Genomic DNA, 265294 nt, shown 5'->3' on the forward strand with positions numbered 1-265294 from the left:
TGTGATTGTGTGCGGATGGGAGTGTGGTTTTTGCTACTGGTGTCAATGCGTGATTGTGTGTGGGTGGGAATGTGGTGCTACTGCTGGTGTCAGTGTGTGAAAGTGTGGATGAGAGCAAGGTTCTCACTTGTGGTGTCAATATAGTGTGTGCAGGTGGGAGCATTGGTACTCAGAGCTGCTGTCAGTATGATTACACTTACATTAGGAGCTCCTTTTACTAAGTGGCGGTAAGCCCAACGCAGGCTTACCGCTCGCTATAACGGAAGTACCGCCAGGCTACCACACCAGCCCAGTGGTACTTCCCACCCCTACCGCACTGTCATTTCCAGCGCTACAAAAATGTATTTATTTTTGGAGTGCCGGACTGTACCTGGTGGTGTGGTTACTGCCAGGTTAGCGCAGGAGCCCTTACCACCACCTCAATTTGTTGCAGTAAAGGCTCCCCCCTGAAATGGCCACACGGAAAGTGCAGGAAAGCGAGACCTTCCCTTTTACCAGCTGTAGTAAAAGGGGGCCTTGGCGGGCGTGTAAAACACGCGCTGCCAGCGCCAGCCCCCTTTTGCCGCAGTTTGGTAAGATGGGCCCTGAATTATTAGACTAATGCCGATTCCCGAGTCTGGTCCTGGAAGCACCCCAGCTAGTTAGATTTTCTGGATATCCACAATGAATATTCATGATGCATGCAGTGGAGGCAGTGAACGCAGATCTCTCTCATGGATATTCATTGTGGATAACCTGACTGGCTGTGGTGCCTCCAGGACCAGGTTTAGGAATTACTGGATCAGTGCTTCTCAACCCCGGGGCAAAGCCAGCCAATCAGGTTTGGAGGATTTCTACAATGAATATGCATGATAGATTTGCATGCTCTTCCTCCTTGATATGCAAATCTATCTCATGCATATTCATTGTGGATATCCTGACAACCCGATTGGCTGGGTATGGCCTGAGGACTTGCTTAGACTTCTTGTAGAATACATACATTGTGTATGTGAATTAGTTGTTTCCCCTTCAACCCTCTGAACTGCTGCAGGGTTTATTGTTCAGCATGTTTCAAACCTAGCTCAAAGTGCTTTTGTGAAATACAGACCAGCCACAGGTGAGCCCCTGCAGAGAGAGCAGAGCTAGCAAAAGAGGGAGACATTTTGGCTGGTCCTAATGCACAGCAATACACGAATACTTCCAACACAAAGTCTGTGCTAATTGTGGTCTAATACCGCTGTGGTACTTTAACATTAAAATTATAAAGCTGGAGGGTGAAACGGGTCCCTGTTGGGAGCGCCTAAGTGCTTGAAGTTAAGTGCTTTTTGAACCTTTTAAATGCAAAATTGAAAATTATTTTTAAAAATGCAAGGTTGAAAAGGACATGAGTAATGTGGAGATTTTTCTGACCTATGATTAAGCAGGTTGCCCATTGAGTCCTAGATTGTCTGTGCTTCAGCACTGAGCACCAGGGACTTCCGAGGTCTTTTCCTCCTAAAAATTTTTAATCATTGTTAAAGCGCCATAGACGTATTAGAACAGAATTAGCACAGCCTTTGTGTTGGAAATACACCTGATTTTCACCTTCCATCCCAAAGCAGTGAAGTCCATGATCGTATCCATTGAAATCAGTACTGCAGGGCCTCGGCAGAAATGCAGTCTCTGTCCTGGAGTGAGAGTCTAACTTGTGGCCTTGAGAAATCAGGAAGGAGAAGAAGAATAACAGCAGAGAGAAGGGGGCCGGTGTGCTGTAGTTTCCCCACAATGGGTCCTCCATCAAGTCAGGTTTTCTGGATATCCACAATGAATATTCATGAGAGAGATTTGCGTGCACCAAAGTCCTGGGCATGAATATTCATTGCAGATATCATGAAAACTGGCTGTGGTGCTTCCAGGACCAGGTTTGGGAAACCACTAGTTTAATAACTAAACTTTCCGATGGCTTCTGGCTGCAGCGAGGACTGGGAGCAGCCGGACTGTGAATCTGAGACTCCGCCCCTTCCATTCGTTGGGGGGAGGGGAGCGGGTGATAAAGTAGAGAAGGCGGGGCAGAAAAGGGGGCGGGGCCGAGCCGGAGGAAGGTTAGAGCTGGGCTTCGCTCTTTTCAAAGTTACCTCTGGTCTGGCTTCAGCTTTTCTGGAGGACGATTTGCTTTTCGCCGATAACATTTTTTTTCTTTCGTTTTGAAACCTGATTCTTTTCGTTTTTGCCCGTTACGATTTGGATTCTTGGGGCAATAAAAGCGCCACGACTCTGCAGAGATCGGAACCGGATTTTGCGAGAATGCAAAGGTTCTGCCTCCTGGGCTCGCTGTGAGCAGTGCGGGGCAGGTGTTGGAACCTCTGGCCAGATGTGGCAGGGGTGGACCGTATCGTGGCAGTCTGGGTGCGATCGGAGCACAGCTGGCCCGGCACTGGGGACTTAGAGGCACACAGCGGACCGGAACGGACTCGGGACCTGCTCAGGTTGGTTCCTCCCCCTCCCCCATTGAGGAGATATTAGTTTAGGTGCCTTCCTTTAACCCGATTCACTGGAGTAGAGGGCAGGTGTGCCGTCTGGACCCGGGAAAGCCGGCGCTGCTTTCGGGTACTTAGCGGCCATGTGATGGAGCTTTGCAAAGCTCCTTTTGCCCCCGATCTGCCCTGATACAGGAGGGACCCCGGGGAGGAGGGGGGGTGACAGTGACATGGTGCCTTCTAACACCAGGAACAGTCCTTGCTCATCCTTTGATAGCCAGAGATGATTTCTTTTAAAGAAATGTGTGTTTTCTAAGAGAGATACTAAGATGAGGGAAGAAATAGTTTGTAGATTTCTCTTCTCTCCATCCACCTCGGTCCTTTCTGCTTCCAGTGCTGCAGCTCCCCTGTTATTTATTTATTTATTTATTTGAATTTTGCTCACACTTTTTCCAGTAGTAGCTCAAGGTGAGGTGCACTCAGGTACTCTGGGTATTTCCCTGTCTCTGGCGATCACAAGGGGCAGAGTGGGATTTGAACCTGTGTGTCTGGATGTCAAGACTGGTGCTCTAACCCTAGGCTACTCCTCCACTCCACTTACCATAGTGAGAGTAGATGGCACAGATGGGCGGACTGGTCTGTATCTGCCTGCATGTTTCTGTTTTCCTACTTCACCACCAAACAGGGACGATGGTAAAGCTTCTTTCTCTCTTGCACACTCACGTGCCCTGAGCCACCAGAGAACTGTGACAGCATGGGCAACAGTGGAGAAAATGTTCTCCAGCCACTGCTACCACTCCCACATGGACATACACACCCATGCCCAGACCCACCACAGAATAAATGCTCCTTCTCCCCCCCCCCCCACCGCATACCTACGTACATACACTGCCCCATCAAAGCATCCCATCCCTGATCTTGTCAGTGCACCATGTGAGAATTAATATTTCCTGTTACAGGCAGTTTCTGCTGAACCTGCCAGGACATTTTGGATGTCACTAATACTCTGTGGAGCATTCGACTTGCATCCCCATGTTGCACACAGAGTCACGGAAGGCTTTTGTTTCATGGCTGTTTCATCTCTTATGACCTGAGCTGCTTCCTCATTGTATTGTATGGGTTAGGATCTCACATGTCCTAATGTCTTGAGCTACAGAGCAAGAGACCTGCCAAGCGACCCACTTTCTGGAGGCTGACTGAGGGTTTTGAACTTTCTTCTCACAATTCTCAATAAGTACATAAGTGTTGCCATACTGGGACAGATCGAAGGTCCATCAAGCCCAGCTTCCTGTTTCCAACAGTGGCCAATCCAGGTCAAAGGACCTGGCAAGATCCCAAAACAGTGCAATACATTTTATGGTGCTTGTTTAGTTCTGTTTCTACTCTTTAAAAGGAACCGCACAAAACCAAATACAGGGCACACATTGCTTGACAACGCCTTCACTGAAGGGCAGAAAAGTATCATCCCTCTCATTTGGGGAGGGCTTTTTCCCAGCACGAGCTGCCTGCTTGTAAATATACAGTCCTTGGGCAGATCTTAGGAGAATACATTAGGAGCTGGTTAACCAGAAAGCCACAGCTAACCTAAGGGCTCCATCCAGAAGTCGAGTACTCAAGAAAACTGGGGTGTCCTGGCCTGAACATAAGAGTAGCCATACTGTGTCAGACCAGTGGTCCATCTAGCCCAGTGTCCTGTTTTGCAAACAGTGTTCAAGCCAGGTTACAAGTACCTGGCAGAAACCCAAATCGTGGCAACACTCCACACTACAAATCCCAGGGCAAGCAGTTGCTTCCCACTTCTATCCTAATAGCAGACTATGGACTTTTCCTCCAGGAATTTGTCCAAACCTTTTTTTAAACCCAGATACACTAACTGCTGTTACCACATCCTCCAGCAAAACAGTTCCAGAGCTTAAATATTCATTGAGTGAAAAAATATTTCCGCCTATTTGTTTTAAAAGTATTTCCATGTAACTTCCTCGAGTGTCCCCCTAGTCAGAGAAGCTAATTCCTTTCCCCTAATACTTCAACTCTGGCCAAAACGTGAAAGCAGATTGTTTTCTCATGTCCCTTACCCAAAGCCCCAGGGGAAGCTCACCCTGAGGAATCGGAGAATTTTACTTTACCTGAGGACATGTGCTCAGGGGCTACGTCATACAAGTTAATGTTTAATGACAGTAAAACCAGGCATGTAAATTACCTTCAGTGACATGTGCTTTGCTTCTAGTATAAGGAAAGTATGCCAGCTTCTGAGCTCAGATTAAGGGCCCAGACTGGGGCTGAGAAGACTGGGCATGTATAGCAAAGAGATCAGACTATTATAGGTGGCTGAGGGTTGCCTTGCTGGTCCTGCAACAAAAGTAATAATTCTGATGTCTTCCATGTGTTTGCTGCATTTCTGATTCTGTATCTGTCCATCCATCTCATCTCTGTGCTCAAAGAAGAGCGACCAAAATGATAAAGGGGATGGAAAGGCTAAAGAGGTTAGGGCTCTTTTTCAGCTTGGAAAAGAGACAGATGAGGGGAGATATTTTTTGTTACATTTGTACCCCGTGCTATCCCACTCATGGCAGGCTCAATGCGGCTTACGTGGGGCAATGGAGGGTTAAGTGACTTGCCCAGAGTCACAAGGAGCTGCATGTGCCGGGAATTGAACTCAGTTCCCCAGGACCAAAGTCCACCACCCTAACCACTAGGCCACTCCTCCACTCCATATGATATGATTGAGGTCTACAAAATCCTGAGTGGTGTAGAACGAGTAGAAGTAAATCAATTTTTTTTTTACTCGTTCCAAAAGTACAAAGACTAGGGGACACTCGCGGAAGTTACATGGAAATACTTTTAAAACAAATAGGAGGAAATATTTTTTCATTCAACGAATAGTTAAGCTCTGGAACTCTTTGCCAGAGGATGTGCTAACAGCAGTTAGCGTATCTGGGTTTAAAAAATATTTGGACAAATTCCTGGAGGAAAAGTCCATAGTCTACTATTGAGACAGACATGGGGAAGCAACTGCTTGCCATGGGGTTTGTAGTATGGAATGTTGCTACTCTGAGATTCTGCATGGAATCTTGTCACTCTAGGATTCCAGAATCTTGCTATCCTTTGGGGTTCTACATGGAATGCTGGCACAATTTGGGTTTCTGCCAGGTACTTGTGACCTGGCTTGTCCACTGATTGAAAAACAAGATACTGGGCTAAATGGACCATTGGTCTGACCCAGTATGGCTACTCTTATGTTCTTATAATAGGGGCAAATTCAGTTGGGCATCAGGAAGAAGTGAAATGTAAGGAACCAGGGGCGTAGCTAGGTGGGGCCACGGGGGCATGGGCTCCCACAGATTTAGTCCTGGCCTCCTCTACTTTCGACCCCCCCCCCCCCCCTGCCATCCCTCCCCTACCACTTTCGACCCGCTGCCGCAAGGTACCTTTGCTGGCAGGGGTCCCCAAATCCTCCAGCCTTAGTCTTCTTCAGTGCTGGTCTCCGGCGCATTTGCTGATCTGTGCTGTGAGTCCTGACGTCCTACACATTCGGGCTCAGATGGGAGAAGGGTACGGTCTGGAACTTGGGTCTGAGAAGGAGGCAGGAGGGAGAATGGGTCTGTGTTAGACTTGTGAATTCTTGTACCAAGTAGAGCGCTGCCGAGCCCGGTAGTCGGACCAGGTTCTTCTTGGTGGCCGGACAGCCCAGGGTTTCACCTGCGCTGACCGCCGTTCCCCAGAGGTTGAGCCCCTAGGTGTGGGCGACCTGCAGGGGTTACGAGATGGAGCAGGAAGCGGGTTGATGAACGTGATGGCCAGACAGGCAGCAGGCAAGAGAGTGATCCAGGTACAGGCAGCAGGTCAAGAGAGTAATCCAGGTACAGGCAGAGTCAGTAGGCAGGCAGCCGGCAATAGAGTAGTCCAGGTACAGGCAAAGTCAGTATGTAGGCAGCAGGTCAAGAGAGTAATCCAGGTACAGGCAGAATCAGTAGGCAGGCAGCAGGCACGAGAGTAATCCACGTACAGGCAAAGTCAGCAACGAAGAACAAAGTAGAGGAGAAGCACTCTACTGAGCAAGTAACACCTACCAAAGTAGAAGCCGAAGCATCGAGTCCAGGGAGAGCTCAGCTGATAAAGTGCTGGCGTCTGACATCAGCAGGGACCAGCAGGGAGAAGGGGCACAGCCATAGGACAAGAGCAGGGGAAGGAGGAACCGGAAGACCAATAGGAGAGAAGCAAGGGAAGCCAGGCAGAAGGAGAGCAGACCCAGGTGGGTGGAAGCAAAGCAATCAAGGAGCCTGCAACTACCGCTCTCTGAACAAACCCAGAGAAGGATTACGCACACATGGCTCATGCGGAAATCGAAGCGTATTCTATAACAATGTGCATAACTTAAGCTAATCAGCGCTGATAATTGGAAGTTAAGCAATTACCAACACTAATTGGCATTAATTAGAATTTACATGCACTACTTGTTAAACGTATTCTGTATAGTGGTGCACGCAAATTCTAATGAGTGCTGCCAAAAAGGGGTCGTGGGCATGGATGTTCAAAAACTTATGGGCAGAGTTATAGAATTAGCCTGCACAATGCTTAAGTTACATGCAAGTTTTTTTCTTGGCATAAATGGACATATTAGAGTTACTACTACTACTACTACTACTATAAATCACTTCTATAGCGCTACCAGTCGTACGCAGCGCTTTACAATTGAACATGAAGAAGACAGTCCCTGCTCAAAAGAGCTTACAATCTAAATCATTATTCTGTGCAACTGTTGTTTATAAATCACAAATTGCAGTAATAATAATGAACAACTATAATAACCCTCCCACCACCCTCTACCTTTCCAACCCCATCAATAGCTGACTTCTACTGCCCCAAGGAACCCTAATCCACCCTGTTAAAATGTCCAAGGGTATTAAGCAATGCATTACTTACAAAATTACAATTCTAACGTTTCATGCAACCAGCTTGATGTTCTGGATTATCTTTCTCACCTCACAATCCCCTATTCCCCTTCCCAATTTCTTTTGCTTTTAGTCTGTACACCACTCTGCACTGCTTTGTCAGCTACAGCAGTCTAGCAAGTTACATTAAACTATAAAATACAACCTGCTTTGTATGCCCTAGCGGGAGAGAAATATGGCCTACGAAGCACTGTTATGACTTTTTAATTGGTGGATGAATAATAAGTCATCAACAATCTCGGGATTCAGTTTTGCTCTTCCACAGTCCTTCCTGCAATAGAAAATGTCTTCTCAGAAGATGTGCTGGTAGCAGGAATGCGCAGGACCCCCCTGCACAAAGTTTGCCAGTTGTGGCCAGCATTTTGCTTCTTTTTTCTAAAAAATGAAAACATCATCGTTAGTTAGGCGTTAGTTAGTTAGTTAGTTAGTTAGTTAGGCGCTGTCATGGCCGCTAGGTGTATTCTATAAACGCTGTCTATAGAATACGCCTAGACAACTTCTGTGCCTATGTGTTAGTTTAAGTGGAGCTATTCAGGGGCTTCGGGTAGTCATCTACTATGTTATGTTACTATGTTAACATAACTTCTGTGCCTAAGGAGCTTATTTTCAAAAGAGAAAAATGTCGAAAAAGTGGCATAAATCTTCAATTGGACTTTTTTCTCATGAAAGCGTCCAAATTGGTATTTTCGAAGCCAGTTTTTAGACATTTTTCTATGAAGTCCGTCAAAAGTGCATTTCAATCACAAGGGGGCATGTCAGGGGCGTGATAAGATCAGGATTTGGGCATTCTTAACACTTGGTTTTTCAGCCATAATGGAACAAAACAAAACCGTCCAGGACTAAAACTAAGACGGTTTGAGCTAGCCTGTTTTTATAACAAATAAGTCACAAAAGGGTGCCTTAAATGACCAGATGACCACTGGAGGGAATCAGGGATGACTTCCCCTTAATCCCCTAGTGGTCACTAACCCTCTCCCCCCCCCAAAAAAAATGTGATTGAAAACATTACTTACCAGCCTCAGATGTTATACTCAGGTCCATTAGAATAGCATGCAGGTCCCCAGAAGTGTAGCGGTGGGTGCAGACAGGTGGGAAAAGAGGGAGGACTGGACAAACCACTGGTTGAACAAATGAGATTTATTCCATAAACACAAGTATCAAGACTCAACACGGCCCCGCGTTTCGGCATACAAGATGCCTGCCTCAGGAGTCTGATTATGGAGAACTGAAATTGAGATGGTGCTAAACAACCTGGAAATAATGGGTTGGTCTTTAAAAAGACCATGCGTGTTGGATGGTTTGTACTTAGTACTTCGATAGTATGGAAGGGCGAGTGCCACTAGGGGTAGAACTACCACTGGCGCCCACGTTGGGCCAGCGGTAGCTTCAGATTGGTGCGTGGTAAACCCATGGAGGGCTTACCACCACTTAGTAAAAGAGCACCCAAGTTATAGAATGAGTAGATAAGTTTGTACCTGAGGCAATGATGGGTTAAATAACTTGCTCTAGATTACAAAGAGCCTTTGTAGGATTTGAACCAGGTTTCCTTGCTTCTCGGCCCACTCATGTAACAATTAGGCTACTCCTTCACTCTGTGTACTTTGGCGTTGTTTGGAATCTCCTATATTTCTTTCTTAAGAAGGTTGCATATAGCCACATAATCTCAGGGCCGCCAAGAGACTGAGTCGGGACAGGGCTGCCGTTGCCGGGTTCCCCTCCCCCCCCCCAGACTGCTGCATAGCCAGACCAAGAAATTGGGGGGGGAACCCAAAGGGGGGGCACATTTTGCCCCACCTCCCTGCCACCCGCCACAACTCCACATACCTTGACTGGCAGGGGTCCCCAAGCCCCGCCAGCAGAAGCCTTCCTCTAGCGCTGTTCTCCGCCACACTGCCTGCCCCGACATAGTAACATAGTAGATGACGGCAGAAAAAGACCTGCACGGTCCATCCAGTCTGCCCAACAAGATAAACTCATATGTGCTACTTTTTGTGTATACCTGACCTTGATTTGTTTCTGCCATTTTCAGGGCACAGACCGTAGAAGTCTGCCTAGCACTAGCCCCGCCTCCCAACCACCAGCCTCGCCTCCCACCACCGGCTCTGCCTCCCAATCTCGGTTAAGCTTCTGAGGTTCCATTCCTTCTGAACAGGATTCCTTTATATTTATCCCACGCATGTCTGAATTCTGTTACTGTTTTCATCTCCACCACCTCCTGCGTTAGGGCATTCCAAGTATCCACCACTCTCTCCGTGGAAAAATACTTCCTGACATTTTTCTTGAGTCTGCCCCCCTTCAATCTCATTTCATGTCCTCAGTTGTACCGCCTTCCCATCTCTAGAAAAGGTTCGTTTGCGGATTTATACCTTTCAAATATTTGAACGTCTGTATCATATCACCCCTGTTTCTCCTTTCCTCCAGGGTATACATGTTCAGGTCAGCAAGTCTCTCCTCATACGTCTTGTAATTCAAATCCCATACCATTCTCGTAGCTTTTCTTTGCACCGCTTCAATTCTTTTTACATCCTTAGCAAGATACGGCCTCCAAAACTGAACACAATACTCTAGGTGGGGCCTCACCAACAACTTATACAGGGGCATTAAAACCTCTTTTCTTCTGCTGGTCACACCTCTCTCTATACAGCCTAGCAACCTTCTAGCTACGGCCACCGCCTTGTCACACTGTTTCGTCACCTTCAGATCCTCAGATACTATCATCCCAAGATCTCTCTCCCTGTCCGTATATATCAGACTCTCACCACCTAACACATACGCCTCCCGTGGATTTCAACTCCCGAAGTGCATCACTTTGCATTTCTTCGCATTGAATTTTAATTGCCAAACCTTAGACCATTCTTCTAGCTTCCGCAGATCCTTTTTCGTATTTTCCACTCCCTCCCGGGTGTCCACTCTGTTACAAATCTTAGTATCATCCACAAAAAGGCAAACTTTACCTTCTAACCCTTCGGCAATGTCACTCATATAAGTACATAAGTAATGCCACACTGGGAAAAGACCAAGGGTCCGTCGAGCCCAGCATCCTGTCTACGACAGCGGCCAATCCAGGTCAAATATATTGAACAGAATCGACCCCAGCACCAATCCCTGAGGCACTCCACTACTCACCTTTCCCTCATCCGAGCGAATTCCATTAACCACCACCCTCTGGCGTCTGTCCGTCAACCATTTCCTAATCCAGTTCACCACGTCGGGTCCTATCTTTAGCCTGTCAAGTTTATTCAAGAGCCTCCTGTGGGGAACCGTGTCAAAAGCTTTGCTGAAATCTAAGTAGATTACGTCTATAGCACGTCCCTGATTCAATTCTCCGATCACCCAGTCAAAGAATTCAATGAGATTCGTTTGGCACAATTTACCTTTGGTAAAACCATGAGGGGAAAAGCAGCTGCAGGGCAGGCAATATGGCTCTGGAGTTCTGCCTGTCTCTTGGGCCCTGCGCGTGGAACGGGTAGCATTTCAGAAAATGCTACCCTAGAGGATCTGGATTTGAGCTTTCTACTTAAGAGCCTAAATTTGGCTTCCAGAACCTCTCTCCCACATTTTCTTATGTCATTGATACCCAGATGTACCAAGACAGCCGGCTCCTCCCCAGCACTATCTGAAATCCTATCTACGGCTCCTTCCCAGCACTATCTGAAATCCTACCTACGAGATGCGTGAGGTCTGCCACCTTCGCATCAGGCAGGCAAGTCACCAGGCGATCCTCACGTCCATCAGCCACCCAGCTATCTGTATGCCTAATGATCGAATCGCCAACTACAACAGCTGTCCTAACCTTTCCCTCCTGGGCAGCACTCGGAGACATATCCTTGGTGCGAGAGGATAGTACATCCCCTGGTGGGCAGGTCCTGGTTACAGGAGTACTTCCTACTTCACCAGGGTGATGCTCTCCTTCTAGGAGACCTCCCTCCTCCAAGGTAGCACAGGGGCTACCAGACTGGAGGTGGGACTTCTCTACAACATTCCTGTAGGTCTCCTCTATATTTATTTTATTTTAGGTCATTTATATCCCGCCTTTTGCCACAGTGTTGCAGCCTCAAAGCGGCTTACAATGAACTATTAAAATAAATACAAATACATGGTGAAATCAGGTACAGTTACAGAACATTAGTCAGGGGTGGGAAACAGGGCGAGAAGGGAAAAAGGGAAAGGAAGATAGACTAAGATGGACGGCAGAAATCCTGGTGAACCATGAGGGATGATGTAGGCCCAGGCAAAGCAGAGTGGCTCGAACAGGTCCGCCAAGGCGATCTTCAAACGAGAACTGCAGCAGTGCCCAGATAGCACAGATGAGGCACAGAGGAAGCAGCAGCAGCGTGTGGCCAGGAGAGAAGGTACGAACACCAGAAGCAGGCAACACCTTCAACAAAGACAACGGTGCAGAATCCAAGATGGTGGTTCAAACGGACCTCCTCCTCAGCTCCAACCGTCATGGCTCTCCAAGCCAGGACCTCTGCCGCTGCTCCACTATCAGGCCGGCAGGAGAGGAAGAGCCGGCAGTGTCAGCAGGGGAACAGCTCCAGCGTGATGACCAGAAGATCGCTAAAGCCAGGGCAGCAAAGGCAGCAGACTCCCCGACGGAAAAAGATGAAGAATGGGAGAGGCAGCCGCAGCAAACAGACAGCAAACCACGGCGCCCCTGTCTGTCTCCCTCAGCTCCACCAAGTCTGCTACTCTAGCCTCAAGAGAACGGACACGTTCTCTGAGAGCTAGGAGCTCTTTGCATCGGGCATACACATATGACATCTCACCAACTGGGAGATAATCATACATGTGACACTTCCATATTTTCCACTCAGATGACATATAGGCACAGGCCTGCTTTCTCTTTTATTTTGGAAATCCAACTCTGAATAGCAATGTGCTACTAATTTATTGTTCTCTTGAAAGAACCATTTTACCTTCAATATATTAACATAGTAGATGACGGCAGATCAAGACCTGTACGGTCCATCCAGTCTGCCCAAGAGGATAACCTCATATGTGCTACTTTATATGTATACCTGACCTTGATTTATCCTTGCCATTTTCGGGGCATAGACCGTAGAAGTCTGCCCAGTACTTGCGCTGCCTCCCAACCACCGGTACTGCCATCCAATCACCGCTAAGTTTCTGAGGATCCATTCCTTTTGAACAGGATTCCTTTATGTTTATCCCACGCATTTTTGAATTCCGTTACCATTTTCATCTCCACCACCTCCTGCGGGAGGGCATTCCAAGTATCCACCACTCTCTCTGTGAAAAAATACTTCCAGACTCAAGAAAAATGTCAGGAAGTATTTTTTCACAGAGAGAGTGGTGGATACTTGGAATGCCCTCCCGCGGGAGGTGGTGGAGATGAAAACGATAACGGAATTCAAAAATGCGTGGGATAAACATAAAGGAATCCTGTTCAAAAGGAATGGATCCTCAGAAGCTTAGTGGTGATTAGGTGGCAGCACCGGTGGTTGGGAGGCAGCGCAAGTACTGGGCAGACTTCTACGGTCTATGCCCCGAAAATGGCAAGGATAAATCAAGGTTAGGTATACATATAAAGTAGCACATATGAGTTTATCTTGTTGGGCAGACTGGATGGACTGTACAGGTCTTTATCTGCCGTCATCTACTATGTTAATATGTTGAAGGTAAAATAGTTCTTTCAAGAGAACAATAAATTAGAGCACATTGCTATTCAGAGTTGGATTTCCAAAATAAAAGATAAAGCAGGCCTGTGCCTATCTGAGTGGAAAATAGGGAAGTGATTTGTAGACACTTATAGGACACTGGACTGAAAACAGCAAAACATTTTCATACGTCTTTGGTCTGAATCAGACTTATCTTCTCTGGCTCATTCATATCAAAGTACTGTATTCCCTGATATGACCTCCAAGACCGCTCTAACTCTTTCATCTTTCAGTTTCTAAAACTATCTATAAGTACCAAGCATAGGCTGTGATTAGTCCATGTTATCAAGTCTATGTCAGTTCTCTCCACTTTGACTTGCCAGCCCTATCGCTGAATAAGAAGTCAATAGTTGAGTACCTTGCAGGCTGAGTTGCAGCCTACAGTATTCTCCATCCGTCAGCCACTGCTAGATCTCTAGTTACCTGTTTAAATACTACCTGTGCGTCTTCAAATACTGGGTCCCACCTTCTGAAACATCCAGGTATGAGGAAAGTGTTACATTAATGCAGGGGCGTATCTGAGATTCGGCGGTAGGGGGGGCAGGGGCTAGAGTGAGGGGGCACATTATAACCCCCCCTACCGCCGCCCCCCTGCCGCCGTCGTCGTCGTCAACCCTCCCCCCCCTACCGCCGTTAACCCTCCCCCGCCTACCGCCAACCCTTTCCCCACCTACCGCCGTCACCTACCCCGAGGTCCGCTCCTGCCGTTTTTTTAAACTATTACTTCAGCTGAAGCCCAGCCAAGGTCTTCTTTAACTTCATCTTCATCCTCATGCTGTTAAAGCTGCATGATGCATCCTTCCAGTTGGACAGAGTTTGACGTCGCAGCACGTTGACGTCCGTACAACGTGCTGCGACGTCAAACTCCGTCCAACTGGAAGGATGCATCATGCAGCTTTAACAGCACGAGGATGAAGATGAAGTTAAAGAAGACCTCGGCTTGGCTGGCGGGGGTTGGGGTCCCCCGCCAGCTGAAGTAATAGTTTAAAAAACCGGCAGGAGCGGACTTTGGGGTAGGTGACGGCGGTAGGCGGGGAAAGGGTTGGCGGTAGGCGGGGGAGGGTTAACGGCGGTAGGGGGGTCCAGGGCAAAATCTGCGGGGGCCCAGGCCCCTGTGGCCCCACGCAGATACACCCCTGCATTAATGTCTTCGTCCATGATTAATGGTGCACCCTCAGGGATCCACTATAGAGAGCCAGTGAGTCACGTAACCCTGTTTGCCCTTATTAAGGATATACACATTTGCTAGTATACCTCCGTTATTGTTCATAGACCCCCATGAGGAGAAATCTCCCACCCCTGTCTTTGATCTTGTTTTGGATGCCTAGATCCACTTAGAAACCCCCTCTTCCTATTAGCTCAGTTCAGCATCAAGTGTGTTAGGATGCTGTTTATTTCTGATTAGTCCATCATTCCCCTTCCACGAATGGGCTTTTGCGCCAACACCACGTCAGCTTTTAATCTGTAGAACTCCTTAGGCGCTAACTTTTCATCAGTTACAGTACAGAACTTTATAACACCTTCTGCTCTCATGCACGAGTCTTCCAGAGGATCAATACAGCAATGTATAGGGATATGTGTAAAGAAACAGTGTGTTTTAAGCTTGTAAAATGTATTGGATATTTTCCTGCATTATGTTCTGAAGTATATTTCTCCTGTTTGGCTAGCAGATTGTGCCAAATAAAGAAAAGAGAAGTCATTCCTCTGTAACAGCTTTAAGCATAAACATGCACCAAGATAATAGGAAGTGTCTGTAGTGATGTAACCAGTTTTTATTTGAAACTTGACTGTTCTGGGCTCTGATTGGCCTGGAGTTTTGAAAATGACCCAGTAGTGCTGCCTGTTGCTTCAGTCTTAGCCTGGAAGAAGAAAGAGATCTTTTTGCTAAAGCTCTGTGAACAATTATATGACCTGATCTTCCCAGGTACTGTGTAGACAGTATATAGATGTTTAATTAGTTTTCTAATTGGTCCATTTTTCAGTTACTTGTTGCACATTTTTGTTCATTGTTCCAGTGTGAGAATAAACACAGTTGGTTGTTTGTTTGTTTTGTCTGGCTGGACTGATAAAGAATCCTGGTGGTTTGTGTGTTGGGTCTGTGAGTGTTTTCTGAGAACTGTGGGACCACTGGGCGTGTGGCCCCAGTAACCTAGAAATCACAGGGGATAATGCAAGAGCTGGAGACTTGCCCAGAGGTGGTTTATGTATTTAGATTTTGCTCACACCTTTTTCAGTAGTAGCTTAAGGTGAGTTACATTCAGGTACTCTGGATATTTCTCTGTCCCAGGAGGGCTCACAATCTAAGCTTGTACCTGAGGCAATGGAGGGTTAAGTGACTTGCCCAAGATCACAAGGAGCAGCAGTGAAATTTGAACCAGCCATCTCTGGATTGCAAGACCCGTGCTCTAACCACTAGGCCACTCCTCCACTCCACTGGTTGGGACCCAGTCAGTGGGAGGAGGGTACTAGTGTAGAGTGCAGGCTGATCCGAGCTGTGCTGGGGATAGACCCTCTAAATGGCTGCAGGGTAACCCTAGGCGGGTGGCTAGGCATTTCATGACAATGTGTTTGGTAAAAGGTTGTCTTCAGACACATTTCAAAATGTTTTCCCAATTTTCTGACATTTGTTTGCTCATGTGGAGGGGAAGCTATCACGTGGATTACCGTTAAGATGCGTTATTTTGCTGTTAACCCAGGTATTAGGTCTCATTGCCTAAAATATCACGAGTTAATGGTAAAATAACACGTCTTAATTGTAGCTGACATTCATAACTGTGCCCCTACCAAATTTGATTTCATTTGTAAAATGAAAGTGAATGCACTCACTAATTTAGAGATTTAATGCACATTCTTTATGCACATACAATTAACTAACCATACTGTGCATATGCAAACGCCTCTCCGGTGCTATGAAAGCCACATTGAGCCTACAAAAAGGTGGGAAAATGTGGGATACAAATGTAATGAATAAATAAATATCCCATCCAGCCAGTAGTACTGCTGCTGGAAGAGGTATATTTGGGGTAATCTCATACTTTCCCATTAGAAGTCTCTGAAGTTGGAAAATTTAGGCGGGAGACTGGAAAAAAGGTGGATGAAGGGGTAAAAGAGTCTGAGAGTGGGCAGATCTGCAACTATAGAGAGAGAGAAGATGAGAAAGAAAGAGTGGGTGCTACAGAGTCAAGAAGTGAGAGAGAGCATGATTAATCAAGAATGACGGGCAACAAGTTACAAAAAAAAGTGAGCAAGAGATGGTGCATAAATAGAAAAGAGAGCACAAATAAAAGACTGTTGGGACAGGCTTTAACATTAGACAAACTAGGCAGTCACCCAGAGCACCAAACTTTGGAAGGTGGCAGAAAGTGTCTTTTAAAAGCCCTTGCAGTGCTGTCCTTCGGTCTTGCACAGACTGAAGGTCCATCAAGCCCAGCATCCTGTTTCCAACAGTGGCCAGTCCAAGTCACAAGTCCCTGCAAGATCCCAAAACAGTACATTTTATGCTGCTTATCCTAGAAATAAGCCATGGATTTTCTCCAAGTCCATTTTAATAATGATCTATGGCAGGGGTTCCCAAACCTGGTCCTGAAGTAACCCCGGCCAATCAGGTTTTCAGAATACCTACAATGAATATTCATGAGAGAGATTTGCGTGCACTACTTCCTTTAGGAAGCCATCCAAACCTTTTTTAAACCCCGCCAAGCTAACTGCTTTTACTATATTCTCTGGCAATGAATTCCAGCGTTTAATTACACATTGAATGAAGAAATATTTTCTCCAGTTTGTTTTAAATTTACTATTTAGTAGCTTCTTTGCATGCCCCCTAGTCCTAGTATTTTTGGAAAGAGTAAACAAGCAATTCATGTCTACCCGTTCCACTCCACTCATTATTTTATAGACCTTTATCATATCTCCCCTCAGCTGTCTTTTCTCCAAGCTGAAAAGCCCCAGCCACTTTAGCCTTTCCTCATAGGAAAGTCGTCCCATCCTCTTTATCATTTTTGTCGTCCTTCTCTGTACCTTTTCTAATTCCAGTATATCTTTTTGGAGATGCGGTGACCAGAATTGCATACAATATTCAAGGTGCAGTCACACCATGGAGTGTTACAAAGGCATTATAACATCCTCATTTTTGTTATCCCCTCCACATCTTTATGAGATTAGCAGCGGCAGCAATGGCAATAAAAGGACAGAAGTGTGTCCCACTCCCTTCATTGCAGACTTTCTGCTTTGCATGAAGGCAGAACCAGCTGAGCCTCCACATCATGCTTCTTTCTGGATTTCTTGCTATTGCCACTACTGCAGGTCTAGGACAGATGTGGCATCAGCAGGAGTGAGAGTAGGACTGGGGGAGGAGATAGCAAGAATGAGGGTTCATCTAGGGTGCCTAATATCCTTGCACTGGTCCTGAAGACTGTGAGTTTAGGATGGATAACTGGCTCAGTTTTCTCTAGGAGAGTTGGTTCAACTCTGGTTTTAAGCTACTCCATCTATGGACTCGATAGTCTAAATTCCTAAAACAAGGCAGGTAATGGGTTAATACCAGCACTGGATTAATCTGTCCTGAAAAAACAGAGCCAGCTGCAACCCTAAGTTACAGAGAGAATTCAAAAAGAAGAAGAAAGATGAGGTTCATTTCCTACACTCCTCCACAACAACTTTGGAATCTTAAAAAGAAATCCGCAGATTTTGTGAAATAATGTCCAGTTGTCAGTGGGAGCTCAGTAATCTGCTACGAGCTGGTGGGCAGATGATCAAAAGCCCCGTGCTGTTCCAAACAGTGCTCTAAAAATAGCACTGGAACTGCACGAGCCTTTACCGCACCTGTGATCAGAGATAATTGCATGCAAATTTAAGCACGCAATTCTCTCTGATCATGGGGTAGAAGTGCGGGAGGATTGTGCCTCAGCATGCACTCAGGCACAATTCTTCCGCACTTGTTTGACAGGTCTGGGCTGTCAAGAGCCCAGACCTGTCAAACACAGGGGCTGGAGGTCCATGAGACCACCAGACCCCAACCACCCCTGCCCCAAGCAAGGCGAAACGGGGGCTGGAGGTCCGGCGGACCTCTGGTTCCCCCGACTCCCCCCCCCCCCCGACACAGGTTCAGGGGGGGGCTGGAGATCTGGTGGGTCTCCAGCCTCCCTAACCCTCCCCCAGCATTAGTAAGAGGTCCCTGGTGGCCCAGTCGCGACCAACAACCCCCCCCCCCCCCCCCGAGACACAGGTTCGTGGGGGGGGGGGGGGTGATCCGGTGGGTCTCCAGCCCCCTAACCTCCCTCCCCAGCATTGAGCATTGGTAAGAGGTCCCTGGTGGCCCAGTGGGCGGCGGTCAGTTCCCCCCACCCCCTACCTTGGGTTGGAGGAGGGAGGTGGTCTCCCTCCTCTTCCTTCGGTTCCGCCTGCAAAATGGTGGTGCCCAGCCCTGCCCAGTGTATCCTAGGATACGCTGGGCGAGGTTTCACACCATAGGGGTTAGTGGGGGCTGGAGACTCACCGGATCTCCAACCCCCCCTGAACCTGTGTTGGGAAGGGGGTCGGGGGGACCGGAGGTCTGCTGGACCTCCAGCCCCGTCGCTGGGGTGGGGGGTCGTCGGTCGGGTCCTAGGGAGGGTCATCGGCTCCTGGGGGGAGGTCGTCGGTTCCTGCGGGGATTAGCTGCATTGGGGGGAATGGGGGCCTCCTAGCATGCAAATGCATGCTGGACAGGGCTCACCATTCCTCCCCAATGGTCTGCAAACCCCAACGCCAGCTCTGAGCTGGCGTAGGGTTTGCCATAGCCAGCGAGCCAATCTTTGGTGCTCTGGTCACTGATCACTGGGGAGGAATAGGTTTAGCATGCATTTGCATTCTACTCGCGCTAAGAGCCCTGTTTTGCATGCATTTGCATGCTAGTTGTGTTCAGAGCCCGCGAGCGCGTTGTTTCATGTGCTCGGGGGCTCTGATCATGGGGCGGTAGCAAACGCAGGCGCTAACAGCCTCTAGCGCCTGCATTTGCTTCTTATCATCTGCCCACATGGTTTGCTGTTCTCATTTCAGGTTCTTCCTGTGCCTTATATTATTATTATCTACAAGGTCTAGTGCTTTCTACTTCACTTAACCTGCACTATAGAACTCGCTACCGCAGCACCTTCGACTTGAAACTTCTTACCCGTCTTTCCGTGCTTTGCTGAAGACTCGCCTGTTTCAGCAAGCGTTTTATACATAAGTTTGGAAGGTCAGGGTTTAGGTTAACTTATGTTTGTGTTGTCTCTGTCTCTGCATGTATGTCTGACTTACATGTTTTCTCTTGTACTCTCGCTGTCTCTATATGCTTGTTTACCTGATGTGGTTAATCCTCTGACTTTAGTGTTTGAGTGATAATGGTAGCATGTTCTGTCCTATTTACAAATAGCGTTCCTTTCTGTTCTTTTAAATTTTTATGTTTTATAGCTTTTATTGTTAACATCTTTGTTTTGCTTGCAATAAAAATAGTAATAATCATTTATTAAATTTGCTATACCATGCTTTTGTTTTTGCTTGACCCACATCCCTGCATCCATGTCTGTGGTGTAAGCTCTCTATTATCTAACCACCATTTCACCTTTCCCATGTACCTTGCTACACACCATGTGAAAATGAGAAACCGAAGCTGGGAGCAGCTGGCCCATCACTGAAAGGTGATATGCCAAGAAGCAAGTTTCATTGTCCCCTCCTGTTCTTTTTCCTTTCTTAGCCTTTTCCAGATTCCTGATAATCCCCCCCCCCCCCCCCCCCCCCCCAGGTAATGGAGTGTTGGGTAGCTGACTTCTCAGAGCACTGGGATAGTGGGGGGTGCTTATGAATTTCAACCGTTGTATGATTAAACTGGTATAATTTGCTGTCCATATATGCAGAAGACGTGGTTGTAAATCAACTATTCTATTATTGGATGGGATAACAGAAGGAAGCAGAAAGCGGTGTAGGACAGTGGTTCTCAAAGCTGGTCCTGAAGGCACCTCAGCCAGTCAGATTTTCAGGATCCACATAATGAATATTCAGAGGAGAGATTTGCATGCACTTCCTCTACTGCATGCAAACCTATCTCATGCAGGGCTGCCGAGTGACTGAGCTGGGCCTGGGACAGAGCCACCGCAGCCCCCCCCCCCCCCCCCCCAAGATGGCTTTACCGCTCCCCTCCCATCACAATTTCAAGTACCATGGTTGACGGGGTTCCCCAGGCCCCACCAGCAGAAGAAGTCTTCCTCCAGTGCTGTTCTTCATTCCGCCGCATTGCCTGCCCCGTCCCCTGCGGCTGCTTTTTCTCTCACGTCACGTGTGCTTGGTTTCAAAACTGAGCATGTGCAATGTGAGGGGAAAAGCAGCTGCTTGGCAGGCAAAGCGGCAGAGTGAAGAACAGCGCTGGAGGAAGACTTCTTATGCTGATGGAGCCTGAGGACCCCTGCCAGCCAAACCAGAGGACCCAGCCGAAAGCCCTGTGTCTGCTCCTCCTCAGCCTCCAAGGGGTGCCGGCACTGGAGTTTTCTCTCTCCTGCTTCTGTCGGGACATGATCACCTGGGTCCTGTCAGGAGCAGGAGAGAGAGACCCTGGTTCCGGGCCGCCCTTGGAGGGCCTGGCCTGGGGAAATTTTGCCCCCCCCTCCCCAGTTCCCCCTCTCGGCAGCCCTGATCTCATGAATAATGATTGTGGGTATCCTAAAAACCTGACTGACTGGGTTGCCTCCAGGACAAGGTTTGGGAACCACTGGTCTAGGAAAATAACATCAAAACATGGCTAAGGAGAGAAGTTGGGGAGGCTGAGATGGCTGCTGCTGGGCATTTCCATGCTGAGCATTGAGTCTTACTAATTCTGCTATCTGTAAAGCCCCCCCATTTGCCTGCATGGCAAAGCAGAAGGGGAGAGTGAGAGCCAGCTTACGCCCTGGTCCTGCATTTCACTATTTATAGCTATGGTACGATTGGTTGGCTACAGTGGATCAGTAGCAATGAGCTTGGTGGTGGTACAGCTGCCCTGGTGAGACTGAAAGCTAGCAGGGGTTTTTTTTTTTTTTTGGGGGGGGGGGGACAAGATGCAGTGGAGTCTTCTCTGGGTCCCTCATTTCACAGCTTGAGGTGGTGAGTGGAGGTGGGGAGATGGTGTGATTCTGAGTTGGGCTCTAAAGGTGAACCATGGAGTTCCAACTTATTCCTATTCCACCTGAAACTATAGCTGTAGACTCTATTTTGGGCATGAAATCTTACCTCATGAATAGGAGAGATACTGTCCTGGGTCTGTTCCTGGAGTTAATGGAGTGGACGGGGTGGATGTGAGGCACAGAGCAAAAGCATGTAGAAATGAAGAATAAACGGAGCACCCTGAGTCAACAGCTAGAAGGCGTACAAGTGTTGTTCAGACTTTATTAAAGACTAAAGCAATTGTTCACCACAGTAAAACACTTAATTTAAGGTTTATTAAGTTTCCTGTGTTGATGGAGTCTTCTCCTTTGGATATGCTGAGGACGTTCTACATTGAAGTGCTGAAAGTTCCACCAAACTCTACCTGCCCCCTTTTCCCTCCCCCTCATCGTTTGGGCTTTACTTTCCATCTTGGGGTCAATCTTTTTGAAGATAGTCTGGATGTGTGTGGCCTAGTGGAGGATACAATGTTTGAAATTTCTAATGGGGGACACTTCTGGCCATATCTGCTGTGGAACTTAAAACCTGGACAAAGGGTTGTGTTTTGTTTTTTGTTTTTAAGTTTAGGATGTCGGTGTTTTAGGGTCTCGCAGAAAATTTAAGTTCTTCCTAGCTAACAGGCCAAACTTTGTTGTTGTTAGTGTCCATAGTTATGTGTTGTGTAATCTCAGAGTACTAAAGTTTTTATGGTCTTCATGTAACCCGCTACAGTATTGGAGGAGGAGTGGGAGGAGTCCCACATGGAAGAAAGTCATGTCCATCTCACACTTGAGGATGTCCTGATTCGTGGAATCTGTGTGGGGGTGGAGCTGATGATCTCTATATAAGGGAGGACAGTACTGTAAGATTTGTCCTTGGTAGCCTGTGTTTAAGAAGTCTATAACCCCTGCCAAGTGACCTGTTGGAACAAAAGAAGGGTACCTGCTGAACCAACCCTGATAAAGGAGCAGGATTGGGGTCATTGCTGTTAATCTCCTGAGCCGAATAGAAGAGCTGACCTATGGGCTGAGATTGGGGAGTTTCGCCACAAACTGGGCTCAAGGGTAGGACACTGTCTGCCCATGGCTGGTGATTTCTTTCAGGGTGACCTGTGAAAGACTTGGACAGTTAATTCTGGATCCAGATCTCAGTTGGTAATGGTGCTACATCAGAGAAGTTGATTGCAGGGTGACCTTATGGATTAGTAAGTGATTGCACAAGCCTATATTAAACAGGTATGATGTAGAGGGTCTTGGAAGAGCCTTGATTGTTGGGGATAGAGATTTGCACAGCTGTCTGAATTGTTCTGGAACTGTCTGATGTAGAACATACTAGCAAAATGCAGAAAACAAGTGAATTTCTGGAGATTCAGAGGCCAAAGGTGTTGGGGGCGTTGGGAAGTGTTAGAAGTATTTGTGGCTCTGTTCTTCATGTAGTGATAGGATAGTATCAGCTCGCTGATTATAGTGCTATATATATAAATGAGAAGGGGCAAATCCTGAAATCTGTTCACATTCCAATAATGGTCAGTGTTGGCCACAATATACAATGCAAAGATTAAGACCTCTTTCGTTTGGGTTTCTTCAGGAAAATTTGATCTTTGATGCATTTTCTGGATAGGAGAGCAAAGAATATTCTTTTATATGCTTTGGTTATAACATGGATAGATTGTTGTAATGTATTACTGGTGGGGGAGGCGGGTGCCCGCAGGGTTAGTTGAATTGACTGCAGTTGATAGAAAACATAGCCATAAGACTGCTATACTGTATAGTGCTAAGGTAAGAGATCATGCGACTCCATTACTTAGAGAATACCATTGACTGCCTGTTACTGCTGGTATTTGCTTCTGTAAGATCAGGCAGACCGTTGTGTCTTCATCCAGGACCCCTTTTACGAAGCTGCAACAAAAAAGGGGGCCTTTGCTAGCGTTGTTGCATGTTTTTGACACGTGCCGGGGCTCCCTTTTACTGCAAGCGGGTAAAAGGTAGGTCTTTCTTTTTTTCAGGAAATGTCTGTACGGCTAGTGAAGTACTTGCTGCACGGCCACTTCGGGGAAGGGGGAGCCCTTATGGATGGCATAAGGGCTCCCTCGCTAACCTGGCACTGCACAGCACTGCCTGATTACCGCAGGGTACACACCAGCACTACAAAAATATTTTTGTAGCGCCGGATATGTCACGTGCTGGGGGTGGGAACTAGCCCGGTGTTACTTCCTTTTTAGCGAGCAGTAAGCCTGTGTTGGGCTTACCGCCTAGTAAAAGGGGCCCTCAATGTTAAACTTCTACGCCCACCAGACAACATCGATCATCACAGGCTAATTTTTCAGTTGTTCCTTCCTGCCTAAGATTTTGGCATTCCTCTTCAAGAAATGCAGCACCATCTCTCGGAAACTACTTGCCGCCAAATTTGAGGCTGGAGACATCAGTTTTGAGATTTTAAAAGATGGTGAAAGCGTGGTTGTTTAGGCAATGTTTTGATTGTTAATGAACTAGTTGGTCACTAGTGGGGTAGCACTCCTGGGAGGTGAGCGTTTTGGGGATTTTTTATTATTACTTGCATTGTTTATTGTTGTGCTGTTGTACAGTTTTTTTCTTGTTTGCCATTTTTGTGTTCTTTAAACTGATTTTTATTTATTTATTTGTTACATTTGTATCCCACATTTTCCCACCTATTTACAGGCTCAATGTGGCTTACATAGTACCGTAAAGGCGTTCGCCCAGTCCGGTAGAGAAACAAATACAAGGTGATGTTGTGGTCGAATAAGGTTCATGTGATTCAGGCACAATATTGTAAACTACCTTGATATACTACTTTTCACATCAAAATTATATATCAAATTTTACCAAATAAATCTGTTATGTTCTTGGGGGTGGGAGGGGAAGGGAGTGGGCAGTCGTAACCTCCTCTTTTCCCCTCCAGCTATATCCTCTGCTAGTTTCATTCTGCACCGTAGCGCCTAAAAGTTCATCTTACATTTTGCCAGGCCACTGGGCTACAGGAAGAACAAGCTTTAACTCTGATCTGTAAAACTTGACACACCCTGAACAGATGTGAAAACTGGTGGTGTGCACAACATCAAACTGCTATTGAAGTGAGATGTTGGAATCGGTTCTAGGTCAGTTCCCATCTGGACAATTCCCACTGAACCAATTCCCACCACACCAGGGAGGACAATTCCCACCCATAACCCAAAAAATGCAAAACGCACTAGGACAAGTAATGTTCCTCCCTTTTCTCTTCCAGATTGTTTGGGGGGGGGGGGGCAGCACCCCCTCATACCCCCCACAACATTATCTTTTACACTAGTTTTCAACTTAATTCATGTTTAATCCGGGATCTAAATGTCGTAAATAAGTAAATAAATAGATAAATACAAACTGCAGTTCATGTGGAGGGGGCAGGTCTCCCCACACCCCCCAAAGCTAGGTTTCAACTATTGCAGCCCCTCAAAAAGTCACACTGATTATGACTTGTAACAAATTACTACTGTACCTCTGAAAAGTTATTCCGTTATTATAGGTCCTCTGTGTACATCTGTATGCTGCTCTAACCTTGTTCCAGATGCCATTAAAAAAAAAAAAAAAGCAACGTCAGGACTTATGGGACCTGATATGGTCGGTAAAAAAAAAGGTTATGGAGGGTGGGAAATGACCGGGGGGGGGGGGGGGGAATCCTTGGGGGAAATTGTCTTAGGTGGGAATTGTCTCGGTGGGAACTGGCCTGATATCTTTGGAATCAGTGTAGAAATGAGAGCTCCGTGTCTCACTGACTTGTAAGGGGTTAGGTAGAATTTTTTCTTGACCTGAGTAGGGAGAAGTGGAGCATTTAAACATGAGCTGACATACCTGAAACTTACAGACTAGAAGTCTCAGAGACTTTGTAACAGTAGTGTTCTGGCAAGTGGCATAGCTACGAGGGGCCTTGGGGGCCTGGGCCCCCTCAAATTGGATCCAGGTTCCTGGTTTGGCTGGCAGAGGTTCCCAACCCCCACCAGTTGATGCCTTTCTCTATTCTGTGCGCATTGCCTGCCCTGCTTCCCCCTCATGTTGTGCTGTAGAAAGACTTCAGCTGGTGGGGGTTGGGAACCCCTGCCAGCCAAGGTATGTGGGGTTGCGGGGGTTGCAACAGGAAGGTGGGCCAAACTGTGCCCCCCCCTCCACTTTGGGCTCTGGACCCCCCAGATGTTGAGGTCTGGCTGCGCCCCTGGTGCTTCCCTTACCTCTATATTGAATCCAAACAACCCAATCTAGCATGATTTCCAAAATGTTTAACTTAACTCTGCCCATCTCCAACTCTTGTGCTATCAGTTGGGAAAAGTGAAAAACTGCAACGATCCATAAGCAAGTTTCTATCGTACATATCAAAAGAAGCCGATTGCTTGGCTTTTCCCATCACCACAATGTTTCTGGCACGCTTCCCTGGTATTATCACCCCAGCTGGAAGCCGATACAGGAAGCCAGACAGATGAAACTGCTGAGGACTGAGGGGTTGCCTTCTGCTTTTGGGTTTTATATCTCATATGGGGGGAGGTTTCAACATTTTTTTTGTTCATATTTATTCATACAGCATGTTTCTTGTGCTCTGTCTTCCAGGCTGATGACTATAATTAGTTGGAGACTAATGACTGTGAGTTCATTCCTGACTCCTGAAGGCCGATACTCAAAAGCTAACGGCACTATTAAAAGCAGTTAGCACCAGACCAGCTTCCACGTTAATAAGAACATAAGAGTAGCCAATGTGCATAGAATGTTCAGACGGCTCTAGCACGACTATTAACATATGCTCTAAAGATGGCCGCAGATTGTATTTAAATACATTCAAATGGATGTTAATGAGGTCAGTCGGTATTCCCTCCCAATGCTCGACATAGGGTTACCTTATGTCCAGTTTTACCCAGATATGTCTTCTTTTTGAGGACATGGCCAGGCATCCGGGTGGATTTTGCCAGCCTGCCCGTGTGTCCGGATTTGTGTACGAATGGGCAGGTGGGCCTTGGGGTATCCTATCCTCCCCCAGTGCCGTAGCGAGGGTGGCTGACACCTGGGGCGGTTCGCTGCTGCGCACCCCCTCCCCCCGGGAGCGCATTCTTACCAAAGGGGGCAGGCGGGAGGGCCGCTCCACCCCGAGTACACGTCAGTGGGAGCTACGTTGGCTCTGCTGGTTCCCTGCTCTCTCTGCCCCAGAACAGGTAGTAACCTGTTCGGGGCAGAGACAGCAGTGAACCAGCGGAGCCGACACCCCCCAGCGGCGTGCACCCGGGGTGGACCGCCCCACCCCCCTTCGTCCTACGCCACTGTCCTCCCCTCCTCTCCTTTACCTTAGTTTGGTGCTCTGGTGGTCTAGTGACATCTTAGGGGCTGTCTGGCTCCTGGTGCTGCTTCAAAATGGTTGCCGCCTCGTGAGACTTTCGCAGAAGTCTTTCAAGGTCACTGCTTGAACTCTCGGCAGCCAATTTGAATCAGCGCTGGGAGCAAAAGGTCTACAGCCGTGCTGGGCAGGAAAGAGGGGTCTCTTTTCTTCCTTGAATAGGCCACTTGACTGCCAGGGACACTACAATAAGGTACAGGAGGGGTAGTGAACAGAGTCATGTGGGTGGAGGGAGGCTGGAAAATTGGGGGGAGAGAAAGGGAATCTAGCTTTCTTTGGGGGGGGGGGTCAGTGACAGGGGACGGGGTGTGATGGGGTGGGACAGGGGTGGGGTGCAACAGGGGGCGGGGCATGTGTCCTCTTATTCCTTATGGCAAATATGGTAACCCTGACAGCAGCACGGAAGCAAATGCTGACCTTAACCCTGCTTGGGGGGGGTGGAATCGGAGGTTTTCAGAGAAGATTTCTTCTCAATTTGGCACATTAAAGCGCAGGGTTTGTAAGGAAAAGGAAGCCCACGCAAGTTTTAAGCACTGACGTGCGAACCCAAGGAAACTGAAATTGAAAGCTCGCATTGGAGCCTGTTTTATGTGTGCTTAAATATAAGCATTAAAAGTGCAAAAAGGTTTTGAAAAAGCTCATAATTAAAAGCGCTGATGTGTGCCTGCACTTCCGGTTTTGACTGCACATGCGTACAAGAATCCTTGTGCGCACGTGCCAAGCACGTAACTCCCCCTACTTTCGGTTTCCTAATGTGATTTCACTGTGCATAAAATTGAAATATGGTTAAACTATTTTTCAGCACTGTTGTCGCACTATAGGATTCTGCACTATGGGCTTTGGCATGAACGTTTAAGCATCGGCCCGTCTAGCGCCCACATGTCACTGAGCTCCCCCCATTCCCTCCTTTATAAGCACCGAGATCTCGGTCTGAAACTGAACTCTTCCAGTAAGAGGTGACCATTTCTGTGGGTAATCACAATTTTATTTTTTCAGTGTAATTTTGTCCCAAAACTGAACTGCCTTTCTCTCTCTCACTGCCATCACAAGTATTTAACACTTGACGTGAGGTCTGTAGTCCTCTCTGTGTGTATTCCTTTACAAACTTGAGACCCAGATTCCATGCAGTTACCGGCTTGTGACAGAGAATGAATCTCAATACAGCCCGCAGGCAGGGAAACACTTTCCCTCTAAACAGAATTCAACCACTCCACCCTCCTGACAGTCAGGATTTTCCATCCCCACCTCCCTTCTCTACAGCCAGCAGCTGCTCTACATTCTCTCGCTCTGAACCATAGACCAGATGCTGCATCTGGTTCTGATCAAGGGTAAGAAAGCAAGAAGGCAATCGGTCCACAATATCCACTGTGGAACCAAAGACAGAGAGCAGATCTTACTGAAGAAAATGCAGCCTTTACTAATGCTCCCAGGATACAGTCTCAAATGCCCGACATAGCCATGTTTCGCCTAGAATTCAGGCTGCGTCGGGGGCAAACTATACCAGTTGATGCAAATCTAAATACTCCACCAGCATGGATCAGTGTGCATCTTCCTGGGTCCAAACGGAGCATTAATAAAGACTTCATTTTTTTTTAGCAAGGTCTGCGCTTTGTGTGCTTCTAATCAGTCGAACAGAACCAAACCGGATCCAGATTACACCAGCGTGGCTGTTGCCTAAATGCATTTGTATGCACAGAAATAAAGATTAATGTATAGAAATAAACCATAAAAAGAATATAAGATGATACCTTTTTACTGGAATAACTTGGAGATGATTTTAGATTTATACTGTAAAAAAAAAACTATTTACATATGTAAATTCAATATATGCACTAAGTGATTATTTTCAAAAGAGGTGCTGTACATGTTACCTTAAAAAGAAATATACATGTATTCCCTGTTCTACAACAATACACATAAACGTCAAAATATTTCAGCACCTGCTCCGAATCCTGCTCCGAGTCGCATGTAACTTGTCAGTTACTCAGACCTGGGGTTTGGAGGAGTGATTGGTACATCTGAAAAAGAAAAAAAAATTGAGCCTGATATTAAAAACGAATTAAATGGTCAAGAGAGGCTCCTGGCCAATTAAATCGCTTGTCTGGGGCCAGTTAGTGCTCAAACTGAAACCGGATATTTTGGGGGCAGTCCGAGGGCAGAGTCGGCACATAGCTGGTTAAATACTGATATTTGACTCCCTATGCCTGGAAATTCAGGGGTCCTTTTACTAAGCCACGGTAAAAAGTGGCCTTCGGTAATACAAGTACATGTTTTGGGCACGCCCTGGGCCATTTTTCTACCACGGCTGGGAAAAAGGCAATTTTTTAATGGGCGTGCGCTAGAATTAAAACCAGCACATGCCTATTTCCAGCCTGAGCCCTTACCACCACCATTTGATCTGGCGCTAAGGGCTCACACGCTACCCACGTGGTAACCAGCTGGCGCACACCAACTACCGATTACCGCCGGGAATGGTCCCCGTGGTAGAAAATAGAAATTTATTTTCTACCACAGTTTTTGGCGTGCACCAAACTTGGAATTACCACTGACCCCCACATGCTATCCCGGCAGTAGCTCCGATTTGGCGCGTTCTACCCGCACATCAGCCCTCCTGCACCTTAGTAAAAGGGCCCCTCAATGCTGGAGCCCCTCAATGGGTTTAACGCCAGCTAAATATTGGTTCCTTTGAGTTTTGGAGCTTGGCTTACTAATTGGCTCCATTTGGATGTGCAGTCTTGCAAAATCCTGCCATTCACATGCATAAATTCCCATGTACAAAGCCCTAAGTGATGCTGCTTCTTTCTCTGACTGTGCATTTCGGGAAATGACTGCTCTTGCTGTGCTGCCAAACACAGTTACTTTCCCCTAATGCCTTATGTGAATTTTATCAAAGACTGTGCTATTGGCAAGCCTTTTGTAAAATACATTGCAAACTGAGAACAACCCGGACAAAACTGAGATTTCTTGACTAGCTTACGGAAGCTACAACCCCCTTCATCAGGTTAGGATAAAAGTAGCAATAGAGAATAATAACAGAAAATATAACTGAATCATAAAAAAATATTCTAAATCGAATTTGAAGGGAGGAGGGGTGATCAGAAGGTGATGGGCAGTACAATTGCATAAGTACATAAGTATTGCCATACTGGGAAAGACCGAAGGTCCATCAAGCCCAACCCAGGCTTATACTGCATTATACAACCTTTGGAGAAAGGTGGAAGGCTAGAAACGGAATTGTAAGACTGAAAGCTGGTGAGAACTGATATGTGGAGAGTAATGAGAAAAAGACCAAAAACAAGTTACTGAGCAAATACGTAGGCATGGATTAATGAGACAAAGTCAACATGGATTTAGTGAAGGGAAATCTTGCCTCACCAATCTATTACATTTCTTTGAAGGGGTGAACAAGCATGTGGATAAAGGTGAGCCGGTCGATATTGTGTATCTGGATTTTCAAAAGGCATTTGACAAAGCACCTCATGAAAAACTCCAAAGTGCTCTGCTCAGACAAATGGTGACGGAACCCACGAGGGAGGGAGCAACGTTGGATCTGGTGCTCACAAATGGGAATAGTGTGTCAAATGTCAGAGTGGGTGCACACCTGAAAAGCGGTGACCATCAAACGGTTTGGTTTGATATGACGGCTGAAGTGCAGGGCGGACACTCTAAACTCAAAGTCCTGGATTTCAAGCGTGCTGACTTTAGTAAAATGGGCGAATACCTGAGAAAGGAGCTGATGGGCTGGGAGGACGTACGAGAAGTGGAAGCACAGTGGTCCAGGCTGAAAGAAGTAATAAATAGGGCCACAGACCTTTATGTAAGGAGAGTAACTAAAAGAAAAAGGAAACCGATATGGTTCTCCAAGCAAGTGGCTGAGAAAATAAAGGCTAAAGAGTTGGCATTCCAGAAATATAGAAAATCTCAAGAACAGGAACACGGGGAGGAATACCGGATGAAACTGAAAGAAGCCAAGAGAGAGGTACGTCTGGCGAAGGTGCAAGCGGAAGAACAAATGGCTAGAAATGTAAGAAGGGGAGACAAAAACTTCTTCAGGTATATTAGTGAAAGGAGAAAGACTAAAAACGGAATTGTGAGACTAAAAGATACAACAAAACGCTATGTAGAAAATGATGAAGAAAAAGCCAATTTGCTAAATAGATACTTTTGCTCTGTTTTCACAGAAGAAAATCCTGGAGAAGGACCGCTAGGGACTGGCAAAAGTACACCTAAGAATGGAGCGGGTAGAGCACCGTTCACGGAAGAGAGTGTTTATCAACAACTTGGAAAGCTAAAGGTGGACAAAGCCATGGGACCGGACGGGATCCACCCCAGGATATTGAGGGAGCTCAGAGAGGTTCTGGCGGGTCCTCTTAAAGATTTGTTTAATAAATCCTTGGAGACGGGAGAGGTTCCGAGGGACTGGAGAACGGCGGAGGTGGTCCCTCTTCACAAAAGTGGTGATAGGGAAGAGGCTGGAAACTACAGGCCGGTAAGCCTCACTTCGGTTATTGGTAAAGTAATGGAAGCGATGCTGAAGGAAAGGATAGTGAATTTCCTGGAAGCAAATAAGTTGCAAGATCCGGGACAACATGGTTTCACCAAAGGGAAATCGTGCCAAACGAATCTCATTGAATTCTTTGACTGGGTGACGGGAGAATTAAATCAAGGACGTGCTATGGACGTAATCTATTTAGATTTCAGCAAAGCTTTCGACACGGTTCCCCACAGGAGGCTCTTGAATAAACTAGATGGGCTGAAGATAGGACCCGAAGTGGTGAACTGGATTAGGAACTGGTTGACGGGCAGACGCCAGAGGGTGGTGGTGAATGGAGTTTGCTCGGAGGAGGGAAAGGTGAGTAGTGGAGTGCCTCAGGGATCGGTGCTGGGGCCGATTCTGTTCAATATATTTGTGAGTGACATTGCCGAAGGGTTACGAGGTAAAGTTTGCCTTTTTGCGGATGACACCAAGATTTGCAACAGAGTGGACACCCTGGAGGGGGTGGAAAACATGAAAAAAGATCTGAAGAAGCTAGAAGAATGGTCTAACGTTTGGCAATTAAAATTCAATGAGAAGAAATGCAAAGTGATGCACTTAGGGAGTAGAAATCCAAGGGAGACGTATGTGTTAGGCGGGGAGAGTCTGATTGGCACGGACGGGGAGAGGGATCTTGGGGTGATAGTATCCGAGGACCTGAAGGCGACGAAACAGTGTGACAAGGCGGTGGCCGTAGCTAGAAGATTGCTAGGCTGTATAGGGAGAGGTGTGACCAGCAGAAGAAGGGAGGTTTTAATGCCCCTGTATAAGACGTTGGTGAGGCCCCACCTGGAGTACTGTGTTCAGTTTTGGAGGCCGTACCTTGCGAAGTATGTCAAAAAAAATGGAAGCGGTGCAAAGAAAAGCTACGAGGATGGTATGGGATTTGCATTCCAAAACGTATGAAGAGAGACTTGCTGACCTGAACATGTATACCCTGGAGGAAAGGAGGAACAGGGGTGATATGATACAGACGTTCAAATATTTGAAAGGTATTAATCCGCAAACGAATCTTTTCCGGAGATGGGAAGGCGGTAGAACGAGAGGACATGACATGAGATTGAAGGGGGGCAGACTCAGAAAAGATGTCAGGAAGTATTTTTTAACGGAGAGGGTGGTGGATGCTTGGAATGCCCTCCCGCGGGAGGTGGTGGCGATGAAAACAGTAACGGAATTCAAACATGCGTGGGATGTGCATAAAGGAATCCTATGCAGAAGGAATGGATCCTCAGAAGCTTAGCTACAATTGGGTGGCAGAGCAGGTGGGGGGAAGAGGGGTTGGTGGTTGGGAGGCGAGGATAGGGGAGGGCAGACTTTTATACGGTCTGTGCCGGAGCCGGTGATGGAAGGCGGGACAGGTGGTTGGGAGGCAGGAAAAACTGCTGGGCAGACTTATACGGTCTGTGCCCTGAGAAAGACAGGTACAAATCAAGGTAAGGTATACACGTGAGTTTATCTTGGGCAGACTGGATGGACCGTGCAGGTCTTTTTCTGCCGTCATCTACTATGTTACTATGTTTTTTAACATATTTATAAATGACCTAGAGATAGGAGTAACTAGTGAGGTAATTAACTTTGCTGATGACACAAAGTTAATCAAGGTTGTTAAATCGCAAGAGAATTGTGAAAAATTACAAGAGGACCTTACGAGACTGGGAGACTGGGCATCTAAATGGCAGATGACGTTTAATGTAAGCAAGTACAAAGTGATGCATGTGGGAAAGAGGAACCCAAATTATAGCTACATAATGCAAGGTTCCACGTTAGGAGTCACCGACCAGGAAAGGGATCTAGGCGTCATCACTGATGATATGTTGAAACCCTCTGCTCAGTGTGCGGCAGCAGTTAAGAAAGCAAATAGAATGTTAGGTATTATTAGGAAAGGAATGGAAAACAAAAGTGAGGATGTTATGCCTTTGTATAGATCCATGGTGCAACTGCACCTCGAATACTGTGTGCAATTCTGGTCAACGCATCTCAAAAAAAGATTTAGTGGATTTAGAAAAGGTACAGAGAAGGGGAGGAAAATAATAAAGGGGATGAGACAACATTCCTATGAAGAAAGGTTAGAGGCTAGGGCTCTTCAGCTTGGAGAACAGATGGCTGAGGGTAGATATGATAGAGGTCTATAAAATAGTGAGTGGAATGGGTAGATGTGAATTGCTTGTTTACGCTTTCTAAAAATACAAGGACTAGGGGGCACACAATGAAGCTACAAAGTAGTAAATTTAAAACAAATCGAAGAAAATAGTTTTCACTCAAGATGTAATTAAACCTTGGAAGTTTTGCCAGAGAATGTGGTAAAAGCAGTTAGCGTAGCAAGGTTTTAAAAAGGTTTGGATAATTTCCTAAAAGAAAAGTCCATAAGATGGAGTAGGAAAAAATCCATTGCTTATTTCTAGGATAAGCCACATAAAATCTGTTTTACTGTTATGGGATCTTGACAGGTACTTGTGACCTGGGTAAGCCACTGTTTGGAAGCAGGATACTGGGCTTGATAGACCTTCAGTCTGTCCCAATATGGCAACACTATGTTCGTATATGTTCATGGAAGAAAATTCTGGAGAAGGACCTCTGTTGACTGACAAAGATATTCATGGGAGTGGAGTACATATCGCACCATTCACAGAAGACTACTACTACTACTTATCATTTCTAAAGCACTACTAGATGTACGCAGCGCTGTACACTTGAACATGAAGAGACAGTCCCTGCTCGAAGAAAGTGTTTATGAACTGAAAAAAATGAAAGTGTACAAAGCCATGGGGCCGGTGAGATACATCTGAGGATACTGATAGGTCCTCTTAAAGATTTGTGTAATAGATCCTAGAGACAGGGGAGGTTCCATGGGATTGGAGAAGGGTAGATGTGGTCCCTCTCCTCAAAAATGGTGACAGAGAAGAAGTGGGAAAATACAGGCTGGTAAGCCATGGTAGGAAAATTATGGCGGTGCTGCTGAAGATCTGAGGCAACGTGGGTTTACTAAAGGAAAATTATGTCAAACAAATCTGATTTCTTTGACTGGGTGACCAGAGAACTGGATCAAGGGCACGCACTAGATGTGGTCTGTTTTGACTTCAACAAAGCCTTTGACACAGTTCCTCATAGGAGGCTTGTGAACAAATTGAACGAGCTGAAGCGGTGAACCAGGTTAGAAACAGATGTCAGAGGGTAGTAGTGAATGGAATTCACTCAAAGGAAAGAAAGATGAGTAGCGGAGTTCCCCAAGGATTGGTATTGGGGCTGATTCTATGCAACATATTTATGAGTGACATTGATGGGAATGTTTGCCTTTTTGCAGAGGACATGAAGATTTGCAACAGAGTGGACACACCGCAAAGAGTGGGCAACACGAGAAGTGATCTAAGATGGCAGTTAAAATTAAATGCAAAGAAGTGTAGAGTGATGCACATGGGGTGTAGAAACCCAAAAGAGTTGTTTTTGCAAGGGGTGAACAGCTGATAAGCACAGACCAAGAGAGGGACCTTGGGGTGATAGTGTCAGAGACTCTTAAGGCAGCAAAAGGCAATGGCTGTAGCTAGAAGGATGCTAGTCTTCATAGAGAGAGGCATATGCAGTAGAAGAAAGGAGGTGTTAATACCTTTGTACCAGTCATTGGTGAGACCCCAATTGGAGTATTATGCTAAGTTTTGAAGGTTGTATCTCACTAAGGACATCAAAAGACGAGATGGTTCAGAGGAAGGTGTTAAAAATGATGTGGGACTTGAGACTACTACTACTACTACTTAACATTTCTAGAGCGCTACTAGGGTTACGCAGCGCTGTACAATTTAACAAAGAGAGACAGTCCCTGCTCAAAGAGCTTACAATCTAATAGACAATGAACGGTCAGTCCGATAGGGGCAGTCAAATTGGGGCAGTCTGGATTCACTGAACGGTAAGGGTAACGGTAAGGGTAAAGGTAAAGACTAGAAGACCACAATATACCCTTGAGGAAAGGAAGGATATGATACAGATGTTTAAATACTTAAAAAAATATTAATATGCAAACTAATTTTTTTCAGAGACGGAGAAGCAGTAGACCTAGAGGCATAAGTTGAGGTTGCAGGGTGGGAGACTTAGAGTCAATGTCAGGAAATGCGTTTTCACAGAAAGGGTAGTGGATGCCTGGAATGCCCTCCTACAGGAGGTTGTGACAACAAAAACAGTGATGGAATTCAAGAATGAGTGGGATAAACACAGAGAAACACTGTATAGAAAAAGGATGGAATCCAATTAAAGCAAAACAACTGGAGTGAGCATTGATGGCAGCTTCAGAGGTTGGGAAGTAAGACCAATGCCGGGCAGACTTTAAAATCTGGGTTCCGTAAATGACACAAAACAGATCAGGATCAAGGCTGCAGTAGGCTTTGACAGCAATTCCAGTAGTTGGGAAGTAGCACCAGTGCTGGGCAGACTTCAATGGCCTGTGCCCCAAAATTGGCAGGGAGAGACAGGAATTAATGGAGAATTGGTACTTTTGCAGAGTGCCACATTCAACTCTGGCCATCTTGCTGGGCAGACTGGATGGACTGTGCAGGTCTTTATCTGCCGACATTTACAATGTTACTATAGTACTCATTTTCAAAGCAGATGGACGTATCAAAATGGCCAAAAAAAATCCCATCTGTCGAACATCCAAATCACGATTTTCGAAAGTCAGAATTTGGCCTTTTTACCCTGCAGTTTGTCCAAATAGGGGTATGTTGGAGGGGTGCTTTGGGTGGGACTAGAGTGGGTCCAAAATTAGGATGTCTTTCAGCCATAATGGGAAGAGCCATCCAAGGCAACAAAGGATGTTTTTATCTAGACCGTGTTTCGGTCACATCCAGGGTACAAAAAAGCTGCCCTGATTGAGCAGCTGACCACTGGAGGGTGGTTACTGACCCCCTCCTAAGAAATGAGACAGGCTGTATGGCGGCTTCAGGTATTATGGCTGTTCTTAACAAGCAAGCACATGTAAGGAGTTACCTAGTGGTCAGTGCAGGCCACCGAGAGGAGAGAGCGGGGGGGGGGGGGGAATTCCCCAGGGCTTGGCGCCCACCCTGCATTAGCGTGGCTTTCCTGGGTCAGTGCAGTGGACTTTGAACAACGGTGTAACACCCACAGCCCACTTTAACTCTTTTATTTCTGTACAAATATGTGAGCTGTCCTGGAACATAGAAACACCTACTGTACCCGAATTTATAAGACACTTGCAAGCGTGATAGGTATCGTAGTGGTGGACCTTTAGGTACAGTAGGTTTTTATCTGTTGCTGGAGGGCTCACAATTGCATTAAGTTCATTGCACTGACCACTCGGCTGCCCCTCTGCTCTGTGTGTGGCTGCCAGACGTTTTTGGCGTTCATATTTTGGACACTTCATTTTGGAAAATAGTTGTTTATTTTGGATGTTTTCAGTGCAAGAATGTCCTTAAATATTTTTGAACAGGAAATCCTGACGTTTTTCCTGTTCGAAAATGGCTGGACGTTATGAACAGGAAGTCCCAGTTCTGACTTGGATGTCCTTTCGAAAATGCCCCCCCCCCCCCCCCCCCCCACATTAGCTGATTCTTGATTTTAATGTCTGGCTTGTCTCACCATGTGGCATCTTTCTTTGTATTATTTATACTGGATAATATTTGTTACATTGTAAGAGGAGTATTGTAGGGTCCCCTTCTTTAGATTTTCCACATGGATAACTGAAATCCCTGTGATGTGATCTGTTGATAGTTTGCAGTGTGGTATATTTCAAGGACATGCTTTTCTCTTCTTGAGTCACTATTAAAAAATTGCTTTGCACTAATTTTTGCTTCAGATTAGAAGGGTCTGACATCTGATTTTGCAAATCAATTGCATTCAACATAATTTACAATTTAGATTTAATCAGTTCTCAATTAACCTTTTGGTATGTGTGCCAATCACCAATTAACTTCAGAGAAAATCACTTCTTACATGAGGTAAACCAGAAGCAACACAGGTTCATTAAATAAGCTCTATCAAAATCTTTCAAATATTTTGTAGGACTTCTTTTTCGCTGACAAAACTTAACAAAAATAATTCTAGAAATCTGCCATACCAATTAGTAAAAGAAAGGGGTTGGAGGCTCTAATTCATGACACGATGTAATAGAGCTGTACAAATGGCATATTTTACTATTCAGCCGAATAGAAATAATGACAAATATTGGACCAAATAAGAATAATGGGCATGGGGGGGGGGGGTCCTTCTACGAAGCTGCGGCAAAAGGGGGCTAGTGCTGGCATCAGTTCGTGTTTTTCACGCATGCCGAGGCCCCCTTTTACCACAGCAGGTAAAAAGCAGGTTTAAAAAAATAATAATAAATGGACATGCAGCAAGTGAAATACTTTCCGTATGCCCATTTCGGTTGGGAGGGGCGGTCAGGGTCCCGCAGTAACCGGGCAGTACGCAGCACCACCTGATTACAGCTGGGTACACCACCAGCTCTACAAAAATAAAAATATTTTTGTTGCGGCGGAAACGGCATGAGCTGGGGGTGGGAACTACAGTTGGGCTACTGTGGTAGCCTGGTGGTACCCTTTTAGCGAGCGGTAAGCCCATGTTGAGCTTGCCACCACTTTGTGAAAGGGCTTCTGAGTTTTAACATAAATTATAAAAGAAGCAAACCCCCGTGCAGAAATCGAAGCATATTCTATAACAATGCATGCAACTTAACTGGTTACCTAGCTAGATCAGTGCTGTTAGGTGGATGTTAACAAGCAATTAGCACTAATTGGCATTAATTGTGGTTTACACATACGATTTGCTAAGCATATTCTGTAACGTGCGCGTAAATTCAAGGTCGCATAGTTGAAAAGGGGGCGTGGTTATGGGCATGGGCATTTCTAAAATCTATGCGTATTATTATAGAATACACCCGCTCTACGCCTGATATAGTTGTCAGGATTTACGCTGAGTAAAATATGGCCTAAATGGACACTACCAAATTTGGTCATGTGGCGAGGAGCTCGGCGTTATTCTGTATACCGCGCAATAGGGTTGATGGACAAGACTCGCAACATCACACTGACAAGAAAGAGTTTCTTAAAGATGTGGTTTTATTGGTGAACAAAAAGACCCAACACAGGATCATGTTTCAGCTTGAAAAAGCCTGCCTCAGGGGTCTCATAGAAAATCAAATAAAGTTATAGTTCGTCCAGAGTTCAAAACCACAGGGTTGTGTAGTGAACAGTTCCTGAAAAGACTCTTCTGATGCAGTTTACTCTTGGCAAAAGTGCGGGAGCAACTTTTCCCTGAGTCAACTGCGCCAGAAAACTCACCACTGATAAAACCCTGTTCCTCAGAGTGAACTCCATTTACTATTACCCTTTGTCGCCTCCTACTCGATCAGTTTCTAACCCAGTCAGTCATTTTAGGGCCAATACCAAGGGCATTTGGTTTATTTATAAATCGCCTATATGGAACCATGTCAAAGGCTTTGCTGAAATCTAACCACACCACATCCAGTGCTCTCCCTTGATTCAACTCTCTGGTTACTCAGTCAAAGAAATTGATCAGATTTGTCTGAAAGAACCAGCCTCTAGTAAGACCATGCTGCCTCAGATCCTGCAGCCTATTGAATTCCAGAAATTGTATTATCCTCTGTTTTAGTATAGTAGCATAGTAGATGACAGCATAGTAGATGACAGCAGATAAAGACCTGTATGGTCCGTCCAGTTTGCCCAACAAGTTAACTCGTTGCATAAAGTATGATGTGGACTACATTTGTATACTTGGTTATGATTAGTCCTTGTCATTTTCAGGGCATACACTCAGTGGCGTACCAAGGGGGGGGTGGGCGGTCCGCCCCGGGTGCATGCCGCTGGGGGGTGCTGCAGCGCGTGCCTGCTCCGAATTTGCTAACTTCGCTCGTTCGCTGCAGCTCCCTCTGCCCGGAACAGGTTACTTCCTGTTCCGGGGCAGAGGGAGCTGCAGCGAACGAGCGAAGTTAGCGAACTCGGAGCAGGCGCGCGCCACGGCACCCCCCCAGTGGCGTGTACCCAGGGGGGTGTCATTTCGCCGGAGGGGGGGAGGTGTCATTTAGCGGGGGGGGGGGGCGCATCGGCGATCTGCCCCAGGTGCCATCAAGGCCAGGAACGCCACTGCATACGCTGTAGAAGTCTGCCCATCACTGGCCTTGTTCTCCAGCTACTGAAGCTCAATTCGTCTCCAGCCACGATCAGGGCACAGACCATAGAAGTCTGCCTAGCACTGGTTTTGCTTCCCAATTACGGGTGTTTCCATCTAATCACCACTAAGCTTGTTTGGTTCCATGTCTTTTGTACAGGATTCCTTTGTGTTTATCCTACACATGTTTGAATTCTGTTACCATTCTAATCTCCACTACCTCTCACGAGAGGGCATTCCAGGTATCCACCCACCTCTCAGTGAAAAAATACTTCCTGACAATATTCCTGAGTCGACACCCCCCCCCCCCCCCCCCCACCAAAAGGCAAATATTTTCTTCTAACCCTTCAGCAATGTCTTGCACAAATATATTAAACAGAATTGGCCCCAGCACAGAACCCTGAGGCACTCCACTACTCACCCTCCTTTCCTCAAAGTGGATTCCATTTACCATCACCCTCTGCCGTCGACCAGTTCTCAATCCAGTTCACCACTTTGGGTCCTCAGTTCAGCCCTCTCATTTATTTTATAGCGCATTGGCTTTATTCTCCTCAATCTCCACATAGTCATTCTCAGCATCTTTCACTCTTCCAATTTCATTCTTTGCTTTTCTCCTTTCCTCAGTATATCTGAAAAAGGTCACATCATTAGCCATTTTTACTTACACTTGCGCTTTCACTAGCCATGTTTCCCTCTTGTCTGGTAATATTTTCCATGATTTTCTGGTTGTGTTCGTCTGCATTTCTTGAATGCAGCTTCCTTGGCCCTTATTTTTTCTGCCACATGCTTGAAAAACCATATAGGCTTCCTGTCAGAGCCGCCGAGAGGGGGGATAAAATTCCCCGGGCCTGGCCTCCAAGGGAGGGCCCAGCACCGGCAAGCTTCTTCCAGGTCTGTCTCTCTCCTTCTCCTGCATGTGTGCCGGGACCCAGATGATTGCATTAACACGATAACCCGGGTGACCCAGGAGCAGTCAGATGCAGAAGGTAAGGGAGCGGACGGCCCGAGTGTTGGGGGGAGGGGGCAGTGCTGCGACAGTCTTGCCCCAGGCCTGGCCGCGTCTCTCGGTGGCCCTGTTTCCGGTTCCTCTTGATTTTGCTTACTTTCTTTGTATAAAGATCTGTTGCCATATTTATAGCTGGAATGTTGTAACTGCCACTCTACGCAGGTTCTCCTATGCTTTCTTGCTAACTGCCACTTCTTGCTGGTTACCCCATGTGCTTAATTTCCATCCCTTGCCACTGTGAAGGTAATGAACATCATGCTTCATTGAGCTTATTGTCCTGCCTCTAACAGCGGGCAAGCTGGCAAATTCAAAAGTTCCACATCTCTCACTGGCTTATGGAAAACCAGTTTGGGGTGAATTTTATTTGTCTTTACCCTCCAGACACACATTTTCAAACTGTCTATAAGTAAATAAATGTATTTCTGTTACACCATCAAACCACAAGATCATTTTGGCATTCCATCTCCCTGTCAGTTCAGACCCAAGAGGCCAAGGAAAGTATGTAGCTCTCAAAAACAGGAACATTGCAAAAGTTCCTACAAAGTAGGAGGGAAATCAAACCCTGTCTGCTAGCGTTTATCATGTCCCTTTTTTCCTTATGATTGGAGGGGAGAGATTAGTAAGCTTGACTCAGGAGAGAGACTTTGGGGTGATGGTGTCTGAGGATCTGAAGGTGAAGAAACAATGTGACAAGGTGACACCCGTTGCCAGAAGGATGCTAGACTGCATAGAGAGGGGTATAACCAGCAGAAGAAAGGAGGTGTTGATGCCTCTCTACAAGTCATTGGTGAGGCCCCACCTGGAGTATTGTGATCAGTTTTGGAGGCCGTATCTTGCTAAAGATGTAAAAAGACTGGAAGCTGTGCAAAGAAAAGCTACAAAAATGGTATGGGATTTGCGTTGCAAACGATACAAGGAGAGACTTGCTGACCTGAACATGTATACCTTGGAGGAAAGGAGAAACAGGGGTGACATGATACAGACGTTCAAATATTTCAAAGACATTAATCCGCAAACAAACCTTTTCCAGAGATGGGAAAGAGGTAGAACTAGAGGATATGAATTGAGGTTGAAGGGGAGCAGACTCAGGAGTAATATCAGGAAGCATTGTTTCATGGAGAGGGTGGTGGATATGTGGAATGCCCTCCCACGGGAGATGGTGAAGATGAAAAGAGTAATGGAATTCAAACATACGTGGGATAAACACAAATGAATCCTGTTTAGAAGGAATGGATCCATGGAATCTTAGCGGAGATTGGGTGGCAACACCAGTAATTGGGAAGCAAAACCAGTGCTGGGCAGACTTCTACGGTCTGTGCCCTGAGAATGTCAAGGACAAATCAAATTTGGGTATACATATAAAGTATCACATACCTTGTAAAATGAGTTTATCTTGGGCAGACTGGGTGGACCATACAGGTCTTTTATCTGCCATCATTTATTATGTTTAAAATTTTTTTTTATGTCACCTGCAATTTCTTGAAGCAGAAACATTCAGGTACATTATGTATTTTTCTGTCCCCAGAGGCATAGGTTTGTTCCCGAGGCAGTGGACAGTTAAGTGATTTGACCAAGATCACAAAGAGCTACTGTGGGATTTGAACCCTGCTCTCTTAGTTCTCAACCTGCTACTGTAACCAAGAGGCTACACCTCTAGCACTACCACAGCAAGCTTACTGAAAGGATCCAACCAAGGCCATTTCTGCACCAGACCTAGTGGCATAATCGGACATTTTTACCCTCGGTCTCCTATGGCTTGCTTCCTCATCCCCTCTTCTTTATATGTTTTCATGCTTTCTTTCTTCCTTCCTTATCCGTGCCACCCACCAGCTGGTAAAGCCAGTCCTGGGTCTGGTGCCTGTGACCAAACAGTGGTACAAGTCTTGCATTCACGGACTGTGACTGCCACTGCTGCTGGCCCTAGGACCAGCCTGAACAGCTCCTCAGCTGAGGGGAGATATGATTGAGGTCTATAAAATAATGAGTGGAGTGGAACGGGTAGACGTGAATCGCATGTTTACTTTTTCCAAAAATACTAGGACTAGGGGGCATGCAGTGAAACTACAAAGTAGTAACATTTTAAAACGAGTCGGAGAAAATTTTTCTTCACTCAACGTGTAATGAAACACTAGAATTTGTTGCCAGAGAATGTAGTACAAGCGGTTAGCTTAGCAAGGTTTAAAAAAGGGTTGGATGGCTTCCTAAAGGAAAAGTCCATAGACCATTATTAAAATGGGTTTGGGGAAAATCCACTGCTTATTTCTAGAATAAGCAGCATAAAATGTATTGTACGTATTGTACTGTTTCGGGATCTTGCCAGGTACTTGTGACCTGGATTGGCCACTGTCAGAAACAGGATGCTGGGCTTGATGGACGTTCGGTGTGTCCCAGTACGGCAATACTTATGTAAAGAGGGAGCTGGAGTCCTGAAACCCCCATATAGACAGTAGCAAGGTCCTTTACCCTTCATTCCCCATCATAGTTATACCACTTTTGTGCAATACCTACAAGAAAACCATTATAATAGAGTAAAATATGATAACCTTGTGGTGCATATATAGACATTTTTTGTACCAAAAAGTCATAACTATATATAAAATCCCCTTAAATGTACAAATTCAAACATTCTTGTATAACCCCACCTCCCACCCCCAAAATTTTCTTAAATTCTGTCATTTAATTATTAATAATCCTGCTTCTAACAAAATGCATATGTGAATTGAAAAAGGGTTTCCCACACTCGTTGGAAAAGTGGTCAAAATGGTCTGTACGCTTTCATTCCATCGACAGCAGGGTTGTCGTTAAGGAGCGCCACTGCAGAACAGTTGGTGTCGGCCAATTCAACAAAATACTTTTCTGTTTCAAAAATCCTCATGCTTCGGCACATAAATACTGAGGATACAAAACCATTTCATAGCAACTCTAGTATGACTTTAATGTTTTGCTAAAAGCGAAAAAGGAAACATTACTCATCTCAAATGCTGATTTGTTATGATGAAACTGAGATGTTATGGTGCTCATCTTCAAAGAACACAGACTTACAAAGTTACATAGAGGGGCATTTTCGATATGACGTCTAAGTCTGACTTTAGACGCTTTGCAGAAGACGTCTAACATTTGAATAGGAAAGAAGTTCATTTTCAAAAAAGAAAAATGTCTCTAGATCGATGCGCTTCCAGCAGTGGAGACACATGAAGAGGCCGTGGGATAAGCACTTCCAAATAACATGGTCTTCAGAGATTTCCTGAAAGTTAGATGATCTGTGATGGTTTTTATGGTCCTCGGCAAAGAATTCCAAAGCTGAGTGCTAATGTACAGTGTTTTTTTTTTGGTGAGTTTTAGGAGGCTCACAGTTTCCACCACAAATGTGACAGGTAGAGGGAGATAGGGACCAGAGTCCCCCACACCACGGTGTACAGCACTGACCACTACACTACTCCAGGGACCTGCATGCAGCTCTAATAGACCTGGCTCTAACATCTGAGGCTGTCATAGAGGCTGCTAAATCATATTTGTATTCACATTTGTGGGGGTGGGTGGGGTCAGTGACCACTGGGGAGTATTGGGGGGGGGGGGGTTACTCCTGATTCCCTCCAGTGGTCATCTGGTCATTTAGGGCACCCTTTTGTGCCTTATTAGTTATAACGACAGGTCTAGGTCAAAACGTCTTCGTTTTAGTCTTGGACGGTTTTGTTTTGTTCCATTATGGGTGAAAAACGTCCAAGTGTTAGCAACGCCCAGATCCTGCCCTTAACATGCCCCTGACACGCCCCCTTGTGGTTTGAACACACTTCTGACTAACTTCATAGAAAAACGTCTAAAAATTGGTTTTGAAAATACCAATTTGGACATTTTTGTGAGAAAAACGTCCAAATGCAGATTTATTCAATTTTTTGGACATTTTTCTCTTTTGAAAATGAGCTCCATGGTAACCTATGTAAGTCTATGTACTTTGAAAATGTGCCTCCATGGCACCCCATGTACACTGATACACTGCAAAATATGGAACTGAAAGTAAACCAAATCCATGCCATCCCTTTATAAAATTATTTAGTACCAATGCGAGAAAAGCAGGGTCACTATATCCTTTTTGGTGTTATCTACCAGAAGAGAGGTTGAAATGAAGGAGAAGTAAGGGAATTTGGGGGCTGGGAAATTATTATTATTGCCTCAAATTCATTGTTAACATTATATTGTAAACAGGATCTGAGAGATCCCTGCTCCAGCTGGTAGATTTTAAGCTACTTTAGTTTTGACGCCAGCACCCACATATTGTGGTACCTGCAAAGTACTACAACAAATGCAGAATTCAAAACCCTGGACTGACCCAAAAATCTCGCTCCAGAAACTGGGTCACATCATATTCCAGTATTACGTACGCATAAATGTTTCTAAACCACAGAATAGCTACAGGAATTTCACAATTTATAAGGTGTAGATGTAAGTTTTCAGTGTGTTTCGTAGTGCTTTATTTCAGGATTTTGCAGAGGTTACTGATAAGACGTTTATCACAGGAGATCCAGAAACAGAGGAAATAATTATTTTAAAAGATGAAGAAGCTTATTTTCGAAAAAGAAAAATGTCCAAAAAGCAGCACAAAGCGGCAGATGGATTTTTTTTTTGTCCAAACATCCAAATCGTTATTTTCAAAACCCATTTTGAAGACATTTTTCTATGTAGTTTGTCTGCAGTGCATCCAAATCAGAAGGGGGCATGTCGGGAGCGGGATTTGGACATTTGTTTGTCATAATGTAACAAAGCAAAAACATCCAGAACTAAAAGTTAAATATATTATTGGTGTAGATCTGTTTCAATCACGACTAAGTCACAAAAAGGTGCCCTGAATGCAGGGCCGCCGAGAGGGGGGGACAGGAGGGACAAAATTCCCCGGGCCCGGGGGCCCTCCGTCGCTCCCTGGCATTGAACTTAAGCGCCTCACCTTCGAAAGCGCAGCAAGCAGTGGCAGACCACTCCTTCCTTCCATGTCCTGCCCTCACCTGACGTAACTTCCGTGAGGGCGGGACACGGAAGGAAGGAGTGGTCTGCCGCTGCTTGTTGCTATACTTTCGAAGGTGAGGCACTTAAGGTCAGTGCAGAGGGCCCGGGGTTGGAGAGAGGGCCCAGTGGCGGGTGGAGGGGGCCCGGCGACCTTAGATGGGGGGCCCCGGGGGCTGCCTTGTCCCGGGCCTGGCCCAGTCTCTCGGCGGCCCTGCCTGAATGACCAGATGAACTCTGGAAGGATAATGGCATGACCCCCCCACCACCTCCCAAAGATGTAAAAGAAACAGTACATACCAGCCTCTGACAGCTTCAGATGTTATGGCCAGTCCTATTGGAGCAACAAGCAGGTCCCTGGAGTAGCCTAGTGGTCAGTGCACTGTAGAGAAAGGAACCCAGGCCCATATCCCATTCTACCTGTTACACTTGTGGTGGAAAGTTTGAGCCCTTCAAAAACCTACTGCACCTGCATTTAGGTGACATCTGCAGCCATAAGGTCTATTGTAGTGGTGTACAGTTGGGTACACTAGGTTTTTGGTGGGTTTTGGAGGGCTCCCCATACAATATAAGGGGGTAACGGTGAAATGTGTACCTGGGACCTTTTATGTGAAGTCCACTGCAGTGCCCCCTAGTGTGCCCCACTGCTGTGCTGGGATGTCTGTGTGGGTAGTCTAATAAGAATGCCCCCCCCCCCCCCCCCCCAGATACACATACACACCATAAGTCCCAATGGGTTGTTTTTCCCTTGGACTTTTTGTTCTGAAACTAGTCACAAAAGAAAAGCACACTGAGCACAAAATGTCTACAAAACATCTAGCAAATGGCCATTTTTGAAACAAAAAGATAAGGCGTCTTTCTGGTTCAAATCGGACTCGGGTGTCATATCAAAAATGCCCCTTTTAGTGAACTAAGCAGAGGGCCAGCCTGTTGAGTCTGCACATGTGGGAAACCAGGGTTCACCTTCCAAGACCAGCTTCTGTTTCTCAGGCTGGTAGGGCAATGCTCACAGTGCCAGCTGTTATGTAAGGAGAGCATCTGCTATTGCGATTCCGTGATCTAGCGGGAGTCATGGACTCTGACATTCTGCTGTCAAGATTGTAGAGGGAGAAAAGTGGGGCCATAAAACCTGGTAATACTAACTGCGGCCCCTAACATACATACAAGCTCAGGAGTGGAAGGTGAGCTAGACCCAGAGGTGGACTCACCACTCAGGCAATCGGGCAGTGCCCGAGGGCTCAGAGGCTCTGCCTGGATGCTCGCTGCACAATACAGCCCTCCCTCGTTCTACCTTTAAAGGTGCACCGCTGGTGATCTAGTGGCCTCTGCGGGGGAGGGGGGGATATGTTCTTTCCTGCCCATTGTGCTGCTGTTATTCTCCCTGCCCGACACTGCCATACTTTAAAAATTGTGGCTGAGGCTCCCTGCGGAAGTCTCACAAGATTGTCGAGACCCGCGAAACTACGGTGTGAAGTCTCGGCCGCCATTTTGAAAACATGGCAGCACCGGCAGGCGGGAGAATAGTGGCAGTGCAGCGGGCAGGAAATAATATGCTCCCCTCCCCCAGAGAGACCCTAGTCCACCAGGGCCCTTCAGGTAGGACCAGGGCAGTGGGGGCTTCGGCTGCAGTGACAGGAGGGGCAGCAGCACAGCAGTAGGGAAGGGTAGCGGGCGGGGGGCCCAGATCACTCTGTCTGCCCCTGGCTAGACCAGGGAACAACCCCTATGAAACCAGAAAACACCAAGAGATTCTTCGGAACATTTAAGTTGTAGTGATCGCACCACAATCTGAGAGTGGAGAAAGCAGCAAGCTTGAATGCGGCCAACATCTTATGCAGCAGCTTCTGCCAGGTCTACAGCACCAAAGGAGACTCTGGTTTCAAAAAATAACTTAATGACAGGGTTCGTGGGAGCCCCCTCCTGCACATCAGTGCTGCTGTATCTTAGGGTTTGTTTTCTCTTGTAGCGGTGTAGCCCTTAGGGTGGGAGAGCATCTGAGCTGATTTATCCCCTAAAATACAAGTTTTTATTTTATCTTTTTATTTAAAGAAATATGAAAAGAAAAAGAAAGAGTATGCTCCAGTAGATATTGACATCTATAAATACAGCACTTCCTAAATCTGAATGTTGAAAGGAAGCCTTTCGACAGGAAAATGATATGTTCAGGCTTCTGGGTAGAGAGGCAGAAATTGCAGAGTCGGCTTTTAATTGGCTAATGATGTCACCGCAAGATGATATCAGCCCAGAGTATCTTCCAAGCTTTGTGCCTATTTTTTTATGGCAGGCTAAGCGTAAAATCAGCTCTAGCCTTCTTTTCACATGATAAATAATAGGGGTCTTTTTAGACAACAAAATGACCTAGACTGGGCAAGAGAACTTGCTGACAATGGAGCGATTTCGTTGAGATTGGTAGGAGGTCACGAACAGCTGAAATCCCCAACCAGATCTCCAGTGTGGCAGTGCTGAGGTGTTGGAACATCTGATTGTAACCAAGAGGGCCTCATGGTTTATGGGATCAAATCATGTCCTTGGTCCTGTAAACCTCTGCATTACATTTGTCCCTCCCCCCTCTCTGCCTATAGTATGGACCTTTGTATTGCCACAACTGTAGAGACCAGATTGGTTCCCCCCCCCCCCCCCCCCCATCTTTGTATGAAACTGGAATGGACCCCAATATTTCAAAATGATTGCAGGTACCAAACATAGGGGGTCTTACTAAAGTTTAGCTCGAGCTATCTCCAGCAGGGCCCATTTTATTCCTATGCACCCTGCTGCAGATAACTTGAGCTAAGCTTTAGTAAAAGACCCCCATAATACAAATTATCCATCCCTTTGTATAATGAAGACGCTTGTTTAATATTGAGGGTGTTCGACACCCACGGAACTGGCTCCTGTGTGAAAGACAAAAATTCCTATGAGAGATCCTGGAGGAAGGAGGTAGAATCGTATAGTGTAAGGGTCTCCGGTGTCCGGAGGCCAATTTTGTATTTCTGTCCTCCCCCCATGTCCTTTTCCGTATGGTTCAAACGTGCAGCAACTCCATTCTCTCTCTCTCTCTCCATTCAACCTTTCCAGCATTTGATTCTTCTCCATGCAGTATTTGTCCTCTCTTTCCCATCCTGTCCAGCATCTTGTCTTTTGCTCTTTCCCATTCCGTCCAGCATCTCTTTTTTTTTTTTCTCTCACCTCCACTCCTGAGCCCAGGATCTCCCCAGACGGGGACCAGAGCTTGGGGTCGAGACTGAGGCCTCGATGCTCAAAACTTTGGCGCTGTTCCGAATAGCGCCATAAAAACACCGCCAAAACAGCATAGAAGAACAACGCCCTAATGTTCAACACTAATGAGATGCAAATATAGGCGCACTCATACCATTAAGCATTATGGAGTTCGGTGGGAGAATTGTGCCTGTCGCATGTTTAGAAGACTTCCACGGTAAGCTCGGCTCCTGTGCACACGCGCCTGGTAAAACCCAAATGTTGAAGTACACATTGGCATCCGTTTCCTGCGGCCTAAATATAAGTGGTTTTAATTATTTTTTTATTAGCTTGGACCCTTATATTTAGATGCAGGAAACAGATGCCAATGCGTGCTTTCACTTTGTCCGTTTTTAATTTCTTTTAGCATGGATGCTTTAAATTTATACTTTATGGTTTAATAGTGCTTACTATACCACTCTAAGGGGTCCTTTTACAAAGCTGCGGTAAAAAGTGGCCTGTGAATGCGCACTGGACTATTTTTTACCACTTATAGGAAAAAGGGCCTTTCCATAAGGGGCGTTCACTAAAATTGAAACCAGCACGCATCCATCCATATCCAGGGCCCCCCTCCCTCCATCTCTCTCCCCTCTGAGTTCCAGTCTCCCTCCCTACCTCTCTCTCTGTGTGCCCTCCGAGTTCCAGGTCCCCCTCTCCTTTGAGTTCCAGGACCCCCTCACTCCCCTCCGAGTTCCATGCCCCCCCATTCTCGTTCGAGTTCCACACCCCTGTGCCTCCCTCCCTCCCCTTCGAGTTCCAGGCCCCCCTCCCCTTCGACTTGCAGGACGCCCCCCCCTCTCCTCCGATTTCCACGGCCCCACGCCTCCCTCCCTCTCTCTCTCTGCCCTCCAAGCACGACCTGCCCTCCGGCAGCCCCGCATCTTCCTAAGTGCTGGCTGTATTTTAAAAATTCTTACCTTGGGGTGCGGCGTCCACAGTGAAGGCAAGCAGCACTTCAGACTGCCTTCGCATGTGTCTCAGCTCTGCCTCTGGTCCCGCCCTTCCGGAAACAGGAAATGAGGGCGGGACCAGAGGCAGAGCTGAGACACATGCGAAGGCAGTCTGAAGCGCTGCTTGCCTTCACTGTGGACGCCGCACCCCAAGGTAAGAATTTTTAAAATACAGCCAGCACTTAGGAAGATGTGGGGCTGCCGGAGGGCAGGTTGTGCTTGGAGGGCAGAGAGAGAGAGGGAGGGAGGCGTGGGGCCGTGGAAATCGGAGGAGAGGGGGGGGCGTCCTGCAAGTCGAAGGGGAGGGGGGGCCTGGAACTCGAAGGGGAGGGAGGGAGGCACAGGGGTGTGGAACTCGAACGAGAATGGGGGGCATGGAACTCGGAGGGGAGTGAGGGGGTCCTGGAACTCAAAGGAGAGGGGGACCTGGAACTCGGAGGGCACACAGAGAGAGAGGTAGAGAGGGAGACTGGAACTCAGAGGGGAGAGAGATGGAGGGAGGGGGGCCCTGGATATGGGTGGATGGAGGAGAGGCCAGGGGAGAATGCAGAGTTATTGCACATGTATGGGGGGGGGGGAGGGCAGGGGAGAGATGCTGCACATGGATGGATGAAGGGGGCAGTGCACAGAGGATGTTTGCTGCATATGGATGAATGCAGGGGAGAGAGCATAATTGGTACACAGGGGACACACACTACACTGTCTCACTCAGAGACACACACATTCTGTCTCTCTCTCAATCACACACTCTCTCTCTCTCTCTCTCTCAATCACACATTCTTTCTCTCTCACACATACTCATTCACTCTCTCACACATACAGTTCCCATAAAAACATAATTGCCATTAGAGGACAACCTTGCTAGCGCCCATTTCATTTCTTTCAGAAACGGGCCTTTTTTACTAGTTACAATATAAAACTGCAAACCAAATTTTGTACTACAAATATAGGTCATAAAATATGGGTACAGGGCTTATTACATACCCTTGTGGTATGAATTATTCATCTCAAGCAAAGGTATTACAGCAACAGTTAAAAAAAAAAAATCAGTATTCTTAAGCCAGAGAGAGAGGCATTCATAAAATAGATTAAAAGCTTAAAATTGCCCGTAAACTTTCAAAGAATAAGAAGAAATGCACAGCGGAACCTCCAGTAATTGGGGGGGGGGGGGGGGGGGGGGGGCTATGCTGATTAATGCAGGATTAACACTGAGCCCTTACCACCTTCAAAACAGATGTTACTCCTCATTCCTCTTAGGTGTTCAGACCGGCTCACCGGGTTGGTGACGGTCCTGCAAAATACAGCTCCTTATATATGCTGTTCTTATAAAGTAGATGCTCAAAGTTATGGGTGCTTAGTACAGATAGTAAACACTTACAGGCTAGCAGGTAACCAGGTGACAGACCCTCTGCAGTGATGGTGTTATAAATCCTTATAAAATGTTATACCCTTCTGCTCGGGGTGAAACCTTTGCCCCTTAAGATTTGGAACAGGGTGCCCGGTTGATATAGCAGCTATCCTGAATGAAATCATTATCCTTTCTCTAGACCTTTTTAGGAGTGCTGAGGTTCCTCATATCTCCACATTCCACAAGTCAGCAACTTCTTAGGTTCTGGTTCATGTTGCTGGTCCATGAATCCTTACTCGGAAGTAATCTGGGAGGGTGGAGCAGGCTGATTTTTCATTCATGTTACTTCTGCAGCTATTTCAAGAAGGAATCTCCTTGTGGGCTATGGGTCAGAAGTAGGAGAAGGACCTAAAATAATTTAGGGAGCCTGGAGTGAGCTTATATAATTGGGGGAGGGGGATCCTGCTGCCATCAGACCCTTCTTCCTGCTTAACACAGGGCGCTCCTATCTTTCCATCAGTTTCCAGAGACTTCCCAACTGTTCTACACAGTTCCGCACTTTCCTTGGAACTTCTGGCGCTTTACTGGCGCCTAGTGGCATAGGCAGAAATTTTTAACAGGGGGAGGCGCCACCCCCCTCCCCCAACACACACACACCCTGTACCTTAAAATCACCTGCTTCGCTCCATTCTTTGCCCGGGCAGCGGCATTGACACATAGGCTGCCTTCAGGCTGCACTGGGGCTTCCTCTGTGAACCGTTCTGCCCTTCACAGAACAGGAAGTTGTGTCAGAAGGGGTGGGACAGTTCAGGACTACTGAGAGGGGGGGGGGGGGGGAATTCCCCAGGCCCAGCCTCCAAGAGGGAGCCAGTGCTGGCAAAGGTTGCAGAAGCAGGCAGAAGGTTCTGCTCCCTCCATCTCTCTCTGTCTCTCTCTCTCTCTTCTGGATCCTGTGTATCGGGACCAGGGTGATTGCTTTAATAACCCGGGTCCTGGTACACAGGAGCAGGAGAGTGACAGACCGAGGGAGGAGCAGATGCAGGAAGGTAAGAGAGGCGCGGGGGTCAGCGGCAACCTGAGTGGGAGGGGGGGCCTGCAGTGGTTGCAGCCCTGGGCCCAGCTGTCTCTCAGCGGGCCTGGAATAGTTCACAGCAAAAGTCTTGGTGCAGGCCGCAGGCAGCCTACGAGTGCCATTGCTGCTGCCTGTGCAAAGACTGGAGGAAGATGATTTTAAGGCATGGGTGGGGTGGGGGGGGGGGGCGGTCTGACAGGAGGTGCGTATGCAACACACACACCTGGAATAAATGTGTCACTGCTGGTGTCTTCCTAACCGGTGCAGGAAGTATATAAGCTCAGCTAGAGGCCACAGATAGGATGGACCTCTCAGGGCTGCTTATCTGCTGCTGATAAAAGCAGAGAGTTTCTTGCTATTGCCTGGCTCACACTAAAGAGGAATGAAATGGGGAACAACTACGGCTGAATTTCTCACAATGTTACAGCTATAACTAAAATAGAGTGGATCTCTTCTTGACCAGTTCAGTTAGTGCAGTGCATGTTGGGTTCAAGTCGGCTTAATGGAGCAGCCAGGCCTAGAACGCACTGGGAGGAAGTGGAGATGCTGGAACTAGTTCAGAAATCACACTGGGGATGACTCATTTGACAGCCTGTAAGCTGCCTGCTCCTGCAAAAACCACCAGATCATTCACTCTAGTGCCAAACCAAAATAAATATTCTGTTTGTCGCGTGGTTGCACACGGAAGGACAGCCACATGGGACCAATAAGTACGAGGAATGCCTTCCTGTCTTGCACTGATACTTCTATAGATCTCTTTTTCTCCAGATGAAAAAAGAATCTGGTTCTACATCTTTAATGATGGACTAATTAGAAGCCTGCTAAGGGATAAAATATCATTAAAAACCACTGCAAAACATACAAAGCCACTTCCAGCTCTGGGATACAGTTCAGGTTGTCTTTTTGAGGAAAGATAGAGATCTAGTGACCAGTTAATACACTGGGTGATTAAACCTTTATTTCAGGAAACTGTAGGATAAAGGACGCTCACTAGGCTCATACCCTGATTTTCAGCAGCATTATCCAGATAATATTGCTGAAAATCTTTACTGACCGGCCTGGTAGTGCTGGGTACATTTGGGGTAGAGCTGGAAGTTATCTGGGTACAGGGAAAACCAAGCAGAGCAGGGGCAGACTGAGAGCACTCTGGCCCCCGGGCACTGAGAGTGCTCTGCCCCCCCCCCCCCCCCCGCCGTACCCCTACCCTCCCACATGCTACTGCTACTCTCCCACACACGCTACCACCACCCCCACACACATGCTACCGCAGTCCCCACAACCCTTACCTTCCTCCATGTCCAGTTGCATGTTCTCCGATCTCCCCGCTGCCTGTGTCCTGCACCGGCTCCACAGTTTAAAATGGCGTCTGCGACATCTCATGGTAGTCTTGCGAGAGTTCAAGGCCACCATTTTAAACTGCAGAGCCAGCACAGAACACAGACAGCAGCGGTATGCGGAGGCAGTGGCAGTAGCAGGCAAGGGCAGAGCCTCTGGGCCCTTGGGCACTGCCTAGTTGCCTGAATGGTCAGTCCGCCCCTGAAACAGAGGAAACAAGATCTTCAGAGAATATCGGGCAGTCCACAAGAAGCAGAAAACACGTCTTCTAGTGCTGAAACAGCTTTATTCCAGTCAGTCAGTAATGATGACAGAGCAGTATGGAGCAACAGCGTTAATTCTCATGAATTGAATAATAATCTGTGAGCGTGAAGCTCTGTCACCATCATTTTTTTAAAGACTTGGTCCTGACTTACTGTTTTATAAGTGCACAACTTCACTGTTGACCATTCAGTTTACAACCAGATACAGCCTCCTGAGGCAGGCATCTTTGCCGAAACACAGTGTGCCGTGTCGAATCAAACCACTATACAGAATAAAAGTGTATTATTTTTCATCTTTTCTTGGAGGTGTATTTTCAAAGCACTTAGACTTACAAAGGTCCATAATAGCCTATGGAACTTTGCAAGTCTAAGTGCTCTGAAAATGAGCCCCTTGGTCTCTCGGAACAGTTTTGTTAATCATGCTACTCCCCTTCCTTTGAATTATAATTTCCAGCCCTGGCATTCTAATATCCCCTCCTGGTGCATTGAGGTACTACTACTACTACTACTACTACTTGACATTTCTAAAGCGCTACCAGGGTTACGCAGCGCTGTACAATTTAACATAGAAGGACAGTCCCTGCTCATGGAGCTTACAATCTAAAAACAAGTATAGAGTATAGAGTCCGTCTGATAGGGAATACTATAATTCACAAAAGGTTAGGTGCCGAAAGCAGCATTGAAGAGGTGAGTTTTAAGCAGAGATTTGAAAATGGGTAGGTAGGGGGCTTGGCGTAGGGGTTGAGGAAGATTGTTCCAGGCAAAGGGTGAGGCAAGGCAGAATGAGCGGAGCCTGGCGTTGGCAGTGGTGGAGAAGGGAACTGAGAGGAGGGATTTGTCCTGTGAGCGGAGGTTACGGGTGGGAACATAGGGGGAGATGAGGGAGGAGAGGTAGTGAGGAGCCGCAGACCGGGTGCATTTGTAGGTAAGGAGGAGAATCTTGAATTGTATGCGGTATCTGATCGGAAGCCAGTGAGGAGAGGGGTGATGTGAGTATATCAGTTCTGGCGGAATATTATACGTGCGGCAGCGTTCTGAACGGATTGAAGGGAGGATAGATGGCTAAGTGGGAGGCCGGTGAGGAGTAAGTTGCAGTAGTCAAGGCGAGAGGTAATGAGAGCGTGGACGAGAGTTCGTGTGGTGTGCTCAGATAGGAAAGGGCGAATTTTGCTGATGTTGAAGAGGAAGAAGCGACAGGTCTTGGCAGTCTGTTGGATATGCGCAGAGAAGGAGAGGGAGGAGTCGAAGATGACTCCAAGGTTGCAGGCAGATGGGACGGGGAGGATGAGGGTGTTATCAACTGAGATGGAGAGTGGAGGAAGAGGAGAGGTGGGTTTAGGTGGAAAGACGAGGAGCTCGGTTTTGGACATGTTCAGCTTTAGGTGGCGGTTGGACATCCAGGCAGCAATGTCGGATAAGCAGGCCGATACCTTGGCCTGGGTCTCCGCGGTGATGTCTGGTGTAGAGAGATATAGCTGGGTGTCATCAGCATAAAGATGATACTGAAAACCATGAGATGAGATCAGTGAGCCTAGGGAGGAGGTGTAGATTGAGAAGAGAAGGGGTCCAAGGACAGATCCCTGGGGAACTCCAACAGATAGTGGGATGGGAATGGAGGAAGATCCATGAGAGTGTACTCTGAAGGTGCGGTGGGAGAGATAAGAGGAGAACCAGGAGAGTACAGAGCCCTGGAACCCAAAAGAAGACAAAGTGGCAAGAAGTAGATCATGATAGACAGTGTCAAACGCAGCGGATAGATCGAGGAGGATGAGGATGGAATAGTGGCCTCTGGATTTGGCGAGGAGCAGGTCGTTGCAGACTTTAGAGAGTGCTGTCTCTGTCGAGTGTAGAGGGCGAAAGCCGGATTGAAGTGGATCTAGGATGGCATGAGGAGAGAAAATCAAGGCAGCGACTGTGAACGGCGCGTTCAAGTATTTTGGAGAGGAAGGGGCGGTAATTGGAGGGGCAGGTGCGGTCAAGTGATGTTTTTTTAGGAGAGGTGTGACTACGGCGTGCTTGAAAGTGTCAGGGACAGTTGCAGTGGAGAGAGAAAGGTTAAGGATGTGACAGATGGAGGGGGTGACAGTATGGGAGATGGTGTTAAGTAGGTTGGTGGGGATGGGATCGGAGGAACAGGTGGTGCATTTCGAAGAGGAAAGAAGGCGGGAGGTTTCATCCTCGGTGATCTCAGGAAAGGAGGAGAAAGAGGCAATGGTTGGTTGGTTGTTGGATAGGGCTACAGGCTGAGGAGGAGGTGGCTTGGTAGTGAACTCAAGGTTGATTTTTTTGTACCTTGTCGCGGAAGTAGTCAGCCAGTGATTGAGGAGAGAGTGAGGGGGAAGTTGGAGCGGGGGGCACTTTGAGGAGGGAGTTAAGGGTGGTGAAGAGACGACAAGGGTTGGAGCTGAGAGAATTGGTCAATTGGGTGTAATAGTCCTGTTTTGCAAGGAATAGGGAGGAATGGAAAGAGGATAGCATGAATTTGTAGTGAAGGAAATCTGAATGGGTACGAGATTTCCTCCAAAGGCGTTCAGCGGATCGGGTGCAGGAGCGAAGGTAGCGGATGCAAGGGGTCAGCCAAGGCTGGGGACTAGAACGCTTCGTGGGACGGGAGGTGGATGGAGCAAGGGTGTCCAAAGCAGAGGAGAGAGCGGCATTGTAGGCGGAGACCGCTTTGTCTGCCGTCTCGGAGGACATGATGGAGGGGGGGAGGTTAGAGATACTAGAGGATAGAGTGGGGTGGGGGGGGGGTCAATAGTCTGGAGATTCCTGGAGGTGGTAGTTAAAGTTGGACGGGGCGGAGGGGGGGGTGAAGAAGTGTGAACGTGATCAGGTGATGATCGGAGAGAGGGAGAGCAGAGGCGTGGAAATTGGAGGGTGAGCCGGAGGAGGAGAGGACTAGGTCAAGACAATGGCCGTCACGGTGAGTGGGGGTGGTGGAGGACAGCTGGAGGTTGAAGGAGGATGTTAGGATGAGGAACTTAGAAGCGTTAGGGTCGGATGGGTCATCAACATGAATGTTAAAGTCTCCGAGAATGAGTTCTGATCTCTGATGAGCCAGGATCATTAATATCACAATGTTCTGGGGCATGCAAATTTAAAAGAATAAAAGAGAAGTTTCCCTCCTTAGTAGATCCTATTTTGGGGATTGTTGGGCAGCAACTCTGTAACAGCCACATAGAGTGCATATTGCTTTCAGGCTTGGAAAAATCTCTCTGAAATTCCTCAGAAATTATTTCAAATCAGTCATAATCCAGACCCAGCACTCGCAGTGATCAGTGCTTCCAGGACGCTGAATCCCCAAACAACGCAAGAAGGTCATGTTTGGTTACATTAAACGCTCAGTAGTGAATCTGCCAACCATTGTATTATTAGTCACAGATGTTTTCTGGCGTGGACATAGTTGTGTTAAAAGCTATGGCAACATAGTTCTATAATATCAGATTTACAGCATGACTTAATGTCCACGTTTCTTTTTCCCTCACGTCCTTTGTCTCTCCCTCTCTCGCAGTCCTTTCCTCTCACTGTCTCTACCCTGCACTCGTCTGTTTCAGGTTTCTGACGTCTTGAGTTTGGCCAGAGGTACTGCACCGACTGCCAGAAGGTTGCTCTGAGTGAAGAAGGCCCAGTGGATGAGACTGGAGGAGATGGAAATCCTTTGGAGAGTTCTGCTCATTTTTAGCCTGCTTAAGCAAGGAAGAGGCAGGGTTAGCAACGCACAGCCCCGGCTCAAGCTGTCATTTCAAGGTAAGCAGCAGGCAGGCAGGCACTGAAGTGCCAGTGATTGCAGATGTACATTTACGGGCTCAGTGGCGTAGCGAGACCCAGTATTTTAGATGGGCCCAGAGCTAACTTAGATGGGCCCCTCCACGGCACGGCACTCCACAGGCTCCTCCCCCCCCCCCCCCCCCCCCCCCCGCGGAGATATTTTTAAAAATTAAAGATTTTTTTGCCTCCCCACGTGAACATCTTTCCTCCTCCATGGCGTCCTGGCATCTGCCCCGTCCATCGCTGAACCCCGTCCCTCCCTGGTGTACATTACAGGCATCCTCGGTGCTTGCTGCATTCACTGGCCCTGCAGGTTTCCATTGGCCGGGTCCCGCCCTCGCTTTCATCATTTCCTGTCTGGTGGGACCCGGCCAATGGAAGCCTGCAGGGCCGGCGAAGGCAGCAATAATTGAATCACTGCAGGCGCCAGGGACGCCTGTAAGGTACACCAGGGAGGGACAGGGGTTCAGTGACGGGCGGGCAGATGCCAGGACGCCCCGGAGGAGGAGTGATGTTGATGTGGGGTGCCGCCACTGGGTGGGCCTGAGCCAAGAATGGGTGGGCCTAGGCTACTGTGTAACGGACTGATTTTCTATGTACACACCTGTTTTGTATACAGAAAAGCTCCGTTATAAAAGCACATTGGTTTATACATGCATAAGAAGTAGGTTTGCCAAACGCGCCAGTGTTTTGAGTGGCCCATGCATAGGCATTCTCAGAGGAATAGTTTGGATGGAATTGAGATGTGTGTGCTATTTAATAAAATACCCAAGTACACACATCAATTTATGCCTTCTTTGGAGCAGGCGTACAAGAGCATTTGAGCCCAAGTGGGATGGATTCTGACTTCCAAGGACACAAAGTCGTCTGTTGTCTATATAAAATAGGTTTAAATCCAATTCAGATGTCCCTGCAAATGTTTAGGGCCTCATTTACAAAGCCATGGTACCAATTCCCAGTGCAGCAAATGAGAGAAAGCCCATTCAATTCCTACAGGCTTCCTCTCATTTTACGAGCGAGAATCGCTAGTGAGGCTTTGTAAAAGAAGTCCTTAATTTTTCTGGATCAGAATACTTATGTGTTTTATGAACCCTCCCGATTACAAGTTTTCTTAGAGGGTTATCATTGTCAACCCCTCTGGCTTCTTGAGTTGCTCAATTTAGATTATAGATTGACGCTCTGCAATTTCTTTGTTAAAAATTTTTCTTTAGACCAACTTCCTCTGATTCATGGAATTGATTGGATTTCCTCCTATTATGTGTGTATTCTAGTTTGATTATATTTGTGTTTGTATTTACTTATAATCATGCTTGAGGTGTTTCAAGGCTTTCTTGATGTATATCTAGGAAATTTAAAAAAAAAGACTCCTTTACCCAATTTTTATATGCGCCTATTATGAAATTAGGTTTGTCCCTTCCCTTCCCCCAGATACAGCGTCGATTATCTGAAGTAAACGGGACTGATCCATTGTCGGATAAGTGAAAAGTCGGATAATACAGCAAACGCTGCATAAACCCTTCAAGCAATGCAGAAACAAAGGCATAAAGTTCCTGACTTTCAAAAATTGTTCTAAACCAAACTTTTTAATAGAAATAAACATGGCATCATTGGGGCAAAAATTACACTTAGATGCATACCCCCGGATTCTATAAAGCACGCCTAGCAATCCAAGTGGATTCTATAGCACCGTGCATAACTTCATTAGCTTAACAAGCTAATTAACAGCACTTAAGCAATAATGAGCAATAATTGACAACTAGAATTTACACACACAAATTGCTACGCGTATTCTGTAATGCAGAGCACCTAAATTTTAATGCGCGTAGGCAAAAAGGGGCATGGTTATAGGTGGCGAAATTGACATATTGTGGGCATTCCCAAATTTACTTGCACTGTTATTGGCTCTCCTACTTAGGCGCTAGGATATCAAATAAGCGTACTCTATACACTGAGCCTAAATCTAGGCACCATTTATAGGAGTATGCTTAGGTGGAAATGTTTTTTCCGCTCTGATTTTTTCAGTGCCATATATAGAATCTAGTCTGTAGTTTTAGCATTTCAAAAGGATGCACATAAATTTTGAATGATGTTCTTTTGGCTCTAATAGCCTCTTTCGCGTCACCTTTTAACCATGTTGGTGTCGTTTGCTTTTCTTTCCACCTTTGTTACACGTGGAATGCGTCTGGTCTGGGCTTCCACAATGGTATTTTTCCTTAGCGTCCCTCTGGACCGGCCCAGAATGTGACTGATGGGTTGTGTACACCTTCCAGCAGGTGGAGACTGAAAAAAAAAGTTGTGACTCTAGCGAGCCAGTAAGAGCCCTTGCCAGCTAGAGAAAGATCCAGTAGTCTCCAGCAGGTGGAAGGTGGTGAGCCCGTTAGTCTCATTCTTTTCTCTATTCTGTACTAATTTTTTCTTCTATTTGTTTCTGTGCATCTTTTGTGAAAAAACAGACAAAAAACCTGCTTTTCAGAGGCTGAGGTCCGTGGGGGTCTCTGGGGTGGCCGAGTCCCTCCCCCCCTTTCCCTCCCTTTTTTGCTTGGGCTGTTTTGTCTCAGCATCTGATTTAAAAAGCAAAACTTTCCTCAAACTCTTCATGGGAAGAGATTTTGAGAGTAAGGGAGAGGCAGCTGCATGTAAAAAACAAAACAAAAACAAGTAATTGCCTTTGGATTCAGGACGTTTGAGTCCGCTGCTTGCAATATAGCTGTTTGAATTTGGGTTTTTTCCTGAGCAGGGCAGCTCTCCGCGCTTTAGTTTAAAGGGCCATTTTTTGTTTTTGTTGAAATCAGCTGTTCTTCGCGATGTCTGAGAAACTTCGGAGGTGCTCGGTTTGTCAACGTCGGGGCATCGGGGCAAGCAGTGTTTGTAAGTTCTGCACTCCGGCAGAGATTTTAGAGGAGCAGGGTGCAGGATCTAGTAAGTCTGTCGCGTCGGCGGAGTCGGCGGCGGGGAGGGCCAATTCGGGCGTTGTTTTGCTGGTTGCGTCTTCTTCTCTCCCGGTCGCAGTTTTGGCGGGCAACGCCACCATTTTGAATGTCTCGCCAACTGCTGCGTCCCAGGCCTCTCTGACTGCTTTCCCTGAAGCTCCTAGTTTGTCTCAAAGTGAGGCAGGTTTGCCTCCTGAGTTCGTCTTACAAACGTACAGCCTTTTTATTACACAAGACGGCTCCTGTGGACCCTCCTGGAGGCAGGCCCCTGGAGGGTTCTTCTCTGCCTGTAAAACGGCCCAGGCAAGCAGTAGAGGCTGAGCAGGATGTTTCTTTTGGTCCTGAACACAGCATGCCTTTGTCAGAGGACGACACATGGTTCCCTGAGGATCAATTTCCTGAGGGATTGGAGCAGGCAGTAGATGGGGAAGAGTCTCTTCCTGTGGGTGAGGATCCTTCAGTGGTAAGGATTTTCCATAAGGATGATCTTCAGGAGCTTATTTCCCCAGATTTCTTCTACTTTGCGTTTTGATGATCAGGATCCTCTAGTGTCGGAGCCCAGGAAGGTAGATTTGCTGGTCAAGGGTATTCGCAGAACGGATAAGTCCTTTCCTGTGCATCAGGACACTAGAGATATTTATTCAGGCTCAGTGGGAGTCTCCAGATTCGACTTTTTGGCTGGCTAGGGCCATGGGGCAGGCTTTATTCCATCCCTGATTCAGATAAAGACCTTTTGCGCCTTCCCATAGTGGATGCTGTCGTGTCTGCGGTTACCAAGCGGAACACTGTCCCGGTGGATGGGGGCACGGCTCTGCAAGATCCCCAGGATCGCCGTATTGAATCCTTGTTAAAGAATTCTTTTGATATTTCTGCTTTGGCAGTGCAGGCGGCTATTTGTGGTTCTTTGGTGGCAAGAGCTTGTTTTAGATGGTCGGAGAGGGTGTTGGACCGTTCTTTGAATGATCTTGCTGCTATAGATAATGTAAGTGGCTAAACTTGAAATGGGTTCGGCTTTTTTGGCTGCTGCTCTTTATGATTTGCTTCAGGCTTCTTCTAAGTAGATGGCTCTTTCGGTAGCCTCTCGTCGTACACTTTGGCTCCATGGTTGGTCAGCGGATGTGGCCTTTAAGTCTAAGCTTAGTAAATTTCCCTTTAAGGGCTCCTTTCTCTTTGGGGAGGAGTTAGACAAATTGGTACATAGCCTGGGTGAGGCTAAAGTTCCTAGGGTGCCAGGGGATCGTCCGCGAGGGTCTGGTCATGGCAATTTTTCATCTCGAGGTAGAGGCCACGATTTTCGTCGCTTTAGGGCCACCAGAGTGTTTCAGGGTCAACGTTCCAGATTTGCCCAGAGAATTCAGTCCTTTCGAGGAGGCCGTAGGGGCGGTCGAGAGACAGGTCCTTCCTTTTCCTCCTCTGCCCGCTCTCAGCAGTGAAGGTTTGCGGGCCCAGCATCTAGTTCAAGTGGGTGCTCGATTGGCACAATTTCAAGAGAGGTGGGCCCAGATGACTTCAGATCAGTGGATTTTAGAGGTTATTCGAGACGGGTACGCGTTAGAGTTCGCTCATCCGTTGTCAGATGCGTTCCTAGAATCCCCGCGTCGTTCTCTTGTCAAGGCTGTAGCCGTCAGGCAGACTCTCCGCAGGCTTCTAGACCTTCGAGCAATTTGTCCAGTGCCGTGGGCGGAACAGTGTCAGGGCCGTTACTCCATTTACTTTCTAGTACCCAAGAAGGAGAGTTCTTTCTGTCCAATTTTGGATCTCAAGGCGGTCAATTGGGCCCTCAAAGTACCCTCTTTTCGTATAGGAAACCTTGCGGTCCCTCATTGTTGCGGTCCTGCCCGGGGAGTTTCTGACTTCTCTCGATCTTATGGAAGCCTATTTCTACATTCCTATTCATCCTGCACATCAGCATTTCCTTCGTTTTGCGGTGCTAGGCCACCATTTTCAGTTTCGAGCTCTTCCCTTCGGTCTTGCGACTGCTCCTTGTACGTTTACCAAGGTCATGGTAGTTGTAGCTGTGACTCTCAGAATGGAAGGCATTTTGGTTCATCCTTACTTAGACGATTGGTTGATCCGGGCAAAGTCTTTCCAATAGAGTGTTCAGGTGACAGCTCGGGTGGTAGAATTCTTGCAGTCACTAGGTTGGGTAGTCAATGTGCAGAAGAGCCGTCTTCAGCCTTCTCAGTCAATAGAGTATCTGGGAGTCCATTTTGACACAAAACTGGGTCGCGTGTTTCTTCCGTTGGCCCAGGTCCTCAAGTTGCAGGATATGATTCGTCACTTCTTGCAGAATTCTAGACCGTCGGCAAGAGAATATCTAGAGGTGTTAGGATCCATGGCGGCAGCGATCAAAGCGGTGCCCTGTGCAGGGCTCATATGAGGCCTCTTCAGAGGTCGCTTCTGTCAAGATGGTCATCCCAGAAGGATTCGCTTCATCAAACATTGCCACTTTCGCTCCAAGTGGTGGCATCAGGAGGTCAATTTGACCAAAGGTATGCCTCTGGATCAGCCCAGTTGGACGGTGGTGACAACAGATGCTAGTCTCCTCGGCTGGGAAGCTCACTGTCATGGGCAGTTTGCTCAGGGTCCCTGGTCTCAACAGGAGGCATTACTTTCAATCAATCTGTTAGAGACCAGGGCGATTCGTCTGGCGCTCCAGAGCTTTATTCATCTTTTGAAAGGCCGAGTGGTACGAGTAATGTCAGACAATGCAACAGCGGCAGCATATATCAATCATCAAGGAGGGACGAGTAGCCTGCCGTTGGAACTAGAGGCGTCGCTGCTGCTTCAATGGGCGGAGGTCCATCTGGTGGCTCTATCAGCAGCTCGTGTAGCGGGGGTCATCTTCAAGCAGATTTTCTCAGTCGTCACATCATCGATCCTGGAGAGTGGTCATTAAGCGGAGTGGCGTTTCGGCTTCTGGTAGATCGTTGGGGGTCTCCCAGGATGGATCTGTTTGCCTCTGCTGGCAATTCAAAACTTCCTCTGTTCTTCAGTCGTCGCAAGGATCCAAAAGCGCAGGGCGTGGACACTCTTCTTCAATCCTGGCCAGTCGGTCTAATATATGCTTTTCCTCCGTGGCCTCTGATACGGCGTCTTCTTCAGAAGGTCGAGACGCACAGGGGGCGTCTGATTTTGGTGGCACCAGATTGGCCTCGGAGGTCGTGATATGCCGACCTTCGACGTCTTCTGGTGGATCTTCCCTGCAGGCTTCTGGTCACGCACGATCTTTTGTCTCAGGGTCCGATTGTTCATCCGGATCTGGATCGATTCTGTCTTACGGCCTGGCTCTTGAAAGGGCTAAGCTGATTAAGAAATGTTATTGCTACTGTGCTTCGCTCTCGTCATCGTTCTACCTCTTCGAATTATGTGCGCACTTGGAGGATATTTGAGAACTGGTGTAAGGAGTTTGGTCTTTCACCTTTTAGTGCTTCGGTTCCGCAAATTTTGGATTTTTTACAGCGGGGTTTTGACAAAGGCCTTGTTTTGGCTTCCCTTAAGGTGTAGATTGCGGCTTTGTCTTTTCTTGGTTGTGTCCAGGGGAAATCTCTTTCTAGTCATTCGGATGTGGTGCGTTTTTTGAGGGGGTTAATCTTCTTTGTCCTCCGTCTCAATGTTCCTTTCCTCGGTGGGATCTGAATTTGGTGCTTACGGTTCTTACTAAGCCCCCCTTCGAGTCTTTGTCATCCTCTGAAGGATTTGACTCTGAAGATAGTATTCTTGGTGGCTGTTGCTTCGGCTAGGCGAGTTTCGGAGTTGCAGGGGTTCGCCTGTAGATTGCCGTTCTTGGAGTTCTGTTCCAATCGAGTAGTCTTGCGGCCAGTTCCTTCCTTTCTCCCCAAGGTAGTAACTCGGTTTCATGTTTCTCTGCCGGTAGTGTGTTAGGTTCTTTTTCCGGCTCAGAGGAGCAGTGGCATTTGAAGTGTTTGGATGTCAAGCGGGTGTTGAAGCACTGTCTACTGATGATATCCGGCGTTCTGATCGTTTGTTCTGATTACAGGTGTGCGCAAGGGGTTCATGGCCTCTAAGCCCACTATTTCTCGATGGCTTAAAGAGATGATTGCTTCAGCTTATCTTCTTTCTGGGAAACCTGTTCCAGAGCATGTTAAGTCTCACTGTACAAGAGGTCAGGCAGCCTCTTGGGCAGAACGTTGTCTGGTGCCTCCAGAAGACATTTGTAGGGCAGCGACCTGGTCATCTTTGCATTCTTTTTCTAAGCACTACCGTTTAGACGTCCTAAGTCATCATCAGGTTGCTTTCAGAGCATGCGTTTTGTCGGCGGGGCTGTTAGGGTCCCTCCCATAATTTCACTGCTTTGTTACTTCCCATCAGTCACATTCTGAGCTGGTCCGGAGGGACGCTAAGGAAGGGTAAATTAGACCTTACCTGCTAATTTGCTTTCCTTTAGTCCCTCCGAACCGGCCCAGATCCCTCCCTTCAGATATCTGTGTTTTAAGAGCTGTGTTGCTAGTTTGTTTCTCTATTTAAAAAAAAAAATTAAAACAATAAATGTTTTCTGGTTTTCTGAACTGTCCTGTTTAAAGGACCATGATATGTTTGAAGGCACTCACCCTTTGTTGGCAATGCGCCGGTGGCTGCTCAGGTTTTTGGATGCACAGGTTATGTATGTCCTCTACGGCTTTGCTTCTGCTTTGGTACTTTATTACTGGATCTTTCTCTAGCTGGCAAGGGCTCTTATTGGCTCGCTAGAGTCACAACTTGTTTTCTCAGTCTCCACCTGCTGGAAGGCGTTCACAACTCATCAGTGACATTCTGAGCCGGTCCGGGGGGACTAAAGGAAAGCAAATTAGCAGGTAAGGTCTAATTTACCCTTAAACAATGTTCACACCCATTCCTGATTTAGGGGTCCTTTTACTAAAGTGCGCTGAAAAATGGCCTGCTCTAGTGTAGGTGCATGTTTTAGGCGTGCGCAGATTCATTTTTCAGCGTGCCTGTAAAAAATTGCTTTTTTTAACTGAAAATGGACGTGCAGCAAAATAAAAATTGGCGCATGTCCATTTTGGGTCTTATACCACTACTACTACTATTTAGCATTTCACCACCCACGCATTAATCGTCTACATGCATACAATGCTGATTACCGCCCGGTTAGTGCCATGCGCCGGAAAATGAAATATATTTACTGGCGTGCGTAGCGGGCATGCATAAAAAATGAAATTACCGCCCGGGACACGCTGTAGCTGGGCGGTAGTTTCAAATTGACGTGTATTGTGCTCACTTGGGCATAATCGAACGTGAACGCCCATCTCCATGGGCGCCTATCTCCGAGGACGGGTCCGCGAAGATAATATGGTTTGTGCTGGCCAAATGCATTGCATTTGGGCGGATTTGAGCTGGGCGGTATCAGTTTTCAGCAATAATGGAAACCGAAGGCGCCCAGCTCTAAAACGAACAAATCCAAGGCATTTGGTCGTGGGAGGGACCAGGATTCGTAGTGCACTGGTCCCCCTCACATGTCAGGACACCAGCTGGGCACCCTAGGGGGCACTTGTAACAATTACCAAAAAAAATTAAAATACCTCCCAAGTCCATAGCTCCCTTCCCTTGGGTGCTGAGCCCCCCAAATCCCCCCCAGTTTCTCCAAGAAGCAGCTATTTATTACATCTAAGAATTTTACCTCCCTAGCACTCCCTGATGTAGCATTTATCCAGTCAATATTGGGGTAATTGAAATCACCCATTATAATGTGAAACTGTGCTGTGCATTCAGGAAAAATGACAAGAATGACTTTTTTTTTTTTTTTTGGCAACGATTTAACATCACAGTTTTGCATTATAATGTTTCCCAATTTGCCAGCTTTCCTAGTTTCTGTAAACATTTCTTCATCTGTCTGTCTGTTCTGTCCTAGCAGATGGTAGTACAGCCCTACCAGTATACTCCTTCCCTTCACACCTGGAATTTCTATCCCCAAGGATTCCACAATTCTATCTTTCATGTAGAATATTAATTTTGTTTGACTCAATTCCGTCTTTAACATACAGCACAACCCCTACTCCAACTTTATCCCCTGTATCATTGCGATATAATTTGAGTTACTACTGAAAAAGGTGTGAGAAAAATCTAAATAAATAAATTGTACCCTGGTAACACAGGGACCCTTTTACTAAGCCGTGTAAGTGTCTACGCGCGCCCAGCACAAGCCAAAATGGAGTTACCGCCCGACTACTATTTTTTATTTTCAGATGCGCGTAGGTCATTACCGCCCAGATTCTTTACCGCTAGGTCTATGTCATACCCAGCTCCAGCAGAAGAAAGGAGGTGTTGATGCCCCTGTACATGTCGTTGGAGAGACCTCACTTGGGTATTGTGTTCAGTTTTGGAGGCCGTATCTTGCTAAAGATGTAAAAAGACTGGAAGCGGTAAGCTACAAAAATGGTATGGGATTTGCGTTGCAAACCGTATGAGGAGAGACTTTCCGATCTGAACATGTATACCTTGGAGGAAAGAAGAAATAAGGGTGACATGATACAGATGTTCAAATATTTGAAAGGTATTAATCCGCAAACAACCCTTTTCCGGAGATGGGAAGGCAGTAGAACGTACGCCTTGTAGCGCTATAGAAATGCTAAATAGTAGTAGTAGTAGAACTATAGGACATGAATTGAGGCTGAAGGGGGGCAGACTCAGGAGCAATGTTAGGAAGTAGTTTTTCACGGAAAGGGTGGTGGATATGTGGAATGCCCTCCCGCGGGAGGTAGTGGAGATGAAAACGGTAATGGAATTCAAACATGTGTGGGATAAACACTAAGGAATCTTGTTTAGAAGGAATGGATCCACGGAATCTTAGCGGAGATTGGGTGGCAATGCCGGTAATTGGGAAGCAAAACCGGTGCTGGCCAGACTTGTACGGTCTATGCCCTGATCATGACTGAATAGATAGGAATGGGCTTGAGTGTAAATTTTAAGGGGCTTCAACGTTAGCTTCAGAACTTAGTACAAGAAGAGTGCTGGACAGACTTCTATGGTCTGTGCCCTGAGAATGGCAAGGACAAATCAAACTCAGGTATACATATAAAGTATCGCATACCATGTAAAATGACTTTATCTTGTTGGGTAGACTGGATGGACGGTACAGGTCTTATCTGCCGTCATTTACTATGCTACTATCCTGCTTATTTTCGAAGGAGAAGGGTGGCCATCTTCCGACACAAATTGGGAGATGGCCAGCCTTCTCGTAAGGCCGGCCAAATCGGTATAATCGAAAGCCAATTTTGCCCGGCTTCAATTGCTTTCCGTCGCAGGGCCGGCCAAAGTTCAAGGGGGCGTGTCGGCAGTGTACCAAAGGTGGGACGGGGGAGTGGTTAAGAGATGGCTGTCCTCGGCCGATAATGGAAAAAAGAAGGCCAGCCCTGACGAGCATTTGGCCAACTTTATTTGATCCCTTTTTGTTCACGACCAAGCCTTGAAAAGGTGCCCGAACTGACCAGATGACCACTGGAGGGAATCAGGGATAACCTCCCCGTACTCCCCCAGTGGTCACCAACCTCCTACCACCCAAAAAAAAAAAAAATTAAAAACATTTTTTGCCAGCCTGAAATGTCATACCCAGCTCCATGACAGCAGTATGCAGGTCCCTGGAGCAGTTTTAGTGGGTGCAGTGCACTTCAGGCAGGCGGATCCAGGCCCATCCCCCCCTACCTGTTACACTTGTGGTGGTAAATGGGTGCCCCCTTTCACCCATAAGGGCTATGGTAGTGGTGTACAGTTGTGGGGAGTGGGTTTTGGGGGAGATTTGGGGGGCTCAGCACCCAAGGGAAGGGAGCTATGTACCTGGGAGCAATTTCTAAAGTCCACTGCAGTGCCCCCTAGGGTGCCCAGTTGGTGTCCTGGCATGTGAGGGGGACCAGTGCACTACAAATGGTGGCTCCTCCCACGACCAAATGGCTTGGATTTGGCCGGATTTGAGATGGCTGGCCTCAGTTTCCATTATCGGCCAAAACCGAGGCCGGCCATCTCTAATGCTGGTGATCTCTAAGGGTGGCCCAAATGTTGAGATTTGGCCAGCCCTGAACGTATTAGCGAAACGAAAGATGTCCGGCCATCTTGTTTCGATAATACAGTCCGGTACGCCGCTTAACGGGGCCGTCATTTGAGATGGCCGCCCTTATAGATGGGCGCCCCCGTTCGATTATGCCCCTCCATGTTACTATCTCTGATCTGGAGGGATATTTGCAGATGGGAAAGGGGGGTTGCGTTGGAATTTTCCCCATTATTTATATCACTATTTTAAATCTTATTTAGAGCAGAAATGGCAGCAATTTATGAATGATAACAGTGGTCATGTAGATTCTCCGATTCTTTTTTTGGGAAACTGCTAAAACCAGTATTAATGGGCAAAACTATTGCCTATGTTGCCCGAGCTAGGAAAAAGAGAGGTCAGGAACTGTTGTATTTGGAAGCCCAGACTGGGAAATACAAACAAACTTCTATTAAATCAGGTGCAGAGAACTTGTGAGTGCTTTCAATCCAGGAATGCAGGCTAATTAAAACATAGGCCCAAGCCTTTACCTATGGACTTCTGATCCTGTGGTACTTTTGCCAAAGAGATAAAATTCAGGGGCCCTTTTACTAAGGCATGTAGGCACCTATGCACATCCAGCACACGTCAAATTGGAACTACCGCCTGGCTACCGCGTGTCCCGGCGGTAATTCCATTTTTGATGCGTGACCAAAACACGCAGTAGAAAATATAACCGGCGGTAATCGGCAGTTTACGTGTGCTGACCGCTTACCGCTCGGTTAGCGCGTGAGACCTTACTGCTAAGTCAATGGGTGGCAGTAAAGTCTCAAGCCGAAAATGGACGCGCGCTGGTTTTAATTTTACTGCATGTCTATTTTCAGCTACAAAAAAAGGCCTTGTTTTCCAGGCACACTTGAAAAATGGACCTGTGTGTGTCCAAAACACACGCATACACCAGCGCAGGCCACTTTTTGGCGCACCTTAGTAAAAAAGACCCCTCAAAAAGCAGTTTCTGCAGCTTAGATGGCTGTTTTAATGAACTTAATTGTAAGAGAATGTTTTGAGGGTATTTTTATGCAGGTGATGTGCTGGTTTTATTTACCTATGGGTTGACGGTGTTGGAATTGTAGGATTTTTATTATATTTTGTGCTATATATGATATTTGATTATTATAAATTTGAAGCTTTGTTCTACAAATGACTATAAATAAATAATAAAAAATGAACAAGAGAAAGAGGGCCTCAGAATATGGCCACAAGTGAAGAAACTGGTAAATTGCATTTTACAACTCCATTTAATGAGGTCATTATCTCTGCACACAGCTTTAGTGTCATTCCCATCACTCCCTCCCTCGATAACTGCATGGCTGCACTTTGGAAGTCTCCTATCCCAGGCCCAAAGGTGACACAAAAATCAACATTCCCTTGAGTGGGGGGGGGTCTTCTCGCTGCCCTGCAAAAGGCTCAAACTTAATTAAAAAAAGAAGTCTCCCAGTTGGAGGTGTTCCAAGAAGGTTGCTGGGGAGCGGTGTCTGGTTGCCAGGCTGTGCCACGTGAGGTTGACCTTCTAGCTGGTGTCTTTAGGTTCCTGCCTGCATCACACAGGCGTGGGACATTCAGCAAAAAGGCATTATTAACTGTCCAGACTCATTTTCAAGGCTATAAAAATGCCGTGTTCAGAGGAGCTCTATTTACCCAGTTGGAGGGTTTGAGAAGCAGGAGCCCAGCTGTTTCCGAGAGGTCAGATACACAAAACCAGCCATTGTTAAGAAAAAATCATATTAGACATGGCGGTATAGCAAGTCCTAATTAAACTATAAGGGCCCTGTTTACTAAGCTGTTCTAAGGGCATGCTAGCGTTTTTAGCATGCGCTAAACGCTAAAGACACCCTTGGTGTCTTTAGCATTTATCACGTGCTAAAAACGCTAGTGCGCCTTAGTAAACAGGGCCCTAAATAAATTATATGGTAGTACAAATTAAGGATTCAATGGAGTTAGAAACAGTACAAATGGAGGGGCCCTTTTACTATGCCGCATAAGCATCTATGCGCGCCAAAATGGAGTTACCGCATGGCTACCGTGTGGCTCTTGTGGTAATTTCATTTTCGGCGCGCGTCTGATACACGCAGCTGAAAAATAATTTTTTCAGTTTTGATTTCAGTGTGACAGTTTTGATTTTGCCGCACGTCCATTTTCTGCAAAAATTTTAAAAAGCCTTTTTTACAGGTGCGCTGAAAAATGGATCTGTGCGCGCCCAAAACCCGCACCTACACTAGTGCAGGCCGTTTTCCAGCGCACCTTAGTAAAAGGACCCCTGATTTTATAAGACCTCTGTCTCAACTGGTGCACCCTGGTCCTGCCCTGCCGCACCCCTAGTCTTCCAGTACTGAAACTCACAGGGGCCAATGCAAAAAAGCTACTGTGGGCAGAAGTGGTTAATGAGCAGCTTGCACGCTTGTTACTAAGCACACAGTACTGAAATGATTTCAGCTCTGTAGTTAACTTGCACGGTAGACATTGGCGCATAGCATATTAAAATGTTTGATAAGAACGATATTATCTAATATGTAGAAAATGCAGACCTGATGCAGATGTACACTGACTACTGCATAAGAAATGCACTTTAGAAGAGTAAGGAGATCCCCATGCAACCGACAAATAGCTTTCTGCATTGGTCCTACATCCCATGTTGTCCAGATACCCCCTTCCTCCTACCCCCTCCCCCAAACTATAAATTCCCTTGTGTTTAGCAGCACCCCTCCCTGGATTTAAAAATAAAAATTCCCTGGTGATGCACCGAGCGGGGTCCATCTGCCAAATAAAGAAATGCTTCCTTTATTGGGTAGTCGGGATGGGAGACTATCAAATAAAGGGAACATGCCTTTAATTGGCAGACGGTGACCCCTCATAGTGAATCATTTTCCAAGATGGTGACACCAGAGGCAGGGTCGAGAGGGAAATTCTTTTTAAGTTTGGGGAGTCATGTCATCTGGAGGAGGTTGGAGGAAGATATGACAGATAAATGGGATGACAGTAGGAGAGATAGTGTTAAGTAGATGGGTGGGAATAGGATCAGAGGAACAGGTAGTTAGTTTCGAGGAGGAAAGAAAATGTGTAGTTTCCTCTTCAGTGATTTCAGAAAAGGAAGAAAAGGAGACAGGGGTTGGAGGGTTGAGAGAATGGACTAAGGGAAGGAGAGGTGGAGGCGACCTGGTTGAGAATTCAAGTTTAATCTTGTGAACCTTATCTCTCGTACGGTTTGCAATGCAAATCCCAAATCACTTTTGTAGCTTTTCTTTGCACCACTTCCAGTCTTTTTACATCTTTAGCAAGATACGGCCTCCAAAACTGAACACAATACTCCAAGTGGGGCCTCACCAACGACTTGTAGAGGGGCATCAACACCTCCTTTCTTCTGCTGGTTATGCAGCCTAGCATCCTTCTGGCCAGGGCCGTTGCCTTGCCGCATTGTTTCTTCACCTTCAGATCCTCAGACACCAACACCCCAAGGTCTCGAGTCGAGCTTACTAATCTCTCCCCTCCTATCTGGTATCTCTGTTTTGGGTTTCTGCACCCCAAGTGCATCACTCTACACTTCTTGGCTCTCCTGATCTTAACCAAGTTTCACACAGTTGTTATATTATTTGCTATTCGTTAGTCACTGGCCATATAACTGTAAAGTGCCAGAAAACATACTTTAAACTATAATGTACAGTATTAAAAGGGTAGAGATACAGGAGAACAGTATAGGGACCATGACAGGATTTATTACATAAAGGAGTAAAACAAAATCGTTCCCCTCCCTGTCCCTCCCCCCCAAAATAAAGCCAGCATATCCATCTGTCTGCCTCCTCTTGTCCAACACACACAGCTGGTATGTCCATCTCTGTCCCCCCTACACACATACAGCAAGCCTGTCCCTACCCAATGCACAAGGCCAGCCTCTTTATCTTTCTGCTCCCCTCACCCAGTGCACACTACCATCTCTTTCTGTCCCCATCCACACGTGCACATACAGCGATCCTGTCCCTCTCTTGTCTCCCCTCACCTCCAAATTCAACATGGTCATCCAATCTCCTTCCCCCCTCCCCGCCATGCACCCTACCACTTTATTCTGTCCTCCTCCACTCCTAAAGGCAAACTGCCCTTCTCTTCTCCCCATCCCCAGTCTGTCCCTCTCTCTGCTCCTCCCCAAATCACATAGCCAACCTGTTCCTCTCTCTGCCTGTTTTCCAAATGCACACTACCACCTCTTTCTGCCCCAAACACACATCTACAGCCAGAATGTCTTTCTCCCTACACATACAGCCAAGTCTCCCCCCCCCCCCATGAACACTACCAGTCTGTCCATCTCTCTGCCCCCTCTTGCCAAATTGCCACTGCCACCTCTTTCTGACCCTTCCAGAAAGAGCCAGCCTACCCCTCTCTCTTGTCGCCCCCTACCTTGTACTCTGCCATTTTGCCTCCCCCCCCCCCCCTACACATGCACACACAAACTGTACAAAAGTCAGTCAGGACATTGAGCAAATCTACCATGCTGTATTAACTTCCAAAGCAAAGACCCTACCTACCAAAAGACGGTGCTGTAAACATTACATCGGGCCCTAGAACATCAATACATCTATTGGGAAAACTGAACAAGCCAAATTACTACAGACCGCTACGTAGAAAATTCATTCTAATAGAATACCTAGCTCTCATCACAAACACAGAACTCAAATACCAAATACAAATATGTAGACACAAATTCAACTGAAACGCCAAGAAGACAGAATGTGCATGTAGACCACCGCCAGAGAAACAGAAAGAGATACATTTTCTCCTATATTGTGCAAAATACAAAGATACCAGATAAGAATATAAGAATAGCCATACTGATCAGTGGTCCATCTAGCCCAGTATTCTGACATTTTCTAATCACTAAATAAAAAATAAAATTAGTTTTCTACCTTTGTTTGGTCATTCCATTTTTGTTGTAATCATGTTGGTCCCAGTCTCTGGTTTCCACTTACTTCTGTCTTCTCTTAACTTTCATGCCAGGCTCTTTTGTCCATTTGGCATTTCTCCTCTCTTTATCCATCATCCATTTTTCCTCTGTTCCCTTGTCCCTGTCCTCCCCTTCTGTTCAGCATCTACTCTCTTTGACCCTGCCCTCCCTTGTTCATCATCACCCATCCATTGTCCAGCATCACACCTCTGTGCCCCTGTCCCTTTGCTCCCCCCATGCTCAAGATTTCCCTTCTGTGTCTCCCCTCCCCCGAGTTCAGCATTGCTCCTGTGTGTCTCTTTCCCTATGCTCCCTCTATAATCACTATCTCCTTTCTGCATCCCTATTCTTCACCGTGTCCAGCTTCTTCCCTCTCTCTGCTCTTCCCACCCAACATGCCTAACATCTTTCTTATCATTCTCGCATGGTCCAGCATCTCTCTGTCTGTTTCTCTCCAGCCTCCACTCACCATCCAGTATCTTTCCTCCCTCTATAAATCCAGCATCCCTCCCCCTTTCTTTCCTCCATCCCCCCACATGACAGCATATCTCTCTCCCATTCCCTCCCCCTCCGACACCCCAGTGCAGCATGTGTCCCCTACCTTTGTTCATCTGGCATCTCTCCCCCTCTCTTCCCTCCATCTCATACAGTCCCACATCTCTCACTCTCTCCCCACTATAATCCAGCATCTCTCCCCAGTGCCCCCGAAAGTTGGTCATCTCCCCTTCTCTCCCTGTTCTCCATCTCCCCAGCAAACCCAGATTTTTTCATGCCCTCTCCCCCTAGTGAATTCAGCAGCTCTCTGTTCCTCCCTCCCTTCTCCCCCCCATGCCAATCCAGTAGCTCTCCTTCCCTTCTTCCCCCGTGCAAGGCCAGCAGCAGCTCTCCTGACACCCCAACACCCTGCGAACCCAGCAGCTGTCTTTCTGCTTTCCTCCAGCGGGTCCCACATCTTTCACACTCCTCCTCTCCAGTCCCTGAAACCTGTTGTCTTTGCTATTGCAGCAGTGATAAACGCACGATGTCTGAAGCCAGCCCCGGAAATACTTCCTGTGCCACGTCCTCTCCTGCGCAAACAGGATGTTGCATCGGGGGGGGGGGGGGCAGGACATGGCAGAGAAAATGTTCTAGGGCTGGCTGCTGCAGCAGCGATGGAGACATGGTTTGAGGGGCTGGGGAGGAGGAGATTAAAAAGGGAGGGAAAGAAAACGACATCTGCTGGATTTGCAGGGTGAGGGGTATGTCAGGAGAAGTGCTGGACTCACACTGGGGAAGGAGGGAGGGAGAGCTGCTGGCCCAGCATGAGGGAAAGGAGCAGGAGAGGGAGTTGTTTTAAAAGACTGGCAGTGTCAAGGCAGAGCTGGGGATTCACTGAAACCCTTGAAGGCCCTGACTGCACGTCACTGATGTTACAGTTAAGAACATAAGAATAGCCATACTGGGTGAGACCAATGGTCCATCTAGCCCGGTACCCTGTTTTCCAAACAGTAGCCAAGCCAGGTCACAACTACCTGGCAAAAACCCAAATCGTGGCAACATTCCATACTACAAATCCCAGGGCAAGCAGTGGCTTCCCCATGTCCACCTCAATAGCAGACTATGGACTTTTCCTTTTCCAAGAACTTGTCCAAACCCTTTTTTAAACCCAGATACACTAACCACTGTTACCACATCCTCTGGCAAAGAGTTCCAGAGCTTAACTATTCGTTGAGTGAAAAACTATTTCCTCCTATTTGTTTTAAAAGTATTTCCATGTAACTTCGAGTGTTCTCTAGTCTTTGTACTTTTGGAATGAGTGAAAAATCGATTTACTTCTACTTATTCTACACCTCTCAGGATTTTGTAGACCTCAATCATATCTCCCCTCATCCGTCTCTTTTCCAAGCTGAAGAGCCCTAACCTCTTTAGCCTTTTCTCATATGATTATGAAAGCATTGAAGAAGGTGAAGGTTTCATAGTTGCTGTGGGAGTTGCATAGGTTTACCAACGTTTTGACAGAAAACCCCTGACACCTGCCCCTCCTTTGTCCCACTCCCATGCCCTCCCCCAAGTCTCTTGCCACACCTACCGCTGCTCCCTTCTCTCACAACCAACTATCCGCACTCTGGTTCCCATTTCGGAAGAAACAAAATGGCACATGTATGTATGTTCCAAGATTATTTCATAAACATTGTCTGATGTTATGACAACAAAAATTATATTACAGTTTTGATGTGCTCTTAGTAAGGCCAACACGCAATCCCTTCACTGAAAAATACTATGCACAAACTTGTGCAAAAAGACACTCAGAACCTTACCATATCATAGCAGCACTAACTTGACTCAAAGAGCAACAGCTTTAACTGTGAAAAGGTAGCACTGTAAATATTACACCAGGCCGTAAACCATCAATACACCATCAAGTGAGAAAACAGAACAAATGGGACTGCTACAGATACTGCACCTTGGTCACACATACAAAACACAGACAGACCCTCAACAAATATGAAATGGGACCACAGATCAGTAATAGAGACATGAAGGCAAAAAAGTGTAATCCTCAAGAAGTCATTCTTGCATATACAGTAATACTAGAGACACAGAAACTGAAATGCAAACTGACATGTTTCAGTTAATAAATTCAAAATAAAATAATTTTTCTACCTGTGTTGTCTGCTTTTCTCTGTCTTTCCTGTCTTTCCAGGGTCTCCTGTCCATTTGACATTTCTTCTCTCTCCATGTCCACCATCCATCTTCTCTCTACATCTCTATCTGTCCAATCCAGCATCTCTCCTCTGTGTTCCCATTCTTGTCCTCCCCCACCACCATTTTCAGCATCTGCCCTATTAGTGTCCCTATCTTGCTCTGTCCCTTCTGTGTTCCTATCCTTCACCACCCCCGCCGCGATCAGCATCACACCTTTGTGTCCCTCTCACAACCATTTTCCGGCATTGCTCCTTTGTGCCCCTGTCCCTATGCTTACTCCATGCCCAACATCTTTTCTCTATGCCTTGACCCACCCTCTCCTTCCTCCAGCACTCCATCCTGGATCCAGAATCTCTCCCTTTCTCTCCCCTCTCCCTCTAGCTGTCTGGCATATCTTCCTTTCTACCTCCATTGGTCCAGGACATTGGTCCTCTTCTTTTCTACCCCTCCCCTTCACTGCAGGTCCAGCACAACATATTTCCATTTCCCTCCCTCCTAAGGTCCATCATATCTCCATCAATCACTCTCCATGGGTCAAACATCTCTCTCTACCCACCCCCAATGAGTCCTATATCTCTTCCCCCTCCCCCTAAGTCCTGCACCTCCCACCATGAGAGTCCAGTGTCTTTCCCTCACCATCACCCCCAGGTCCTCCAAATTTGCCTTGATCGCCAGCAGTGGCAGCAATTAAAACAGACTGCCTCTGGCTGGCATTGTGGGGCTTTTTGTGTACTGTATCTTGCCTCTTCTGATGCACCTTTCTGTTTTCACTTGGGAGGGATGCAGTTCAGGAAGGGCCCCAATGCTAGACAGAGGCAGTCTGCTCTAACTACGGCAACTGCCAGTGATCAAGACAAGTTTGGAGGACTCAGGGGAGGAGAGAGGGAGGTGAGGGAGATATGCTGGCTGGTCCCAGAAGGGGGAACTGCATCGTCAGGGACATCAAAATGGCTTTTGTATTGACAGTTTTTAGGGGGGGTCTGCTGGCAGGTGGCCTGGCCATTGAAAAAAATGACCAGTCTGACTCAAAACCAGCCAGTTGAGAACCCTAGAGCTGCATTGGTTGTGGGTGGAGGAGAGGTACAGTTTAAGGAACTGACACTGACCTTTTATGCAATGAGAGATGGGAAACCAAGTTGTTTGGCAAAGAGATTACGAAGATATAATGCAGGTAGGAACTTGTGATAAGGTTAGTATCACCAATGCTGACATTCTGTTTCCCTGATATCCATTTTCCTTCTGCCTTCTCCAAGACCTGCTGCCCTCTCTAGCACCGCTCATAAAGATCTGTTTTCCATACAATAAAACAGATGATTCAGACACACAAGAACTGTCAGAAAATGACTATTTTTAATTAATCAAAATACAGTTTTATTTGATTTTAATGCAGATCTGTGCAAATGTATTCAAATATGCCACAACATTTTCAGAAAACCTGCTGCAGAAAGTTTCGATTTCATGCAGCAAAATGTATCACTGAGCTATTGCAGGAAACCGAGAGCTGTAGCTATAACCAGATGTTTGGAGGGCTGTCATTAAATTACTCACTTCCATAGTTAACAGAAAACCTCACTCCTTCGTGTTCACTCCATCCAGCTACCACTCGCCTCCTCCCCACCACTCAGGAGTAATATTTTCAATGATTTCAGTCAACCATATTCCTCAGATGTTAAATATCTACTATGATCCCAGTAGAGTAACGGGAGTTAATCTTTATCAAATGTCAACAAATCTCTGGATACACATCCAGCTGAATCCTTGAAGAGGGGCTTCCCTTACTAGAAGACAAAGGACTGCACCAGGATGAGAAGCTGTGCTTGGGGTTGCTAGAGCTGTGAGTGGATTTTCAACCACAAGCATCAGGACCCCGTGTATAGAGAGGAGGGGGAGAAAATGTACATGTCGAAATAGAGAGTCCAGAAATCCACCTTCCATTCTTATCTAATCGTCTTCTGATAAGAGACTGTTCCGTTACAACTCTGATAAGGCATAGAATTCGGCCTGTTTAGCACAGCTACTCAAGTGCTTTTCCTCTGTAATTCCATGCAGAAAGTGTCTCTCACTTCCAGGCCTCATCCTTCCACTCAACCTTCTTCTCTTATCTCTTTTCCTCTTTCCTTCCCTTCCGCCCAGTTTCCCCTGTACCTTCTTTCTCTCCCTCTTCGCCTTCTCTCCTTCTCATGCATCGCTCCTCCTCACCCTTTCCAAGTTGTGCTTTATTGTCGTAAAAACGCCATACCCCTTCTATTTTAAATAGAAGGATGCATATTAAAGTGTGTTACTATAATAATATCCCACAAAACAAATCCAAATAAATAAATGAAATTGTGAGCCCATTGAAGCAAGGGCCTACCAGGCTGTACTTGAATTTGAAATTTGCCTTGGGCCCAAATTTAGTAAGGCGAGTTAATAAATTCAAAATCTAAATTAAAATATGTAAATAAGACTTGTCAAGGTATGCATTAATACAGTAATAATCCTGCTTGCTGGATATATTGTTATGAATAACACATGGCAGGTTGTGTAGTAAAGTGGTGCAGCCTTTTAAAAAGGATGTTCAAATCAGAATTGAATTGTCCACATCAGGCCCTCTGAAATACTGCTGGTATTTTAGAATGGGATCTGTCAACATGCCAGTGGCGTTCCTTGGTCGGCTGCCACCCTGGGCGGAACGCCACTGTGCATTCCCCTCCCCCCCGGATGCAGCGTCATCCCCCCCCCCTTGGTGCATCACCTCCAAGCCCCCCCCCCCCCCCCCCCCCGGGTGCATTCTGCTTAACTGCTGGGCTCCTGGGAGCAGCTGTCTGCTCCGCTGGTTCCCTGCTCCCTTTGCCCTGGAACAGGAAGTAACAGCAAAGGGAGCAGGGAACCAGCGAAGCCGACAGCCAGCGGCTGCTCCCTGCACCCCTCCTACAGTGCGCACCTGGGGCGGACTGCCCCCACTGCCCGCCCTCTGTACACCACTGCAAGATGCAGCCTGTTCTAAAAATACATGGAAAACGAATATTTATGTGCTGGTTACGTGCGGCATAAACATTCATTTTAGAAAAAAATGCATGCCTAAAATATCAATGGGACCGATTGAAGGTTTTATATTCTGAACCTTAAGAATTCTGTCATAAATTGGCCTATTTGAAAATTCATGTAGAACTAATAATTTTAGTAAATTACAGGGGTATTTAATTTGTATATCTGTTGGCTGCAGGCTCATCGTTTGGTGCTAAATTTGTGCCAGGTGACGGGGAAGAGACCATGTCTCTCTGGTATCCGGCGAGTTTCCACCCGGACAGTTCCTGCCCACCAATTCCCCCGGAGACAGTTCCCACCTAGGACAATTCCCACTTAAGAGGGACAGCTCCCGCCAAGGACTCCGCCCATTCCCCCCCCCCCCCCCCCCCCCCCCGGTCATTTCCCACCTGCTGACCGTAGCTTCTTTCGGGTCTGGAACAAGGAAGTTAGAACAGCATACGGATGTACACAGAGGACATATAACAGAATAACTTTTCATAGGTAGAGTAGTAATTTCTTATAAATACATTTTGAGGGGCAGGTTGAAACCTAGTTTGGCCCCCCATGAACTGCATGTCCTAGTGTGTTTTGTATTTTGGGGGTTATGGGTGGGAATTGTCCTCTCTGGTGTGATGGGAATTGGTTCAGTGGGAATTGTCCAGATGGGAACTGACCTAGAACCGTCTCTCTTCCCCTATGATTTTGCTGGATGAGACCATTGGGGTGGTGGATACTTTTAAGTATTAGGGGATTCTGATAGATCAGGTTACAGCAGTTGTGTGCAGGGGTTATGTTAACTTCATAAATTATATGCTGTATGAAGTTATTCTGATGAGAAAGCTTTCCTTACGTTATTGCATGCTTTATTTATGTCACCTTTAGATTTTGGGAATGCTGTATTAGCGGGGCTGTCCAACTTGAATCTTAAGAATCTACATACAGTGCAGAATATTGCTATCAGAGTGTTGGGATGAGCCCATAAGTCTGATCATGAGATCCCACTTACACTACAGAATTTTGTTTAAGATGCTGGTCCTTACACATAGGGCCTTTTATGAAAAGGTTCCTCCTCTGTTGCCAGATTTAATCGTACCATATGCCTTTGCAGTGGGTATTGTGGAGTGGAGGAGTGACTTAATGGCTTTGATCCCAGTGTCCTGGGTTCAATTCCCACTGCAGCTCCTTGTGACCCTGGGCGAGTCGCCCAACTCTCCATTGCCTCAGGTACAAAAACCGAGATTGTGAGCCCTCTATGGTCAGAAAAAGTACCTGCGTACATACGATTGTCCTGCACTTTGAATCAGGGGCGTAGCCAGACCTTACGGTGGGAAGGGGCCAGAGCCCGAGGTTGGGGGCACATTTTGAGTGCCGCCCCGCCACCCCCCCCCCCCCACCATGCCTCGCTTCGCCTCACCTCCCCTCCGCCACTGCCTCGCGCCTTCTCGCACCCCCTCACCTCACAAATACCTTTGCTGGCGGGGGTCCCCAACCCCTGCCAGCCTAAGCCTTCTTCAGCGCCGTCTCCGGCGCAGACGCGTTCCTGCCCTGCTCTTCTTGCTCCTCCTGACCTGTTTCACGTACAGGAGTGTCAGCGCGCACAGGACAGGAGAAGCAAGAAGAGCAGGGCAGGAACGCGGCTGCGCCGGAGACGGCGCTGAAGAAGGCTTCGGCTGGCGGGGGTTGGGGACCCCGCCAGCCAAACCAGGGTCCCGGACATAATTTGCGGGGGCCCTGCCCCCCGTAGCTACGCCCCTGCTTTGAACTTGATGGTTTAGTGGATTATAAATGCCAGAATATTTTTTTTATTTACATTTGTAAATTGTGGTCCATGACGACATTACAGTTAGTTATTCCTTCGTTGGACAAGGCGCATTTGGCTGCTACTGGGAAGGGGACCTTTTTTTGTTTGGCCCCTTCCCTTTGGAAGGCTTTTCCTCAAACTTTGTGAGCAGAATCATCAAAGCTCATTACTTTATGACTGCTTTTGATATTCCTTTTCCTGGAGATTAGGCTCCTATGTTTTGGAGGGTTGGGGGAGTTCATTTTTTTATGTGGTCTTAGATGAATGTGTTTTTCTATTGAATATTGTAATTCCTTTCCTGGGTGGGAGGGAGGAAGGATAGATCAGGGCCATGGGGGAGGGAAGGGGACAGCAGGAAACTGGTGCCACAACCTGGAAATTAACCAGGCAATATTCAGACTGGTGCCTGGTTAAAGTTAGGATGGACTTTTTGCTTTCCTAACTTTAACTCAGTGTAAGGCAGTGGCTAAGAAAGCAAATAGAATGTTGGATATTATTAGGAAAGGAATGGAAAATTAAAATGATGATGTTATAATGCCTTTGTATTGCTCCATGGTGTGACCGCACCTCGAACACTGTGTGCAATTCTGCTCACCACAGATCAAAAAAGGTATAGCAGAATTAGAAAAGGTACAGAGAAGGGCAACAAAAACGATCTAGCCGCTTTACCGTATCCTCATAAGAAAGTCGTCCCATCCCCTTTATCGTTTTTGATGCCGTGCTCTGTACTTTTTCTAATTCCCTATGAGGAAAGGCTAACGCAGCAAGGGTTCTTCAGCTTTGAGAAGAGATGGCTCAGGGGAGATATGATAGAGGTCTATAAAATAATGAGCGGAGTGGAACGGGTAGATATGAATCACTTGTTTAGTCTTTCCAAAAATACTAGGACTTGGGGGCACGAAATGAATCTATTAAGTAGTACATTTAAAACAAATCTGAGAAAATATTTCTTCACTCAACTTGCAATTAAATTCTGGAATTTCAAATTCCAATGTGGTAAAAGCTTTAGCTTAGCGGGGTTTAAAAAAGGTTTGGCTAACTTCCTGAAAGAAAAGTCCATAAGCCTTTATTAAGATGGACTTGGGGAAAATCCACTGCTTATTTCTAGGATAAGCAGCATAAAATGTATTGTACTTTTCTGGGATTTTGCCAGGAACTTGTAACCTGGATTGGCCACTGTTGGAAACAGGATGCTGGGCTTGATGGACCTTCAGTCTGTTCCAGAATGGCAATGCTTATGTTCTTATGTTAGTCACTTACCTAACCAGTTACCGGCCTGAATATGGCCGCTAAGTGGTTACGTCTCGGCTGCTCTCACTCTCTGTCCACGCTCTGTCCACGGACTGTCCCGCACCAATCAGACAGTACAGGGGTGGTCTGTGGTGATAGTTGGCAGCACCATTCCTTTAAGTGCTGCTGAATATCACCATTTAGGAGGTCAGGGACCTCTTTCCCAGTTAAATCGCTTGAATATCAGGCAGATAAATATTTATAAGTACATAAGTAATGCCACACTGGGAAATGACCAAGGGTCCATCAAACCCAGCATCCTGTCCACGACAGCGGCCAATCCAGGCCAAGGGCACCTGGCAAGCTTCCCAAACGTACAAACATTCTATACATGTTATTCTTGGAATTGTGGATTTTTCCCAAGTCCATTTAGTAGTGGTTTATGGACTTGTCCTTTAGGAAACCGTCTAACCCCCTTTTAAACTCTGCCAAGCTAACCGCCTTCACCATGTTCTCCGGCAACGAATTCCAGAGTTTAATTATACGTTGGTGAAGAAACATTTTCTCCTATTTGTTTTAAATTTGCTACACTGTAGTTTCATCGCATGCCCCCTAGTCCTAGTATTTTTGGAAAGCGTGAACAGATGCTTCACATCCACCTGTTCCACTCCATTCATTATTTTATATGCCTCTATCATGTCTCCCCTCAGCCGTCTCTTTTCCAAGCTGAAAAGCCCTAGCCTCCTTAGTCCTTCTTCATAGGGAAGTCGTCCCATCCCACTTTCATTTTAGTCGCCCTTCGCTGCACCTTTTCCAATTCTACTATATCTTTCTTGAGATGCGTCGACCAGAATTGAACACTCAAGGTGCGGTTGCACCATGGAGCGATACAACGGCATTATAACATCCTCACACCTGTTTTCCATACCTTTCCTAATAATACCCAACATTCTATTCACTTTCCTAGCTGCATCAGCACACTGAGTAGAAGGTTTCAGTGTATTATCAACGATGACACCCAGATCCCTTTCTTGGTCCGTAACTCCTAACGTGGAACCTTGCATGATGTAGCTATAATTCGGGTTCTTTTTTTCCCACATGCATCACCTTGCACTTGCTCACATTAAACGTCATCTGCCATTTAGCCTCCCAGTCTCGTAAGGTCCTTCTGTAATTTTTCACAATCCTCTTGCGAATTAATGACTTTGAATAACTTTGTGTCATCAGCAAATTTAATTACCTCGCTAGTTTCTCCCATCTCTAAATCATTTATAAATATATTAAAAAGCAGCGGTCCTAGCACAGACCCCTGAGGAACCCCACTAACTACCCTTCTCCATTGTGAATACTGCCCATTTAACCGCACTCTCTGTTTCCTATCCTTCAACTAGTTTTTAATCCACAATAGGACATTTCCTCCTATCCCATGAACCTCCAATTTCGTCTGTAGCCTTTCATGAGGTACCTTGTTAAACGCCTTTTGAAAATCCAGATTCACAATATCAACCGGCTCCCCTTTGTCCACATGTTTGTTTACTCCTTCAAAGAATTGAAGTAAATTGGTCAGGCAAGATTTCCCCACACAAAAGCCATGCTGACTTGGTCTCAGTAATCCATGTCCTTGGATGTGCTCTGTAATTTTGTTTTTAATAATAGCCTCTACCATTTTCCCCGGCACCGATGTCAGACTCACCGGTCTATAATTTCCAGGATCTCCCCTGGAACCTTTTTTAAAAATTGGCGTTACATTGGCCACCCTCCAATCTTCCAGTACCACGCTCGATTTTAAGGATAAATTGCATATCACTAACAGTAACTCCGCAAGCTCATTTTTCAGTTCTATCAGTATTCTAGGATGAATACCATCCAGTCCAGGAGATTTGTTACTCTTCAGTTTGTTGAACTGCCCCATTACGCTCTCCAGGTTTACCGTGAAGTCAGTACGTTTCTCCGACTCATCCGCTTGAAATACCATTTCCGACACCGGTATCCCACCCAAATCTTCCTCGGTGAAGACCGAAGCAAAGAATTCATTCAATCTGTCCACTACGTCTTTGTCTTCCTTGATCGCCCCTTTTACTCCTTGGTCATCCATCGACCCAACCGATTCTTTTGCCGGCTTCCTGCTTTTAATATACTGAAAGAAATTTTTACTATGTTTTTTTGCCTCTAATGCTATATTTTTTTCGTAATCCTTCTTGGCCTTCTTTATCTGCGCCTTGCATTTGCTTTGACACTCCTTATGCTGCTTTTTGTTATTTTCAGACGGTTCCTTCTTCCATTTTCTGAAGGTGTTTCTTTTAGCCCTAATAGCTTCCTTCACCTCACTTTTCAACCACGCCAGCTGTCTTTTGGACTTCCGTCTTTCTTTTCTAATTCGCGGAATATGTTTGGCCTGGGCCTCCAGGATGGTATTTTTGAACAGCGTCCATACCCTCTCAGTTGCCCCCCCTAAGTTTTTTATGTGCGTGAACTGCTGTGATCTGCTAGTTAGCTAATGGCTGTGTAGTAGAATCCCAATAAACTATAACTATAAACTGTTCAGCTTGCAGCGGTCAGCGTTCTTTTTAAACACTGACTGCTGTGGGCAAAATTAGCTCTGAATATTCAGAGCTTATGAGGGTTTGAGCCAATATTCATCCCCCATCCCAATTACTCTTCCCATGGTATTCAAGCAACCAAAGAAAAAAGCACAACTAGGCTGTCAAGACTAAGACAACAGAAGTCCTTTCTGAAAGACCCAACACGGGCCGTGTTTTGGTGAAGGAACGCCTGCCTGAAGCAGACTTTCCTAAGCCAAAACATGGCCCGTGTTGGGTCTTTCAGAAATAAAGTGCTTCTGTTGTCTCAGCCTTGAAGGCCTAGCTGTGCTTTTGTCTTTGAATGCTTGTATTTGTGTACTGTTTACTCTCTCTTTGCCACCTCCAGTACTCAAAACCCACCCTCTTCCCAAAGGAAATAGATGGCTGCCCTGTTCTGCCCCCCACCCCCAAGTAGGCTCCCTCGGGCCTATCTAGAGAAGTCCCTGGTCATCAAGGGAGAAATCGGGCAGGATGGCATTTGCTCCTGCCCGGTGCCAGCCTACAATCCAAAATGGCTTCCATGACCTCTAGCAGCAGACTCACAGTACTTCATACCACGAGGCTGCTGATAGAGGTCGCGGCAGCTATTTTGGAATGAAGGCTGGTGCTCGGCAACAGCAAGTGGGCATAGCTCCTGCCTGATTTCCCCTTAGACAGCCCCTGACATAGGTGATCTGCAGAAACAAGGCTTGTGTCGGGTCCTTTAATAAAGTTTGTTGTCCAGCTATTCTTGGAGCCCTATATTTTCGGTTTGTATATTAATGCAGTAATAGCTCCACACTCCAGGTATATTAATATTATTTTCCTTAGCCCAGGCTGCATCATTCTGACTAGAGGGTTATATTCTCACCTACCAGCAGTTGGAGGTACAGAGGCCAACTTTTCCCAGTGACTTCACCGGTATAACAGGCTGGTACCCTGTGAAAAACAGTATTTTCTCTACTTCAATAGACAGTTGGTTGTTCAGTGTATATCAGTGTATAAAAACTTGATTGTACATAAGAACATAAGAGTAGCCATACTGGGTCAGACCAGTGGTCCACATAGCCCAGTATCCTGTTTTCCAACACTCCATACTACAAATCCAGGGCAAGCAGTTGCTTCCCATGTCTGTCTCAATAGCACACTGTGGACTTGTCCTCCAGGAATTTGTCCAAACCTTTTTTAAACCCAGATACACTAATTCAGGGTAGTTAGAGTCTGTGCTGTTTCATACAGCTGAAGCTGCTGGAAAGGTGATAACATTTGCTTCACTAAGCCAAACCTCTGTTACTTTTTATGTTTTGATGCTCTTAAGATTTTATTCGATATCATTCTGACCAGGCATTTCCTGTTTTAAGCTTTTTTTTATATTGGTGCTGTTTTTAAAGAAATGTATGTCCAATCTGCTCTCCAGATAGGTATGTAATCTGATTTCTTTTTGTATATGTTGGTTATGATTTGATATATGTTTAAAATTTTGTGTGTCATATTTATGCTTGTTAGGTGTTAACTTTATAGTTACCCCGACGCAGCCTATTTTTCAACACAATGTGGCCACGTTGGGTCAATTTATTATCTAGCATGATACCCAATTCCATATGTTCCTTCGTGTTCCCTTAGATCTGCTTAACATCACTGTTTCAATGTTCTTATGTACTTGTTCTATAACTTCTGTGCCTGCGTGTTAGTATTCTACAACTTAAGTGGAGCTTTTCAGGGGCTTCAGTGACAACTTCAGGGCCGCCAAGAGGGGAGGGGGAGCAAACTTCCCCGGGCCCAGCCTCCAAGGGGGGGCCTGGCGCCATGGTCTTTCTATCTCCCTCTCTCTTGTGCTCATGACGGGACCCGGGTGATTGCATCCCGACAGGAGGGTGGGGAGGAGTAGACACAGCAGGGCTTCAGACCAGGGCCTCTGGTTTGGCTGGCTGGGGTCCCTCCAGGCCCCACCAACAGAAGAGGTCTTCCTTCAGTGCTGCTCTTCACTCTGCCGCATTTCCTGCCAAGGAGCTGCTTTTCCCCTCAAGCCGTGCATGCTCGGTTTTGAAACAGAGCATGTGCGACGTGAAACAAAAAGCAGCTACAGGGGCAGGGCAGGCAAAGCAGCGGAATGAAGAGCAGCGCTGGAGGAAGACTTCTGCTGGCGGGATCCTCGCCAGCCAAGGTATTTGGAATTGCAGCGAGGGAGGGGGTGTGGCAGCAGCGATGGGGTGGGGGTGGGGGCCAAGCCCCGGGCCCTGGACACCTTCAGAAATTTTAGAACAAGGAAAGGGCAATGGGACTTGATATACCGCCTTTCTGAGGTTTTTTTTGCAACTACATTCAAAGCGGTTTACATATATTCAGGTACTTATTTTGTACCAGGGGCAATGGAGGGTTAAGTGACTTGTCCAGAGTCACAAGGAGCTGCAGTGGGAATTGAACTCAGTTCCCCAGGATCAAAGTCCACTGTACTAACCACTAGGCTGCCAGGCAGACTTCTACAGTCTTATGCCCTGAATATGGCAACAGATCAGTTGCGACCAGGAAGGGGGAGAGGGGCCCCTGTGTGGTAACTGGCCCAGGCCCACAAACCTGTGATCCATCCCTGCTACAGACACACTATAGAAAGAAATGGAAGACATTGTAAGAAAAATATATTAACGTAGAAAGGGCTATAATTACAGAAACGGTATAAAATGAGAAAAACTGACCAATCAGTATTACAGAAAGAAGCTATCAGTTTAGACCAAGATAGCTAGACAGAGAAATGGCTAAACAGAGAGCGAGAGAATACAAGAGGTTGATAGAGATGGATTTATGGAACGCAGAGATTTGACAAATGGACAGAGACAGAATCAGAGATGTAGCAAACACAAGGAAGACATCAGGATTATTATTTTTGTTGCAGGACCTACAATGCAACCCTCAGCCACCTATAACTAGATCCTCTGAGCATTCTGCACTCACTAATGCAGACACTAGTCCAGCACTAACCGCCTGTAGCGCCCATGTTGGCTTCTGAACAAAACCATTGCACACTTTATTGCATCAGCCTTTCAGACTGCGGCTGTGCCACTTTATTATTATTATTATTTGTAGCATTTGTATCCCACATTTTCCCACAAATTTGCAGGCTCAATGTGGCTTACATTTGCTGTAATGGCGGATGCCATTTCGGGTAGTAGAATTGCAAAGGTTATTGTGTATGGTGCCTCTGTGAGGCTCACTGATTAACAGATGCAATGCGCTGTTGTCCGCCACTGGAAGCAGAGGGATTAGGCTGTCTGTGTCTCACACCTCTCTGCTCTACTGAATCACAGATTAAAGGTTATCCCTTAGACCTGCCGGGAATGAACTGCTGAAAACAGGGAGGTGAGGGGTTGAGCCAGGAAGCTGTAGAAGGAAGCCCACTTGAAACTGAGTGTGGAAAGCAATCCTGTGCAACTGGAATGAGGGACGTTAGCACAGAGGGATGTAAGCAGCACGGAACGACAGGAACAACAGGCAGAGGAATGTCTGGTCCCGGCTTTGTACCAAAGTGGTTTGGTTTGATATTTAGAATTCTGCTGTATTTGTGGTATCTTTTGGCGTCTTCAGACCCCTGACACAGGCAGTTTCTGCCGAAACACGGACTGTGTTACGTCTATCCAATAAACTTGAGTTGACGCCCCCTATATTGAAGGCTCCTTGTGCTTTTGTTCCTTGCAAAGGAAGAACTAGGGAAGCAATGAAGGTCCCACCAGTCTGTCTTCATCCCTAATTCCAGTTTACCCTTACCAGTTTATCCCCATCTCATTCCTCTCCTCCCCTCCTCCCCCCACCCCATCTACACATACTATTTCTCTGTCCCTTCCAGTCTAGTCTGGCTCATCCGTACTACCCCCCACTCTTCTCTTCCCAGCTAGTGTTGCCTTGTTGACAGAGACAAACCTGACACTTGTCCTGCTGCATACCCCTCCCTCTTTTGCCCCATACCATGCCCCAAATACCTCGCCACACCTTCCTTCTACTGTTGCAGCTTCCCCTGCACCTCGTCAATCAGCTGTCCTTACTAGTATTGCCATCTCAGTAGAAAAGAATGACACACATAGGTACTTTCCATGATTGCTTCCCAAACTCTGTCTGATGTTATGACAAACCAAAATTATATTAAACTTTTGATGTCCCCTCAATAATGTCGGCTGGCTCTTTCGAAACAACCAGGGAGACGTATGTGCAATATAAAGCTTTATTGAGAAAAGCGACTCGACACAGCTGCCATGTTTTGGCGCCAACACGCCTGCCTCAGGAGTCTTGAGGTGTGATAAAATGGTGTTTTTAAGGAGGCAAATATCATCCTTTTCACGGTATAGCACATTCAGAATACTCCTGTGGTTGTTGGATGTGTATTCTTTGACTTTTGGACAACGACATTGACTTTCTTTTGTGCTATACCGTGAAAACAACAACATTTGCCTCCTTTTTTTCGTGCTAGACCTTGAAAACACCATTTTATCACACCACAAGACTCCTGAGGCAGGCACGTTGGTGCCGAAACACAGTAGCTGTGTCGAGTCACCTGGTTGTTTTGAAAGAGCCTACCCTACGCCTGTCTTCACCTGATTTGACTTTCGTAGGGATTGAGTGGTCCTCCACCTTTGTGGTTGTTCCTCATTTCCCTCAATAATGTCAACACACACTCCCTCCACTGGAAAACACTATACACAAACTCATGCAAAAACACATCTAGAACCTTACCATTTGATAAATATTATACTGGGTCCTAAAACTACATTACATCACCTAGTGAGAAAACAGAAGGAACATGATTACTACAGATCTCTACAGAGAAACTACATGCTAACAGAAAACTGGCATGTTCCAATTTAACACATTAAAAAAAAAAAGCCAAAGTACCCCCTTTGCAAAACCAGCCAAGGAAAAACAACAGAACAAAAAGGGGAACAACCAGAGAAGTACCAACCAAGGGATATTTATTAAAAATCACATGAAAAAAAAACATACAGTCTATAAAATCCATATAAAAATGTAATATCAGGACTCGATACAGTCCTGCATTTCGGTGCACATTGTGTCTGCCTCAGGAGTCTCGACTTCAGTTGGACTTGTAAATCCCTTGTCCTGTTTAGAAACAGATATAACACAACACCAGCAAAACAGCCAACCAACTGAGTGCTTTATTATAGCAGCAAAAAACAAAAACTGTATTCTGTGGTATTTGTTTTTTTGCCAAAACGAAGCGCTCAGTTTGTACATTAGCTGTGTTAAGCAACTGCTTTCATTTTGCCAGCACAGCCCATAGTGCGGTAAGCTGTTTGGTGGTATAGGCTCAATTCATGGTGTATCAAGTGTCTGGAAATAAATAAGTAAAATTGTGTATAAAATTGCAGACAGACAAATTCCATCCTATAAATATCTCAGTGTGCAAAAAATCAGGTAGAAAACCCTTTCTGTTTACTCCAGCACATGGTAGTTTTAGGAAATGAAATGAAAACAAAATATTGAGCTTTCAGCGCCGCCGCCCCCTCCCTCCTTATTCCCAGGCCCTTCCCCTAAAACTCTTGAGCCCCTCCAACTTCGCTTACCCCAGTGAGAAATCTTACACTTCTTGGTTGCACCTGCCTCTGCAACTTTCATATTACAAGTTGTGCCAACAGACTGAGTCTGACACTTTTGTGAATTTGTTTTTCCTGGAATTTAGACTCGCCACTGTTGTTCTTCTCTGGCAGTGAGCAGCAGCGATCAACGTTTTTCAGAAGAAATTGTACAATGTGATACCCGCCAGCGAGCCTTCTCAGGAGTACCCCCACGCTCTGGAATTTACTCCCAGAGGGGCTACTAATGACTCGACACTACCTCTACTTCAGGAAGCAGGTGAAAGCCTGGCTCTTCTCCAAAGTTTTTAATACATAGAGTGACTGACTATACACTCATTCTGTACATGGACTAGCTTGCTACACACTGTAACTTAAAATCAGTTCCTTATATCTTGAATAACTATACAAAGAACTTGCCTTTAGTACAGCCACCCATTTATTTATCCCAACTGACTCTGTACCACGCATCTTATTCCCATCATACATCTGGTCTCGGTCCCTCAGCTATATGCTCCCTCTCCCCTTGTTTGGGGTTGTACCTACTGCTCAGTTTGTAAAAGAGATGGATGAGGGGAGATATGATTGAGGTCTACAAAATCCTGACTGGTGTAGAATGAGTAGAAGTAAATCTTTTACTCATTCCAAAAGTACAAAGACTAGGGGACACTCAAGGAAGTTACATGGAAATACTTTTAAAACAAATAGGAGGAAATATTTTTCACTCAACGAATAGTTAAGCTCTGGAACTCTTTGCCGGAGGAGGTGGTAACAGCGGTTAGCGTATCTGGGTTTAAAAAAGGTTTGGAGGAAAAGTCCTTAGTCTGCTATTGAGACAGACATGGGAAGCAACTGCTTGCTCTGGGATTTGTAGTATGGAGTGTTGCCACGATTTGGGTTTCTGACAGATACTTGTGGCCTGGTTTGGCCTCTGTTGGAAACAGGATACTGGGCTAGATGGACCATTGGTCTGACCCAGTATGGGCTACTCTTATGTTCTTATTTTCTTATATATATTCTACCTTGTTTGTGGTTGTGCCTGTTACACCATACAGGTTACATCCCTCTGTGCCCTTGTTTTGGGTTGTACCTGCTGCTCTGTGCTGATTACTTCCCTCTGTGCCCTTGTTTAGGGCTGTACCTCCTGCTCCATGCAACTCTCTGAAAACTGAACAAAAGGAGCCCAGATTTGGTATGGGAGAAGATCCAGGGAAAAGACACTTACAGTTGGAGCTGCCCCTCCCCCCATGCAAACACTGCCCTAATTACAGTACTTCCAAAACCAGGAAAACCTAAGGATGAGGCAGATTCCTACCGACCGATCTCACTCATTAACTTAATAATAATCTTGGCCAAACTGTTAGCAAACCGGCTGGCAACACAACTGCCTAACTTGGTAGGAGACGAACAGGCTGGATTTGTGAGACAGGCAATCTGTAAGGAATGTTAGGAAAATTCTGATGGCAATGTCCAACACTAGGAAGCAAGGTCAACACGCAATAGCAGTTAGTCTGGACGCAGAAAAAGCGTTTGACAAATTGCGGTGGGAATACATGTATCAGATACTAGAAAGGGCGGGCATCGGGGGGTGGTTTTTGGATGCCATTAAAACATTATACCATCGTCCTAAGGCACAAATCTTAGTGAATGGAGAACGCACATCACAATTCCAGATACAAAGGGGAACTCGCCTTATTATTTGTGCTTTGCATCGAACCCTTGATTCGAAAAATAAGCCAGGAAGGGACCATCAAGGGAGTGGTAATGTGAGGGCAATAGGTGAAGGTATTGGCTTTTGCCGATGACTTATTTCTTACCCTGATGGATCCAGAGACCTCACTTTCTAACTTGCTCACAGTGATACATTTATTTGGTTAATTCTCTGGATTTACTCTAAATTTGGAAAAATCCAAGGCCCTCCCAAACGAAGAAGGGGTGAGGGTGAAATGGAATGGGCAATTCCCTCTCCAATGGGCAGACACAACTCTTAAATACTTAGGCATATACTTACCGGTAGACCTAACCAAACTGTACTCTGTGAATTTACAGATCTTCTTATCTGACACCGCTAAACAATTGCATATATATGGCATGCCTATCCTATCTCCCTATGGGGACGGGTCCATCTTATTAATATGACAATCATTCCACGATGGTTATACACATTTCAATTGCTGCCATTATACTTACAAAACAGGTGAGGCATAGCACATAAGCACATAAGAACCGCCTTACTGGGAAAAGACCAAGGGTCCATCAAGCCCAGCATACTGTGTCCGACAGCGGCCAATCCAGGCTTCAAGAACCCGGTAACCCCCCCCCCCCCCCCCCCCCCCCCAAAAAAAAAATATATATATTTAATAATGTTCAATGGACTTTTCCTTCAGGAATCTTTCCAAACCCCCCTTAAACTCCGTAAGGCCAGCTGCTGTTACTGCATTCTCCGGCAACGAGTTCCAGAGTCCAACTACACGCTGAGTAAAGAAATACTTTCTCCTATTTGTTTTAAATCTACCATATTCTAGCTTCATCTTGTGTCCCCTGGTTCTATTATTGTTTGAAAGTGTAAACAAACGCTTCACATCTGTCCACTCTACTCCGCTCATTATCTTGTAGACTTCTATCATATCACCCCTCAGCCACCTTTTCTCCAAGCTGAAGAGCCCTAACCGTCTCAGCCTTTCCTCATAGGGAAGTCATTCCATCCCTTTTATCATTTTCGTCGCCCTTCTCTGCACCTTCTCCAATTCCTTTATATCTTTTTTGAGATGCGGCGACCAGAATTGAACACAATATTGGGGGTGCGGTCACACCATGGAGCGATACAATGGCATTATAACATCCTTGTGTTTGTTTTCTATCCTTTTCCTAATAATACTCAATGTTCTGTACGCTTTCTTAGCCGCCACAGCACACTGAGCAGAAGTTTTCAACGTCTTATCAACGATGACTCCCAGATCCCTTTCTGGGTCTGTGACTCCTAACGCGGAACCTTGCATGACATAGCTGTAATTCGGGTTCCTCTTACCCACAGGCATCACTTTGCACTTGTCAACATTGAACTTCATCTGCCACTTGGATGCCCAATCTCCCAGGCTCGCGAGGTCCTCCTGTAATCTTTCACACTCCTCCTGCGACTTGACGACCCTGAATAACATTGTGAGGCATATTTTCAAAGCACTTAGCCTTCCAAAGTTCCATAGGTTTCTATGGAACTTTGGAAGGCTAAGTGCTTTGAAAATATGCCTATGTGTCATCTGCGAATTTAATTACCTCACTAGTTACTCCCTTCTCTAGGTCATTTATAAATATGTTAAAAAGCAGCGGTCCCAGCACAGACCCCTGAGGGACCCCACTAACTACCCTTCTCCATTGAGAATACTGGCCATTCAATCCTACTCTCTGCTTCCTATCTTTCAAGCAGCTCTTAATCCATAGTAATACCCTATCTCCGATCCCATGACTCTCCAGTTTCCTCTGGAGTTTTTCATGAGGCACTTTGTCAAATGCCTTTTGAAAATCCAGATACACAATATCCACCGGCTCCCCATTGTCCACATGTTTGTTCACCCCCTCAAAAAAATGAAGTAGATTGGTGAGGCAAGACTTCCCTTCACTAAATCCGTGCTGACTTTGTCTCATCAGCTCATGTTTTTGTATGTGCTCTGTAATTTTATTCTTAATAATAGCCTCTACCATTTTGCCCCGGTACCGATGTCAGACTCACCGGTCTATAATTTCCCAGATCTCCTCTGGAACCTTTTTTAAAAATCGGCATAACATTGGCTACCCTCCAGTCTTCCGGTACCACACTCGATTTTAAGGCTAAATTACATATTACTAACAATAGCTCCGCAAGTTCATTTTTCAGTTCTATTAATACTCTGGGATGAATACCATGAATATCAGTTCCACAGATTGGTGCAGATGTTTTGTGGAAAGGGAAGAAGTCAAGGTTACCCATTGAGATCATCCAGACACCCAAGAAATTTGGAAGGATGGGATTGTTGAACATTAGATACTTGATAGTTGCATGTGAGGTGAGACATATAAACGATATAAATCTGAGGATTTGAAGGCGACGAAACAGTGTGACAAGGCGGTGGCCGTAGCTAGAAGGTTGCTAGGCTGTATAGAGAGAGGTGTGACCAGCAGAAGAAAGGGAGTGTTGATGCCCCTGTATAAATCGTTGGTGAGGCCCCACCTAGAGTATTGTGTTCAGTTTTGGAGGCCGTATCTTGCTAAGAATGTAAAAAGAATTGAAGCGGTGCAAAGAAAAGCTACGAGAATGGTATGGGATTTGCGTTACAAGACGTATGAGGAGAGACTTGCTGACCTGAACATGTATACTCTGGAGGAAAGGAGAAACAGGGGTGATATGATACAGACGTTCAAATATTTGAAAGGTATTAATCTGCAAATGAACCTTTTCCGGAGATTCGAAGGCGGTAGAACTGAGGACATGAAATGAGATTGAAGGGGGGGCAGACTCAAGAAAAATGTCAGGAAGTATTTTTTCACAGAGAGAGTAGTGGATGCTTGGAATGCCCTCCCGCGGGAGGTGGTGGAAATGAAAACGGTAACGGAATTCAAACAAGCGTGGGATAAACATAAAGGAATCCTGTTCAGAAGGAATGGATCCTAAGGAGCTTAGCTGAGATTGGGTGGCAGAGCCGGTGGCGGGAGGCGGGGATGGTGCTGGGCAGACTTATACAGTCTGTGCCAGAGCCAGTGGTGGGAGGCGGGACTGGTGGTTGGGAGGTGGGGATAGTGCTGGGCAGACTTATACGGTCTGTGCCAGAACCGGTGGTGAGAGGCGGGGCTGGTGGTGGGTGGCAGGGATAGTGCTGGGCAGACTTATACGGTCTATGCCCTGAAAAGGACAGGTACAAATCAAGGTAAGGTATACACAAAAAGTAGCACATATGAGTTTATCTTGTTGGGCAGACTGGATGGACCGTGCAGGTCTTTTTCTGCCGTCATCTACTATGTTACTATATGTTACTATGATTGGCTTAGGGAGTACTTTTATCATACCACCACAGATTTTTACAAGACAACAAACCAGACATTTGCTATAGAGAAATGGCATCTGCTTGGTCACTGGATCTGGGAATTAAGGTAACTTGCACCATGTTACAAAATTCCATTAGTTCAATTCACCAATAAGTGATTTCGATTCCACTCAAAGAGTCGTTGTACAAGTTTATTATGAGACTGTTTATTTCACCAAACCGGGTGAGACAAGCTGGGTTTGGGGGGGGGAAGGAAAATGCCTAAAATGTGGGAGGGAACGAGCGCATCTTGGGCACATGTTTTGGCATTGCAAGTCCGTGAAAATCTTCTGGGACTCCTTAATAAAAATGATATCGAGGTGGTGGAACCAAAAAGTGGAGGTCACCCCAATGTTGCTATTTGGGCACTGGAATGAGGAGAGATCCTTCAGTGGAGGACTTAGCTCCTTCCTCAGATACTCAGTGACATTTGGCCTTAAGCAATATTGTGTGTTTGGCTTCAGTCCTCCCCTCCCAGCCTGCAGCGTTGGAAAATGTAAATGATGGAACAGTTGAGGATGGACAGACTGGGTATCTCCGATTTAGGCAGCACACAAGGCCGTAGGCTCATAGCAACATGGGAGCCATTTTGGTTGACATTAACTCATCAGGCACGTAGCCGATTGTTAAATTAGAAATGATTGCAGCTAATGTAAGAATTGTTTTTGTATCCCCTTCTTGCATAATAATTTTTTTTTTTAACGGGAAGTTCAGAAGGGAGGAGGATGGGTTAGGGGAGGGGTTTGAATTAGAATACTAAGTGCCAATACTATTGGTACAACTTTGTACAATGGAGAAGTGCAGTGAAGATTGTAAACACACAGCTGGTAGATGTCAGCCCCAGGAAACCCCTGCGGGAAATTGAAGGCCTGCAATTTACAATGTGCGATGTATTGCTTAGTTGATATGTTCAAATTAAAAAAAAATTAAAAACCCCAAATTTAAACATAAAGGTCTTTTTTTAAGACTAACTACGTAATTCAACATCTTAAGGTAACCATCTTTTGGAGATTTACCATTCATTCAGCTAGCAAGACTCCTGAGGCAGGCCTGTGGCCGAAACATGAATCTGTGTTGAATCTCAATAAATTACTTCAGATATTTGTCTGTTCTGGTCTCTTGAGTCATCGGCCCACTTCCCCCTATTTTTGCTGTTGGTTTCCTGTGGGTTTTCGGCGTTCGTCTACCTCTGGTGGTCTCTTTACCTCATCATGGAGCTGAAAATGACCATCTGGGGAGGGTCCTGTCAAAGGCAGGGAAATGCACAAAACATAATGCTGAAAACAAAACCAGACCAAAACTGAATGCCTTATGTAGCTGGACACATGACTGAGGTGACCTAATCTTGTAACACCGGTACTTTCTTTGATCTTGTGTGGCTGTCAGGCTTTGGGCTTATTTTCAAAAGAGAAAAACATCCAAAAAGTGGCATAAATCTGCATTTGGATTTTTTCTCAGAAAAACGTCCAAATTGGCATTTTCAAAACCAATTTTTAGACGTTTTTCTATGAAGTCCGTCAGAAGTGCATTCAAATCACAAGGGGGTGTGTTAAGGGTGGGATTGAGCTTTCCTAACACTTAATTTTTCTGCCATAATGGAACAAAACAAAACCGTCCAAGACTAACACTGAGACGTTTGAGCTAGGCCTGTTTTTATAATGAATAAGGCACAAAAAGGTACCCTAAATGACCAGATGACCACTGGAGGGAATCATCTCCCACCCCCAAAATGTGATTAAAAGCATTACTTGCCAGCCTCTGTGCCACTCTCAGATGTTATACTCAGGTCCATTAGAACAGCATGCAGGTCCCCTGGAATAGTCTAGTGGTGGTTGCAGTGCACTGCAGACAGGTAGACCCAGACCCATAGCTCTCCCTACCTGTTACACTTGTGGAGGAAACTGTGAACCCTCCAAAACTCACCAGAAACCCACTGTACCCACATATAGGTGCCCCTTCACCAGTAAGGGCTATGGTAGTGGTATGCTGTTGGGGGTAGTGGGTTTTGGGGGGCTCAGCAGACAAGGGAGCAATAGTGAGATGTACCTGGGTGCATTTTATGAAGTCCTCTGCAGTGCCCCCTAGGGTGCCTATTACTTTCCTGGGATGTCTGGGGGACCAGTCTACTAAAACTTCTGGCCCCTCCTACATTCCAATGGCTTGATTTTGTGCGTTTTGCACTTGGACGTTTTTTGTTTGAAAATGTACCAAAAAACAAAACATCCAATCACAAAACCTTGTTCAAAACAGTATTTTTGAAAACAAAAGATAGACGTTTTTCGTTTTTGAAAATGACCCTCTTTCCTATTCAGATTTGGATGTTTTTTGTAAAACGTCCAAAGTCGGACTTAGACGTCATATCGAAAATGCCCCTCCATGGCATGTATTGGAGGAATTATATATGCTTTGCGGAGCTAAGAAACCCAACAAATGGACCCGAGAACTCTGAAAAAATTAAAGCAACTGTTTAATAAAACGAGCCCAATTCCACTTAACAAAACTGCTCTAGAGTTGCAAGGAGAACAACTGGCCTGTTTGCTTCCGTGTGGGGAATTTGGAAAGGAGGAGGGCAAATCTTGTTGTCTGTGCCACGTGGGTGGAGTGTGGCCAAATTTTGTTTAGAGAATAGAGTTTCCTGCCTGTGGCTTTGTGAAAATTTACCAGTGATCATTTGTCTAAGATTTTGACTTTATTCGTGGGGAGATGCAGAAAATGCTCTTTCAGATCCCGGGTATGTTTTAAATATCTGTATGAACCCTGTTATAAAAATCTGTGTGCTGGCACTTAGTCAAGTGAGGCTCTGAATTATTTATATGAGCAGTTAATGCGTGACAGATACGACATGTACTCATAGCTCGAAGCCTATTCTTCCATACCTGAAGAGATTTTCTCTCCCTTCTTTCACAGATTTACAGACGTTCCACGGATTGCAGACTTACGAACTGGAACACTCCTGCTGCTATGATGCACTTTTGCTAGACGAGGAACGAGGACGGCTATTCGTGGGTGGCAAGAATCACTTGGTCTCCTTGAGTTTGGACAATATTAGCAAACAGGACCGCAAGGTGGGTGAGAGAGTTTTTCTCCATCATATTTAGAAGGAAGACTTCTTAAATGTCTGGTTTTCCTATCACATTATGAGCCATAAAAATTTACTACCTACCACTTTCTAATCACCTATCAATCTTCCCCTCCTCTTCCTGCAGCTCTCCAACTCCTTCCCCTTCATACTATCATCAGAATGCTATTTATGATTCATTTATGTTTTCTAGTTTTGCCATCTTTTGTTCATTCTGTCTGGACCCGAGGAAGGAGGTTTCATGTCATGAAAACTAATCAAATAAGTGGGGAAAGCATGTACAGCATGGCTCATGGAATTCTTTCCAATTCCTCTGTCTATATGTGTGTGTATCTCTGCATGTGTTATGCCTATGGAAAGGGTAGCTGGGGGTGGTGAGGCAGTTTGCAGATGGGATGGTAGTTGTTGTATGGGGAGGGGCAATTTGTAGAGTGGTGGTGCAGTTGCAGAGTGGGAGAGGGTTGGGAGTACAACTAGTTTATGGAGGGTAGTTCTCGGGTCAGTTTGTCCAGAGGTGGGGCAGTTGTGAGGGGTGTATTTTTGGGGACGGAACGATTTTGCAGTGTGGTGGGAGAGTTGCAGGGGGAATAGGTTTGGGGGGCAGTTTGCAGGGTGGTGGGGCAGTTTCTGAGGGGTGTTTGGGGATGGGGCGGTTTGTGGAATGGTAGGGCAATTGCAGGGGTGTATGTTTTAGGGTGAGACGGTTGAGGGTAGTAGGACAGTTGTGGGGCTTAGTGTTTTGGGGTGGGGTGATTTACAAGAAGGTGGGACAATTGCAGGGGATAGTTCCATTGGAATCAGTGATATGTTCCTAGCTTATTCGCCACGTGGGGTGGGTCGCCGCTGTACCCCCCAGCGTGTCACCCACCCAGGCGCATCACCCCTCAAGGCATGCCACACCCCCAGGATGCATTACACCCCCCCAAGCGTATTACCTGATCTTTCCTCCCAGCAAGTGGATGCGCAGAGCAGGCGCACAGCTGTCGGGTCTACCAGTCCCCTACCCCAGAACAGGAAGTAACATTAGAGAGGGCAGAGAACTGGCAGAGCCGACAGCTACACGCCTGCCCATGCACCCCCTTGCTGCCTGCACCCAGGGCGGACTGTCCCCTCCCTCCACCCTTGGTACCGTACTGATTGGAATGGAAAGAATAAAAAGCTGAGCACCCAAATTTGGCACCAGAATTTAGAGACCTTTACTAAACCGCGTTAAGCACTACATGCGCTTAATGAAGGGAAAAAGGCTTACCGCAAAACACATTGTGCGTGCTAATCGTGTGGTATTTTATTTATTTTGGGAGGAGGCAGAGAATGTGCATGGAAGCGCTAGTCAGGTAGCACGCTCACATTAGCACACGCTAACTGAATCGCACAGAGTTAACATGGGAGCCCTTAGCACGTCATACATAGGAGAAGGTCAGAGCTGCTGTGTAAATTCTCCCCTGTTTTCTTTAACCCTTTTCTTCAACGAAGGTGACACAAACAGATGACGTCAATGCAAAGTGACACAAACAGATGACGTCAATGCAAAGCGAGCAGTTAGAAGTTTATTCAAAAAATATAAAGTACTCGACATAAATTGTAATTTGGCCACAAAGGCCTGTCTCAGGAGTCCCTGTAGTGTAGAATTAATATCTCCTCAGCGCTCTACAACGTATGAAAACAAAACCACCTAATGGAATTGATACAACTGTGCCTGAGAGCGTTCCAGTTTTGATACCTGCTTGATTAGGCGGTTTTGTTTTCATACGTAATAGAGTGCTGAGGAGATATTAATTCTACACTACAAGGACTCCTGAGACAGGCCTTTGTGGCCAAAACACGATTCATGTCGAGTCCATTATATTTTTTGAATAAACTTCTAACTGCTCACTTTGCATTGACGTCATCTGTTTGTGTCACTTTGCATTGACGTCATCTGTTTGTGTCACCTTCGTTGTGTGGTGCCTGCTCGTATGGCATTCAGATCCATATTTGTGGAGAGAATATGATTGTGGGATCCAGAGAGCCAGACCACCTGTGCAGCCAGAAAAAAGATTCAGTTTTAGAAAACCTCATCTTACTGGAGAGGCCCAGCACAGCCAGGATGTAGCTCTGGTTACTTTTGGAGGGGGGGGAGGAGAGGGTTTGAGGTAAACTGTGAATCCTACTATTACTACTTCTTATCATTTCTGTAGTGCTACTAGATATATGCAGCACTGTACACTTAGGAGATGGTCCCTGCTCAACGGAGTTTACAATCTATAATCTATTCAAGACAAACAGGACAAATAAGATATAGGGAGTTAATAATTATGGGAATGATTAAAACAAACATGGCATCAAAAAGATGGGCTTTTAGCCTAGGTCTGAATAGGGCTATCTACATTCCCCTGTTTATTGCATAATATCTCCCCTATTTAATTTTCTGTCCATCTGCATCCAGTCTTTGATATATCTAGAATATTCCCACCCATCTACACCTAATCATTTGCACAGCTTGCAGCAGGTATAGCTCCTACATTCTGCTGGAGTTTGTCCATCTTTCCAGGGTTCCTCTGATTTATCCGAGTCTATCTTCAGATCAGCAGAATGTCACGAGTGAAAAATGGTTTAAAAAAAAACCTGAATTTGTGGGTTTTCTAAAGCAATAATTGACATGTTGACACGGGACGATGCACAGTGACCAGATTCAAGAGTAGCAAGAGCTGTAGCAGGTGAGGATTGAGGTATATGTGGTGGCCTTGCTACTCAGATAGCAAGGGATATTGCAGGTCAAGAGTTGGGCAGAGCTGCACTGGGGATTTCAGTAGGGAGCTGTAAGGCAGGATTAGAGGTACAAATCTCTGGTTTTAATCAAAACTAAGCTAAGAAACAAAATACATAGTTTTGCCCCCAAATCCTGATTATTGTTTGCCTTGTTGCAGATTTACTGGCCAGCACCTGTGGAATGGAGAGAAGTGTAACTGGGCCGGCAAGGACATCAACGTATGTCGGGGAGTTTCTCCCCTCACTGTTTTCTTTGGTTTCTGGGTTGGTTCTGGGCACAGAGAGGATTATTTTGGGGTATGAATACTGATCCGTTTCTAACCACTTCTGCAATGTTGGACGGTAAGGACAGAAGGAAATGCAGTGAGGACAACCAAAGGGAACCATGGAGTCCAAGAGATATAAAATCACTTAAATGTATCCTTTAAACCATGAAAATAGTCCATGTTTCTGTCAAAGGCGAGTAGCCTTCTATATATTTCAGAGAAGCGTGGACAGTTTTCATGGTTTAAAGAATAAATTTAAGTGAGATGTCTGTTGGACTCCTTGGTTCCTTTTGGTTGTCCTCACTGCATTTCCTTCTGAAATCACCCATAAGGATCTTACTCTCCTTCTTGTCTTTTCTTCCTGGACAGTAAGAACAGGCTACACTGTACTTTTTGGTATGCTAAAATAAATTCTGATTTAATATCGGGTTTTAGTGCACTTCCTACTTGGTATATGTTGTGATGGAGTGCCTTGGTCAGGGAGACAGTAAACCTGGAGTAAGCCGACCTGCAGGCAGATCTAAGGAAAGAGACTGAAGAAAAGCCTTGCTGTGATCCATGGGGGAAGGGTAGTTGCAAGGACTCCAGGAAGTAGGCACTCCAGCTCTGAGAGGGGAGGAAGCCTCAAGGAATAGAGGGAAATGTAGTCCCTAGTTCCTAGTTCCTTCTTGGTGGGACTCTAATACAACCCTGTTCTGTAATTATCATGGCTTATGACCCTGCCAAATGATTACTGTAATTCTCCGCACCCCCTTCCTCTAACTGACAGACCTCAGAACATTGGACAAAGGCATCTCTTCATGACCTTTGCCCTTTAAATCCCAGGGCAGAGCTCCCAGTCTTGCTGGGTATGTATGAGTGCTAGTTTTATATAGTAACATAGTAAGTGATGGCAGATAAAGACCTGAATGGTCCATCCAATTTGCCCAACAGATTTAAATCAACAATGAATGTGAGATTATATACTTGATCATGGTCTGTCTTTGGTGTTTCTGGGACATAGACCATAGAAGTCTGCCCAGCTCTGGCCTTATGTTCCAACTACTGGAGTTGCCATCAAAGCCTACTCTAGCCTATCCAAATCCATCTTGTCATTTGTGGGAGAAAGACCGTAAAAGTCTGCCCGGCACTGTCCTCACATTCCAAATTACTGGAGTTTTCGTCGAAGCTTTCTCCAGCCCACCCTAAACCAGATCATCATATGGGGGACTCAGACCATACGAGCAGCACAGCACTGGCTTTAGTTGACACAGCCAGAGTTGCCATCTAAGTACCACTTGACATTCAAACACAAATGCAACCCTTTAAGTTTTGGGATTGAAGCTAGATAGAGAAATGTGGCAGTGTGTAAAGAACCCACCAACACATTCTGATGGAAGTGTTAATTTAATTTTGAAGGGTAGTTACTAAACTAGCTTACCACAGTTCAATTTCTCATGAAAGTCACTAAGCCATGGAACCTCAATACTGCAGGTTAGTGGAGGAGTGGCCTAGTGTTAGGGTGGTGGACTTTGGTCCTGGGGAACTGAGGAACTGAGTTCAATTCCCACTTCAGGCACAGGCAGCTCCTTGTGACTCTGGGCAAGACACTTAACCCTCCATTGCCCCATGTAGCCGCATTGAGCCTGCCATGAGTGGAAAAGCGTGGGTACAAATGTAACAACAAAAAAATATAATATAAATTTGCTTGGTGCAGCTGAAAACATTTTTGCATTCTTGGCTGCAGAGATGATGGTGGGCCCCAAACTGGGACCACCATTTCTTTAAAAGGCTAGTGCAAGATAAAAGCCCTCCACGCCTGACACCTGTGATTTATCTTCCCCCACCAGCAACATGTCTTCCACTCCCCACACTCATGAAATCTTAAACATGTGAACCTCCCTATCTTGACACCCAATACAGGCCTCCTCCCCCATTTCTCTTCCCTCCCCATTCCCGATACCTACCAGTGTTTCCTGGTGTCTAGTGGCCAGGCAGAAATGATTCCCAATCGTACTGCCTATTGGATGCCAGGGTACAAAATGACACTGTCGACCCCTGTAATAGTCTTATGGTTAAATACAAGCTGTGTTATTAATTTGCATTATAATGAGGGGGCTTTGCACGCATTTGTATGCTTTACATTTCATTATGTAACGGGTGTGTAGCAAAATAACATACATTACATAGTAACATAGTAAGTGAAGGCAGATAAAGAAGACCTGTACGGTCTGTCCAGTCTGCCCAACAAGATAAACTCATTTACACGGTATGCGATACTTTATATGTAGAACCCGAGTTTGATTTGTCCTTGCCATTCTCAGGCACAGACCGTGTAAGTCTGCCCAGCACTCTTCTTGTACTAAAAGTTGTGAAGCTAATGTTGAAGCCCCTTAAAATTTACACTCCAGCCCACCCATATCTATTCAGATCACGATAAGGGTGTAGACTGTAGAAGTCTGCCCAGCACTGGTTTCACTTCCCACATTACGGCAAAAACATTTTGCCACTAGGACTAGATTCTCTATATCACGCCTAAAAATCCAGCACCGAAATGAAATTCGCCTAAGTGCATTCTATAAAGTGCACCTTAATTTAGGCGTGCTTTATAAATAAGCCTAAATTTCCACATGGCTTATATAAAACATGCCGAGCACCCTTCCATGTGACTATGTTTAGTGCAGGCGGTTATGTCAAGTAAAAATCTGGTGTAAATGTCGACACCTAAATTGGGTGCAGACTGGGTGTATTCTAGGAGCTTAGATTTTAGAAATGCCCCCCTGCCCCTTCCACACCCATAGCACCACCTCCTTTCAACTATGCGACTTAGAATTTACACGCTGGACGTTATAGACTACGCCTAGACATTTCTACAGGTAAATTCTAATTCATGCCAATTAGTGTCAATAATTGGTTGTTAATTGTCAATCATTGGCACTGATTGACTTGCTAATCAATTAGGTTAAGCGCATTGTTATGGAATATGCTTTGATTTCTGCGTGGAAATCTTGGCACGATATATAGAATCCGGGGGTTAATGTGTGTAATATGGAAAAAATAGTAGAAAGCAAAGCAGACTAAGGGCCCTGTTTATAAGGTGCGCTAGGGTTTTTAGCACGGCTCAAAATTAACGCACTCTAACCCTGTAGATACCCATAGGAATAATGCAAATGCACCTCTAGCGCGGCTTAGTAAACAGGGCCCCAGGAGTCCAGAGGGTTTTTATTAAAAGAGACCAGTCGTGGCCACGTTTTGCCGAAATGTATAAGTGGTTTGGCATAACACTAATAAATAAAAATACGGCGAACAACTTAGACTTTGAAACTTGCACCGTGAGGTGTGAACTCGTGATCAATACACCGTGTGTGTGTATATATATATCTTGTGTTTATTTATTTATTTAGCCATTTATACCCCACATTATCCCGAACATACTCGTGTTCAATGTGGCTAACAGTAAATAAATGCAACCAAACCACAGAAGTGGAAAGAACAATAATGTCCCACGAAAAGTCACAGGAATAGGAGAAGAGTGGGAAAAGAATCAGGCTCTTCAGTAAAACAGGCCAAAGACATCCATATTTAATATAAAATTTATTAAGGATGACTCAACACGGTACCATGTTTCGGCACTGAAAGTGCCTTCAGGAGTCTTGGTAAACGTGTCTGACAATCCTAATTTTTTTTTTGTACCCCGCGCTTTCCCACTCATGGCAGGCTCAATGCGGCTTAATGCTAATTAATGCTAATTAATAATTACTCCAGAAATAGACCTTTAAAGAAACATTGTGGTCTTTAAAAAGACCTTTGTTGGGTGTAGCAGGGCCCCAAGAGACTGAGCTGGTCCCGGGAGAGGGCTACTGCTGGTCCCGAGGCAGGCCCACCCCTCCCCCAGGATTGCGCCGTCACTGCTGCTGCCTCACGCCCCTCCCACCGCAACTACAAATACCTTGGCTGGCAGGGATCCCCGAGGCCCCACCAGCCTGCTCTTCACTCCGCTGCAATTGCCTACCCTACCCTGCAGCTGCTTTTTCTCTCACTTTGTGCATGCTCGGTTTCAAAGCCGAACAGAGCATGCGCGGCCTGAGGGGAAAAGCAGCTGCTTGGCAGGCAATGTGTCAGAAATGAACAGCAGGCTGGAGGAAGACTTCTTCTGCTGGCAGAGCTGGGGGACTCCCGCCAGCCAAATCAGAGGCCCTGGCCCGAAGCCCTGCTGTGTCCGCTCCTGCCCAGCCTCCAAGGGGGGGCCTGGCGCTGGAGTTTTCTTCATGAGCAGGAGAGAGCGAGGCGCTGGTTCTGGGCCCCCCTTGGAGGCTGGACCCAGGGAATTTTGCCCTCCCGCCCCCCCCCCCCCTCCTCGGCGGCCCTGGGGTGTAGAGAAAATAGCGCTAATGGTATGACTTCTAGGCAGGGTTTACAAAGCCATAACAAAATATCAAATAATAGAGCATACTGTGAGTGACAGAGTGAGAAAAACAATGACTGAATCTCATAGTGACTGAATACAAAACCAAACATATAGTTAATCCGAAGGGACATATACCTAACCAGGGGTAAAAGCAGTGCTTCCCCTAGCTGCCAAGATGTGTACTCAGTGGTTGAATGTTTTCACATTTATTTGTGATTTATATATCTCTTCACCTGCTTCACACATATATGCTGTTATATATCACTTTGCTTCAATCATTGGTTTTAAAAAAGTTTAACTATATTTTTGGAGATTGTATTTTTATGATTATATGTCTTTATGTATTGATTATGAGTTCACACTCATGGTGTAAGTTTTTCAAAGTTTGTAAGTGTTTTTTGCATATCTGCATGCATGTGATTTGAATTTACCATAATTATGATTTGTATTTTGATATATTTTTATTCATTTGAATTTATATGTTTATTTATTAGTATTATGTCAAACCCCTGATGCAGCCATTTCAGCGAAACGTGGTCCACGCTGGGTCTTTTTTAATAAAGAACTCTCTGGACTCCTGGTCTTCTTTGTTTTCTACTTCTTGCTGTATTCTGCAGACCTAGAACATAAGAGTAGTCATACTGGGTAAGACCACTAGTCCATCTAGCCCAGTATCCTGTTTTCCAACAGTGGCCAAGCCAGGTCACAAGTACCTGGCAGACACTCAAATCGTGCCAACGCTCCATATTACAAATCTCAGGGCAAGGCAGTTGCTTCTCATGTCTGTCTCAATAACAGACTATGGACTTTTCCATCCAGGAACTTGTCTAATCCTTTTTAAACACAGATAAGCTAACCGCTGTTACCACATCCTCCGGCAAAGAGTTCCCGAGCTTAACTATTCATTCAGTGAAAAAATATTTCCTCCCATTTTTTTTTAAGTATTTCCATGTAACTTCCTTGAGCGTCCCCTACCTGCTTATTTTCGAAGGAGAAGGGCAACCCATCTTCCAACACAATTCGGGAGATGGGCGTCCTTCTCCTAAGGCGTCCTCAACTGCTTTCCGTGGCGGGGACAACCAAAGTTCAAGGGGGCGTGTCGGTAGTGTACCGAAGGCGGGCGGGTGCGTGGTTAAGAGATGGGCGTCCTCGGCCGATAATGGAAAAAAGAAGGGCGTCCATGACAAGCACTTGGCCAACTTTACTTGGTTCATTTTTCTTGCGGCCAAGCTTCAAAAAGGTGCCCGAACTGACCGGATGACCACCTGAGGGAATCGGGGATGACCTCCCCTTACTCTCCCAGTGGTCACTAACCCCCTCCCACCCTAAAAAAAAAAGTTTAAAAATATTTTTGCCAGCCTCTATGCAAGCCTCAAATGTCATACCCAGCTCCCTGACGCATTATGTAGGTCCCCGGAGCAGTTTTAGTGGGTGCAGTGTACTTCAGGCAGGCGGACCCAGGCCCATCCCCCCTACCTGTTACACTTGTGGTGGTAATGTGGCCCTTCAAAACCCACCACAAACCCACTGTACCCACATGTAGGTGGCCCCCTTCACCCCTTAGGGCTATGGCAGTGTTGTACAGTTGTGGGTAGTGGGTTTTGGGGGGGCTCAGCACCCAAGGTAAGGAAGCTATGCATGTGGGAGCAATTTCTGAAGTCCACTGCAGTGCCCCCTAGGGTACCCGCTTGGTGTCCTGGCATGTCAGGGGGACCAGTGCACTACGAATGCTGGCTCCTCCCATGACCAAATGAGTTGGATTGGTCGTTTCTGAGATGGGCGTCCTCAGTTTCCATTATCGCCAAAAACCAGGGACGACCATCTCTAAGGTCGACCTAAATTTCATGATTTGGGCGTCCCCGACCGTATTATCGAAACGAAAGATGGACGTCCATCTTGTTTCAATAATACGGGTTGTCCTGCCCCTTTACAGGGTACCCTTAGAGATGGGCGCCCCCGTTCGATTATCCCCCTCCTAGTCTTTGTACTTTTTGGAACGAGTAAAAATTGATTTACCTGCAAACTTGTTCTACGTCACTCAGGATTTTGTAGACCTCCATCATATCTCCCCTCGACGTCTCTTTCCAAACTGAAGAGCTCTAACCTCTTTAGCCTTTCTTCATATGAGAGGAGTTTCATCCCCTTTATCAAAAGCCCTTTTGTGGTACTCTGTATGGAAAAATAGTGCATTATTCTCTTAATGCAAATTAGTAACTACTTACCTTAGTCTCACTTTGCTCTGCTACTCCAGGACTCACCCTCTTCTCTTATTCTTTGACCTCTACCCGTTCATAATCAAGTTTGATCACTGTAGTAACAGGATGGCTAGTGTAGGGGGGAACTTTGTTTTCATTATGGTGGGGGGGGGGGGGGGGGGGGGGGGGGGGGGGGGGGAGGTGAACCAGTCACTGAATGACCTTAGCCTAGCTATGTGAAACTTGGGAAGTGGTTTACTTTGTTTAGGGTCCAGCTGGAGGTAGGGAGACTGGGAATGCTTTTAACAGGTGATCTGTCTTTAGCCTGATCTGCCTTCAGGATATAGGTAAGAATGAGAAGGTGGGTTTGCCTCAGCCTCTGAGCCTTTAAGGGATATTATTAGTGCTGCTTCCCTTGACATGAATAATGACTCTTGTGGAGTCTGGTATGGCGAGCAGGATTTTATGTTTACAAAAAAAAAAAAAGACAGATTCTAAACTGTTCGTGGGTTGTTTGCTCAGTAATCTCAACCCTGACTTTGGAAGGATGAAAGTGCTCTTTCCTTCAGGTGAAAATGCAAAGGATAAGACTTTGTGTTGGAAATGAGAATTTGGTATGTGAAAGCACAGATACTTCCAATGCTGTGAATGGATTGGAATATGAGCATAATAAGCATCTCTGAGATCTAGGGTCGCTAGTCAGCTGTTGTGTTTGAAACTGATAAATTTGTTTAAACACCTGAGGTTGAGTATGGGGCATAATCCTCCTGATTTTGGGGGGATTAGAAAGTAATAGGAGTAAAAACCCTGATTTGGAAGGCTTGTGTTTGGAGGAGAGATTGAACCTGCTTCTTAGGCTAGCCCAGTGAGAGCTGAGGGTAAGTCAGTACTATGGGGATGAACGAGCAAAGTTTATTCCATAACATTGGATGACGAATTTAATGACCCATGTATCTATGGTAATTGCCGGCCACTCTTTCAAAAAGTGTTGGATGTGTTCCCCCAGTGGCAAATTGTCAAAAGCTAGGGTTGAATTTAGCTGAAGCATTGGAGAATGAAGATTGAGTCTTACGCTCGGGTGGTTTTTGCTGTTTGAAAATGTTGTTGTTTTGCAGAACGAGGTTGAGGCTGACGTGAATACGATTACTACCTTCTTTGGGAATTAAATTGTGGGTAATATTATGTGGTTCATAAGATTTTCTGGTTGTGAAATATTGAAATTGCTTGTATGAAATGAAGAATCCCCTGAAGGAGTTGAACGTTCTCTTAATGTAGATGTGTTATCTTTTCCTTGAGCTATTTCATCATTTACCATGTTGCCAAATAAGTTATCTTGACAAACAGCATCTGCTAAACGATCATGAAGGTCATCTCTAAGCCTGAGGCACAAAGCCATGCAATCCTTCTGGCAGCCATGGACCCTGCTGTTACCCTTGAAGTGGTGTCATAGATGTCATAAGTGCCCTTTATGAGATGAAAAAATGCTAGTCAGCAGTTCTGAAATATTTGAGGAAGAGTATCCAGAATCTTGTAAAGGTGGAAATGTTGGTAATGAAGGATTTGCAATTTATGGATGCTAGCATGGCTCCTGAATAAACTGTATCTAGAGGTTTTTTGAGTCCCTGCCTGAAGGATAAAGAGCATGAGATTTTGAAGCTCTAGAACCACAGAGTGATGTCGTAACTGTGGTTTACACGTCCTGGAGCAGATTAGACTTTGTATTTCCTGTCCAGACATTTGGATGTAGATTGAATGGGATATGGAGTTTCACATATTTTCGATTGTACTCTTTGGAGTACAGAGTGAACAGGGATGATAAAAGGTCCCATAGGGATTTCAGTATAGCTTTCATCATAGATTCAAAGTCCTTTCTATTCATAGATGTAGTCTCTACACTGGTTTGGAGGACAAAAGTAAAGGTGGAGGTGGATTCTTGGGAGGAAGGTTTTTCTGTTCCTCTTCTGAAGAAACGGCTGCAATTGGTAGATGGATGTTAGAAAAGGTAAGATAAGGGCAATGAAATTCATAAAGAGGATGGGACGACTTCCCAATGAGGAAAGGCCAAAGCGGCTAGGGCTCTTCAGCTTGGAGAAGAGATGGCTGAAGGGAGATGTGATAGAGGTTTATAAAATAATGAGTGCAGTGGAACGAGTAGAGGTGAATCATTTGTTTACCCTGTTCCAAAAGTACTTGGATTAGGGGGCACGCAATGAAGCTACTAAGTAGTAAATTGAAAACAAACCACAGAAAATATTTCTTCACTCAATGTGTAATTAAACTCTGGAATTCACTGCCAGAGAATGTAGTAAAAGCTGTTATCTTAGCATGGTTTAAAAAACGTTTTGGATAGCTTCCTAAAAGAAAAATCCATAAGCCATTATTAAAATGGACTTTGGGAAAATCCACTTCTTATTTCTAGGATAAGCAGCATAAAATCTGTTTTACTGTTCTGGGATCTTGCCAGGTACTTGTGATCTGGATTGGCCACTGCTGAAAACAGGATACTGGGCTTGATGGACCTTTGTTCTGACCAAGTATGGCAATGTTTATATTCTTTGTTCTTATGTCATGTGAGGTGAAGAATAATTGGATAAGGTAACAGACCGTATTTTGGGGGGGGGGGGGCAGAGGAGGAAGATAAGCTGAGAGAGAATTTGAAGGGTGGTGAGCTAGGGGAGATGATTTGAGGGAGGGGGTCAGCATGTGTATATTTGTGTGTAGGTCGGGGAGAAATGATCGACAGCCTTATGGTTAGGGCTGCTGGATTTCATGTATTTTCATTTGGCAATCTGCAGAGTCCAAGAGGAATTTCAGGTAGCACTGATTTTTTTTTTCAGTTGGTGATATTTGTAGCAACAAGTACGAACACATCTGTGTTGCTGTGAGAATTCAGCATTGCCTTCAGCTCGCTCCCCATGGACTTGGTGGATTACTGAAATAATAATTACTGAAAGCCCAAAGCCCTGGCTATTGTGCAGTATTACTGAATTCCTGGGAAAAATGTGCACAGAACTTTCAAGTTTGCATCTTGAAATAAAAACTTTTCAGTTCAGAAGTGTAATTACTATTCAGAGACAGTTATACTGTACTATTTTGAGAAATTTAGTAGCAGAACTTTTTTTTTAATTGCAGAATTTTCTCAGGGGTAAAAGTTTCAAGTGGGTTCTCTAGATAGTTTAAAGGCAGAGAGCTGTGCATGGAGGAGGATCTGATCTGTAGAAACATCACTTTGTCTTGTTCCCCCTGTAGCCACTCTCCCCACGACCCCAAAATATTTCAGACCATAGATGCCAGTCTGCATGTGGAAATGTGTTGCTTCCCCACCCTCACAACTTTAGTATCTGCTATGAGGAAAAGCAGCCAAATATGGAGAACTGGCACGTCTGCAGATTAGCAGCCAGATATGTGAACCACATGTGCCCAGACTTTCTAGACAGGAACAAAGATGGATTTGTTCTGGCCTAATGACCCTAGACTTGAGCTGATGCGTTTACTCAATTGACCCACACCAGCCTCGTCCCTGACCCTCCACCTCCTGCATGATGTCTGTCACTTACTTACCCTCAGCATGAAATAAAGAGGTGAAATGGAAGAGTGACCAACCATCACGGAATGATAGATTCGTAACAACACAGACTTGTTCTAGAAACTAATCTAAAACAACCAGGCATTACTCCTAGGGAACAAAAAAGAAAGAGAAAGCTACATTTGGTGCAAACATTTTGAAAAATCTGCACACTGTTTTAAAACTGCCAAATTCTATGTAATTTAGTTGTTGTCATTATTATTAACTAGTAAAAAAGGCCCGTTTCTGACACAAATGAAACGGGCGCTAGCAAGGTTTTCCTCGGAGTGTGTATGTGTGAGAGATGGAGTGTGTGTGTCATAGAGAGAATGAGAGAGAGAGACAGCGTGTGTGTGTGTGTGTGTTTGTGTAAGAGAGAGAGTGTGTAAGAGACAAAGTGTCTGTGTGTGTGAGACTGTGTGTGTGTGTGTGTGACAGAGAGAGAGTGTGATAGACAGGGAGTGTGTCAGAGAGAGTGTATGTGAGAGACAGTGAGTGAGTGTGAGCCCCCACCCCCCCTCTCGCAGAGCCCCCCTCCCCACCCCCACCTCTCTGGTCTCAGGACCCCCTCCCCACCTCCCTCTCCCCTGGCCCGCCTCCAGCCATCCATGTCCAGCGACTCTCCTCTCCCCCTGCAGCTACCCATGTCCAGCGACCCCCCCCCCCCCCCCCGGCGCATCAAACCCCCTCGTCACCCGCAGCTGCCAGTGGTAACGGTGTCCGGCCGCTGCTGCTTCCCCTGTTGAGCAGCAGCGACTGCTACAAAAAGAAAAGAAACGATAAATGTTTTTAAACCTAGCCCAAATCATTCGCAAATGCCAGTCTTACAACGCAGTCTCTGCAGCCGCTCCTCCTCTCGCCTGTCACGTCACTGCGCTCCTCCGGGGTCTTACTCCAGGGGCAGTGACGTGAAGGCGAGAGGAGGAGCAACTGCAGAGACTGCATTGTAAGACTCGGGCTTTTGTGAATGATTTGGGCTGGGTTTTAAAACATTTTTCGCTTCTTTTCTTTTGTAGCGGCCGCTGCTGCTCATCAGGAGAAGCAGCAGCGGCCGGACAGCATTACTACTGGCCAGGGGCGTATCTGTGTGGGGCCACAGGGGCCTGGGCTCCCGCAGATTTTGGCCTGGACCCCCCTACCGCCGCCAACCCGTCGCCGATCTTTGCTGGCGGGGGACCCCAACCCCTGCCAACCGAGGTCCTCTCTTCCGTTGCAGCAGGCTGCAAGTTGCAAAGCTTCCTGTTCTTCTGAGTCTGACGTCCTGCACGTTGTACGTGCAGGACGTCAGACTCAGAACAGGAAGCTTTGCAAATTGCAGCCTGCAACGGAAGAGAGGAACTCGGCTGGCGGGGGGTTGGGGTCCCCCGCTAGCAAAGGTAAGTGACGGCAGCGGGGGAGGGTTGGCGGCGGGAGGGGGGTGGAGAGAGTGGTTGGTGGTGGCGGTGGGGGGGGGGCTAAAATGTGCCCCCTCCCTCTGGCTCTGGCCCCCCCTACCGCCGGAGTCCAGATACGCCTCTGCTACTGGCATCTGCGTGTGGTGATGGGGTTTGATGCGCCGGGGTGTGTGTGTGTGTTGATGTGCTTCGGGCGGGGGGTGTTTGATGTGCTTCGGGGGGGGGGGGCTTGGGTGATGCGCCGGGGGGGGGGGGGGTTCTGTGGTGCCATGCTTGTAGTTTTTTGATGTGCCGCTCCCTGCCAAATGCTCCAAAGTGGCAGGGAGTGGCGCACTGACAGCTGATTCCCAGGCAGGGGGAGGAGTAGGGAAACACACGGAGCGTGTTTCCCTACTCCTCCCCCTGCCTGGGAATCAGCTGTTAGTGACGTCATCCTGGCTACGGAGTCTAGCTCAGCAACTCCAGGAGCCACGGTTCGGGAGGGCGGCAGTGTCAGTTGCGAGGTTTTTTCAGAACGGTTGGTGAGCGCGGCAGGTTCGGGAGGGCGGCAGCCAGTCACAAGGCTTTTCGCTTTGTTTCGATGAGCTGGGTGGGGGTTTTTTCTCCCGGGATCACGTCATAATGCGGCCAGTGATGTCTCAGTCTGATCTATGGAGCCTAGCAGACGACCTCCGCGGGAGCCATGGTCCCAGGCAAGACAGAATGTTGGAGGTGAGAATTATTATATAGGTTGTGCAACATTCACTCCATCATAAGGTCTGACCATTTCCCCAGCAATATCCATCTCCAGGCTCCACCTTCCCCAGCTGTCTCTTGCCCAAAATTAGCTTCAACCCCTTCCCCTTACCTGACAGGTTAAACACCCAGGTTTTTATGCCCCTTCTTTAGGGCTGACACCTCCTAGTTTTCTCTATTTTGTCTCTCTTCCCCCCTCCCCCTCCACACACACACCCAAAGAGCCCTCACCTCTACCTTTCTTCTCTGACTGTTCCCCTCTTTTGTCTATTCTTACCTCTACAGTTATCTTCCCTTTCATTTCCAGTTATCAGCTTTCATTTCCCAAGATCTCCCCCATCTCTCCAGGTGCAAACTCCCAACTTGCTCAAGGCCTCTCCCCCTTCCCTCCACACACACACAAATGGCATGCAGCCTCTAATTTGCACCATCCCTCCATGGCACACCAACTCGCTCTAGGCCTCACTCTGCAGCATACACCCTCCAGCTTGCTCTCCCCCCCCCCCCCCCCCAAATCTTGCTGTAGGCCCCACCCCACTCCTTCAGCAAACAGCTTCCAGATTATCCGGGCCCCCCCACACCACTCCCGCCAATAGCAAACAGTCCCAGTTTGCTGTGGGTCCCGTCTCTGCAGCACATCTGAAGGTTGCTCAGCATACAGCCCTCTTCTCGCTTCACCCTCCTAGTGGCACACTGTCCCAGCTTTCTCTGGGCCCTCTTCATGGTATACATTCTCCAACTTGTTCCACCTTTCACTTTCCCAACACACCCCGGTCCCCTCCACCAGTGACACAATCCTTCAGCTTTTTCAGGCCTTCTTCCCTCTTCCTCTTCTGCCCACAGTACACACTCTCCAGCTTACCCTGTGGTCATCTTCCTGCTCCTCTTTCTCCCAATCATGCAGCAAGAGGAGGCAGCAAGAAATACCTTGGGCCACATCCTCCTCCTCCTTTGCCTGAGTTTGACTGTTTATTTGAACTGCACAGCTGTATGATGTCTTTTGTGGTTCAAAAACGCAGTGGAGCCCAGGCCAGCCCAGGAGGAAGATGTGGCCCAAAATGTAGCTGCTTTCTTCCTTCTCTTATTGCATGATCAGGGGCAGCAGATGAACAGGGTAAGTGAGGAAAGGCAGTGGATGTGTGCTGGAGGCAAGGAGGGGAGGGAGATACAGCTCAGTTTTGGAGGCCATATCTTGCTAAAGATGTAAAAAGATCGGAAGCGGTGCAAAGAAAAGCTACAAAAATGGTATGGGATTTGCATTGCAAACCATACGAGGAGAGACTTGCTGACCTGAACATGTTTACCTTGGAGGAAAGGAGAAACAGGGGTGACGTGATACAGACGTTCAAATATTTGAAAGGTATTAATCCGCAAATGAACCTTTTTCGGAGACGGGAAGGCGGTAAAACTAGAGGACATGAATTGAGGTTGAAGGGGGGCAAACTCAGAAGTATTTTTTCACAGAAAGGGTGGTGGATATGTGGAATGCCCTCCCGTGGGAGGTGATGGAGATGAAAACGGTAATGGAATTCAAACATGCGTGGGATAAACACAAAGGAATTTTATTTAGAAGAAATGGTTTCATGGAATCTTAGCAGAGATTGGGTGGCGACGCCGGTAATTGGGAAACAAAACGGGAGCTGGGCAGACTTCTATGGTCTACGCCCTGATTGTGACTGAATAGATAGGGATGGGCTGGAGTGTACATTTTAAGGGGCTTCGATGTTAGCTTCAGAACTTAGTACAACAACAGTACTGGGCAGACTTCTATGGTCTGTGCCCTGAGAAAGGCAAGGACAAATCAAACTTGGGTATACATATAAAGTAACACATACCATGTAAAATGAGTTTATCTTGTTGGGCAGACTGGATAGACCGTACTGGTCTTTATCTGCTGTCATTTACTATGTTACTATGTATGGTTGGAGAAAAGCTATTTTCTGCCTCCAGTCTCCAGCACGAGTTCTGCAATGTGTACTTGTGTAGAATTCACCTGGGAGTAAGGTGTGCCAGTGAAACACGAGAGCAGAGCTTCTCAAACCTTGGGTCTGGACCCCAAATGGGGACACAGAACCTGCCTTTGGGATCATGACCTAGGTGAGCTCTCCGCACGTGACATTATTCTGCACTTTTGGGGGGAGGGGGGTCAGACAATTTTATTTGGCCGCAATCAAGGGGTCACAAACCAATCCTTAAATATCCCAAATCACTTAATCACGCAGGGGTATTTTTGTACAAAAGATGTTATAAACAACGTAGTGCAAATCAACTTTTAATAATGGTACATGAACTAAGTAGCTATTGTGAGAGAAGCCTTTCACGTCAAAATCACTGCCCAATGACTCACTTATCTCATCATCGGCTTCAAACTAATCTCACAACATTTTCAAATTTCCACCTTTTATTATCTTTATAAAACTTAATTTTAGATATTCATGGACGCTTGAAAAGTGAGGGTGTTTTTAATAGGACTGTGACACTGATGCAATATGGAACATTGGTGCTGGTCCTAGGTGATTGGCAATATTGCTTCAAATTATTAGTGAACTGCTTTAAGATAAAGAAAAAAATTTTATTAAGTTTTATAGAGATAATAAAGGGTGGAAATGGAAATGTCATGAGACAAGTTTGAAGCCGATGAGATAAGTGAGTTGTGAGGAGGTGGTTCCAACGTGAAACAAGTCACTGCTGAGGCTTCTCTCATGATAGTTACCTACTTCACATACCACTATTATCAGGGGGTCACAGCCACAAAAAGATTGGGAAGCATGACCATCAGGTCTTCATTTACTCAAGATGCATTGTTCCGTTCAAGCATTACTGTTAATTTGACTGAAGGGTTCTTCCAGATTTGGCTGCATGATCATCCCTGGGGATGCTCCTGCCAGAGGTATGAGAAAGACTGACCTGCAAGGACTGCACTGACAGCACAGCCAGTCTCGAGCTGTCTGCAGTCTCCAGGCATGATTGGCTAGGGTGATCTCTTCTGCCTTCCTAGCAATAGCTTTCAACAGGATGCTCAGATGATTTGTTAGGGCAGAAGGTCAGAAAAACAAACATTAAAATGCATGTTTATCTTTCTGAATGGCCAAGGGTGAAAGAGAAAACTGATGACAAGAGAGTGACAGCACACAAGACACCCTGTTTACTTGGTGGCTACCTGGGGTGTGATGTAAGTAAAGAGAAAGAGGCATATTGTAGCCAGTTATTGCAGGCACGGGACCCCACACAGCTCAGTCCTGCCCTACAGCAGCCCCTGTTATTCCAGTACTGAGACTTCCACGTAAAGGGGCAGATTTAGGACTATACAGAGCAGGCAAGTCCCTTTGGGCAGCCATTTTCCCAGTACCACATGTTAAAGTTGTAGGGGTGGCAAAGCACCAGATGTCCATATGCTCACTGACATCTTTATACAGTAATATATTTGGGGGGGGGGAGGGGAGTAGAGAGGAAGTGGCAACAGAAGGAACAAGGTAAATATGGAGGGAAGCAAGGCAAACTGACAATCCTACACATCATGCCCACCCCCACAGCACAGCTCCGTGTTCATAAACTAGATATTAACATACTATGAGAAAGGTCCAAGGGCTTGACTAGTTTCAACCCCTCTGTAAAACTAGAATTAAAATTATTTGATAGCACTATTCAAAAAGTTATTCTATAGGAGAGTGAAATCTGGACTCTCTACAGTTTGGGGCAGAATCTCAATATAAACTCTGCTTCTCTTTGTTCTCTTAAAAATGGGTGCAGAGCAGAACTAAGATGTTTCCCCTTACAGCCTGCAAACAAAATATATCCCATTTCTGTTGTTAGTGAGGTGACACCAAAACAAAATTCCTCCAAAACCTTACAGAAAAGGCAGTCAGAACCTATGTAGCAAACCTGCCGTACCACAATAACACTAACATCGGAACTTTTACGGAGGGGACAAGATGGCGTCTAGAGCAGTTGTGTGTACCTGAGCTCCTGACCCTCCACCAACGCGTCTAATGAAGCAGAGCTTTTCCCCGGATTTTTCATGGGGAAAAGAAAAGGGAAAACCAGGGTAAAATCCTCCTCTAACTCTGGAGGAAACCCTACTCTCTGACAGACGACTCTGGAGACGTTCGGCGTTCAGACGCTGGAAATGCCGACGCCCCCTTTGATTGGATCCGCGCTATCGCTGGCAGATCACAGCATAGAAGGGGCTTCGTTAAGCCCTCCCTCGAACACAGCTCCCCCGCGACCAGGAAGTAGTTTGGTGCTGGCAGAGGAGCAGCACTGTGAGTCGCCCGAAATGGAGTTGATCTCCCAAGCAGCTGGAGGAGGATCTGCCACTACCTCAACCCCAGAAGTGGTGACAACAAGGAATATGCAGGCAAACAAGCCCTCATCTCCCTCTAATCTGGGAGCTGCCTCCATGGGAATTGGGGGAAACCATGGATGTCCTGTAGGACACTATTCAGGGACTGAACTCTTCTTCAGGTAACAAATTCATTTAAGGAAGAAGTTTCTGATTTGAAACAATCCCAACAATTTCTGTCTGGGAGAATTCAAGAACAAGAGGAGAAAACTGAATCACTAGAAGGAGAACTTTAAAATTAGAGTTTTGCAGTGACAGTTATTAAGGAGAGGGATATTCTGGCTAGGAAGCTGGAATATTTAGATAACCATGGAAGGAGAAATAATTTAAGATTTCTCAATTTTCCTAAATCACCTCTGATTCCTTCTATAGAAATCTTGAAAAGGTACGTAGGAGAAATATTGGGAGTTCCGATGGAGGGTTTTCCACCTATTGTTAGAGCCCAATATATATCTGGAATTAGAACTCCAACCGTGGAACCTCAACCTGAATTAAATCTAACTGAATTTTTGGAGAGCTCTTTAGAGGTAGTAACAGAACGAACAACTCTTCTGGTAACTTTTGCACTGGAACCAGACAGAAATAATATCTTTCAATTATATTTCAGACATATGAATGCAATGTTCTTTGGTGCCAAGGTCCAAATATTTCCTGATTTAACTAAAGACACACAAAAAAGAAGACATGAATTCTTGGGGTTAAAACCAAGAATACTTGCTTTGGGTGGTACATATATATTAAAATTTGTATGTAGATGTTTAGTGTCTTTCAATTCGATAAATTATATGTTCTTTGATCCGAAGAAATTGCAGGAATTTATAATATCCAAGGAAGATGAAAGAGGTTCTACCCTGAATGCTCATACAGGTTAAAAATATGCTGGACAAATTGGCTGCGAGTGTTGGCATCTCCCTGCTCTAATTGATTTGATTTATAAGTCTTTGATTTTGGATATTTCCTTGTATCTTGTCTCTTTATTGTGGACTAAGTTAGAGGTGAATTTTCCTAACCTTGTTTAACATAAAAAAGAAATACTTATTCCCTTAATTTCCAGTTATTTCATTGCATTTATGGTAAATTAATGTAATATTGAAAACTAATAATAAATAAATAAATAACACTAACATCAAGGACTCAAAGATCAACTTGTAATTAAACTCTGGAATTCGTTGCCAGAGAATGTAGTAAAAGTGATTAGCTTAGCAGGGTTTAAAAAAGGTTTGGATAACTTCCTAAAAGAAAAGTCCATAAGCCATTATTAAGATGGACTTGGGGAAAATCCACTACTTAATTTTAGGATAAGCAGCATCAGTGCTTTTTTTTGTGCTAGCACGCACTGGTACAGCGTACCGGCACCTTTTTTTCTGAGGGCCGGCAGCTCCTCTACTTGTTAAAGATGGACCGATAATAAAGAACGACAACGTGGATGCAGCAGCTCACAGGTTTGCTTGCTGTGTTTTGAGTGAACAGTGACTGCTGAGCGGGGGAGTGTAAACAGAGATTAATCAAATATCTTCCTTACTTACAGTGGACTAGATAGGCTTACTTCCACTCCACTCTCTATTTACCGGTCGCAGCGGCGAACTGGCGGGCGGCGGCAGTAAAGGCAGCAAGCAGGCAGGCTTGCCTCCGTGCTTTGCTTCCCTGCCCTCTCAGCGTCCCGCCCTTGCGGAAAGGAAATGACATCAGAGGAAGGAGGGGTGTTGAGAGGGCAGGGAAGCGAAGGACGGAGGCAAGCCTGCCTGCTTGCTGCCTTTACTGCCGCCGCCCGCCGGTTCGCCGCTGCAACTTCGGTAAATAGAGAGTGGAGTGGAAGTGAGCCTATCTAGTCCACTGTAAGTAAGGAAGACATTTGATTAATCTCTGTTTCCACTCCCCTGCTCAGCCGTTGCCGTTCACTCAAAACACAGCAAGCAAACCTGTGAGCTGCTGCATCCACATTGTCGTTCTTTATTGTCGGTCCATCTGTAACAAGTAGGGGAGCTGCTGGCCCTCAGAAAAAAAGGTGCCAGTACGCCATACCGGTGCGTACCGGCACAAAAAAAAGCACTGGGTCTACAAAATCCTGAGTGGTGTAGAACGAGTAGAAGTAAATCGATTTTTTACTCCTTCCAAAAGTACAAAAAAAAAAGACACTCGAGGAAGTTACAGGGAAATACTTTTAAAACAAATAGGAGGAAATATTTTTTCACTCAACGAATAGCTAAGATCTGGAACTCTTTGCCGGAGGATGTGTTAACAGCGGTTAGCATATCTGGGTTTTAAAAATGTTTGGACAAATTCCTGGAGGAAAAGTCCATAGACTGCTATTGAGGCAGACATGGGAAGCAACTGCTTGCCCTGGGATTTGTAGTATGGAGTGTTGGCACGATTTGGGTTTCTGCCAGGTACTTGTGACCTGGCTTGGCCACTGTTTGGAAAACAGGATACTGGGCTAGATGGACCATTGGTCTGACCTAGTATTGCTAGTATTGTTCCCACCCGAAACCTCCGTTCACAGGACAGATCCCTCCTCTCATTACCCTTCTCCACCACCGCCAACTCCAGGCTCCGCTCATTCTGCGTCGCCTCACCCTATGCTTGGAACAACCTTCCCGAGCCCTTACGCCAAGCCCCCTCCCTGCCCATCTTCAAGTCTTTGCTTAAAGCCCACCTCTTCAATGCTGCGTTCGGCACCTAACTCTTACCTTTCAGGAAATCCATACTGCCCCAATTTGACTGCCCCTATCAGACTGACTGTTCACGTGACCTTTAGATTGTAAGCTCTTTGAGCAGGGACTGTCCTTCTATGTTAAATTGTACAGCGCTGCGTAACCCTAGTAGCGCTTTAGAAATGTTAAGTAGTAGTAGTAGTAGTACTCATATGTTCTTATGACAGGCAGTGGGAGGTAACTCCTTTCCTATCAGGAGCAGGCAGCAGGAGGTGTCTCTGTTCTTATGAGGCACCAGCTGCGAGAGGTATTACTGTCCTTCCCAGGTAACTCTTCCCTATCAGGAGCAGGGCAAGGGAGGTATTACTGGCCTTACCATGAGCGTAGGGCAAGCTGTGGTAGTTTTCATTGTTTCTGTCGGGAGCAGGTGGCCGTTTGTAGGCTAAGGGAGGCTGATGATTAGTAGAAGTTCACTTCCTGGTTGAATTTTTCTTTCTCTATACATCACAAGATTGATAGAGACCATCTGGCTCTGTCACATCAATATAGTAATCCATAAGCCACAGCTGCTACATTTTGAACCCATCCCCTCTGGACAAGGATGTGTAATCCAGGCACAGAGTGAACGCACTCAAGCCTCCTCCCTGCCTCTTTCTTATTTCAATGTTTTCATTATGCCTCAATTTTTGCTTTCCTCTAAATGCAAACATTGCCTATCAGATGTCAGGGTCTTAGTCCCAGGCCCATGGGGGCTCCATTAATGGATATTACAGATGGGCTGAACATGCCTGGGCGAGAACCAGGGGCAAAAGGATAGGGGTGTTATGTGTTTCATATTGGAAACAGGATGCTGGGCTTGATGGGCCTAGTATGGCAAACTTATGTATTTAAGTAAATCAACACAGTGACTATAGGGAATAGGTGGTGCAGGGATACTGCCAGAGGGAGAACTCGGAGCTCCCGCAGTTCCACTCTCTCCCAGTAGTGGCAGTGTAGGGCAGTGCTTTGAGTTTCCTCTTGGCACATTAGATTACAATAAAACATATATTTATTTTGATTTTGCTCACACCTTTTTCAGTAGTAGCTCAAGGTGAGTTACATTCAGGTACACTGGGTATTTCCCTGTCCCTGCAGGGCTCACAATCTAAGTTTTGTACCTGAGGCAACGGAGGATAACGTGGAGGGGCATAATCGAACGGGGTGCCCAAGTTTTCCTGAGGACGTCCTCGCAAGGAAACCCGTATTATCGAAACAAGATGGGTGTCCAACTTTCGTTTCGATAATACGGTCGGGGATGCCCATATCTCAACATTTAGGTCGACCTTAGAGATGGTTGTCCCCGGTTTTCAGCGATAATGGAAACCAAGGACGCCCGTCTCAGAAACGACCAAATCCAAGGCATTTGGTCGTGGGAAGAGCCAGCATTCGTAGTGCACTGGTTCCCCTGATGCCAGGACACCAACCGGGCACCCTAGGGGGCACTGCAGTGGACTTCAGAAATTGCTTCCAGGTGCATAGCTCCCTTACCTTGTGTTCTGAGCCCCCCAACCCCCCCTAACACCCACTCCCCACAACTGTACACCACTACCATAGCTCTAAGGGGTGAAGGGGGGCACCTACATGTGGGTACAGTGAGGTTCTGGTGGGTTTTGAAGGGCTCACATTTACCACCACAACTGTAACAGGTAGGGGGGGGAGATGGGCCTGGGTCCGCCTACCTGAAGTGCACTGCACCCACTAAAACTGCTCCTGGGACCTGCATACTGCTGTCATGGAGTTGGTATGACTTTTGAGGCTGGCATAGAGGCTGGCAAAAAATATTAAAACAATTTTTTTTGGGTGGGAGAGGGTTGGTGACCACTGGGGGAATAAGGGGAGGTCATCCCGATTCTCTCCGGTGGTCATCTGGTCAGTTCGGGCACCTTTTTGAGGCTTGGTTGTAAGAAAAAATTGACAAGTAAGGTCGCCCAAGTGCTCATCAGGGACACCCTTCTTTTTTCCATTATCGGTCAGGGTCGCCCACGTGTTAGGCATGCCCCAGTCCCGCCTTCGCTACACTTCCGACATGCCCCCATGAACTTTGGTCTTCCCTGCAAAGGAAAGCAGTTGAGGACGCCCAAAATCGGCTTTCGATTATGCCGATTTGGGAGACCCTGGTAGAAGGACGCCCATCTCCCGATTTATGTCGAAAGATGGGCGCCCTTCTCTTTTGAAAATAAGCCTGATAGTAACATAGTAAATGACGGCAGATAAGACCTGTACGGTCCATCCTGTCTGCCCAACAAGGTAAACTCATTTACATGGTGTGTGATACTTTATATGCATACCCGAGTTTGATTTGTCCTTGCCTTTCTCAGGGCACAGACCGTAGTAGTCTGCCCAGTACTGTTCTTGTACCAAATTCTGGAGCTAACGTTGAAGCCCCTTAAAAGTTACACTCCATCCCATCCCTATCTATTCAGTCACAATCAGGGCATAGACCGTAGAAGTCTACCCAGCTCCCATTTTGTTTCCCAATTACCAGCGTCGCCACCCAATCTCCGCTAAGATTCCGCGGAACCATTCCTTCTAAACAGGATTCCTTTGTGTTTATCCCACGCATGTTTGAATTCCATTACCGTTTTCATCTCCACCACCTCCCGCGGGAGGGTATTCAACATATCCACCACCCTTTCCGTGAAACAGTACTTCCTGACATTAGTCCTGAGTCTGCCCCCCTTCATCCTCAGTTCATGTCCTCTAGTTCTACTGCTTTCCCGTCTCCGAAAAAGGTTCATTTAAAATTAATACCTTTCAAATATTTGAATGTCTGTATCACGTCACCCCTGTTTCTCCTTTCCTCTAAGGTATACATGTTCAGGTCAGCAAGTCTCTCTTCGTATGGTTTGCAACGCAAATCCCATACCATTTTTGTAGCTTTTCTTTGCACTGCTTTCAGTCTTTTTACATCTTTAGCAAGATACGGCCTCCAAAACTGAACACAATACTCCAAGTGGGGCCTCACCAATGACTTGTAGAGGGGCATCAACACCTCCTTTCTTCTGGTTATGCCCCTCTCTATACAGCCTAGCATCCTTCTGGCCATGGCTGTCACCTTGTCGCATTGTTTCTTCACCTTTAGATCCTCAGACACCAAGACGCCAAGGTCTCTTTCCTGAGTCGAGCTTACTAATCTCTCCCCTCCTATTCGGTATCTCTCTTTTGGGTTTCCGCACCCCAAGTGCATCACTCTACACTTCTTGACATTAAATTTTAACTAAGAATCATACAAAGAAACTAGTCCACTAGAATAAAAAGTAAAAAATCAAAAGTGCATTGTGAGTGTGATAAATATTTTTTTTTTATTGCTAATAGTGCTCAGTAGGTGGGGTCGCATTCACAGAACTCTCTTGCAGTATGTTACTGCTGACTCCCTTAAGACATCATCGCACTCCTTCCTCCCTACCATATCACCACCATATTCAAAAACATTTCGTTTTTCTGATGATAAGAATGAACTTGTACTTAGCTTGTCTAGGAGTGCAAGGAGTCACTGATGAATCAGACATCCTGTGGGGATCCCCATCCGTGACAGTGACTAAAATTATAACGGTAGTCTACACTACTCCCTAAAATCGGGATTAGAGTCCAGACCCTCGACCATTCTTCTACTCCCTCCAGGGTATCCACTCTATTGGCTATTTTCGTGTCATCCGCAAAAAGGCACACCTTTCCTTCCAACCCTTCAGCAATATCTCCCACAAATATATTAAACAGAATAGGCCCCAGCACCGACCCCTGAGGAACTCCACTGCTCACCTTCCTTTCTTCCAAGTGGATTCCATTTACCACCACCCTCTGCCACCTGTTGGTCAACCAGTTTCTTATCCAGTTCACCACTTTCGGTCCTAAGTTCAACCCTTTCAGCTTATTCACGAGTCTTCTGTGGGTTAAGTGACTTGCCCAAGATCACAAGGGGCAGCAGTGGGAATTGAACCACGCACCTCTAGGTATAAAGATGTGTTCTAGCCACTAGGCCTCTGCTCCACATCATATCCTCAACTACAATCCAACAGCAATGTCATGGTGTTTCAATTACTTACATAAGTACATACGTGTTGCCATACTGGGACAGACCGAAGGTCCATCAAACCCAGTGTCCTGTGAAGGACTTGCAGGACTGGAGCAACATAGAAATAACAACAGGGGAGAAAAAAACCTTACCTCATTAAGTGTCTCCTCTCAAAGGCCAAAGTGTAAACCAGAAGGAATCTAGGTCTTCCATTCCACAGTTCGTGTCATAGGATACCGCAGCCTCTGGACATGGGAACTGGATTGGCCACCAACAGCCACACCAAGTCTGCATACCACAGTCCACAAGACCAGTCCGGAGCCATCAGGAACACTAAGTGAGGATGCTGTGCAATCCTACGCAGGAGTCGGTCTATCAAAGGCCATGATGGAAAAACATACAAGGGCTCCTCTGACAGTCAGGGCTGCACCAGGTCATCTATCCCCTGTGAGGCCCGCTCCCTTTAGCAGCTGAAAAACGCTCTATCTTGGCATTGGCATTACCTGCCAGGCCAGATTGGACCTGGCCTTGGCCCTGGTCAGGTGTGGCAACTGGCAAAGTCTTGAGCGATCAGGGCCCATGAGACAAGAGGGCAGACTAAAGGGTCTGCATGTGTACCTGGGCCCACATTATCTGCAACTCCTGGGCTCCAGAGCTGCTGCCACGGAGCCCAGGAGCTACAGATAATCCCACAATTCTGGGCTGCCCGGTCCTGTGGGACTTGTAGGAACCAGATGATTTGAGTTGATTTACTACTCAGCCCAGAGAATCCAGAAGAGAAATGGCCTGAGAGGTTACCAAGTTGGCCTTCTACTCCTGTTCAGTGTGGATCAGCCAATTGTCCTGCTAAGGATGAACTCAAATTCCCTGGCAACACAAATGCAATGTCACCATCACTATCACCTTGGAACAGGTGCAGGGAGCATGGCCAAACCAAATGGGAGAGCTCAAAACATAATGGCATTCTAGCACTCAAAAGTGGAGATACCGCCTGTGATGGTCCATGATGGGAATATGCAGGTTGGCCTCCATGAGATACAAGGAGGTCAGAAACTTGCCTTGCTGAACCAAGGCTATCACCTAGCAGAGAGGCTCTATTTAAAAGTGCTGCACTTGGAGATAGGCAGTCACTCCTTTGAGATACAGGATGGGATGATGAGCCAGCTCCAGGGCATAACCCTGATTTACCAGCTCTAGCACCCACTGATCTGAGGTGATGCGGCCCACTTCTTCAGAGTAAAACTTGCTTTCTCTTGGTATCCAAGACCCTGGCCATGACTGTCTGCATGCTAGCCCTAGTCCTGGTCTGCTGCCCATCAGAGGAGTCCATCATATGCGTCCGTTCCAATTCCAGTCTGGACTGTGGGCATACTTTTCCTTCTAGCCCTTCAGCAATAACGCTCACACAAATATTGAACCGAATCGGTCCTAGGACAGATCCCTGAGGCATTCCACTACTTACCTTTCTTCTGAGCAAATTCCAGTTACCACCACCTTTTGTTACGAGTCAGTCAACCAACTTCTGATCCCATTCTCAGTTTGCTCAATTTATTCATGAGCCTAACCTATGAGGAACTGTATCAAAGGCTTTGCTGAAATTTAAGTAGACCACATCCAGCACATGTCCTCAATCCAGTTCTTCTGTCACCCAGTCAAAGAAATCAATCAGATTCATTTGGCACAATCTACCTTTGGTGAAGCCATGTCGCCTCAGATCTTGCATCCCATTAGATTGTAGAAAGTTCACTATCCTTTCCTTCAGCAGCGGGTCCATTATCTCTCCCCCCCCCCCCCCCCCCCCCACACACACACACACACTTCCCCACCCCATACACATATCGAGGATAGACTTCTCTTATTCCACTTAGTGAAGGGGGTCCACCTCAGCCTTTCTCCAATCCCACGGAATGTCCACTGTTTCCAAGGCTTTATTAAACACAACTTTTAAAGAACTCAGCTAATATCTCTTTGGCTCCCTCAGTCTCCAGGGATGTATCTCATCAGATCCCATGGCTTTGTTTACTTCCGGTGTAAATAACCAATTACAATCAACAGCCCGCGTGGATGCAATTTTCAAGGCATATATTATGAAATACTTTGTAATTTGGGGTTTCCCTCAGTTTGGAAAGTACACGCATGAGTAGCAACCAACATGCAATTGTGTGTAGAGTAGAGGAGTAGCCTGATGGTTAGAGCAGTGGGCTGAGAACCAGGGAAGCCAGGGCTCAAATCCACTGCTGATCTTTGCAATCTTGGATAAATCACTTAATCTTCCATTGCCTCAGATACAAACAGGGTTTTTTTTTACTAAGCTGTGATAAACACTAACGCATATTTATCACAGCAAAAAAAAAAAAAAAGGCTTACCATAGGTAGGGCTGGCATTGGGGGAAGGGGGGGGGGGGACAAACAGGGCAGCTGCCCTGGGCTCCACAGCTCTAGGGGGCCCCACAGTCCAGGCATCTCTTCCCCTTCTCTCCACCACAGTCCGTCTCCTCCTCCCTTCCCAATCTTCTTTAAAAATGTATTTCCCTTCTTAGAGGGGCCCGGCATGGCAGCCATGCCGGAGGCAGCTTGTGAGGATGGCTACCACGCCGGGGCCCCTCTGAAATCAAAATTTTAAAGAAGACCACAAGGTGAGGGGAGGGGAGGGAGACGGACTGTGGTAGGAAGAAGGGGAAAAGATGCCCGGACTACATAGTAGCAATGCAGGTGGGGAGATTGGGGGGAGGGGGATCAGGGGCCTCCTCCTTAATTTCTGCCCTGGGCCCCACCATGCAACCCATGTTCTAAAAAAAACCCCACTTTTTTTAAATGCTGGGGTGGAGAGTGGGTGTGTTCTGTGCTAATTGGTTAGCACATGAGTGGTAGGGGCTCATGCGCTAATGGGAAAATTAGCGCATGGCCATTAATGGGGGAAAGTAGAAAAACTGTCCATTTTACCCTGGCGGTAAAAATGGCCTTAGTGAGTTGGTTATGGCCACTTTTTACCGCAGATTGGTAAAAAGGCCACTTACATTGTAAGCCCTCCGGGGACAGGGAAATACCTAGTGTACCTGAATGTAATTCATCTTGAGCTATTACTGAAAAGGTCTGATCTAAATCCTAACAATAAGTGGTCACATTGATTATAGTTCTATACTATTGTGTAACTTTCCCGGAAATGCCTCTCATAGGCCAAGCGTGGTAACTTGTCAGACACTGCTTGTGAAATCCCACATGCCACAGAAAAGTCAGAAAAGCTGTTGCTTAATTAAGAAACATGGATCCATGTTCCTATTATAAAACTCCTATCGAAACAGAAAGACCTCAGGCTGCCCTCTGCTAAGAAACAGCATTGAAATTTCAGTTTTGATCAAAAGTCACTCATGGTTTTCTGGAAATCCTGTAATAATCCATCCTTACATAATACAGCAATGCTGAGTAGCACACATGACCATCCTTTCCTCTCTCACGTACAGCAGTACAAATGACCACACAGCACGGACGATCTGCCTTTTTGTTTTACATCAGTTCTTCCTTAATTTGGAGATAGGGTGATCTGCTGGAGTGGGGTAGGAAGAGTCTGAGCTAGTGTCGTACGTGGGAAGAGAAACTTTCTTGGTCTGCGCAAGGATCAGAGATAGAGGGGGGAGGGGCTCCCTCAGTCTATGCTATAGTGCAAGAGTATTAGTTACCCTAGGCCAACCTTCAGCCTTATGCCCCCATCCCATTAGTTTACCCCAGCCATAAGTACATAGGTATTGCCACACTGCGGCAGACGAAAGGTCCATCAAGCCCAGCATCCTGTTTCCAACAGTGGGCAATCCAGGTCACAAATACCTGGCAAGATCCCAAAAAAGTACAAAACATTTTATGCTGCTTATCCCAGAAATAAGCAGTGGATTTTCCCCAAGTCCATTTTAATAATGGTCTATGGACTTTTCCTTTAGGAAGCCGTCCAAACCTTTTTTTTTAAAACCTTGCTAAGCTAACTACCTTTACCACATTCTCTGTCAATGAATTCCTTTTCAAATAAAGATTTCATTGTGGACACCATCTGAGAGAGGTTTTTTACTCTACTGTCCTTTGCTTGGCATTTGATCTTCAGTGGAGTGGTTACCTTCTGTTGGTGTTGGCTAATGGTAGGGCTGCCACTGAGTAACAATAATTGGGATTGATAAGCAGTAATTGGTGCTAATTAGCAGTTGCATGCGTAACTGACGTATGCCCCTATTCTGTAAACTGAGTGCCTAGCTTCTCTCGTGCACAACTACAAAGGGGGATTGACGTGAGAGGGGATATGGGCGTGTCAGAGGCGTTCCAACTATTTCGGCACACACTTTATAGAGTAATTGCATTTTTGCGTCCAACTGCAGCGTTTTAAGTGCCAGCGTTTATGCCTGCATGAGACATGGCATAAGTGGTCGCACCTAGAGTTTGGTGCATATCTGCGGACCTACGCTAGTATTCTATAATAGATCTGGTGTGTAACTCAGTGTTTACTGGTTATTTTTATGCACCAGATCTTCCTTGTTTGTGTGTATTGAGGTACTTGCATCATATCACATGAGGAAAGGCTGAAAAGGCTAGGGATCTTCAGCTTGGAGACAAGACAGCTGAAGGGAAATATGATAGAGGTTTCTAAAATAATGAGTGGAGTGGAACGGGTAGACGTGAATTGTTTGTTTACTCTTTCCAAAAATACTAGAACTAGGAGGCATGCGATTGAAGCTACAAAGCAGTCAATTTAAAACGAATCAGAGAACATTTTTTCTTCATTCAACGTGTAATTAAACTCTGGAATTCATTGCCAGAGAATATAGTAAAGCAGTTAACTTAACAGGGTTTTAAAAAGGTTTGGATGGCTTCCTAAAGAAAAGTCCATAAGCCATTATTAAAATGGATTTGGGGAAAATGCACTGCTTATTTCTAAGATAAGGAGTGTAAAATGTACTGTTTTGGGATCTTGCCAGGTACTTGTGACCTGGATTGGCCACTGTTGGAAACAGGATTCTGGGCTTGATGGACCTTCGATCTGTCCCAGTATGGCAACACTTATGTACTTACTTATCAAACAATTGCGAACTTAACAGTGAAGTTTTCCAATTTGATTATTCTGGGGACTTTAATGTGCAGGTAGATCAGGTTCTTGATCCTAGAACAGCATATTTTTTAAATCATTTTTAGTGGACCTAGGATTATCACAATGGGTTAAAAGTCAAATGCATATAGGTCACACGTTAGATTTAATAATGTTGTCTCTAGATATTAATGGTATTCTAACAATTTGAAAAGTGAATCTTTCTCGTATGGATCGTTCTGCTTACAGTTTTGTTTAACTATGCATGAAATGAGAGAAAAATCTTCTCAGGGAAATAATCTATACTTTTCTGGTGCTTAATTCTGTTCAGATGCAGGCGATGTCTCCTCTTTTTTCAATTGTTTCCAGATCATTTTGAAGAGCTTTCTTGGCTGAACAAGCCATAACTTGGAATGAGGTTCTGGGTAAGGCTTTGGATAGGGTGGCTCCTATACAGATTAAGTGCGTCCGTTCAGGGCAAAAATATTGGTCTCATGAGGGTCCAAGCTGATTAAACGTCAGTTGAGGAAGGCAGAAAGAATTTGGAGGAAATGCAGATCACATTCTACTGGCAACTGTTCCAGCAAACAACTTTTTTTCATCTTTAACACAGGAGGGTGTAAACGGCAACTCGAGTGTTGCCGCGGGCAGAAGAGTTAGCAGAATATTTCTGCTGAAAGATTGTGACGTTACGAGCTTCTGTTGTCACAGAGTTGGTAAATTCAGTGATCCTCTTTGGAGAATGAGGTACTATCCCATATTAGGGGGTGAAGTGAGATGGATCAATTTTCAGTTACTTTCTTGACTTTTGTCCAGGTTTTTTACTGTCACTTACTGTAACCTAGAACCAATTCCTCTAAATGGCTGTTATGGTCTAAACATGGTTTAATGGGTTTGGCTTTAATGTTGATTAATCAGAATCTGGTATACAAGAGGTTCTGTTGTGTTGGAAATAGGCCATAATTAAGCCTATTTTGAAACAGAACTCATTAGATGCTCTTATTCCTTCAAACTATAAACCTGTGTCCAACCTTTGTGTCTTGGCGAAACTGACAGAGAGAGTGGTATTGGATCAGTTGAGTTGTTTTATTGAATCCACAAACGCTTTACGTCCTAGACGAGCAGGATTCCACAAGGCTCATAGTACGGAAACTGTTTTAGCAGGTTTTTGAGTGAGGGTGTATTTAGTTTAGGATAGTGGTAATTTGGCATTTGCAGTTTCATTGGATTTTAGTTCTGCTTTTGACCTGGTAGTTCATAAGCTACTTCTTCATAGGTTGGCGCCTTAGAGATTGGAGGTGGTGTGTTTGATTGGTTTAAATCATTTTTATCAAACCTTACTTTTAGAGTAGTTTGTGGGAATAAATCTTCGGAGAGTAAGACATTGGATTGTGCAGTTCCTTAGGATTCCATGTTATCGCCAAAATAACTTTCTGAGCCCATTAGCTATGCTTACTCGCAAAGCTTGGATGAGCGTGTATATTTATGTAGATGATATTTTGCTAGTGAGCAAAATTTCTGCCTCTGAGCCAGATTTTAAACGCTTAGTTTTTTGGATAGGATTTCTACTTGACCAAATGAGAATAGTCTAGTGGTGAACCTTTCAAAGACAGCCTGTTGCATTACTGGTAGCACATATCGCCCAAGGTTCCAGCGGTCCTTAGAGACGTAGCTAGGTAGGGGTACAAGGGAAGTGGATGCACCTATGCAGATCAGCCCTTCAGCTTCTCACCAATGCCTATTTTACAAAAGATCTGCTCCGCTTGACTTCAAAATCTGGCTACATTCCTGCCTTTGGGGGCCATGTGATAAAATTAGTAAACCTCTCTTTAGATAGTTGGGCATTTATATTGATTCTCAATTGACCTTTGACAAACAGATCTCATCAGTCTTACAGAAAGGATTTGGTGTTCTACAGCAGCTTAAGGCTATTAGGAATGTCATGGATGAGGATGCTTTTCATACCCTCCTACATGCATTCCTGATGTCGAAGTTAGATTATGGTAACTTGATATATGCAGGTTCTGGCATCTGGGAAATTAAAGCGGCTGCAAACTCTCCAAAATGCAGCCTTCCAGTTATTAGGTAAAGTTCATTTTGGGGACTACATCACTCCACTTGTTTCTACAGTTCCACTGGCTTCCTTTGGAATTTAAGATGCCTATGTTAGGCCATAGGGCTCTGTTTGAATTGGTATCATCTTATTTGTCTTCTCTAGAAGTGCTATATGTTCCTAGTAGTACATTTAGATCATTAAGGGGCCCGTTTACTAAGGCGCATAGGCACCTATGCACGTCCAACGCGCGCCAGCTTGGCACTACCACCTGGCTACCATGTGCCCCGGACAGTAACAGCCAGAGAGGGTACAAGCTACATAGAAAGTATACAAACAAAAAGAAGCAACACTGGGTCTTCAAGACTGAGACAACAGGAGTATTTTATTGATAAATGACCCGACAAGAGCTGTGTTTCGGCGTTAAAGAACGCCTGCCTCAGGGGTCAGAGATTGGATATAAATAATGTAAACAATGTATGAATCCAATACCTCTGAACGGGAACGGAGAAAATCTTTAAAGCCAGCGTGCCTTGTGGAAATAGCAGCCGCAATAAGGAAAAAAAATCTCCTGCATATAACCTTGTATTTTACAAATGCAAATACTGAAAATACAAGGCTATATGCAGGAGTTTTTCCTTTATTGCGGTTGCTATTTCCACAAGGCACGCTGGTTTTAAGATTTTCTCCGTTCCCGTTCGGAGGTATTGGATTCATACGTTGTTTACATTATTACATCCAATCTCTGACCCCTGAGGCAGGCGTCCTTTTAACGCCGAAACACGGCTCGTGTCAGGTCATTATCAATAAAATACTCCTGTTGTCTCAGTCTTGAAGGCCCAGTGTTGGTCCCCGGACAGTAACTCCATTTTTGATATGCACCCAAAACATGTGGTACAAAATATTTTCTATTTTCTACCGCGTGGCACTTACCTGGCGGTAATCAGCATTTTACGCGCACTGGCCGCTTACCACCTGGTTAGCGCGTGAGACCTTACCGCTAAGTCAGTGGGTGGCAGTAAGCTCTCAGGCTGAAAATGGACGTGCGCTGGTTTTAATTTTGACGCACATCCATTTCAGCCACAAAAAAAGGCTTTTTTTTTTACAGGCACACTGAAAAATTGACTTACGCGCGACCAACACACGTGCCTACACCAGCGCAGGCCACTTTTTGGCACGCCTTAGTAAAGGGCCCCTAAATGAGAATAGATGTTATGATTGGGGTCTGAACCCCTCTCAAACTTACCTCTTTCCTGGGGGTCAGCTTCTTAGCTGGCTTCTGTTTCTTTGTCTGTCCTTCTGAGCTGGCTCTGTCTCTCTGTGCTGGCAGCTTCCAGCAGCAGGGCTCTAATTGTTTCATTATACTGCACCTGTGTGGGTAGTCTGAGTTGTTCTAACTCTCTTGGGTGTACTGGCTTCAAGTGTTTCACACGGTTTTGCATTGGTGTGGGTTGGGCCTCTCTGGGATCAGTGTGCTTTGCCTAGGTTAGAGGGAGTAGTGACATCATCAGGGAGGGCCTTGATAAGGAAAGTGGTGTTGTTTCCTTCAGAGCCTTGCAACAGTGGGTTTGCTTTAGGTAGGGTGGTGCGGTGTGCACTTCTGACTCTGTGTCTAGTTTCCTGCTTGCTTTTGCTTAGGTCCAGGTTAGTGTTAGTGCAGGTGTGCACTGGTGACTGTGTGTTAGCTTCCTGTTTTCCCTTATGGTTCCCCTGCTTTTCCCTCTGGTTTTTGGAAGCTCTGTTGCTGATAGAAGATACTTCAGGGTTGGTGTTGTTAGGAACACTGCAGAGTTTGCTGTTAGAAGTACTTCTGGTGTTTGTGCTATTGGGAGCATTGCAGTCTTTGCTGTTGGTGTTTGGTGCTTTAGAAAGCACTTTGGCTTATGTGTTAGATTCACTGCTTTTTCCTTGTGGCTCCCTGTCTTCCCTTTTAGTGCTAGGAGCTCTTCTGGTTGCTTGCAGAGTAAGTGCTTAGAAGCACCTTGTTAGTTGTATCTAGCTTGCTAGAGCAGTGCTTAGGGAGCTGGTTAGTTCTGTGTTAGCTTATTAGTGTAAAGCTCTGCTTGTAGCTTGGTGCTTAGTAGCACCTGTGTTAGCTTTGTGTTTAGTTCCCTGCTCTGTAGTTAAGGGCTTAGGAAGTCCCTTTCTGAGCAGGGCTTAGGAGCTCCTGTTTAGTATAGGCTTAGGAAGTCCTTTTTGTCAGTTTACTGTTAGGAACACTCCTGCTAGTTTAGGATTGGGAGCACGTAGATCAGTTTAGGTTTAGAGCACTTCTGTTTCCAGTCCTGGTCCCTATGTCATCCGGTATCCAGTAAGTCCTGTCGGCTACTCGAACCCAGGAGCTCAACTTCTGGGGGGCTTAGTAGCTAAGTGCAGGTGAAGCTGTGTGGACCAGTCCAGTGTGCTCCAGTCCCGTGTTCCAGTCCTGTGTCCTCCAGTACGGGGGGAACCAGTCCAGTGTGTTCGGTCCGGTGTGTGTTCCAGTCCGGGGGATTGCAGTCCAGTGTTCCAGTCCTGTGTCCTCCAGTCCGGGGGATTCCAGTCCATGTGTTCTGGTTCGCTGGGCAGTGCCTGCAGTCCCTGCCGGTGTGTTTACCCAGTGTTGGTTGGTGGGTTTTGTCTGCTGCTGTCGCTCCTCGTCAGCAGCCCAAGGGCTCACGTTTGCTCCAGAGCCCAGTCCCGCGGGCTCTGAACCTGAGAACCTGACAATAGAATGGTTACATCACATATATCGCCAAGCGTGTTTAGCAGCTACTAGGGAGAGTGCATTCTTTTGGTTGGTCCCTGCACTCTGAACAAAGTTACCTGTTACTTTACGGAAAGACGACTCCTTGAAGAGTTTTAAGCAGCTACGTAAAGCATACTTTAAAAAAATTAGCATTTAATTTAGGTGAATAAGGTTCGCTGATTTCTTTTTTTTTTTTTTTTTTTTTTTATTAACTTTTATCATTTACTTAATTACATTCACATTTATCACATAAATGTAAGGAAAAACAAAAATTAATATAAGGAAAAGAAAACATTTTCTCTCATCAATATATATTATATAATTGTCCCACAATTGGGAGATCCAAGATCAGGAAAACAATCTCAAAGAAAATAAGAAAAACTCAAAATGGTTAATCTTACAATTCACATTTTCTGAGGGAGGAAGGTTAATCGGTAATTGCAGGCTGGTACAGTGGTAACTAAAGGAGGGTGTCTGCAGAGGGTTCTTCATCTGTTCTTTCAACTCCACAAACTCTTGTAATTTCTTAGGTTCAAACAAATAAGTAATAAGGAAATAAAACACTTACAAGGGAATCGGCACTAGAAGTTCCCACCAAGGGCAATGATTCCCTGGCTTAAAAGCCAAGAATTCACACCTCCTAGTCTGCGATTCCCTTGATATGTCAGGAAATATATTCTCTTTGAACCCAAAAACTATCAGCCATGTGTCAGAAATACAATTTCAAAACATTGTTCCTATCTAAATCAAAGGTGCAAGTCACTAATAATATAACTCTATCTGTAATTTCTTAATTTTCCCAAAATGTCAGTTACGTTCACATCTCTTTTCTCTGATAAAGAACATTTTAAGGGAAATATAAATCAACTTTAGGACAACCAGAGGGGTGGCTATCAGAAGTATTTGCAAAATATCAGAGAAATATTTCTTCAACAGTTCAGTAGCTGATATAAGATATTATAGGAAAATTGATCATTCTCAGTTATTTTCCTTAATTGGTTCTCCAGAAATTCCAATTTTACAAGAAACAGGCTGTCCTTCATTACCAAATTAACTGATTTCCTAGAGAAACCATTTCCGGAGTCAGTCTCTATTTTTATATCTGGACTTCCACTTGTTAGATAAGTATTAATACAAATTCTTGAACTCCATGTTTATTCCTGAAAAATGTTAAACATCTGAAGAAAGAGTTATTCGCACTCTGCAGCACTTCCCATAGTACGTCCATTGGGACATTATTGGCTTCACCAATCCAATTTCTCCACAGAAACCGCTCCAGATATCTTCGGGGGGGAAGAGCTCACTCTCCAATCCCCCAGTTGGTTTATTATCCGGAGTCGATGCTGCGCCAGGACCTCCTCGGGTCGCGTGAAAATCCTAACCCACTTCGGGCGGTTCCACTGTCGACCTCCATAGCGAATCGTTACTGTTTCCGGGTCTGGAGGGTTGTGCCAGCAGGGGACTCAAAGTCACTCCCTCCACTGAGATTCGGCGACAAGCCTTGCTGTTCCCCGAAGCAGGAACCGATATCCCCGACGTTATGACCCCGAATCTCTCCAAAGTAGACTGAGAAGTGGTGGGAACCCCAGCCGTGTTCAAGAAGGACAACACCCATGGCTTTGCCTTTTCTCTTCCCCATTCCTGGGGAGCGCGCCTACTTCTTCAGGTATTCTGGTGTAAAACGGGAACTCAACTAACGTACGTCCTCCCTCGACGCCATCTTGGATCCTCCAGTTTGGGACACTCTTTGTCTGGTTTCTCCTCAGAGGCCTGTCTGATATGGGTAACCCTTCAGCATAGTCCTCTGAGTCATTGAAACACGGAAGCCCCTCCACCCCTGCAAGGTGGTGTCCCTTCGGAGGGGAAGGTTTCGCTGATTTCTACTGTACGTTTCTTTGGTTGAATGACAAACTTTACTCTCCTAAATTGGAGTTACTTTTTAAGTTTTTGTCTTGTGATATTAAGATTTTATTGTAAACCGTAAGCCATCCATTTCTCTCTGCTTTTTCTTCCCTCCTCCCTTGTTAAAAATTTTTACCTTTGCTGGTGGGGATACCTAAGCTTTGCCAACTAAAGAGCTCCGTGGTCCAAACCTTAGTGGCGTGCTTTCTAGCCACTAATTCCAGCACGCCTTGCGCATGCTCAGTTCATGTGTGGATCTGATGTTCCTGGCCTGTGAAGTAACAGGTTCAAGGGCTCAGGTGAATAAAACATTTACTTTCACATTTATATACCGTGTCTGGCTGAGTTATTCACAGGACCACCCCCATAACCCTCGTCCGAGGTATGAAAGTCACGTATACTGCACCAGATTTTGTTTTAAAGGTTATGTTTGCCGTGGCGCTGAACATATCACCGCTTTTTTGAATATCACTCCCATGATGAACAGTTATGTTATTTGAACACAGCATTCTTTAAACTGAGGCAGCTGAGAAATATTAAATCATATCTTTCGAGGAACATTCTGCTCTTTGATCCAGTCTTTTATATTATCACAATTTGGGACTATTGCAATTCGGTCCATATAGGACTTCCCAAGACACAAATTGACCGATTGCAATTATTGCAGAATACTGCCACTAAACTTGCTCTTAGCTGTAATAAATATAATAGAGTTACTCCTTTATTGGTTGAGCTACATTGGCTCCAGTTGGAGCTAGGATAAAGTACGATTGCTTGCCTTGTTATAATCTCTGTATGGCCAAGGCTACGGTCTTGTTTATAATCTACTCTTCTTCTAGGCTGACATCTAAACTTAAGAACAACAACTATCTTTTATATCCATTTATCCAAAGGGTAAAATCTAAAAGAAATCATGAACGATCATATTCCTACCAGGCAGTAAAAGTTTGGAATTCTCTGCCAACATATTTAAGAGCCCAAACTTTTCGGAAAAAGTTAAACTATTCTATTTGAAGATTATTTGATTTCTTAACTCTTTTTCATGTTTGTTTATAGAAGGCTTATTTTAACAGTTTATTATTGTGTGTGTGGTTTCTTTTCTAACTATATATAATAGGATTATTTTAATTTGTATTTTAAAAGTATTTTATGTATACCTGTACACTGCTTCCCATAGAGGAATTAGCGGTTTATAAACGCTGGATTAGATTAGATTCTGGGAGGGATGAGTTGTGATAATCGTGAAAAGGAACGGAGGGAAGGGTCAAGGTTTAAAGTTTACTTAGGGTGCCTAATTCAGTTGCATTGGTCCTCAGGTCTGGGACTTTCAAGCAGTCATGGGAGCTGTGCTTTACATCTGAATCCTGCCAAAAGTACCCAGAAGAAACCCACTGTATATTAGAGCAGGCTTGTCCAACCTACGGCCTGCAGTCCAGAATCCGGCCCACCAAGTGCTTTTTTTCTGGCCCTTGGAAGCTTGGCAGTTCTTGTGATGTTTATAGCAGGATCCTGCTTCCCCACCGCAACTCAGCTGTTTGTAAGCTTGAGCCACATGGGGCCGGAAGTTCAGGTTGGTCTTGCAGTTTGAAGTCTCACGAGATCAACCTAAACTTCCAGCACCACACAGCCCAAGTTTTCAGGGAGCTGTGTCGCGGTGGGGGGAGCAGGAATCCCGCTGTTTCTTCTGCAACTGAAGTTCAGTTGCAAGTAAAGAGACTGGATGAAGACTGGTGGAGAGGGAAAGAGAGAGAGATAGAGACCAGGTGAAGGCTGGGAAGGGGACAGTGCACCGTTGTATTTTGCCACTGTTTGATGAAACATGTGGCAAAATACGACGGTACGTGTTTTGGTCCTCCAAATGTTACAACATATAAAATGTGGCCCCCCGATAGAAAAAGGTTGGACAACCCTGATCTAGAGGACAACAGCGGGTAGACGAGGTCCATACTGGCAGTTCTTTATTCCAAGGTTGGAGAACAGCAGTGGTTTACAATGTTGCCCACATTCTGGGGAGGGGGGGGGGGGGGTCTCCCAGCTGTTCAGTACTGAATTTACAGACTGCAGGATTTCATTCCCATCTCCTTGTCCAGGCGCTGTCTGCTGTCCCCAGCTGTCCATGTGCAGTCCTTTAAAGGGCCAGTTATGAAATTCTCCTTCTGCTTTTCAAAGTGCACCGCTTTGGGTTCCCACGGATCTCTCTCAGCACTTGCTTCCCTATGTACCTTCAAGGTCTTTTAGGTCCATCCTGCTGTTATGTGCATCTAGATACTATTTGCAAAAAGACTTGTAGTGTATCTGCTCCTAAGCTGTGGAATAACCTCCCTGTACATCTCTGTTTGATAAGTTTAAATCCTGATTGAAAACGTTTGTGTGCTCTGAGGCTTTTTTTTTTTTTTTTTTTTTTTATTATTTTATTTATGAATTTACAATTACATTCCAAAGCTGTACTTTGTCAAGAAAAAAAAAAGGCAATCAAACTTAATAAGGAAATATAGTTTGAGAATAAATTCTCATCAAACAAGTGTCATTTTTGTAGTCCTCAAGTAAGGGGGAGACTTTAACAATCTTACAAGAGGATAAGAATATCAGGTAACATATAAATTTAAATCAAGAAAGGCATCAGGGTTATCACTACTAAAAAAAATAATTAAGCCCATTACAATGAATCCTGTGGTGGTTTTGGTAACCTTGCATTTAAAAAAGATCGCAATTGCAAAACATCAAAGAAATGATATGTCTTATTTTCATATTGCACTATGCATTTACAGGGAAATCGAAGCTGAACTTAGCTCCCAATTGGTAAGTCTCTTGCCTCATCATCAAAAACTTTTTTCGACGCTCTTGTGTAGTCCTTGACACATCTGGGAAGATTTGAATTTTCTCTCCCATAAAAACACAGATGAAATTGTCTTAGATATTGCCTCAAGATCGCTTCTTTATCAGTAAGGAATACAAAAGATACTAGTAAGGTAGACCTACAGTAAATTCTACCTCTTCTTGTGACTGTTCTAGCAAGGCTGAAACATCCAAATTTTCTACTATAGTATTCCCACAGCTTTATCTTTTCCTTTAATATCTCGAGAAGGTAATAAGTAAAGTTTTTGTATGGGAGGAAAATTTTGTCTCAGGATATTTAAATACATCTTTTAAGAACTTATGAAACAATTCTCTCAGTGGAATAAATTTAACACAGGGAAAGTTCAAGAATCTCAAATTAAATTTCTGAATCCATTCTCTAAGTTCTCAATCTTCCTGTGCGTCAGGTCTGCATTTGAAGCAATTTAGAGTCTTGTTCTTTTAATTGTAAAATAGAAGATTCACATTGTTTCAAATTATTCGCTTGGGAAGCCAGTTCAGACTGAAGCATTTCTGTCTTAAAGTGTTAGTTTGCAAAGTAGAAACTAAGGAAAAACATATTTTATGCAGGGATTCCATCGCCCCCCATAAAGATTCCAACGTCACCTTTGTTGGTTTCTCCAGAGGCTGTAGTTGCACCAAAGGTTCCAACCGTTGGTCCGCCATTTCCTGAACGGACCGGGCTTCTTCCTGGGTATTAATCGGGCTACTGCTACCTCTGGGGATGAATGTTTGACACGGTTTCCTGACGGGAAATTCCCGACTGTTGCAGCACAACGCTAAGGGAGTGCTCCTTCCCCGAAACCGCAGCTTCCAGCTGTAGGGCGGGACTTCCTTTCGCGTCGTCACCTGCTACTCGCGGCAAACAGGGGCTCCTTGGGCTGAGTGATAGTTCACTCCCCTGATCGAGGCTCCTCTCCGCCTCAGTCTGCGGGACGCCCGTGTAGTGAGAGCGACTGTGAAGTCCGTTATCGGAGGTTGCCGTCTAGGAAGGGTCCATAGAGGGTAAGGAGCTACCTCCCCTTGTTTTCCCCCTTCTTTTGGGCATAACGATAGGAAATAGTGAACGAAGTTAAGAAGTTCCTCCGAGGTAAGAACCACACGTCTTACCCTGACGCCATCTTGAATACGTCTGTGAGGCTTTTTTTTTATTATTACATTTGTACCTTCCCTATCTAGATTGACAGTGATACTGTAAAGGCTACTCAGAGCAGTAATGTTTGAAAAATCTGTAATTACAGCTACTGACTCCCTTTGACCTCTTCTTCCTATGTGTCCTGTTTGATATTGTATTTCTTTTCTTTATTGCTAGAATTTTATATCGCAAACCGCCCAGAAGTTTTTCCCTTGGAGCGGTGTATCAAGAATAATAAAAACACGAAACTTGATAATGCGTGCTAAGATCAGTGAATCTTTGGGAGACTTACACTTTGCCTTCGATTAATAAATCTTTTTTACGTGCTAAAGTTTGCCCATCTCTATGGACGTGCTCAGGCGTCCCAGGGTAGTTTTGTGTTTGGCACGCACGTCCCACATGCTAAAAAATATTGAGCGCTGGGGCAGGTTTAGGGGCGGAGAGTAGGAGTGCCCAGTGCTAATAATGCGCTGATTAGCACACGGTTAGCGCAGGAGCTCTTACCAACTACATAATGGGTGGCAGTAAGAGCTGATGCACTAATGGGAAAATTAATAGAGAAAATGGGGCCATTTTACCCCTGCACTAAAAGTGGCCTCAACATGCTGAAAAGCCCTGTGCTAGCGATAGCACTGGCCACTTTTTAATGGGGCTTTGTAAAGGGCCCCTATGGAAATTCCATTTAAATGAAGGGATTAGCTGTTACTCTTCGATGCAGAGAGGTGCTTGAGGACCCTGAAAAATACCTGAAATGTAACTCCGAGGGGCAGGACAGTTCTATAAGGGCTGGTGTTGTCTGCGGTGCTTCACCTGCATGATCTTTGACCCTAGGGTTCCTGACTTGCAGGGGTGGACTGACAGTCGTCGGGGCCCCTACCCCAGCCAGTGCCCACCGCCCCAGTTGCCACTGCCCTCCCCAGTCCTACCTTGAAAGGGCCCTGGTGGTGGTCTAGTGGCTTCTTCGGGTGCAGGAAAGAACCCCTCTCTTTCCTGTCCGCTATCACTACTGTGCCCAGTGGCAGCACTGCCGTGTTTTCAAAATGGCTGCCGAGACTTACCGCAGTAGTCTGGCAGGTCTAGGGCAGTCTCAAAGTCTCAGCAGCCATTTTGAAAACACGGTGGAGCTGGCCGCACCAGGCAGAATAGCGGCAGTGGGCAGGAAAGAGTGAGATTCTTTCCTTACCCTGCAGAGGCCACTAGACCACCAGGACCCTTCAAGGTAGGACCGGGGAGGGCTGTAATGTGCAGTGATGGCGGGTAACTGCAGAGCCTATGGGCCCTCGTGAACTGCCTGGTTTGCCCGAATGGTCAGTCTGCCCCTGCTGACTTGGGTTCTCTGATCTAGAGTGGACCACTGCTCAGGAGTACCAGGCTGGACTACAAGGTCTCCAGTTTCTTTAATTCACTGGTTAGAGGTGTGCATTAGACTCAGGAGGCGTAGCCTAATGGCTAAGTCATTTAACCTTAGATTGTAAGCTCTTTCGAGCAGGCACTATCTCTTTATGACCAGTGTACAGCGCTGTTTACGTCTAGTAGCGCTATAGAAATAAGTAGTAGTAGATACAAAATAAGTATCTTTATATATATGCAAACCACTTTGATTGTAACCACAGAAAGGAGATATATGAAACCCTTCTCTCATTTCTAACTATTGAAATTAAGAACAGTAGTAAAGTGCTGGTTTTTAGCTCACTTTCTGATGTAAAAAGGGGCGCTAAGCTTAGCGAACATTTTAACTCATGTTCTCCACACTCTTTATTAGCAGGCTTTTTCAACTCATGATACATTTCCATAAAATTTGCTTACTGCATCATAACTTAAAACACGAGTTTCGAAAATACATGCTAAATTTGTGTTTCAGTACATAGGGCCTTAAGCGCCAGTATTCACATGTCAGGGCCTTGAGTGTCGTGATTCCAATCTTTTGGTACTTCTGCGAGACCTTTAAGATCAAATAACAATAACAAAGCAGGGTGCAAAATGCCAAATATCAAGAAGGCCATAAGAAACTTCCTCAGCACTCAATCAACTGAAAATAGTGTATGTCTATGGATAGATTGAAAATACAAAAGATACCCAAATATATCTAGAAAACATCAAGAGAGAAGCTTCTCATCATTGAAAATCTCATTATCTTGATGTTTAATTTTCCTTTTTTTCTTGTGTGTGTGTGTGTATATATATATATCTATCAAACATATAAACGGCGAGCACAGATTCACCTTAAGGATTGTAGTAGCCGAGGACTAGTGAGAGCAGTACAGCCAAAATGTCTGACCCAAAGCCTGATATGTCTGAAGTTGAGAAATTTGACCACAGGAAGTTGAAAAAGACCAGTACAGAGGAGAAGAACACCCTTCCCTCAAAAGAGACAATTGAGCAAGAGAAGGCAGCTTGTCAGAAGTCATAGGGGACAGATGTGACACCAGTTATGTGCTCTTCCTCTTCCCCCCCCCCCCCCCCCTGTTTTTCCTAATCATTTTTATTATGGCTGTGAATACAATCAAGCCTTTGGCTTAAAAAAAGTCTTTAAAATTGAATCCTCCTAATTTGCCAAGAGCTTTGGAAGGCAGAGGAGAAGCGCACCCTCTCCCCATTCCCTGCTACACCAGCTGCTAAGCATGTCCTGACCACATACCCACCTTCTGCTTTATGGGCTCATCTGTTTTACTTCTTGGAGCAAGTGATGAAGAAGTTAGAGGTGGAAACAGCTCGGTGAGAAACTGCCAAAGATTTGGGGAACTGTGATGAATGTTGCTTTGGTCATCGGAGGAGGTGGCTTAGCCTGTCTTGTGTATTCACAGAATGATGTATTTTGTTCCTGCAGCTTCATTTTTATTTTTGTTTTCTGTTAAATAAAATGATATAAGTTGTTAAAAAAAAAAAAAAAAAAACATATAAACGGCGAGTGACCGACTCACTCGCAAATGCGCAGTAGAAACTTCCCTCTGTCCCGCCCCCGCATCAATACGTGATGACGAGGGCGGGACAGAGAGGGAAACTGCGCCGCCGAGGTTGATACCGCACCCGCCCACCCGAGGTCGCCGCTACCGTTACCCCACACACACACACACACACACCCGGCCCGGGCCCTCTCTCCGCTACTAAACTTACACATCCATTCGCCGGAACGCAGCACACACATCAGCTGAGCTGCCATCAGCCCTTCCTTCTCTGCCTGTGTCCCGCCCTCCTGTGACGTAACGTCAGCGAGGGCGGACACAGGCAGGGAAGGAAGGCCGATGGCAGCTCAGCTGATGTGCGTGCTGCGTTCCGGCGAATGGATGTGTAAGTTTAGTAGCGGAGAGAGAGAGGGGCCGGGTGGAGGGATGGCGGCGGCTCCGGGGGGGGGGGGGAAACGGTAGCGGTGGCGACCTCGCGGGGAGGGGGGGGAGGAAGGAAAACCCCAATACCAGCCCGTTTTTACGGGCTCAACTGCTAGTATATATATATATATATATATATATATAAAAGCACACCCTGTTCTTCAAATTCTTTATATATAAGGAGATTTTAATGATTGAGAAGCTTATCCACGCTCTAAGAATAGCCTTTGACCTTAGGGCTTCTCTTGATGTTTTCTAGATATATTTGGTATCTTTGTATTTTCAATCTATCCATAGACATACACTATTTTCAGTTGATTGAGTGCTGAGGAAGTTTCTTATGCCTTCTTGATATTTCCACTGCGCACCCTAGTTTCCTATCGTTATAGACCTCTTTTCAGAGCCAGAGACTTGCCCAATTCAAAGCTGTTGTGGAGTGAGGAGGAGCGGAGGGCTGCTGCTATCTAGCTTCCCAGGCAGATGAACCAAACAGCTAATTCCTCTCCCTTTGCTTTCCTCTCAGGCTGAGTGTATGAACCTTCGTCAAAATTCTGCATGTCGTACAACCGAACTCATCTATACGCCTGTGGTACCGGTGCCTTCCACCCCACTTGCGCTTTCTGGAGGTTGGCCAGCGGATGGAGGTAGGAGCCAGAGTTTATTCCTAGGGACAGGGTCCTTAATACACAACATGACAGATTTTGGAGCACATCACTGCACTGCTGTGAGACAAGCCCCAGCTAATCCTGATAACCCTTATGATGAGAAGTTGTCACTTCTAGAAGACTGGGCCACCCTAGCAGGCTCTGCTGTGTGGAAACTTGTACTGCTACAGCCCCTTGTGGTTCTCAAGGGACACTGACAGTGTTCAGAAACCAGTGACGTAGCCCACCCAGTCTTGGCTCAGGCCCAGCCAGCTGCAGCATCACACTTCTCTCTTCCCTCTCTCCGCTGCATTGTCCCGCATCTGCGCTCCGGTCTCTGAGCCCATTCCCTCCCAGTGTCGATGCAGGTGTCCTCAGCGCCTGCGGCGATTCATTACTTGCTGCTTGCACCAGTCCCGCAGGCTTTCATCTGCCGCATTCCACCAGACAGGAAACGGCAATGATGTCAGCGAGGGTGGTGCATGGCAGATGGAAGCCTGTGGGGCCAGCACAAGCAGCAAGAATGAATCACTGCAGGCACCAAGGGCGCCTGTACTGACATTGGAGCGGGGCAGAGTTCAGAACAGGAGCACAGATGCCGGGACGCCACAGGCAAGAGGGAGAAGATGTGGGGTAGGTGAAAAGAACAACCTCTTTTGGTCTTAAAAAGTATCTCTGAGAAGATATTTGTGGTGTATGCTTTGGGGGGGGGGGGGGGGCACGTGCGCATGGAAGGGCCTATCTAAAATACCAAGTCTGACTACGCCTCTGTCAGAAACTCAACTTAGCAACAAATATGGCTCACTGGTTAGGGCCCATTAGCTGCAAATCAGGGGAACTGATTGCCTAGACCCTTGGTTTTCAGCCTCAGTCCCTCAAGGTCTCCCACGGGCCAGGTTTCAAGACATCCTGAATTAATATTCATGAGAGAAATTTAATGAGGAAGTAGGCATGCAAGATCTCTCTCATACATATTCATTATAAATTACTACTTGTTGACTCTCAACAATTTCTATCTTGCAATCATTTATTACATATTTTATTACTTGGATAACTTATGTAATGATTGCAAGATAGAAATTGTGCAGTCGACACGTAGTAATTTATGATAAATATAGGTTGTTTACAGTTGAAGATTGTATAGCCTAGTTTGTTTTTATACAGAGTTCATTAGGGATATCCTGAAAGCCTGACCTGTGGCAGTCCTTGAAGATCGAGTGAAGACCAAGGGCCTAGACCTTCATACAGTGTATCACTATGGCAGTTTTCAGGATTACCATACCAAATATGCATGAGATAGATTTGCATACAATAGCTCTCTGATGTACAAATGTATTTCATGCATATTTAGTGTGATGAACCTGAAAAACTGACCTGTTGGCAGCCCTGAGGATTGGGAGTGAAGATCAATTGGCCTAGTACAGTACTTATGAAAGCATCATGGGTGAAAATATGCACATCTTCAAATTAAAAGACTGTAAAATTATCAAGTGCTTTGGATAGTGTAGAATATTGACGAATTAACGAACTTCCGCAAATCTCTGAAAACTCATCTCTTCCAAAAGCCTACAAGGAAAAATACATAGCCTACAAACTACTTTCACAAATCACACAATTACCACAGCTCACCTCTAACTTACCTAACACTTCCCGTCTATCCTCCCCTACCCAATCTTTAAACAGCAAGAATTGTACCTGTCAACATGAAACGCCTATGCTTATCTTCTCTTACCAACATTCAAACTATAAGAAATGTACCTGTTAACACAAAATGATTATGTCATAGACACACTCTGTAAGCCACTTTGAGCCTACAAATAAGTGGAAAAGGTGGGATACAAATGCAATAAATAAATAAATAAATACCGTACCATCCATCTCCCACGATCAGCAGAGGGCAACCCCAGGTCATAAAAGCAACAGGTGAGGCAGGCCGGGGTTATCAGTCCAGTCTTCAGATGGTGATGGGAGCGTTTCATGTGAAAACCTGGAGACAGCAGTTGAAAGTCCAGGACCGACTCCACAATGCCTCTCAACCCATCCCCACTGAAAAGCTTCTAGCCAAGCCTGTCACATTATTTATTATTGGGATTGTAACCACCTTTATAAATAAAGAGATTCACCCAAGGCCTTGTACAGCAGGTACAACTTGACATAAACTTACAATTTTGTTGTTAACAACATAACAATAGTAAAATGACATATGTAAACAGAAATACAATCAATGAGGTACACTTGGAGACAGGCAAATTGAAGCCTTATAATAGAACAGCATGATATGGGTCAGAAATATACAAAATTAAACACCACATAAAACATCATACAACAGCAATATGATAAATGGCAGCAGGGTACAAATGACATCTTAATGGACAGCATGAAGAAACGTTCATATAACAGATATTCCACTTACGATGTCAGTACAATAGAAAAGAAATTCCTTAAAAGGCAACATATTAGAACATTCATATACCGCAGACGTCATAAACACGATGTCACACAATACAAATTGGAAAAACCTCCACGTAGAAAGTATAACCAAGCAGCAGTGGCGTAGCCAGACCCAATATTTTGGATGGCCCAGAGCTAACTTAGATGGGCCCTTCCTTGGCATGGCACTTCACGGGGCTCCCCCCTCCCCTGGAGATATTTTTAAAAATTATAGATTTTTTCACCACCCCACATGACATCTTCTCCTCTGCAGTATCCCAGCATCTGCCCGCCATTGCAGAACCCTGTCCCCCCTGGTGTACTTTACAGGCGTCCCGGCACCTGCAGTGATTCAATTATTGCTGTCTGCACTGACCCTGCAGGCTTCCATCGGCCGGGTCCCGCCCCATTCTTTCATCATTTCCTGTCTGGTGGGACCCAGCTGATGGAGCCTGCAGGGCCAGTGCAGGCAGCAATAATGAATCACTGCAGGTGCTGGGGACGTCTGTAAGGTAACACCAGGGAGGGACAGAGTTCAGCGACAGGCTGGGCAGAATGCTGGGACGCCGCAGAGGAGGAGAGACGTTCGATGGCCCAACAGACACTCCAACACAGGAAATGGGTGCTTAAAGGATGCTTTATTCACTGCTTGGACAGAAGGACCTGACAAGATCAGTGTTTCGGCATAATCAAACGCCGGCATCAGCGGTCACAATGATGTGCCACAGGTAGTGAATAAGTAAAACTGCCCAAAGAACTCTGTTTGGGGAAAAAAAACAAACAACACAGCATTAACCGAAGGCGTCGGACATTTTGCTGGACGCCTTCGGGTAACGCTTTGTTGGCCATCCTCTACTCCTGCTTGGTTACACAATACAAATTAAACACCTTAGTATGAAATACCTTAGTAAGTGGCTAGTACACTGTCATTAGGGGCAGTAAAATTGTCGTGCTAACCTGGCTTTATAACCCTAGTGGATGCATGCCGCCACCTTTAGTGCTGATTCCACATGGATTAAAAGTAGAGAAACTAGAAATACCAGACTGCACCAGAGTTAAAAGGTTCCCTTCAAGAAGGGGGAGTTGCTATGTCCGTTCAGAGCTTTAGTACCAGTTAATAATGTGCCTCTATAATCTCTAGGATGCAGTGTTGAAACTGGACCTGATCAAGAATGAAGATGGAAAGGGAAAGAGTCCATATGACCCAAGCATGCTGCTGCTTCTGTGCTCGTGGGGTAAGGAAAGAGGCAAAGTTGTGCACTATGCATCATCCCCTCATCCCAGAATCATTGTCCAGTCATTAGAAGAAGCACACCTAGAGCCACAGAGAGTGGGTGTAGAATGAGTGGAAGTACATCAATTTTTACTCATTCCAAATGTACAAAGATTAGGGGACACTCAAGGAAGTTACATGGAAATACTTTAAAACAACAGAAATATTTTTTCAGTCAACGAATAGTTAAGCTGTGGAACTCTTGCCGAAGGATGCGCTAACAGCAGTTAGCGTAACTGGGTTTTTAAAAGGTTTGGACAAATTCCTGGAGGAAAAAGTCCATAGTCTGCTATTGAGGCAGACATGGGAAACAACTGCTTTCCTGGGATTTGTAGTATGGAGTGTTGCCACGATTTGGGTTTTCTGCCAGGTACTTGTGACCTTGCTTGGCCACTGTTTGGAAAACAGGACACTGGGCTGGATGGACCATTGTTCTGACCCAGTATGGCTACTCTTATGTTGTTATGAGACTAATGAGCAATACCTCTTAGTACATCTCTCCACTAGTGCAGTGCTTCTCAGCCTTTTCCTGAAGGCAAACTAGCATTATCACAACAAATATGCATGGGATAAATCTGCTGATATTGAATATCTATTGAATGCAAATCAATCTCATGTACTGTATGTTCACTGCGGGTCATCCTGAAAACCTAATGAGCTAGGCGTGTCTCTGGAGAAGGTTGATAACCACAACACTAGTGTTCCTATTTCCACACACAGAAACTATTTTCAGCTTTTCTGTTTGAACTTTCAGAAAGCACTGCCAGTGATTTATTCAGAAGATACCTGGTATTGTTTACATGATCCTAATAATCTGGAATCAATTTTTACTCGTTCCAAAAGCACAGACTAGGGGACACTCAAGGAAATTACATGAAATACTTTTAAAACAAAAAGGAAATATTTTTCTCTTAAAGAATAGTTAAAGTCTGGAACTCATTGCTGGAGGATGTAGTAATAGCGGTTACGTATCTGGGTTTAATAAGGGTTTGGAGACGTTCCTGGAGGAAAAGTCTATATTCTATTATTGAGATGGACCATGGGGGAAGCCACTGTTTACCCTGGGATTGGTAACATGGATTGTTTCCACAATTTGGGTTTCTTTCAGGTACTTGTGGCCTGGCTTGGCTACTGTTTGGAACACAGAATACTGGCTACATGGACCATTGGCCTGACCCAGTAGGGCTGACCCATTATGTTCACACAGGCCCGATATTCAAACTGATTTAAATGGTCAGAAAAGGCTCCTGGCTGTTTAAATCACCTGTCTGATGCTAACCAGGCATTTTCAGCAGCACTTAACCAGATAGGGGGTTTCTAAAAATGCCCGTTTAGTTCCCAAGACAAAACTGGCTATTTTGGGGTGTCTTGAGGAGATAACCACATAAATATGACCACATAAAATGCAGTTCTGTCTTTATGTGGTTCTTCTTAGTCAGTTAAGTGGCCAAATATCACATTTAACCAGCTATGTTTTTGCCAGCTCTGTATTCCTGGAAATTCAATGCTGAGCTGAATATTGGGCCCACAGAAACAGAAATTGGTGTTCTGTTTACAGAAGCAGTACCTCATTTCTACTGATATGCAGTACTTCTAATATTCTGATTACAGTAACAGGTAGTGGTTTTTTGTGTGCTGTTTAGATAAAATAGAGGAGTAATTCCTGCTGTTATCAGTAGTTTTACTATTCTCCCTTTTTTAGGTCATTGATAAAGGCCTCAGAAACCCAATGGCTATTCCACACACACTAATAGTTATCTTGCAAACCACTGTAAAACACAGCATCATACAACCTTGTAAATGTAATTGAATCAAGGTATCTCTAACAACTACTCTACTTCCTTAGCACCTTAAAATAACTCAACACCATTAAGACGCAGAGAGGAGTCCAGCAGTGAATGCCATATGTATGATTATCTATCAGTTGGTATGTGGTTATGTGTATGCACTCGATGGAAAGAGCTCCTGACCCTCAGAGAACAATTCCATCTCTGGGGCCAAAGGGGGAATCCTGCAGACAAGAGGTATATAGAGAGACCTGTAGAGTGGTCCCACCTCCAGACAGCTCCTCTGCTGTCATCTCCAGTCTGTCAGTGATCTTTGTAGATAGGGTCAAGCCTCCAGTGAAAGTATCCTTTTATACCAAGATGTGCCCAGGAGGGAAGCGTTAGGATGCTCTTTGTAGTGGATGATTCAGCAATTAGATAATTTTTAGATAATTTGGTGGTCTGGTGGGCATAAAGGTACTAGCAGCCTAAGAAGGTGCAGGTGGGAGGTCCTGGAAGTCAAAGTTAGGATTTAGATAAACAGTGAAGTTTGAAACCACCAGGATAGCATTCTGAGACATTCTTCCCATTTCTTTTGTAAGCTCCCAGATGGAAGAAGAGTTCCAGAGTCCACAATCTGTGGATGGGGCAGAGAAAAATGATTAGGGGTCTTTTATTTAGGTGCTTGCGTACTTCTAGTAGCGCTTTAGAAATGATAAGTAGTAGTAGTTGTAGATTTTAGTGCACGTTAAAAATAGAGTGCGCGCTAAACGCTAAAGATGCCCGTCTTTAAGCTTTAGCACGCGGCCTATTTTTATTGTGCGCTAAAAACTCCAGCATGCCTTAGTAAAAGATCCCCTTAGATTTGTTAGAAACTGGGAAAAACTTCTAGGGAAGAAGGAACCTATTCCAGAAGGATAGGCTGTTCCAGATCTAGGCTGCTGACACTAATATTTAAAAATGATATAGAACAGCCTTCAAACTGGATGTTGGGGGAAAGTCGACAGTCATTCAGAAGAGCATGTTTCAGAGTAAGGTATCTTCAAAAGATATTGGCAAAATACTGAGTTAGAATATCCCAATAGAGAGGTTATGATAAAGGCTAAGTAACTTGAATGCATTTAAATAATAAACAGAGATAAATGAGTTCAAATTACTGTTAAATAGGGGACAGTTGTTTAACTTGTCAAAACACTAAACACCTCATTCCTTAACTTGGCACCAAGTGAACAGTGGCCAATCCAGGTCACAAATACCTGGCAAGATCCCAAAACAGTGCAATACATTTTATGCTGCATATCCTAGAAATAGCAGTGAATTTTCCCAAGTCCACCTTAATAATGGTTTAGGAATTATTCAAACTTTTTTTTTTATTTCAAATAATTTTTATTGTTATTAGAAACAACAAAAGAAAAAAACAATACAACAAAATAGAGATACAGCAATCAGTTATCTTTGTAAGAATATACAGGCATCAAGCATTAAGGCTACAATATAAAAGCAAAAATGTGCTATAGGTAGAGGAAAATACCCAGAAGAGGAAAACCAGAACAAGAGGAAACAAATCCTAGACAGAGTATCCATTAGACCCTGCTAATCTAACTGCTTTTACCACATTCTCTGGCAACGAATTCCAGAGTTTAATTACACGCTGAGTGAAGAAATATGTTCTCCGAGTCGTTTTAAATTTACTACTTTGTAGCTTCATTGTGTGCCCCCTTGTCCTAGTATTTTTGCAAAGAGTAAACAAATGATTCATGTCTACCCGTTCCACTCCACTCATTATTGTGTAGACCTCTATCATATCTCCCCTCAGCTGTCTTTTCTCCAAGCTGAAGAGCCCTAGCCGCTTCAGCCTTTTCTCATAGGGAAGTCATCCCATTCCCTTTATCATTTTCATCGCTGTTCTCTGAATCTTTTCTAATTCCACTATGACCAGACTGCACACAGTATTCAAGGTGCAGATTCAACATGCCCGTGGCAGACTCACGCACATCTTGTTTATGGAATCCCAGCATTTACAAATGTCAGTGGCAACCGATAATTGGCACTTATGCACATAAGTGCTGGGCATATTTTGTGCAGTGACACCGAAATGACACTGAAAAATAGGTTGAGGCCAACCACCGAGGAGAAGGAACAGGATCCACTATAAACGTAACAGGTCAGACAGAGGAGTAGCATATCAACAAAACTCTTCCAATGATACCAGAGAGATGGAAGATATCATATTCACTGTATTCCATAAATAAGATGATGTTAAAAACAATGACTCGACATGGCATCATGTTTCGGCTTAAGGGCTGCCTCAGGAGTCTGTGGATACTAAAAGCTTTTAGTGATTCGCATCGCAGTTACAGCAGCCCACTGCTTTGGCGTTTTCTGGATTGATAGTCATTTTAGAGCAATTTGCATCACAATCAAAGCACTACCTGGCGCGTTTTGGATCGAAAGTCTTTTTAAAGCCTGTATCCATTCTTAGCACCTTGGTGAAGCATTCTTTGCTACAGTTGTGCTTTAATCACATATGCACAGACTCCTGAGGCAGGCCCTTTAGCTGAAACACGGTGCAGTGTCATCATTTTTAACATTATCTTATTTGTGGAATAAACTGTATATGAATCTTCCATCTCCCTGGTGCTGACTCCACTTCAGGAATGCCCCGAAAAATAGCAAGTTTTGGCTCGAGCACTATCCGGTTAAGTATATGAAACAACAGAGGCTGTGATCTACACCACAGGTAGTCCACGGGAGAACAGGGCAGACCATAGTGAAAGTAGAGATACGCTCTTTATTGGAGTCAGTTGCCCGATTGGCCACATTTCGCCTCCCGGGGGCTGCGTCGGGGGGCTTGTCATTCCACTCTCAGGGTCCCTAAAGGCACATACACCTGATCGAGGTGGGGGCCATGGTTCCTGTTGGTAACATAAGAGACTTCGTAAGAGGACTCATCATCACATCTGTATTAGAACTTAACATTGAACTCCGTAATTTGGTTACTTAGACAGATGTTATCATTTTTCGCTATACCTTATCTTACATTTGTATATCTGATATGTGCTAAGTATTTCTTTCTTTCTCTAATTTTCTTGATACCTTATACACATTAATTGTAATAATACTCTGTCATCTCATTCCGTTAATGATGATTGTCATTGCGGAATAATGTAAGCCACATTGAGCCTGCAAATAGGTGGGAAATGTGGGATACAATGCAGCAAAATAATAAATAAATTGGAAGAATTTTGTTGATCACGTATTCCATAACGCTGCGTATGATTCTTTGCCACGTGACTGGCTCTCACAAGGGGGCATACACATGGGCAGAGCATGAAGAAGGAAAAAAATCTTCCCCTAAAAAGCAGAGCAGCAGTACAAGCGTGGAAGACGCCACACACAATGTCCACTGAATCAAGGCAAAAGTTTGTTGTCCAGAAATACAGGAAAATGGTGGCAAACTGACCCAACATAGCCGTGTGTCGGCAATCCAGCCTTCATCGGGGTCCTTACTAGTCAGCTGTTAACAAACAATTTTTTTGCCATCTCTTCGGATATCGCAATTTGCTAATATTATTACTTTTATATCTGTTTAAGTTTGTATATACCACATCCTGATTTTGCAGTGGAGGAGTAGCCTAGTGGTTAGTGCAGCAGACCTTGATCCTGGGGAACTGAGTTCAATTCCCACAGTAGCTCCTTAGAAAGACAGCATATCAAGTCCCATTTCCATTTCTTTAACAGTTGAATAATGAGGACCCCTGATGAAGGCTGGATTGCCGAAACACAGCTCCTGTGTTGGGTCAGTTTGCCAGCATTTTCCTGTATTCTGGAAAATAAAGTTTTGCCTTGATTCAGTGGACATTGTTTGTGGCGTCTTCAGCCTTTGTGCTGTTGCAGAGCATGAGTGCACCATGAGCATGTAGCTAAGCGATGCACACAATTTACCGAAGACCATCAGTTGCCTGTGTTGCATGGTGCATTTAGACGTGCCAAACTATGCCAGCCATTGATCCGTCATTATTGATATGCCAGCACAGCTTCGTGCTTGTATTCTGAAACAGCTCAGTCTTGCCTAAATGCCATTACAGAATTGGCACTAAGCACGCCTACCTTTTTGGCACCAAGGTTATAGAATTGTTCCATGAAACGAATGACCAGCAGATTGAAAACAAATCATACAAGGTATTTTTTTTAATGCAGTGTATAATTAATCTGTGAAATCTGTTCCTGGAGGCTGTGGTCAAGGTGAATAACATAGCAAGGTTCAAAAGAGGTTTTGTACAAGTTCCTGAAGGAAACGTACGTTGAAATGTATTAGCCAGGTAGACTTGGGAAAGCCATTGCTTATCCCTGGAAATGAGCAATGAGTACAGGTCTGCTGGGAGATTATCGACCTTAGTCTGACTCACGTGGTTTATCTCTAATCTTATAGTAGCAATACCCTTAAACCTCTGTTTAAGTACATGAGTACATAAGTATTGCCATACTGGGACAGACCAAAGGTCCATCAAGCCCAGCATCCTGTTTCCAACAGTGGGCCAATCCAGGTCACAAATACCTTTCAGATCGCAAAAAAGTACAAAACATTTTATGCTGCTTATCCCAGAAATAATTAGTGGATTTTTCCCAAGTCCATTTTAATAATGGTCTATGGACTTTTCCTTTAGGAAGCCATCAAAACCTTTTTTAAACCCTGCTAAGCTAACTGCTTTTACTACATTCTCTGGCAACGAATTCCAGAGTTTAATTGCAGGTTGAGTGAAGAAACATTTCTCAGATTCATTTTAAATTTACTAATTTGTAGCTTCATCGCCTGCCCCCTAGTCCTAGTATTTTTGGAAAGAGTAAGCAAGTGATTCACATTAACCCGTTCCACTCCATTCATTATTTTATAGACCTCTATCATATCTCCCATTTTGGAACAATCCAGTAGTAAGGCAGTTTGTGCAATGCTCAGTGTCTTTCTGCTCACTTTGGAACTACAGGTGATGAGCTCTATTCTGGAGTAGCAACGGACCTGATGGGTAGAGATTTCACGATTTTCCGCAGTCTCGGCCATCGACCATCTATCCGCACTGAGCAGCATGACTCACGTTGGCTGAACGGTTAGTATAACGAACACAGATAACGAATCACATCAGGATCTTTGGGCAGCATCTGATATCAAGGACCAGCAGTGATCACCACTAGAATCAGCTGTTCTCCAAACCAGCACCAGTTTTGGGTCAGGTCCTGTTAGTATATCTGTTATCTCCTGGAAAGGGCTCAGAGAACATGTGGAGCTGTGGTGGCACCCTTGGAATTAGCTGGTCCAGGTCTCCAGTTTTTTTACACTTTGGGCAAAGTAGTTTGGTTTTGCAGTAGTAAAAGCAGGCCTGGATTTACACATAGGCACCTGCCTTGGGTACCAGATTTGGAAGAGGCCAAATAGCCAGGCCAAAGAGGAGCCTTCCTCTCCTTACCTTAGGGCCAGGTGCATTTACCCTACTGGACTCGGGCTTTGGCGCTCTTGCGTCGTTAGCCGCCCGTAGCTTCTGTAAGAGATTGCAATCTGAACACAGACATAAAAACTTTTGCCAAAATCCTATCTCAAAGGTTAGATATACTGGCTACCTTGTTTAATTCACTGGGATCAAAGGGAGACTGTTGGGGACAATGTCCACAGAGCCATGGGGCTTATTGAATGTATTCAGAGAAGACAATTGAGAGCATTATGCATAGCAGTCAATGGCTACTTACTGGAAATAAAGATCGCTTTTCGAAGCAAAGTTAATTCCTCAGTCCTGATTAGAAAACTGTTGTCTGAGAAACTGCCAGAAAACTGGACTGAGGAAGTAACTTTGCTCCTAAGGGCGATCTTATTCCCAACAAGTAGCAGGGTTACTGTGTTTGCGATATGATCAGCGAAGCGGTTTGTGTATCAGAAGAAAAAATAGCGTCCTGTTTCCCAATAAGAGGTGGCATCACTGTTCAAGTGCAGCGCTTTCTATAGTAGCTGTAAGAGTTAATCGGTGTGTGAATTGACCACGCTGAAAGGTTCTTTTATACAGACATTGAATTTTGTTGTGACCCCGACGCAGGCGCTTGGTGGCCGAAACTTGGCCCGTGTCGGGTCCTTCCATATAAGTATTTCCTTTTTCCTGTTCCTGGAGGTTCACCTGGTTGTAACCAGATGTTCAATGCTGGGAGCCAGATATGGCCTTGGATTGATTGTCCAGGCTTAATTCAGCCCACAGCTATGAGCGGATTAAAAACCAATCACCACCTAAATAGTTATCGCAACTGTGCAGTAAGTACAGTGAATACATCCAGTGCTCTAAAGATAATAAACATTAAGGCATCGAAGTGGCAGCAGTCACTGTTTCTGTAAACACTGGGCAGATATCCAAGGCTGGCCCTCAGGGCCGCCGAGGAGGGGGGGCAGGGGGGGACAAAATTCCCCGGGCCTCCAAGGGGGCCTGGCGCCACAGTCCCGGATCTCACCCGCCCTCAGCTCCAATCGACCGTCTGCCACAGGGCCGGGCCCCCTGCATTGAATCATCACAGCGCCTCACCTATCACCTCCGTGACTGAAAGCGTAGCAGCAGCAGATCGGATTCGCCTCCCTTCGGGCCTTCCCTCCCTGTGTCCTGCCCTCGTCTGATGTAACTTCTGCGAGGGCGGGACACAGAGAGGGAAGGCCCGAAGGGAGGCAAATCCGATCTGCTGCTGTTGTGCTTTAAGTCACGGAACGAGGTGACAGGTGAGGCACTGTGATGATTTCAATGCAGGGGGCCCGGCCCAGTGGCGGACGGAGGGGGGCAGGTGGGGACAGCAGTGCGGTGGCCTGGGGGGGGGGGGGGGGCGGCAGCGATGACCTCGGGGGCCCAACCCAGTCTTTCGGCGGCCCTGCTGGCCCTTAACTAGGTACCAGAACTGAATATTTGCATCTGGGCCGACCATTGTGAGTTACCTGAAAACTGCTGATATGTGATTAATTTAGGTCACTGAATGTTAGCAGCACCCAGATAACTCTTGGCTTCACCCTGACTCTCCTTGGATCAGCTGTGGCCAATGGCGTACCTAGGTTGACTGCCACCCGGGGCAGGTCACCGCTACGCCCCCTCCCCCAGCATATTGCGCGCCTGTGGCGCATCACCCCCCTCCCTGAAGCGTATCATCCTCATCATCTGAGGGTGCACAGAGCAGTCGTGCGGCCCCTGTGCCGGAACAGGAAGTAATGTCAGAGGGGGCAGGAAACTGGTGGAGCCGACAGATGCCCGACTGTTCTGTGCACCCCCTTGCTGCCTGCACCTGGGGAGGACCACCCTCACTGCCCCGTCCTTGGTACGCTAGAGGATGTGGTGGTTAGACAAGATCTTCAGCAGTACTGTCCAGTTATGTGCCATTTAATATCATGTGGTGACCTGGTCTGCGCTGCTTAACCAGGTAAGAACCCTACTTGGTTAACTAAGGGCGTCTTTTACCAAGCTGCAGTAAAAAGGGCCATGCGGTAGGATTGGTGCATGGATTCGCCACACGCCTAGGCCCCTTTTAACCACAGCGGGTAAAGACTTTTTTTTAAACAAGGAAATGGCCCTGCAGTACACGAACTACTTGCCGCTCGGGCCATTTCCCAGGGGAGCACTAATGCCACCCCTTTAGGATATTACCGTGCATTTCTAGCAGCAGAGTTGGGGCGTGGTAGAGGCTGGGACTACCTCTGGGCTCCTGTGGGTAGCCCAGCAATAGGACCGATTTGCCAACGTAGATGTAGCCCCTAAGTGCTGAATATTGCCCCCTAAGTATTCAAGTCATTCCCAGTCCACACCCCATCTTTGGTAGCTTTCTAAATCTCTTGCATAAACTCCCCACATGAGTCCTTAGACTAGGGTTACCATGTTTGCACAGGCAAAAAAAAGAGGCCAGAAAAAATGGTTTCTACCTTTGCTAAAGAAATATTTAATCATCGCAAGTGTGTAACGAACACAACATCAAACAGTGACTAACTTAACAGTTTCAAAAACTTCCGGATTTCAGTTTGACAGAGTCTGAGCTTGAGCATACTTATCAGAAGAGCAGATATCAATAACTTTGGCCGGCTACTGAGATACGTGTGAAAGTCTTTGCATGACATATGCTTAAAGTTATGCTGCACAAACAAAATTCCTTTGACAAATTCAACCAGTAAGCAAACAGAGAGGAGATCAGCAATGCAGTTCGGTCTCTTTAGCACCTCCATGTGTCCGGACTAACTAATAGGCCAGAGATGGCTTCTCTTGTTACGTGGGCAGATGTATTGGTCATAGACACGTAAAAGGAAACGAGGATATTTTCCTAAAAAATGAATAAACCTGCAGGACGTGACCTCTTAAAGGAGGATGCATGGTAATTCTACCTTGGACACCATAGCCCTTGGCTTCCCATCAGCGTTGTTGTTATACACTGGATCTCAGCTGCCGGTTTGATGCTGCACTGCCACCTTGTGGAAGTTGTTTGCAGCACATGTCCCAACTTGCAGAGAAGAAAAATACAGGATGTAATAACTCGGAATGAGCAAGCAGAAACATTTTGTCATTTCTCGTGTTGTTCCTGGGAATGTTCATTTTGTTTATTTTCGTTTGGCCATTTCGTCATTATGTGAGCTAAACTGAGTGCTCACTCTTTCAAAAGAGTGCGCATTCTATTTCTTACAGTGCATACACATGTGCAGTGGTTCTTGCATGCACGATGGCTCATGCATGACAGTGATTTGAATAAGCACACTACCAGGAAAAGAATGCACAGTCTTTTGAAAGACTGTGTAGTATTATCAGGAGACGAAAAACACAAAGGGGCTGATATTTGGACCGCGGGGAGGGGGGTGGGGGAGTCCAGCTAACTCCTGCAATCAGTGTCAAACCCAGAAATTCAATGCCATGGCCGTATCCAGTGACCGGCACTGAATTTTGGGGGTATTTTTTGTTTTTTGGCCTCTAAAAACATAGCTGGTTAAGCCGATATTCATCGACTGGCCAGCTAACTTATAATGGCCAAAGATAGACCTCCTAATTACGTGGGTCCATCTGGCTGCTAAACTTGGTCGGTCAGCCAATGAATATTGACGCTAACCAGCTATGTTGCGTGACTGGGCTAGCAACTAAGCGCTAATATTTAGCTGAGATAGCCAGATATCTCACGCCGACTATTAGCGCTTTACCAGCTTAATGCTAAATATATTTAAACATTGGCCAGAAAATGTTTTTGGGCCCGACGCACAAAGCCTACTGGGCCAGCCACATGCTCTTTAGACCGGTTCCAGCCGTTGTAGCGAGCACGTTGTTCAGCGGGAAACGCACAAAGGGGCTGTAACAGGTTTTTTACAATGTGGGGCAGCAGACAATGGGAATCCTGTGCTAATCTATTGAAACATTCAGATGTGCGTTCTGAGCGATGCAGAGTGATGCACAGAAGCGGCCCCTACTTTTTCCGAGGAATTTTTTGCGAGAGGTCAGGAGCTGTCGTGGCTTGTGCTGTATCCATACCTCTGTGAGTCTGAAATGCAGTTGTGGAGGGGTCCCGAGGCTTAAATGGATCGCCACCGTGTTTCTCGGTCCCTCTGGCTGCAGCTTGAGCTGTGCTGCATGGCCGTGCTCCTGAGCAAAGGTGAGATCCCAGGTTGCTCCGGGTAATAGGAATGAGGAAATCGATGTGTCTCCTCACAGCTCCAGCTTTGTGGTTTTCCCCTGTTCACAGGCGGGATTCGAGATAAGCGGTTGTTTTTTTATTTTTGTGATCTCGGTGCTGGGTGCATGGCAGGACCCGGGATCAGCTTGGCGAAGAACTGGCTGTTCTGGGCACGCACATAGCAGACAGCTTAGTGAGTGGCTGCTGTTTGCATGCGCTGGCACTTCCCCTGTTGAGCTGCTTGCTGTTTTTGCAAACAGCTCATTTGCAAGCATTTTCCCTCATGCATAGCCTGCTTTTTCTGAATCAATAAGCTGCAATGGGGATCGGAAAGGTACAAGCTTTTTGCGGGGAGTTTAATGCATCTCCCCCTTTTGACATTTCCCATGTCATTGCAAATGACTGCTCATCCCTAGTAATAGGAGTGGTTAGTGCAGCGGACTTTGATCCTGGGGAACTGGGTTTAATTCCCACTGCAGCTCCTTGTGACTCCATTGCCCCAGGTACAAATAAGTACCTGTACATACTATGTAAACCGAAAGGTATATCAAGTCCCATTTCCCTTTCCCTAACAGCCTACCAAAAATATAAAGAATAATAAGAGAATCACAAGCTTCTGCATTAAGAGGGATGATTGATTGGGTTTAGCATCTGTGTCCTTGCTCTGGTATAATCCCTTACCCTCAATATACTGGCTCTCCACAGTCTGCAGATATTTACAAGAAGCTAATGCTGGAGAATGAAAAAAAGCCTGTTAAAACTCACATCTGGTTCAGGCTGGCTTTTTCCTGGCTGAGACTGACTTTCAGCTCTGGCTTTGTCTCATTCTTAATTAGAAGGGGGTGTGCAGGCCAGATATTGTCCTTTCGTATTGGTTCCTATGTCATTTCCTCGAATTGTTATTTTGTTCGGCTTTGGGGATTTTATTGCTGTTGTGCGTTTGTTTTGTTATGTTACGGGAACAATATTGTTAATCATGCACACTCTTTTGGATCCTCCTTTCTGACCCAACCCCTCCTTCCCCTCCCCAAATATTAAAAAAATGTCCTGGTCATATGGTAGATGGGCCCCACTCAGTGCATCCTATGATGCACCATGCAGGGCGGGGCACTACTTTGTGAAGATGACGGCACCTGGAAGCAGGAGCGAGTAGGCATTGCTCCTGCCTCGTATGGGGTTAGGCAGAAGTGGGCTTCTGCTAAACCACCACACCATTTTGTTTGTGAAAGGGGAGGGGAAGAGTGCTCTACCACTCAATCACCAGGGCAGGTTTATTTAGACTTAGGGGAAGAGAGGGGGCTGGGGTGGGCCACTCGACCACCAGGGCATTTTTTTATTTGAGGAAGGGGAGTCAGGTCAGGAGGGGGTTGGTCTTGTGGGAGCGGGGTGAGTACCATTAGACATCAGGGGTATGTTTTTTTGAGAGGGGGCTGGATGAAGTGCCAAGTTGTGGGTAAGGGGCTCATGTGTGCCACTACATGCTTGTGGCTTTTTCTTGAATATCAACCCTTCTGTCAGACACTGACAGAAAAATTGACATTTTGCGCTAAGTTATAGATTACTGTCATGATTTTAGCATGGCAATAATTTGCATGCTCATTAGTCTGAGCATGCCACGGCAGTATTTTGGTGCTGATTTCATGGTAGAATGGGACTGTACTGCAAACTTTTCAGCATCAGCCTCTCAAACTCCCTACTCTCTGCTCCCACAGTCTGGCAGGGCTCCCTTCTTTCAATACCTCCCTCCCATGGGTTCAGCAGCTCTCCTCTTCCTCTCTTGCCCCCCGCCCCCGATTCCCACAGGAACAGAGACATCTCTCTCTCCCTCCTCAAAACCAGTGAGTTGCGGGCAGCATTGAAGACATGCTGCTTCCAGCTGCCCCAGTCCTTCACTTTGCTGGATCCTGTTCACAGAAGGTTGCATCGGGAAAGACAGGACTAAGCAGAGAGAAGGACTGGGGCAGCCAGAAGCAGTGTGTTGTGGGCAGCCCACGACTCACTGTTTTTCAAGGACTGTGGGGAGGGGGTAAGATGCCAGATTCATGGTGGGGAGGGGAGGTGGAAGTATGAGATGCCAGACCTGCGGGATGGGGAGAGAGGAACAGATGCCAGACACACAGGGTAGCAAGGGATACCAGATATTTGGGGGCAGGAGAGACACCAGACCCACAGGAGGGGGAGGGAGAGGAAAGGATGAAAGATCCATGGGGGGGGGGGGGGGGGGATGCTAGCCCCTCGGTATGGAGGAGAGGGTGAGATGCCAAACCAATGAGATGGGGAAAGAGGGAGAAATGCCAGCCTTGAGGGGGGAAATATACCGGACTGGGAGGGGAGGAGGAAGAGAGATGCTGAGCCCCGGGGGGATGTTAAGGGAAGAGAGTGAGGAGTGAAGTTGAGGGGGGGGAGGAGATGCTGGACCCATAGTGGAGGAATGGGGGAGGGGAGGGAAAAAGAGACCAGACTGGGGGTGGAGGAGAGAGGGAGAGAGACTGGACCAACAGAGGGAGGGAGAGAAAGAGAGAAAGATGCTGGACTGTGAGGTGAAATGGGGCAGTGCAGACCTTGAGTTGGGGGGGCTATCCTAAGAGGGGAAGAGAGAGAAGATAAGCTGTACAAGGGTTGGGACATGGACACCAGGAAAAGATGCTGGGAGCATAAAGACAGGGACACAGAGGGGAAATGCTGGACACCAGAGGGAGCAGGAGGATAGGGACACTGAGAAGGCAGATGTGGATCAGGATCAAGGCTGGAGTGGGCTTCTAGAGCAGCTCCAGAAGTTAGGAAGTAGGACTGGTGCCGGGCAGACTTCTACAGTCTGTGCCCCAAAACTAGCAGGAAGAGACAGAGATTAAGTAAAAGAAGTAGAACCTGTGCAAAGGGCCAGATTTAACTCCAGCAACCTTGTTGGGCAGACTGGATAGACAGAGCAGGTCTTTTTCAGCTGACATTTACTATGAACACACACTGAATGCATGGAAACAGATACAAAGAAAATACAAATAAGCAATAACACAAACCAAAAGGACATACTATAAAATTAAAATATGGCCTGATCAGAAAGACACGAAGAAACTATACCAACTTGTGAACAAACTACTAGACACTACAGCGGTCACTACAACCAATACAGACATTCCATCTGCAGACAAACTTGCCAAATATTTAAATGAAAAAAATCACAAACCTACGCAACACGCTACCTCAGGACAATACCGACATCGAAAACTTCATCAATAGTCTGGACCCATCCCCCAGAGAATACCCAGCTGACTAAACTTGGTCAAACTTCATTCTCCTCACCGTCGAAACAGTCACCCAGGCGATCAAAAGGTTCTCTAACACCCACTGCAGATTGGATACCTGCCCCAGCTACCTTATAAAATCCGCCCCTGACTGTTTCATAACTGACCTCACATCCCACTTAAACTACATGCTTCAACAAGGTCTCTTCCCTAAGGAAAATGGCAACATCCTACTCACCCCAATACCAAAAGACACCAAGAAAAATACAAACGAAATCACCAACTACCGACCAGTAGCATCTATCCCACTGATAATCAAATTGATGGAAAGCATGGTAACCAAGCAACTTACTGACTAAACAAATTCACAGTAGTACATGAATCACAATCAGGATTTCCCCCCCTCCATAGCACTGAAACAATACTAATCACTCTCTTAGTGAAAGTCAAGCAAGACATAGCAACAGGTAAAAAGCATACTCCTCCTCCAATTCGACATGTCCAGTGCATTTGACATGGTAAACCATAATATACTACTAAGACTCCTAGACTACTTTGGGATCAGAGGAGATATGCTTAGTTGGATCAAGGGTTTCCTAACCACTAGAACATATCTAGTGAAATCAAATTCAAACATATCATCACCGTGGAAAGCAGACTGCGGAGTACCTCAAGGATCACCATTATCACCAATCCTCTTCAACCTAATGATGACCCCACTAGCCAAGTCCTTATCCGACCAAGGCCTTCACCCTTTCATCTATTCGGACGACGTTACAATATACATTCCTTACAAACACAATCCGACAGAAATCACCAACAAAATTAAGCTCTGCCTGAACATCATGGACTCATGGGCAAATGCATTTCAACTAAATCTCAACACAGAAAAAACACACTGCCTCATCCTCTCATCCCAATACAATGTGAACAACCCCATAAATATAAACACCCCAGACTACACCCTCCCCATCTCAGACAGCCTGAAACTCCTCGGCATTACAATAGACCGCAACCTAACACTAGACAGCCACGTGAAATCCACAACTAAGAAAATATTCCACTCAATGTGGAAACTCAAACGTGTGAAACTATTCTTCCCGAGGGAAACATTTCGGAACCTGATACAATCAATGGTACTAAGCCACCTAGATTACTGCAATGGAATTTATGCGGGATGCAAAAAACAACTCATAAAGAAACTTCAGACCGCTCTAACACAGCAGCCAGGCTCATATTTGGAAAAACGCGATTCGAAAGTGCCAAGCCCCTCCGTGAAAAATTGCACTGGCTCCCATTCAAAGAACGTATTGCTTTCAAAATCTGCACCCTGGTTCATAAGATGATCTACGGCGAGGCCCCGGGATACATGACAGACCTCATCGACCTACCAATCAGAATACAACCGGATCAACATATCTAAACCTCCACTACCTAAGCTGCAAAGGACTTAAATACAAATCAGCTTATGCATCCAGCTTTTCCTACATAAGCACACAGCTATGGAACGCACTACCAAAAGCCGTGAAACAACTTATAACCACCTAAACTTCTGGAAATCACTAAAAACCTACCTGTTCAAAAAAGCATACCCTACCGACCCTACTTAAAATACCAGAACTCTGCAACACTACTAAACCAAAGAACGTAATGGACATAACTTAACTCTTCCACTATACAATTCCTAACATGTTTGTTCCACATGAACCTTATTCTACCATAACATCACTGTGTAACTGTTTATACCGGAATTGGCGAACGCCTTTTACGGTACTATGTAAGCCACATTGAGCCTACAAATAGGTGGGAAAATGTGGGATACAAATGTGACTAAATAAATAAATAAATATGCTAAGAACATGTGAGGAGGAAAGATGCTGGATAGAACGGATAAGGGACACAGAGGGAAGATGGATTGTGGGTGTGGAGAGAGGAGACACGTCAAACGGACAGAAGAACCTAGAAAAAGAATTAGGAAAACATTTAAGAAAAGCAGAAAGAGACACTGGGAACCAAAGCAAATGGAGAAATAAACTATTCAGACAACAAAGGTAGAAAAATTATTTTATTTTGAATGTATTAATTGGAATATGTCAGCTTTGGCAAATGTGCATCTCTGACAGCTTGCATTTCAGTTTCTCTTTCCTCTAGTATTACCAGTGCTTTTTTTTGGTGGGGAAAAAACAGTACCGATACTCATACAGGGCCAACCTTAAGGGCGGGATCACAATCTATGGCTCCACCCCCACAGTAGCCACACCTATTTTGCCAGCCATGGAGCATATAAAAAGACATCATTGAAAATAGTACAGAAGTCCCTTAATCCAACAAAAGAACCTTTAAGAGTGACCATAAACTAATAAAATATGTAGACAAAAAAAATCAGCTGAAACCCCCCAAAACCAGACTCTGATGGAAGACCCATTGTGAAAGCAGCACTGGTGTCCCTAAGGAAGAGCTTTGAAATAGGAATTTCTGTTGGACATTTGGAACTTACAGTGAAATTTCAGATAAGTCTGCTCCTGTCTGTTCCCTATCCTCCGGTGCTTTTTGTACTTTTTGCCAGATTGTATGGAGTTTGAAGATTGTTTATATTAAAGACCAGTGGTGTAGGTACATGGGGCCACGGGGGCCTGGGCCCCCCCTACATTTCCTGTGGGCCCCTGGTTTTACTGGCGGGGGTCCCCAACCCCTGCCAGCTGAAGCATTGTCCAGCACCAGTCTCTGGAGTGTGCAGGACATGAGGGGAAGACAGGGCAGGCAACGCAGTGGCACCAGAGGCCGGCGCTGGACAACACTTCAGCTGGCGAGGGTTGGGGACCCCCACCAGCCAAGGTATTTGCTGCAGCAGTGGGTGGGGAGCAGCAGGGTGGTGGGAGGAGAGGCAGCGGGGGAGGCATTGGTGGAGCATCAGACTAAAATGTGCCCCCCCACCTCGGGCTCTGGCCCCTTCCTACACGAGGTTTGGCTATGCTCCTGCTAAAGACTATTGGGAGGAAATTTCCTCCCATGGATTAGAAGGTCTGGGTTGTAAATGGACACCTATAGAAAAATTCTGCTAACTGTATTGGTTTAATTATAATTTTGTTTACTGGTATATTGCACTAGGTGAATAATTAAGGGTTTCAAATACCGAGAGTATTTCATGATGTATAGAGCTTTCAAGTGAGCCGCTTTTGTGGCCTGACTCACTGAAATTTATGCTTGGCTGTAGGTACAGCCTATACTGGACTCTCTTTTGTGCCCTTTTAATCAGGAGGCATTGTAGTATACTCTTTCTTTAGGCATCCGATATACTTCTCTTCTCTGCTCACTTTCCAGTTTCTGTGCCTCAGCTCTTCCCCTCTCTGACCATCATCTGATAACGTTCACACTTAAACACCCTCCTCCCCAGTCCCGTCCAATCTTAACCAATACATTTAGGAATCTTCAGGCTATTGACCCGTCTACTCTGTCCTCCAATGTTTCAAGTCTCTTCTCTACCACTGTGTTATCCAAGTCTGTCAATGAGGCTGTCTCTTCCTATAATACTATTCTCTCCTCTGCTCTGGATACTCTCGCTCCTTTCATTCCCCGTTCTGTAAAACGTACCAAACCCCAACCTTGGCTGACCTCTAGAATCCGCTACCTACGTTCCTGTGCCCGCTCTGCCGAACGCCTTTGGCTGAAATCCCGTGCGCATGCTGACTTCATACATTTCAAATTTTTGCTGACCTCCTTCCAGTCTGCTCTTTTACTTGCCAAACAGGACTATTACATCCAGTTGACTAATTCTCTTGGCTCAAACCCTCGTCATCTCTTTGCCACACTGAACTCTCTCCTCAAAGTGCCTTCACCTCCAACCCCCCTTCACTTTCCCCCCAGACTCTGGCTGAGTTCTTTCATGATAAGGTTCACAAGATTAAACTTGAGTTCTCAACCAGGTCACCTCCACCTCTCCTTCCCTTAGTCCATTCTCTCAACCCTCCAACCCCTGCCTCCTTTTCTTCCTTTTCTGAAATCACTGAAGAGGAAACTACACATCTTCTTTCCTCCTCGAAACTAACTACCTGTTCCTCTGATCCTATTCCCACCCATCTACTTAACACTATCTCTCCTACTGTCATCCCGTTTATCTGCCATATCCTCAATCTTTCATTGTCCACTGCGACTGTTCCTGATGCCTTCAAACATGCCGTAGTCACACCACTCCTTAAAAAACCTTCATTGGACCCTACCTGTCCTTTCAACTATCGCCCTATCTCCCTCCTCCCTTTCCTATCCAAGATACTTGAACAGGTGCTGTTCACCACCGTTGCCTTGACTTTCTTTCATCTCAATCTATTCTTGATCCACTTCAATCTGGCTTTCGCTCCCTTCATTCAACTGAAACAGCGCTTGCTAAAGTCTCCAATGATCTGTTCCTAGCCAGATCCAAAGGTCTCTATTCTATCCTCATTCTTCTCGATCTATCTGCTGCATTTGACACTGTTGATCACAGCCTACTCCTTGATACGCTGTCCTCACTTGCATTTCAGGGCTCTGTTCTTACCTGGTTTTCTTCTTATCTCTCCCAGCGTACCTTTAGTGTATACTCTAGTGGATTCTCTTCTACTTCTATCCCACTGTCAGTTGGTGTACCTCAGGGATGTGTCCTGGGACCTCTTCTTTTCTCCATCTATACTTCTTCCCTTGGTAGTCTGATCTCATCCCATGGTTTTCAGTATCATCTTTACGCTGATGACTCCCAGATCTACCTCTCCATGCCAGAAATCTCAGCCGAAATCCAGGCCAAAGTATCAGCCTGCCTGTCTGACATTGCTGCCTGGATGTCTCACCGCCATCTGAAACTAAACATGACCAAGGCTGAGCTTCTTATCTTTCCACCTAAACCAAACTCTCCTCTTCCCCCATTCTCTATTTCTGTGGATAACACTCTCATCCTTCCTGTCTCATCAGCTCGTAACCTTGGGATCATCTTCGACTCCTCCCTCTCCTTCTCTGCACATATTCAGCAGACTGCTAAAACCTGTTGTTTCTTTCTCTATAATATCAGCAAAATTCGCCCTTTCCTTTCTGAGCACACTACCAGAACCCTCATCCACGCTCTTATCACCTCTCGCTTAGACTATTGCAACTTGCTTCTCACAGGTCTCCCACTTAGCCATCTCTCTCCTCTTCAATCTGTTCAAAATTCTGCTGCACAACTAATATTCCGCCAGGGTCGTTATGCTCATATTAGCCCTCTCCTCAAGTCACTTCACTGGCTTCCTATCCATTTCCGCATACAGTTCAAACTCCTCTTATTGACCTATAAGTGCATTCACTCTGCAGCTCCTCAGTACCTCTCCACTCTCATCTCTCCCTACATTCCTCCCTGGGAACTCCGTTCACTGGGTAAATCTCTCTTATCTGCACCCTTCTCCTCCACTGCTAACTCCAGACTCCGTTCCTTTTATCTTGCTGCACCATATGCCTGGAATAGACTTCCTGAGCCGGTACGTCAAGCTCCATCTCTGACTGTCTTCAAATCTAAGCTAAAAGCCCACCTTTTTGATGCTGCTTTTAACACCTAACCCTTGTTCACTTGTTCAGAACCCTTATTTTATGATCCTCACTTTAATATTCCCTTATCTCTTGTTTGTCCTGTTTAGATTAGATTGTAAGCTCTGTCGAGCAGGGACTGTCTCTTCATGTTCAAGTGTACAGCGCTGCGTACGTCTAGTAGTGCTATAGAAATGATAAGTAGTAGTAGTGGGATTGACTACTTTTCCTATGGTTGGGGGCAGCGCAGCTGAAGGTTCAACTACAGGGAAGGAGGGGTCAGTACAGTTAAAGATTCACCCAGTGCCTTCAATACCCGTAGGCTGACCCTAAGTTCTTAAATGATTTTGTAGCCCTGTGTGATGTCCCTGCAGTGAAGGCCACTCCAAGGGCTAGCGGTCCGCTTCCAATGTTCTCTCATGCTGCTGTTCTTCTTCTGACGCAGAGCCAAAGTTTGTCAATGTGTTCTGGATCCCCGAGAGCGAGAATCCCGACGATGATAAGATTTACTTTTTCTTCCGGGAGACGGCGGTGGAGGGGCATGGGATGGGGAAGCTTTCCTACTCCCGGATTGGACAGGTCTGCAGGGTAAGACTGGACCAATCACTCTCTATGACCTTTTCTCTAATGCCGAAGTGCCCGACAGATGGAGAAAGCGTTTGCATGATAATCTGTGACCTCACATCGACTTCTTCCTCATGTCGATAGGTTTAGTGCTTTGGACACAGAATAAGCCATTGAGAGACCTTTGGGGATGTCCAAATCCTAATCCTAGTACCCAAAGTTCCTCTTAGTTGGATCTTGGGAGATGATTTTACCCCTGTATCCCTGTAAATTCAAGGTTCTCTTCCCATTACTCATTTGGAAGTTGTCATACAGGATACAAACCAGCTATCCGTGCACCCCAGAGGTGACTCCATGCTTGTCTGCCTCTAAAATTCTTGTGTAAACACATTTTCACCGAAGGTAAACCCAAATTATTCTGAACTGCTCAAACTTTCTTTATTCAAGATTTCCTAAGGCACTGAACAAAAAGCATTGACTGTTGATTTTTGTAATTCTCATTAGCAAATATTATTAACAAAAAAAAAGAGGACAGTAGGCCTCTCCTGTCCTCACCTTCTTTCCTTGTCATATACCCTAAGTGGACAATTTTAAAGAACCCTCAAATATTTAGTGCATTTTCTTAATACTAATTTGGAAAGCAGAGAATGTAAGGCCTTTATTCTTTGAAAGTATGCACAGTAAAAGCACCCAGCACATTGCACCCAGTCAAAAGGGGTAAAATAGTTCATCCTTGTAAAAATACTATGTGCTTATGCCTTACACCTTCCTGGTCTTATCCCCTCCACACTCCAGCTGTTTCCTCAGGTACTGTAAATGGCTTTGGAAATTGCCTTTTTATTTAAAGCAGTACAGGATTATGCCCAATGGTGTGCTGGAGCAGGCTCTCACAGGCTCGCAAGAGCCGGTTGTTAAGTTTTTAAGAATTTTGGGAGCCGGTTGTAAAGTAGGGCCCTCCATGGCTACTTTAACAACTAGCTCCCAAAATGTGGGCATGGGCCCCCTGCTGAATTCTCTTTTACTTTGCTGGTGGGGATGCTGAGCTCTGCCAGCCAAGTAAATAGACTGCTGCTGCTCCCTGCTCCTTGTTTCCAGCTCTGAGCAGCAGGCTGGGGACTTCTCCAGCATGTGAGAGAAGTTTCAGCATGCTGCTCAGAGCAAGACGTTGGGAGTGGTGGCAGTCCATTTATTGGTTGCCAGCAAAGGTATGCCTAGCGTGCCGCACGAAGAGAGGGAGGAGAGAGAGGCAAGTGTTGCACCCCCCCCCCCCCCTCCCCGGCCTCCCCTGGCTCTTCCAACTGCAGAGTGGCTACGTCTGGAGAAAGAGCCTGTTATTAAAAATTTACCAGCACACCACTTGATTATGCCCCTCACTATCTCTTGCAAGTTTTATATATAAATATATATAGATATAGATATCGCCCTGTAAGAGCATTACAGTCGGATGGTACTCTGTATTTAGAGATTCCATCCAAATAAATAAATGATTTCCACCTTCTGGTCTTTTAAGAAATGTTTGAAGGCTCATCTGTTTGGTCAGGATTTGCTCTTATTTAAATAACAACGTGATCTAGGGCTCATTGGATGGCCTGTTTTATTCTATATAATACCTATTGCTTCAAGTATTTTAGATATGTAATTGTTTTATTGCTTGTCATGTTTGTGATTATGAATGTGCTTTTGTAATCCACTTAGGAAGTTAAGCAGACTAGAAACATGATAACATCAATAAAGTCTCTTTGTCTCTGAATTTTGCCCGCTCCAGAATGACCTGGGTGGCCAGCGGAGTCTGGTGAATAAGTGGACAACATTTTTGAAGTCTCGACTGGTGTGCTCTGTGCCAGGCACTGATGGGTCAGCGGACACTTACTTCGATGAACTCCGTAAGTATGCCGTAAGAACGCCGTATCCAGCAAACCTACACAGGGTGTAATTTTCAAAACTCATGCCAGTTCATACTTAAATCTGTGGACTTGGCAGCAGCTCTGAAAAGCAAAGTTACTTACCTGTAGCAAGTGTTCTCTGAGGACAGTAAGACAAGGTATACATCATCCCAATGGAGTCCGATGCGGATGCTGCCCAGCGCACTACACTTTTAAGAGGCTTTTGGCAGCGGTCCTCCCGCCAGAGTTGCCAGATCTGTGATTTTTTTTGCCCAATTGGGTGGATTTTTAAACATGTCTGTCAGAAATTTTGACCCATTGCAGGGTTTTGGGCTACTTTCTTACACTTGCGCGGCCGAGTGCTGTGGTTTTGTTTGACTTCTGCAGAGCTGCCAAGGGGGTCAGCCTCCATTTAGGGCCCGCCAATAGCTCTGCCCCAACCCGCCCATAGCTCCACCCTGAACCACCCACAGCTCCGCCCTGAACCACCACAGTTCTGCCCCGGCACAGCCTCCCTTTCCAGCGACAGCAGGAGACATCTTGTAAAACATCATTTCCTGCTGTCCCTGGAAAGTGGAAACGGAGCTGTTCAGCGGAAGATCCCGGCACTCTGGTGGGAGATAATTCGCAAAAGCAGGAGACTTGGCAGGTCTGCTTCTGAGAGCAGCACGAGCAGGCTCAGCATGACGTCATCTGTTGCAACCTCTCCCATTGGAGCCTTGGAGAAGAAAAACAAAACTATTGGACATCCAGAACGAGCCTCATTCTAGATGCCCAATAGTTTTGTTTCTCTTCTCCAGGGCTTCAATGGGAAAGGTTATGACAGGTGACATCACGCTGAGTCTGCTCATGCTGCTCTCACACAGCATATAGAGGCAGGTGAGCCCCCCCCCCCCCCCCCAGCAGCTCCCAACTCAAAATATAAATACTTTAGCTGATGAGGATCTTCAAGCTCTGTCAGCTGAAAAATTCCTCCAAAGATGGCCAGAACTCCGTTTTACCAAACTTGGTAGGCAATATCAACTCTTCAAGCCACCAATGCTGGCACCCAACGCATGCTTAGTTGTGTGTGGCTCAAGGATGCTGCCTTGTCTGCCAAGCTTAATAGAAGGGAGTTGTAGTTACCTAACAGCAGGGTCAGGGCTGGTGTTAGCCATGCTGGGGCTTGGGCAGAAAATAAAGAAGTCTCCTCCCCCATTCCCTCTCCACCCCTTCTCCTCTCCAGTCTTCTCATCTGCCATTATAATCACACCAACAGACCCCCCCACCAGATACAGAACCAAGGGATCACAAATTAGAAATATATAGACAAAAATTTAACTGGGAACTTCAGCATATACTACAACACTGAAGAAAGAAAAACAGAAATGCATTGAACACAGTAAAAGGACATCTGCTATGCACATTTCCAAAGCCAACATATTCCATTTAAAACATTCAAAATAAAATGCTTTTTCTACCTTTGTTGTCTGGATATTTTATTATTCCATCATGCTGGTTCCAGTTTCTCTTTCCTGCTTTTCTGTGTCTTTTGCTAATTCTCCTTCAAGCAGCTGCTATCTGTTTGTCTTTTCTCCTCTCTCATTCCATTCCCTCTCTACACTTGCCTCTGACATATTCATCTTTCCATTTTAGCTCTTTCCTCTTTTTTTTCCTTCTGCTGTCTGTCCACTCAAATTTCACCCTCTTTCTAATCCTTTTTCATCTCCTTCTTTCACCCACTAGCATTCCTGTTCCCCATCTCACTCCTTTCCCCGCCTTCCATTCCCTTCCATCTTCAGTTTACTCACCATTCTCCGAGGACAAGCAAGCTGCTTGTTCTCACGACTAGGTGATGTCCATGGCAGCCCCCTCCAACCGGAAAAAGTCTTGCGGGAGGTCCTGCGCGCGGGGCATGCCCACCGCGCATGCGCGGCCGTCTTCCCGCCCGTGCGCGACCGCTCCCGCTCAGTTTCTCGTTTTCCGTGCTTGGAGAGAGACTGCTTTGCGTCCCTGTCAGCATCGGAAACCGGTTTAGCGGCCTTGTCCGCTTTTTCTTTGTTTTGTGGCGCCGTCCGCACCTTCTTTCTTTCTCTCTTCTAAAACAAAAAACAAAAGTCTCCTAATTTTCTTAGTTTTAGCGTCTTTCTTCTTTTTGCCACCGTTGCGGCCTCGTGGCCGCACATTCGCGTTTTTCCTCTTGGTGGCCCTTTTTTCCCGCCACCATCGACGATTTTGACCTCGCCGCTGCGATTTTTCCGTCGATGACATCGAGGATACCCAGCAGCTTCAAAACGTGTGGTCGGTGCGGCCAGCAGATCTCGCTTTCTGACACCCACGCTTGGTGCCTTCAGTGCCTCGGGCCTGACCATAACCCCAAAGCATGTAACCTGTGTCTCGGCTTGAAGAAGCAGACACAGGTAGTGAGGCAAGCTCAACGGGATCGGATTTTTGGAGCTTGCGCCGGCCCTTCGGTGTCGACAGCATCAGCACCGGTGGAGTCGACTTCGGCAGCATCGGCACTGGCACTGGCGTCGTCGACTTCAGCACTAGACATGGCATCGACCTCAGGAGTACAGGTGCCACCGGCCCAATGACCATCTTTCGCTGGGAGCAGTGAGCAGCCGAGTGGGCCTCCACCTGCCTCGGCAGTTCCTGCTGTGCAGGGCCATTGGGACCGACCCCTTTCGGACCCGACCCAAGGAGGCCTGTGGATTCCACGTCCTCCTTGGTACCGCGGAGCGCCGATGACGTACTTCGAAAGAAGTTGGCTAAGAAGCATCGTCATCGATCGCCCCCTTCACACGGTACAGGGAGCTCCGGGGCGTCAAGACATTCGGCACCCAAGAAGCGTCGATGCCGGGAGGACCGCTCCCCCTCCATCCAAGAGGTGTCAGTGCGTCGGTCATCGGGCAATCCGGTACCGTCTCCTGGCCCCGTACAGATTCTAGCACCGACTCCTGCATCGGCCCCTCAGCCTTCCCCGACGGACACTCTGGACGAGCACCTCCGGACCATTCTTCCATGTATCCTGGAAGGGCTGCTGCGCCAGTCTCTCCCGGTGCCGGGGGTGCTTGCGCCCTCGGCGCTGTTGATGGAAGCGCCGGCTGGCTATGGCCCTGTGGTGCGGTCGCCGACACCCGTACCACTTGCGGCATCGGTCTTGGCTGCCACCCAGGTGGCATCCCCGTCGACGTCGATGGAGGGAGCTTCGTCCCCGCTGGTGCAGGAGTCCACCTCTCGACGTCATCATCGAGGACGTGGTTCCTCTGAGTCTAGACGGGCCCGGTTTCGGACGGAGATCAGGGAGCTCATGCCCGATACCGAGGAGGAGGCCTCGTGGGGGGTAGAGGAGGACCCAGGTATTCCTCTTCCGAGGAGTCCTGTGGTCTTCCCTCTGACCCCACTCCTTCACCGAAAAGGAAGCTCTCGCCACCTGAGAGTCTTTCCTTTGCCTCTTTTGTTAGGGACATGTCTGTGAGTATTCCCTTCCCCGTGGTTACTGTGGATGAGCCAAGGGCTGAGGTGCTCGAGGTCCTCGACTATCCATCACCACCTGGAGAGTCTTCCACGGTACCGTTGCACAATGTCCTGAAGGAGACGCTGCTTCGGAAGTGGTTGAAGCCTTTAACCTCACCATCCCAAAGAAAGCGGAGTCCCAGTATAGGGTCCACATTGACCCGGAGTTGATGAGGACTCAGTTGCCACACAACTCTGCGATCGTGAATTCTGCTCTTAAGAGAGCCAAGAGTTTGAGGGATACTGCCTCGGCGTCCCCGGGGCGTGAGTCTTGCACGCTGGACTCTTTTGGGAGGAAGGCCTATCATTCCTCCATGCTCGTGACCAAGATCCATCTTACCAGCTCTACAAGAGCATTCACATGCGGAATAATGTGCGGCAACTGGTGGACCTGGTTGACAAGCTCCCGCCGGAGCAGGCCAGGCCTTTTCAGGAGGTGGTCAGGCAGCTAAAGGCGTGTCGCAAATTCCTGTCCAGGGGTATTTAAGACACTTGTGATGTTGCATCTAGAGCCGCTGCCCAAGGTATAGTGATGCGCAGACTCTCATGGCTGCGCGCCTGACCTGGACAACCGGACCCAGCAGCGGCTGGTGGATGTCCCTTGCCGGGGGGGGGGGGGGATAATATTTTTGGTGAGAAAGTTGAGCAGTTGGTCGAACAGCTTCACCAGCAGGAAACCTCCCTCGACAACCTCTCCCACCGGGCGCCTTCAGCACCTACCTCTTCAGGTAGGTGATTTTTCAGGGGAAAGAAGACTGCTTCTTACGCTTACACCAAGCGTAGGTACAATCCTCCTTCCCGACAGCCTTCCCAGGCTCAGCCCCAGTGCGCTCGTTCGTATCAACAGCGTGCGACCAAGCACGCCCCTGCGGCAGGGGACGGGCTTTTGACTGGATCCAAGGGAGCATAGCCGCCATACAAGTGCCCGTGCCGGACTATCTACCGGTCAGGGAGAGGTTAAAATTTTTTCACCAAAGATGGCCTCTTGTAACCTCCGACCAGTGGGTTCTCCAAATTGTGCAGTGCGGGTACGCCATCAGTTTGACCTCCACTCCGCAAATTGCCCGCCGGGAGCTCAGTCCTTCAGCTCCCACCACAGGCAGGTACTTGCAGAGGAACTCTCTGCCCTTCTCAGCGCCAATGCGGTCGAGCCCGTACCACCAGGGCAAGAAGGGCTGGGATTCTATTCCAGGTACTTCCTTGTGGAAAAGAAAACAGGGGGGGTGCGCCCCATCCTAGACCTGAGAGGCCTGAACAAATATCTGGTCCGAGAAAAGTTCATGATGCTTTCCTTGGGCACCCTTCTCCCCATGATTCAGAAAGACGATTGGCTATGCTCCCTGGATTTAAAGGATGCTTATACCCACATCCCGATACTGCCAGCTCACAGACAGTAGCTGCGATTCCGTCTGGGGACACAGCATTTCTAGTATTGTGTGCTGCCCTTTGGGCTCGCCTCTGCACCACGGGTGTTCACGAAGTGCCTAGTAGTGGTTGCGGCGGCGCTACGCAAGCTGGGGGTGCATGTGTTCCCTTATCTCGACAATTGGCTGGTGAAGAGCACCTCGGAGGCAGGAGCTCTACAGTCCATGCGAAGGACTATTCAACTTCTGGAGCTACTGGGGTTTGTGATAAACTACCCCCAAAGTCCCATCTGTGCCCAGTCCAGTCACTCAAATTCATTGGAGCCCTGCTGAATTCACAGACGGCTCATGCCTATCTCCCCGAGGCGAGGGCGCAGACACTCCTATCCCTCGCCTCCCGGGCTGGAGCGTCCCAGCATATCACAGCTTGGCAGATGTTGAGACTAATGGGCCATATGGACTCCACAGTCCATGTGACTCCCATGGCATGTCTTCACATGAGACCAGCTCAATGGACCCTAGCTTCCCAGTGGTTTCAGGCTACGGGAAATCTAGAGGATGTAATCCGACTGCCCGCCAGCTTTCGCACTTCACTCCGCTGGTGGACGATTCGCTCCAATTTGATCTTGGGACGCCCATTTCAAATTCCTCAGCCGCAAAAGGTGCTGACGACGGATGCATCTTTCCTGGGGTGAGGAGCCCATGTCGATGGGCTCCACACGCAAGGACTGTGGTCCCTCCAGGAATCCGGTCTACGGATCAACCTCCTGGAGTTGAGAGCGGTCTGGAACGCGCTAAAGGCTTTCAGAGATCAGCTGTCCAATCAAGTCATTCAAATTCGGACAGACAACCAGGTTGCGATGTATTACATCAATAAGCAGGGGGGCACTGGATCTCGCCCCCTGTGTCAGGAGGCCGTTGGGATGTGGTGCTGGGCTCGCCAGCATGGCATGCTTCTTCAGGCCACGTACCTGGCAGGCATAAACAACAGTCTGGCCGACAGATTGAGCAGACTCATGCAACCGCACGAATGGTCGCTCAATGCGAGTGTGGTACGCAAGATCTTCCAGGAGTGGGGCACCCCCTCGGTGGATCTTTTCGCCACCCAGACCAATCACAAGCTGCCTCAGTTCTGTTCCAGGCTTCAGGCCCATGACAGGCTAGCGTCGGACGCCTTCCTCCTGCATTGGGGGACCGGCCTTCTGTACGCGTATCCTCCCATACCTTTGGTGGGGAAGAATTTACTAAAACTCAGGCAAGACCGCGGCACCATGATTCTGATCGCACCTTTTTGGCCCCGTCAGATCTGGTTTCCTCTTCTTCTGGAGTTGTCTTCCAAAGAAAACGTGGAGATTGGAGTGTTTTCCAACCCTCATCACTCAGAACGAGGGGGCGCTTCTGCATCCCAACCTCTAGTCTCTGGCCCTCAGGGCCTGGATGTTGAGGGCGTAGATTTCGCCGCCTTGGGTCTTTCTGAGGGTGTCTCCTGAGTCTTGCTTGCTTCCAGGAAAGATTCCACTAAGAAGAAGTGGAGGAGGGTTGCCGTCTGGTGTGACAGCAAGGCCTTAGATCCTCGCTCTTGTCCTACACAGACCCTGCTTGAATACCTTCTACACTTATCGGAGTCTGGTCTCAAAACCAACTCAGTAAGGAACCATCTTAGTGCGATTAGTGCTTACCATTCCTGTGTAGAGGGTAAGCCTATCTCTGGACAGCCTTTAGTCGTTCGATTCATGAGAGGTTTGCTTTTGTCAAAGCCCCCTGTCAAGCCTCCTACAGTGTCCTGGGATCTCAACGTTGTCCTCACCCAGCTGATGAAACCTGCTTTTGAGCCACTGGATACTTGCCATCTGAAGTACTTGACCTGGAAGGTCATTTTGTTGGTGGCAGTTACTTCAGCTCGTAGAGTCAGTGAGCTTCAAGCCTTGGTAGCCCATGCTTCCTATACCAAATTCCATCTTAACAGAGTAGTCCTCCGCACTCACCCTAAGTTCCTGTTGAAGGTGGTGTCAGAGTTCCATCTGAACCAGTCAATTGTCTTGCCAACATTCTTCCCCCGTCCGCATACCCACCCTGCTGAACGTCAGTTGCACACATTGGACTGCAAGAGAGCATTGGCCTTCTATGTGGAGTGGACCAGCCCCCACAGATAGTCCGCCCAAATGTTTGTTTCTTTTGACCCCAACAGGAAGGGGGTTGCTGTTGGGAAACGCACTATCTCCAATTGGCTAGCAGATTGCATTTCCTTCACTTATGCCCAAGCTGGGCTGACTCTTGAGGGTCATGTCACGGCTCATAGTACATACTGGGACAGACCGAAGGTCCATCAAGCCCAGTATCCTGTTTCCAACAGTGGCCAATCCAGGTCACAAGTACCTGGCAAGATCCCAAAACATTACAATACATTTTATGCTGCTTATCAGAGGCAGACTGACAGTGATCTGGGTCCCTGGCAAATAAGGATCATGATCCCCTAACAACCTGTCAAAAGTGATTAGGCAGGATAGAGACTAGGGGAGAGTGGGCCCTTGGGCACTGCTGCTTTACCAATGGTCAGTCTACCCCTGGTGGAAGTGCAAGTGCTCACATAGCTGGGTCTGTCTGGCAGGCTACACAAGGGACCTAGAACATAACTACATAGAAAATGATGGTAGAAAAAGGCCATATGGCCTGTCTAGTAAGTTTTACAATCCCTTCCTCTCCCTTAGAGATCCTATGTGCTTGTCCCATGCTTTCTTGAATTTGGATACAGTCAGTGGTGTGCTGGAGCAGGCTCTCACAGGCTCGCAAGAGCCAGTTGTTACGTTTTTAAGAATTTTGGGAGCGGTTGTTAAAGTAGGGCCCTCCATGGCTACTTTAACAACTGGCTCCCAAAATGTGGGCTTGGGCCCCCTGCTGAATTTTCTTTTACTTTGCTAGTGGGGATGCTGAGCCCTGCCAGCCAAGTAAATAGACTACTGCTGCTCCCCACTCCTTGTTTCCAGCTCTGGGCAGCAGACTGGGACTTCTCAAGCATGTGAGAGAAGTTCCAGCATGCTGCTCAGAGCAAGACGTTGGGAGTGGTGGCAGTCCATTTATTGGCTGCCAGCAAAGGTATGCCTAGCGTGCCCATACGAAGGGAGGGAGGAGAGAGAGGCAAGTGTTGCTCCCCCCCCCCCCCCCCCCCCCCGGCCATCGCTGACCCTTCCAACTGCAGAGCTGGCTACGTCTGGAGAAAGAGCCTGTTGTTAAAAATTTACCAGCACACTCCTGGATACAGTCTCTACCACCTCCACTGAGAAGGCCGTTCTATACATCTACTACCCTTTTCATAAAGAAATATTTCCTTAGATGACTCCTGAATCTATCCCCTTTCACCTTCATTTTATGCCCCCTTCTTCCCAGGAAGACTGAATGTTTGTGCAATGGCCATACCAGTATTTTAGGAATTAGATTCTCATAGAGTCTTGTGCTCAGGCATGGGAAAGGAACGCTGGAGGACAGAGACCCTATTTGTGGTTTAGATGTTTAAATCCACCACAAAAATGTATAAAAACCCGATTTTACAAAGTACAGATATAAACATCTCAATCACCATTACATGCATATGGCAAAAGGGTATGGTTTGGGTGGAACCAGGGCAGGACTAAAACATAAACGGGTTTTCCACATTTTAAAAGGGGAGTGCGTCTTATGTAAGTTGGGATTTGCAGGATTTGCAAAAATGCTCTGGCCAGCTACGACATCTAGCAGGCATGGTCAATACCACACGCCAGCTGTCGGAGAGGTTTGTATTTGAGTATATACAGGTAAGTGATTTGCTCAAGGCCAAACCAGATCATGCAGTTTAGGAATGAGGAAAAATGATGGGTCTGGGTGACTGCTGTAATTCCTTGTTAAAGTGCCTACTCTAATAACCAATGATTGTTTAATGACTGATAGTTTTGGGGCACTCTCTTCTCCCCAGGGGATGTCTTCCTTCTGCAGACCAGAGATCGACGCAACCCTCTTCTCTACGCTGTCTTCTCTTCATCCAGGTGAGGCCACTGCAGAGCTTCCTGTCCAGGGTGGCTCCTTATACTACTCTCCTCTTTAGAACATGGTTTCATGGCTTTCACTTACCCCTCCTTCCCCCCACACCACCACCACCACCACCACCACCACACACACACACACACACAAACACATATACTCTCAAGGCCTGCCTGCTCCCACCCTCTCCAAAACAGGAAGTTTTAAGGGGGAGGACCTGGCAGGCCTTGAGCATGTGCAGATGCTCAAGGCCCCACGCTCTGGCTATATCAACTAAGGCCGATGCTGGGCTGGTTTGTACGGTCGGAGTGCCACATATAGCGATCCGGTTTTGGATGAGTTGGGAGAGAGCTTCAACGGAAACTCCAGTAATCTGGAACGTGAAGACAGTGCCGAGCAAACTTTTATGGCCTATGTCCCGCAAATGACAAGATTGATTCAGATAGGCTGGAGTGGGCTTTGACGGCAACTCCAGAAGTTGGAACATAAGGACAGAGCTGGGCAGACTTCTATGGTCTATGTCCCAGAAATACCAAAGGCAGACCATGATCAAGTATATAAAATCACGTTCATTGTTGATTTAATCTAGAATTGAGAATGAATGTGACTATTGGGCAGACTGGATGGACCGTTCAAGTCTTTATCTGCCGTCACTATGTTATTTATATATTTTGCAAACTGACAAACAAGCAGAGGCTGGGTTTTACATAGTAACAATAGTAACTTAGTAGATGACGGCAGAAAAAGATCTGCACGGTCCATCCAGTCTGCCCAACAAGATAAACTCATATGTGCTACTTTATGTGTATACCTGACCTTGATTTGTATCTGCCATTTTCAGGGCACAGACCGTAGAAGTCTGCCCAGCACTAGCCCCGCCTCCCACCACCGGCTCTGCCACCCAATCTCCGCTAAGCTTCTGAACAGGATTCCTTTATGTTTATCCCACGCATGTTTGAATTCCGTTACCGTTTTCATCTCCACCACCTCCCTCGGGAGGGCATTCCAAGTATCCACCACTCTCTCCGTGAAAAAATACGTCCTGACATTTTTCTTGAGTCTGCCCCCCTTCAATCTCATTTTATGTCCTCTAGTTCTACCGCCTTCCCATCTACAGAAAAGGTTCATTTGCGGATTAATACCTTTCAAATATTTGAACATCTGTATCATATCACCCCTGTTTTCTCCTTTCCTCCAGGGTATACATGTTCAGGTCAGCAAGTCTCTCCTCATACGTCTTGTAATTCAAATTCCATACCATTCTCGTAGCTTTTCTTTGCACCGCTTCAATTCTTTTTACATCCTTAGCAAGATACGGCCTCCAAAACTGAACACAATACTCCAGGTGGGGCCTCACCAACGACTTATACAGGGGCATTAAAACCTCTTTTCTTCTGCTGGTCACACCTCTCTCTGTACAGCCTAGCAACCTTCTGGCTACGGCCACCGCCTTGTCACACTGTTTCGTCGCCTTCAGATCCTCAGATACTATCATCCCAAGATCCCTCTCCCTGTCTGTACATATCAGACTCTCACTGCCTAACACATACGTCTCCCGTGGATTTCTACTCCCTAAGTGCATCACTTCGCATTTCTTTGCATTAAATTTTAATTGCCAAACCTTAGACCATTCTTCTAGCTTCCGCAGATCCTTTTTCATGTTTTCCACTCCCTCCCGGGTGTCCACTCTGTTACAAAGCCCTATCTCAATACTGTAGGTCTGTTGTACAGAAGTGTGAATGAGTCCCTTTCATAGAGGGCTAGATTGTCCCATATAACCATGTAGCGTGAAGAAAAATTCTGTATACCTGAAGAGACTTATAACATTGTCACATGTATGTGTACAATAAAAATTGAAAACAAAAACTCATTAAAATGACACAACCTAAGTTCTGCAGTCCTAAAACACCAAGACCCTCTGTTTTCCAAGATTTTCTGTAAACCCCACAAAACAAAAATGTCAGAATATTATCATTTTTATTATTATTATAAGTTCGCTTATGTAAAAAGAAACCAGTAATTGTCACTCATTGTCTCTACCTCCCACCTGTCAAAAGAAACAGGGAAAAACCCACAACTCCCTCCACCCTTCACATTATCTCAAAAATCCCAATCTTGCTGCCAAAAAAAATTTGGAAAGGGCGCTGAATTAACCAGGCCTATGCAGTATTCAATAATCATTACAAGTGGCCTCCAGGAATGGGCAGCAAAACCACTGAGGTGGAGAAGAACAACAAAGTCCCACAGATAATTTCAGGAGCAGAAGAGGAGTGGGAACAGAACCAGGCTCTTCAAAGAACAGACCGAAGACGTTGTAAGGTCTCCACCACCAGGAAACTCTTGGAAAAGTCTCCTGCACCAGGCCCTTTAGCTGAGCTGTGTGCTGTAATCCACTGCTAAAGAGCACATGGCAATCCACAAGGTCAGATCTTTATACTTTATTGTAATCCCTTTGTGTCAACTGCTTCTCCAAAGGTAGTTCCCACCACAGCATTTCTCAAGAAGCATAGCAGTTCAACAGCATAGTATTCAAAACACAAAAAAGCCAAAAGGTTCCAAAATCTCAGCAGTTCATATAAAGCAGTTATGCAAAGCAATTCTTCAAAGTAGCTCAAAAAGGGCTCAAACTCCCAGCAGTTCATGTATAGCAGGTATGCAAAGTAATTCTCCAAACATGGTAGCTCCAGAAAGGGTTCAAACCCTCCCCAGCAGTTCATGTCAGCAGTTATCAAAACAATGCCCCAAACACAGCAGTTCAGAAAGGGGTCAAACTCCCAGCAGTTCATGTATAGCAGTTATGCCCAAAACCACCACTCCTCCTCTCTCCCTTTCAAAAGAAATCAACCTAGGGAGAGTGGCAAGGGTCCCCCCCCCCCACAACCAGGCCAACATTATACTCTGACCACCACCCGCATGACCCTTCCGTGGTAAACCTGCTCTCTCAGCTCCCCTTGTGGGATAGCCACCTTTTCCCTTCTTCTACCAGGCTCTCCTCCCGAGCAGCCCTCTCCTGTTTCACCTCCTTTCCTTTCAGTTTAGTCAGAGCAGCAATCTCCATCGGCTACTCTTGCTCTAGTTCCTCCCAACACCCATTGCTCAGCTGCTCTCCATTTGCTTGATTGGGCAGGTTCAGAACTCCTTCCCTCATCCTGGCTCTCTGGGACAGGTTTTTCCAACTCCCTTCTCTTGCCCTTCTCCTGACCTCCCCTGGGAGCTGTTGGGGATTGAAGTCCCTGTTTCTACCATGGGCCCTACTCAGGGGCTGCTGGGAATTGTAGTCTTTTCCTTTTCTCCAATCCCCCAGGGGAAAAGACTCCTTCCTTTCTCTACCCAGTCTCCCTCCCTCTCGAGCCTCCTCATTCCTCCATGTGCTTTCATTCTCCCTCTCACCCTCATATTCCTCACAACGTCCAATGTTTGAAGTTAAGTTTATTGAGCATAGGCGTAGACTGGGGGGGGCGAGGGGGGGCAATGCCTCCCCAAACGACGATAAGGCGCCGCCGCGCCATTAGTTAAAAAAAAAACCCACATGCACGCACGCGCTCCTCTCCATCCGCTTGGCTTCCCTGCTCTCTCTGTCTGCGTCCCGCCTTCCTCTGACGTCAGAGGAAGGCGGGACGCAGACAGAGAGGGCAGGGAAGCCAAGCGGAGTAGCGGACGGAGAGGAGCGTGTCCGTCTACCCCTCTCTCTTCCTCCCTCCCTCCCTCCGCCGCAGGCAGCAGTCTTTTCCAGCGTTCCTGGCAGCGGTAGCAATGTACACGCTGCCTTTGGCTCTGCCCCGAAGCCTTCTCTTCAAGTTCCTGTTCCCGCCAGGAACGCTGAAAAAGCTGAAGACTGTTGCCTGCACCGGAGGGAGGGAGAAAGGAAGAGAGGGGGTAAACGGAGTCACCATCTTGGACCTCGTGGGGGGGGGGGGAGCAGAGGGAAGATGGATGGGACTGGGAGGGGTGGGGAGCAGAGGGAAGGAGCAAGAGATGGATGGGACTGGGAGGGGTGGGAAGCAGAGGGAAGGAGCAGGAGATGAATGGGACTGGGAGGGGTGGGAAGCAGAGGGAAGGAGCAGGAGATGAATGGGACTGGGAGGGGTGGGAAGCAGAAGGAAGGAGCAAGAGATGGATGGGACTGCGAGGGGTGGGGAGCAGAGGGAAGGAGCAACAGATGGATGGGACTGCGAGGGGTGGGGAGCAGAGGGAAGGAGCAACAGATGGATGGGACTGGGAGGGGTGGGGAGCAGAAGGAAGGAGCAAGAGATGGATGGGACTGGGTGGGGTGGGAAGCAGAGGGAAGGAGCAAGAGATGGATGGGACTGCGAGGGGTGGGGAGCAGAGGGAAGGAGCAAGAGATGGATGGGATTGCGAGGGGTGGGGAGCAGAGGGAAGCCTACTGGAAAGAAGACACTGAATAAAACAGAAGACACTGGGACCAAAGCAAATAGAAAAACTAAATGATCAGACAACAAAGGTAGATAAAAGTATTTTATTCATAATTTATTAATTGAAATGTGTCAGCTTTTTGAAATGTGCATCTGTGATATTTTGCCTGTAAATTCAATTCCTTCCTCCACATTAGCATATTCATTTGCATATGTATATATGCAAATGTATGCTAATATGCTCCGCCCATTCTTTGCCCCCCCCCCCCAAATGAAACAGTCAAACTACGCCTATGTTATTGAGTGAAGACTTCATTGGACGTCTTTGGTCTATTCTTTGAAGAGCCTGGTTCTGTTCCCATTCCTCTTCTGCTCCAGGAATGGGCTCCATATTTTCTCCCATTTAGACAGCCACCTTCGCTATTCTACCCTGAGTTTTTCCATGTCAGAAATATACCCCACAGCTTCCCCAACCACTTAAGCATAAAGGGAGAGTTTTCACATCTCCGCTCAGAAGCTAAAGTAAGCCTTGCAGCATGTAACGCATGGTTGACCAGTTGCCGCTGTTCTATGGGAAAGTCAGGTATTGGCTATTACCAAGCAAAAAGGTAACTGGGTCCCAAGGTATCTCTCTTCACCCAGCATTGCAACTTAGCCTGGACAGATCTCCAGAATGCTTTTGCCCACCTGTTAACTCCCATTGAACCATCTCTCTCATATTTTCTACCCCACATATTTTTTTTTTTTTTTTTTTGGGGGGGGGGGGGGGATTTCTTTTATAATCCAAAAGCATTAAATTCCCTTCTTGAGCAACTGTTTCTCTGGCGAAAGCAATTGTTCTTCCAACAGTTTGACATTTCTCAGTATTTGACTGCAAACTATACGTCCACTGCAATTGAATCTGGATGGTCCCCTGAATTTCCTCCAAAACGCCTGTCCAATATTCTCTTGGCTTAGGATATTCTACCAACATGTGTGCACCCTTTCAATCACTATCACTTCCACTTCACACTCCCTCTCTCCTTCCCATAAACCAGCTCTAACCCTCTGGTAGCACGTCAGGTATGCCTTATGTATGTTTCCTGCAGGGTCCCAGTTTTGGAGACATATCATCCTTTGTAAACACTTCCTCTATATCTTCTGACCAGACCCATGCCCAGTGTCTTTATATGTTATTGCACTTTCTCTTCCCTTCCTATCTTATACCGGATTGAAACTGTATTAAGGGTAGAAGGAATTAAAAAAAAAAGTTTATCTAATCTCAGAAATTTCCCTCCTTGTACTGTTTATCATCTTTGGTCGTATTACTAATGTAATAGACAAGGAAGTGAGAATTTGGCTTCTCCCATTGATGTTTGAGATGGTAAAGGTTGAAATTCACCATCCTCCATTCCTTCAAAATGTCCCAGGTATCTCCCCCTTCCCCCTTTCTCCCCCAGACCTTGAATGGAGAAGTGCCTATCCCTGATTCAAAGTCAGGATCATAGACTGATGTTTAGAGAGAGAACCTTTTGTGAAGCTTCTCCCCTATTAAGTAAGTTGCAATGGCTTAAGATGGAATCACAGGTTTATTGGTTTTTAAATGCTTTTATGATCTTGGTCCACAAAATATTACACGATTGTTATTATTTCCAACTAATAAGCTATGGGGCTCATTTTCAAAGCACTTAGACTTACAAAGTTCCATAGGTTACATCTCCAAATCTAAGAAGTGCCCAAAGGTTAACTGTTGACTTTCTGTCCATGAAAAATGTAAAATATAGTTCTGTCTGGGAGTGTCCATTTATCAAAGCACTAAAATCCCAGTTCAGATTCATAAAATCTCTTCTTACAGTCTTTTTTTGTAAGGTACTTAAAACCTGCTTATTTTTGAGATGACGATAGAAGCTTAGATGAGCTTATTATATTGAATAACCATTTATATAGTGTTATGTTTTATTCTTGTATCTGTATATCGAGAATTGTAAATTCCTTCTAATGTGCAGTTCTTTTTGTAATCCGCTATAAATAGATGTCACATAATACAATACAACTGATTGATTGATTGATTGAAGAGCGACCAAAATGATAAAGGGAATGGAACTCCTCTCATATGAGGAAGGGCTAAAGAGGTTAGGGCTCCTCAGCTTGGAAAAGAGACAGATGAGGGGAGATATGATTGAGGTCTACAAAATCCTGAGTGACGTAGAACAAGTTGAGGTAAATCAATTTTTTCCTCATTCCAAAAGTACACTTGAGGAAGTTACATGGAAATACCTTTAAAACAAATAGGAGGAAATATTTTTTCACTCAATGAATAGTTAAGCTCTGGAAATCTTTGCTGGAGGAGGTGGTAACAGTGATTGTCGTATTTGGGTTTAAAAAAGGTTTGGACAAATTCCTGGAAGAAAAGTCCATAGCGTGCTATTGAGACAGACATGGGAAGCGCCCTGGGATTTATAGTACGGAATGCCATGATTTGGGTTTCTGCCGGGTACTTGTGACCTGGCTTGGCCACTGTTTGGAAAACAGGATACTGGGCTAGATGGACCATTGGTCTGACCCAGTATGGCTACTCCTATGTTCTTATGTTCCCCCAAAGCGTGTTCTCCACTGGGGCCTGTATGTTATAAGATACTGCGTAAGTGCTGATTCTGCCTCCACTAACTTCTGTGCTTTTCTAGTATTTGCTTTTATGCATATATATGCTGGGATGATGTTATCAGCATCTCCATGAGCATTTAAAATGCTGCTGTTCACAGTCAAGTCACTTGTAAAATTAGGCCATAAGTTGCTATATTTAGCAGCTCTGTGCAGGGCAATTTTTACCCCTGTGAATCAAGCTGGTTAACTAAGGGTGCTTTAAGAATTGACCTCCTGATTCTGTCGTTCTCCCTTCCTATCCCTGAGTCACACTGTGTCCTTTACTTCTGCAGCACGGTGTTCAAAGGCTCGGCTGTCTGTCTTTATACCATGAACAACATCCGCAGAGCCTTCCTGGGACCCTTTGCCCACAAGGAAGGACCAAACTACCAGTGGGTGTCCTATCAAGGCCGAATGCCATATCCACGCCCAGGCATGGTAAGTTTCTGAATCCAAGAAGCCAAATTCTGGATTTGTGATTGTCCTCTCTTCCATCCGGAATGATTAAACCAGAAGTCATAAACTTTCTCTGCTTAGAGGGGATTAGTTCATGAACACACATCCTTTCAGCTTGAGGACTGGCAGAGGGACACAGACCCTGTCACCTGTAGGACAGTGCAATTCATGGAATTAACAAAGAAACACAAAACCAGGGCAGTTTCCTTTTGCGAATTCATTAGCAGGCCCACTGGTACGGAGCTAAAAAATGACTATCAGGCCTATTTTTGAAAGAGAAAGACGCCCATATTTCGACCCAAATCAGGAGATGGGCGCCTTTCTCTCAAGGGCGCCCAAATCGGTATAATCGAAAGCCGATTTTGGGCGCCTCCAACTGCAGTCTGTCGCGGGAATGGACAAAGTTGACAGGGGCGTGTCGGAGGCGTGGTGAAGGCGGGACTGGGGCGTGTTTATCGGCCGAGGAGAGATGGGCGCGCTCGGCCGATAATGGAAAAAAGAAGGGCGGTAGAAGCGAGAATTTGGGCCACTTTTTTGGACCCTTTTTTTTCACAAACAAGTCCCCAAAAAGTGCCCCAACTGCCCAAATGACCACCGGAGGGAATTGAGGATGACCTCCCCTGACTTCCCCAGTGATCACTACCCCCTCCCACCAAAAAAAAAGAACTTTAAAAACCTTTTTTTTCCAGCCTGTATGCCAGCCTCAAATGTCATACCCAGCTCCATCACAGCAGTATACAGGTACCTGGAGCAGTTGTTAGTGGGTGCAGTGGACTTCAGCCAGGTGGACCCAGGGCCATCCCCCCCCCCCCTACCTGTTACACTTGTGCTGGTAAATGCTCCCATTTACCAGCACAAGTGTAACAGGTAGGGGGGGGGGGATGGCCCTGGGTCCACCTGGCTGAAGTCCACTGCAAACCGCCCCCAAAACCCACTGTACCCACATCTAGGTGCCCCCCTTCACCCATAAGTGCTATGGTAATGGTGTAGAGTTCTGGGGAGTGGGTTTTTTTGGGGGGGGGATTTGGGGGGCTCAGCACCCAAGGTAAGGGAGCTATGGACTTGGGAGGTATTTTAATTTTTTTTTTTTTTTAATTGTTACAAGTGCCCCCTAGGGTGCCCGGTTGGTGTCCTGGCATGTGAGGGGGACCAGTGCACTATGAATCCTGGCCCCTCCCACGACCAAATGCCTTGGAGTTGTTTGTTTTTGAGCTAGGCACGTTCGGTTTCCATTATCGCTGAAAACCGATACCGCCCAGCTCAAATCTGCCCAAATACGATGCATTTGCCCGGCACCAACCGTATTATCGAAACAAAATATGGACGCCCATCTTTTTCGAATATACGGTCCGGCCCGCCCCTTCGTGGACCCGTCCTCGGAGATAGATGCCCATGGAGATAGACACCCATGGAGATGCACATTCGCGTTCGATTATGCCCCTCTATATGTACTAAATACCTATGACTGCCCATTAGACAAGGGTTTTATTCTCACGGCCTATGTATAGTGTAACCCCTGGGAAGTCTGGAGTGGTTTTCTCAGTTATTTTACATTGCTTGGCAGGCTACTGGCACAACTTCAGGGAGGTTGCAGTGTTATTCTTGCTGGATACTGTATTGTGGATCCTGGTTGGGACTAATATAACCGGGGGGGGAGCAGCATTGACAAATTAAACCACATTCTTCTCTCTGCACTAGCACTCAGTAACTCAGTCCAGACAAGCAAAAAGGACAGACTCACAATGTTAGCAGCAGTAAAGGCAGAAAGCAAAATAACATCAGACACAGTCATTTAATTTTCCCAGGACTCTCCAAGCCCCAAAAGACTTTTGACTACCTCCCAGAGCTGAACTGAACCCAGATGTGGTCATAGATGTAACTGTCTGGCCTTCCTTGTTCAAATCCAAAGGATGACCACTGTATCCTCTCCTTTCCAGAACCAGTGGCACCCTGCTGCTCTCTTGTACTTCCAAGCGCCATAATTTCTTCCAAGGAAATGCAGAACCCTAAGCAACCCCTGTCGCCTCTCACTGTTTTTCTGTCCCTCCAGGTACAATGACTGAGCCAGCCAATAACTCTTCCCTTACTTTAAGGCACAATGGCCAGGAAACCAAAGACAGGGCTAGATTTTTATACCCGTCCCAGTTTCCCTCTAAAAAGGGTCTCCTCCTATCATTACCTCACTGATCTGGAGCCCCAGTCCCCAAACACTTGCTCTAGAAATTGCAGGTCACAGTACAAAACTCTCATAGAGCCACCAGAAGTCTCTGCTATTAAACCAAGGTAAAACCTTATGGGTCTCTACATCTATAACAGATGGCACAACCCTAGCTATTTAACATTAATGCTTAAGTAATGACTTTGTAGCATCTTTACTAAGTGGTATATCTGACATCCTTCCTGTTCTTCTATCAGTGCCCCAGCAAAACCTTTGGCAGCTTTGAGTCCACCAAGAATTTTCCAGATGAGGTGATCCAGTTTGCCCGCAACCACCCACTGATGTACAACCCCGTGGTGCCCTTGGGCCATCGGCCAATCTTCCTCAAAACTAATGTGGATTACATCTTTACACAGATTGCTGTGGACAGAGTCACTGCTGCCGATGGGCAGTATGATGTCCTTTTCCTTGGCACAGGTGAGACCTGTCTGGGAGAGAGAAGATAGAGAGAAGAAGCTATAGGATTTCATGTTACATAGGCTTGGCCCTATTGAGACAAACAGTTTTTATTAAACATGTTCTAAGGTTAAGTACTAAATATTTAGACATAAATGACTATGAGGAAGTGGTGGGTCAAGTACACAACAGAGAGTGATGGGAAACAGTGGGTGAGGCAGATATGGAAAGTGATGGGGTCAAAGAGATAGGAGAAAGTGATAGACCAGGCAGATGAAGTGGGGTGTGGTAAAAACTGAGCCAAATAGACTGGTGGGGGGAAAGTAGGAGGCCAAGTAGACTTGTTGAACAGGAAGAAATAGGCCAAGTACATGCATGAAGGAGAAGGAGAATTGATAGGTAAACCACACAGGAAGTATAGAAGAATCAAGAAGTATGACAAGATGCCATCATTAGACATTTGCTGTGGGCTTTGTTGCTAATTACCGAAATGGTATTTAAACTCTTACTCGGAAGTTCCTATCATCAGAGACAAAGATCATATTCACTAAAGGCACTAAGCCAAAGTTTGAATAGGTCATGTGAGTCTAAGTAGGAACATCCATGTTGGGTATTCAAAATTAGCACTGTATTTTGCAATAGGCTTACTGAACACAAAGCCATTCGTAAACTACATGTATTTGGCACATCCTGCAGGAATCTCCATTTTTCATGCAAAAGACACTGCATCGCACAGGGCTTTGAATGTGTAAATAGTGGCATTTACAAATATAAGCAATAGCTTTTGTTACCTCTATGTGTACATGTTACCGAACACACGTGTAAGTGACATGTTTCTAAAACTGCATGTACAACGTAGGCCAAAATACATGAAGTCCAATGTTCCATTTTTGGTATTTTGAGATGAATTTCAATACCCGAGAGGGGAAGTGAAATTACCCCTCAAACTCTTCTCCAAGAACCAGGCTCAAAACAGTATCACTTTCTTCTTGATATAACCGCCATACTTAGCAGATTGAATATTGCTGCCAATTGGGCCAACTCTGCCTCCAGACTGATCCAGCACTAACCCAATAATGTCACATCAGTCTGATATTCAGTAGCACTATCCGGTTAAGTTGCTCTGTATATCAGCGGCAAAGCCAGCCATCGGGATTTAGCTGAGTAGAATCTTCCTACCCAATTAAAAAAATCCCATTTGAACATTGACCCCATAAAAGTAATGTGATAACTAGAAGGCAGGGTTTGGGGTACACTGGAGGCCAACCAAAAAGTTATACAGAGAGTGGCAAAATTTAGCTTATCTGCGTAACTTCAGTGTATCAGTTAGATCTGGAAACAGCAGACCTAACTTACACATAAATGCTGCTACATGGTCTCCACTTACTCGTAAATTGTCAGCACTCCCAAATATATTTAAAAAAGTGAAGAACTGCCATCGGTGTTTTACTTTATCTGGCAGCTGTGATCGCTAAAAATGTAAGTTCAACCTGCCGCTCTTTATAATCCAGCTATAAGCATGTACCAACACAGTCTAACTCAAGAAGTACTTAGCCAACTGGCTGGATCTCTTTGAAAGTTATCTTTCCTATTTAAGAGACAGATTAAGCAAGAAGCGCAGTATTGATCAAGTTTCAGAGTGTTTCCTAAGTTGGTACTGTTATATTAGGGTTGTTTGGGAGGGGTTCTCTACCTGGGTAGGGGAGGGTGGATTGGGAATATTGGCCTGGGGTTATCACCAGGTCATCGTCGTGTAAGTTTAAAATATGGGTTCCAGTAGGGTTGGGGGGAGAGGGGTGATCTTGCCTATAATAGATAATGTGAAAGGAAACTAGGGTAGTGGGGAGGAGGGTGCGACAGTTTTCTCACAAAACAAAAAAATGGGATCATAAATTATCCAGTTCTTTGCTGTACAATGTTTTTGCTTATGTTAGGCTTTCAAGGCAGAAACTAGGTTCGTGAGCCCTTGGGCCACTGCCGAGGAGCGGCAGTGGCAGGCAAAACCACCCCACACCAGAGACAAGGCAGAACTCTGACAGAAACAGCTAGACTTCACCTGCACTTGACCGCCCTTCCCCAGGAGTTAAGCCCCTGGGTCCAGGCGGCCGGCAGGACTTACCGGACAGGGCAGGAACTGGATACCAACTAGGCTGAACAGGGACTGAGGGTCAGAGGGGAAAGGAATATATATGGGCAGCAAGGCAGGAAACTGGGCTATGACTCACAGACAGACAATACTACGCAAGGCATGAAATGGACAAGCTAAAGGACAGGACCTGAAAGCTGCCAAGCAGCCACTGAAAAAGGGAACAAAGGCACTGACAGATAAGAGTCAGAACTAAAAGCTGCCACGCAGCCACTAAAAAAGAAACACAGACAAACAGGGGCTAGACAAGGAATACAGACCAGAAACAAGACTAGGGAATAAGCAATAACCTAAGCTAAACTACACACAGACTAACTAGAACCGGACAAGAAACCAGACTAGGTAAAAGTGCAACAAGCACACCAACATACCAGGGACCTTAGACAATGCAAAGGCAAACACAGAAGTTTCCAGGTGGTTAATAAAGCCCATCAGCAGCTGAAGTTTAGCTGCAGGAATCACAAGGCAACTACGGGTGCTGTTCAGGCACAAACAAGAAAAGCAAGTCTGGCAGCCCGGAAGATCCGGACCGGACTAGGGTAAAATCTGGAACGCGTGACAGTCCATAGCAGCCAGCGGTTCTGGCCACCAGAGGGCGAGGTGAGCACAGACAAGGAAAAACAGCTTATTATTATGCTGTGCATGGTTATTGTTATGTAATCGCTCAATGTTTTTGTTTAGCTGTTTGGTGTTGGATTTGATTGATCCTGAATAAAAATCATTAAACCTTAAGAGCCAGATTAATTTGTAGAATTTGTGTACTTGGAAAACAAGACCTGGTTGTGCTGTACACCAAGTGTGCTCCTTCTCACAAGCCCGATCTTTATAATTATATTTACACAGACATTGGAACAGTCTTGAAAGTGATTTCAGTGCCCAAGGAGAGCTGGCAGAACATGGAGGAACTGCTGCTGGAGGAGCTACAGGTTTTCAAGGTGAGATGTCAATGTGGAGGAATCATTCCTTCTCATGCTTTTTGATATCATGAAGAATTTGGCTATGAAGGTGTATAAAAGAGAGACTCCCATAGAACCTCCGTTCCCCTACAGGGCCCCTACCCTGGGACAGCTTATGAGAGCCTGCCCTGTAGTTATCGTGTGTAACTTGCAGATCCTCAGTCGAGGAACATTCAGGAGAACTCTCAAGTGTGTAGGATGGAAGGACTCTGCACAGCTTCCTTCTACTTTCTGTAACGGTAATTATCTGTCAGCATAGCAATGTACCACTAGAAGGTTATATGTAATGCTATTTTCGTGTTACATGTTGTGTTATATGCTAGTTCAATGTTGTATGTGTTGTACTGTGTCTTATAAACCGGAGCAGGAACAGCAAAACAGGAAGAACCTCTACGTCAAAACATCCAATCAAGCAAGAGTAGAGGCTGACCAATGAGCGAATCCAGTGTTGGAGACAGTGCTTAAAAGACGTTTATTAGTTGCTTGGACAAAAGGACCCAACACAGTCTGTGTTTCGGCATCACAAATGCCTGCTTCAGGGGTCACATTAGTATTCAGAGTATTCAGAGCAAACAAAGCTGCCCAAAGGCATCTGCCCAATTGAGAATAGTGGACAAACCAGCGTTCCCCAAAGGACTTTTGTCCAAGCAACTAATAAAGCATCTTTTAAGCACTGTCTCCAGCGTTGGACTCATCGTTTGGTCAGCCTCTACTCTTGCTTGATTGGGTGTCTTATAACCCAACACAGTTTACAGAGAAATCAAAACACACAATAGACAATAGTATAGAAGTACCAAAACATATAATCTAAAAATGTATCAGTTCAGTGTAAACACAAAATCTTGAGTCAAAGCATAATAAACCAGAACCCAGCTATATCCCATACTCTGCTCTTAGTAAAGAGGAGACCGAGTTCACAGTACATTCAATTACCAAAAAAGCCAACAGGACAGATGCACTGTTAACTACAACATACTGCCTCTCACACAACTTCCTCTGTGACCAGCATTGATGATCTACGTGGAGGGGCATAATCGTACGGGTCGCCCAAGTTTTCCTGGGGCCGTCCTCACAGGACGGCTCCGTCGTATTATCGAAACAAGATGGGCGTCCATCTTTCGTTTTGATAATACGGTCGGGGACACCCAAATCTCAACATTTAGGTCGACCTTAGAGATGGTCAACCTAAATGTTGAGATGGTAGTTCCTGGTTTTCGGCGATAATGGAAACCGAGGACGCCCATCTCAAAAACAACCAAATCCAAGTCATTTGGTCGTGGGAGGAGCCAGCATTCATAGTGCACTGGTCCCCCTGACATTGCAGGACACCAACCGGGCACCTTAGGGGGCACTGCAGTGGACTTCAGAAATTGCTCCCAGGTGCATAGCTCCCTTACCTTCGGTGCTGAGCCCCCCCAACCCCCCCCCCCCCCCCCAAAATCCACTCCCCACAACTGTATACCACTACCATAGCCCTAAAGGGTGAAGGGGGACACCTACATGTGGGTACAGTGGGTTTCTGATGGGTTTTGAAGGGCTCACATTTACCACCACAAGTGTAACAGGTAAGGGGGGATGGGCCTGGGTCCGCCTGTCTGAAGTGCACTGCAGTACCCACTAAAACTGCTCCAGGGACCTGCATACTGTTGTGATGGAGCTTGAGGCTGGCAAAAAATGTTTATAAAGTTGTTTTTTTTAGGGTGGGAGGCGGCTGGTGACCACTGGGGGAGTAAGGGGAGCTCATCCCCGATTCCCTCTGGTGGTCATCTGGTCAGTTCGGGCACCTTTTTGAGGCTTGGTCACAAGAAAAAATGGACCAAGTCGGCCAAATGTTCATCAGGGACGCCCTTCTTTTTTCCATTATCGGCCGAGGACGCCCATCTCTTAAGCACGCCCTGGTCCCGCCTTCGCTATGCTTCCAACACGCCCCCGGGAACTTTGGTCATCCCCGCGTCAGAAAGCAGTTGAGGATGCCCAAAATCGGCTTTCGATTATACCGATTTGGGCGACCCTGGGAGAAGGACGCCCATCTCCCAATTTGTGTCAGAAGATGGGCGCCCTTGTCTTTTGAAAATGTGACTGCTAATCACTCCCCAGAGGGTGACCCTCCTTTGGAGGCTTTCTGCCTGGCAGCATCCTACACCTGCTGAGGGCTGTCTTCTCATGTTGAGCTATTATGGATAGAATGGGAATGTATTGGGGTTCATCTAGGCAGGGAAGCAGCGAGAGATCAAAGTGCTCAAAACTCGTTCCTCATGCACAAACGTGGTGTGGAATGTATGGTTATAAAAAGATAAAGATGAATGAAAGTGTTCTGGCGCCCTTTCAGTGGTCTGGTTCCCTGTTATCCCATGTATTGTGGTGATAAAGAAGATGCTGGTGGACTTTCTTAGTGAGGGTAAAGAGGATTAATCTTCTATACAGCAGGTGAGATCTCTTCTGCTCTGCAAACAAAATACTGACAAGGTCACCCCTGCTCCATGGAGCATTAAGAAACCTAAAACTTACTGGAGGGCTGTTCAACATTTATCTTTTTAATAAAACTCCTTGGGTTTTGACTCAGAGCCAGGGGAAACTAGTGAAACATGCCTTTAAATGCTGCTCGATTAAATTTGGCGAGTCATTGGAAGATGGTCTCTACTCCATCCTTGATTAAATGGCCAACTAAGCTCTGGTGTATCTGTGATATTGAATGCTTGTTTGCTGAGCATCAGTGCACTTTAAATGGGATGGGGTGTGGTCCCCCTTTATACGTCATTGTTCCTTTTAAGTCTATCATATGGTCCTTATTACCTGATAGAACGGAGGAGCCTCTCTGGGGAATAAGTAATGGTCAGACATGAAAGGTTATCCGACAGGCTTCAAAACTAAAAACAGAAATCATATGAGAAACCAAAGATATTCTGTATTCCAAAAATATACCATATCCTTATCTGAAAGGAAATTTTCAAGGAACTGCATGGTGTGTAAGATCTTCCATATAAACAAACATAATAAAAGAGAGGCTGCCAAAAATAAAAACAAAAATAATCGCAAGAGGACCTTACTAGACTGGGAGGCTGGGCATCTAAATGGCAGATGATGTTTAATGTGAGCAAGTGCAAAGAGATGCATGTGGGAAAGAGAAACCTGAATTATAGCTACATAATGCAAGGTTCCACATTAGGAGTCACTGACAAGGAAAGGGATGTATGCATCATTGTTGACGTTGAAACCATCTGCTCAGTGTGCGTTGGCAGAGAAGAAAGCAAATAGAATATTAGGTATTATTAGGAAAGGAATAGAAAACAAAAATGAGGATGTTATAATGCCTTGTATCGCTCCATAGTGCAACCGCACCTTGAATATTGTGTTCAGTTCTTGTCGCTGCATCTTAAAAAAGATATAGTGGAATTAGAAAAGGTACAGAGAAGGGCGACGAAAATGATAAAGGGGATGGGACAATTTCCCTATGAGGAAAGGCTAAAGTGGCTAGGGCTCTTCAGCTTGGAGAAAAGATGGCTAAGGGGAGATATGATAGAGGTCTATAAAATAATGAGTAGAGTGGAACGAGTAGATGTAAATCGCTTGTTTACTCTTTCCAAAAATACTAGGACTAGGGGACGTGCAATGAAGTTACAAAGTAGTAAATTTAAAACGAATCGTAGAAAATCTTTCTTCACTCAATGTGTAATTAAATTCTGGAATCCATTGCCAAAGAATGTAGTAAAAGCAATTAGCTTAGCGGGGTTTAAAAAAGGTTTGGACGGCTTCCTAAAGGAAAAGTCTATAGACCATTATTAAAATGAACTTGGAGAAAATCAATCCACTGCTTATTTCTAGGATAAGCAGCATAAAATGTATTGTACTGTTTTGGGATCTTGCCAGGTACTTGTGACCTGGATTGTCCACTGTTGGAAACAGGATGCTAGGCTTGATGGACGTTTGGTCTGTCCCAGTATGGCAATACTTATGTACTTAAGCAAAAAATGCATCCTTAAATACAAAATGAAAATACTTCACCACTTTTTGGACTCACTGCTCTTTTCTGGTGCCTTTTGCCTCACTAGTTGTATCTACTTTACCTGGGCAGGAGCAGCTCCCAGTCATGGGGGTCTATATTTGGATTTTCAGTGGCACTATCCAGATGCTGCTGCTAAATGTCTGGACAAGACCTCCTTGGTATTAGTCCACAAACAAGCACATAGAGGGTCCAAGGTACAAAGTAAGGACCAGAAAACAAAAAAAAAAACCACCAAGAGCCTTCAAAATCAGGACACAATTCCTTTAATGATATGACTTGAGAAAGAATCTTCCAATGGTGACCCACCACCTGTGCCGGGGTCAAAATTGATCGATTGAACAAAGGGGACAGTGTTAGCTCTGAACGCACTGAGTAATGTGCATGGGAATAAGTTCCATTGCTGCACATTGAATCCATTAGATGTCACATCGATTTTGACCCCTGATGCAGGCACTGGGTCACCATTGGAAGATTGTTTCTCAAGTCGTATTATTAAAGGAATTGTGTCCTGATTTTGAAGGCTTCTTTTTGTTTTCTGCACCTTGGTAGTCATGCCAGGGCAGTCTTGGGGCACAGCCTGGATGGAGTTTCCACATACTCGGCAGCAATTTTGAGTCTTCTAACAAGGTAACTGCCCAGAAAAGTTAGGACAGGACAGCCTTTTTCCTAACTTTGGGCCCTGTTTACTACACTGCGTTATAGGCGCATTAGCGTTTTTAACTTGCGTTAACCATGTTAACCCCGCGTGTTAACCGTGTACGTTCCTACAATATCCCTATAGGCGCCTACACGGTTAGTGCACACGCTAACTGTAGGCACGTTAAAAACACTAGCATGCCTTAGTAAACGGCCCTTTTTCTGGTTACTTAACTGGATACTGGTCCAAAAATCACCAGTACCAGATAAGTGGCAGCAGGCAAGATGTTCAGCATCAGCCAGCATCTGGATATTTTGGTACAGAATTTAAATCAAACGATAACTGCCGCAGCTGATTATTATCCCTGGTGTGTCTTGAGCTTCCTGAATAGCCCAATGTTTAGGAGGATTTTTTTTTTTAAGTGCCCAGGTGACTTACTTTGTATAACATTTTCAAAGGGAAACTCAAAATTCTTACCTCAGGGAACAGTAGCTCCAGTGATTAGTACCTCTTTTCTTTTCTGGTACTTTTTCCAGTCAAAATTAGGTAGGTTATTTCCTCCCCTGACTCAACCCTGCCTGTGGGCAGTTTTTACCATGAAAATGTCTTTAACAATTGCCTTCCTGGCAAAACACTGTTCTACAGGCACAGATAGCCAAAGTTATGCACATAAATTTCATTAACCTAAGTGGATATAACAAAAGAGAGGGAACGAAGTACAAACTAAAGTCCAAACAAAAAAAACAGCACCACGGGCCTTTAAAAATGGAACACAGTTCTTTAATGAATGAGCCTTGACAAAAAGACCCGACACGGGCCGTGTTTCGGTGACTAGCACCTGCGTCAGGGGTCCCCACGTCTCATATAGTAAAAGCTACAAAGCACCAAGGCACTTTCACTTTCTGTATCCATTTGGATACAGAAAGTGAAAGTGCCTTGGTGCTTTGTAGCTTTTACTATATGAGATGTGGGGACCCCTGACGCAGGTGCTAGTCACCGAAACACGGCCCGTGTCGGGTCTTTTTGTCAAGGCTCATTCATTAAAGAACTGTTCCATTTTTAAAGGCCCGTGGTGCTGTTTTTTTTAATTTTTTTTATTAACCTAAGTGGAAGCATACTAGGGGTTGGGATTGGTGCAGAGTTTGGACTATAATGCCTTTGTATCGGTCCATGGTGCGACCGCACCTCAAATATTGTGTTCAATTCTGGTCAATGCATCTCAAAAAAATATATAGTGGAATTAGAAAAGGTACAGAGAAGGGCAACGAAAATGATAAAGGAGATGGGACAACTTCCCTATGAGGAAAGGCTAAAGCGGCTAGGGCTCTTCAGCTTGGAGAAAAGACGGCTGAGGGGAGATATGAACGTGAATCATTTGTTTACTCTTTCCATAAATACTAGGACTAGGGGACATGCGCTGAAGCTACAAAGTAGTAAATTTAATACGACTCGGAGAAAATGTTTCTTCACTCGACGTTAATTAAACTCTGGAATTTGTTGCCAGAGAATGTGGTAAAGGTGGTTAGCTTAGCAGGGTTTAAAAAAGTCTGGACAGCTTCCTAAAGGAAAAGTCCATAGACCACTATTAAATTTACTTGGGGAAAATCCACTGCTTATTTCTAGGATAAGCAGCATAAAATGTATAGAACTTTTTGGGGATCTTGCCAGGTATTTGTGACCTGGATTGGCCACTGTTGAAAACAGGATGCTGGGCTTGATGGACCTTTGGTCTTTCCCAGTATGACAATACTTATGGACTGATGCACAAACTTAAAAAAAAAACACATTCATAGGTACATAAACAGCCTTATTTTCGAAAGTGATGGGCGTCCAGATTTCGACCCAAATCGGGAGATGGGCACCCATCTAGCAAAGGCGCCCAAATCGGTATAATCGAAAGCCGATTTTGGGCGTCTTCAACTGCAATCTGTCGTGGAAACGGGCAAAGTTGATGGGGGCATGTTGGAGGCGTGGTGAAGGCGGGACTGGGGCGTGTTTATCGGCCGAGAGATGGGCACCTTCGGCCGATAATCGAAAAAAGAAAGGCGTTTTTAGCGTAAATTTGGGTCATTTATTTACCCTTTTTTTCACGAACAAGTCCCAAAAAAGTGCCCTAAATGACCAGATGACTACCGGAGGGAATCGGGGATGACCACCCCTGACTCCCCCAGTGGTCACTAACCCCCTCCCACCATAAAAAAACAACTTTTTTCCCAGCCTGTATGCCAGCCTCAAATGCCATACCCAACTCCATCACAGCAGTATGCAGGTCCCTGGAGCAGTTGTTACTGGGTGCAGTGGACTTCACCCAGGTGGACCCAGGCCCACCCCCCCTACCTGTTACACTTGTGGTGGTAAATGGGAGCCCTCCAAACCGCCCCCAAAACCCACTGTACCCACATGTAGGTGCCTTCCTTCACCCATAAGGGCTCTGGTAATGGTGTAGAGTTGTGGGCAGGGGGATTTGGGGGGCTCAGTACCCAAGGGATGGGACCTATGGACTTGGGAGGTATTTAACTTTTTTTTTAATTGTTACACGTGCCCCCTAGGGTGCCCGGTTGGTGTCCTGGCATGTGAGGGAGACCAAAGCACTACGAATCCTGGCCCCTCCCATGACCCAATGCCTTGGATTTGTTCGTTTTTGAGCTGGGTACCTTCGGTTTCCATTATTGCTGAAAAACGAAACCGCCCAGCTCAAATCCGCACAAATCCGATGCATTTGCCGGGCACAAACCGTATTATCGAAAAAAAAGATGGGCACCCATTTTTTTCGAAAGTATGGTCTGTCCTGCCCCTTCACGTACCCGTTCTCGGACATAGACGCCCATGAAGATGGGTGTTCGTGTTCAATTATGCCCCTCAAAGTAACCTGGGAAATTTGTGCATATTTAACAGTAGGTGTAAATGTTTCTGAACCTCCACAGGAGTTTTGGAAAATACACATTCACACCTATTGTTTTTAGCAGGGCCGGTCTTAAGGTGAGGCGACCGAGGCGGCCGCATAGGGCCCCGCGCTCAGGGGGGCCCCGCGCGGCGTGCCTAAGGTCGCCCCGCCCCGATCACCCGAGTTCCAGTCCTCCCTCCCTCGGATGGCGCGCGACGGCGGAGTGGTGGGGGCGGTCCGCCCCGGCTGTCAGCGGGTGGGGGGTGCCCTGCACCCGCTGCTCCCACCCTGTCCTACCTTTAAAAAAAGAATTTGGAAGCGCCAGAGGGACAGGCAGCGCCTCGTGTCTGCCCTCCCTGCTATTAAAAATGTCTTCGACGTCGTCATTGGGCCTTCTCACATTGAGTCCCGCCCTTCTCTGAGGTAACTTCCAATTACCGCGAGGGTAGGCGGGACTCAATGTGAGAAGGCCCAATGATGACGTCGAAGACATTTTTAGTAGCAGGGAGGGCAGACACGAGGCACTGCCTGTCCCTCTGGCGCTTCCAAATTCTTTTTTTAAAGCCAGTGAAGGTGGTGGGCGGCAGGAGAACAAAGCTAGTAGGTAGGTTGGGGGGGGGGGGGGACTCAGATGGGAGAAGGGTGTGTGGGGTGGGGGTTCTCAGGTGGGGGAAGGGTGGGGAGGGGGTTCTCAAATGGGAAGGAGACTACTACTTAACATTTCTAAAGCTGAGGTGGGGAGGGGGTTCACGGATGGGAGAAGGGGGTGGGGAGAGGGTTCTTGGATGGTTGAAGGGGACGGGTGGGGAGGGGACTGGGGTTCTTGGATGGGAGAAGGGGACTGAGGAGGGAGTTCTCGGATGTGAGAAGGGGATGGGTGGGGAGGGGACTGGGGCTCTTGGATGGGAGAAGGGGACCGAGGTGGGGAGGGGGTTCACGGATGGGAGAAGGGGGTGGGGAGGGGGTTCTTGGATGGTTAAAGGGGACGGGTGGGGAGGGGACTGGAGTTCTTGGATGGGAGAAGGGGACTGAGGAGGGAGTTCTCGGATGTGAGAAGGGGACGGGTGGGGAGGGGACTGGGGTTCTTGGATGGGAGAAGGGAACTGGGGAGGGGGTTCTCGGATGGGAGAAGGGGGCAGGCACTGGGGTCTGAGAAGGGGCCATATGGGAAAATGGGGGCCATGTGTGGGTCAGGTGGGAGAATGGTTCTGAAAAGGGGGCCCTAATACAAGGCATGTGGATGAAGGGGGCTGGAACTGGGGGCTGAAAAGGAGGGTAGGTGGGATAAGGGGGCTAGTACTGGGACTGGAGGCTGAAACGGGATAGGGAGAAGTGGCTGGGGGGCTGAAGCTCGGGACTGGTGGGAGAAAAGGGCTGGGGCTGAAATGGGGGACTGGTGGGATAGTGGGGCTGGAACTGGGGACTGAAAAAGGGGCGGAGAGAGGGGCAGATCCTGGATGGGGTAGCGAGAGGGAGGGCAAACCCTGGATGGATGGGAGAGGGAGGTCAAATTGTGGATTGAAGGGGCAGAGAGAAAGGGCAGACAGTGGATGGATGGGGGAGAGAGAGAAGGCAGACGGGCAGATGGTGGATGGATCATGGAAGGGGCAGAGATAGAGGGCAGATGTGGATGGAAGGGGCAGGGAGAGAGGGCAGACATTGGATGGAGGGGACAGCAGAGAGGGCAGACACTGGATGACAGATGCTGGATGGAAGGAAGACAGTGAAAAGAAGATGAGGAAAGCAGAAACCAGAGACAACAAACTGTAAATAAAATATATATTTTTATTTTTTTGCTTTAGGATATAGTATTGTAGCTGTGTTAATAAATGTTTATAAATAGAACATGTAAATAAGGTAATCTTTTTATTGGACTAATTTTAATACATTTCGACTTAACTTTCAGAGAAGAAAACCCCCTTCCTCAGGTCAGGATAGGATACTGTAACAGTACTATACTGTATTGACCTGAGGAAGGAGATTTTGGCCTCTGGAAGCCAAATGTATTAGTCCAATAAAATGGTATTATTTTATTTTCTGTATTTGTTTTATTTCTATTTGTTAATTTGTAAAGTGGTGATTGGTATTTGTTAGTTTTTTCAAATTTACATCTGCTGTCTTTATATTTTGCACAGTACTAGGAGACATTTTCTGTTTCTGTGGTGTTGCATTGTATGCAGAGTCTGGCATCTTGGGGGTTCAGTTTAATTTTTGTCTAAATAGAAAAAGTTTAAATATTACTACTTATTCTATAGTGGATTAGGGTGTATCTGTGTTTGTGAAAAAGACATGGCTTTCAGTTGGCATTGACTGTGCAGGATCGACGATCTGTACTATTCTGTCTGGTTTTATTTTACAATAGGTGAATTGATGTTCTAGTGCTCACTGTAGTGTTTAAGATGCTTTCCTTTTCCTCGTGTGACTAGTAGAAATGACTGCTTATGGTATGGTAGAATTGCTCAATAGGTCCTGAGTGTTTTGTATTCTCGGCATACCTAGTACTGGATTTTGGAGGGGGTGTTAAAAAATGACCGGGAGGGAGGGGGGCCTTGTAGCTGGGAGCCCTAGGGGGGGAAGCCCTGGAGCTTGGGGGCCTTGGAGCTCAGAGGGAGCAGCCCGGGAGCTCGGAGGGAGGGGTAGCCGGCCCTGGAGCTAGGGTGGGGTGGAGCTAGGTGGGGGCGGAGTTAGGTGGGGACAGGGCTAGGGTGGGGCCCCATCAAATTGGTCTGCATAGGGCCCCGCACTTGCTAAGACCGGCCCTGGTTTTTAGTACGCACAACTTTCCCATTTTGTTTTCTGTATCTGCAGCGACATTTCCCTCTTCAAACAGCAGGTGTGAATGTGTAATTTCCATGGGGAAACTTTTCTTTTGAAAACTGGTGAAACTTGTGTGCATATCAGTGGCCTGTTATAAAAATTACACTCACTAGTCCCTGCTCCTCCCCCCTGTTCCCCACATGGGAAGAGGACAGCACTGCTGTTCCTGACTTTTCATCTGCTACCAGCCCATATTTTCACCACCCCCACCTCTATTTATGGCCCTGGTTATTTCCAAAATATAAATTTGCTAACACTTGTTTTTTTTTTATTGCCAGGATTCTTCTCCAATTACCAACATGCAGATTTCTTCGAAACGAGTAAGTACAACTGTCTTCTGTAAAGGGGGAGAGGTTAATGTTAAACTGGCTCTCGTGTCTGGGTTTGGTCCACCTCAGCTCAGACCAGCTGGGGCTGTGAATGCTACTCGGTTCAGGCTGTTCCTCCTCCAGAGAGTGGGACTGTAGTTTGGTGCTCCTCCCCTCCTCAGACTGGGCATGCTGTGGATTTAAGCTCCTCCCAGGGCCAGCATTAGAGGGGTGTAAACAGGGCAGTTGCCCAGGGCCCCAAACCTGCCTGAAACTAAAGAAACACAGTCTCCTGAAGGGCTTTGAGGCCTCTTTCTTAATTTCTGCCCTGGCCCCAGCATATTCAACGCCAGCCCTGGCTCCTCCCCTTCATTATGGTCAAAGTGCAGATAGTTCCTCCAGATGGCAATGTTGCTTGGTTCAAGCTGCGCCTCCTCTTCAGGGCAGGAATATTGCTTAGTGGTCCTCCCTCTCCTTACAGTGAGAGAGCTGCTCAGTGTAGGCTTCTCCTCTGCAAGATGAGCATGTTGCTTAGTTCATTCCCCCCCCCCCCCCACCCCCCCCCCCCCCCCCCCCCACAGGGTAGGAATGGTGCTCAGTTCAGGTTGTTATTTATCATCCTCAGGATGGGCTGGCCCAAGGCAAGATGCTGCCTGAGGCGGAGCTTGCGTGCACCCCCTCCCGGGTATTTTAGCTCATCACAGTGAGATTCCAAACCCGGCAGCGATTCCTATACGCTGCCCTGCCGCTGCTGTAACCCACCTGTTCCCTGTACTGAGTCTGCCTGAGCAAAACAGGAAGTTACTTCAGGCTGCCGCAGTAAAGGGAAGAGACGGGTGCCGGCGGCAGCAGGGCAGCATATGGGAAATACTGCTGCTAGGTTTGGAACGTCACCGTGATGAGGTAAAACACCGCAAAGCCACTCCTGAGATGCCGCTCCTAAAGAGTGCCGCCTGAGGGCTCCCACCTCAGGTGGCCTAATGGTCGGGCCACCCCTGATAAGTACATCATCAAAGACTATAAACAAGAAGGATAAAATCCCCACACAAACAGTAGAATGGAAAAGTGAGCAAAATAACCAAAATGAATAAAGTTCAGTCCAGTCGTAAAAGTCTTTAATAAAGAAATGCTGTTTTCATCTATAGAGGTCTATTAGAAGCAAAAGATTCTTCCATCATAAAAGTCTATAGACAGTATTCACTCATTATAATGAGTGAATAAATACTGTGTTCATTTCCAAAGATCTGTGGCACACAGCTAAAAGGACTTGATATGGCTATGTTTCAGAAAACAATGCATAATTTGGCGGGGCATTTTCAATATGACGTCTAAGTCTGACTTTGGACATTTTGCAAAAAAACATCTAAAATCTGAATAGGAAAGAATGTCATTTTCAAAAAAGAAAAACATCCATCTTTTTTTTTTTTTTTCAAAAATACTGTGTAGAACAAGATTTTGTGATTTGGACATTTTTTTTGGTCCATTTTCGAAAATAAAACGTCCAGGTGCAGAACGCACAAAATCAAGCCATTGAGATGTAGGAGGAGCCAGCATTTTTAGTAGACTGGCAATACGGACATCCCAGGAGAGCAATGGGGCACCCTAGTGGGCACTGCAGAGGACTTCATAAAATGTTGACAGGTACACATCTCACTGTTGCTCCCTTATCTTGTCTGTGGAGCCCCCCCAAACCCCACTACCCCTATCTGTACAGCACTACCATAGCCCTTATGGGTGAAGGGAGCACCTATGTGTGAGTACAGTGGGTTTCTGGTGAGTTTTGGAGGGCTCATAGTTTCCTCCACAAGTGTAACAGGTATGGGAGGTATGGGCCTGGGTCCACCTGTCTGCAGTGCACTGCACCAAGCACTACACTACTCCAGGGACCTGCATGCTGTTCTAATGGACCTGAGTATAACATCTAAGGGTGACACATAGGCTGGCAAGTAATGTTTTAAATCATATTTTGGGGGGATGGGAGGAGATTAGTGACCACTGGGGGAGTAAAGGAGAGGTCATCCCTGATTCCCTCTAGTGGTCATCTGGTCATTTAGAGCACCTTTCTGTGCCTTATTCATTATAAAAACAGGTCTAGCTCAAAATGTCTTAGTTTTAGTCCTGGACGGTTTTGTTCTGTTCCATTATGGCTGAAAAACATCCAAGTGTTAGGAATGGCCAGATCCAGCCCTTAACACGCCCCCTTGTGATTTGAACGCACTTCTGATGGACTTCATCGAATAACGTCTAAAAATTGGTTTTGAAAATATCGGCCGAGGACGCCAATCTCTTAATCACGCCCCAGTCCCGCCTTCGGTACGGTGCCGACACGCCCCTGTGAACTTTGGTCATCCCCGCGATGGAAAGCAGTTGAGGGCGCCCAAAATCGGCTTTCGATTATGCCGATTTGGGCGACCCTGAGAGAAGGACACCCATCTTCCGATTTGTGTTGGAAGATGGGCACCCTTGACTTTCGAAAATTCCCCCGTTTGTGTCATCAGCAAATTTAATTATCTCACTAGTTACTCCCATCTCTAGGTCATTTATAAATATATTAAAAAGCAGCGGTCCCAGCACAGACCCCTGGGAAACCCCACTAACTACCCTTCTCCATTGAGAATACTGACCATTTAACCCTACTCTCTGCTTTCTATCTTTTAAACAGCTTTTAATCCACAATAGAACACTAACTCCTATCCCATGACTCTCCAATTTCCTCTGGAGTCTTTCATGAGGTACTTTGTCAAACGCCTTCTGAAAATCCAGATATACAATATAAACCGGTTCATCTTTATCCACATGTTTGTTCACCCCTTCAAAGAAATGTAGTAGATTGGTGAGGCAAGATTTCCCTTCACTAAATCCATGTTTGACTTTGTTTCATTAATCCATGCTTTTGAATATGCTCTGTAATTTTGTTCTTAATAATAGTCTCTACCATTTTGCCTGGCACCGATGTCAGACTCACTGGTCTATAATTTCCCGGATCTCCTCTGGAACCTTTTTTAAAAATTGGCGTTACATTGGCTACCCTCCAATCTTCCGGTACCATGCTCGATTTTAAGGATAAATTACATATTACTAACAATAGCTCCGCAAGCTCATTTTTCAGTTCTATCAGTACTCTGTTTTCATTTCATTTAATATCCGCTTTATCCTGTTTGGTCCAGAACTGATTACAACAAAAGAATAAAAATAGGAAGTCATGTAAAATATAATGCAGTAAATTCAGAATCAAAGAAATGATTCATTGTAAAATTACAGAGCAAATAATACATAAAATATTGATAACAAACTAACAACAACATAATGGAAAACAAAAATAGATAAAACACCACCACCATCTTGAAAAGAAACATTTAAATAAAAAGGTCTCAATATGATGATGAAATTGGCTATATGTCGAACATCTTACTTCTTGTTTTATCTCCTTTTTTTCTACAGCAACAGCTGTATCTTGGGTCAAAATCATCCATTTCCCAGTTGCCATTACACCGCTGTGGAAACTATGGCAAAGCGTGTGCCGAATGCTGTCTGGCTAGAGATCCTTACTGCGCCTGGGACGGGAGTACCTGCACCCGCTACTTACCTAACACTAAAAGGTTGGTACACAGAGTCGTAGTAAGTGGGGGGGCCAGAGCCTGAAGTGGGAGGGCACAATTTGTCCCCACTCCTCCGCTCCCCCCTCCACCAAAACACCACATACCTTGGCTGGCAGGGGTCCCCAACCCCCACCATCTGAAGCTTTTCTCCAGCGCTGCTCTCCTCACATTGCGCATGCTCGATTTTAATGAACCGAACATGCACGCGACGAGAGGGAAGCAGGGCAGGCAATGTAAGGAGAGCAGCACTGGAGAAATGCTTCAGCTGGCGGAGGTTGGGGACCCCCTGCCAGCCAAACTTGGGGCCCTGGATCCATTTTGGGGGGGCGCAAGCTCCTGTGGCCCCCTGCAGCTACGCCACTGCTCTTAGCAGCAGGACTCTAGTGCCAGGAATCACACTCTTCACCTCTGAGGCCTGAAGGGAAAATAATTCAGTAGAATTACCCACCCAAATTATGCTGAATTTCTTCACATGGCTCCCTATTTGTAACAAATAAATGAAGTTTTATTCGAAGAGCAGCCTTTAAAAATAGAAACGTGCTTGTGTTATGCTATTATGTTGACGTGTTAATAAAATCCCAACAAGTTTCGGCAGCGGACTGCCTGCATCAGGGCCATGCTTATCCTTAGCATAGGTATTATATCTTTTGCAAATAGTAACATCCACTTTTGACTTTTAAGGGCCCTTCTACTAAGCCACGTAAGCGCCTACGTGTGCCCAACACGCGCCAAATTGCAGTTACCGCCCAGTTACCGCATGGCCCTTGCAGTAATTTCAATTCTGGTGCGCGTCTGCTACGTGCATCTGAAAAATATTATTTATTTTCTGACGCACGGCAGCTACGTGCTTCGACCATTACCACATGAAGACCTTACCACTAGGTCAATGGCTGGCGGTAAGGTCTCAGACCCAGAATGGACGCACGGTACTTTTAATTTTGCCACACGTCCATTTTCGGCAAAAATTTGCAAAAAAAGGCATTTTTGTAGATGCGCTAAAAAATAATTCTGTGCATGCCCAAAACACGTGTCTACACTACCACAGGCCATTTTTCAGCACACCTTAGTAAAAGGACCCCACAGTGACTACTGATAAAGTAAATACATTTTTAGAAACATTTTTATGTGCTCATAGATTTTCTTAAGGACTAGCTTAGACCAACTTGGTCTAATATAGTCCAGTGGCTGCTACAGGGGCAAGGAAATGATTGAGAGATAGTGATTACAGAGGGTAGAAATATGGCAATGGGGAGTAGATTAAAGATGAAAGAGAAAGGAGAGCTGGGGAGGAGTAAGATGGGGAACAGGAGAGCTAGTGGGTGAAAGAAGATGGAAATTTGATATGTAGTTGAAAAGTAAAAAGGAGAAGGGTGAGAGAGAGGCAGAAAAGAGCTAAAAAAGAATGATCAATATGTGAGAGGCAGGAATAGTGAGGCAACAGACAGGAGAGAGGAGAAAAGACAAATGGACTGCAGCCGCTTGAAGAATTAGCAGACGACAGAGAGGAAAGCAGAAAAGAGAAAAGAGAAACTGGAACCAGCAAGATGGAAAAATAAAATATCCAGACAACAAAGGTAGAAACAAAGCATTTTACTTTGAATGTTTTAAATGGAATATGTTAGCTTTTGGAAATGTGCATAGCAAATGTCTTTGTATTGTGTTCTGTAAAAAAGGAAATGCATCTGTTTTATGTCTCCAGGGTTGCAGTAATGTTATGTTTAACTTCTTGGGGTTCCCTTTCAATTTTTGTCAGTGTCACGCTTCTAACGGAACTTCTAGGTTAGTGAGCCCTTGGACCACTGCCGAGGAGCGGCAGCGGCAGGAGAATCACCCAAACACAGGACAGGCAGAGCAGACTTCCCGGTACCCTGGGCCGAAACTCTCAGAGCAGCTGAGGCAGCTCAGACTGACACCAACTGGACCAGAAATAGCCCAAACTTCACCTGCACTTAACCACCGTTCCTCAGAGGTTGAGCCCCAGAGTGCGGGCGGGCGGTCGGCAGGACTTACCGGACAGGGCAGGAAAGCAGAGCTGCAGGAACCAGCAGGCTAAAGGAACCAGGAACCCGGCTGGAGCAGGGCAGGCAGCCGACAGCAGAGAAAGCCAGGAGACAAGCCGGGTCTGGCCAGGCAGCAGTCAGAAGAGCAAATCAAAAGACAGGCTGGGTCTGGGCAGGCAGCAGTCAGTAGAATAAGTCAGTAACTAAGCAGGGTCAAAACCTAAAACAGGAAAAACTCAGCAGCACTGCAAACGACTTCCACCAAAGGAAACTCCTCTGAGGACCTCTGCTGCAAGGCAACTAGGAACCTTTCCAGGTGGTTAATAAAGGCAGCCCACAAGGGAGTTCTCCAGGTACGGGTACTGCTTAGTTCCAAAAAACTCCCAAAACAATCTGGAGGGCTGGAAGATCCGGACTGGACCGGCATATCTTCTGGAACATGGGAAACGGTAAACCATCAATTCGCAGCATTCCCAAGGTCTAACCCCCGGGGCCCGAGGTGACTGCAAGCCAGGAACCTGAACACAACCGTGACCAAAGGCGCCCGGTATAAGAGGCTTGGAAAGGCTAAGCCTCCCCCCTGCTGCAGCAGAATGGATCAGCTGTGGAGTCCAGCTGCTCTGAGGGGATTACATTGTTGATTTACCTCCATCCTCACTGCAGGAGCTGCAGTGAAAGCCCTCTAGCAGTTGTAGAAATTGGTTTATGGTTTGTTTACCTTACTGCTGGGAAAGCAGGGGGGGTTGGCTGGAGGTGTTGTAGGATCGTTATCACAGATAATAAATTATCTGCGTCCAAGATTCCCAAACACAACTATCTGCACACAGACTGCTCAGCACTCTGTCTAGGGGGCGGGAACCTTGGATTAGAGCCTATACAGTTCTTCCGAGAGAAAGGAATGCGACTAGAAAAGCAAGCTGATATATATATATTAGATTTATTATGGTATATCAGGTAAGAAAACAGAGCTAAGGTATACAAAATAGAACTCTGCAAAGCTTTGGCTGAATACAAAATTACTGGCTGATAAGAGTTACACTCATACGTCACACTACTAAACACTAATTCTTACTGGTTACCAGATAAAATTACACCACTGATCAGACACACTATGTTACGAGGTAGTACAGTTATTAGCAGCTTCTCCTGATCACAAGTATGACGGCACCAGCCTTCTGCTCAGGTAAATACCACTAACTAGCCCCCGACTGATAGGGAATAGATCACTGTGTCTCTCACCCGGCTGACCTTCGTGGCAGTCTCTCGGGATTTGCACAGAATACGCCTCAGACTCAAGCTGGATTCACAGCGAGTCTCAGTCGCAGCTGGAAGGGAACTCTGCAGCAGATAAGGAGGTCACAGGTCACTCAGGGCAGGTACAGCTGAACCACGATACTTTCCTCCAGATACACAGTTCATCAGTTGGTGGACCTTATTAGGTCTCACTGGTTTTATTTTCACCTCCACCTTCTTCCAAGGCTTCCGACTAACTCTTCTTGTTCCCGCTCTTCCCAGTATCTCTTGGTCCGGTGGCTGCAGGAACCAATCTGGATCCTCCTCGGTTCACTGCATGGCAAGAACAGTTCTTTGTTCTTGACCTTCAAGCTGTTACATTTTGGTTTGCATTTTCTGTTTCTCACCCGCCTTGCTGGAGCCACCCTCTCAGAGAGATAAGGGGGCCTGCTTTGCCCACAGCATGTCCTTGGTGTTGAGCTTCTGCTGTAATTTTCCACAAGCTGCAAAGCTGTTTCTTGTTGACACAGAGATGTGCGGGTCAGATTTTACAGTCTCCATTTTGCTGTCATAGGATTATACAGGCCAAGGCCCGCAAGGTGAGACACACAGGGAAATACTCCTACATATTCCCCCCCTTGGAGATGGAATTTACTACAAAGGAGTAAAAGCCTTTTCCAACCTAACTAGTAATACAGCTAGACTGGTTAAGTCAGACTCATGGTCAAGACTGAAGACATAAAACAGTAAATGTCATTAACTCAATACTAACACGCTATCAATGATAACTAGAAGCAAATACTTCATCAATCATAAGCATTGTTCAAACGTAGTTTCAAAAATACTAATACAGCAAACTACTAATACTAGAACACTCTTAGTGTGTTAGCAGTTATGTCTTAACACATGAAATTATCATCATGATACTATAAAATGCATGGCAAAAGCATTAGCAATAGTAGTACAGAATATGAAAATGTAAACTAAGATGTTGCATAGTGGAGAGTTACTCATGGTTGACCTCCACAAAGTCTAACAAAGTCAATAGTATGAGAGTCTTTAGACTGTAAAACGACAATGTCCAAACCAAAGTCAATAGGGTGGACCGTGATGAATGATGAGGTGTAAATGGACAACTTCTCACATCAAGAAGACATCAATACAGGAACAATAATGGTCCACGTAATAGTGGGTTGCCAGGGAGATATTTAACAAGGATGACTTCCTGACCTGCACTGAGGACAGATAGCAGCAGAACGGATACTGGGCCAGCATGATCAGAAAAAGTCACCAGACAACAAAGGTAGAAAAGATCATTTTATTTTCATTATAGTGTTTGGAATATGTCCACTTTGAGAATCAGGTGCTCAACATTAAAAGTTTATATTTATTTACTTATTTATGGAATTTTATCCCACATTAAACATGAATTAGGGTGTTTTGTGGCTCAACATGAGAATTGTGATATTATGATTCCTTGTTTCATATTGTTGACGGTCTGCATTTTCCATATAGGTGGTATATTGGTGTATTAGGTTCTGCCCAGTGTAATATTTATGGTACAGTAAGGTTCTGAGTGTGTTTTTGGACAAAGTTGTGCATAGTGTTTTGCAGTTGAGCGATTGTGGTTAGAATATGTTTTGAGCAACCACTTTATTCTTTGACATATGATACATATCTAATATCTAAATTTAATAAAAGGTATTAATTGTGACTTATTTTTATTTATTTTTTTCTGCTTGTTATCAGACAATTATGGATTTAAGCTCCACCCCTGACCCCACCCCTAACCCCGCCCCCTTTAGCCTCCCCAAACAGTTGAGCCACCGACCGCTTATGACCGTGACAGTCAGCCATCATTGCTATAGACCGGTTGCTAGTATTCCAGTTTTTTCTAAAGTGTCGGAAGCTATAGTTACAGAGCACTTATATCAATTTTTAGAGAACTGTAACTGAATTTTAAACACTGGTTTCAGGGCCTTTCACAGTATGAAGTCGGCCTTGTTAGCACTGGTCTCAGATGCTAAAGCTTTGCTGGCGAAAGGAACTACGTCCATTCTACTGCAATTTGATCTGACAGCTACCTCTGACATGGTAGACCATACGACTCTTCTCAAATTGAACTCACTAGGAATTACTGGCAATGACTTTTCATGGTTCTCTGACTTTTTACTGAACAGACGTTATACCGTTAAAATGAGGGAGGTTTTATCTGAGAGCTGGATTTCTCCTTGTGGGGTTCCCCAGGGTTCACCCCTTTCCCCTATCTTGTTTAACATAGATATGGCTTGTTTTGAGGCAGGTTTTTCTGCATTGAAAGTTTTATTCCTGTGTACACGATATGTTTATTTTAGTCCCCAAATCTGATGATTATCTTATTACTATGTCAAAGGTTGCCTCCTGCATCTCACTCATTGAACATCACAGTGTAATTCTTGGTTTTAAATTAAATGACAAGACAAAATTATTATGGATAGATACTGTTCTAAAGTCAATTCCTGAAACATGACTTGTCCTTAAAGGTTGAGCGCACTGTTAAGGTACTGGGCATTATCCTGACTCTACTCTTTCTTTTGAACCACAGGTTAGTCATATTGTTACAACAGTATTCTTTAAGCGTCAATTGTTGCATAATGTTCGTCATTATTTTGACAGAAGACATCTCACTGTATTAGTTCAGGCTCTTGCTCTATCCCATTTAGATTACTGTAACAGTCTGTATTCGTCTATCACTGTTGACTGCAAACTAAATTGCAGATCCTACAAAACACTTCTGCCAAACTTCTATTCCACTTAAAGAAACATGATAGTATCACCTCAGCCCTGCCTTCCTGACACTGGTTGCCTCTACAAGCCCACATCTCATTTAAACTAGCTTGCTTGGTATTTCAAATGTTTAATGGAATCGGTCAAGAATATCTGTTAAACTTGGTGGTCTTTCTTTTTAAGAGATCCTCAAGAACAAGAGACCCTTTTCTCTTACTCTTTCCTTTGTTTGTTGGCATTAAATATAAGAAAATTCTAGAAAAATCTTTTGGCTACCAAGCTGTTCAATTCTGGCTCTCATTACCTAAGGACCTGCATTCTGTTACCTCTTACACTGTTTTTCATAAGAATTTTAAAACATACTTATTTAGGAAATATTACACCTGAACTCTGTAGAATTTATTATGTTTCTTGGTTTAATATGTTATTAGTCTGTAACCTGCTTTGAACCACCATTTGGTTTGAGACTTAGCAGGATATAAGAGCTATGTCATATCATATATCTCATAACAAACTTCATTTATTCATTGGCCACTGACTTGTCCCTTTGGCTGCTTCATTCCCTGTTTTTATACAGCACCTAAACCAAACCTCAGAGGGGGAAAAGATTAGAGAGGGGGAGATGCTGGAAGGAAGGAGGCAAGAGAGAGGGGTGGGATATACTGAATGTAAAGGGGAAGGAGTTAGAAGGAGAGATGCTGGAGGGAAGGGGCATAGAGAGATAGAGAAAGAGAGGGAGATGCTGGATGGAAGCGGGCAAGAGAGGGGTAAACGCTGGCTGGAAGGGAGCAAGCAAAGGGTGATACTGGATGGTAGTGAGTAAAAGAGGGGAGATGCTCAATGGAAAAGGCAAGAATGGGGAGACACTGAATGGAACGGAAGAGAAAGGGGGGAATATGCTGTATGGAAGGGGAGGAGAACAGAAGATGTTGGAGGGGGAGAGGGTGGATAGGGAAGAGGCGATAAGAGATGCTGGATGGAAGGGGAGGGTATAGCAAGGGGAGATGCTGGATAGAAAGGGAGGGTTTATAGGGGGATGCTGGATGGAGGGGGAAAGGATTAGAGAGGGAGAGATGCTGGAGAATGATGAGGAAAAGGCAGATATGCTGGACAAATAATTCTGTATTCAAGGAAAAAAATCATGGAGAAAGGACCATGGTTGGCTGACAAATGTATTATATGTGGGAATGGAGTGGGTATTGCATCGTTCGTGGAAAAAGTGTTTATGTATCAGTACATATTCTCAGTTCAGAAATGTCACAGCTGAGCAACAGAATACTCCAACTAGTTGGAACTCTCTTTTCTCTTTCCCGTTGCAGGCGCTTTCGGCGACAGGACGTAAGGAATGGGGATCCCAGCATCCTATGCTCTGGAGGTTAGTCTCATGCTGGAGTCTTTCATGTCTTCTCTTGCCTACATTGTACAGGACTCTTCTGCACTATCCACTGTAAATGAAATCCTTCTTGCCAAACACTTATCCTGCTCCCTGCTTCCTCTCGACTTATCACATTTAATGCAGGGTGGTGCATTTAATAGAAAGAGATTTAGCTCATGCCTTTTCAGAGGTTGCACAAGGTGAGTTAGATTCAGATATTGTAGTTAATTCTGTGCCCCCCTCAGAGGGCTTACAATCTAAGGGCTAGATTTACAAACATGCACTGATGTGGCAGGGGAACGCAGAATTTGAAAAGAAGCTTGCTATACAGACATAATAAAACCTTTTCAGATACATTTGAAGCACAGCTCAGGAGAGGGACCTTTGAGTGATGCTGTCTGAGGATCTCAAGGTAACGAAACAGTGTGACAAAGCGGTGGCCACGGCCAGAAGGATGCTAGGCTGCCCAGAGAGGAGTATAACCAGCAGAAGAAAGGAATTGATGCTTGTGAGGGCCCACTTGGAGTACTGTGTTAAGTTTTGGAGGCTGTATCTTGCTAAGGGTGTAAAAAGACTTGAAGCCATTTAGAGAAAAGTGACCAAAATGGTATAGGGTTTGTGTCACAAGACGTGTGAGGCAAGACTTGATGACCTGAACATGTATGCCCTGAAGGAAAGAAAAGACAGGGATGATATGATACAGACATTCAAATATTTGAAAGGTATTAATTTACAAACAAACCTTTCACAGAGACGGGAAGGTGGTAAAACTAGAGGACATGAACAGAGTACTTTTTCACAGAAATGGTGTTAGATACCTGGAATGCCCTCCTGTGGTGGTGGAGATGAAAATGGTAATGGAATTTTAAATTGCCTGGTATAAACACAAAGGAGTCCTGTATAGAAGATATGGAACCAAAAAAACTTGGCGGTCATTAGATGGCAACACTAGTAATTGGGAACTGAAGCCAGTGCTGGGCACACTTGTACAGTCTGTGCCCTGATCGTGGCTGGACAGATTTCAGCTTCCATAACTGGAGAACAAGACCAGTGCCGGCAGACTTCTACGGTCTGTGCCCTGAAAATGACAAGGACAAATCAGGATCAGGTATATGTATCATACCTTTATACTATGAGTTTATCTTGTTGTGCAGACTGGATGGACCATACAGGTCTTAATCTGTCATCTACTATGTTAAGAAGACTGTGAGGGAGTCAGTCAGATGATTGAGGGGGTAAAAGGAGCACTCGGGGAGAACAAGGTGATAGCAGAAAGACTAAGGGACCTGTTTACTAAATTGTGCTAAGTTTCTGCTCTTGCCACACCTAAAATGCAGAATTCAGGTGCAATAGATGCAAAGTTCATGTGTGAATGTGGCGGGGGGGGGGGGGGGGGGGGGGGCGTACCAAGCATCTGCCCTGTTTTATCATACACAGCAGACACTTACCGCGCAGAGACCATATTACACGCACTTGTGCTATGTGCAAATACATGTAACATGGGCCCCAGAACTAGTGCAATGACAGGAAAGAGAACGTACTGCATAGTTCTCCTCTCGCTACTTCCTGATCAGCACCCCCCTCAGACGTTCATCCTCACACAATCAAGGACCCCCCTCCCAAGATCCAACCACCCTCTCACAATCAAGGCCCTCCGAAAACATCAAACCACCCCCCAAGATAAACCCCTCAGCATCAATCCCAAAAGGAACCCCCCTCCCCAAGAGCAGAAGCTTCCACCACCACTGGACTTAACTGGGGATTTCTTTGGTACTCAAGTGGAGCAGGGTCAGGCCCTTCTGCTCCTGTCCTGCTAGCTCCTGGGGTTCAAAATGGCACCTGTGACCTCTAGTGGTAGTCTCACAGTATTACCACTAGGATTGTCTTGCCATATAAGGTTGCATTAAGTATTGAGGTACTGTTGGTAGTCATGACAGCTAATGCATGGTTCCATCCCTTGAGCTAGTTGTGAATGACAGCCATGCTTCATCTCCACTCATGACCTGCCTGAATCCCACCCTTCCTGGCCTAAGCAACTAGTGTGGATTGTGCAAACTGCTATCACACGCCAACACCTGTGCTATCTACTAAGCACAATTTAGTAAAGCTTCCCCTAAATTAATTCTTTGCTTTGGTCTTTACTGAGAAGGATGTAAAGGAAAATGATAAAGGGGATGGGACAACTTCCCTATGAGGAAAGGCTAAAGCGGCTAGGGCTCTTCAGCTTGGAGAAAAGGCGGCTGAGGGGAGATATGATAGAGGTCTATAAAATAATGAGTGGAGTTGAACGGGTAGATGTGAAGCGTCTGTTCACGCTTTCCAAAAATACTAGGACTAGGGGGCATGCGATGAAGCTACAATGTAGTAAATTTAAAACGAATCGGAGAAAATTTCCTTCACTCAACGTGTAATTAAACTCTGGAATTCGTTGCCAGAGAATGTGGTAAAGGCGGTTAGCTTAGCAGAGTTTAAAAAATGTTTGGCCGGCTTCCTAAAGGAAAAGTCCATAGACTTATTAAATGGACTTGGGGAAAACCCACTATTTCTGGGATAAGCAGTATAAAATGTTTTGTACTTTTTTGGGATCTTGCCAAGTATTTGTGATCTGGATTGGCTGCTGTTGGAAACAGGATACTGGGCTTGGTGGACCTTTGGGCTTTCCCAGTATGGCTGTACTTAAGTACCCATGCCAGAAATGGTATTTTAACACAATTTGGAGGAAATGAAACAAATCTCGGTGAACCTGGAAGATGAAATATGTCAAACTGACAAGACTGGATGTTACGCACAGAGTACTGAAAGAACTGCCAGTTTTTAAAAGCAGTTCCAGAAATGATCCAGCTCTTTGCTGGCAGCAAGCAGCGACTTGTACCCTGCCCTGGGGACAGGGTCCAGGGTCCTTGTGCCTACTCACTCAGGCCCACCCAGAATTGGGTGTCTGTTTATGCCCCTGCTGCACACTAGCCATATGTTTTGAAGTCATCTGAAGCCATCAACTCTCTTTAATCCAACTGATTGTCTCATCCACAACACTTACAAAAATGAGTCAAGCTGTACAATTCACTGCTGGAGGATACAGTCAAGACAATTAGCATAGCTGGGTTTTAAAAGATTTACTCAGCTTCTTAGTCATGAAGAACACCTCTTATCTCTGGAGGTGAGCAACAACAAAAGGATCCATCCTTTTGAGATCTTCTGGATACTGCCTAGTGACCTAAATCAGCCACTGTCGAAGCTTGATGGACTCTTGTTGAACCTACGTCTCCCTTGGTTTTCTGGAACAGCCCATCTACCCTACTCCTCGGACTTTCTCTTGCTGGTGTACGTAGGGACTTTGTGTGCCTCCACCTTGGTGTGATTCAGCATGGCATATCTTATGTTACTATGTTAAATGAGCAATGCTTGCCAGGAACCAATGACAGTACTTGTTCTTTGCAGATCACCACAGAAACAACGTAGTAGAAAAGAAGCTGTATGGTGTGGAGGGCAGCAGCGTATTCCTAGAGTGCTTGCCCAAGTCTCTACAAGCTCATCTCATGTGGACTCATCAGAAAGGAAGTGAGAGCCCAAGGAAAGAGGTAGGAAGTGATCTTCAAATAAACAGGTAACACGTGTAGACTATGCACTTTTTACGTTGCTGATTCAAAGTTTTTCTCATTGAGAAATTTCCAGAATGTTTTGTTACAAGAGGTAGAAAACCAGAATTGACTTATGGTCAGCAGATTAATTTACTTCTACATTCTCCCTCGCTTCTTCTGTCCTAGCTCTCTTTTCTTTTTGCCACCCTGCTGTGTGCTGCATAAGTCAACGAGTTTCTGTTTAAGAACGAAGGTGGTGGTTCTTATAGAGTCATCCCATCATTACACAATACTACCCCCGAACCGGTAGAAAGGCTAAAGTAGTGCAATAGAAGAGAAACAGAGATCAGAAAGGCATCCCATAACTATCTTAAAAGACAGAAAATAAAGAATTTTGTCAAGATCAAAAAATAAGGGGCCCTTTTACTAAGTTGCATAGGCGCCTACGCATGCCCCAACTCATGTCAATTCAGAGTTACTGCCCGGCTACCGTGTGGCCCGTGCGGTAATTTCATTTTTTCCGCACATCTGCTTCGCACACTAGAAAATATATTTTATTTTCTGGTGCAAGGCAAAAATCAGGCAGTAACTCCGATGATGCGTGTATGCGATTACCGCATGGTTAACGCGAGAGACCTTACCGCTAAGTCAGTGACTGGCAGTAAAGTCTCAGACCCAAAATGGACGTGCACCAATTTTTATTTTGCCGCACGTCCATTTTCAGCAACATTTTTAAAAAAGTGCACTGAAAAATGGATCTGCACGCGTGCACAACACGAGCCTATACTACCGCAGCCCATTTTTCAGCGCACCATAGTAAAAGGACCCCTCCTTTGAGAAGCCAAGTAGTTACTCCACTTGCCTTCTGAACTGGGTGCATAATTATATCTGTAGTCCATGCTTCACAAAACACTGTCAGATGCAGTCTAATGTCCCCTGATCTAAATGTCACATTTTAGTTTAATCAGCTTTATAGAACAAACAAATAAAGATATATTCATCCATCAAAAACTAAAGTTGTTCAGCATTTTATGTCATTCCCTTCTCTCTTCCCTTCCCCCACCCTTCTTCCATAGCAATAACAACTTGTACAATAATTGAACAGAGAGAGACCATCAATTAAGAATCTGAAATGTTCATTATTGTACAATAGTATACCGGACCGAAACTCCCCCTCCCCTTTCTCCTCTATTTCCATTGATCTCCATTCCTAATCCTGCCCTCTTTCCTCTTACCTCTCCTAACCCCGCCCCAAGAAACAAAAGATAAACACCATCTAACATGAGAGGTTTTACTCTGCTAACCTCTCAGTATACTCCTACCTACCCAGTTCCTTTTCCCCCCTCTTCACCCCCCTACTAAAATTACCCTCCCCTCATAGAGTTGGTCTGAAGAAAGTTTCGAAATATACCGTACAATTAGAGGTCTAAGTTATTAATAACCATATTTTGCACTTTAGAAGATAAACTCTCAATATATCTTTCCCATATTAACCAAAATTGTTTTTCCCTACGATGACTCAATCTAGCATCTTGAGCTTCCAACACCATCAATGTGTGTAGGACATTCTTCCAGTGCAAAAAGAGGGAACCACATTTTGTGTCCAATATTGCAGAAGACATTTCCTCCCTATTACCCCCACTTTCCTCAGTATTATCTGTTCTCCTTTCCCTATCAGCCCAAAAGCATGTCCTTTTCCAAACAAAAAAAACAGTGGGATAAATGAATTTGGTTTCCGTAATAAATTCTCAAAGTATCTGTGTACCACTCTACCCCCTCCAAAAAATTTGCGCCTCTTGACATGACCGTAGTGCGTGCGATATTGAACCCTCCATGATACCACATTTAAGGCAGAGGGACAAAAGAACACATCCAGCTTTATGGGCTTGAATCTGGGAGAAATAAGGCCACTGAATTGTTCTGTAGTGCCATTATCTCAGTAACGCACTGCATACCAACGTAGAAGTATTTGATAAAGAAGCTTTATACCTAGGTGTAACACTTATTCCTAAATCTACCGACCACAATCTATCCTAAGTATCAAAATCTTGAAGTGGAGCGAGTTTTCTTGTGTATATTTACTACTGATACTGCGTTCAGTAAATCAATAGCTATAAATTCATATACCGTATTCATAGTCCCCATAAAGAAGCCTATATGTTTCAATGCCTGGACATAATGATGGAGCTGATGGTGCGCAAATCTATTCGTGTTTAAAAACTGATATCCCTGCTGCAGAGTCTCAAAAGATAATATGCTCCCAGCTTCCATAAACATTTGATTTAAATATTGGAATCCCCTCTCCGCCCACCTCCAAAAGACCGCATTCTCTAAACCTGGGGTGTAAAGTGTAAATTCCCCAGTACAGAAAGGTGACCACTTTCCAAGGTCTTTTTTTTCCTTAAAGTTAATGATCCAACTATATTGGGCGTAGAAAAACATGATCTCTAAGAGATTGTGGCAAATGACAGGTTTTCACCTGAAGCACATAATTTAGGTGCAACATAGTGAACAAAGCCTTTTCAATATGTAAGGGGGATATAATCATCCAATTTCATTATCCAGTCTTTTATGTGCCTCAAGAGACATGCATGATTATAGGCATAAATTTGGTAATCCCAAACCACCTTTATTCCAATTCCCATAGAGCCTAGAAAATGGTATTTTTTGTTTCTTCCCCACCCCCAGATAAATTTGGTTAAAAGTTTTTTTGTAATCCTAATAGGTCCTTCCTTAATATCCAGATGGGGAGAATTTGAACATACAACCACTTGGGAAATAAAACCATCTTACATGAGCTTATTCTCCTGACCAAAGACAAAGGGAGGGTTTTCCACACTTCTAATCTTTGTTTAGTGTACTGCATCAGCTAAGGGATATTTGAGGAAAGCGAAGATACTTACGTGTAGCAGGTATTCTCCGAGGACAGCAGGCTGATTGTTCTCACATGTGGGTCGGCGTCCATGGCGGCCCAAGAATGGAGGATTTTTCCAGCAAAAATCAAAAAAAGCTTTAAGACAGCTTCCGGAGCGCAAGGGACTCGCACCGCGCATGCGCGGCCATCTTCCCACCCGCGCGCGTCCGTTCCCTCCTCAGTTATATCAAAAAAGCAAAGAAAGAACAATAACTCTAAAGGGGAGGAGGGCGGGTTGGTGAGAACAATCAGCCTGCTGTCCTCGGAGAATACCTGCTACAGGTAAGTATCTTCGCTTTCTCCGAGGACAAGCAGGCTGCTTGTTCTCATATGTGGGGTATCCCTAGCCCCAAGGCTCACTCAAAACAACAAAAGAAGGTCAATTGAGCCTCGCAACGGTGAGGATATAACAAAGATTGACCTACAAAGAAACATCTAACTGAGAGTGCAGCCTGGAACAGGGGTGGAGTTGGATTCTAAACCCCGAACAGATTCTGCAGCACCGACTGCCCAAATTGACTGTTGCGTCGGGTATCCTGCTGGAGGCAGTAGTGAGATGTGAATGTGTGGATTGATGACCATGTCGCAGCCTTGCAAATCTCTTCTATAGTGGCTGACTTCAAGTGAGCCACCGATGCTGCCATGGCTCTATGAGCCGTGACATGATCCTCAAGAGTCAGCCCAGTTTGGGCATAAGTGAAGGAAACGCAATCTGCTAGCCAATTGGAAATGGTGCATTTCCCGATAGCTACTCCCCTTCTGTTGGGATCGAAAGAAACAGACATTTGGGCGGACTGTCTGAAGGGGCTTGTCCGCTCCATATAGAAGGCCAATGCTCTCTTGCAGTCCAAGGTGTGCAACTGACGTTCAGCAGGGCGGGTATGAGGACGGGGAAAAAATATTGGCAAGACAGTTCACTGGTTCAGATGGAACTCCGACACCTTCAGCAAGAACTTAGGGTGCATGCGGAGGACTACTCTGTTATGATGAAATTTAGTATAGGGAGCATGGACTAGCAAGGCTTGCAGCTCACTGACTCTATGAGCTGAAGTAACAGCCACCAAGACCTTCCAGGTCAAGTACTTCAGATGGCAGGAATCCAGTGCCTCAAAAGGAGGTTTCATCAGCTGGGTGAGAACTGGTGGCAGTTTGACAGGGGGCTTTGACAAAAGCAAACCTCTCATGAAGCGAACAACTAAAGGCTGTCCAGAAATAGGCTGACCTTCCACACGTTGATGGTAAGCACTAATCGCACTAAGATGAACTCTTTCAGAGTTGGTCTTGAGATCAGACTCTGACAAGTGTAGAAGGTAACATAGTAACATAGTAAATGACGGCAGAAAAAGACCTGCATGGTCCATCCAGTCTGCCCAACAAAACTAACTCATATGTGCTACTTTTTGTGTATACCCTACTTTGATTTGTACCTGTCCTCTTCAGGGCACAGACCGTATAAGTCTGTCCAGCACTATCCCCGCCTCTCACCACTGGCTCTGGCACAGACCGTATAAGTCTGCCCAGCACTATCCTCACCTCCCACCACCGGCTAGCTCTGCCACCCAATCTCGGCTAAGTGTAGAAGGTATTCAAGCAGGGTCTGTATAGGACAAGAGCGAGGATCTAGGGCCTTGCTGTCACACCAGACGGCAAACCTCCTCCATTTAAAAGAGTAACGCCTCTTCGTGGAATCTTTCCGGGAAGCAAGCAAGACTCGGGAGACACTCTCAGAAAGACCCAAGGAGGCAAATTCTACGCTCTCAACTTCCAGGCCGTGAGGGCCAGAGACTGGAGGTTGGGATGCAGAAGGGTCCCCTCGTTCTGAGTGATGAGGGTTGGAAAACACTCCAATCTCCACGGTTCTTCGGAGGACAACTCCAGAAAAATAGGGAACCAGATCTGACGCGGCCAAAAGGGAGCAATCAGAATCATGGTTCCGCAATCTTGCTTGAGTTTCAGCAAAGTCTTCCCCACCAGAGGTATGGGAGGATATGCATACAGAAGGCCTTTCCCCCAATGCAGGAGAAAGGCATCTGACGCTAGTCTGTCATGGGCCTGAAGCCTGGAACAGAACTGAGGGACCTTGTGATTGATCTGTGTGGCAAAAACATCCACCGAGGGGGTGCCCCACTCCCGGAAGATCCTACGTACAATGCCCATGTTGAGCGACCACTCGTGAGGTTGCATGATCCTGCTCAACCTGTCGGCCAGACTGTTGTTTATGCCTGCCAGATACGTGGCTTGGAGAAACATGCCGTGACGGCAAGCCCAAAGCCACATCTGGACAGCTTCCCGACACAGGGGGTGAGATCCGATGCCCCCCTGCTTGTTGATGTAATACATGGCAACCTGATTGTCTGTCTGAATTTTAATAATCTGATTGGACAGCCGATCTCTGAAAGCCTTTAGAGCGTTCCAAACCGCTCGCAACTCCAGGAGATTGATCTGAAGACCTGATTCCCAGAGGGACCAAGCTCCTTGAGTGCGCTCCCCACCCCAGGAGAGATGCATCCGTGGTCAGCACTTTGAGAGACTGGGGAATTTGGAAGGGACGTCCCAAGGTCAAATTGGATCGAATTGTCCACCACTGAAGGGAATTGTGAAAATCGGTGGACAGCTGGATCACATCCTCTAGATTCCCTGCAGCTTGATACCACTGGGAAGCTAGGGTCCATTGAGCTGATCTCATGTGAAGACGGGCCCTGGGTGTCACATGAACTGTGGAGGCCATATGGCCTAGAAGTCTCAACATCTGCTGAGTCGCTCTGGCCATGGAGACAAGAGACAGAAGAGTGTCTGCCCTCGCCTCGGGAAGATAGGCATGAGCCGTCTGGGAGTCTAGCAGAGCTCCTACACATTCTAGCTTTTGAACTGGAAGAAGATGGGACTTTGGGTAATTTATCACAAACCCGAGTATCTCCAGCAGTTGAATAGTCATCTGCATGGACTGTAGAGCTCCTGCCTCCGAGGTGTTCTTCACTAGCCAATCGTCGAGATAAGGGAACACATGCACTCCCAGTCTGCGTAGCGACGCTGCAACCACCACCAGGCATTTTGTAAACACCCTGGGTGCAGACGCCAGACCAAAGGGCAGCACACAATACTGAAAATGCTGTGTTCCCAGACGAAATCGAAATCCTGTGAGCGGGAAGTATCGAAATGTGTGTCTTAGCATCCTTTAAATCCAGAGAGCAGGTATTTGTTCAGGGCCCTTAGGTCTAGGATGGGACGCATCCCCCCTGTTTTCTTTTGCACCAGAAAGTACCAGAAAGCCCTCTGTGCCCAGGTGGAACGGGCTCGACCGCATTGGCGCTGAGAAGGGTGGAGAGTTCCTCTGCAAGTACCTGCCTGCTCTGGAAGCTGAAGGACTGAGCTCCCGGTTGGCAATTTGGAGGTCTGGAGATCAAATTGAGTATGTACCCTAACCGAACTATTTGAAGAACCCACCGGTCGGAGGTTATGAGAGGCCACCTTTAGTGAAAAAAGTTTAACCTCCCCCTGACCGGTAGATCGTCCAAGCACAGGTACTTTTATGGCTGCTGTGCTCAGCTGGAGCCAGTCAAAAGCCCGTCCCTTGCTTTTGCTGGGTAGCTGCAGGGGCCTGTCTGGGCATACGCTGTTGACGTAAACGAGCGCGCTGGGGCTGAGCCTGAGAAGGCTATCAGGAAGGTGGATTGTACCTACGCTTATTGTAAGCATAGGGGGGCAGTCCTCCTTCCCTGGCAAAACCGTCTACCCGTTGAGGTAGATGCTGAAGGCGCCCGGTGGGAGAGATTGTCGAGGGCGGTTTCCCGCTGGTGGAGCTGCTCTACCACCTGCTCGACTTTCTCGCCAAAAATATTATCCCCAAGGAACATCCGCAAGCCGCTGCTGGGTTCGACTATCCAGGTCAGAGGCACGCAGCCATGAGAGTCTGCGCATCACTATACCTTGAGCAGCGGATCTGGATGCAACATCAAAAGTGTCATAAGCACCCCTGGACAGGAATTTACGACATGCCTTCAGCTGCCTGACCACCTCCTGAAAAGGCCTGGTGTGCTCCGGAGGGAGCTTGTCCACCAAGTCCGCCAGTTGCTCAACATTGTTCCGCATGTGGATGCTCGTGTAGAGCTGGTATGATTGGATCTTGGACACGAGCTTAGAGGACTGATAGGCCTTCCTCGCAAAAGAGTCCAGAGTCCTAGACTCTCGCCCCAGTGGCGCCGAGGCAAAATTCCTAGTACTCTTGGCTGTCTTGAGAGCAGAATCCACACCCATAGAGTCGTGAGGTAACTGGGACCTCATCAACTCAGGTTCTCCGTGAATCCGATATTGGGACTCAGCTTTTTTGGGAATGGTGGGATTACTGAGTGGTTTCGTCCAGTTCCTAAGCAATGTCTCTTTAAGGACATTATGCAAAGGGGGCAGTGGACGACTCCTTAGGTGGTGAAGGATAGTCAAGGACCTCGAGCATCTCAGTCCAGGGCTCATCCTCAGTTACCACCGGGAAGGGAATGCCCACAGACATTTCCCGGACAAATGACGAGAAGGTGAGACTGTCCGGTGGAGAAAGCTTCCTCTCAGGTGAAGGAGCAGGATCAGAAGGAAGACCACAAGACTCCTCGGAAGAGAAATACCTGTGATCTTCCCCTTCATCCCATGAGATATCCTCCTCGGTATCGGACAAGAGTTCTCTAACTGCAGTCCAAAACCGGGCCCGTCTTGACGCCGAGGAATGCCATCCTCTATGGCGATGCCGAGAAGTCGACTCCCATGCCGGCAGTGATGAAGCTCCCTCCAGCGACATCGACGGGGAGTTGACCTGGGAAGCAGTCGAGGCCGATGCCGCAAGCGGTACCGGCGTCGGGGACCGCACCACAGGCATAGAGCCAGCTGCCGCTTCCATTGACAGCACCGAGGGCGCAAGCACCCCCAGTACCGAGACAGGCTGACGCAGCAGCCCTTCCAGGAGACCTGGAAGAAGGGCTCGGATGCGCTAGTCTAGAGCCGCTGTCGAGGAAGGCTGTGGGACCAGTGCAGCAGTCGGCGTCAATCTGTGGAGGCCTGGGAGGCGGTACCGAGCTGTCTGAAGATCTACGCACCGACACCTCTTGTATGGAGGGTGAGCGCTCCTCCCGGCATCGACGCTTCTCGGGTGCCGAACCCTTTGACGCCCCGGAGCTCCCAGTACCGTGTCTCAAAGGAGACCGATGACGATGCTTCTTTGCCTTCATTCGAAGCACGTCACCGGCACTCCTCGGTACCGACGAGGAGGACGAGGAATCCACAGCAGGAGCCCTCGAGACAGGTGGAGACCCACTCGATGGCTCACTACTCCCAGCTAACGGTGAAGTCCGGACAGCCATTACCTGCGCTCCCAATGTCAATGCCATCCCCGGTGCCAATGTCGACGTCGACGCCGAGGAATCAGTCGGAGCTCTGAAAAGACAGTCCCAAAGAGCTCTTCTCGATGCCTGTGTCTGCTTTTTCAAGCTCAGACACAGCTTACAGGCGTCTGGGCGATGATCGGGCCCAAAGCACTGGATGCACCATGAGTGCGGGTCAGTGCCCGAGATCAACCGCTGGCACCGAGCACACTTCTTGAAGCCGCTGGGAGGCTTCGATGACATGAGCGGATAAAAGGGAAAAAACTAAGAATATAAGGATTTTTTTTTTTAAACTGGAAAAAAGAAAAAGACAAAGAGGCAACGTAAAACAAAAAGAAAGCGCAAACAAGAGCGCTAAAACGCCGAAGTCTTTCTCTGAGCCTGAGAGAGAGAGACCGACACGCAGCCACTCTCCTCCGCAGAAAAAGAAAAACTGAGGTGGGAATGGACGCGCGCGGGAAGATGGCCGCGCATGCGCGGTGCGAGTCCCTTGCGCTCCGAAAGCTGTCTTAAAGCTTTTTTTGATTGTTGCTGGAAAAATCCTCAGTTTCTGGGCCGCCGTGGACGCTGACCCACGTGAGAACAAGCAGCCTGCTTGTCCTCGGAGAATAAAGTTTCCTGAAGTTGCTTGGTAGCTGTATTCCCAGGTATCTGAAACTTCCCTGGGCCCATTTAAGTGGGAAAGTGTCACCCCAGCCCCTTTGAATGGAAACATCAGTTACCATAGCCTCCAACTTGTGTGTTTAACCTAAACTGAAAAATCACCATAATCTGCAATATTCTCCAATAGTGTAGGTAGTGAATGGTGAAGGGTTGTCAGATGCACAACTAAATCATCAGTAAACACTGAGATTTTAAATTCTTGTTGTCCTAGCCTCACCCCTTTAATTTCATTATTCGACATGATCTCTTGTATGAGAGGATCTGGTGTCTGAACAAATAAAAGCAGGGACAGAGGACATCCCTGCCTGGTTCCTTCTTCAATAGAGAACAGATCTGTATGAGTCCCATTCACCCACACTGATGCTCCTGGGTTTTATTACAGTGTATGGATAGCATCCTGAAAATACCCCTTTATACCATAGTGCTCTAGAACCCCATGTAGAAAACTCCAAACCACCCAGTCAAATATCTTCTCCACATCAAAACTTACTAGCAGAGAAGACATCCCCCACACCCTGGTTGCCTCCAGTGTTGCCAAAAGTCATACTCCGCATATCTTGATTAGACAAATCCCACTTGGGGATCTGCTATGATACATAGCAATAGCCTCACTAAGCGATTTGCTAAAACCTTAGCCAGTAGCTTGGTTTCAAAGCAGAGCAATGAGATTATAGGATTTGGGGGCAGTGGGACCTTTCCCAGGTTTTGGGAGCATTATAATATTACTGAACAAGTTGTCAGGTAATGAATGCGTAGGTATTATTTTGTTAAACATAGCTGTTAAAAGGGTGGTTATCTTATCCCTCAAGATTTTGTAAAACTCAGAACGGTATCCATCTGGGCTGGGTGCTTTCCTAAATGCGCTTTGCTAGATATCCCAGGCTACCTCTTTCTCACTGATGAGACTATTAAGCAGCTCTCTATCCACTTTGCTCATATATGGCAAGTCATAGTAACATAGTAGATGACGGCAGAAAAAGATCTGCATGGTCCATCCAGTCTGCCCAACAAGATAAACTCATATGTGTATACCTTACCTTGATTTGTACCTGCCTTTTTCAGGGCACAGACCGTACAAGTCTGCCCAGCAGTATTTCCCGCCTCCCAACCACTGGCTCTGGCACAGACCGTATAAGTCTGCCCTCCACTATCCTCGCCTCCCAACCACCAACCTCTCTTCCCCCAACTGCTCTGCCACCGTACTGCACAAGATTCCTTTATGCATATCCCATGCATGTTTGAATTCCGTTACCGTTTTCATCTCCACCACCTCCCGCGGGAGGGCATTCCAAGCATCCACCACCCTCTCCGTGAAAAAATACTTCCTGACATCTTTTTTGAGTCTACCCCCCTTCAATCTCATTTCATGTCCTCTCGTTCTACCGCCTTCCCATCTCCGGAAAAGATTTGTTTGCGGATTAATACCTTTCAAGTATTTGAACGTCTGTATCATATCACCCCTGTTCCTCCTTTCCTCCAGGGTATACATGTTCAGGTCAGCAAGTCTCTGCTCATACGTCTTGGAACGCAAATCCCATACCATTCTCGAAGCTTTTCTCTGCACCGCTTCCATTTTTTTAACATCCTTCGCAAGGTACGGCCTCCAAAACTGAACACAATACTCCAGGTGGGGCCTCACCAACGACTTGTACAGGGGCATCAACACTTCCTTTCTTCTTCTGATCACACCTCTCTCTATACAGCCTAGCAACCTTCTCGCTATGGCCACCGCCTTGTCACACTGTTTCATCGCCTTCAGATCCTCGGATACTATCACCCCAAGATCCCTCTCCTCCTCAGTACCTATCAGACTCTCACCGCCTAACACATAAGTCTCTCGTGTCCAAAGAGTTAGTATTATCTTTCCAGTGTAGTTTTGTGAAAAAATCACGAAACAGACTACCTATTTCTATATCTGATCTTATTATAAGAACATAAGAATAGCCATACTGGATCAAACCATCTAGCCCAGTATTCTGCTCCCAAAAGTGGCCAATCCAGGTCACAAATACCTGGCACAAAACCAATTAGTAGCATCATTCCATGTTACCAATCTTGGGACAAGGTGTGGCTTCCCCTATGTCCACCTCTATAACAAACTATGAACTTTTCCTTCAGGAAATTGTCCAAACCTTTTTTTAACCCAGATACACTAACCGTTGTTACCATGTTCTCCAGAAGCAAGTTCTAGAGCTTAACTATTCATTGAGTGAAAAAATATTTCCTCCTATTTGTTTTTAAAGTATTTCCATGTAATTTCATTGAGTTTCCCATGTTTGTCTGCGCTCAGATAAGTTTCTTGAAGGCTCGGTTTCTAAAATGTCACATTTTAATGTCTCCTCAGATTCAGACGGACAACCGTATTGTGAAGACAGACCGAGGTATTCTGCTACGTAACGTCCTCCGCAAGGATGCTGGTATCTACCACTGCCATGCCATTGAGCATGGCTTCACCCAGACTCTCATGCTCCTCTCTTTGGAGGTAATTAGCACCCAGAAAGCCGACTCCATCTCCCAGGAAGAAGAGACTTTTGAGTCGCTGTCTTCTCCTGTCAGCCGTAAAGTCTGGTACCGGGATTTCCTGCAGCTCATTGACCACCCCAACCTCGATACTGTGGACCAAGTATGTGAGCAACTCTGGATTCGCAAGAGTCATCAGCCGAAGAAGAAACCACCACCGCCACTCCCACCACTCAATGTCAAGAGCAAAGCCCACAAGTGGAAGCACCTGGAGGAGAAGCGGAAAGCTAGAAGCCGACGGACACATGAGCCACTGCGTGCTGAGAGAGGCCCTCGCAGTGCCTCCATCTGGTGACCAAAGTCCTTGGAGCTTGTTCCATGAACCTTTGCAGTTGAGCCTATGTAGGTGAAATGAATTAAACAGAAAAAAAAAACTCAATGAAACATGAATCCCTCGGAAAGCCTTATTGTGCAGAGGACAAAAGAACTCTTTATCAGTAAACCACTAATGTTTGAAGTTTACACGTGTAGTCTGTAGGTGAAAGAGTGGAATTAGAGTTAGCTGAGGCTCTTTGGAACTGGATGGAGCTGATCAAATCAATGAAGAAAGAAAGAAAAAGTGTGTCAAGGAGTGGGTCTTGTAGGTCTCTCATTACCAATGAACATGGTAATGTAGAAAAGCATTTATATAGTACAAAGACGAGGCCTTGTGTATTGGATCTGTAACAAGCCAAAGGAGAGAAGCATGTGTTCCTACAAAGATAAGAAAGGTAAATGAGGAATGAGACAAAAGTTTTGGCATCGAGCAATCCCAGCCCTGAGTCTCTGGTAGAATGCCATGAGAAAAAGCAATATAAAGAAGACACCCTTTCCTTTTCGGCTTTTCTCATTCCCTACTTCTCAATGTGGTGGTCCAATCCTTTTCTGCCTTTCTACTCAACTAGTTTCCTCTTAAAAGTTCCAAGTTTCTGTCACTGACTCATTTGCAGACTGTATATATGAAAGCATTGCAACTACTTTCTTTACCCCTTCCCGAACTTCCATCCCCAAAAGTCAAAGGGACTTGGAAAGATGGCTAACTGGATATATCAGCTCCATGGTGTATTCTGAACTGTTACCATGACTGAAGGAGCAGGTAGTATAAACTCTTCTCCCCTTCCCTAGGACAACACAATCACTTACATATTTATTAATGAACTGTAATGGATGAATGTAAAACCATCTGAGGAGAACACACATCCTCAAACACTCCAGCTTTAGACTAAATGGTTAAAAGTCCTCTTTGTTAAAAGGACCATCTGAAAAATCTGTGGCTGGAATTTTCTTGGAAAGCAAGAGAGGTTTCATAATATTGTAAAATGTTAAAATGTTTCAATGGTTGGGGCAGTGGGAAAGTTTGCATTTCATGGTTGTGTTTGATCCAAGAGGTTCCACAAGTCAAGAATGAGCTGAGCTGCAGAGAACCTTCAGTGGCTGTAATGCCATCCAACAGATAAAGCCAATCTCAGCTCTCACTCCAAAGTCCCAAGACACTGAACTTATTTTGAAAGCTATATTGAGTTATGCTGGATTGTAGTATATCTTAGTGTTCAGTTGTGAATCGGTACAGCAAAGAACAGGACCGAGCTCTCCTGACCACCTTCAATAATAGTTGCAGAAAACCTAGCCACCAGCCAGGACAGTAGACGAAAAGCAGAAGTTTCTATCCAAGTAATAAGCACCCAAACTGCTTTTATGTTCCAAAGCCGTGCCTCTTGACAGTTATTCCTATGAAATTACAGGCCATGCCAGCTGACCAGTGTACCTGCATTGTTCTTAAGATTCCCGGCAGCTGAAGATAATTGTTTTGAAAGCTGTACAAACATTGCAGTTATGAAATGACCAGCTGCCTCCTTAGCCCTCATCTCCTTGCCTTCTGGTTCAGTTAGTTATAGTCTTGTCTGTTCACAAGCAGAAGTAACAGGAACAGTCAAAATGCACTTATGATCCACTAGGCTACAAGACCGAAGACTCTATAAATCATGGTACATTTTTTTAACTCTTGTTTTTGCTCAGAGGATATGGGGTTATATTTCTGTCTGCAAAGGAAATGCTCAAAGTATCAAGTTCACAAAGTGATTAAAGAGGAGGGATAAAAATTAATGATGTCATCTGCAAGGTTTGGGGGGGAATGGATTTTCATGGCTGAGGAGGCTTCCTGGAAAAGGCCATCATCTTTGGCTCTCAACCGAGGCCAAAGAACCAATTGCAATATGTTCGGGCCCGATTAAGTCCCCAGGCAGAGGAGGTTGCTTCTTCAGCCTTGTATGGGGCCTGGATGGCAGCAGCAGGGAGAAAAGAGAGGGATGAGAATACAGAGAAAAGTAGGAGGGGCAGAGGAGTGTAAGAGGGATGAGGGGTTCAGCCCTGGGTTCAAATGTTGCCTAGGCAGTTGCTTAGTGCAAGCCCAGAGTGGTGAGAACATAATACATAAAATATTTTTGTTAGTGGGGCTGGGACTGGTTTACACCAGGAGATCGAATAAGCCGCTTTCAGATTTTTAAGACACGCCACTCAATAACTCAGACAACTCCAGATAATGTGTTCCAAACCAAATATTTAAGTAATTCACTAAGGGGCCCGTTTACAAAGATGTGGGAGGGCTAACACATGAGTAGCGCGCACCCAATCAGCACTACCGCCAGGGTAGCACCTGCAGCCGGCGGTAATTCCAATTTTGGCATGTGCTGAATCCCACAGCAGAAAATAATTTTCTATTTTCCACCACAGGAGGGGGCGTGCCCGGCGGTAACCAGCAGCGCACCCATGTTGGCGTGTGCTGCATGGTTACCGTGTGGATAGCATATGAGCCCTTACCGCTAGGTCAATTGGTGGAGTAAGGGCTCAGGCCATAAATAGGCGAGTGCTAGTTTTAATATTAGCACAGGCCTTTTTCCAAGACGCAGTAAAAAATGGCCCGGCACGTGCCTAAAAGACACACCCACACTACCGCAGGCCACTTTTTACCGCAGCTTTGTGAAAGGACCCCAGAATGCAATCAAATTCTCCAGTGTGGCAGAACAGACAGTAAGACAGCAGTAACAAATAATTATTTACAAAGTCTATAAGGTACTTCACTCCCTTATGGGCCGATGATCAGAAGACCCGCACTGTTCCAAATGGCGCTCTAAAAATAGCACTGGAACAGCACAGGGCTATAAAATCTCTATGATCAAATCTAATAGCATGCAAATTTATGTGCACCATTAGCTCTGATCATAGGGGTACTTCTGCGGGAGAATTGTGCCCGGGCATGCACCCAAGGCACAATCCTCCCGCAGAAGAGGTTTGACAGGTCTGGGATTTTCTCCCAGACCTGTCAAACCTAAGCCCTCCCCCAAACACAAGACCTGCAGGTCTGATGGACTTCCAGGCCCTTCTCCCCAAAGCACAAAAACCCTGGTGGTCCAGTGGGACTGCTAGCTTCCCACTCCCACCCCCCACATCGCACAAAAACACCCTGGTGGTCCAGTGGGACTGCTATCTACCCATCTCCACCCCCCGATGGCCTACTTCTCCATAGTGGTGGTGGTATTTGAAGGAGGGAGGGACTAGCACTCCCTCCCTCCTCTTCGGGGGTCTTCCCAAAATGGTGGCATCCCACCCTGCCTGGTGTATCCTGGGATGCGCTGGGCAGGGCTTAACTTCCATATATGTGTTAAGCCCTGCCCTGCGCATCCCAGGATGCACTGGGCAGGAAGGGACGCCACCATTTTGGGAAGACCCCCGAAGAGGAGGGAGGGAGTTCTAGTCCCTCCCTCCTCCTACTACTACCACCACGAAGAGGTAGGCCGCCGGGAGGGGGCAGATAGCAGTTCCACTGGTCCACCAGGGTGTTTTTGTTCAATGTGGAGGGGGGATGGGAGGGGGAAGCTAGCGGTCCAACTGGTCCACCAAGGTTTGTCTGCATTGGGGTGGGGGGCCTGGAGGTCTTGTGTTTTGAGGGGGGCAGGCTTAGGCTTGACAGGTCAGGGAGAAAATCCCAGACCTGTCAAACCTCTTCACTGAGTCTCCCTTATTCCTCCCTCACTAGCAAACCCTAACGCCAGCTCTGAGTTGGCATAAGGTTTGCAGCGGTAGCAGTGCCCTAGGTTTGGTGTGCTGCCCACTGATCGTGAGGGATGAATGCGGGAGACCCTTGTTTGCATGCATTTGCATGCAGTTAGCATTCAGAGCCGGCGAGTTATTACATGCGCTCACTGGCTCTGATCATCGGGTGGGAGCAATCACAGGAGCTAGTATAGCGCTATTGGCCTCTAGCGCCCATGTTTGCTTCTTATCAGCCCATTAATGAACAAATGCTTCAATCTTTTTCTCTCTCATGTCACACCACAGGGTGTACCAGGGATTTAACACAATTCTCTTTATCTCTTTTTCCTGATGCTAGGGGCAGATAGGATAACTTACAGGCTTATTTTCAAAAGAGAAGGGCGCCCATCTTTCGACATAAATCGGGAGATGGGTGTCCTTCTCCCAGGGTCGCCCAAATCAGCATAACTGAAAGCCGATTTGGGGCGTCCTCAACTGCATTCTGTCACGGGGACGACCAAAGTTCACGGGGGCGTGTTGGAAGCGTAGCGAAGGTGGGACTGGAGCGTGCCTAACACATGGGTGTCCTCGACCAATAATGGAAAAAAGAAGGACGTCCCTGACGAGCACTTGGCAACTTTACTTGGTCCATTTTTTTCTTATGACCAAGCCTCAAAAAGGTGCCCGAACTGACCAAATGACCACCGGAGGGAATCAGGGATGACCTCCCCTTACTACCCCAGTGGTCACTAACCCCCTCCCACCCTAAAAAAAACAATTTTAAATATTTTTTCCAGCCTCTATGCCAGCCTCAAATATCATACCCAGCTCCATGGCAGTAGTATGCAGGTCCCAGGAGCAGTTTTAGGGGGTACTGCAGTGCACTTCAGGCAGGCGGACCCAGACACATCTCCCCCCCCCCCCCCCACCTGTTACACTTGTGTTGGTAAATGTGAGCCCTCCAAAGCCCACCACAAACTGTACTCGCATCTAGATGTCCCCCTTCATCACTAAGGGCTATGGTAGTGGTGTACAGTTGTGGGGAGTGGGTTTGGGGGGCACAGCACACAAGGTAAGGGAGCTATGCACCTGAGAGCTTTTTCTGAAGTCCACTGCAGTGGCTCCTAGGGTGTCCGGTTGGTGTCCTGGCATGTGTGGGGGACCAGTGCACTACGAATGCTGGTTCCTCCCACGACCAAATGGCTTGGATTTGGTCGTTTCTGAGATGGGCGTCCTCAGTTTCCATTATCGCTGAAAATCAGGGACGACCATCTCTAAGGTCGACCTAAATGTTGAGATTTGTACATCCCCGACCATATTATTGAAACGAAAGGTGAACGCCCGTCTTGCTTTGATAATACAGGTTTCCACGCCCCTTCACAGGGACGTCCTGTGAGGACGTCCTCAGGAAAACTAGGGCGTCCCGTTCGATTATGCCCCTCTTAGTCACTTTTAGGATTCCTCTTACAGGTCAGAAGAGAATAGCCATGAGGACTCTGAACTCAGGTTTGGGATCCAGTAAGCTGCACTGGAATCCTGTAGATGTAAAAGATAATATTGTCTTTCATCCACCACACACTGTATAGCTGTCCCTATATCTGGTTGCAACTCTGTTTTCCCCCTTGGAAGGGTGTAGATAGAAATGAGCCCACTCCATGCACTGGCAGGAAACTTGTACTCTAATTTACTGGTAACTCAAGAGGGTCAAATATCAGGAACATTCATTAATCAAGATGAATAGCAGCAAAAGGAAAATTTGAGATAGTTATGATCAATGTTCCCTCTAAGCTGTGCAGGAGTCCTTCAGCCTCATTCCGGTCAGGGGATGATGCTTCAATATTGAGTTTTTAAACACTAGGGACAGACAGGTCCTCTGGAATCCTTCAGAACTTACCTGTCCCTCACTATTGAAAATGTGATACTGAAACAGCACTGCCACTGGCAGGAATGTAGGTGGAGGACTTTCGAACAACTTACAGGGAACATTGGTTATTTCATGGAAGCTGGACTTTCCCTTGCCCTCCTCTCACTCACTTCTTTCTAGGACTAACATATAACATATCTAGGTTTTATAAAGGTTTTGACAAGTTCCTGGAGGAAAAGTCCATAGTCTGATGTTGAGGTGGACATGGGGGAAACCACCATTTGCCCCGAGATTGGTAGCATGGAAAGTTGCTACTAATTCGGTTTCTGCCAGGTACTTCTGACCTGGATTGGTCACTGTTGGAAGCAGAACACAGGGCTAGATGGACCAGTGGTCTGACCCAGTATGGCTATTCTTATGCTCTTCCTGGGACCCTTGCTGATTTAGGGGTAGTAGAAATCTCTCTTGGGGAACCAAGTCCACTTGAGACTTGGTTTTACTCCTTCCTCTCCTTGTTTAGGTATAAGAAGACCTCCAAGCACCCCTCCTGTCTTAATTCTTTTGTCTCCTTCTGAGCTCATTCCACCCACTGGCTTGGGCTAATGAGCATTCAGGTCAGCTTGGTAGAAAGAGGAACCCTTCCCTTTGGTTGCTTCCATGCTGAACCAGGTATGAGAGCTCCCAGGTCAGGTTACAGAAGTAAGTAACCACCTTTCTGTTCATTCTCTTATTGGACCAGAGTGTTTCTTGATTCTAGGCCTTGTTATCTAAGTAAAGTAGACAAGGTGGCTGGCTTGAGTTTCCAGAGCAAGCTACTCTCCCTCTGGCTGTTAGTGCAGGAAAAAGATGCTTTTCCTTCCAAAAACCATGAATATATATATATATCCCCACCAACTAGCCTCCCAGTCCCTCCTATGAGATTGGGCTTACTAGATGGCTCTGTGGAACATTACTGAATAGTCTCATTCTGATTCCAGGGCCCAGCCTTCCCTGCAATACCAGTTTTCCAGAATGAGGGTCCAACAGTCGTAACACCTAGGGCACACAGGGTCAAGATGATGCCTGGAAGATAGCGTCAGATGTCCCTCTCTATGGTTGCCCCATCTTTTTCCTTTTTCTTCTTTAAAAGTTTCTTTTCTTAATGGTGGTGAACAGGAAGGGAAAGATGCACACTTGTCCTATAGTGCCATCAGTTTTCATGACACATTTTGTCACTAGCAGTAATGAAGTATCCAGTGTCAGAGTCATACTATGAGCAAGACCAAGAGGATTGTTGGCTTCCTCACTTACAACAGACATCACTCTGAGCCTAGATAAGCAAATAACTCCCGCAGATCCAGCACTTTTGCTTAGAGTTGGGGGGGGGGGGGGGGTCGCATGCTGATGATGCGAGTGGAAGCCCCATAGAGAGCCAGACCTACCAAAGTGAGGTGGGTGTGGACATCTCCATAGGACCTGCTGGTTTGGAGAAAGGAATGTGTGGACCCCTTCCTGGAACACAGAAAATTGAGGAGCTGAGATACTTGATCTTTGTGATCAAACCAACTCGTTACCCTAGATACATTGTGGGACAATTTTGCAAACTTTGAGTTAATCCCTTTCTCAAAAATTTGCCTCTCTGACGGGCCTTATCACAACACTTGGTGGAAAATTATAAACATTTTGAAAAGAGGGTTACTTATGTTGAAAACAAATTGATAATGTTGGAAGACTCTTCTAAGTCAATATCAGTGCAACATCAGGCTGTAATTAAAGATAATATATCAAGACATCAAAAGCGTGAAAAATGTAGTTTGTCGACAGACTTTGTAATTCATTCATTTTCCTAAAGTACCCTCAGTAGCTGCAATTGTAACCTTGATAAGATATTCTGTAGAAATACTGAAGATACTGGAGCAAGCCTATCCTCTGATTTAAACAGCTTATTACATTCCACCTTTTTTGAGAGGAGGGCCCTGAAGGGACTTCTGGCTCCGAAGTGTCCTTTGATTCACTGAATGTAACTCAGTTGTTAGAAAAGGATGACGAGGGTACTATTCCAGGCACTCTAATAGTTAATTTTGTTCTGGAGCCAGAGACTGCATATTAAAGATTTTTTCTTGAGACCACATGTCCTACTGGAGCATTATTTTGGCTGAACTGTTGTAAATGTGTTATTTGAACATCATTCCGTGAAGTATATTTTCTTTGAACCTGAACAGTTGATTGCTTTTTGGATTCCAAATTCCGCCTCCAACTTCTGAACCAGAAAGAACCTTCACACTGTAGAAATAGTATACCGTTTGGTTATCTTCTTTCTTTTTTTCCTGGACACAGAAAATTTCCTGGTATATTTCCTTGCCCACCAACCCCACCCCACCCCACTATTTTTGGACTAATTATGGAAGGGGGAATTGGTATATATTTCCTTCTTTCTTTTTCTCTTATTCTCTTTATAGGTTTTTTTTTTGTTTTTTTTTAATATATCCTTCCTTGTTTCTGTAACAAGGTGTATAACCTTGAATTATGTTCATAATTTGATAAAAATAAAATTTTAAAAAAGGTGACACCTGGTCGCTCACGAATCTTCGGTCTTGCAACCCTCTTCTGCAGCTTTCTTTTTACTTCATTCAGAGTGGAGTTTTTTACAATTTAAGAGGGTCTTTTACTAAGGCGTGCTCACATTTTTGGCACGCGCTAAAATTGGGCAGGCACTAAACTTTAGAGACGCTAATGCATTCCTATGGGCGTCTCTAATGTTTATCACACCCCCAATGTTAGCGCACGCCAAAAACGTGAGCACGCCTTAGTAAAAGACCCTCTAAATCGTCTGATGTCCATAGAAAATTCCAGCCTTGAATCCACTAACCTTCTGAAAAAGGCAACCTGAAACGTTTTAGTACTAAGCAGAAAATACAATGCGATTAGATATTCATAAACTATTTTGTGCATAAGTATAATTTTAATATTTACTGTATATATGGCTAATCTAAAAATGTCAAAAAAATTTGAAGAGAAAGAGAGGGAAGGAAAAGATGTTTTAACAAAGGCAGGCCAAAGAAATGTAAGCTAGGCATGGGACGTAATATCCGTATCAAAGGTCAAAGTTCATGTGCTTGTGTACAGTGTAGCGCACAAAGGAGGAAACTTGTAAGTGCAGAAACCACAAACGAGAAATTGTATTAAATTAACACAATAAATGCAGTTGATTATATTTGTGCATTTGATTTCTTTTTCTACAACCAACCACTCCTGACCTGTAATAATGTCATCAGCCATTTCCCATCTACCTCCGAAAGCGCCAAGCTGCAGTGTGAACATAGCCAGATGTGCTGTGCCCGAGTCTTTACTGGAAAAAAGTGTCCTCACATCATGTACAGACAACAAACAAAGAAATACTGCCAGACAAACTCCCAAACTTGAATATGAATTCCACTTTGAGCTTCAAACACTAAGGGGCCCGTTTACAAAGGTGCTGTAAGACTACCGGCATTTCTGGTGATAAATATTTGAAAAATATTTCTGCAGGGGGTTACCTGGTAATCAGGCAGTGCCGTGCGCTGGCTTGTTACCTCCGGGTTAGAGTGGAAGCCCTTACCGCCACCTCAATGGGCCTCAGCGCATGGCAAAAACAGCCACTGCCGCTAGCACAGGGACCCCTTTTACCACAGCTTAGTAAAAGGGCCTCTAAATTAATTTGGGCTTCCAGAAGGAATTGAATTTTGATTCGGTCACAGATTTTTGGGCCTCATTTTATAACAAGATACCTGCATAATAGGCTTCTATTATACATAGCCGCCTAGAGGGGAGAACAGGGGGGACAAAATGCCCTGGGCCTGGGCCTCCAAGGGGGGCCTGGCGCCACAGTCCCACCAGCCCTCCGTCGTCAACCGTCTGCCCCCTGCATTGAAATTGCAGTCTCACCTCTGTGAAAGCAGCGCTGCAGGTAGACCGCCTCCCTTCGGCCTTCCTGCCCTGTGTCCCGCCCTCGTCTGACGTAACTTCCGCGAGGGCGGGACACAAGGAGCGAAGGAGGTGCCGAAGGGAGGTGTTCTGCTGCCTGCAGTGCTGCTTTCACGGAGGTGAGACTGATTTCAATGCAGGGGCCTGGCCCGGTGGCGGTGACCTCGGGGGGGGGGGGTGGAGAGGAGAGCAGCGACGGCGACCTCGGGGGGGGGGAGGGTGGAGGGGGAGTGGTGGCGGCAACCTCGGGGGGGGCGGGGCGGTGAGGGGGGCATGCACCGGCGTTCTGGCCGACTGAGGGAGAGGAGTGTAGGCTGTTCCTGCCTGAAGAATGGTATTCCCCTGAAGACGCTATGGCGAAACATGCTTGCATGTAGGGCACCAACAGTGGATGACAACTGGGACCTGGTTTAAAAACTCCATTTTGATTTATTTCACTGCACGTTTTTAAAGTGACTGGGACTGCTTCTAGACATAGTTGAACCAACTTGTCAAGTGTCAAGATAAGTGGTTTATTCTATGAGTTTGTAAACAGCATATAAAAGATATTAATTTCATCTTAAAAAGACATAATACAACATCTAGGATAGGCAGGTGGTGGAGTGCAATGATGTACTAAAGAAGAAAAACACACTAAAAGACTGCCAGTCAGTCTAGATGTGTTTTTCCAGTCACTGAGCACTATTTAAATGCAAAAGAAAGAGTCACGTGATGCTTGGCTGAAGGAAGGACGCCGCATCCGAGAGCTCCGAGGCCCCGTTTTAACATCTGGCCTGCAGCGCTGATAGCAGCTAGCGAAAATAGCCCACAAAAGCCGAAATCGGTAGCGGAAGATCGCCAGCGAGAGTGGTTGGCTCGGGAACAGGGGAAAAATCAGGATATGACCACAAAATCAAGCCGCAAAGAGGGAGCGCGGAGCCGCGTGGGCGACAGCAAGATGGCGGAGGCCGGCCCCGCGGGAGAATCGGTGAGTTCGGCTTGGGCTGCTGAAGTAGTGGCGGAGGTCTCTGCTCTCCTCGAAGCATCGGTGGACAAGAAATTACAAAAAATTTCAGATCAAATAGAGCAGCTCGATGGCAAATTTGAAGGACTGCACGCAGATCTGGCGGTATTTCAACAGCGGCTATCGGATATGGAGGATCAATGCATGCAATATGAAAACCGCCAAAAAGCCATGCAGGAAAAATTGGATGAGCTGAGTGCAAAAGTTGAAGACCTAGAGAACAGGTCGCGAAGAAACAACCTCCGTCTGGTTGGTCTCCCAGAAGCGGTTCGTGAGGTGGACCTGAGGGACTTTTTAGAGTCATGGATCCCTAAAGTTTTAAACCTTAAACGGCTGGAAAATGGCCTACAAATTGAGAGGGCCCACAGACTGGGGCGAACAAGGCAGGAGACTGAAAATCCAAGAGTGGTAATATGCAAAATATTGAATTACAAGCATAAGCAGGAAATCGTACGAGAATGGCGCTTGAAGGGCAAGGTGCAGTATGAGTCACGCACGATTTTATGCTTTCAAGACTTTTCGGCCGCAGTAGCAGCCCAGCGCAGGCAGTTTACGGAGATCTGCAAGCTGTTGTACGACAGGAAAGTGCGCTTCGCCCTGATGTTCCCTGCTAAATTAAGAATCATGTATGAAGGCAGACAGCATTACTTCACATCGCGAGAGGAAGCCCAACAATTTGTTAACCGCATGGGCAGGAGCGCAGAGGCGGGACAGACGGGAGCAAGGGCAGGCAGTCCGCAGCAAACCTGAGAAGGACAGCGGCAGGAGAAATACAGACGGAGACCAGAAAGGGCATCAGCCTTATTGAGCTAGCATATGATATCATTTGATTACCATCATATGCCTGAACTTTCAGATGCAGAAGTGGACAAGGACATAAAAGACTAAATTAAAGTCCACTAAGGAGAGGTATTCAGCTTCACCACAGGGTGGGATATAGGTCTGAGAGGGGTGATCAGAGGTGGGGGGTTTGTTCAAAAAAGGAGTAAAATGTTAGCTTGTAGAGCTAGATCACTGTTGTTAATGTTAAGTGAAGTTATAATCATTGGGGTGTGGGTTTGCTAAGTATAAGACATAAGTGGGCGCTGTTTAGGTAGGGGCGGAGCGGAGGCGTGACTGGTTCTCTGGTGAGAACGATTTGTAGGAAAATGGGGGGGGTTGGGGGAGGGAGGGAGGGAGATGGGGGGGGGGCGTTCTTGTGGGTTTAGATTCTTGGGGGTTTGTGTTTTTATTATTATTGTTTTCTCTATTCTTTCTTTTTGTTATTGCCTGGTTGAGCATTGGAAAAGAGGGGGTCCATTCAGGGGCTGGGGAGTGGATCCCACATTTAGGAACACATTTATCGGGGAGTATCACTGCAAAAATGAAGAGTAAGGTGCTCTCAAGTTAATCTCTTGGAATGTGGGGGGTATCTCCTCGCCTATAAAGCGCACTAAAGTATTACAGGCCCTGCGGAGGCATCAGGTGGATGTGGCATTCCTGCAGGAAACACATTTAACGACGGTGGAACATAATAAATTTAAGAAAGGCTGGGTAGAAATAGCAGAGGGGTCACCGGCGGTGGGGAAAAAAGGGGGGGTATTAATGCTGTTCCGCAAGGGCCTACAGGTTGGCATAAAGACAGTTAAAAGAAGTATAGAGGGTAGGATTGTGTTGGTGGAGGTGGAGAGGGGTAGAAATACTTATATTTTCTGCAACATATATGCGCCTAATGTATATGACCCCAAATTCATAGCCTCGCTGATTGAACTGCTGAGCCCCTACCAAGGGGGTAACATCATACTAGGAGGGGATTTCAATATGGTATATGATCCCAGTGTGGACAAGAGCAGCCCCTCAGGACAGAGCGGGGGTCAATCCCGGGGGGGGGCTGGCTTTCCTTAGTGATACTTTAAATCTGATTGATATGTGGAGGGTGCTTCACCCAACACAAAGGGATTATACGCATGTATCAAGGGCACATCTCTCGCAGTCGCGCATAGATTATTTTTTAATATCACAAGAACTGTTTCCCAAGGTTCCCGCGGCGGAGATAGATGTGTGCGAAATCTCAGACCACTCCATAATTTGGGTGCAGATCCAACTGCAGGGAGAGGGGAGAAGGGGGGGCGGCTGGAGATTCCCGGTGGATCTTTATCATGATCCGAACTTTAAGGCACACATGAGTGAAAAATGGCTGGACTTTGCAACTAACAATAGTGCGCATATAGAACAAGCAAGTCTATACTGGGAAACAGCAAAAGCAGTAATGAGGGGGGAGGTCATTGCATATAGAGCTCGAGCACGCAAGGTTAGGGATAAGGAAATTCTTCGCCTTGAGAAAGAAGTCTGTAAACAGAGGAAGCGTTTTGGGAAGGTAATTTCGGCAGAAAACAAAAAGGAATTGTTAACAACCCAGAGACAATTAAATGAGCTTCTCCATCAGAGGGCACAGAAATCACACATGTTTTATAAACACCAACTCTTTATGTATGGGAATAAAGCGGGAGCCTTGATGGGGAGGTTAATTCAGGGAACTAGAAGCTCGGTGAAGATCTTACAAATTAGGGATCGAGGGGGCAGGCTCCTCCGGGAAACATCATATATATTGGAGCGCTTTCGGGACTATTTTGAAGACCTGTATAAGGATCCGGTGGAGGTTATGGAGGATAGTGAGGTCTATCTGAGGAATCAGGTTCTGCCAAGGGTAACGGAGGCGCAGAGGGAAGCACTTAATAGCCAAATAGAGGAGGGGGAATTACTGGTGGCAATGCAGCAGAGTCAATTACATAAAGCTCCAGGGCCAGATGGGTTCAGTATGGCGTTTTATAAATTGTTACAGGAGCAAGTTATACCTCCACTGCTGAGGCTATATAATAATATGGCTACCACAGGAGAAATGCCAGATGCGTTGAATTTGGCGAAGGTGATAGTGCTATTAAAACCTGGGAAAGAGGAGTTAAGTGTGGAGTCTTATAGGCCGATTTCACTACTTAATTGTGACATAAAGTTATATGCGAAGATCCTGGCAAATCGATTAGCAAGGGTGCTCCCCACATTGATAGCAACCCCGCAGGTGGGATTTGTGAAAGGAAGGTCAGTAACAAAAAACATTAGAGCACTCCTAGCATCATTAGAGACTGTAGAGAGGAGAGCAGAGCCTTCACTGCTAGTCAGCTTCGATGCCGAGAAGGCATTTGATAGAGTAGTCTGGAGTTTTATGTTTGCCGTGATGAAGCAGATGGGGATAGAGGGATTCTTTAGGAGAGCGGTGGGGGCGTTATACAGGAACCCACAGGCCTTTATGTGGATAAATGGGGAACAGTCGGGCTTGTTTCCCATACGCCGTGGCACGCGGCAGGGGTGCCCTCTGTCTCCCCTGCTGTTTGTACTGGCTTTAGACCCGCTGATTAGGGAAATTGAGATGCATCCAGAAATTGGGGGCATAACCTGGGGGTCTTTCTCATTCAGAGTCTCCGCTTTTGCGGATGACATCTTAGTGCATATTACTCAACCTAAACAATCTTTGGATGCGCTGTTAGAGCTGTTTCAGGAATACGGAGACTTTGCAGGTCTAAAAATCAATTACTCTAAATCCCAGGCTTTAACGGGAAGTCCACGGGTGAGGGGCTTGTGGGGGCAGGCGTTCCCTCTGAAGTGGGCTTCAGAATCTCTTAAATATTTGGGGGTGCAGATCCCCATGCGTACCACAGCAGTTTATCAGTTAAATATCAGTAGAAGATTAGAGGCACAGAAAGAGCAATTAAAAACATGGAAGGTCTTGCCACTTAGCTTGCATGGGAGGGTACATATGTATAAGATGGTGGAATTCCCGCGGTGGCTTTACCTGCTGCAGACCCTCCCACTGCGGTTGAGGGGCAAAGATTTAAATCTGATAAATAGGGGGATAAGGAAATTCATATGGAGTGCTTCAAAGCCTAAACTGCCGTTAAAGTTGCTGATGGGGCCCTGGAGAGAGGGGGAGATGGGACTTCCAGATATACGTCGCTATAACCAAGCCTGCTTACTAAGGCACTTAGGGGACTGGTTCATGGACAGGCAAGACTTCACGCACCGAAGGTTAGAACAGGAGTATTTTAAACCATACCATTTATACTACCTGTTACAGTGTCCAAAGAAAGTGTTACCGAGTCCGATGGGGAGCAGTGTACTGTTGAGTCCATTGAGAGAGGCGTGGCGGGACTTAGTTCAAAGTTGGGGTCTGGCAGCGGATATTTCTGACCTGTTACCCATTCAGGGCAATCAGAGTTTCAAACCAGGGATGGAAAATATAGTGTTCTGTAGGTGGGCTGCAATGGGAATCACAAGACTAGAACATGTTTTGGGATCTAGAGGCCAGATGCTGGAGTTGGGGGCCTTGGGGGTAGGAATAGAGAATAGTTCCATGTTTGCGCATTGCCAACTTGCACATTATGTTAGATCACTGGAGCCTGGGAAGTTGGGGGGTGGACATGGACGGCGCCTCAGAGCCTTTTTTTCGATCAGTACCTGGGGAGCACCTCTCAGTTTCAGGCCTCCAGAGAGCATTGGGGGAACAAAGTGGGGGGAGGGACACAGGGAACATACTGAAACGTTGGGCCCAGGATTTGCAACGACCTAATTTGAGCCTTGATTTTCAGAAATTAATTGCACGAATTCCCGCGCTGTCAGGTAATGCGACATTGCGGGAATGTCAATTCAGAATCACATATAGAGCATACATGACCAAATGTCAGGTGTTCCGATTTGGGGGTGTCCAAGATCCGACTTGTGCGAAATGTGGACTGGGAGAGAGCACATGGTTTCAATCGCTCTGGGAGTGCCCAAAAATAAGATGTTATTGGGGGGATATAATCAAATATTTGGAATCAGTGTTACAGGGAGGTGTTCTCTCTTCCCCAGAGGGATTTCTGCTTGATAGACATGAAGTCTTTGGGCAGCATAAAGGGGGGGCTCGGCAGTTCATTCGAAAGGCGGGAATTATAGGGAAAAAGCTTATTATGGAGGCGTGGATGCAGGAGGAACCGCCGGACTATTGGCACTGGAGGAACCGCATACATAAGCTGATGATGCAGGAACGTAGGTTGGTGGGATGCTCTCCTAGAAGACGGAAAGCGTTTCTGAAGATTTGGGAGCAGTATATTCAAACTCTGTCAGCCAAGGCTCGCAGTTTCATTTTGAATCGCCTTTGAAGGTTTTTTTTGTTTTTTTTTCTCTTTCTTTGTCTTATTTATCATTGGTGGCTTGGGGGGAGGGGGAGGGAGGGAAGGGTGGGAAGACAAGGCATAGGGGCTTGTAGGGTAAATTAATCATATGTAAGTTTAACAGTGTCTATATCCCATGTTGTAATAGTATGGATAAATGTTTCTTGCGGGGGTGGGGAGGGAAGGGGGGGGGGGTTGTCTGGGGAGAAAACCGAAAACTATTTGACGTCGGAAGAAACACCGACAGTTGTCTGTTGTATTAGTTCCGTTATTGATGTGCTGTTATTGACTGAAAGATGATGAAAGCATTCTATTCTGTATGTTATGTCAATAAACAGATTTAAACATAAAGAGCAAAATGGGATTTTAGACACTAAACAATTCTTCTACCTACAAGTCAAACATTATATACAAACACAAGGGTGGTTGAAGGCGGACCCGGAGGAGTATGAGGGACTGGAGAACTTGTGGAGCTCCTTGGGGAAAATGAAAGGTACTATCTCTATATTGTATAAATTTTTAAGGGGTAGGACCTTTGAGAAATGTCCTTATATGCTTCAGTGGGAACGGGATTTGCAGAGGGAATTTACAGCACACGAATGGAAGGCAATTCTGGTTGAGGTTACTAAAGCCTCAACCTGTGTGCTGATAAAGGAAAATGCTTTTAAAATCTTGTCACGATGGTATTATACCCCACACAGATTGCATGTTATGTTTCCAGGGACTTCACAATGGTGTTGGAGATGTGGAGACGAAGAGGGGACCTATCTACATATTTGGTGGTCCTGTGCCAAAATACAGGTCTTCTGGGGAAATGTTGCTACAAAGATAGCAGCCCACACGGGGAAGCCATTCCCGTGTGAACCTCAATGGTGTTTGCTTGGATTGGGTAATAGACGAGGAGCTAAATGGCAGAGCCGGTTTAAACAAATGTGTTTAGCAGCAGCAAAAACTGTTATAGCAAGGCATTGGAAGCAACTAGAGGCACCCTCGGAAGAGGACTGGCTCTTGAAGCTATCTTTGATCGGTGAAATGGAGAAATTTACGGACAAGAGATTGGGACGTTATAATGAATCCTCAGAGTTATGGACTCATTATCGGAGTTTAACCCACATGACATAAAACTTAAATGTATAACCTGCTTGGGGGGGGGGGGGGGGAGAGGGAGGGGAGGGGATTATTTGGATTGTATCAGTGAATGACTGTTTGATAAGCAATATGTTTGTTAATATACAAAATCAATAAATATATACAAATTTAAATGCAAAAGAAAAATTATAAAAAAAAGGATTGTTTGGAGAGTTTGTGCTATTTAACATTGCACTGCATGCAATATATAATTTATACACATTATACTAAGGGTTTACTGGTCTATATTTAGGTAAAAAATAGAAAACCCAGAGAATTAGTTATACCCCAGTAGTGAATACTGTTAAACTTTAACTGCCAGACCCTCGACCATTCTTCTAACGTTCAGCGATCCCTTCTCATCGTTTCTACTCCCTCCAGGGTATTTTTATTTTATTTTTGTTACATTTGTACACCGCGCTCTCTCACTCATGGCAGGCTCAATGCGGCTTACATATACAGGTACTTATTTGTACCTGGGGCAATGGAGGGTTAAGTGACTTGCCCAGAGTCACAAGGAGCTGCCCGTGCCTGAAGTGGGAATCAAACTCAGTTCCCCAGGACCAGAGTCCACCACCCTAACCACTAGGCCACTCCTCCACTCTATCCAATAGCCAATAGGGTATCCACTCTATTGGCTATTTTCATGTCATCCGCAAAAAGGCACACCTTTCCTTCCAACCCTTCAGCAATATCTCCCACAAATATATTAAACAGAATAGGCCCCAGCACCGACCCCTGAGGAACTCCACTGCTCACCTTCCTTTCCTCTGAGCGGATTCCATTTACTACCACCCTCTGCTACCTGTCGGTAAAACCAGTTTCTTATCCAGTTCACCACTTTCGGTCCTAAGTTCAACCCTTTCAGCTTATTCACGAGTCTTCTGTGGGGGACTGGGTCCCTCATCCAGTTCTTTGGTCACCCAGTCAAAAAAGTCAATAAGATTCGTTTGGCAGGATTTTCCTTTGGTAAAGCCATGTTGCCTCAGGTCCTGTAACCCGTCAGTTTCTAGAAAGTTAACTATCCTTTCTTTCAGCAGCGGCTCCATTGTTTTTCCTACCACCGACGTGAGACTTCTTCCCTGTCTCCACTTTTCACAAAAGTGGAGACAGGAACCACATCCGCTTGTCTCCAATCTTGCGGAACTTCTCCCGTCTCTAAAGATCTATTAAATAAATCTTTAAGAGGTACCGCCACTACCTCTCTGAGCTTCTTCAGTATTCTGGGATGTATCCCATCCTGCCCCATAGATTTGTTCACCTTCAGATTCTCCAGATGTTTATAAACTCTTTCTTCCGTAAACAGCGCAGTATCCGCTCCATTCCCAGACATTCCCTCGGCAGCCAACCATGGTCCTTCTCCAGGATTTTCCTCCGTGACCACCAAAGAGAAATAATTGTTTAGCACATTCGCTTTATGTTCATCACTCTCCACATAGCTATTCTCATTATCTTTCAGTCTCGCAATTCCATTCCTCTCTCTTCTCCTTTCTCCAATATATCTGAAAAAAGTCGTCACCTCTCTTTACATCTTTAGCCATTTTTTTCTTCAGCTTGCGCTTTTGCTAGCCGTATTTCCCTCTTCGCTTCTTTCAGTTTAATCCGATAATCTTTTCCATGATCCTCTCGTTGCGTTCTTTTGTATTTCTTGAACAAAGCCTCTTTTGCTCTTATTTTTTCAGCTACTTGTTTGGAGAACCATATAGACTTCCTGCTTCTCTTGTTTTTGTTTACTTTCCTCAGTCACCATATTTATAGCAGCCTTTAGCTTGGACCACTGTTTTTCCACTTCTCCTACGCCTTCCCACGCCAACAGCTCCTTCTTCAGGTATTCCCCCATTTTATCAAAATCAGTACGTCTGAAATCCAGTACTTTGAGTTTTGTGCATCCGCACTCCGCCTTAGTCCTTATATCAAACCATACGGTGTGATGATCACTATTATATAGGTGGGCACTCACCCGGATATCGGAAACACTACCTCCATTAGTGAGCACTAGATCCAGCATCGACCCTTCCCTCATGGGTTCCGTCACCATTTGTCCGAGCAAAGCACTTTGACAGACATCCACAATCTCCCTACTTCTTTCCGATTCCACAGAAGGGATGTTCCAATCCACGTCAGACAAATTGAAATCTCCCAACAGTAGCACCTCCCCTTTCATACCAATCTTTTGAATATCTTCTATCAGATCCTTGTCTAACTTCTCCGTTTGCGCAGGAGGTCTGTAGATAACTCCCGTGTGGATACAGGTTTCATCCGAGAAGAGGACAAACACAACAGACGCCCACAGGCGTTTATAAAACGAACACTTTGAACCAGCCCAGTAGTACATAAATAGAGGCTGCTCTAAAGCAGGTGAAAATATGTTTGTGTTCTCTTGTATTTTCCAAAACCGGTGAATACATTGCAACTCCAGCCAAAACTTCTTCTAAAGTATTGTTTAAAATCTTTAATAGTTTGGTTAAAACGGATAATGTATTATCAATTTCTAAAAACGTACAGCCATCTGCAAAATGTTTGACAAAGTTTTTCCAATCCAAGGCCTCTTTCCCTTATCAAGCAGCATAGTGTTGGAAGCTTTTGCCTTCCTCTCTTAGACAAATAGGGGACTGTTATCAATTTAGAAAGTTGCTGAAGATTTTCCTTTTTAGAAAGTACCTTTTAAGCTCTAACTGACTGGCCTCCAAGTTACTATCAGGCTCATTCTCGAAAGAGATGGACGTCCGAAAAGTGACATAAATCGGCACTTGGACGTCCATCTCACAAAAACGTCCAAATCGGTATAATTGAAACCGCACTTTGGACGTCTTTCTTGGAAGTCCGTCGCAAGGACATCCAAATCTCAAAGGGGCGTATCGGAGGCGTGTTCAAGGCGGGAATTGGGTGTTCCTAAGACTAATGGAACAAAGCACAAATGCCCAGCACTAAAACTTGGACATTTGAGCTGGATCTGTTTTTATTACGAATAAAGCACAAAAAGCTGCCCCAAATGACCAGATGACCACTGGACGGAATCAGGGATGACCTCCCCTTACTCCCCCAGTGGTCACTAACCCCCACCTCCAAAAAGTGTGGTGAAGAACATTACTTGCCAGCCTCAGAAGTCATATTCAGGTCCATGACAGCAGTATGCAGGTCCCTGGAGTATTTTAGTGCACTTCAGACAGGTGGACCCAGTCCCATCCCCTTACTACCTGTTACACTTGTGCAGGAAACTCTGAGCCCTCCAAAATGCACCAGAAACCCACTGTACCCACATATAGCTGCCCCCTTCACCCATAAGGGCTATGGTAGTGGTGTACAGTTGGGGGTAGTGGGGTTTTGGGGGGTCTCAGCACACAAGGTAAAAAGTTGTGTTCCTGGGAGCATTTTATGAAGTCCACTGCAGTGCCCCCTAGGGTGCCCAATTGCTGTCCTGGCATGTCAGGGGGACCAATGTACTAAAAATGCTGGCTCCTCCCACGTCCAAATGGCTTGACTTTAGACATTTTAAACTTGGACGCCTTTGTTCCGAAAATGGACGAAAATCAAAGATGTCCAAATCGCAAAACGTCCAAATCCAAGGACGTCCACGGTATTTTCGAACACAAAAGATGGGCATCCATCTTTTTCAAAAATGACCGCCCCACCTCGGAATTTGGACGTCTTAGTAAAACGTCCAAATTCTGACTAAAGATGTTTCTTTTGAAAATATAAATGCCAACATAAATGCCCGATCTCTGCAACACAACATAACTAAATCATGGTACAGACTGGACACATCTTCCGTTGCACCACATTAGCTTTATCAAACTACTTAACTACAACATCATTTTGTATTTGTCTACACCGGAGTCCGCAAGTGCTGCTCCGGAACTATGTAAGCCACATTGAGCCTACAAATAGGTGGGAAAATGTGGGATACAATTATGTAACAAATAAATAAATAAATAAAATGCCCCTCTATATCTTTGTCTTCATCCAGACTATACTGCTTATAACTAATAATTGCTGTTGCTGAAATTTGTTTGAAAGATGCTATTTTTATTACCAGAACTGTTTTGTACCTGCATTCCATTGGTTCAACTGACCAAAAAAAAAAAAAAGAAATTCTTTTCACTTGCAAGGGTGTTGGCCTCTAAGTTACTATATTTCAGTCTTCATCCTGATTTTATAAGTCCCACTCTACCCACCCACCCCTAGGTTAACTGTCCATCTAGAGACAATTATCTTCAATAAACCTTACATTGGTCAATACTCCTCATTCATATCCCTTAACACAGTTCACCTTTTCACACTTGTAAACCACATCAACATGTACTTCATTCAGTGCAACATGTTGGGCTTTAATCCTAAGGCGAACAATCTGGAACCTTAGAGCTTGCCCCACCTGTCTCCAAATATCTGCTATGAAAGGTGACATCAACAAACTCAAGAAGGAATTGGACACAATTAAGGAAGCATCCAAGATTAATCAATTCTCAGCCAATTTACCACAAGCACTGCCACAGAGATTAAAGCAATTGAGGAATAGATGGGCCACAGTAGGCTCTAGTAGATTATGACCTGTGACACAGAAGCATTCACCCTCCCACCCATTGCCCTTATATAATTCCTTTGCTGTATTGGAGCATTATGGTACTCAAAACAGAAGTACTGATGTGGATCCATAGGCAAAGAATGCAACACAATCCAAGAGACATGCCCAAAACAATGAAAGATTGGTGCAATGCAGAAAATTCTTACTGCTAGGAAACTCCATTATCAGAGGCATTAGGAACACAGTTCAAAGGACCCAACCTAGTGAAGTACCTTCCAGGATCCTTAGCTACCAGAAGTACCGACCAAATACTGAACTTGTTCTGAGAGTGTAGGATTACCATATGGCTCCAGAAAAAGGAGGCCAGATTGAGCCAGTCTGGGTTTTACTTCCATTGCTTTCAATGGAAACAAAACCTGGACTGGATCGATGTCCTCCTTTTTCTGGAGCTATGTGGAGGGGAATAATCGAATGGTGCCGGCGAAATACATGGCCGGCGATGTATTTTGGTGGCGCCACAAAGAGCTGGCCAGAACCGTATTTTCGAAAAAGATGGACGGCCATCTTTTGTTTCGATAATATGGTTCCAGCCAGCCAAATGCATTGGATTTGGCCGGGGTTTGAGATGGCCGGTTTCGTTTTTTAGCGATAATGGAAAGTTATGTTGGCCATCTCAAACCTGGCCAAATTCAAGGCATTTGGCCGTGGGAGGAGCCAGCATTTTTAGTGCACTGGCCCCCCTGACATGCCAGGACACCAGCCGGCCACCCTAGGGGTCACTGCGGTGGACTTCAGAAAAGCTCCCACGTGCATAGCTCCCTTACTTTGGGAGCTGAGCCCCCCAACCCCCCCCCCCCCATCAAAACCCACTACCCACAAATGTACTGCACCCACTAAAACTGCTCCAGGGACCTGCATACAGCCTCTAGGACTTATTGCTGCTGTATAACTTTGGCACACCAGTTCACACCTGAAGACTAATCTCTCTGAAAAAATCCTTTCTTGGCAGTTTACTCACAGTTAACTGCAGATCAGAGGTTGTGCTCCACTGGCAAAGAGGCCCCTAGTACTAATATTAGCAGTAGGTCAGAGCTGGCACAATAGTGTACAGTGCCCTCTTTCAGCACCATTCAAGGTAAGAACTACGTTCTCTAACGTGGGTAACACAGGAAAGGAATCTAAAACTATCTTACAAAAATGGCCACTACCGCATGGACTACAACAGGAAACAAAACAGGGCACACTCTGACCCAGTAAGCAGGGGGAAAAGCACCACGGGAGTAGAGTCTACCAACTACCAATACCTACACCCACCACAATGCATTGCTGATGTGACTCTGCAGTGCAAATAATAGAAACGGTGCTACACTCACCCCAGAGCCACATCACAAGCAGGCAAAGGCTGTCAGAAGACAGAACACATTCTGCTGTCATGGAGATGGGTACGGAATTTGAGGCTGGTGATAGAGGCTGGCAAAATATGTTTCTAATTGATTGTCTTAAGTGGGAGGGGGTTTGTGACCCCCTGGGGGAGTACGGGGAGGTCATCCCCGATTCCTTCCGGTGGTCATGTGGTCAGTTGGGGCATCTTTTTGAAGCTTGGACCTGAAAAAAAAGGGACCAAGTAAAAGCGGCGAAATGCTCTTCATCGACGCTTTTTTTTCCATTATGGGCTAAAGCCAGCCATTTCTTAACCCCGCCCATGTCCCGCCTTCGCTTCGCTGCCAACACGCCCCCTTGAACTTTCGCCGGCTCTGCGACGGGAAAGCGGCGATGGTGTCAAAATTGCGACTTTCAATTATACTGATTTGGCTGCTTTTGCGAGATCGCCGGCCATCTCCCGATTTATGGCCGGCGATCACTTTCGAAAATGAGCAGGATAGTAACCCTATCTGAGAGGAGAGTAAGGATTCTAATACAGATGTCGTAATCCACCTGGGGACAAATGATCTGGCCAACAATAACAAGTTTAGAGCGCAGAGAGCATTCCAGAAGCTGGTTCGGACAGCAGCTTTTTCTGAAGTTATTTCTACATGTGGGAAGGGAGAAGAAATACTAGGTAAAACAGGGGAATTTCAAGAAGTGACAAAGTTTGGTGTAAAGAAGAAGGTTTCAGATACATAGGAGGATGGCAAAATCATGAGATATACAGTAATGATGGGCTACATCTTTCTGTGACGGGAAAAAGGATCCTTGGGGTGAAATTCAGACATATGTTTCTAGACATTTAAACTGGAGGGTGAGGGTAACAAAAGGAAACAAAGGAATTCAGAAAGTCACCCCCAGAAAACACATGATGGCAGAGGGAAAGGTCATGTAAATTAAAAATAAACATCCTAACTCAATCAGCACATGGAAAGAGAGAGAAGCAACCATTATTAACTAGTTTCCATGGTGTACAACTCTTTTCCCCATAGTTTTAAACTGAAACTTTCTCAAGAGGTAGAAACTTATCAGCCACAAGTATTAAAAAGGATACTAGCAAGGCTCAACTGTCCTAAAAGAAATATATTTTCTGTTCTTTGCCAGTGGAGAGGTAGCACTGCTACTGTCCTGAATTAGGTGTTAATTAAGGTGTGAGGATGTAGAATATTTGCAAAGGTTACTAAGGGCAATCTGATTTCTGGGTTAGGTTCAAAGGGTTTGTTTGAAGCAGTGTCCTTAGAATCTCTGAAATCTATGTAGAGAGGAAAGGTCCCACGTAACTTTCTTTCTGAGAAGTTCTGCGAGAAGAGGACATTTTACTGGGTAACTAACATTATTTTGCTTTGTGCTTGGTAACGTAAAGATTGAGTTTAAAAGAGGAATTGTAGGTTATTGATAAACAAAGTTTGAATTAAAAATGAATAAAGCAAACTTTATTAGCTAGTCTCCATATCCTTTTTCCCTATACTCATTCAAAGGAATCTTCAACACTCTGTCCTGTACTCTGTTTGCATAAGGTCCAAGAGTGCAAAAGTGGGGAATGTTTCTATAAGGGGCTCAATTTGAAATTACTCAGTTGCAATGTTTTGATCAGTCTGGCATGGTACCTTGTGTCTTTTCTGTTAGTCTGTTCCTATTCATGGAATTTAGGCAAATTTAGGGTCCATTTTACAAAGGTGTGGGAGGGCTAACGTGCAGGTAGTGCATGCCAAATCTGCACTACTGCTGGGAGGGGTTAGTGCTTGTTTGGCGTGCGCCAAATCCCACGGTAAAAAATATTTTTCTATTTTCTACTGCAGGGGCATTTCCAGCAGTAATCTGCAGCTTGGCCACATTGGTGCATGCTGCATGGTTACTGTGCAAACCCTTGCCACTAATGGCTGGCGGTAAGGGCTCAGTCAGTAAATAACCTTTTCTCCATCTCACTCTTAACTGCAGTCACCTGTTTATGCATGATGTCCCTTGCAGAACCTTCCAAGTACCACCTGAAATACTGTGTCCATTGATCCTGTACCACTGTCTTAGCTTCCAAGTTTTTGCATCAAAAGTGCAACATCAAGTTTATAAGTGAAAAATGCCACTTAAATGGTTGATCCCAAAAGTGAGGGTGTTGAAATTACTTTCAGTACTACTCATGTTAGATTCAGAGGGTGAAACCTCTAACAGCCAGTGCCTTTTACCTAAGGACAAGTCTCCTGGCCCCAGACCGCCAGGAGCCTACCTGATTCCAGCACCTCTGAAATCTATTCAAAATGAGTCTGGCAATTTTTGGGATGGGACTCCCCACATCTACCATATCCTGCCCAGAGAAGGTCCAATCTACTTCTGTCAGATCTGGTTGACCTCTGGTCTCCCAAGCTAGAAGACCACACTAGAATCTGCCTCTTGAGTCCCCTCAAGCATCACTTGGGGTCCATCCCAAGTGCAGGAACTCTTATTAGAAGCCTTGTGGCACCAAGCAATTAGAGCTCCACACAGCTTAAATATATTTAACCTGGTGTTCTAAATATATAATGCACAAAGTAAATAAAACCAATCAAAGAATCTTTAACTAGGCTGGTGAGAAACTTAACAAATATGATAATGATCTTGTATAGACAAACTCACTTGGAGAACAGTAAATTTACAGCAAATAAGTCACTTGCATTTATTCCTCTTAAGAATTATCTACTTGTACAACTAAAGCAATAATAGGAGACAAAAGACTCAGATCTTCATAGGCGGACTGGAATTATCAAACATTTCCCTTTTTAGTAAACACTATCTGTATGTGGAAAGATGTAATACATATGACATCTCCCAGTTGGTGAAATGTCATATGTGTGTGCTCGAAGCAAAGAGCTCCTATCTCTCAGAGAACATGTTCGTTCTCTTGAGGCTAGAGTAGCAGACTTGGTGGAGCTCAGGGAGACAGAGAGGTACATAGAGGAGACCTACAGGGATGTTGTAGAGAGGTCCCACCTCCAGTCCAGTAGCCCCTGTGCTACCTTGGAGGGAGGTCTCCTAGAAGGAGAGCATCACCCTGGTGAAGTAGGAAGTACTCCTGTAGACAGGACCTGCCCATCAGGGGATGTACTATCCTCTCGCACTGAGGATATGTCTCCAAGTGCTGCCCGGGAGGGAAAGGTTAGGGCAGCTGTTGTAGTTGGTGATTCGATCATCAGGCATATAGATAGCTGGGTGGCTGGTGGACGTGAAGATCGCCTGGTGACTTGCCTGCCTGGTGCGAAGGTAGCGGACCTCACACATCACCTAGATGCTGGGGAGGAGCCGGCTGTCTTGGTACATGTGGGTACCAATGACATAGGAAAATGTGGGAGAGAGGTTCTGGAAGCCAAATTTAGGCTCTTAGGTAGAAAGCTCAAATCCAAATCCTCCAGGGTAGCATATCTGGTGACTGAGGGACCTGGGCAGGGAGTGAAGGGGTAGGAACCCCTGGTAACAGCAAATCTCCAATAACCAGATCTATCCGATCAAGCACGGCCATGGGATTAGTTTGCAGTGGACCAGCAGGTACCTGCCATGAAAAGATGGGAAGTCCCTAGGAAGGGGGCAGGTTAGGGGTGGCGGTATTGAGCATCATTGCAGGGAGAGTAGGAGGACGGGAGTCAAGATTAGGGATAGCAGGTGTGCCCATGCTGGGGACACCAGACATGCGTCTGGGTAGGGGTACAGGATGATGGGGGGGGGGGGGGGGGAGGAAGAGTGGGGGGAGGAACAGGTATCACAGCAGCTGGTATAACTGGTTGGGGGATGGTAGGGATAGCAGCACCAAGAGCTGTGGTTTGAGGAAGGGGTGAACAAACGTAGATAAAGGTGAGCCGGTTGATATTGTGTATCTGGATTTTCAAAAGGCGTTTGACAAAGTACCTCATGAAAGACTCCAGAGGAAATTGGAGAGTCATGGGATAGGAGGTAGTGTTCTATTGTGGATTAAAAACTGGTTAAAATTATAGAAAACAGAGAGTAGGGTTAAATGGTCAGTATTCTCAATGGAGAAGGGTAGTTAGTGGGGTTCCCCAGGGGTCTGCTTCTTTTTAACATATTTATAAATGACCTAGAGATGGGAGTAACTAGTGAGGTAATAAATTTGCTGATGACACAAAGTTATTCAAAGTCGTTAAATTGCAGGGTGGATTGTGAAAAATTACAAGAGGACCTTACGAGACTGAGAGACTGGGCGTCTAAATGGCAGATGATGCTTAATGTGAGCAAGTGCAAAGTGATGCATGTGGGAAAGAGGAACCCAAATTATAGTTACGTCGTGCAAGGTTCCACGTTAGGAGTCACGGACCAAGAAAGGGGTCTAGGTGTCGTCGTCGATGATACGTTGAAACCTTCTGCTCAGTGTGCTGCTGCGGCTAAGAAAGCAAATAGAATGTTAGGTATTATTAGGAAAGGAATGGAAAACAAAAAGGAAGATGTTATAATGCCTTTGTATTGCTCCATGGTGCGACTGCACCTCAAATATTGTGTTCAATTCTGGTCGCCGCATCTCAAAAAAGATATAGTGGAATTAGAAAAGGTGCAGAGAAGGGTGATAAAAATGATAAAGGGGATGGGACGACTTCCCTATGAGGAAAGGCTAAAGCGGCTAGGGCTCTTCAGCTTGGAGAAAAGGTGGCTGAGGGGAGATATGATTGAGGTCTATAAAATAATGAGTGCAGTTGAACGGATAGATGTGAAGCGTCTGTTTACGCTTTCCAAAACTACTAGGACTAGGGGGCATGCGATGAAGCTACAATGTAGTAAATTTAAAACGAATCGGAGAAACATTTTCTTCCCTCAACGTGTAATTAAACTCTGGAATTCGTTGCCAGAGAATGTGGTAAAGGCGGTTAGCTTAGCGGAGTTTTTAAAAAGTTTGGACGGCTTCCTAAAGGAAAAGTCCATAGTCCATTATTAAAAAAAAAAAAAGTACAAATGAGAATGAAGTGGATAGAGCACCATTCACGGAAGAGAGCGTGTATGAACAACTTGAAAAGCTAAAGGTGGACAAAGCCATGGGACCGGACGGGATCCACCCCAAGATATTGAGGGAGCTCAGAGAGGTTCTGGCGGGTCCTCTTAAAGATTTGTTTAATAAATCCTTGCAGATGGGAGAGGTTCTGAGGGATTGGAGAATGGCGGATGTGGTCCCTCTTCACAAAAGTGGTGATAGGGAAGAAGCTGGAAACTACAGGCCGGTAAGCCTCACTTCGGTTATTGGAAAAGTAATGGAAGCAATGCTGAAGGAAAGGATAGTGAATTTCCTGGAAGCCAATAAGTTGCAAGATCCGAGACAACATGGTTTTACCAAAGGGAAATCGTGCCAAACGAATCTCATTGAATTCTTTGATTGGGTGACAGGAGAATTGAATCAGGGACGAGCTATGGACGTAATCTACTTAGATTTCAGCAAAGCTTTTGAAACTGTTCCCCACAGGAGACTTTTAAATAAACTGGATGGGCTGAAGATAGGAACCGAAGTGGTGAACTGGATTAGGAACTGGTTGACGAACAGACGCCAGAAAGTGGTGGTTAATGGAATTCGCTCAGAGGAGGGAAAGGTGAGTAGTGGAGTGCCTCAAGGATCGGTGCTGGGGCCAATTCTGTTCAATATATTTGTGAGTGACATTGCCGAAGGTAAAGTTTGCCTATTTGCGGATGATACTAAGATCTGTAACAGAGTGGACACCTCGGAGGGAGTGGAAAACATGAAAAATGATCTGAGGAAGCTGGAAGAATGGTCTAAGGTTTGGCAATTAAAATTCAATGCGAAGAAATGCAAAGTGATGCACTTAGGGAATAGAAATCCACAGGAGACGTATGTGTTAGGCGGTGAGAGTCTGATAGGTATGGACAGGGAGAGGGATCTTGGGGTGATAGTATCTGAGGATTTGAAGGCGAAGAAGCAGTGTGACAAGGTGGTGGCCGTAGCTAGAAGGTTGTTAGGCTGTATAGAGAGAGGTGTGACCAGCAGAAGAAAGGGGGTGTTGATGACCCTGTATAAGTCGTTGGTGAGGCCCCACCTGGAGTATTGTGTTCAGTTTTGGAGGCCGTATCTTGCTAAGGATGTAAAAAGAATTGAAGCGGTGCAAAGAAAAGCTACGAGAATGGTATGGGATTTGCGATACAAGATGTATGAGGAGAGACTTGTTGACCTGAATATGTATACTCTGGAGGAAAGGAGAAACAGGGGTGATATGATACAGACGTTCAAATATTTGAAAGGTATTAATCCGCAAACGAACCTTTTCCGGAGATGCGAAGGCGGTAGAAATAGAGGACATGAAATGAGACTGAAAGGGGGGCAGACTCAAGAAAAATGTCAGGAAGTATTTTTTCACGGAGAGAGTAGTGGATGCTTAGAATGCCCTCCCACAGGTGGTGGAGATGAAAACAGTAACGGAATTCAAACATGCGTGGGATAAACATAAAGGAATTCTGTTCAGAAGGAATGGATCCTCAGGAACTTAGCCGAGATTGGGTGGCAGAGCTGGTAGTGGGAGGCGGGGATAGTGCTGGGCAGACTTATACGGTCTGTGCCAGAACCGGTGGTGGGAGGCGGGGCTGGTGGTTGGGGGGCAGGGATAGTGCTGGGCAGACTTATACGGTCTGTGCCCTGAAAAAGACAGGTACAAATCAAGGTAAGGTATGCACAAAAAGTGGCACATATGAGTTTATCTTGTTGGGCAGACTGGATGGACCATGCAGGTCTTTTTCTGCCATCATCTACTATGTTACTGTGTAAATGGACTTGGGGAAAATCCACTATTTCTGGGATAAGCAGTGTAAAATGTTTTGTACTTTTTTGGAATCTTGCCAGGTATTTGAGACCTGGATTGTCCAGGGTTGGAAACAGGCTGCTGGGCTTGATGGACCTTTGGTCATTCCCAGTATGGCAGTACTTACGTACTTAAGTACTTACGAATTTTAATCAACAAGTTTGGTTTATCCTACAACTGCAATATTCAATATAGACACGAGATGGCAGTGTTGTGTAAATAATGCAGACAGCAGCAAGAATTTTAAACAAACATGACAGGCCCAAATAGTAGGGCAGAACAGACAATATTCTAGGTAAAGAGAACAAAACAATTAAACAGAACCTCAGAATGTATGAACAGGACACACTGACACAGAACAAGTTAGGGATTCCCCATTGTACACAACAGAGATGGGGGGGGGGCGATACTTTTTAAAAGTACTTAAGTAAAAGTACTGGCTTCAAAAGGAGTGAAGTAAAATGAAGTCTTATAAAAAAAAAAATACTAAAGTAATAAAGTACTGCTTACTACAAAGTAAAAAATATTAACAAGTTGGACCACAGAATCTAGTATGTTTACAAGCAAACTTCCGGGGGGTCATACAAGGTCCTTCCTAGACAAAAACAACACCCTGAGCATTGCCAGGGCCGCCGAGAGACTGAACCGGGCCACTGCCGCTCCCCACCCCCCCATCGCTGCTGCTGCTGCCTAAACCGAGCATGCATGCCTGAGAGGAAAAGCAGCCGCTCAGCAATTGGGCAGAAGAACAACGCTGGAGGAAACTCCGGGTCCTCCCCGGGCTCCAAGGTTAGCTCGGCGCAGGAGTTCTCTCTCCTGCTCCTGTCAGGACGCGATCACTCAGATCCCATCAGGAGCAGGAGAGAGAGAGAAAGAGACCCAGGCGCCGGGCCCCGGGAATTTTGCCCCCCACCACTTGAAGGCCCTGAGCATTGCAGTCAGCAGAAGAACATTAATACATCTATTGGAAAACACAAGAAGCTGGATTAGTACAGATTAGTTCCACACAGACACTTGATGAATACCCGGCCTTTTTCACACATGAACAGAGGTAGCCCCTCATGAAGTATAGAATAATAGCCATAAACTAAAAACAGAAATATGTAGACAAAAATGAAACTGAACCACCGAGAAGCCATACTCTGCATACAGCACAAAACCAAAGAAACAGAACTAGTTATACATCCCTTTGTACCATGCAAAATATAAAGAGAGCAGATATACATTTTTAAAACTTACATATTCCAATTGTTACATTAAATTAACAAATAAAACAAAAATAGAAAATAAGGTAATACATTTTTATTGGACTAACATTATATTTTTTGACTAGTTTTTGGAGGCACAAAGCTCCTTCCTTAAGTCAGGACAAGCATACTATTACAGCAGTATACTGTCCCGACCTGAAGAAGTAGGTTTTGGTCCAATACAAGTGTCACCTTATTTTATTTTTTTTCTTTTATTTATAGTTATTAATTTTTAAAGTGTACTAAACCGCATTACTTCATCCTAAATTAAAAAATTAAATTATTTTTTCTACCTTTGCTGTCTAGCTATTTAATTATTCCAATTGTGTTGGTCTCAGTGTCTGGTTACTGCTTTCCTGTCTTCTTTGAACTCTCTTTCCAAGGGTCTTCTGTCCATGGATCATTTTTTTCTCTTGTCTTCTTCACCTCTTCCACTATAACCAACTCCGACACTGATCTGTTCCAGCAATGTGGGTGCTTGAGCACCCCAAATATTCAGCAAACCCTGTGTGTCCAAGGAGGGGTAACTTCTATTGGGTTTAGCATCCCCAATCATTTTAAGTTGACTCCTATGTTCCCACTTATCCAGTCTTGGCCAATTTCGCTCACTCTTCCCAGCCCATAGCCTCTGTCTCTCCCCCCACCCCCTCAATCTGTCCTGCCATGGATGATGGTAAGTAACAGATAATACCCCAATGTTTGGTAACAGGCCTGCAGATATGTCATGTACACAAGTGTTCATTCAAAAACTGCATATGTATTTCTTATCAAACATCAAGTTATATGTACAAAGATATGTACAAATTATCTATGGCAACATACTAAATTGACAAATGAGCATAACTATGTCTTGTCGGTTCTGCATAAGGCTGCTGCATAACAATTACTCCATCTGCCCAACTGGAGAAATATAACCTACAAATCCATCTACATGGCTGGATTCAACTACCCAGTTTCCGAATGGTGGAACTTGATTCCCAAGACATTAAGAAGCATTGCTGAGTACCTTCAGTTCAGGAAAGGCCTAAAAACCTACCTCTTCAAGAAATATTATGGTTAACCACTTACAATACAAATGTCTGACACTAATGTAATGATGATAATTACAATGACTGTAATGCAATGCTATATACAAAAGAATGTAACATCTACTAAATGAAATCATAAGCCACATTGAACCAACACCTATGTTTGGATAATTGTGGGATATAAGAATGAATGAAAACATACATACCTGGAGGTACCTAAAGGTCACTGTCAAGGCATGTATCTCAGCTTGCATCCTCTCCATAGTGCGACTATGAGGCCCACGATCCTGTTGTGATGGGTGATGACCCTCAGAAGCTCACCACGGAGAATGACTAACTCCTGCTGGACCACACTCACCCACTGTGGCACATGGGCCCCATAGTTAGCATCACTGCATCTGGAGCAGGGTCACCCCATGACCTGTAAGGGTCAAAAATGGCCTCTGGGTCCCATGTTCAGCAGGATATGCACCCTGGATGGGTGCTAGTGGCTGGGGGGGCACTGGCTACAGGGACACCCCATGACCAGTGGGTCTCAGGAATGGCCCCTGTAGCTAATGTCCCCTCAGCTAATGGGCCACATGTGCTTGGGCTAGGTTCAAGGGTGGCATGCCTTCTACATTACTACAGGGAGCAGTATAGCATGTGCAACATCTTTACTCTAATTGTGCTGCAGAAGACAGCTGAGTATGTACATACTATCTTCTCTCTATATAAAAGGCAACACCAACGTTTTATTAAGCCTCCAGACGGAAGTGTGAAGGGGAGAGATATCCGGTTTCCCCATGAGTGTCTGCCCCGCCCTCTGTAACAAACAGTCAGTGAAGGAAAACAGCAGAGCACGAAATCAAATCGCTGGCTCTGTAACAGTGAAGGACTCAGAGGGGGGAGGGGAGAGAGGGCAGAGGGCAGGGGGACACACACTCCCACATGCACACAGAAGAAAACATTGCTAGCCCCCCGTTTCATTTGCATCAGAAACGGGGCTTTTTTACTAGTAGTTTGATAAACAGGAATGCCTGGATGTGCTATTATGGTTCCTCTGATTCTACCAACTGTTCCTCTGGAGATGTAATGGTACAAATTTCTTAGAACTGAGCACCATTATATATCACTTAATTTGTTATTGGAATTAGAAATAAAAATACTGAGCCATAGTAGTATATATTAAATGTTAACTGTCAGACCTTTGACCATTCTTCTCATTTTTAGAGATCTCATGTTTTCTACTCCCTCCAGGGTATCCACTCTATTATCTTTGTGTCATCTACAAAAAGACAAACCTTTCCTTCGAACCCTTCAGCAATATCTCTCACAAATATCTTAACCAGAATCGGCCCCAGCACTGACCCGAGGCATTCCACTGCTCATTTTCCTTTCCTCCAAGCGGATTCCTTTTATCACCACCCTCTGTCGCCTGTCAGGCAACCAGTTTCCAATCCAGTTCACCACAGCCCTCTCAGCTTATGAGTATTCTGTGAGGGACAATATGAAAGGTTTTGCTGAAATCCAAATAGATTACACCTAGCACATGTCCTTTATGCACTTCTTTGGTCACCCAGTCAAAACAGTCAGATTCATTTGGCAGGATTTTCCTTTGGTAAAGCAATTTTACCTTGGACCCTGCAACCCGTTGGCTTCTAGAAAGTTAACTATCTTTTCCTTCAGCAGCAACTCCATTACTTTTCCTACTTACCGACCTGTAGTTTTCCACTTCTTCCCTGTCCCCAATTTTGTGAAGAGGGACCAGCTTGTCTCCAATCCTGCGCAACCTATCTAATCTCTAAAGATATATTAGATAAAACCTTAAGGGGTCCCACCAGGACTTCTCTGAGCTCCCTCAGTATCCCGGGACATATCCCATCTGGCACCATAGCTTTGTCCACTTTCAGATTTTCAAGCTGTTTCTAAACACTTTCTTCTGTGAACGGCACAATATCCACTCCATTCCCAGATACACCCTCAGCAGCCAACCATGGTCCTTCTCCAGGATTTTCTGCTGTGAACACTGAAGAAAAGTAGTAGTTTAGCATGTTCTCTTTATCCTCATCACTCTCCACAAAGCTGTCCTTAGCATCTTTCAGTCTTACAAGTCCATTCCTAGCTTTTCTCCTTTCCCCAGTATATCTGAAAAAGGTCGTTACCTCTTCATCTCTTTATTCCCTCTCCCCCCTCCCAAGGGGTCCAATATCTTTCTTCTTTCCCTCTCTCTGGTCCCCCTCCCCCCCCCCCCCCCCCCCCCCCACTAGGGGCTGGCATCTTTCTTCTTCCTTCCTGCCTCCCCCTAAGGGCCAGTATCTCTCCTCTTCTTCCTTCCCTCAACTTCTCGCATTTTTCTCTCCCCCCCCCCCCCCCCCCACTCCGGGTCCATCAAGTATCCCTCTCTCTCTCCTGCCCTCCTCCCTGCGAGTCCAGCATTGCTTTGCTCCTACCCATAAAATCCCCACATTTCTTCCTCCCCTCCTGCAGTCCGCTATCTCTCACTCTTCCCTCACCGCCTCCATACCTGCCAAGTCTCCCGCATTCAGCAGGTCATCTCCCACACTCCCACCAAAGCGGGAAAGTCTCCTGCTGAGATCCACCGCTGCCTCTCTCTTCAGCAGCAAAAGAAGAAAAACAAGCGCAGGGCCACAGCAGCCTTTAGGCGTGCACTGTTGGCTCTGCTGGTCCTCTGCCCTGGAGTGGGAAATTGATGTCAGCGGGGGCAGAGGATGGCAAAGCCGACAGCACATGCCTGAAAACTGCTGCGACCCAGCTCTTGTTTTTCTTCTTTTGCCGGCACTGCTGTTGCAACATAGGGAAGGAGAGAGGAAACACGGGGTACTGGCTGGAAAGGGTAGGGGAAGAGGAAAAGGGTGTCCAGAGGGAGGCAGGAATAAATGGAGAGAGCAGAGGGGAGAAAAAGAAAGGTGAGGATGCTGGAGGGTAGAGAGAGAGAGATATGGAGAGAGAAAGAGGGGACATGGAAAAGGGCAGGGGAGAGACAGGTTGCTGGGGAGAAGGAAGGGAAGCAAGAGGGAGACCCTGGTTGGTGAGATGGAGAAAGAGGAGAAATGCTGGATGAAAGAAGGGAAAGAGGAAAATGCTAGGAGGGGGTAGAAAGAGAGAAAAAGCTGGATGAAAGAGGGGTACTGAGAGAGAGAGAGAGAGGAGTGGAAAGATGGGGAGAGAAAGAGGGGACACGGAAAAGGGCAGGAGAGAGAGAGAAGCTGCTGGGGAGAAGCATGGGAAGAAACTGGGGGAGACCCTATCTGGTCAGACGAAGAGATGCTGGATGAAAGAAGGGAGAGGGAAAATGCTGGAAGGAGGGAGCAGAAGGAGGGAAGACGTTGGATGGAAATATAGGGAGAGAAAGAGGAAAGACACTGGAAGGATGGGGAGAGAGAGAGAGAGAGGGCATACTGAATGGAAAAGGGTAGAGAGCAAGGACTGTCTAGAAGGAAGGGGAGATAGAGGGAGACAATGGATGGAAGGATTGGGAGAGGGTAATGGGTAGAAGGATGGGAAGAGAAAGAAGGATGACACTGAGTGGAAGGGTAGGGAGAGAAAGAGGAGCCGCTGGATGGAAGGATGCAGACAGAAAGAGGGGGAGATACTGGAAGGATGCCATACTAGTACAGACCAAAAGTCCATCAAGCCCAGCATCCTGTTTCCAACAGTGGCCAATCCAGGTCACAAACACCTGGCAAGACCCCAAAAAAGTACAAAACATTTTATACTGCTTATCCCTGAAATAGTGGATTTTCCCCAAGTCCAATTTAATAATGGTCTATGGACTTTTCCTTTAGGAAGGTTTGGACAGCTTCCTAAAGGAAAAGTCCATAGACCATTATTACTACTACTACTTTACATTTCTAGAGCGCTACTAGGGTTACGCAGCGCTTGGGGAAAATCCACTATTTCTCGGATAAGCAGCAGTATAAAATGTTTTGTACTTTTTTGGGATCTTGCCAGGTATTTGTGGCCTGGATTGGCCACTATTGGAAACAGGATGCTGGGC

At 45.9% G+C, this 265294-nt stretch overlaps 1 protein-coding gene across 1 annotated transcript; it reads left to right on the forward strand.

The window, feature by feature from the left end:
• Positions 1–2072: 2072 nt before the first annotated feature.
• SEMA3B (semaphorin 3B) lies at positions 2073–231580 on the forward strand. Its single transcript, XM_030205932.1, is given in 21 exon segments — positions 2073–2444; positions 57005–57197; positions 97940–98097; positions 101018–101049; positions 101051–101078; positions 120475–120487; positions 144037–144120; positions 144123–144151; positions 147723–147816; positions 154606–154725; positions 168476–168618; positions 170360–170477; positions 179286–179355; positions 186639–186783; positions 189217–189436; positions 192405–192496; positions 203137–203178; positions 206608–206765; positions 214084–214139; positions 217578–217717; positions 229002–231580. Coding segments are annotated over 20 exon segments (2328 nt in total). The 5' UTR covers positions 2073–2444; positions 57005–57082; the 3' UTR covers positions 229473–231580.
• Positions 231581–265294: the final 33714 nt, after the last annotated feature.

This window comes from Microcaecilia unicolor, chromosome 6 (assembly GCF_901765095.1).
Source record: "Microcaecilia unicolor chromosome 6, aMicUni1.1, whole genome shotgun sequence".
NCBI classification, from domain to species: domain Eukaryota; kingdom Metazoa; phylum Chordata; class Amphibia; order Gymnophiona; family Siphonopidae; genus Microcaecilia; species Microcaecilia unicolor.